The 243793-nt window shown below is 40.5% G+C and overlaps 3 protein-coding genes across 3 annotated transcripts; 2 read left to right on the top strand and 1 right to left on the bottom strand.

The window, feature by feature from the left end:
• The first annotated feature begins 361 nt into the window (after positions 1–361).
• adgra2 (adhesion G protein-coupled receptor A2) lies at positions 362–111606 on the top strand. The gene is made up of 19 exons (XM_056246673.1): positions 362–1209; positions 52165–52236; positions 87267–87338; positions 88547–88618; positions 88822–88893; positions 89499–89662; positions 92222–92435; positions 94563–94727; positions 94814–95012; positions 95791–95940; positions 96024–96185; positions 98390–98590; positions 99489–99678; positions 99884–100092; positions 104093–104220; positions 104404–104527; positions 105677–105825; positions 109013–109102; positions 109788–111606. Exons 1-19 carry the CDS (start codon positions 980–982, stop codon positions 111223–111225), a joined length of 4101 nt encoding a protein of 1366 aa, XP_056102648.1. The 5' UTR covers positions 362–979; the 3' UTR covers positions 111226–111606.
• A 4766-nt stretch (positions 111607–116372) lies between these two features.
• Positions 116373–140452, top strand: rab11fip1a (RAB11 family interacting protein 1 (class I) a). The gene is made up of 5 exons (XM_056246670.1): positions 116373–116898; positions 128248–128666; positions 129103–129976; positions 136924–137035; positions 139555–140452. The coding sequence occupies exons 1-5, from the start codon at positions 116555–116557 to the stop codon at positions 139741–139743; spliced, it is 1938 nt and encodes a 645-aa protein (XP_056102645.1). The 5' UTR covers positions 116373–116554; the 3' UTR covers positions 139744–140452.
• Positions 140453–150952: 10500 nt separating this feature from the next.
• On the bottom strand, positions 150953–163459 carry prlhr2a (prolactin releasing hormone receptor 2a). The gene is made up of 3 exons (XM_056246672.1): positions 163359–163459; positions 155815–156307; positions 150953–151994 (listed from the first exon to the last, which is right to left on the bottom strand). The coding sequence occupies exons 2-3, from the start codon at positions 156282–156284 to the stop codon at positions 151352–151354; spliced, it is 1113 nt and encodes a 370-aa protein (XP_056102647.1). The 5' UTR covers positions 156285–156307; positions 163359–163459; the 3' UTR covers positions 150953–151351.
• Positions 163460–243793: the final 80334 nt, after the last annotated feature.

Here is a 243793-nt window from a genome sequence, read left to right as displayed (position 1 = left end):
AGGGTGAGTATGACAGAATTTTCTATCCCTTTAAAAGGGAATGACCTCTTTCACTTAATAAACCAGATACATGCATCTAAATCATAACATATTGAATTGTGATTGTTTTAAGAAGATTAGCCTATGTATTTACAACAATTACGTAATATAATTACACTTTTTTTAACATTCACTTGCCCATTCCCCAGTCTCTCGTAAATGTAAATACGTAGTACATTTTATTACCATAATAATGATCAGAGTAACATAATCTCTGGAGACTGTAATGTAATAACTAGATTTATATGGGAGACATGAAATTAGCTGCGCTAGGACCGCGCGGCTCAGGGAGAGGAATGTGCGCACTGTGGCTGGAGCTGAATGTGAGTGTGACAGGATGGCAGAGGAAAAGCGCCAGAGTCCTGGAATTAGGATCTGCACCGTTATTCAAAGTCAGATTGCGATTTACACCACACGGACCCCGGAGCGCAGCGGAGCAGTCCGTCATGTTTGCTGATACGCGTCCGGAACTTTATGACAAATCAAATCGCATTTTTCTGTGAAATACTGCTTGGAAAAAGTATGGACAACAGCTGCTTTGAGGACTCGTAATTGCGCTGCGCTCAAAAGCACAAGAGTAACAACTTCTCTTTTTTTAGAAAGGCGACAGAGTGACATTTCTGTGCGCCGCTCGTTTGCCCGTCACATTCGTAAAGTGCTACAAAATTATTCCGTTTCATATGGGACATGGAGGAAAGAAAGTGCATGATGGAATTATGACATGATGGATATAATTTATTGCTTCAGTGACAGGAGTGCTGTCATTTGTTAACAGAAGTGAGTGTTGCAGTATACCGTGGTGATCTATCCATTCATACTCAGAAAGGAGTAACTTGTCTCTGTCTCAGCATTGATACTTTAAGTTATTATCACCCAGAAAAGATTGTGCCCTGATGTCATGGGCTGACCTGGGACCGCACAGTTGATAGTGTGGGGGACAATGTCGGGACCCTGCGTCCGCATCCCGTTTTGGGTTCGTGTGTTTCTCCTGCTGCTGCTTCACAGAGTCTCTGCGGGCTGTCCGGAGCTCCTCTCCAGCGGCTGCAGCTGCGCGGAGGACCGCGGTAAAGCTCACCCTGCGCCCGGAGCGCGGAGGAAAGTCAGCTGCGGTGGGAAGGAGCTGACCGAAACGCCAGAAGTCAATCTGCTCCCCAACAGGACCGTCTCTCTGTGAGTATTTAGTTCATTTTCACATATTTAGCAACGCTTTATCAATGTTATATAGTCTGCACTCTGCATATTTCATGAACACACAATTTATTTACTCAAGTACAATATTAAGAAAGTATAAACTACGACACTCAAAATCAGCTTCTCAATATAATTATATATTAAGCTGATGGTTTGTGCAGTAAATTACCTGAGGATGTGGGGTGTTGTTTGAGAATACCATTAAGCTTGATTCTCTAAAGCGCACATTTCAAACAAACATTTGAAGATGCAGAACTTCAGCAAATGATTGTGGATGATTGATGGCACAGAGGTTGTCTTAAGATACAGAAACATGTATCATTGAACATATTCATTAGACAATGTAGGCTATGTCTACAGCATCTCATAAAATCAGTAATCGTGACAGCAACAGTCTGGAAGATGTAAACTGGTATTACAAGAGTGCTAAAGACAAAGGTCGGACACTTCTTGGTGACTACAAGATCTTAGACAGCAGATTTGAGCAGCTGTCAAAATTTAACTCTATAGGGGAGTCCAGGGGCAACAGTAACAATTTTTACATTTTACACTTCCTTTTTTTTCACAACTCACTTATTACTACAAATATATGTGCCATCATTTGGTATAAGGAAAATTGACAGTGACATTAATAGACTTGCAATGAGAAAGACTCATAATATCGGAGTTTATTCAGGTGTTTAGATTGTGGTTATCGTTTATTGGAGAATTATTAGCCTTTGTTCAAGTAAATTAACATTAAAATAGATTATATCAACTAACTATCTCAAACAAGAGCACATCTCAAAATAATAAAATAACGGGTGTAAAATAACTAAGTGGCTTTTATTATAAATGTCATCAATAATATTTGTTTAAATCAATTGATTCTTTGATGAAATAATTTTAAAGGTTACATTTTTAACAATCTACATTGTTAAAGGCGCTATAGAAATGAAGATGACTTGACATTTTTCAATTTATTCATATTCATTCAGAACTAGTTTTGTTAACAGTTGTCTAACCTCACAGCCATAAAACATTATTATATGGTAAATACTGTACTGAGTACAGAGATTCTGTCATTATGTGCTTTTACAACTTTTGACCAACATTCTTTGACCAACAATCATTTTTGTTTTGGCTTGAATGTTTCACAAAGTGAAACAATCAAACTCTACTGAGTGTGACGCTACCAGCTCATTGTTTCGGCTCATATTTTCATTCAGATGTGAGATGTGGTGAGAATTATGAGCAGAGTGAAGCATTGAAGAGGAGTTTGTTGCAGAACTCAAAACTGATGTGTTGTCATTTTACACATGCTTTCCATCTGACAGCAAAGGAAACCAGTCCTCTGTCTCCAAGGCACACAGGTCCTCTAGTCTTCAGCTGACTTGGGCATGCTAATGGCGAATAAAAAGTGCACTTTAATGGCCATCCGTCTCCTTCCTTTCCCTGTGCTGTAATATCCCAGTCTGTTCATAACGGACCATATTCATATTGTCTGCACAGGAAGGAAGTTAAACCCACTCCAAAGTGTGGCTGTAGCTAGTTATGACCTATTGTGATATTACCTGTTAATCTGGATGACTGTTCTAGTACTTCAGATACTTTCGGCGCCTGTACAAAATACTTGTCGGACAAAGTATGCACTTAATCCCTGTGTGAGACAAGGGAGATCATTTTAGAGCTATGTGTATTTGTTTTGGTGAGGAGAGTGCTATTTTTCGTCTGTTTCTTGACACGGACACCCGTGCAGCCGTCCAACGTCTTTGCTAGTATCCGCCCTTAAAATTGGTGTGGAAAAGCAGGAATAAAACACTCGTCGTTTCAGAACTCTGCCTTCCCATGATGCCCTTCTGCTCCCCTTCCCAGCAGGAGCAGAATTCGCCTGCACATGGCTGTCGTAAAAACATAAACATTAAAAGCACTCGAAACGCTGCGAACAAGCCCAGGAGAGGAGTATGCAGCCCGAGGATTGGTCCCCTCGGAGGAGGAGGCCCGGTGTAGCCAGGACTCCATTTAAAGAGGCTAGTGGTTCTGCTTAATAACTGCTCACATCTGCTCAACACATTGCCTCTGCGAAACCGGAGGAAATGGACTTAAAAAAAAAAAAAAAACGATAGGAAGGGGGCAAAAGTAAGGCTGGGTGGCAGACGGCGGAGGCGGTCGGAGACAAGTTCTCATGAGCCTTTTGCACCTCTTAACATCGTTTATTTGTTTTCCGAGCATGTGGAAAGCGCACCGTGTGGCAGTTTTATGAGGCTTTGTGTGTTAGAAGTATTCATAGTCTCCTGCCCCCTGAAGGGAAAATGAGCAACGGTTAATGAAAATGCTGCACTCAGCACTAGTTTAGTTGGGTGTTTTTCAAGGTAGTTGATCCAACTGTTTCTCAGGATTGGCTTTTTGTCTGTTTAGATGCGATGTTTGAAATTGTGTCGATGCTGTTGTTTTCGTGGACATGCTTTGTGATTGGGGAATCATCACCTGTCTCTTTCTTGCCTCTTTTTCTTTCAGCCGCTCTCTAATTCGCCAGGAGAAAATGTGGAATGTCTGTATAAAAATAGTTCTTGTAGAGGTGAATGATACCAAAACCCCTTTAAGGCAAGTCAGTCCACTCAGTGGCCATTTTGGCTCACACCTGCTTGAATGGGATTGGCTCCTTTATTTGAAACGTGGGACTTCTATTCCTACGGTGTGCTGACATGAGCTGTGTTCCACTTAGTTTTTTTAATGCCCTTCTCTCGCTAACTTCCCTCCGGTGCATTGTACTTCATTGCTTACAGTAGTAGCAGGGGTGCTACCAAGTCCTTAATGACTTGGAATCTGCTATGAAGCGGATGTATTATTATTATTATTTTTACTTTTGTGCAATGTTTGATTGACCTATAGCTATGGACTGTTGGAGAAAATATGTAAAATTACACAAACAAGTAAAATATCCCCCAACACTGCACATTTTGGATCTCTTAAGGCACTCACACACTACAAGATAATCTGGCCGATTTTGGGCCCAATTCTGTCATTCCGACAATCCTAGGTAAAGTCCTGATTATCTTGATGCTTCTACAGATTATTTTATCAGATCTTGGTGTGATGTGTGTTAAGAGTGATTGAATCTGCTCAGAAGAATGTCGTGACTGCACCGATCTCAAATTGTAAATATCCAACATGTTGAATATTTATGATAAAAAATCCTGTTGTGCGGGAGGAACCCCGATGACAAACACACACACACTCTGTAGTTTGTCACGTGGAATGAAACCATACCAAATTAGAAAGCGAGCTGACAGAAGGAAGAATAATACGACTTCATCTAAACCTTTTTCTTTTATTTCCGCAAATTTTCTATCAAAAGCAGTCCAAACACTATTATCGCCATTTCTTCTTGCCCATCGTCCGGCATGTTTGTTTCTCGCTCTCCAATATAAACCGCCCTGTCAAGTTGCGGTGCTCCTCTGTTGCACAGGAAAATGCTGAAATCTGAGGACATACCATTTGAACACCATATGAATACTTCCAGAATTTCCGCCACCAGTTTTGACGTTATCGTTGCGTGTCGCATTAAGAGTGATGCAAAAGACAATTAAGAAATTCGTTTTGAGCAGCCAGATCATCCAGACTGAGACGCATCTCTAAAAATCTGATTGGAATTGCATTTCAAACCACCTCCATATGTGTGGTTTGAAGAAATCATATTGCATGTGTTTTTTTTGCTGTCCAGACTTTCAAAAATCCATCTAGATAAAATCTGTATATGCAAAAAAATCGGGATGTCTCGTTAACCAACATTTTTCTGATTTTTTTTTTTAGAAGTAACGAAAAAATAAAGGCCGTCCATCATTTTGACAGATTACACTGAGGGTGATCTTTTGTAACTTGTAACTGTAATTCCCAGTTGGTGGCGAGTGCACTCCAGTGTGGCAGCAGAGCGCGAGATTCAGTCTCTGAGGAATAAAATGAAAACGATGCATTTGATTACACACAGCAGGCGAGCACCCAGTATAAGTCCATTTTCTAATAATAATGTTATAATTCTTATACTTACATAATTAAGTGTCTAATCCAGTTTGTTTTGTTTTAAAGGTGCAATGTGTAATAATTTTGAGTATCTATTAACAGAAATGCAATATGACATCCATAACTATGTTTTCAGAGATGTATAAAGAACTTACTTAATAAACCGTAATGTTTTTATTACCTTAGAATGAGACATTTATATCTACATAACCGCGGGCACCCCCTTCTATGAAGGTCGACAAATTGTGACGTCATGTTTCTACAGTAGCCGAACGCGAACAAACAGCGCTACAGAGCGCGTTTCGTCACTACCTTGAAAGAGAAGCCGCAGGAAGCTAGAAGAAGCTAGTCATAAACACCGTGAGTAGTGACTTTTCCCTCGTCAGTGGTGTAAAATATGTAGTTGGACTGTTTCATGTAATTTAGTTCTTCTCCCTCGCTGTGTTATGGCTTTGCTATGTGGGGATAAATGTGCTGGTTACGTTCGTGAGACAGCTGATTAGTACTCTTGTCATTGACCGTAAAACAGTATGTTACAGGAATCACCAACCCGTCGATCGCGGTCGACAAGTCGATCTTGGAAGCATTTTAAGTCGATCGCGAAGAGTTTTCAAAATCAGAGAAAAAAGCCTATTGTGTGTAGTAAATGGTGTCTAGGGGATGCGGAGGCGCGCGCTGTTACAATCATGTCATTTTTGCCGCGCGCACCTTTGGGCTCATATCATGCGGACGCGTCGAGTTTAAACATGGCTTTACGCTTTAACCAGCTCAGCCACAGTAACAGCGCATATTTAGCCAGCTAAACTTTTACTACCCTGTTAGAAAACATATATAGTTGTGTAGTTTCATGTGGTTCTTCTCCCTCGCTGTATTATGGGTTTGCTATGTGGGGAGAAATGTGCTGGAACGTTTGTGAGACAATCAGCTGATTATATTTACAAGCGCTTTGAGTGCCTAGAAAAGCGCTATATAAATGTAATGAATTATTATTATTATTATTATTATTATATTTTATAATATTAAAATATATTTTACAGTAATAATATTATATATATTATTATTATATTATATATTAAGACGCTTGATCCTCACCTGACTATGGCTTTGTAAACTTTATCCATGATGTGGTTTATAATGGACTGTGGTACAGAAACAGTGACAATGTTACTGTCACGGTGTGGGTTTTGTGTTTTGTTCCTTGTTCTTGTCTGTCATGTGATTCCCTGTTTGTCATGTTATCCTGCCATGTGTCTTGTCTTTTGTCATGTTGTTGCTCAGTGTCCACAGGTGTTCCTCGTCTATGTCTATTAGTCTCCCCAGGTGTCTCTTATTAACCACGCCCCCTTGTTATCTTGTTTAGCTTGTTTGTCTGTGTATTTAAACCCCTGTGTTTCAGTTGTTGGCTGTCGGTTGTTGTTTAATGTTACTACTGTCTGGTTCTGAGTTCCCTGGATTTCCTGTTTGTTTCTGTTTAATTAAATGTGCTTGCGATTGGATTCACTCTCTGTTTCATCCTTGCTGCCGCGTAACAGAACAACCGACCGCCAATGAATCCAGCAGCACGGATCTCGTCTGATCTTCCCAGCATGGACCGGGAGTTTGCTGGGAAAACCGCGGCCTTAGCCCTGAACAGCCCGGATTTGTTCCAGTTTACCTGGGGGTTTGCTGCACTTGCTGCCTCATGCACCCTAGGGAATGAGGCTATAAAATTGTGTTACCGGCTGGGGGCTAAGGCGGTCAACCCTAGGGAGCTCCCCGATCTCTCTGGCCTGGATTGGAGAGAGGCACTCTCCAGTTGTCTGGAGAGCTTCAGCCCGGGGTACGCCAGGCCTTCAACACTGGTCCCAGTTCCGGTGGTTCCGAGTCCGGTGGCCCGGAGGAGGAGGAGAAAGGCCTCCTCAGAGACCGTCCAGCCAGAGACCGTCCAGCCAGAGACCGTCCAGCCAGAGACCGTCCAGCCAGAGACCGTCCAGCCAGAGACCGTCCAGCCAGAGACCGTCCAGCCAGAGACCGTCCAGCCAGAGACCGTCCAGCCAGAGACCGTCCAGCCAGAGACCGTCCAGCCAGAGACCGTCTGGCCGTCCAGCCAGAGCTTCACGTCAGCCACGTCCAGCCAGAGCTTCACGTCAGCCACGTCCAGCCAGAGCTTCACGTCAGCCACGTCCAGCCAGAGCTTCACGTCACTTCTGCCCAGCCAGAGACTGTTCACGTCACGTCTGCCCAGCCAGAGACTGTTCACGTCACGTCTGCCCAGCCAGAGACTGTTCACGTCACGTCTGCCCAGCCAGAGACTGTTCACGTCACGTCTGCCCAGCCAGAGACTGTTCACGTCACGTCTGCCCAGCCAGAGACTGTTCACGTCACGTCTGCCCAGCCAGAGACTGTTCACGTCACGTCTGCCCAGCCAGAGACTGTTCACGTCACGTCTGCCCAGCCAGAGACTGTTCACGTCACGTCTGCCCAGCCAGAGACTGTTCACGTCACGTCTGCCCAGCCAGAGACTGATCACGCCACGCATGCGCCGCCTGAGCCCTCAGTGACCGCAACACTGGCCATTATGGCCACAGCCATGTGGTGTGTGTGGGCTACGCACACCCTTGAGCCAGAGCCCGCTGATCCTGCGCCAGAGCTCACTGATCCTGCGCCAGTCCTGTCCAGCGCAGAGTTTCCTTCGCCGCTGGTTCTGCTTAGCTCAGGGCCCTCTTCAACGCCGTGGCCGCCCGAGGGGTCTTCACCGCCGTGGCCGCCCGAGGGGTCTTCACCGCCGTGGTCGCCCGAGGGGTCTTCACCGCCGTGGCCGCCCGAAGGGTCTTCACCGCCGTGGCCGCCCGAAGGGTCCTCTCCGCCGTGGCCGCCCGAAGGGTCTTCACCGCCCTGGCCGCCCGAAGGGTCTTCACCGCCCTGGCCGCCCGAAGGGTCCTCTCCGCCGTGGCCGCCCGAAGGGTCTTCACCGCCCTGGCCGCCCGAAGGGTCTTCACCGCCCTGGCCACCTGAACTGCCTGCTCCACCCTGGTCGCCTGCACAGCCTGGTCTGCCCACGCTCCATGGCCCAGGTCCACCAGGTCCTGGTCCCGTTCCCCTGTGCGGGCCTGGCCCTCCATCCCTCCCCCAGACCGCCTCCGCTTCACCACCCTCCTGAACTATTGTTTTTTGTTTTTATGGGCGTCGGGAGCCGCCCATAGGGGAGGGGCTATGTCACGGTGTGGGTTTTGTGTTTTGTTCCTTGTTCTTGTCTGTCATGTGATTCCCTGTTTGTCATGTTATCCTGCCATGTGTCTTGTCTTTTGTCATGTTGTTGCTCAGTGTCCACAGGTGTTCCTCGTCTATGTCTATTAGTCTCCCCAGGTGTCTCTTATTAACCACGCCCCCTTGTTATCTTGTTTAGCTTGTTTGTCTGTGTATTTAAACCCCTGTGTTTCAGTTGTTGGCTGTCGGTTGTTGTTTAATGTTACTACTGTCTGGTTCTGAGTTCCCTGGATTTCCTGTTTGTTTCTGTTTAATTAAATGTGCTTGCGATTGGATTCACTCTCTGTTTCATCCTTGCTGCCGCGTAACAGTTACACACTCTTGGCTTACTCTGGCTATTCTCTGCTGTCTCCAGACGACAATATGTTTGTCCCGTTTTAGCCACCGTAGCTTCTTCGAAAGGGAGGGGTGAGCAGTGGGCTGAGCCCTTAGTGCAAACTCGCAACCGAACCGGTAGATGTCGCTAAAAATCACACACTGCACCTTTAAATGGTGGCTGCCATAAAACTTGATGGATTCATTCAAACATACATTAAATATTAAAGAACTGTAAAAAAAAAAATAGATTATGTAATATGGTGCATATATTTAGCAAAATGCTCCTCTTATTAGTTAGTTAGTTATTTTTCTTGCTGACTATCAAGTTTATGGTCAACGAATGGCTTTTCTGAGGTATAATGTTACGTGACATTGTTTGCAGCTCTGATTGAGTGATTACATGAGACATGATACAGATTTCGGTTAATTGTACTGTATCTTTCAACGTATTTTCTTTCGGAGACATGTTTTGAAACCGATGGAGACGACAGCACGGAATAAAGCCACGCATGCAGCCTCCTTAAGTTTCTGCTGCGTCCTTTATTAGATGCAGTAGTCCAGAGCGGCGGCGACACGTTGCTCTTCAGTCATTTTGTCGTTTTAAAATGCCACTTGCATAGCATACTAGTTTAGTCTGTAACCAAGTTACTTAATCATGTAATCACAGTAGTCCTTACACTGTTTCATCAGGCATTACAAACAGCACATCCTTTGGTCCAGCTCTTTTAAAAAATAAAGCTTTCAAAAGGGGTTTGATGCCATATAAAAGAACCATCTTGGGTTCCCCAAAGAAGCTTTCAGTGAACAGTTCTTAACAGAACAATTATGTTCTTTGTGTGAAGAACATTTTAACAATCTGAAGAACCCTTTTTCCACTATAAAGAACCTTTTGTGCAATGGAAAATTTCCATGGATGTTAAAGGTTCATCAATGCCAATAAAGAACCTTTATATTTGAGAGTGAAGACAGGCTTGATTAAACGGGTGGACTGAATTGTTCATGACACTGCCAAATCCAAATCTATCTCATTCATTTTCCTATGAGTAGTCAGTATCTTCCCCCTTATACAGTCTGTGTCGGTGTGTCAGGCAGAGAAGGGGAATTATGGGTAGTGCGGTACATTTGTTGGTGGTTTTATAAGTCTCACAGCAGAATATCCACTGATACTGTATCTGAGTACTGTATGTTAGTTCATTTTACATTTCAGTTTCAGAGTAATGTGACTGAGAAAATCAGTTCAACAATCGGTTTTAGCTCTAACCGTAAATAAGTGATTGTTGTATCTCACCAACTCTAAACAGACAGGCCTCAAGAGGTCAGAATGTGATTTCTGGGGTCAGTCATTTTGGTAAAGGTTATCTGTTGGACCAGCTGCAGGCCTGCAACACAACATCTGGCATTCCTCAGCTGATTAGGTTAGATAAGCAGATGGCATCCCTTAATCTGATTGGTGGAGAGGGAAAATGTGGAGGAGTGACCTCAGTAATTACCCAAAATCGTATTCTCCATCCTTATTGTTCATCCATAGACCATAACCTGAATGAATTAGGGAATAGTGGCAGTAGAGATTGCGCATTTAAGTAAATATCATGCTTTTTAAATACATTTTTCTTTGTTTGTCTCTGCTCGACTTTTGATTTCTTTTTATATATTACTTTTGCCTATTTTGGCCGTTTTATTGTTTTTGCCTAATATGACAGTCCACATTCGATAGAGCATAGCAAATGCTGTCGATTATGGGTTGTTGGCAGTGTCGAGAAATAACATGAACTGGATTTAAATAAGCCCAGCCCCACATCTCAATGTGTCGGAGAACGTGCGCTAACCTCTCAGCCGCTGCTCCGACTGCTTCTTCTGTTTCCTTACTCCCCACGTTTCGCCTCTGCCCTTCTTTCAAATATATTTAAAACTGTAAATCACCCAAAGCACTCGGTTAGGAGCAGGAGAGATGCGGTTTGTTCAGTGAGAGCCTTTCATTGGCTGCTTCTCGTTGTTTGTCAAGCAGCTCGGCAGAGGATTTGTGGCTACACCTCCATATTAGAGTTTAACTGCTTTGACCTCTGTGGGTAACTGATCGCTTTTTGTGCGTGCGTGTGTGCGTGCTGTTTGATGCCGTTCCACACGTCAGCCTTCTCCAGGTTTCCATTACATCCTAAATTACTCATAAATCCTCTCCGCATTAGTGTATACCGTTGGCATATACAAGTCATTTGGTGCTACTTTGTGGTATAAAGCCCAATATATTTACCATAAACGGCCATTTTTCCACTTTCTCCCCCTCTCCGCACAAACGCACCCTCTTTTTCCTCTTGCTCCACCCCTCTATCATGAGTTCATCCATACACAGTGAGTCTGAACCTAAATATTTAGCTGTCCTGGTAGGAAACTGCCATGCCTAAACTCTTTCCAGATGTGGGGGAGAGCAGTGCGCTGTTTAGAGCTAATTATGTGCGGCTGCACAGTGACTGAGTTGATAGAGGGGGAGGGAGACCAAGAGAGAGAAAGAAGGGAGAGAGGAGGTAAATAAGTGGAAAGTGTGAAATAGAGGTAGAGATCAAGGAAAGGACATAAGATGAGAGAATGAGATGATGTGGAGGGGATGAAGGAGAGTCATTTTAGTTGAATGTTTGTTTATCTGTTGAGCGAGAATGAAATGGGAAACAGTGAGAGAGTGCAATGAGAGTGTAATGAGAGTCAAGTCTGGATTTTGCTTCATGAGTGTTTGTGAGTGTATAGTATGTATGCATGTATGTATATACTGTATACAGTGTGTGTATATATATATATATATATATATATACAGTACATATACAGTATATATAGCCTATATGTATATCTCAGTATGTATATATATATATACACTCACCTAAAGGATTATTAGGAACACCATACTAATATTGTGTTTGACCCCCTTTCGCCTTCAGAACTGCCTTAATTCTACGTGGCATTGATTCAACAAGGTGCTGAAAGCATTCTTTAGAAATGTTGGCCCATATTGATAGAATAGCATCTTGCAGTTGATGGAGATTTGTGGGATGCACATCCAGGGCATGAAGCTCCCTTTCCACCACATCCCAAATATGCTCTATTGGGTTGAGATCTGGTGACTGTGGGGGCCATTTTAGTACAGTGAACTCATTGTCATGTTCAAGAAACCAATTTTGATTCCAATGATTCGAGCTTTGTGACATGGTGCATTATCCTGCTGGAAGTAGCCATCAGAGGATGGGTACATGGTGGCCATAAAGGGATGGACATGGTAAGAAACAATACTCAGGTAGGCCGTGGCATTTAAACGATGCCCAATTGGCACTAAGGGGCCTAAAGTGTGCCAAGAAAACATCCCCCACACCATTACACCACCACCACCACCACCAGCCTGCACAGTGGTAACAAGGCATGATGGATCCATGTTCTCATTCTGTTTACGCCAAATTCTGACTCTACCATCTGAATGTCTCAACAGAAATCGAGACTCATCAGACCAGGCAACATTTTTCCAGTCTTCAACTGTCCAATTTTGGTGAGCTCTTGCAATTTGTAGCCTTTTTTTCCTATTTGTAGTGGAGATGAGTGGTACCCGGTGGGGTCTTCTGCTGTTGTAGCCCATCCGCCTCAAGGTTGTGCGTGTTGTGGCTTCACAAATGCTTTGCTGCATACCTCGGTTGTAACGAGTGGTTATTTCAGTCAAAGTTGCTCTTCTATCTGCTTGAATCAGTCGGCCCATTCTCCTCTGACCTCTAGCATCAACAAGGCATTTTCGCCCACAGGACTGCCGCATACTGGATGTTTTTCCCTTTTCACACCATTCTTTGTAAACCCTAGAAATGGTTGTGCGTGAAAATCCCAGTAACTGAGCAGATTGTAAAAATACTCACACCGGCCCATCTGGCACCAACAACCATGCCACGCTCAAAATTGCTTAAATCACCTTTCTTTCCCATTCTGACATTCAGTTTGGAGTTCAGGAGATTCTTGACCAGGACCACACCCCTAAATGCATTGAAGCAACTGCCATGTGATTGATTGATTAGATAATTGCATTGAGAAATTTAACAGGTGTTCCTAATAATCCTTTAGGTGAGTGTATATATTAGTATTAGTGCTGCCGCGATTAGTCGACTTAGTCGACGTAATCGACCATGCAAATTAGTCGACGGCAATTTTTTTAGTCGACGTGTCGTTTTACTATTGACCGCTATTTATTTTTGGTCTCCCGTCACAAACGGCTCACTGTAATTCACCTCCACACACCAGTCTGTGCGCCGTGCGCGCCCTGCTGGTTTATCTGCTATCATTTTCCTTCACGTTCCCGCCCGCCTTCACTGCTTTGATATGAAAAATTGCGGAGGCAGGTGACGGAGCTTTCACAGTGGGCTCGTTTGCTGCAGTCCGAGCGCGAGCGCGATTGTTCCCGGCGCCCCCCGCAGCGTTGGTCTGGTTTCACACTCAATTCTATCGAACCCTGTTGAGTTTGCGTGCATCTTATGCCATCGCAAACGTGCACGGCGCATGATAGAAAACAGAACGCGGGTCAATATATTGTGTTTTTCAAACGGACTCTTTTGAGGAGACAGTGGATTTCCAAATGTGTTGCCCTGATTGCAGACTCAACTCTCGCGTATCCGAGGTAAATCATCAACACTATCATCCCTTACATGTGTTTTATTTAACTGAATGCATCATAATCAGCTAAAACGCATGGGCAGGTTACTTAACTTCCTGAACAAGCGCTCCCGAGTCCGTGTTGCTTTCACATTCACGCGAACCGCGGCACGGGCCAGCCATGCACGCAAGTGTAAACGCGAGCTACATAACTGCGTGCCTGCCTGCTTTCAGCGCAACTCATAGTGTATAGCGCTTTTCACAGAAAATGCATTGCATCTACTTTACTATTCAGAGTATGCTTTTCAGAAATGTACATAAACTAATCATTATTAGCTTACTGTACATTTTTTAGGGCAGAACAAAGAGCTAATTTAACTTAAGTAATACATACATGTTTGTTATTAGAGGATTAGATTAGGACTCTGACTAATATGGTATAGCCTAATGGAAATGCAGATACTTAATGCTTAGATTGTTAATACATAATGTTTTTGAACAGGTGACATTTTATGTTTTGGCCCTTCAGTTGAGTTCAAAATAAAATGGACACAACGAAATAAACACTTGATTTTTTTAAAATTAGTCGTTTAGATTAGTCGACTAATCGAAAAATTAGTCGAAAGATTAGTCGTTAGAAAATTAGTCGTTAGTGGCAGCACTAATTAGTATTAGTACACAGAAGTCACTGTTCAGCTAGGTTTCTTTTCATTAATTTTCACATTTTTGTAGGGCTGATAAAAAAACTAAAGGTATTTGTGAAATAATGAAAATGAAAAATAAATCTTGTGCAGAGATTATTTTTCTTTGCGCGTGAGAGTTCATAAACATGCGTTGACAGTGGCGGATGCACAGAGTTCAATATTACGCTTTTTCAAGAAATCACGGAAAGATGAGTGAGAAGGAGAAATAGTGCCATCTACACGTGACCCCGCTTCACCTTTCCACGAGAAGACAGTGAGTGAGGCGTCACCTGAGGCGTCCCGTTTCCTGGACATGCATATTTCATCACTGGACTGTAGTAAGACTTTCATGACACGAATCGGCACAATGCCAAATGATATTGTCTCATTATAACAGTGAAAACAACTTAAAATACCCATAAATTATGGTGATACAGGTAAGAGTAAGACATCATTCGAAACTGTAAAGAGTCTATTTTTATTTGTGTACACTCACAATAAAAACAAAACAAACAGGATGCCACTTTCTGCCGTCTCAGATTCCTTTCCGTGAAGTTAGTGGAGCACGTCACAAAAATAATCGAAATTCAGCATATAGGCTACTAGCGAGCTTTTGCATGCGGTATGAACTCTTAATTTGGGTTGGTGCGTAGATTGTCACTTCTTCTTCTGCTCTTTTCTTCCCTGTTGTGGCGGTTAGCAAACAGCGTTGCCCCCCCTTCTGGATTGGAGTGTGGATCACCTGTGACTGAGCAATGAGATCAGAATGAAAATATATATATATGTGTGTGTGTGTGTTCTTGATGTAACGTACTCATACATCACTTTTGCAAAGTTAGAAGTCTAAGGGCCCTATTTTAACGATCTGAAACGCAAGTGTCAAAGCGCAAAGCGCAAGTAACTTTGTGGGCGGATCCCGGCGCTGTTGCTATTTTCCCAGCGGGATAAATGCCTCTTGCGCCCAAGGGGGTAATCCATCGACCGGAAGTTGAAGTCGGCCGGGTGCCGCCATCTTGTAGCAGAACTTCACTTGCGTTAGCATTTCCATTGACTCCCATTCATTTTGGCGTCACTTTGACAGCGAATAACTTTACATCTGAGGCGTTTAAAGACTTCATTTGTCCATTATTTATTTCTAAAGAAACACGACAATGTATAAAAGGCTCCATTACCTTCTATGTTACGTTATGGCCCCGTAGAAACAGATTTAGTAAAAATAGGCTAACGATTGCGTCATAACCACTCGACTCTCTGTCGCGCTGTACAGAAATTACCGTATAGACAGAAGTAGAAACTCGTGCGCAATCGGGGGGACGTCGAGGCATAAAGTCAAGGGAGAAGCCCATAGAGAGTTGTAAAGCTGCTCCTGCTGCGAGCTCAAGGACAGCTAATACTCACGATCTCCGGCTCTGCAAGTTTCGGAAGGGAATGATTCAGATTCCTCTTGGCACAGCTACTAGAAGATTAACGTCTGTCAGACAGGTTGCTCACGTCATCAAGCTTAGTTTGAGTCGGTTTGAGTCTGCGCGTCAGGAACGGAAGTGCTCAAAAATCGCTAAAAATGGGCTTCAACTGTCTCAACTGAGTTTCAATGAGATGGCTCTGTCCATTTCTTTTACTGTCTATGCTTGCGCCAGACGCAAATCTAAAAGGGGTTGGTCTAGTAGCTTCATTATTCATTGGTGTGGTTTGGGCGTAACGTGAAATAAACCAATCAGAGCGTCATCTCACATTCCCTTTAAGAGCAGGCGCGCTTGTTCTAAAGCGGATTCCTATTATAACGGCGGATTTGCCAGGCGCGCGCCAGGAGCGGTTCACAGCCGAGGAGAGCAACGTTCTCGTCAGGGCAGTAAAACACAGAGAAGTGACATTGGGGATGGAGAAACCCACCCAAATTAACTTTTGTTAAACAGCCGTATGATAATTTGGGTAAATGTGTAAGCTACATGTATGCTTTTATAATAAATTGTCTATCTATCTATCTATCTATCTATCTATCTATCTATCTATCTATCTATCTATCTATCTATCTATCTATCTATCTATCTATCTATCTATCTATCTATCTATCTATCGTAATAATGTATGATTTGCAAAAATGAAAACTGCTGCTTAGATGAGAGAATCAAAGTGTATGCGCGTTGTGCACACGCTACATTGATTATGGTCAAGCATGCGCCCTTAAAATAGCATAATGAACAACGCGCAACGCGCCACTGACTTTAGGGTGTATTCACACCTGCCTTGTTTGGTTCGATTGAATCGAACTCTAGTTCGTTTCCCCCCTTGGTGCGGACCTTTTGGGCAGGTGTGAATACAGCAATCGAACTCGGGTGCGGACCAAACAACCGAACCGAGACCCAGCTGAAGAGGTGGTCTCGGTACGCTTCCAAACGAACTCTGGTACGGTTCGTTTACGGTGTGAACATGAACCGACCCAATTGCAAGAAAGCACTGCGCCTTTGAGTTAAAAGGCTTCCGTAGTCGGAGATTTTGGCATAATGGTTTGTGTTATTGTTGTTTAAGTGCGAAAGAGAATTCCATTCCGGCGCGCTGTCTGGCCACACGATACTGTTGCGCGTCTTTCTGCGCGCCGTGTGTGTGCATCATTGGAATGGAATGAATGAATGAGTGTGTGCATCAGGACATTCACATACAGCGCGTTCTCTTTAGTCTAATCGCGCATAGATGCAAAAAAAGCTTTTGCAGTTCATACAATGTAACGATAGTTACAAAACAAGGATGACGCTGCATTAAACTGGACAAACTTAAATCGCAAGCGTTAACATTGACAGCACTTGTTAGCAGTAGCCTATATACAATAAGATTCTCATTATTTGAATGTGTGAACATAGCCCCTCTCTATGAATCAAAACTTTATACCTTATCCGTCTTCTGCGCAGTTTCTTCATATTGCGTTTGTACAGAATAACACAAAATTAGTAAAATAACAAATATTGCAGTACGAAATATCTCCATGCTGAGCCTTTTTTGCACTTCCTGATTTCCCTACTTGAGAATCCTTGTCCAATGAATGGACGACCTTAGCACACGTGTGGTTTTGTTGACAAATTTTGGTTCACTTGCAAAAAGAGCAGTGTGAAAGCGAACCGTACCAAAAAAAAAATAATAATAAATTATTTGGTCCGGACCAAAGCAAGTGAACTATCGGACTTTCCTGGTGTGAATACACCCTTAGACTAGGTTTTTTCTGGTCAGTGGCGCAATTGTTTTATAGAACAGCAAAATAGCATGAGGGAAAGTTTGCGCCGGAACACGCCTCCTCTTTGCGCTGAACCGCCCCGGGGAGCGCAAGTGTATTTCTTAGTTAACCGACGTGCGTCTGTGGAGGGAAAAGTCCGCTTTGCGTGGGTGCAAAATAGGAACAATACATGCGTCAGTGTACAAAGTCATTTGCGCCGGGTGCAAGATAGGGCCCTAAGTCTGATTGACTGACTCTAGGGTGTTACTGTCTTTAATGGTCCACCAGGAAACAATGAACTCTTCACATTGTGTTCACTTAAGCATTTAGTTGCTCATTGTTTCTTTCTCAATCATTTTGAAATCCACCATTTAGTTGTTCATGTTTAACAGGTTGGAAACGTTAAAAAACACTCACACTTTTCTTTGAGGCACTTAGTTGAATGTAAAAGAGATATTATTGCATGTTTACTTGCATGATATGGGAAAAACATAATATTTCAAGCTTTGCGGGCCCTTTCCAACAAATGAAAGGATACCAAAGTGATCTCATTTTATTAGATGCATGTCCTCTCACGTTTATAATGGAAGATCAGGGGCTGGTTGCACCAGCTGTGCGCAAGTTACAACTTAGCCTAGTTTTGACGTAAATGGGTAGCCTGGATGCCAGCCCGAACCCCGCCCACAACATTTTTTGGTCGGGAAGTTCGGTCTGGACTCGATCCATTGAGGAGTAATTATGATCGGTTCAGAATTAGTCAGGCCAATCAAATTGCCAGGGCGGGCAGTTATGTAATCATCACGTTATCAAAGAGCGCTTGGGTTGAACTGGTTTCCCTCATTACTGCAGCTGGAGAACTGAGATGTATCGCGTCTGTTGTAAAAGAAATCGACAGCGCATTAATTTTAAAAGACGAACAGAGAACTGCAATCAAGGCATTTGTCGATCGGAAAGATGCGTTTGCCGTCCTTCCTACGGGATTCGGCAAAAGTTTAATTTATCAGCTGGCTCCGATGGTCGGTAAGAAGATGGGACGCAATGAAAACCTGTGGTCGTTGTGGTTTCTCCTTTGGTCGCACTTACGGAGGACCAAGTAAAATAAGCAACACTCATTATTTTGCTACTTCTTCCAGCGTGTGTGTAGTTGAGTTCTGTTAACAATGACAACTATGCGTAGCTCAACATCCGTCACTTACTGCGTTGCTCTGATTGGTTGTAGGTCTATCCAAATTTTTTTTTTTTTTTTTGGTTCGGTTAAGACACGCCTCATAATCAAAGCCCTATGGAGCAGTATCAGACTCACATTCTGACTAGAATATGAGTATGACGAAGTCAGGCTAGTAAATGGGCACTAAGTTACAACTTACGCATGACTCTATGTAACTAAATATTTACGGAAGTCTCCAATCAGGAGTAACGGTTGGAATAAAATAGCAGACAGACTGAACTGCATCAAGTAGCTCTTCTTTTACCTGACAGACTTCAATTCTTTAGACCTATATGATAATGCTGACATTTATACTCGCTTACATTTTAAGAGAGAGAACATTATGTAAATAGATTACTTTGTCAGCGGCCCATCAACACGAACCCGTCCTAACAGCACGCCGCTGTGTGCATCTGTCCCGACAGTCAAAATCCCAACAGTGTTGTGCATGTCAAATAAAATCAGTCATAAGCAATCAACATGTCATTTCTTATGTTTTTTTTATTTGTATTAGTACTTATTTATTCATCCCTATTAATTTCATTTCAAATACAGTTTCGGAATGTTATTTATATATATAAAAAACGTATTATGTTACATAAAAAAACGTATTATGTTTATAAGTATCGTATTTAATGGAAACGTATTGTTACCGTACGCGAGGCAAAAGAAGTTATAATGAAGGATAAACTGAATTTCACGCATTTCAACACAACTTCTGCTCAGATATTTGAAGACTGCTATATTGGATCATGAGGGTAAACGTCATATTATGCAACTACACATTCCTTAACAGAGCTGACGACCTACTTGCTATGTTCTGCCTTATGAACAAATGGTGCAACAGCATGAAGTACAGAGTTAGTTACAAACTAGCTAGTAGATACTAAGCCTCTAGTGTGGACTTTACTTTCCCATTTAAGAAATAACTTCCAAACGGCTGGTGCAACCCACTGATCTATATAATGACAGAACTACGCCCCCTCTGGCGACAAGCGAAACTGCAACCAGAGTTGTGCACGCTCATGGACCACACGCATCTTTTATTGGATATGTTTCATGTTGTACTATTCTTCCTAACACAATTCCTAGTTTATGAAACTGTTCACTAACAATGGTAGTAAAACCAATTCTGATTGTACACATTTTACGCATCGTCATTTGTTGTCATACATAGATTGGCCGTATCAAACATTAGAGACTGGGCTATATCTTACCGTTTTATCAAGAAAAAAGCCAACTGAGGATCCCGTTTGAGACCAAGAGCAGACCGGAGATCTCTCCATTTGTTGAATGCCTTCCCGAGGTTGACTCTCGTCTTACTCCGAGGCCTGTCTGACTCCAATTTGGACCTTTTGGTGGCACTAGACAAAATTATTCTTTTCTTTACTTTACGTGGAGTTTGCGTTGGGGTTTGGAATGGACTACGAGCCGGTCTCTTTGAATCCATCTTCTACTTTTGACGCACGAGTTGTCTTCGCTGATGCGGAGAATGGCGGCGCCGGCAAATACACAAACCTACGAGACATAGCCTGGTGAGCGTGACGTCATGCGCGTGCATGACGTCACGCCCAGTCTCAAATTCGAGCCCGAATCCCTCTTATATATTTTACTGTACAGGATTGTAGAGGCAATCTCAGTGCGCAGAGAAGGGCTCCTTCAGCCCATCAGGCAGTTCTTAAAGGTTTTTTTAACATGAAAAGTTGCGCAATGCACCTTTAAAGGGTCACTCCACCCATTTCAACATTAATCTTTATTGAAAGTGGGTTATATATGTAGTCGAAATGTAAAAGAAATTTTGAATTTGGTGCCCTCTTGACCGAGAAAAGACAGAAAATAACTTTGGGGCGCATTTGTATGTAAGACAACAACTCCCACAATGCAGCTCCGCAAGCCACAGCTCCGCAAGCCACTCCCACTAATCCAGAACAGCGCAAACATCAGAGAAATCACTCTTCCGTCTACAAGAAGGCTAGCTGCCAAATGAGTTTGAAATTCATTTCACAAAAAATGTCTAGTTAGTTGGCTGTGGCGAGCAGGACGAGGGCGAGGGACGTGAGAGGACGACGCGAGTGATAATGAATGACACCTGTGCAGCGGTCTCATTTCTCTCCATGAGGAGCGGAAGCACAAAAGGAACAGGCCTGATTTTATGTTTTGTTTCTGTTGTGTGTGGCCAGCTGGCTTATACTTTTGTTTTGTATTTGTTTATTTTACTATTAAAACGTTTAAATGTTCGCCGGTTCCAGCCTCCTTCTTCCCACAACAACGAACCCCGTTACATTGGCAAACTCATTAGTGAATTACTCGTTTGTATTTCTTTCTATATGGTGAATTATTGCATGATACCTGCATGTTCAGTCAGGCGAAACTAGGATGGTTCACATCACAACACAAACGTCCGTGTGGTCGTCTGATTCAGAGATTTCGTCCAGGAGAAATTGCGATCGTTGAAATTCTCTGCAGCAGACGGACTCTATCTGTGTCCGTAGCGCACAGCGAGAGCACACGCACCAGCAGCCCGCCTCAGCTCGACCCAGTCCGGGCTCCTCGTCCGCGACAGGCAGCCGCCTCCTGGTCCTCCATCAGCCTCAGCTGCTCTTCACTATATTGCGGCTCGTAAAGATAGCCACGAACAGTGGATTCGAGCAGCAGAATTTCAAAATCCTCTACTTCCATATCATGTTTAGTTTCTTCCGTCATTGTCGTAACTTCCTATATCCACAGCGCTTGTTAGCTTAGCTTATAAACAAGATGGCTGATATTGCTTTCAGTATCTACAAGTGAAGTCCCACCCACTGATCTGTGATAGCTCTGTTAGCGCATTAGGCACAACCCCCTATGGGCGGGTTTGAAAGGGTGGGAATTTGTGCTTGTAGTCTATACAGAAATCCCCCCTTTTTACACTTCCTCCTACAATGACGTCAAATGACGATTTTTGCGTCATTGTAGGAGGAAGTGAAAAAGGTAAATAGTAGATTTCTCTCGTCTCAGGGGAAAATGAAAGAATGTTGCACGACCATTCAATAGTATGACTGGTTGTCTAACAATGGACCTCTTAATGCAAATGGGTGGAGTGACCCTTTAAGAGGTAGGGCATCCTAATTCTAAAGTGTATTTAATTGGACTAAATTAAGCACACGCCCCTGCGAGTGAGATTAGTCATGGATATTTTTGGCCTGTTTTCCCAGAAGAAAAGGTCTGTAAATTTTAAAAGTTTATCTACTTAAGGATCATTGTAGTACACTAGCATAAAGGAGACCTAAATGCTAATGCTTTTGATTTCTTTTAAAATGTATAGTCTTTATAGAAAATAATATAATAAGTGTTTATTCCACAGATCAGTGTTGGTTCAACGATAAAAGGACATCTTTTTTCAGCAACAATGGGCGTAAGTGTTATTGACAGTGGTATTTTGCTGGCGTTTCTGTGTGCCCATTTCTTTAAATTTAGCTGACGGTAATCTCCCCCACACAGCCAAAGAGTACACATTGTGTTGATCTCCATCTTTTAGCATAAAACTGTGATAATGTTTTGACAGTTGCGCACCATATAGAGATTTCTTGACTCAGTGTTGATCCACTGACTCAACAGTCGTAAAATCAATGTTTGTTCAACGTTGTATCAGCATTATCCTGCTACAGATTTGAGCGCTAGCGTGCTTGCGTGTTTTCGATGGCTGTAAGAATGTGGGTGTGAGCTGAACTGGCTGTTGTACATGTGTGTGAATGTTTATAAAGCTGTTTTGAGATACCAACGATTCCAACTTCATTGGTGACCTTGAACCGAAGCCCCCTTCAGACAGCTGCAGCGAGTGTGTGTGCATCTGTCCGACTATGTCTATTTTTCCAGAACTGACATGATGAACTTTGGAAAACTGGAGCTTTATTGTGTTGTGCGATCATAACTCAGCATCTGTATGGATATATGCACGTGGTTCTCCTTGAGGTCAGAGTGTGACGAGAGGGGAGTGTGTTTTGAGAAACCTTCCTGACAGACATCCGGGGAATTGTGTGGAGGGGCGTCCTCGGAACGCCGGCATTCCAGGAGGGTTTATTTTTGTGGGAAAAGGCGACAAGAGTAGAGGAGGGGAAGGGAGGGGAGAAGTGCACGTGTTTCTGAGAAGGGGCGGCGGTCCGCAATAAATCAAAAAAGCAAACAAAGACCCAGACACTGGATACCGTGAGCCTAACCCATCACACCTGCCCCTGCCACACACGCTTTGACCTCTGAACTCCATCCCCAACATCTATGTAACAGTCAGCGCTCTTTCTGAGGAAAAACTTTCTCTGTGGAATCATTAAGCAGTTATGTGTGCTGTGTTTATTTGTGTGACCGCTTCGGATGGGAATTTGCAGACGAAAAATCCCCCAGCAGTGTCTTATTGGGCTGAGAAGGAGAGAGAGAGAAAGAGAGAGAGAGAGAGAGGGAGAGAGAGATGCTCCTCCCGGCGCACAGCGGGAATCTCTGTTTGGATAGTTTTTCCTTTCACTCTACTCGTCTTAACTGACTCCAAGTATTGTTGAACTAACTCTCTTTCTGTATCTCTCTCTTCCTTCTTCCCTGTCCACAGACTCTCATTCTGATCTCATTTCTTTCTTTAGTCCTCTGTGTACAGTATGTCTCTGTCTTCAGCTGTCCCCCTCTCGTTCACCATAGTGCCTCTGGTGGCTTGTATCTCACGGATGTGTCTTATTGTACCGTGGTCATCTCAGTGACTCGAATCTTTTGAGTCCATTCATCAAAAAGATCGGTTCAGATTCATTCACTGATTTGCGCAATGTCCTTTTTTTCCAGGTTACATTGTTATTCCAGTAGAAAGTGACAAATGAGGATTGGATCACTATTGCAGTTATTATTATGTTTCTAGAATGTTATATGTTTGGCAACAGTTCTTCTAACTGTAATTGATGAAGTGTGTAGCTTTACATTTCTTAAATAACCGTGTAGGAAGACATCTATGAAAACACATCATGGCCATATGATGTTGACAATGTCAAGATTCATCAGGCTCAAACTGTGAGAGAATGGTTGGGATGGAGCATGAAGAATAATTTTCAGAGTCCAGACCTTAAGTTCATTGAAGGTTTTTGGGATATACTGGAGGAGACTTTACAGAGTGCTGGACTCTTCATCGTCAATACAAGATCTTGACCAAAAAAATGAATGCATCTCTTGCATTTCATATATTTAAGTAGATTTGGGTAACACTTTAGAGTACTGTTCCAAAACCTTACAAAAACCTGAAAAACTTACACAAAACTTACAATGAGTCAATATTAAGGATTTATGCTTTTCACTTTAGAATATTGATCCAAATAATTCGCAATTCCTTCTGAAGGATTTGGTAATACTTGAGTCATTACTAGTGGGTTACACTGATCTTCACACTAGAATTAATTATACATTATGCATTATTCATGTTACCGTAATTATCAACCCATATAGTTGTTCTTAATAGTCCTCTGGAGGTATGAAAAAAACAGTATTATTGATTAGCTAATAGTAAACTACCGCGTGTGACACTATTACTGTTATAAGCACTATTACTTACTAATTCGTTAACAGAGCTTCCTGTTAGTTAATAGTAGTTACTAGAATGTTTGTTACTCATTTGTTCCTGTGTAGTTAGTTATTAATGACAGAACTGTATTCTAATAATACATTTATAATTTATATGTACTTTTAATATTTGTCAACACATTAAAATAAGTGTACTTCTTTACATTTTTTTTATTAAAACATAATTTAAAAGATTATTTCAAGTAAAAAATTTTTTTGTAAAAACTCAACAAAGTGCACTTTTTAAAAGTGTTAAGAGACATATAATGAAAATGTACTCTTTAAGTACAATTAAGTTTATTTAATTAATATTATATTATAAAAGTTGGCATGAAGATGTTGTGATGGTCTTTTCTTCCCTATTGTGACGTACTATATCAGAGTGAAACGGCTTATCAAACAAGAACAATGTATATTGTCCCGTCCTTTGGGACAACGTCATCAGAGAAGTTATTTTAATTAAATAATATGAGGGCACATGAATTTAAAAAAAATATCATATAATATCATATCATATAATAAATTCTGCAATATTCCATTTTCAGTCAATTTTGACTTGGCGACTAATCCTTTGGACTCTCGTTATTAAAAGAATATTCTGGATTATTAACACAATGTTAACTAGGCGATCCATATGTCTGTCCACAATGAATGTGAAACTACTGTGTGGCGTCACACAATCAGAAAATATAACATTTTTGATGTGCAGTTATGAGGACTTTCACTTTGGACTAATGTGACTTCATTGTGATCGGAGAAAACATCAAAATGTCCTGACGCTCTTTTGGCTGTTTGCATAGAGTTTACGTTGTATTTAACCCCAGATATTTCTTCAGTACAGACGTTTTCCTCTTACATTGCTTGTTCACTCTAAACCAAAACAACACACAACAGAGCAACAATTGTTTGTTGTCCTCCACTTGACCAGTGGCCTGTACATAATCATAAGCAAAAGTCCTGGTCCTTTATGTTTACAATGAGCATCCAAACCAACCTCATCTTGTTATCTGGGTCAAACCATGAACACACACTAACACACAGACCAGTTCCCAGGAGAACAGCTCTTTTTCTTCTGCAATATGACTGTGATGGTGGCCTTGCGTGGTTAACATTGTTTAGAAACGTTTGTGCATTCCAAAGACAGCAATTAACATTCACTAAACTACTGTAGTAGCATTTCAGAAAGTGTGTCGTCGTTCAACAGATCCACGCACGTTGTTCTATTTACAAAAGCACGCTGTCTTTTTATGGTTACTTGTTGTTATATTTTCTATTCTGCGGTGGCTTGTATAGACTGTATTTATGCACATATGTATTTTTTGTTATAGTGAGTGTGTGTCTGTGTGTACGAGAAGGGCGTTCATGGCCACAGTTCCCCAAAATAGTGCATCATCTCCTTCTCCATAATTAGAGAGCGTTTATAAAACCCAGATTTTAATTTTAGGCTATGGAAAAGCCCAACATATGCACACAAACAGACACACACATACATGCAGCCGCTTGCTCTTTCTCTCTCTCTCTCTCTCTCTCTCTCTCTCTCTCTCTCTCTCTCTCTCTCTCTCTCTCTCTCTCTCTCTCTCTCTCTCTCTCTCTCTCTCTCTCTCTCTCTCTCTCTCTCTCTCTCTCTCTCTCTCTCTCTCTAACACACACACACACACACACACACACACGCACACACACACGTGTCCCAAACATAGTCTGTAATTTTTAAATAAGCTGCAGCTTGAGGACTGGTTTTCTGGCCTTCAAGGTCACTTTTTATCACACACTCACTCACACAAACAGATATTTAATGTCTTAGTTCTGTCTGCGATTCCCAGCAGCATTGAAAGTGAAGATCGTTCACCTTGTTCTACAGTATGCTTTATCCATTTAACAATATATTTTATGGATATTCATTTACAAATAGCTTATTACGCTAGATACTGCAGAATGGAAGCTGGTTTGACACTTTTGTCTGTAAATAAACAAAATCAGTTTTATTACGAAATTTAAACTATAAATATCATCATGGCGCTCTTTAATATGGTGTGACAGATTACTGTAGTGCCTCAGTTCAAGCAAAGCGTGAAGCACATTTGAACTAGTTACAGCACGAAATAAACACAAACGAACATCAGAAGGTACAGTATGTAAGATACAGTAGAACGTACCGAAATACGTATCACGCCACTTATGTAATCACTTTACCAGAGTTTCAGCTGCTGAAAGACGTCAATAAAACAGCTTGTAAACAATGCCATTGTTCTCAGAAATGGAATTCAAATCTTGTTAATCAGCTAGAAAAATTAACTCTAGAGAGCATTTAGCTAAATACAGCATATCAACTATGTTGCATATTCGTTGTATTTTTACTTAAAGCTCCAGTCCGTAACTTTTTTTATCCAAAATAAATTTTTGAGCAAGTACATAACCAGCCAGTGTTCAAAACTATCTGCTTGCCGTAGCTCGATTCAAAGCGGTAAGCTTGTAATAATGTTTTTAATTCCAGTGGTGCTGGTGGATTTCCACGGGAGATTCGAGCATGTCTTTGCATCATTACGTCACATCTGTACACATAAAAAAGGAGTCTCGGCTAGTATAAGCTATATGGATGTGAGGATGTTGGAGGTGGAGATTTATAGCCTTTTCTCACAGCACTTGATATAATTAAACTTATTAATTTGATGGCGGATCCAGAAAGGTTTAAATGACAATCACCAGTGACAACTAGAGATTCACCCGTTGTAAAATACAAGATTTTGGACTGAGAGTTTGGAAAAAGAGATAGCAACCGGACATGCGACAAGGATAAATATCTGAAGGGCTTTAAATGTAGTCACGCAATGCTGACATTGTTAACACTAACAATTTGAGAACAAAGTATAGTTTGCACGGTTTGACGTGATATGATAAATTATTGTTAGATTTAATCAGCGCGATTTACTGCAATGGTTTTTCTCCCTTAGTTGGTCAGAACAAAAGTGGATGTTACTTTGTTCAGATGACATTTTAGGGTGAAAATTATTATGTTGGTCATACTTCCAAAAAGTAGAATCTGTGATTCTTAATGCCAGTATCTAGCCTGGATGCCAGCCCGGACCCCGTCCACAACATTTTTTGGTCGGGAAGTTCGGTCTGGACTCGATCCATTGAGGAGTAATTATGATCGGTTCAGAATTAGTCGGGCCAATCAAATTGCCAGGGCGGGCTTTATACGATGATGGACAGATGATCTGCAGTCACGTAATCATCACGTTATCAAAGAGCGCTTGGGTTGAACTGGTTTCCCTCAAAGATGACTGCAGCTGGAGAACTGAGATGTATAGCCATTGCGCCATTGCGTCTGTTGTAAAAGAAATCGACAGCGCATTAACTTTAAAAGACGAACAGAGAACTGCAATCAAGGCATTTGTCGATCGGAAAGATGCGTTTGCCGTCCTTCCTACGGGATTCGGCAAAAGTTTAATTTATCAGCTGGCTCCGATGGTCGCTAAGAAGATGGGACGCAATGAAAACCCTGCGGTCGTTGTGGTTTCTCTTTTGGTCGGACTCATGGAGGACCAAGTAAAAGAAGCAACTCATTATTTTACTACTTCTTCCAGCGTGCGTGCAGTTGAGTTCTGTTCACAATTTGCGAGTTTTTTTTTCCTGGTTCGGTTAAGACACGCCTCATAATCAAAGCCCTATGGAGCAGTATCAGACTCACATTCTGACTAGAATATGAGTATGACGAAGTCAAGCTAGCCAGTATCCACACCGCGCGGTGATTGACAGCCGCACATTCTCCTCAAAACATTGGATTCATCCGCGCTGTGAGGTGCAGAGGTACAACTCACGTAAAGTTGATAATTGCACGAATGACTGCAATTGCAGATTTCGAACAGAGATGGCGACAAAGAGGAAAAACTGCGGACTGCAGCTTTAACCTGTTCTTTTGTATTTATTGAATAATTTGTTTTTAATAAATCTGTCATTTCTATGACCGCCACCATTTAAATGTTTATATTAAAAAAGAGTAGAAACATAATTGTCATCAAAAATGTATTATTATAACGTTATTATTATATAAAACAATTCTTTATGTGTAATTTAAATGTAAGTAGCCAACAAATCGGTTAATTTTAACCTTTAATATTAATGTACAGTTCCAACTGGGGTTCCTGTATAGTTTACAGCATTAGTTGAGAAAAATGTTTTTCTTTGAGGAAATTATCCATGTACTGTACCTGATAGATGGCACAGCAAGAAGGTCCCCGGTTCGAGCAAGGGGGTAATCCATCGACCGGAAGTTGAAGCCTGCCGGGTGCCGCCATGTTGTAGCAGAACTTCACTTGCGTTAGCATTTCCATTGACTCCCATTCATTTTGGCGTCACTTTGACAGCGAATTACTTTACATCTGAGGCGTTTAAAGACTCCATTTGTCTATTATTTATTTCTAAAGAAACACGACAATGTATAAAAGGCTCCATTACCTTCTATGTTACATTATGGCCCCGTAGAAACAGATTTAGTAAAAATAGGGTAACGATTGCGTCATAACCACTCGACTCTCTGTCGCGCTGTACAGAAATTACCGTACAGACAGGAGGAGAAGCTCGCAGGCAATCGGGGGGACGTCCCGTCAAGAGAGAAGCCCATAGATAATGAGTCCATAAAAGCAACGGAATAGCCTACTTACTCCTGCTCACTCACGCCAAAGAACTCTTTGCTCAAGTTCCCCGTCTCTGCAAGATTAACGTTGGCAATTTTCACGCACAGCTACTAGAAGATTAACGTCTGTCAGACAGGTTGCTCACGTCATCAAGGTTATTTTGAGTCGGTTTGAGTCTGTGCGTCAGGAATGGAAGTGCTCAAAAATCGCTAAAAATGGGCTTCAACTGTTTCAACTGAGTTCCAATGAGATGGCTCTGTCCATTTCTTATACTGTCTATGGGTTCGAGTCCCAGCTGAGTCAAGATGCCTTTCTGTGTGGAGTTTGCCTGTTCTGCCTTTGTCTGTATGGGTTTCCTCCAGGTGTTCTGGTTTCCCCCACAATCCAAATAAACATTGTCTGTGTGTGTGTGTGTGAGTGAGTCCTAAACCATGTAATGGGGAGGGTTGGGAAAACACCAGGTGACCCCCGAAAAATCATCGCCAAATTCATGGACAGTCTCTTGTGTGTGGCAAGAGATGACCCATATCGCCTGATACGACTACAATGATCAATGAATGACTGTTTTACCTGATAAGCCCCGAATAATCAATACTGAATTGAATCGCAAGCTTGTGAATCTAAATCGAATCCAGTCATGAAATTTGTCAATGCTCCTCCCTAATTTATACTGTATAATATATATGTGAGCACAAATCGCTTTCACACTACAGGATACAAATGTACATAGATTTTATGATTAATTGGTATTTACAGTTAATTTCTAGTGTTGTAAAGTTGTACTGAAGGAAAAGCTATTCTATTTTAAGCTATTTTTTTATGTTGAATGATTTCTATTCATGGCTGGATCTACAGCGTCTGATGTGGCGTAGAGATCAGAACAGTGACATGCTTTCTGTGTCCATATCTGAGAAGAACTTGTAATCGTCTTATGATTCTGGATAACTCAATCAGCAAACAGTTGCTGTACAATTACATGCATCCACTTCTCCGCTGACAGACTTAGAGATGGATGGGGTGGACTTGGCAAAATCTGTCTTTCTCCGTCTTTGTCTATTTCTCTCTCTCTTCCTGCAGGCTGACTGCACAAAGACATGCATTCACATCTCAAGATGCATTTAAGCACTAAGTGCTCATTGTGCTCAAGGCTTTCGGACAAACCGTCTGTGTGTGTGTGTGTGTGACGGTTATTATCATACTAAAACTAAGATGAAAACCTTTTTATGTGTATTTATTTGTGTGTAATATTGGGTTCAGCAATTTGTGTGGATGACACTCACAGCGAGAATACGTATGTAAAAGACTGAGGTAGATTTGTAATCTTTACTCGCCTCTCTTACTCTAAAACACAGATCATACATAAGTAAGATTGTCGAATATGCAGATTCTGATATGTTCATATAGCAAGTTTTTCTGCTTAAAAACCTTGCTGAACCTTCTTGGTTAGACTTGAGAATCATCAAGTAGCCGATGAGATTATAAGTGGTTTCAATTGTCTCTGTTGAAGCCTGAAGCTTAAAAAATATATTAAAAAATAACAAATTTTAGATATTTATAACTCTAGCAATGTTATGTTGATTCCTCAGCTGATTGCAATGACGTTATCTCCCACTTTGAATTTGGTTGTTTGTTGTGTACTGCTTTTTACACTTCACAACTATCATTTTTTTTGTCATTTTTTACAAAAAATACTGTAAAAATGCTAAAGTAAAAATTGGTTTAACTTAAAGTTTGTTGGTTTGTTTAAAGGGATAGTTCACCCAAAAATGAAAATGACCCCATGATTTACTCACCCTCAAGCCATCCTAGGTGTAAATGACATTTTTCCTTCAGATGAATACAACCGGAGTTATATTAATAAATGTCCTGGCTAATCCAAGCTTTATAATGGGATTGAATGGGAGCCCAAAATTTGAAGCCCAAAAAAGTGCATCCATCCATGATAAAAGTGCTCCACACGGCTGTGGGGGGTTAATCAAGCTCTTCTGAAGCGAAGCGATGCGTTTGTGTAAGAAAAATATCCATTTTTAAAACTTTATCAACTAAAAATAACTTCCTAGGATGTTCAGGACATTTTTTAATATAACTCTGATAAATGTAAATGTAAAAACACAAAAATACTCACTAATTTTAGTTGCATTCTCTGGGCCTTTCTTTCGGCAAATTCTTCCACAATGTCTTTGGTGTTTAAGAGAACTAAAAGAGAACTAAAGCGGTGCAGATGTCCCTGAAGCAAGATGTAATAGATTTGTTCTCAACAATCAAAAAACTGGCCAGATCTTGAACTGTTTTCATCCCAGAGATATGTCTTTTGAAGGCTGCACGGGAATGCGATTTATTGTTGTGGAAGGGCTGGAGACAAGTCTCTGTTGTATCTCTCCACTATCCTCTGTGCCCTTTCAAATATACCGTTCTTCTCCTCAGTTGCAAGTATGTGTGGCTGCATGGACCACTCTGAACAAATCGGCAACTGATCGCAAAGCTGAAAATGAGCGACCCGGCTGGGAAATGATGATGTCTAGGCAACCGTTAAAAACATTTACCCTGAAGTAACTTTCAGCATCAGCCAACAAACGCTCATCCTGACAGAATTTGCCTTTTTGCGCTTTGCCCTTCTAATTCTTTCATTTTCAAAGGTCTGTTTCACTCCCCACTTCTCAGCCATGAATTGTGAGGTTGCTTTTGCCTCCTCTAAATTTTCCCTGAACCTTGTCAACTCCGCGATGTAACCTCGCAAGTAATTCTGTTGCTTTATGAAGGTCAGCATCCTTCGCCTGTAGCATTTTTAAAATGACATTGATCTGTTCCAAGACTTCACTTTGAAGGACTATATAAAAACGCAGTCAAATCTTTCCATCCGCCTTATCAAAGCCAAGGCCTCGTTGCGCTCATCTGCCTTTTTACAGTAAAACTTTGGCCAGGGCCTTCAACACGTCAACATATCTGTAGATTGCAGTCACGGGATCATTGCGCGATGCCCACCCTAGTAGCGCACAGTTTTTTCAGTCATCTCAACCAATACATTCCACCTCTTTATACTGTGCGCAAAAAAGTGCGCTCAGCTCTTTTTCACTTTTTCAGCTCTGTTATTGATTTAACTGAATCATTGAGGACCAGATTTAAAGCGCAGTGGACATATGTGGCATTTGGTTGTCTCTCCTGTATCCTTGCCTGAACTCCCGTGTATATGCCACTCATGTTCGCAGCTCTGGTCAAATCCTTGGCCACGGCATTTTGAAATATCGAGACCTTTTTCCTCAACTGAACGTATCATTTTATTAGCTATTGTGCCAGCGGACGAGTCAGGTATTTGCAGAAATCCCAGAAACGACTCATTTCTTCTGGACAGACTGAGCGGAGCTGGGCTGAGACACTTAACAGAACCAGCAGGGCGTCTGAGCAGCTCCTTCAAATATGGATCATACTTTGCCAGTAGATCGATGATGGAGAGAAAATTACCTTTGCTGACACTTTCATTGTTTTCAAAGTGTCCCTGAAATGCTAGGTTGTTTGATGCCAGAGTTAAAGTGACATAAATGATTCGGTCAAGAACCTGCCTCCAAAAATGAACTTGTTGATGTATTTGCCGTTCTGACACCTCATCGATAGTGCAACGCACTGATCATAAATGGACTGCATTTATATAGCGCTTTCACAGACCCAATGGCCACCAAAGCGCTTTACATTTGCCTCACATTCACCCATTTACACACTCATTCATACACCGACGGGCGACGGCAGCCATGCAAGGCGCCATCCAGCTCGTCGGGAGCAGTAAACACTGCAAGCTGTTACATGGCACTCTGTGCCTTCATGCTTGGACATTTTATTCGACAGGGTTTGCCATGTTCTTATTCCTTGTGTCCATGCCATGTTGTAGCTTTTGTGACTGCAGTTTGCAAATAGCCAGCATGGTTCACAATATGCAGCGTCAAGCTTAAATCTTCAAAATCTATCAAAAATATATTTTTTACAGTCTACAGTAACTTCGGTGCGCGATTATAAATGTGAAGCTTTGCCTAGTGGAGGTTGTGTATCAGAGTTGTGCTTTTAGTGGATGTTGTTGGATACTTTTTTTCACAATGCCATTATTATTGTAAATTGTACACTGACTTGAGCATTTACACACTCGTACGTACACATAGACACATACGTTTGACATTGCTTGTTGAGGACAGATACAGAGCTCTCAGACACGCATCGCTACTTTTCTTGAGTGGCTTCTTGTTCTTGCTGCAAAGTGCTTCTCCAGACAGCCACCCTCCAGCAGCACTCAAACCCCAACACGGGTGAGGGGATCCTGGCTGCACACTGGTGCGGGATGGGGGTAGAGGCTGGAGCTTCAGAGGCAGTGAACTGTCAGACAGCAGCCGTGGTACTTGAAGAACTCTAGAGAGAATAGCTGCCCTTTAACAAAGAGCAGAGCGGCCCAGCTTCTGTTCACACACACACACACGCAAGCACACACACACACACGCAACTGGACTTTACAAACACGCAAGAATGAGTATAAAACGTGCGTGAATAAGCAGGCACAAACACACCGAAAACACATTCATCTTAACAAATTTATACAAACAAAAAGGCATGTACACACACACACACACACACACACACACACACACACACACACACACACACACACACACACACACGCACGAACACACGCAAGCACACACACATGCAACTGGACTTTACAAACACGCAAGAATGAGTAAAAAACATGTGCGTGAATAAGCAGACACAAACACACCGAAAACACATCCATCTTAACAAATTTATACAAACAAAAAGGCATGCACACACACACGCTCTCTTGGCTGCTCCCGCTGTTAAGGCTGTGTAATTGGGCTCTTAGGCTTCATTAGTGGCAAAGCTGAAGGGAACTCTCTCTCTCTCTCTCTCTCTCTCTCTCTCTCTCTCTCTCTCTCTCTCTCTCTCTCTCTCTCTCTCTCTCTCTCTCTCTCTCTCTCTCTCTCTCTCTCTCTCTCTCTCTCTCTCTCTCTCTCTCTCTCTCTCTGTGTCTCTCTCATATATGGATTTTGCCTGTCCTTCCTGGTATCCCCTCTTTCTTTTCTCATCTCATGTTTTGTTTGGCATCTGAAATTTGAGGTTGGTGTGTCAGTTTGTCTGTAAATGTAAATTTATGGCCAATGGTTTCCACTTCTGATGTCATTTCTATCTAGAAATTACTATTGTGGTATAATTCAATATTTGCTTAGTTGTCACCAAAGCTCGCTCTATTTTGCTCTAGGTCAGTTTTGTGAGGTGCCTTTGTGCGTAAAGACTGCCTACAATATCATTGCCTGATAAGGCAGCGAGGCAACAAGTCAGCTGCCTAAGTTTTCGGACGCAGACAGCATCTTTTATGTGTTTGAAAAATCCTTTCTGGTTTTAAAGGGGCCGCATTATTCACTTATCGTAACCTTTTGTAACATAGTCCTGGTGTACGATGACCACTGTTTTCCATTCTTTTTCAGATTTTTAGGATTAAACATCCCGTTTTTGGCACTGTATACCTTTAATACTTCTTCATGAGGAGGCTGCAAAGATTATAAAATTGATCCTTCTAATGCTAAAATAGAATTGGATGAGCCACATTTGAAGTCATTGTAAAATAGCCTACGTATACACAAACCTGTGACAACACATCAGAGTAGTTTAACTGTGGTTGTTAACAATAAATATAGCTATTGGTCTGATTTGCTGTTTATTACCACAATTACCATTATTTAGACACTCTTATTGATTTAATAATTAATGACATAAAATGATCTGTTATGCTTTTGTTCTAATAGTAACACTGAGCTGTTGATTACAAGGTTCGTATGATGTCCTCGGTCTCTGACAGTTTCTAAATAAGCCGGTTTTGATCTGAGAGCATTACAGCAGGAGGACGAGGGGGAGACAGAAGGTCCTTTGAGGTTAAGGGTATTTCAACATGCCACATTTGCTAGACAGAGTACTTTCTTTTTCTGATAACCTCCACTTCAGTGTGAGGCCTGTGATAGGACACACACACACACACACACACACACACACACACACACACACACACACACACACACACACACACATTGTGTAGTACAGAGACTAGTGGCCCCACTTGAGCTTAGAAACCCACAGTCAGACAACAGAGATACAGGTTCCCTATGATCTCCCTCAACTCTTTCTATATGTATTCATCATGCACCGCCTCATCACTCCTTACCTCCTCGTCCCTCCTCTTCCCTTCCGTCTGATATGGTATAATGTATACAGCATGGTTTTGGAGATCACTATTAACTGTCATTATTGCCATCAGAAGCAAGGAAAGTAGGCAAGAGTAAACAACCAATAACACAAGATGGAATGACAAAATAGTGTGTATGACCAACAGCAACTCCAGCTGATAAAGTTTCAGATGGATACAGTGTATCCTTTGAGCTCATTTTGTTCTCATTGAGAAACTATGCCCTGTTTACACTTGGTATTAAAATGCATTTTCGATCACAAAAGGACGACGCTGAATACAGGTGTAAATGAGGTCTAAAACCTTTGAGCTTGTCCACGTTCGACCACTCCCCGAGGTAGTCGAAAACGCATTCGACCGGATTATGTATATGTAGTGTCGTAGTGTAGACTAATGTGTTCGAACAGCCACAAAACGCTGCCTGCTCTCCACATACTGACCTAACGCGTAAACATTATGGGAAGCACGCTAGCCAGACGGGGGTTTCAACTTGGTCGGCTGAAGAAGAAAGTTTGGTTCAGGACAAAAACATAGCAAGCAAGATTATCGTTTCACCATTCCTGATAACATATTCTAACACGCACTCACAGTGTTTGGCGTCGTCTTGTGGCTATCAGAGCAGAAACGAAAGCTGCTGCTCTCCATATGTTTTTTCATCATCTTCGGTTGCACCCATAAAGTATGTAAATTGCGCAAGATTATTTTGTCCATTACTGTAGATGGTAAGTTCTGAAAAATCCCAGCCATAGACCCTCCTCTCAATGTAATCAGGACAGAAGTGTTTGAAAGTGGACAAAAGAGACAGATTAAAACACTATGGGCTCTATCTTGCACCCGGCGCAAATGACTTTGTACACTGACCCATGTATCATTCCTATTTTGCACCCGCGCAAAGCGGACTTTTCCCTCCACAGACACACGTCGGTTAACTAAGAAATACACTTGCGCTCCCCGGGGCGGTTCAGCGCAAAGAGGAGGCGTGTTCCGGCGCAAACTTTCCCTCATGCTATTTTGCTGTTCTATAAAACAATTGCGCCAATGACCAGAAAAAATCTAGTCTAACGTCAGTGGCGCGTTGCGCGTTGTTCATAATGCTATTTTAAGCGTGCATGCTTGGCCATAATGTAGCGGGTGCACAACGCGCATACACTTTGATTCTCTCATCAACACAGATGCAGCAGTTTTTATTTTTGCAAATCATACATTTTAACAAGGAAAAATATTAACACATGAGGGAAATCATTGTGGTGTCCATGAAGATGTAAAAAATGTAGTTTTTTTCCTCCCACGCCTGTTTAACCGACGCTGATTTGGGTGGGTTTCTCCCATCCCCATACAACTTCACTTCTCTGTCTTTCACGGTCCTGACAAGAACGTCGGTCTCCTCGGCTGTGAACCGCTCCTGGCGCGCGCCTGGTAAATCCGCCGTTATAATAGCAATCCGCCATGCAACATGCGCACCTGCTCTTAAAGGGAATGTGAGATGACGCTCTGATTGGTTTATTTCACGTTACGCCCAAACCACACCTATGAATAATGAAGCTACTTCAGACCAACCCCTTTTAGATTTGCGCCTGGCGCAAGAGGCATTTATCCCGCCAGAAAAATAGCAAAAGCGCCGGGATCCGCCCACAAAGTTACTTGCGCTTTGCGCTTTGACACTTGCGTTTCAGATCGTTAAAATAGGGCCCTATAGGTGTAAAAAGGTACTTTATGTGTCTCCCTCGTCTACTTGTGACCCGATCGACCAATATGCATCTAATACCAGGTGTAAACGGCCCAAGAGACTGACACTAATGGAATAAAGGTCAGTTCCACATGCCTTTAACCAAAAGACCATCAAACGAAACTGAAACCTAAATTTAAAGATTTTTTTTTGCAATTTGCTGTTTGGTTACATCAAAGTCCCTTTCAAGGAAAGTCAGGTCACTCGGTGGCCTTATTTGCAACATTTCCGGGCAGCTGTTTTAGGCTTTAAAGGCTAAGTGCAGGCAAAAGTGGGACAAATCTGAATTATATTATTTGCTCTATGTGATCTGATTTTTTTTTGTTTGTTTACAGTGTGAACAGCACAAACCACATGGAATCTGATCTTTTTGATTCTGATTTGGGCCACTTCCATATGTGGTCCTGAATCATATACAGGTCTGATATTTTGCATTCATATCATATGTATTTATCACGTCACTCTAGATCGACATTCACAACAATTCTGTGCTGACGGCAGTCACTCCAAAGATTTTACACACTGGTAGTTCTTCGGACACTCAGTGAATGTGGAAGACAGATGTGAAGGTAGTCAGTGGATGCAGGGGCGGATCTAGAAAAATATTTATGGGGTGGCAAGAGGGGGGCAGGAATTTTTGAGGGGTGGCAACATGGCAGACGTATATATATATATATACTGAATTTAATCACAGTCAACACAGTTTGATGAGAAATCGTATGTATACACACTACAAAAGGGCATTATTTGTATTATTATTTGTATGTGGCCCACTACATATGATCATAAACACAACCGAACTTTGCACTCCCTTGAATATGTATACCAACTCCTATAAAAACCACTAATGTCATAAGTGAATAGGAGTGAGTAAGAGTTAACAGATGAAATAACTACTAAGTTGAATTATAGCCCCACTCCACAGTGATGAATGCTAAAACAAGCTATAAGCTGCATTGGTATAGCAATAGCGTTTTTTTTCCCACAGGATTTTGGTGAGTGCACCTCTGTCCCTCTAGGGGTGTTCGGGGGCATGCTCCCCCGTAAGAAAATGTTGTGCTTTTTAATGTTAAATTCATCAATCTGGTGCACTTTGAGAGTTCAAAATAAAGAGCTCCAACCCATATTCAGTGTGCAAATTGAACAAAGAAAAACTCAAAACTCTTTTAGTTGTGATATAGTGTCTGTCTACATTACACTACTATATAATAATAGTTATCAAATTATGGCCAGTCCAGCCCTGTGTGAGTATAAAGGCAGGGGTGCGTTTAACTTTTGGAGCCAAGGTGTGCCGACCTTTTTTCCCTTTTTTATATATATATATTATTTTGTTGAGCACCCAACTTGAGCGTTTTACTGTGAAATACTGTAGGCTACTGCTTATAAACACCAGACAGATAATGATATATGAAACAGATGTGCTTTACTCATCTCACTTGCACAAAATAAATGCAGTAATATAAAGCATAGAAACGCACAGGTGAAATACACTGAAAATGATATATGCATTTAAAAATTTGGTCGGGTTGAAAACTTATCTCTCTGGTAATGGAAATCGGTCGCTGTTGTCTCTTGCTCTCGCTGTCTCCCGCTCTCGCGGTCAGATCACCGGAAGTTTTCGCCGGAAGTATTTGCCCACACACTAAAGTACGAACGTCAACGGTCGTCATATTGTGCACGTAGCGAATTCACTGCAGTCGGACATGGGAGATTCGCGCTCGTAAATGGTCAAATTGGCCATAACTTTTAATTCGTTGCTGCCAACTGGGGTGGCAGCAGGGGTGGCAAGGCTTTCTTTTAGGGTGGCATTTGCCACCCTATGCCACCCCGGTAGATCCGCCCCTGAGTGGATGGACAGTGAGGTGTTTGTACTCATAAGTATTACGGTGACAGGAAACTTTAGGGGTCGTTTCGTAATTATTAAAAAAAAAAATGGTTTTCATTCTACTCATCCTTCTCTGCGTCCTCTTAATTAATATTATACTCCGTACCTAAATGTATAATTAGACTGTAAATAAAGTGTAACCAAAAAAAAATCCAACATTTGTGTCAAATTAAACATGGCGTCTCCTCTTAGGTCAATAAAGCAGTAGTTAATAATATGCCGTAGGCGTCTCGGGCAAAGCGGAGGTCTTTAATGGGAGCTTGTTGGCTAAACTCTGCGCAGTATTATTAAATTTAAATCCCACTGTGTGATTCCCATCCAGTCTGCGGTTCTTCTGTTTGGCTCCAGAGGTATAGAGAAAATGAAGTCATATTATGAGACGTCTCTGAATGACGCTGAAGTACCGTTAGACAGCTCCTGTACTGAGAATCACATGTAAAGCACACGTTAACTAATACAGGCATGACGAATGTTGGGTTTGCTGCTAATCTCCTTAATTGTTTTCCATTGGGGAAGAATCTTGGTAAACATGTTGGTATCTTTTCATAAGGAAGAAAGAGAGGAGATTCTGGGTCCCTTGTAAAAATGAAATGGACTGAAATGCATTTAATGTGCACTTGTAGTGTATACTATACTTTCAAATAATCTAATATTAGTGACATAAAGGGCCACTCATGTGTACTTAAAGAGCGTACACTTTCATGACTGTTTCTTAACACACTTACGTGCAGTAAAAAAAAAAATCAATTTGTAATCATGTCAAATTAAAAGTTTTATTTTAAAAATAAAACTAATATTTACAATTTTACTTTATTTCTTGTTTTAATGTATTTAAAAAAAATATAGGTTTAATAACATGTAAAGTACTTTATTATAATTTTAACGGTAATGTATTATTTATACATTGGAAGTTAATATATTTAAAATGTACAAATAATTATGTAATAGATGATAAATAATGAAATGGCATTAAAGTGTACTTATTTTATATGTAGTTTATAAACTATAAACTAGTTTACCATAAATGCTTGTCAGTACATTCAGCAGTACACTTTAACCATATCTCAAAAGCAATAGAAGTCATTTTTAAATATGTAATTAAGTCCAATTTACGTGGGTCAAAAAACACTCTGAAACCCAAATAATTGCATTTGTCCAACAAGTGTCTAAAACATGACAGCACTTAAGTATATTCTTTTAAAGTAAATTATTTCTGCAATAATACTCCTTTTAAACGTATGTAAAAGTGTACTTCTTTTCTCAAGAGGTAACATTGTGCCAATTGACCTGTGTCTGTGTGTGTGTGTTGCACACGTGCTTGTGTGTGTTTGTCTTGTAGGACAAAATTGTCTAATAGGACGTCTGACATTGTTCAGGATGTCCTAAAATAAGTTGTTCTAAAGTTTCAGGTCTCCTAAGCACAAGGCCATTTAGCTGTCCGAGGGACAAACTGACATGGACTGTTGTTTCGTCTCAGAGGCCTTGCGGTTTGAGGAGACAAATTGAGCCAAACCGCTCCAGCGAGTGGCAAAGAACGGGGAGGAACTGAAAACCGCTGCAGTCACAGAGGAAACACTCGTCCTTGACAGACTGCTTCACATTGTGCTTCCACACCTCAGCAGGACGCTGTAATCTTGAGTTGTTATACTGTAGCAGTTTTGTGATACAATATATTTGAGCATGTCTTTCGAAACCCATCAGGCTAATGCACGATATTTGACATGGCTCACATGGCCTCTACTAATGTACGAAGGGACGCATGAAGACGCATTTGTCCCTGATGTAATTATAATTATTATAGCACGCTGAGTGGTATCAGAGCTCAGATGACTGATGGTGTATGTCTTATATGTCACTGCTGATTTTGACAATTCAATTAAGGAGCTTTAGACTTTGGTCTGGTTTGTGTAGGTTTGCTGTTTTACTGAGGTCTGCTGTTCGGAGGACAGAGCCACTACTAGTAAAAAGGACCAGTTAAAGTTTGTCTGTTTTTTTGTCACATTTCTTTCCCCCAGTTCACTTACTTTAATGATTCCTTTCTTTCTTTATGCAGTATTGTATACACTACCAGTCAAAAGTTTTGGATCGGTAAGATTTTTAATGGTTTTAAAAGATGTCTCTTTTGCTCACCGAGGCTGCATTTATTTGATTAAAAATACAATAAGAATAGTATTACAATTTAAAACAGCTTTTTTCTGTGTGAATATAGTAAAGTGTAATTTATTCCTGTGATCAAAGCGGAATTTTCAGCATCATTGCACCAGTTTTCAGTGTCACATGATTCTTCAGAAATCATTATAATATGATGATTTGATGCTAAAAAACAAACAAACATTATTTATACATACATTATTATTCATTATTATTATCAATGTTGAAAAGAGTTGAGTATTTTTTTCAGGATTATTTGATGAGTAGAAAGTTCAAAAGAACAGCATTTATCTGAAATATAATCTTTTGAAACATTATAAATGTCTCTACTGTAACTTTTGATCAATTTAATTCATCCTTGATGAATAAACGTATTGATTTATTTCCCCCCGAAAAATTCTTACTAACCCCAAACTTTTGAACGGTATGTTACAAAAGCTTTCTATTTCAGATAAATGTGGTTCTTTTGAACTTTCTATTCATCAAAGAATCCTGAAATATATATATTTTATTCAAACTGTTTTCAACATTGATAATAATGAGGAATGTTGCTTGAGCATCAAATCATCATATTCAGGGCTTGACATTAACACCCGCCAACCCGCCAAATGCGGGTGCATTTCACCCGTGGCGGGTAACACAGTCACTCTCACTAGCCACTTTGGCGTGTTGAAGATTTGTAGTCTTGTCAAAGGACATCTGACATAACAAACGAATTGCAATTTGACACTATGCCACTACCACTCCCATGAGTACCACCTGCACATAGTTTAGTGTTTGCTCATTGGTCCATTCGTGAATCCTCTTGAACGACAACACTGCAAACAAGAAGACACGCGGAGATTAAACTCGCGGACTGTGCGACGAACTGGGCTGTTTTAGTCTGCCCTTAATTATCAACTTAATGTGATGATATAGCGATCTTTTTTTAATAGCAGGAGAATCCAGACCACCGGCGTGTCTCACGCTCTCCTGCAGTGCCGCTGCGCGAGGGTGCGCGCGCCAAACGAACGATCATCACACGCGACTGGCCGCATACACACACACATCAACACAGCGTTCAGTCAGTTCGTGAGTGTGCATGGCCGGTATTAAAACAAAAATCATCTTCATGATTAAGGGCCACGGTGTAGGCCTAACTACTAGCAGGGCTGCCCTTATGTCACGTCATATCACAACTATCTTTCCAGAGTTAATTCTATGTTTTAATAAAATTAATCATGCCATGAAAGAAAGCAGGAGATGCGCTTGTGGGAATAATCTGGAAAATAAAGACCTGTAGGCAGTGCCGCTGCTAGCCATTTTGGTGCCCTAAGCATAATTCCTTTATGACGAGCAGTGACAGACCAATGAGGCTCAGATGAACACACACATGAACACATCACACACACACACACACACCCTGTCCTGTGTTTCTGACGTGCTCTCTGTCTCTGCTCGGCGCCGCTGCGGAATGAAGAGGAAGAACGCGCTGAATCTGATTATAACAAGAAGTTTGATGATTGGTTTTTCATTAGGCTATTTTTGGTGCCCCCTCAGCACTTGGTGCCCTACGCACAGCGCGTGATGCGCGTGGTGGGAGCGGCGGCGCTGCCTGTAGGCCTATACTTGTTTCAGGTGGACATATCTCCAGTTACTCAGAGCTTCATGATGATAATTATTAAATCAGAGCTCTGAGGAAAAGCTGATGCAAAACAAACAATCCAAAGTCCTATATAGTCCTATATAGCCTATATAAAGTTGTAATCCTGGTGCTTTAATTGTGGATTTTTTCTTTAAAATTATTATTTATTCTTTGCTCGTTGTTTCTAATGCAGATAATTGTTCTACTCTGTATTGCAGTATTTACTGCTGTAAAACAAAAAACAAACAAACAATGCAGCACTTTTATTATATACAATAAGAAGCTATTTTATGTGTGTATCTTAGACAACATGTTATCAAAAAAGGAGCTTAACAACCTTATCAGAGCTAATGATAATATTAGTTCATTTTAGCACGTTTTCAGCCCCATTGTCAATTTTAATCATATAAAACGTACAACAACAAAACTGTGGCTAGTAAAAATGCTGCGTGGCTAGTCATTTTGGAAAACCACTAGCCACATTGGCTAGTGAGCAAAAAAGTTAATGTCAAGCGCTGATCATATTAGAATGATTTCTGAAGGATCATGTGATACTGCTGAAAATTTAGCTTTGCATGTTTTAAATTGTAATCATATTTCACAATATTACTGTTTTTTTTTGTTTTTGTTTTTTTTAAATAAATGGAGCCTTGGTGAGCTGAAGAGACTTCTTTTAAAAATATAAAAAATCTTACCAATCCAAAACGTTTGACTGCTACTGTGTTTATTTTTATTTTCAAAAGTAGCAACATACTCTTTTTACTGGCTCCTACTTAACATATGCTGTTCAATTCTGCGTTCTCAGCTTGTAATAACGATATTTCAACATGACATGAATGCAGCATTAAACTAAATCACGTCCATTTTGATTTCAAGTAGCAAGACGTGTCCCACCTTCATTTCTCTCTTTTGATTGCTCTCTTTATATATAATACTCATCCTCTAACTGGATTCCTGTCCTGTTTTCCTCTCTTAGCTTTTATCTTTCTCTTGTCATATCATTCTTATCTCTTCCCCTCATTCTGTTGTCCACCTGCTCTCGCTCTCTGCCCTGTCCATCACACAGCAGAGCAGGAAGCGCTCTGGGGTTGACCTCTGACCTGAGTCAGCCAAGCTCTGTATAAACAGCTCATTTTCTCCACTTCCTGTTTAGCTGAACAGGAGCACCGCCTGTTTCAGTTTGTTTACAGAGCGGACCGCTTCAAGTTCTTGTGTGCGTGTGTGTACGCAGCATGTTTTTCGGTGTGTGTATTTTCGTATGCGGGTGTCAGTGTGTGCGGATCCCTGCCTGCTGTTCTATTGAGAACAATGCAGTTTGTTTCCTTATATAAGATCCTATGGAAGTCTGTTTCCGCCTCAAAGTAAAAAACAAACACATTTCTAATATTTCTCACAATTAAGGATTTTTTCTCATGACTTTATATCTCACAGTTGTGACGTTATATCTCTCAATTGCAACATTACAACTCAAGTTATGAATGCAACCTTTTGTCTTTGCACAGTTTAGTGAGTTTTTTACATTACATAACTGCCAGTTGCTTTTTTCAAAAGTGGCTTATTTGCATTCAAGGTAGGCCTACAGATTTTTTTATGTTCATGCTTTCTCGTGACTATCTCACAAATGTGACATTGTAATTCACAATGTGACTTCATATTTCATAATCATGACTATAGCTCACAATTGCGGCTTTATAACTGACACAATTGCCAAATTTACACTGCAAAGGTGGCACAGAAGCGCTTCTGAGGTGGCATTTAAGTGTCTTTACACAGACCGTTTAATGCTGCTCAGAGGTGGCATAAAAGCATTTATAAAGCAATTACAACTATGCTTTGAAGCTAGGTCAGAGCTGGCATAATTAAATCTCGATCACAATTTGACTTCATGTCTCACAATTGTAACTATATATAAATTGTGGCTAGATAATTCAATTTCATAACTCACAATTGCGACTATAATTCAGTATGACTTCAAATGCCAACCTGCTTTTTTTTTTATCTCACAATGTGACAATATGTGGGACTTTATATCGCACCATATTTTGCATTTTGAATGTTTTTTGTGATTTTGATATAAAATCTCACAATTTTACTTTATTTCTTGTTTTAAACTTTACCTCACAATTACCTTTTTTATTACTTTGAGAAAGAAACAGCTTCTTCAAAATCCAGATTTTGGAAAAGGGATTCACATGATGAAGGTTTTGTATGACTACATGTAGAAATGTAGTTATGTACTGTATGCATCATATAATATAAAAAATAGTATCAAAAACACTGTTGTCGTGCAAATGAATGGACGGAACGCATTAAAAGTTTTCTGTTTTCAGTTAAAACGGTGTCGTATAAGCGGCCCCTAAGTTAATAACTAATGATCTTTGCAACGGAAGTGAATCAATCAAAAACTAACTTTAGCTGGACAATAACTTAGCAATAACAATAACTTAATTCTAGAGCTGCTGTAAAGCCAAAACAATCTCTGTTACTGTAATTTCCTATTATCACTGTAAAGCTGCTTTGAAACAATCTATATTGTTTAAAGCGCTATATTAATGAATATGACTTGACTTGACTTAATGTATATACACAGACATACTCACGCAAGCCACTTACAGCAACCCAAGACCTTACGTGACACATAACCTCCACACGCTCGCTTTCTAAACGGTTTCTGACTCATTGCTATCTATAGCTCTATAGTCTCTGGGTCCAATTAACCGTTTGTGTTTTTGCCAGTGATATCTCTCAGTCTCTCTCTGTATTAAATTATGCAGTAGATCTGTCTGGTTTTCAGCTTTCATCTCATGTCTGGCTTCAGTTAGTTGACGGTTGGTGTGCCCGACCAGAGCATCAGGCGGGGTAGATCAGGGTCAAAGAGCTATTTGAAGATCTGTTCGGCTGGCCGTGTCCCAGTACTGTGTGTCCTGATCCTCCCTACATCCTGCAACAGTAGGATGACTGCAGTCGGTTAGTGGTTTGGAGTAGTCACCCTTAGTAATGATGACCTGACAAAGCAAGATGTCATTTTCATTCACTTTGAGCCAAAACACAGAGACTCGCTTTTGGGGCACTTGTGTTGGTTCTGAAATGTCCCCTTTAATTTAATTTAATTAGATGGCAGGATGTAGTTTAGCTGTGTGTTTGTCCACACATGTGCACATATGCGGGAAGTCATTAGCGTGGTTGCTAGCGTTAGCATTAGTCATACAAAAAACAGCTGTGAAAATCTGTTGATAGGTTTTAGGTAATAGCACAACGTTACATAGTACTGCTTTTTTTGTGAACAAAGCACAATCTGGACTGCACTACAAATGTAAAAAGCGACAAATGTAATGACTAATCCAACACAGAGTAATGGCAAGATTGAGTTGAGATCAGTTTTCACACACACACAGCATAGTTCAGCCAAATCATATCTCACAGAAGAGCAGATTTTGTAGTTCTGACAAAATATGTAGTAACTGCATTTTGTCTTTGTACAGTATAACGAGTTTGTTTACATTACACACATGGCAGATGCTTTTATCTAAAGTGACTTGTATTTAAGTTATACATTTTGTATTCCCTACTAATCAAACCCATGACCTTGGCATTGCTAATTGGAATGGAGGCCAGCTAGTTAGAGCTGTTCGAGTAAACCTCACACCCTTGGCCTCAAGAGGTGCACTAGCGACTAATGCTTTAGCGTCCATGTTAACGCGCCCACCTTCCAGTTCAAATCCCGTTCGGAGCGGTGCAAGTAGAACCAGAGGGGTTACATTGGAGCCGTGACCCGGATTGGAGTGAGGTTTAGGGGTTGAGTGTAACGGAGGCCAGCTAGGAAGGGCTGTGCGAGTAAATCTTACTCTCCTGGCCTCAAGAGGCGCTCTAGTCACCTTTATTTATATAGCGCTTTTTACAATACAAAGCATTAAATTGTATCAAAGCAGCTTCACAGTGATAACATGAAAAGTTTGTTTCTAGAAGAAAATTGTGTCAACGTCCACCTTAAGTAAGGCAGATCAATAACATTGTTGAATATTAAATGTCCCCAACTAAGCAAGCCAAAAGCCAAGGCAACAGTGGCAAGGAACCAAAACTCCATCAGATGACAGAATGGAGAAAAAAACCTTGGGAGAAGTTCTCCTCAATGAAGGAACAGTGTATGATTCGGGCAGCATTACAAGTCAGATTGGATCGGAACATTTAGAGGATTTATCCATTTCCATCTGTTTGGAAATCGAAGTAATCACGCCGGTATGGAAACGAGTTGTTGAGGATCAGTGCCGATGGCTGTCGTGTCGATGAGGCCTTCACAGGGCTAATGAGGCTGGCACTTCAGGATGAGTTGGGATGGGTCCAGGCGCAGGTCCACCATAGAGGGTCCCTCAGGATAAACAGAGAGACTAATATTAGCGTAGACGCCATCCTTCTTATGATGCACCAAGTACATCAGGATTTACGGGACGTGTTCCCGGTTCCGACTGATCTAAACTATCCAGCTTAATTTTGAATTGAGGAAGTCTAGTAGTGACTGATGTTAGAGGCTGTGGTCTATAGGTTCCTTGTTAACATGCCCGCCTCCCATGCAGGGAAACGTCGGTTCGAATCCCGCTTGGATCGGTGCCAGTTGAACCAGAGGGGTTACACTAATGCCATTCTATACTAGATTTGACATAAAAGGTGTATTTGCACCAAAAAAGTGGCTGCCTTGACTGCTTTTTTGGTTAAATCTGCTCATTAACTTTTGTGACAAGGCAGGAAATAAGATGAACCAGCTGCTGGTTTGCAAACGGAAGCAGACACACACTCTTTCTCAACGAATACACACACTCATACTGCAAACACATTCTTAAGTCCTGATTGGAAACACACTTCCTAACGATAACAGAATAGAGCCAGTTATGGTCTATTAGGCTGTGACACATTGAGGACAGACGAAAGAGGAACATGAATCACTAACGCACACTTTAGAAAGTTCCAGGATTTATATGCAATTATACAATGGATAATTACAACTCTAACATCTGATTGGATAAAGCCAGGTGTACACTATGCATGTTTCAAGTCCTTTGCGATTGTCAGATTATATGATAATACCCCAATGACATCTTGGGTAAAAGTCAAAGCAGACTGTGCAACATCAACTGTCTTTTAATTTAGACTGTAAGATATACATCTGTGATTTTGGTCATGATGTTTACTGTGTCTTTTACTGTGTGTTTATTGTTGTAACTCTTTGACAAGCACAAGCCTGAAGTGTCTGAAGACTGATGTGGGCGAGTAAAAGAGGGAATTTTCTTTATGCTTCATGCAACATATCAAACCCTAAACATACCCGATAGTTTTAACGAAAGCAAACATGTCACATTTGTTGAAGCAACCATGTCATTTTAGCTGCTGCTACAAGTCTTTAAGCTCTAACTCGTGTTTCACTGGACTCGTACCCGAGCGCTTCCCAGTGCAACGCTGTACCAGGTGAGTCTCTGAGCGAGTCTGCTACATCAGGAAAGCCATGAGATGCAAACGTCAAAATGTATTTGTTACAAATGATGCACTATCGTAAAAATGTTTTGAGGCCATAAAATGGTATTGTGCAAGGAACCGCCACATGAAAATAAGCCTTTTTAATAATCAATAATAGGCTATGTGTTCATAATGTTGTGTGAATAATCTGCAGTGATTTAGCAAAAATGTAGGTGGAGGAATGTTTTTCCAATGAGACTGGTGGTGTGTTGACTATTTTAAAAGGCTTAGAAGAACAAATTGCTGTATTATTTTGCATGAATAAACAGTTGGGCTAATGAACGCTCCAGGGCCAACAAAATATACTTCAGAAAAGTTGATCTAACGTGAAATTAAATGACCCTCTTTACATTTTTAAAGTCAGCAGTAAATGATTCACCCCATCTCTTTTTTTGTTCTACATCTTATTGTGAACAATTAATCTATTCTTGTTTCATTTTTTAAAGATGTGTTGACCTTGTAATGTTTAATCAAAACACTGGACCTTCTCTCTAGTGACATTTTAAGGACTTAAAGTTCACTTAAACCTCACTCCTGCTGATCTGTCTCTACTTACATTTCATTGCAACTTTAACTCACATTGGTCCAGTCCATGCTGCTCCAAAGAAAATAGATGTTAGTCTTTGCAATCTTTGATCAAAACATAAAAGTCTGCTTTTCTGTGAAATTATTTTCCTTTTCCGCTGACATCTCTTTGGCCTATTTTGTTTTTGACGTAGACTTGAAAAGAAATTATGGTCCGGTTTCACAGACAGGGTTTAGATTAAGCCAGCATTAGGCCTTAGTTCAATTAGGACATTTAAGTAGCTTTTATAAACGTGCCTTAGAAAAAAAAACATTACTGGTGTGCATCTTGAGACAAAACATGGTAATGACATGATGCATGTCAGTGCAAGTTGCTTTCAGTTAAAACAGCTTAAACACGCATTTAAGTCTGGGAGCTTAAGCCTTGGCTTTATTATTTAAATGAATCTCGCTGTTATTTGAATCCCGGTTTTACAAAGTCGCCTTAGACTTTTGGACCCAACTTGATCTTGAAAAAGTGAATTTGCATGTTATTTGTCAACTGATCAATTATTGAACGTTACTGTTTTTATGTTGCAGTGGCTGCTGTATAAAAACTTTGTCATGCCTAAAATGACCCGTAAACTGTGGGAAAATAACTGTAATTTATGGTCTCTTTGATGTATTGCTTCCGTATATGATTTAATAACAGACAGAAATAGATCTGACATATAACACGCACAATGGCGGGATCAGTTTACTTGCATTTGTTTGTTTGTGTTTGTCCATGTCAGCCACAAACCTAATCCAAACCGGTTTTACTCGTGAGCTTTATCCATACCAGCATCCAAACGTCTCTCTCTCTCCTCCTCTTCTCTTTCCTCTCTTCCTTCTGATAAGATTCTCTCTGGTCTCAGGCCCATTAGCCAATGGCGAAAGGGATAATTGTCATGGAAAAGAGCCGGGCGCGCGTTTGATGTGGACCTCGACTTCCTTTTGATGTAAAAATGTATCCACTGTGATTATCAAGATTATGGCTTCCTCCCCCTCCTCTTCCTCATTCCCTCGCCCTTTCCATCCCTCCATTAAGCCGTGAAGATTAATTGGAAACAGCCCGGTGTGATGGCTGAAGTTGATGCCGTTGTCTTCATAGCTGTCGGGTCACTTAAATCGTGTTTGGGCAGCATCCTTTCCCAGACGCTCTCCCTCTTCCTCTCTGTTGGTGAAACACTGTCTTTATATACAGAGTACATATTACATATTATTATATTAGTGTTTCTTCAACTATGGGCACTTTTTCTTTGTGCACCTCTGAAATAAACTCTCTTAAAAACACAATCTGACTTAAGGGTTTTGGGTCAGTCCGATTTTTTGTTAAAGAAATGAAAACTTTTATTCAGCAAGGATGCATTAAATTGATCAAAAGTGACAGTAAAGACATTTATAATGTTACACAATATATCTATTTCAAATAAATGCTGTTTTTTTTAAGTTTCTATAGTCCTGACAAAATGGGTTATGATTTGGTATATGTATGGATCTACATAGCCTAACTAATGTAGTCTGGCTTGTATTTTCTTTTACTCTGTCGATTGGTTTTCGAGAATGAGGGGATTTCGCAACGATTCGGTCGGTCAACCTTCCTCTGGCTTGCAAAACACGCAAAAGTATCAGCTAATTTTTTAGTTTATTAAGAGCATTTACAGCTAAAAATGACAAAGGCCACACTTCCAAGTACGCAGCCAGTTTAGAATTCAAAATGAGAGAAAGAAAAAGTTAAAAACATAAACAGGAACATAATTCTACACCCAAATGAACAATAATACTGATACTAATCTACAGTATAGACAAAAATATAAAAAGATCTACATTACAAAAATATATGCAATAACATCTAAGCATTAAACCATTAAAGGGGTTATGAAAAATGTATAATGTTCTCTGAGGTCCACTTATAATGTTTAGGAAACAGGAAAAATCCTGTTTTTGACTCTTTCAAACACTCAGTTTTGATAGTCAAAGTTGTGATTTAAATCAAATTAAACGTTGTAATGTCTTACTGCTGATAAAACAGATGTCGCTCACTGAATCTTCAATTCAGGATAACAGCGAATAACTTAGATCAGAACAACAAAAGCAGCGTTCTCTGTGCTTTCTTCAGTATCTGATAAAATCCCATAAATGCCGAAACAAAAGCGAATTGCAACTATCACAACTATTCAGTCTGACTGCGGCGCTACAGTATAAATACTCAGTACAAATGATCTGTATCAGACAAAGCAATAGTGACACATGGTAAAAACACTTTTACACTTTTGTGTTGTGACATTACCGTCGGATCCAATGCAGTTGGATTTATTTTCAGTCTCTCTGAAAAGCCTGCGTCTAACTGTGTCTTGTTTAAAAACCGCAGTAAAATGAACCGAACAAATGAACAGATGCGATCTTGACTAGAACTTCCTTAAAAATAAAGTTCAACCACGCTTTCTTAATGCTAGGATCACAAAGATGGCAATGCAAGGGCTGTGTTTTCCCTCAACTTGGCACTGGAAAACGTCTTGTAATCCACAGAGGCGTCTCTATAATTTTGTTGCTTTAGTAATCCTGTGTACTTGGATATCTTCCGTATTTACTACTACATGACATATGTGAATCAGTGGGCGGGGCTAAAGAGGCAATGATGTAGAAGTAGGCATTGATCTGCTGCTTAGGCGGTCTTTCGTCTCACTATGACGCAATAATGTGACAAAATACAAAACGAGTCGTTTGCTGGGCTTGGCTTCAATAAAAGCTGCTTTTGGACGAACTAGGAAGTTTTGAGTTCTGAAACTTATTTTTATAGTACAATGACCTTTTATATGTCAAAAGATCAAGGAAATGTTTATTTCTCAATTCATGACCCCTATAAATCAATAATAATAAAAAAAAGAAAAGAAGACCAAGAAAAATAGTTTTTCAGGATATCTCCCCTTATTTCTTACATGTTTGTTTCTGTTTGAAGGAAATTAAAGTGTTACAATGAAACACAGCTTACTTTTACAGTCTTACTATTTCTTTGTGTGTATACCAGAATCTAATGCTGACGTCATGGGGTTTGAAGCAAGCGAAGAATATGTGTGAGAGTTGTCGAGCGTATTTGTCTGAAGTGTAAAACATAAACAGATTCACATTACAAAAAATATATACCAAGTTCTGTCATGAAACGTAAACTGGTGACAATTACATAGTTAACTACATGGCACAAGCTGATTGGTTTCTGTTGCATCTGCAGCCAATGAGCTGCTGCTCAACATATAAATAGTTGGTCAGTGTTTGCTTAAGCAGTTTGCGGCACTTTCAGAGTTCCTTTAAAACCCTCCACCTTCCCCAGCTCCACCTGTATATATCTGCTACGGTAAATTTCATACAGTATGTGCTATTTGTGCAGCAGCAGTAGCTCTTACGTGCTCACAGCAGTGTGTCTGTGTATGCACTGGCAGTAGCAAGTCTCTGCACTTCTACATTCTTTCTTAGGTGTATATATACCAGAATCTAAAGCTGCAGTCACAGGGTTTGAAGGCAGCAAATGAAGAATATGTGTGAGAGTTGGCGAGCGTATTTGTCTGAGGTTCCTAGCCATATAAGCACGTTTGTGTCAGGGTGTTTACTGTTATATGCGTGTTTGTGTTGGACATGCGCTTGTGTGTTTTGGTTCTGCATGCGTGTTGGCAAGGGTGTGTATGACAGTGTGTGAGGCCTGTTTTCATTGGATGCATGGATGGATTCTATTTTACATCGCTGTCTGTGAATGTGTGATTAGTGACTGTCATCACAATGACTCATTTCATTTCTGCTTTTGCATTTCTTCACAGAAATCTGAGCAACAATCGTATCCGTGTGCTGAAAAATGGCTCCTTCACCGGCTTGTACTCCCTCGAGAAGCTGTAAGTAAATCACTTTCTCGCCATCATCTTCACCACCATTGCAAGGTTTAGTGGTGTCTTTTGAGTCATTTTAGAGTCAAGTACTGAAACATTAAAATGAGTAACCAGTTACTTAACAAATAATATGTAACATCACCTATATTTATTTTATTCGTAGTTTTTTCTTTGTGAAAATGCTGTGGAATGCAAAAACACGTTCTGTGTGAACCCGAGACCCCGAAGTGTCTGGGTCTGTTTCCTCTTTGCTTACCTCTTTCCAGCGTTTTAAAAAAAAGTTGCCAGTCACCGCCAGCATTTTTGATAATTTTCAAAAAGGTTTCATGGCCCCCACAATATTTTGTTGTATGAATAGTATCTGAATATGCGATATATTAAAAGAAAGAACAGACCCTCTGCTTTTAAAGCCAATTTTGATTTATGTGCTATTTAATGTTGATGATCGCGTTATTTTACATATTCATCTGCTTACATATGCTATCTGTCATGTTTCAATGTGTTTAAGTTCTGTTTTGTAATCTGATTTCCCCCTGTATTTGTGATTTTGGTTTAGTCCTGTTATTAGTTCAGTTTTGAGATCTTGTTTCCCCCGTCTTTTGTGATTTTGGTTCAGTCCTGTTAGTTTTCCCGCTCTGTCTGATTAGTAATTCCCTTCACCTGTGTTCTGTTAATTATCCCATTAGTCCCTGTTCATTTAAGCCCTGTGTTTTCCCTCAGTGTTTGTTGGTCGTCGTCAATCTATGGTTGTGTGTGTTTTGAAGTCCTGGAGAGTTTCCTTTGTTTCTGTCTGTTCCTGTAAGTTGACTTTGTAAATAAGTCAACTATACTTCAGTTCCCGTGTCCTCGTCTTCGGCAACCTGCACTCAACCCTGACAGAACGACCAACCATAAAAAAAAAATAAAAAAAAAAGAACCCAAAGATGAACAAGGGAAAAAGAGGAAAGAAGAAAAAGGTGAACCCCATTAACAAACCTATCCTCTTTCAAAATGAACGCTCTCTTGAGGAGTATGCAGGGCTTTACCTGGAGCTGTATGATGACATGTCGTTGGAGGAAGAAGAATTAACGCAAAGTTTCTGGGGTGGATTAAAGGATCCGCTTGACCAGCTGATTCTGGCAAACGATCTTGACTTGTCATTTCTGGAGTTCGTGGATCACACACTGTGGGCATGTGGATCCAGATACATGGTGGAAGATCTCCCACTCCAGCCCGTTCCAAGTCCAGAATCAGGGCCCATCGCCTACCCGCCAGAGCCTGAGCCCGTCACCAGCCTGCCAGAGACTGAGCACACCGCACGGGAGTCAACACAAGAAGACACAGCACTGATAGTAGTGTCTACGGCTATTCTGTGTGTGTGGGCAACACACACATCAACGATGGCCCATGAATCCAGTTCCGAGTCCCCTGATGTGCTGGTCCCGTCCAGTCCTGCATTCCAAGAGCCCGCTGATCCTGCGCCAGAGCCCGCTGATCCTGCGCCAGAGCCCGTCCAGCTGGTCCCGTCCATGTCTACTGATCCAGAGACGGTTCACGTCGCGATCGCCGCCGAGCCGGTATCTGTTCCTGAGCCGGTGTCTGTTCCTGTCCCCGTTCCTGAACCTGTCAAGTTACTCATTAAAATTTTTGGGGGGCGCAGTACGCCCTGTAAGAGGACCATGGCAGTGGTAGCGCCTCTCCACCATGGCCACCTGAAGGGTCCTCACCACCATGGCCACCTGAAGGGTCTTCAACACCGTGGCCACCCGAAGGGTCCTCACCGCCATGGCCACCCGAAGGGTCCTCACCGCCCTGGACGCCCGAGGGTCCGACAGCTCCGCCCTGGACGCCCGAGGGTCCAACAGCTCCGCCGTGGCCACGCCCACATCCAGCTCCGCCCTGGACGCCCGAGGGTCCGACAGCTCCGCCCTGGACGCCCGAGGGTCCGACAGCTCCGCCCTGGACGCCCGAGGGTCCGACAGCTCCGCCGTGGCCACGCCCACATCCAGCTCCGCCCTGGACGCCCGAGGGTCCGACAGCTCCGCCCTGGACGCCCGAGGGTCCGACAGCTCCGTCATGGCCACGCCCGCAGCCTGCTCCTCCATGGCCACGCCCACAGCCTGTTCCACCCCGGTTCCCTGAGCTACCAGCTCCGCCCTGGAGGCTTCCCGTTCCTGCACCACCATGCCCTTGTCAGCCTCCAGGGCGCCCACCCTCCCACTCTCCCACCCCCCTCCACCCCTTTGGATGTTATACGGCGCGAGGACGTGCCTTCGGGGAGGGGGGAGGTACTGTCATGTTTCAATGTGTTTAAGTTCTGTTTTGTAATCTGATTTCCCCCTGTATTTGTGATTTTGGTTTAGTCCTGTTATTAGTTCAGTTTTGAGATCTTGTTTCCCCCGTCTTTTGTGATTTTGGTTCAGTCCTGTTAGTTTTCCCGGTCTGTCTGATTAGTAATTCCCTTCACCTGTGTTCTGTTAATTATCCCATTAGTCCCTGTTCATTTAAGCCCTGTGTTTTCCCTCAGTGTTTGTTGGTCGTCGTCAATCTATGGTTGTGTGTGTTTTGAAGTCCTGGGGCTCGTTCTTCGTACGTCGCTAACTCAGTTAGCTGGATTTGATTGTTGGCGATTTGGCATGATCTTGGATTGTTTGGTTCTTCGAAGCTCATCCTAGACTTGCTGTCATAGCAACAGGTGCGCTAGCTTGAACCTGCTCGCGAGCAGGCTTATTTCATGTAAACAGGATTAGATTGTGGCTTTATAAGCGGAGGTGATACGGGAAGTCTTTTAACGCAGCGCGATAGTGTACTTTTTGAGAGATATAATTTTTCTCATGACTCGTGAGGATGTCGTTTACATCAATTATTTTTTGGAAACACACATTAAATGTTCGACTCGTCGGAGTCGGCCTTTAATAACAGCACAAACTGTGTGCATTGTCCTGATATTATTTGCGAGTGGCTCTTTCCTTTAAACTATTGGAGATGCGGAGAACTTGATAAGTGCTGTCTGTCGTGTCATTCACAAAGTTTACCCTGGCGCTCAAGCAGTTTTTAGGGTGTTTTTTTGTGGCATTTCCAAGCCAGTTTAGACCCAAGGTTGTAGGCTATAGCAGGTTTTTTTTTTTTTTTTTTTTTTGCCAACGCAGGTATATTATAACTTTTTAATGAAGATCATGCAATCGTGAACATGCCGATTAATATGACACAGATATGTCCCTCAGGCTTCACTAATGTGATTGGTCAATAGACTGCACACATGTTCCCATCAAGGCCTCTATGAAGGGGATTTTGTGAACAGAAAGGGGGATCACAATGTAAATGTGCAGCCAAGTTACTATTACAATTCTTAATATTCCAGATTAGTAATATTGTATCAAATTTTTAAAAAAGGCATTTGACAGTCTAAAATCTCTAGATGGTGTTCCATATCACAAATGTGGAAGCACAGAGATTCACATTTATGCCCATTACTTGAACATGGTAAGGAAAAATATAAATATCAAGCTCACTGTATTACATACACAGTTACAATGCAGCTCTAGCCAGGACAAGGTCACACAATGAAATGAACTTTGGCCAACTAAAGGGAAGATTTCAGTGTCTGAAAAGCCTGAGGGTTGCACTTGACAGGGCCTGTGACATTACATGTGCCATATTACACAGCATTTCCACCATCAGCAAAAATATAAAACATTTCATTAAATGTTTAATAAAAGTATTTGTACTTTCTTCCCTTTTGATGTAAAGTTTGGAAAAGTCCACTTACTGCAAATGCTTCAGCCACTTGCTTGGGAACAGATAAAAGTGTTGGTGTTTAAAACTGCACAAAAGAGGAAAACACAATTTCATTACAATGAAGTACACTGGGGGGAAATGTGATCAATAACTCATGGCAACATATTTTTTTACATTAACTAGGCTACATGTAGTTTCACACATGCACACTTTCACAAGTAAGCAATTCATCAGGGTTTAACAGTTGATATGACTGGACCAGCCATTGGGATTATAGGCCTATAGTGCAGCAAAAAATATTTTACAGTATAAGATCATTTAAAGTTCATTTACCAGTAATGAAGGAGTTGCTGCTACTGGTCCCTGCTGTGTGTCTGAGGAAGAGCTGAACCCAGGACGGGTCGGTTCACATTTAACCCAAGGGCCAGCTCTTCTGCCGGGGTATAATGTGGAGGTGCAGGACCACCACCTGTTTGTTTTTCTTTTCTTTTTTTCTCAGCCTTTTTCTTGGTTGCTTTTATAAACAAGCAAACATTTATTAACAGTGCCTTTTTAAAAGAGACTATAGTAGCCTATAGGCTAATACAAATTACCATTATGTAGAATATTCTAGTACTTCACTTTTACTTGTTCCCATGTTCTAGTAGTGGGTGGTGACTGACATTACAATGAACAAAGTTATTAATTATTTAGAAATTATTAAAATAAAAAATATATACTGTAATAAGTGATAAAAACATCTAAATGGTCACTACAAACTCAATCTGCTACTTTTTGCCAGCCCTCTCTCCTGGCTTTGCACATTTTAGGTGAAAACTTGTTTTTGAAAGTTCTGAATTTGAAAGTTTTCAAATTCAGCATATCCTTCAAGCAATAGCTCTTGCTCTGCTGCAGAGTAAAACTGAGCGCGCTCTTTGGACACGCTGAGCAGCCAATAGCAGCGTTGCTGATCAATGTTTCTACTATCGATACATATCCCCTTTTAACCCAGCGCATGAATGCGCAATTATCTCAGATAACTCAATCCAGCGATACTAATCATAAACAACAGGTGTGTTCGAAGAACCCAATTAGCCGGATCATGATTAGCACGATGATATCATCTTAGATGTCTCATTTGATCTCGGGTGTTTTAAGCAACGTACGAAGAACGAGCCCCTGGAGAGTTACCTTTTGTTTCTGTCTGTTCCTGTAAGTTGACTTTGTAAATAAGTCAACTATACTTCAGTTCCCGTGTCCTCGTCTTCGGCAACCTGCACTCAACCCTGACACTATCGCTTGTTTCTGCTTCTTTTTCGTCTGTGTTTTGATCAGGAGATTCAGTACTCTTTCAGAAGATGCGTAATAGCGTCCCCTAACGTATAACATTGAAAACAATGTCAATATCAATGTAGTATATTTCAATATCAATGTCAATATCAAGGAAGAGTAGTCTCACAAATAACGGACATTTTAAGCAATGGCGGGGAAAGTGTTAAATTCACTGAAGAACAGGTCCAAATTATTGTGATAACAGCATTTTACTTTAATTTGAACCAGAATGTTCCTTTAATTTCCATACTGAATATTGAAGTCAACGCTGCCAGAGACCTGTTTGCTGCTATCTGTGAGTGTGCTGATACAGTAGGGAGGAAGGGTCGGTACGCGTGATTATCACAGAACTCTAAAGGAAAGAGTCTCATTACACCTCCATATATCACCCTGTGAAAAACTGCTCAGTCTGGAGAGATAATAGAGGAGGAGGAGAGGAGGCTCCCAGGGATTGAAGGAGGAAGAAATATGTTCTGTTGCTGACTGACCTGAAGTATTGTTGCATGATACTGACAGCTAGGCTATATTTTTTTTTCGAATAAAATGGTCTTGTAGCTCTTTATGGGCTGGTTCACAAAGAACGCATTTTTGTCAAGCATGAGATGCTGAAAAAAAACGTGAGCGCAAACATGTAAAGAGGTCCGTGTAGCTCATGACATTGAAAAACAATGGAAAAGTTGCGCATTGGAATGAAAAAATGCATTCTGTGTGAAGCCTGCATATATAAAAATGAGGACATGGGGTTCAATGGCTAAAACAACATAATACTATAATATTATTTTTAGTGGACTAAAACATGTTTTATAATTCTAAAAAGTGTGTTTTTTATTGTGAGTGTGTGTGTATGAGGTCATTTGTGTGCGCACGTGCGTGTGCTCGTGTTCATGTGTGCACGTGTGTAGTGATTAGCCATGTGTGTGTAAGACAGGGCTGCTCTCTGTATGTAGGTGTTTTGTTTGGGGTAAAAGGATCTGATTTGCTTGTTTTTGCAAGTGCAGACAAGACCCCCGGGGAGCTGGGGAGGTCAAAGGTCAGAGAAACTGGAGCCGTGCCCGCAAACAGGCACTCGTACCTGGGATTGTAGTTAAACTGGGTTAGGATGGGGGTAGGGGTGTTTTAGTAAAACTACGGATGTTATACGTCTATTAGTAAAACATCATTTCCTTTCACTTTATATAGGAAATCTTCAAAGAAACCAATTGTATTCTGCATTTTTGGAGCCACATTTTTGGAGTCTTTCCTTGTTTCCCATGCTGATATGCATTATATAATGCAGTTTTATTAAAACTCTAATACTTTTGCTGCACCGTTGGTTAGATAATTAGATGTTATCATTAGATGTTGATTATTAAACCCAATGCTTTGTTCAGTCTACACAATATTTTTGTCTTTTACGATAGTCACTGTCAGATTTTGACTCCTAAACTCTTGTCATGTCGTAGACGAGAAACATGTCAGAGTACACGTTGCTTCCTGATCATTCCTTGCCGTCTTCAACGACGTGCGTGATGTCATCGAAGAAGACTTCCGGAAAAAAGAGCGTAAACAAATAATGGCTACCAAGCGATGTTTGAAAGCTGTGTACAGAAGAGCTTCTGTGCTCCTTTTGGTCAACTCCACAAATGTGACGGAGCCCGACACGGAGGACCAAAAAAAATGAAACCTGCTCTTTCTGTCAGCTGTCGTTCATTATGACACTATACAAGATAAATGATTGATTCTGTCACGAAGCCAATTGTCATTTACGAATCACCACGACTTGGCTTAACAGTACACTGTAAAATAAATTGCTGCCTTAAATTTTCAAGTGCAATCAACTTGGATATTTAAGTAATTTCAACTTAAATCACATTAAACGGACTTAAAACATGAGTTGAATCTTGTATAACATAAAAAAAGTTGCTTAACTTATGAATTAAACCAATGTAAAAACATATGTAATCATAACTTATTGATCATCTAATTTTTAAGTGTAATCAGTGTACTGTAATTTCCTCACTGGCAATTTTAGTTATATTATTAAAGTCATTAATTTATTTGGAAATATTTATACAATAATACAATATAGTATGCTAATATACTGTGTAATATATTATATTTATGTGTAAATGCACACCGCTGTGTTCTTTTGAAAAGGCTCAAAGTCAGGATGAACTGGGATTTTAAGAACAATTTTAAATGATAAATTATGATGATTCACTTATTTTGAGTTTGAACTAAGGATGCTCTTAAGAATAAAACGGTTACACTTTATTTTAAGGTGTCCCTGTTACAGTATAATTATACATTTAAGTACTGAGTAATATTTATTAACAACATGTACTTACTATAGTGTTAAAATAGGGGTTGATTTAGGGTTAGTTGCATGTAATTATAAATAATTAACTGTTACATTAAGTACATTAACAAGAACACTGTAAAATAAAGGGTAACCAAAACTACTTGGCATACTATAGAGATTTAAAAGTGAGAAAGGAATAGGCCTATGCATACCATGTACTTATAATATTTGTATCCGCAAAACTGGAAACACATTTCTTATGCAGTTGGTCTGTAATCAAAACATCACAAAAATAGTATGGCATGGTACGTTAAGAAAACGAAGTTGCTTTACAGCTCTTTGGGGCTTCTTTTTTTAGGAAGCCCAATTATATATCCTTGGCTACTACAATTCTAATGCTAAATTCCAATCAAAGTCAGATGTGGGATATTATTTCCTAGTAGATATCACAGGCTTTATAAAGACATCCTATTGCCAGACATTCTTAGGATGTTGTATAAAGAAACAAATTGCAATGCGAGCATTTGCTTTGCAGGTGCTTGACCGTCAACAAAGATGTCTCCTGGCAACCAAATTGCAGAGTATAAATGATGGTATGCAGTACTAGCATTTGTTCTGCAGATGTAGTATGATTATGAACAGAATAGTTCATTAACTGGGTTTTACACACCCGTGACCTGTCTCAGCAAACAGACATTATCATCATGTAACACAAGAGCTTTGACTGATCTATACGTTATTTGTGTGACATCATACATCTATCCTCATTTCTGAATGAGAAAACGGAACTGGTTTCAAATCTGATTTCCAGGCAGAAAGTTCTGACTTTAGAGTTGATTGGAATGCAGCATTTGAACCAAGTAACAAAAGATAACTAATATAAATATACTATATCATGTCATTCAATCACTTGTGAAAAAGAAGAGCATTTAATAGAATTGAATGTGCACTTGTATTAAAATCTTAAAAAGTATATTTTTAAGAAAAGAATGTGCAGATAAGATAATACGAATGAAATAAAAGCCCACTTAAGTATACTTAGAGTACACTTTCATGACTGTTTCTTAACACACTTAAGACACTTTGTAATAATGTCAAATTAAACGTTTTACTTTAAAGTGCATTTCAAATTATTATGTTACAAAAAAGTACACTTATTTTGATGTTTTGGCTAACATTTTAAAGCACATGTAAAGTACTCAATTATACTTTTAAGTGTAGAGTGGTATTGTATTACATTTAATATATTTTGAATGTACTGAATTACATCTTTATTTTTTACAAATGTGTAATTAAAAATACATGACATACAAGATTCAATAGAAATTATATGAAAGTATATTTTAGTTTACCATAAATGTTTGTCAGTACATTTGTCAGTATACTTTAATCACATTTCAAGGACAATATAAGTAATTTTGAAATCACACTTAAAGATGGACTTAAGTCCCACTTAAAAAGCACTTTAAAGTGCATCTAATTGCATTTAATTCAAATGTAATCAAATTAATTTTCATTTAATTGCAATTATCTGGAAATTACGTGTCTGAAAACATTACATTCTAGCAGAGTTGGGAGGGTTACTTTAAAAATGTACTCCATTACAGTTACAAATTACTTCATAAAAAAAGTATTCAGTAATGTAATACAAGCACCACAATGTGAAAGTAATGTAATCTGATTACTTTTGGATTCCTTCAAGGTCACATATGTAAATAAAGTCAAGTAAAAAGCAATATGTAGGAAAATGATTGTGTCTCACTTCATGACATGTTAATATTTCCATGTTGGTAAACCTTATTATCAGAATAAATTCTGTTAAGCTTGTGTATATTTTAAGATATTAAGATATTCATTTCCTTGGTGTTTTATATAATGACCATTAGGTGGCCATGATTGGTTTTCCCTGAAGAGATATATACGTTGTTGTCATAAATAAAAGTAAAATTGCGTTCATTGCGTTTTTCCGTGAAATGAGAGTTCCATGACTATATTAAAATCAACACATTAATGACTTATCTCTCATCGACCCGCGACACAACTGCATTTAAATGGAATATCATTTTTTTATTACTTGGCCCAAACAACTCGCAAATTATCCACAGTCTCCATGGATATAATCACGATCCGCACATCACTACTGTAAATATAGCGTTATTATGGCAAAATACTAATTGATTTAGTTTTAAGTGAAACCATTCTAATTCTGATAGTATCCCCATTTTTTTTACAAAATGTAACTGTAATCTGATTACTTTTTTTTTTTTTTTATGTAGCTGTAACGGATTACAGTTACCAGATTTTTGTATCCTGATTACGTAATGCCGTTAGATGTATTCCTTTACTCCCCAACCCTGGCCCACATATATATTTACCAAATGTATATTCTTTTTGTAATAAGTCTTTTCATAATTATGCAAAAAATACTTCTTTTTCACAAGGTAAATGTTAAAACACTGATAAATCAGTTTAGTTTTCTCATGAGAACATGATTACAGTTGATTGTATACTTCATAACAAAAAAACGTTTTCCTGCCCTGGGCCTCAACCTCCTGCGGAGTGACAGGTCTGCGTGATCTGTTCTCATCCCATTGTTACGCAGTTTATTCTTGTTTTAATACAACGGCTTGGTGTGTGTGTGTGTGCGCACATATATCTCTGTTCATTGTTTCCAGCTTGTACTGTATGTGTGTAGTGTAACTTATCTGTGCGGTCTGTAGACCAGTCATCCCAGGACAGCATGATCTTACTGCTCTCTCTACTACCCAAAAACTGCTGATATCATATTCATGTTTAACAGTGTTGTTATATTAAATATCAATGACAGTTCTGACTACTGACACATTCACTGCAACTTTTTGCACTTTTTCCTCTCTCTCAATTCAAAGGGTGTGTTTATCAGCAAAGCTGTTTCACTGAATTGATGTCTAAGCATTCTTTATCATGACACATATGTTATCAATATGACACAAAAAAAAACTGCAGCACTTTCTCTTTTTGTCTGGCTGTGTTTTCCTCAACCCATGTGTTGTGTGCTATGCATCCTATTATGGAAATTTCTCTCAAACTGTTCTGGCATTGCTTCAAGGCTCTAAATATTCTCTAAACAGCCATCTCTACCTCTCTGTCTTTTTCTTTCTCTTTGTATACTATATATGTAACCCCGTCATCTCGCAAGAGATGAGGAGAACTCAAAAGGGCCACAACCACAGTGCGTTTCGTTGCAAGGATAACAAAGTTTATTGCACAATATTCACAAGGATCACATGGGGTAATCAGAACTGGCAAAGAGAGAAAACAAACAAAATTGTAACCGTTACAGACAACAGGGTTCCCAATCCTATCCAATGGAAATTGCTCTGAAACTGTGTGCACACTCACAAGCTCACCAAACACAAATTCACTCCAACCTCCACAATTGTAAAGTAAATCAAACCACTACAATCTATGCCCCAAACCCTAACAGAGTAAACCATATACAAGAAAATGGGAACCCCACCGTCAGTTGTAGGTCCAAAACAAACAAAAACAAAACAAAACACAAAAACAATTTCACAAATTAAATCAATCACTTTGCCACTTCCATACGCAAGACTCAATTCAACATTAAAGTCATCTCTTCAGACACCCATTAAGCCACCAATGCTTTCAATAAAGTAAACGGCAATCATGCATCATCTGTAAATAAAACAAAGAAAGAATACACATTGATGATTGCCAAGTCAAGTCATCTTCATTTATATAGCGCTTTTAACAATGTAGATAAACATACAATTTACGGTAACAGAGATTGTTGGCTTTATAGCGATTTTTGAATAATGTTATTTCCAGCTAAAGTTAGTTTTGATTGATTCACTTCCAGCAAAATTATCATTTGTTATCAAATTAGGGGCCACTAAGACGACGGCGTTCTCTCCAAACAGACTTTAAACGCGAACCTGTGACCTGATGGCGTTCACATTAAGAATTGATTCTATAGTTATATTCGTTTGAATATATGTGCCCCTACAAACCATGCCTAAACAAACTACTTGTCTTGCCTATACATTAGATAAAGAATTTTGTTTTATTTTATCACTTCGGGTTACGCGAACCGGATTTTCAACAACGCTTTATCTGTAGAGTGGGAAAGGGATCCTCCATAGGGAGAGGATAGTTGACACTTCAGCACTGCATTGTCATCGGGTCCAGGCGAATCTCCTTCGTCAGATCTGGATACGGCCTGGATCCAGCCGGCTGCGGGAAAACCTCGGGATAAACAAAGACACTAAAATTTACATTTACATTTACATTTACATTTAGTCATTTAGCAGACGCTTTTATCCAAAGCGACTTACAACTGAGGACTAAACCAAGCGAGTCATCGTGAAGAGGCAAAAGCAACGCAAGAAGTGCTCAAAATACAAAGTTCAGACATAGCTCAGAGTAGCATAAGCCAGGCAAGCGAGGATTTAGAGGAAAGGATTTTTTATTTTTTTATTTTTTTATTTATTTTTTTATGTTAAGTGCTCCCGGAAGAGATGAGTTTTCAGTTGTCTTTTGAATGTTGTCAGGAATTCTGCATTCCGGATGAGGGTGGGGAGATCATTCCACCAGCATGGAACCGTGAATGAGAATGTTCTGGAGAGTGATTTTGTGCCCCGCTGTGATGGTACCATGAGCCGTCGCTCATAGACCGATCGTAGGCTTCTGGTAGGGATGTAGACTTGTAGTAGTGAGTGGAAGTAGGAGGGAGCTGAACCTGTGGTCAATCTGTAAGCAAGCGTCAAAGCCTTGAACTTGATGCGAGCAGCGAGTGGTAGCCAGTGCAGAGAGATGAACAGAGGAGTGACGTGGGCCCTTTTGGGCTCGTTGAAGACCAGACGAGCTGCAGCATTCTGGATCATTTGTAGAGGTTTAGTTGCACATGATGGAAGTCCAGCCAGAAGAGCATTGCAGTAATCAAGCCTAGAAATGACCAGGGCCTGGACGAGAAGTTGTGTTGCATGCTCAGTTAGGAAAGGCCTGATCTTCCTGATGTTGTGCATAGCAAACCTGCATGATCGAGCTGTCTTTGTAATGTGGTCTGTGAAGGTCAGCTGATCATCAAAGATTACTCCAAGATTTCTGACCGACCTTGATGGGGTGATTGAGGATGAATCTAGCTGGATAGTGAGGTCGTGCTGTAGAGACGGATTGGCAGGGAGGACGAGAAGCTCAGTCTTTGCCAGGTTGAGCTGCAGGTGATGTTCCTTCATCCATGCCGAGATGTCCGCCAGACAGCTTGAGATCCGTACAGCTACTGTGGGGTCATCTGGTTGAAATGAGAGGTAGAGCTGGGTGTCATCAGCATAGCAATGGTAAGAGAAACCATGTGCCTGTATGATAGGTCCCAGTGATGTGGTGTAAATGGAGAAGAGGAGCGGTCCGAGAACTGAACCCTGAGGAACGCCTGTGGTCAGTTGATATGCTTTGGATACCTCACCTCTCCATGTGACCTTGAAGGACCTACCTGTGAGGTAGGACTTAAACCAGTTGAGGGAGGTTCCAGTGATGCCCAGTGATGAGAGGGCGAACAAGAGGATCTGATGATTCACAGTGTCGAAGGCAGCAGACAGGTCCAGTAGAATGAGAACTGATGATTTGGAAGCAGCTTTTGCGACCCGCAGGGCTTCCGTGACTGACAGCAATGCAGTCTCAGTTGAATGTCCTTTCTTGAAGCCAGATTGGTTGACATCCAGCTGGTTGTTCAGAGACAGGAAGGATGATACTTGGTTAAAAGTAACTCGTTCAAGTGTTTTCGCAATGAATGGTAGGAGAGAGACAGGTCTGTAGTTCACTAGAAGTGATGTGTTTAATGTTGATTTTTTAAGCAGAGGGGTTACCCGAGCCTGCTTAAATGCTGTAGGGAAAATGCCAGTGTGGAGGGATGAGTTGATAATGTGTGTGAGAGCTGGTAGAAGTGTGGGAGAGATGGCTTGTAGAAGGTGTGAGGGGATGGGGTCTAGAGGGCAGGTGGTAGGATGACTGGAGAGGAGAAGTTTAGATACTTCTTCCTCGGTTAGTGGAGTGAAGGAGGAGAGAAGGTTATTGGCTGTGGGAGAGGTTAGTCTGGGTTCCTGTGCTGAGAACTGACTGCTGATAGTGGTAGTTTTGTTAGTGAAGAAGTTAGCAAAATCATCAGCAGTTAAAGAGGAGGTGGGTGGTGGTGGAGGTGGACAGAGGAGAGAATTGAATGTCTTGAACAGTGAACGTGTGTTAGAGGCGCTGTTGATCTTGTTGTGGAAATATGAAGATTTTGCGGCGTGAACATCAACAGAGAAGGCAGAGAGCAGAGATTGATACCTACTGAGGTCAGATGTGTCTTTTGATTTGCGCCATTTCCTCTCCGCTGCCCTGAGCTTGGTCCGGTGTTCACGAAGAACCTCAGATAACCAGGGGTTAGAGGGAGTGGTGCGTGCTGGCCTAGAGGAGAGAGGGCAGATATTGTCTAAAGAAGAGGTTAGGATGGAGCATAAAGTATCCGTTGCAGTATTCACATCCAGAGATGAGAAATGTGAGGGTGAGGGAAGAGAAGATGACACAGCAGAGGAAAGATGGGATGGAGAAAGTGAGCGCAGGTTTCGTCTGAAAGTAAATGGTGGGGAGGTTGGTGGAGCATGGGTAGTGAGTTGTAGATTGAAAGTAATGAGGAAATGATCTGAAACTTGGAGAGGTTTCACCAAAATGTTGTCTGTGATACAGTTGCGTGTGTAAACCAGGTCCAGTTGGTTGCCTGACTTGTGAGTACCGGTGGTGATGAGCCGTTTGAGATCGAAAGAGGCTAGGAGAGAGATGAAGTCTGTTGCATACGGCTTCGCTAGGTGAATGTTGAAATCGCCAAAGACTACAAGTGGGATGCCATCCTGAGGGAAAGAGGACAGCAACACATCCAGCTCTTCTACAAAGCTTCCCAGTTGACCTGGGGGGCGATAAATAACTACAATATGGATCTTCATGGGAGTTGTAAGTGTAATAGCATGATATTCAAATGAGTTGTTATTGCATAGAGAAGAGAGAGGTGAATATTTCCAATTGTTAGAAATGAGAAGACCAGTACCCCCACCCCTGCCCGACTGGCGAGGTGTGTGAGAGAAAGAGAAGTTGTTAGAGAGAGCAGCAGGGGTTGCTGAGTCTTCTGGACGGATCCAGGTCTCAGTCAAGCCCAAGATATTAAGAGTAGAATGAGATGCAAAGGCTGGAATGAAGTCAGCTTTATTGACTGCTGATTGAGAATTCCATAGACCCATAGAAAGAGTGAGAGGTGAGTGTTAAGGATGAGAGAAAAGGGCGCAGATAAGCAGTATTGCGCTGCCTTCTGTGCGTGGTGAGAGAGCGTTGTCGAGAGACAACAGGAATGTGTTGAAAGCACATAATGATAATGGGAAATAAGATAAAGGTAGGAAAGGAAAGGGTGAAGAAGATACTTTAAGTGCCTTGCAGGTGTCCTTGCTCGGTGGAGTCGCGCAGGTAGAGTCGCAGGTCTTTACCCGAGTCGGTCTTAACACGAGGAGGCTGAACACGAGAGCTGAATGCTTCCGCTGACGCTTCCGCGACAGCGCGCACACTACATAGAAATAATGCTATCAATCGTCTGAGTGAGGACAGCTGTGATAGTCCTTGCAATTAGCACAGCGAAAGCAAATATCCCGACAATGGCCCAAATCGAAACTAGCTGTTATGAACAGCAATACTTAAGTGCTACAATAACAAACACACTACAACCCTTAAGACGGCAGATATTCAAAATAGGAACGCGACTAATTAAAATAAAGATATTTAGTGAAGATAAAAATTACAAAGAAGCAAAGAATCGAAAATAGCCCTACTTACTTGACAAATGGCAAATTAGCGTAGATGCCATTCTTCTTAAGATGTAACGAGTACATCTGGATTTAAGGGAAGTGTTCCCAGTTCCGGCTGACCTAATCTATGCAGCCTAACATTGAATTATAGAAGTCTATAATGTATTATGTGTATGCTAGGTCAAAGAGATGTGTTTTTAGTCTAGCTTTGAACTGACAGAGTGTGTCTGCTTCCCGGACAATGGTAGGAAGACTGTTCCAAGGTTTTGGTGCTAAATAGGAAAAGGATCTACCACCAGCAGTCGATTTTGATATTCTAGGTATTATCAACTGGCTGGAATTTTGAGATCGCAATAGACTTGAAGGACTATAATGCTTTAAAAGCTCACTCAAGTACTGCGGAGCTAAACCATTTAGTGCTTTGTAAGTAATCAACAATATTTTAAAATTTATACGATGTTTAATAGGGAGCCAATGCAGTGTTGACGGATCCGGGCTAATATGGTCATATTTCCTGGTTCTGGTAAGAACTCGAGCTGCTGCGTTTTGAACTAGCCGTAGTTTGTGTATTAAACCATGCCTAAACAACCACCCAGTAGAGCATTACAATAATCTAGTCTTGATGTCATGAACGCATGAACTAATTGTTCTGCATTTGTTAATGGTGTAACCACCCAGTAGAGCATTACAATAATCTAGTCTTGATGTCATGAACGCATGAACTAATTGTTCTGCATTTGTTAATGGTGTAATTTAGATATATTTTTAAGATGGAAAAATGCAGTTTTACAGATACTAGACACGTGATTTTCAAATGAAAGATTGGTATCAAAGAGCACACCCAGGTTCCTAACCAACGACGAAGACTTGACAGAGCAGCCATCAAGTGTTAGACAGTATTCTAGGTTATTACGTGTGGAAGTTTTTTGTCTAATAATTAGAATCTCTGTTTTTTCAGAATTTAGTAGTAGGAAATTACTAGTCATCCAATTTTTTATATCAGCTATGCATTCCGTTTATTTTGTGAATTGGTAAGTTTCGTTAGGTTTTGAAGAAATATACAGCTGAGTATCATCGGCATAACAGTGAAAGCTAACGACATGTTTCCTAATGATATCTCCTAATGGTAGCATGTACAGAGTGAACAGCAACGGTCCTAGTACTGAGCCTTGTGGTACGCCATACTGAACTTGTGATCGATAAGACATCTCTTCATTTATTGCTACAAACTGACATACTATGGTATGATCTGAATCCTGACTGAAAATCCTCGCAGATATAATTTCTTTCAAGAAAGGAACACAGTTTTGAGAATACTGCTTTTTCTTATATCTTTGATAGAAAAGGCAGATTCGAGATCGGCCTGTAATTGACTAATTTTGTATGATAATGATTGTATGTTTTATCATAGCCAGCTTAAAGGTTTTTGGTACATATCCTAGAGACAAATACAAATTAATGATAGTAAGAAGAGGATCTATGACATCTGGAAGCATCTCTTTCAGTAGTTTAGTCGGTATAGGGTCTAACATACAAGTTGTCGATTTAGATGAATTAACGAGTTTAGAAAATTCTTCCTCTCCTATGGCAACAAATGAATAACATTTTTCCTCAGGGAGACTACAATGCACTGCCTGATGCGATACTGTGGTAGACGGTTGCATAGTTATAATTTTGTCCCTAATATTATCGATCTTATAAGTGAAGAAGTTCATAAAGTCCTTACTGCTGTGTTGCTTCGACACTTCTGGGCTTGAAGCTTTCTTTTTCATTAGTTTAGCCACTGGTTCAAATAAATACCTAGGATTATGTTTATTTTCTTCTAATAGGGTTGAAAAATAAGCAGATCTAGCAGCTTTTAAGGCCTCTCTGTAAGCAATCGAGCTCTCTTTCCATGAAATCCGAAATACCTCTAGTTTAGTTTTCTTCCAGTTGCGCTCCATTTTTCTGGCTGCTCTCTGGCTGCCCTATAAAATATTTACAAAGATTAAAAACCTTAAAACCATTAAACATAACACACAAATTACAATTATAAAATGAAGCTTAAAACCAAGTTCAATTAAGATATTCAATTGAGACCTGTATTCTCAAATATATCTGCTTAATTCTCTGAGGCACCAATCAACAGCATTCCCACCAGAATACTAAAACAGAAAACAAATACATGTTAAAACTAGACAAACTCACTCTAGTCATCATAAATCACAACCCTTACCTTCCCAATTCAGTTATATGCTGCTCATTAATCAACTTAGTTTTTCATCTGCTATTGAAAGACACCAAACAGTTTTTCCTGCTTAACACATGGTACCACAAAGAGGAAGTCTAAGCAGTTTGGTTTCCCTTCATAGCATCTTAAATCATGGGGTTTGTAGTCCATCTTCTACCCCATTACATATATATATATATATATATATATATATATATATATACTCTTAAGACGTGGGTTTCTGTAACATCACACATAACAGAGAGAAATATGGGAAAAGAATCCAGATTGTTAAAAGTCCATACTTGCTCTTTAGCAGCAGCAAAAATAATTTACAGCAGCAGCGTAGCAGATCCAGTCTGCCAAGACCAAATACATTAACACTGCCATATTCAATAACATGCTAGTTTTCAGAGTTGTCATAATTGGAATGGTTTTAGATTACAATTTGGGAAATTGCTAATTATCAGAAGGGTTTCCATTAAATTATATCCATTATGCGTCCGGCAGATTTTTTTTTAACCCAATTGAATTTTGAAGGCAACTCTTTTGTCTTTAATTTTTTGTATCTTTAATAATTAAGTTGCACATTTGTTATTAGTAGAAATATGCAACACAAGCATTGTTATAATTAAGTTTATTTTACTTTTGAAATCGTGATACATTTTTTTTCAGGATTGTTTAAACAGAAAGTTTAAAAGAATAGCATTTAAGCTTTTGTAAATGTTTTTGTGTATTTTTATGTTGTTGTCACTGTTGCCATTTATTATATTATGTCTGTCACTTTAACTTAAAGTCCCCCTGTTGTCAATAATCTTATCCCTTAAAACTCATCTTTGATCACCAAAATTACATATTTTAATGTTGTTCCTTGAAAAAAATTATTCATGCCTTAAAATAGCTTAAATGTAACTCTACACCCATGCCTCATTTAGGCTACGTTCACACTGCAGGCTGAAACGACCCAATTCCGATTTTTTTGACCCAATGCGACCTGTATCTGATCTTTTCATGACAGTCTGAACGACACAGATCCGATCTTTTCAAATGCGACCCAGGCCACTTGGGTATGTGGTCCAAATCCGATATGTATCCTATCTTTTGAAATGCGACTTCAATCTGAACGGCTAGGTCACATGTATCCGACCCGCACGTCATTGATATGCGACAAACGTCATAATTCTGCGTTGAAGTAGGCGTGAATTGACCGTTGAGTACTCTTCTGCGCATGCGGGTCACTTCTGGGTCATTTCACGTTCACACAGGAGATCACAAAAGGTCGCATTTAATTGGAAATGTGAACGGCCTTGCAAAAAAATCAAATTTTTTCCAAAAATCGGAATTGAGCATTAAGCTCCTGCAGTGTGAACTAAGTGTACGCGGTTCTATGAATATGCAAATTAGCCCCGCCTCCACTCACTCACACCAGCTCAGAGATCCACTCGCTGACGATCACACATTTAAGTGATTGGTTACAAGGTAGTTTGTGACGTCAGAAACACCAGCTATTTTAAATGCCGTTTTTGAGATTGTCTTTGGTTCACTGCAGTTTTAAGGAGGAAAAACTCAGTAATGGTGTTAACTTATGATTTTTCACATGGTTTGTCTTAAAGCATATTATTAAAAACACCACATAGACATATAACAACATTAAAAGCTGGATTTTCTGATTTATACTTTTACTAAGAGAATATATATCAGCTCTTCTGAAATGCAGAAATTTAATATAAGATATAAAATAATACATACAATGTTATATACACTAACAATCACAATGCAAAGCTCCTCCCAAGTCTAACCATGACCATAAAGTAAACTGCAAAAACAGGTCATGTGGAACATGTCACAGTTATGACATGCTAGCACAAGACCGACCATGTTTATATATCAGTGCCGCACCTTATAAGTGGACTTGAGGGAAAATAATAAATATAATGACAGATTTATTGTTGTTGAATCTCCTTTATCAAAATATGCCTACTTGACCTTCAATCACACATTTCTCAGGTGTGATAGGATTGACATGTTCTCTTTGAAGTTATCACATTCTTAGATATTGTGAAATGAATTTTCTTCAGTATATGCCTCTATAAGGACCGCAGTGTGGTAGTATTACAGTAATGCCAGAGGGCAGAAGGAGAGGTCGGTGTTGGTTCTCTGGTAGCTCCTCACACAGTCCTCCCTTTCATTAAAGCAGACCTCCTCAAAGAAAAGAAGTCCTTCATAGCTCGCCAAACCACCCAATGAGAGCGATGTTTAGCCATGTTTGTTTTATACCCTTATAGAACACAGCGGGCTGCTGTAGGATGTCGTGAAGGCCACATGTTAGCGTGCCTGTGTGTAAGTGTGTCTTTGTGTTGCCTTGGCTTTCATTCACATACTCACAAGCACGTTATATGAAAAGAGCAATTTTCACCTGAACCCAGCCAAACCCACGTTTTTTCCCTTGATCTACTAAATTAAATTTTCCACCCAGCGCCGTCCCTTAAAACGGCACACAGCCACGTACACACACACATCCTGTAATGAGGCCGGCCCCTGCTAACGAGCGGCGACCCTAACGAGTGTGTGAAAAGATCACAGTGGCCTGTCCAGCACTGATTTGAGCAGAGCTTATGAGAATAATGAGAGAGAGAGAATGAAGATTTACAGGCTGATAGAGTGAACAGGATGACAAAAAGTAGAAGCAAAGTGTAGTTTCATATAGAGAATGAGATAAAGACATAGAGATAGACTTTGACCCTGTCACAATGTAAAAAGGCTAGAGAGATGGATCGATATGATAAATGGATGGATATATATGATGGATGGATTGATGGTAGGATGGATATAATAAATGGGTGGAAGACGGCAGCGGTGCAGTAATTCACATTGGCCGCACCAGATCCAAAACACTGCTTATCTTTGTTTTGTAGCCCGATTTACACGGAATATGGACATAGAAGCAACAGATGATCGCGTGTACCATTGCCAGACACTACTGAGATATAGAAATCATCCGGAAATCAACAAATAGGATGGCTTGCTACGGGGACCAGGCCTCTAGTCCTCTGCATCGTCTGATGCTGTTGGCCGGGGAAGGGGACATCGAAAGCATTGCGCGAGAAAGCGAAAGCGTGGGAAGTAGGCAGGAGCCTGTGCTAGGCTAAAAACAAGCCCTAGCTGGCCGGCACTCCCATCTATCCAGTTGGAGGATGTTCTTGAGACACCTTCAACATCTCTCTGAGCAGGGCCGTTGCAACGTGCTTCAAGGCTACCACTATAATCCACCGTGCCAAAGAAGTCTTCCGTGTCCTGCCTCAATGACTTCCGTCCCGTGGCACTCACACCCATCGTCATGAAGTGCTTAGAGCAGCTTGTCATGAAGGCATATCAAGACCCTGCTGCCCCCCTCGCTGGACCCGCTGCAGTTTGCATATCGTCCAAAACACTCCACTGATGATGCCATCTCCACCACACTCCATCTGGCCCTCATTCACCTGAACAATAAGGACACCTACATTCAAATGGTGTTCAAAGACTTCAACTCAGCATCATCCACTGGATCTTGGACTTTTTGATTGGGAGACCTCAGTCAGTCCGGATCGGGAACAGCACCACCCCACTGAGCACTGGGGCCCCCCAGGGTTGTGTGCTCAGTCCCCTGCGGTTTACCCTGCTGACTCACAACTGTGCAGCAATGTACAGCACCAGCCACATCATTAAGTTCGCCGATGACACGACCGTGGTTGGTCTCATCAGCAAGAACGATGAGTCAGCACAGGAAGTGCAGAGGCTAAAGGACTGGTGTAAAGCAAACAACCTGTTTCTGAATGTAGACAAAGCAAAAGAGATGGTTGTTGACCACTCTCCACTGTACATAAACAAGAACAGCAAATTCCTCTGTGTCCACCTTGTGGAGAACTTCACCTGGTCCCTCAACACCAGCTCCTTAACAAAGAAAGCAGCGTCTCTACTTTCTGAGAAAGCTGAGAAGGCCCAGCCCCCTCCACCATATCTAGAATATCCTGAGCAGCTGCATCACTATCTGGTTTGGAAATTGCACCGTCTTGGATCGCAAGACCCTACAACTGATAGTGAAGACAGCAGAGAAGATCATTGGGGTCTCTCTTCTGTCCGTCATAGACATTTACACCACATGCTGCATCCAAAAAGCCACCAGCATCGTGGCTGACCACATCCACTCTTCACCCTCCTGCCATCTGGAAAAAAGGTACCGAAGCATTCGGGCCCTCACATCCAGACTGTGTAACAGTTTCTTCTCACAAGCCATTCGACACCTCAATACAAAAGGTCCGGACTGACACACACTTAATGACCACCCACAGAGAAACCTTTGCACAAACAACTTTGCTGAAAAACAACAAAGTTTACATATAGTGTATTTATTATTAAATGGATTAATTTGCACAAAAATTCTTGTCTACTGTATAAAGTTACTGTACCTGCCTGTGCTGCACTGTCACTGTTCGTAATATCTTGTGTTGTTTGCACTAAATGTTGTTTGCACATGTTTGCACACACGCGCTCTCTATGTAGTGTCTATAGTTAGTTTTGTATTTCGCGTCATATCGTGTTTATTTATGTCGTTTCATGTAGCACCTTGGTCCCGGAGGAACGTTGTTTCATTTCACTGTGAACTGCACTGTATATTACTGAAATGAAGAATAAAAGCCACTTGACTTGACATGAAGAAATTAGATAGATAGATAGATAGATAGATAGATAGATAGATAGATAGATAGATAGATAGATAGATAGATAGATAGATAGATAGATAGATAGATAGAAAGATAGATAGACAGATAGACAGATAGATAGATAGATAGATAGATAGATAGATAGATAGATAGATAGATAGATAGATAGATAGATAGATAGATAGATGGATAGATGGATAGATAGATAGATAGATAGATGGATGGATGGATCAATGGATCGATGGATCGATGGATCGATCCAATCCTATGTATTTTCTGTAGAACACAAAATATATGTTTTGCTTACCACTGACTTCCATTGTATGGATACAAACAATATGATGCTGTGAACTATTCCTTTAAAATTTAGTCTATAGAAAGTCACTTTAACCATAATGAGAATAGATTTCTTTCCAGTAGTACCTGCCACCCAAAGTTAAGAAAACATACTCTTTTATTAAGAGTGTCTGAACAGGATAAAAATGGAAATTTTGCCCCAACTCCCTAATTTAACATGGGTTCATTATGCTGTCTTTGGAATTAAGATTAACATTGTTTCCAATGTAGGTAAGGATATGGCATTATCCAGAGTGGGAGTGCAGTGTGTGTGCTGGTCAATGCTAAACTTCTCATTAAATCTGAAGGGTAGTGGCAGTGGCAGTGAATTTAACCATCTTTCCCCTAATAAACAAAGCTAGAGAAAGACAGATGTCGATTCAGTCAGCTTCTTATGTGATTAAAAGTCCAACAATAATGCATCGATTGACCAGAGTATAATACTTTAAACAAAAAATAATAGACCTCAGTGAGACAAAAATAAATCCAAAAATATGTTCATCTCTATTTTGGATATATTAAAGTCAAACACTTTTCACAACCCATTTTACTCCCATAATCTGACATACCCTTGTGAAAAAGAAGTGTGCTTCATGTACTGAATGTGCACTTGTAGTGTACTTCAAATCTTAAAAGTATGTTTTGACTGTTTCTTAACACACTTAAGTACACTTTTATTACTGTTTCTTAACTTTCAAAAAAATGCACTTTGTCATATTGTTAAATTAAAAGTTTTACTTTAGCTATACACTTTATATATCTGTTTTTATAATATTTTATCATACTTTAAAGTAAACTTATTTTAATGAGTTAACTAACCTTTTAAAGCACAAGTAAAGTAATAATTTTAACTGTAGTGTGTTATTTGATATTATACGTAATGTCATATATTTAACTAAATGAAATACAATTTTTAATAGAAATTACATTACAAGTTCAGACACTTCAAGTTCAGACACTTGAACTTATTTCAAAGACAATAGAAGTAATTATATTACTACATGTAAAGATGTACTTAATCCTAAATAAGTGTGTCAAAAAACAATCTTAACTTCAACTAATTGTATTAAATATAAATTTAAACCGTTTACATTTTAATTTAACTACATAAGTGACTTTACATTCAGTTCACACTTAAGTATATTCTTTAAAGTATATATTTGTTTTAAGAACGTTTCAAAGTATGCTAATGGTATTTTTTGAGTTAAAAAGATACTCCGTGAGAAAAAAGGACAGTTGGGCAGACTTAATTGTATCCATCAGTAATTGATTGATTTGTAAAAAGAAGAATGTTTCTTAAAAGTGAAGAAAAAAAAAACACATTTCAGTTGTAATATCATAACTGAAATTTGACAGAGGTTTCACTAGCCTTGATTTGACTGGACTTGATTAACTAGGCCTCACTGTTTACTCAAAAACTCCTCCACAACACAACAACAGTCCAAGTTCTTCTTCCAGAGTTCATTTGAAGTTCTTGTTGAGATGTTGAGCCAATGAACACGCCTAACAGCAGGGACTGAATATTCAGTTATCTCAGACTTCATATCCAGTAGCGACACGGTGAAGAAAGTGTTAAAAGTGCGGGACAGAGCAGGAACAGAGGAGTGTGTGAGGAAGAAGAAGGGGGGCAGACCGCTGGGGTTGATAGACTCCAGATGTGACTATTAGATAAACTCAAGGCAAGGGGTGTGTTTGTGAGTGTGTATATGTGTGCTAGTGTGGGTGTGTTTATGTTGCTAGCGGGACCCGATAGCGTCTGGGCTTTACACGAAATGCAAAAGCAGGATGGAGTGACAGAGCGTACGTTTGTACCGAGAAGTCGGTGAAAGAGCAGACAAGAGTCGTTTTGGGGAGGGCATTTTCACTGTGTCTGTGAAATGCACAGCTGAACTGAATTAACAACTTTTTTCACTTTTTTTTGCATTTGCTCTCTGTTTCCTCCTTTCACGTCTACAAGAAATCCTTTTCATTTTGCCCTCCTGAAACCCAGACTGACTCGATCTCGAAGTCCACCCACATGCAGCAGTGTTCACACATAGCTGGTCATTGTCCTGCATCCATTCACTCATATTGTGCTCTGTTGCTGTCAGACAGCTGTTTCTTTGTACTCACACTGGCCTTGACAGCGCTTCAGTGCTATAATCTTAAAATATTGTGTCCCGGCCCAACATGCAGAACTTTCAATTGATAATTGCATCTTTTCCAATATATTGATAATTGGACTTATGGAAAATGCAGCAAAAATTCTACATTAGAGTTCAACAGTCAGGATCTGGAAGTAAATACCCATTCATTTTACATTTCGGGTAACAATCTGAATTACCAATGATTCTGCAAAAAAAATCACCAATCAGAGGTGAGCGAATTGTGCCGAAAGATAACTCATCCAGTGCCCGCTTACTCCCATGAAGCACTGCAAATTATGTAATAGAGTCAGTCTCCCCGCTCTCTCAAAATCTAGTCTTGTCTGAAGTATAAAATCATTGGTTACCCGTAAGCCAATCACATAACATTTGGTTATGATGTGTGGTATTCGCCAGCTCAGCCGCATCGAACTTCCATTGTAAATACATTTATGATGCAAAAACGAAACCATCGAGCGAAATACCGGAGTGAACACGGCTGACCGAGTTTTGCTGCCTCCTTAACCTGATCCTCCATGAGTGCAACCAAGAGGTACACAATCACAACTATCGCCTTGCCGGCCTTTGCCCTCCCCAGTTTCTCGCTGACGATCGGTAATAGTTGATAAATTAAACTTTTCCCAAAACCTGTCGGGAGTAGGGCCACAACATCACCTCCATTCAAAATGTTTAACAAACACTCTTCTTGTTCGGGCTTCAGTTTGGAAATGCAGGGAATATTCTCCACAACAGAGCGAATTGCATCCCATGTCTCCATATCCGCGGTCGTTTTCGATTTCCTTAACCTAAAATACAATCTTAAACTCGGCGCTCTCTGCCGCCCTCTGTTCGTTGATTTGCCGGCTGTTTTCAGGCCGGAGGAAAACTGAGAGACATGTCGATGTCTCAGACTGAGTACAGAAGCGAACTGAAATAGAGCGGAAGTACGAAGTCTGACATAGTCAGGCTAAAAATATACGAATTAGCAAAAATCTTCGTACGAGTGAGGTCACCTCGTAAAATACGTACGGATTGCCGTGAGATCGGGTTGGTTTTTGCATATATACGCATGTTTTGAAATTATCTTAAAATAAGTTGTTTCTATACCCTTGTGGGAAAAAAGTATGCGTAATTGTATTGAATCTGCCCTTGTTATTAGGCCTATAATTCAAATCTTATGTATATTAAAGGTGCAGTAAGGGATTTGTTAGAAGCGCTGTTGAAAGTGGGTCGGACAGAGCACTACAGCAGCACCAATCAGCTGTAGGGGGCGTGTCCACGCATGATGGGGGAGTAGAGAGAGAGAGTGAGCAAGAGAGAGATTGTTGAAGAAACACTTAGAGATGGCAAAAGAAAAAAAGCTCAGAGGAATATCACTGTAAAAGGAAGGGTTATGATCAGGCTTTAGGACCCGTGTTAATATTGGAAAAGTTTTCCAGCACTGGAGATGGAGTGACAGCACTGGACTAAAGAAGGCCTGAAAATGGACGCAGAGGTTGCATTGTTTCTGCTCTACGAGTAACAGTGTGCTGCTTGCGACCAACTCTTGCGCAAACTGAAACTTGTGTGTTCTGAATGTTAATTTGTTTTTCCGTATATCGTTCTTTAGTCATCTTTACTTTATTTTTCACAAAGCATTATTTTGCTTCGCTTCAGCTAGAGACATCCTTGCATTGTGTGTTCGTGCATTTTGGGGTCAGAGCAGTGAAGGGATGTGTGTTTGTTTGAGTTTCTCAGAAATCACTTACTGCACCTTTAAAAAATACTACTTGCAGATATAAAATTTCTGAAATAAAAGGCCATTCAAGGGCAGAGAGTACAATTACATGCATTTCTTACTTAAGTAAACTACTTTTTATTTAAACTCAAAGTAAAGTGTCATCGAATGTGTTTTAACTATTTTTTAATTGCTTTAAAAAGTTTATTTTATTAAATATTAAATGTATGTGACTGGAAGTGATGATGTCTCAGTGGGTGAGTTGTTTATTTTGTAATTAGTTTGCCAGATTGTCATCATTTATAGGCAACCGTTGACTGGACCATAGATTGATGACTTTTCCTCTTCTCATGTTCCTTTCATATCTGTATCTTGCAATTCTTTGCCTTATTTTGTTTGTTTTATCTTTCTACTATCACTTATTTTTATTTTATTTTATATTTTGCTTGTATTCCTCATATGTAAGATGCTTTGAATAAAAGCATCTGCTAAGTGAGTAGATGTAAATATAAATGCACTGTTCTTGTTAGTCTGTGGCTAATAGAGGAAATACACATGCTCAGATTGTTTGAAAATGATTGGCATTAGTTCTCTTTTACTTTCGAGTCTCTACTGATTTGACAGTAAACCTCCCTCCAGATGATACAGAAGTCCAACTGAAGCAATATTCTAAAAGCATAAATGGTCTTTTTTTTTAATCCATGTGCCTAATTTATTTCTGGTAGTGTACATGCTCCAAGCACAGGGCCGAGCAATTTTCCACAATTCCGGTCCCAACGTTTATCTTGGCGTAGTACCTTCCTTCTGCCATTGAACAAATATATAATCAACATAAACCACAGAAATGCAACTCTTCAAAAGTGCACTTTGTCTTTATGAGTTTAGTGAAAATCCTGGTCAGGAAACGGTCTGGACTTCACATTACATGTGTATTTATTTCAAGCTTTTGAAATATGCTAAATATTTCAGTCTAAAGGGCCAGTCCTGAACTAGGTATGGATATTGGTTCAATTTATCTGGATAATATTAAAATGAATGACAGACATTTTATATATTCTCAGACTACAATGATAGATGTTTTTGTGTGGGTGTGGATGATAAGCTGCAATCATTTCAATACAAATGCAACAGAAAGTTAAATGCTGTTGCCTTTGACTCAGGATGGACTGGATAGAGGAAAACTATTCCAATAATCTGAGGAAGGAGAGGAAAAGCAGGAAATGAGTTGGAAAAATAAGAAGCAGGCAGATCCAGATTTCCTGTTTGGGTAGGAGTGGGTCGATGTAAATTTCAAGGCAGCATTATAAGGACCCTATTGTGTGGCCATTACATGGGGTCAGTTCTGCCCCCACACACACACTCAGGACTCCGGCGATACGGGAAAAACAGTGTTTAAAAAAATAGAGAGAGAAAGGAAAGCGTAAAAATAAATGAGAAACAACCTCTGTGCAGGGACAGGAAAAGACATGCGGCACCAAAATGGCTTCCGCTATTTGCACCTACATCTACAAAGCAACACACCTCACCTATATTAATGTGCCAAATGCACTACGTTTTCTGGAAACCAGCCTACATAAACTAAGGAACTATATGTCAGAACAAATGTTGATTCTGATTAAGACCATGAAGACTCATATTAAAACTCTGCTCTGAACATGTACCTGTCCCAAAAAAGACCAATCGTTATTGTATCATTCTTTTGTTTTCAATATTATTAATTTGGTGACTTAATATGAGGAATATTTGACAAATACATTTCATTTATTATTGTATTTTTGTATCACTAGTGAGGTCAGACTATCATTCTAGCAATTTGATTAAAGCCATGTGTTATGTTGCAGTTTCTTATTAAATTTACAGTTTCAGTTTTACTCGCCAATGACATTAAATCTAATTTGTTCAAAAATCTAGATAGTGCACATAGAGCAAAACAGTCTGGTTCCAAAATTAAATATCCCATTTATTTTCCTTGAAGGGATAGTTCACCCAAAAATGAAAATTATGTCATAATTTATTCACGTCAAGTTGTTTCAATCCTTTATGAATTTCTTTCTTCTGCTGAACACAAAAGAAGATATTTTGAAGAATGTTGGTTGATGGAAAAGTCAATTTCCCTTTTTCTTCATACTATGGACCCATCAACTGTTTGATTACTGACATTCTTCAAAATATCTTCCTTTGTGTTCAGCAGAAGAAAGAAACTCATACAGGTTTGAAACAACTTGAGGGTGAAAAAATGATGACAGAATTTTATTTTTTTGGGTGAACTATCACTTTATGTGAAACAGATTTTTTAACAACACTTTAAAAAACATTTCAAGACAGACCGAACTTGAGCTCTGAGGTTGTTAAGGGATGAAATATTCTTGTGGGGAAGCCACAAATTAGAGTGATTTCAACTTTAAATAATTCAACTTTTAATTAAATGACTCCATCCTGAATAGAGCTCCAGTAATCAGACAATTCACTGTTACCATGAAAATGAAACCAACTTATATTTTAGTATAATGTGTATCTAAATATTTTGAAATAAACTTTTTTTTTTTATACTCACAAGTCAATAATCAATAAATCAATAGTATTACAGATATTGTTTTTATCAATGCTTAATGGAACAGTATGACTTCTTGTTTTTCAGACTTTCATATACTTTTTTGCTTTAAATCAAAGTTTTTCCCCACTGTGATTAATTACCTAGCTGACTGGTTTAGTTTATGGGCTGTAATTTTGTCGCTTTGTTCAGAATTTAACTTTCAGTCAATCATAGCAATGTGTCATAGCTTTCCTCGTCTAAACATCTGCATGTTTGAAGACCTATCACCATGTTCTTACGTAATGTCTTACTAAACCATGTGCTAGGAGAAATTATTCTGCAGACTTTGGCTTGGATTGAAAGTGATTTAAAGACACTGATCAAACATTATTCTTTATAAATCCTTTGTGAAGTTCACGAAGGTTCATGAATCCCGTTAATGTGTAACGACCCATATGAAATCGCTTGATGCTGTTTTCTCTCATGTGTTGACTCATTTCCGATTGAAACATGAAGTTGGGCTGGGACACAGCAATCAAAATGTGCCCTTTTTTGTACAAACCTTTAGTTTACATCAACGCCATGAACATGTTTTGCTATTTGCTGTGAAAAAAAGAATACTTTAGCATTCTTTTAAAAAGAGTACTTATTATGGAAATAATATACTTTAAAAGAATATACTTCAGTATGAATTAAATGTAATGTTTTCAGACACTTCACTGAAAATTCACATATTGTTTATTGTATTAAATGTATATGTAAATTTAATAGAGTGCAATAGTGCCTGCCCACTTTTTCTGCGGCGATGGTTCCAGAAGTATTTTCCCCGTTCATTTGTCCCATAGGGATTTCAAAAAGATGTTTGTTAAAGTGTTATAATGGTGCGGTTATGTCCTCCGTGGAAGTTCGTGTTTACGAGGTGGGAAGTCGTGTTTATGACGTCAGGTGCTTTCAAGTCACTTTCGTGGGAGCAAGATGGCGGTTTTAATGAACTACACAAAAAACAGCAAGGTTTTTTAACTCTGCTTCTAGAAAATGAAGAACAAAAAAGGTGCTTCAGGTGTGTTTTGCCTTTTTATGCTTTTAATTAGTTTATGAAGCCACTGTACATTTTATTGTTACATATTATATTGTTATATTACAATGCTATCATAATTTGTGTTATCTTACTTGAGAGCGTATGGAGACTCTATTACGTCCTTTACGGTGTTTCATGGGAGTAGCTATTTTGGTGTGTTTTGTTTGTTTTGACTCTGATTGGTGGAATTTTCTGTAGAGCATCATAGGTAATGTATTTTATTCTATTTTATTTACCATGCATCCGCTGTTAAACATGATTATATTAAAACTAAGTTGAAATACTGTGGGGCAACAGCTTCAATAGAAGCAAATATTATGGATTATGGAACAACCTCGTAGCTCTAAGTAGGTCTGTCTTTAAAGGTTTATAAGTTATTGTTTAAAAATCCATTTTTTACTTCCAGAACCCATCTGCTGCACTCTTGAACTTGAACTTAGATATAATTTCATATTTGCTCCCGTCTGTGAAATATGGTTAAAGTGCACTGCTTAATGTACTGATAGCCTAAGCTTTTATGGTAAATATTTTAATGTCACTTCTATTGAAACTTCTATGCATTTTAAATATATTTGTATTTACACTTTTGTAATGCTGAAATTGCAATTTAGAACATTTCAAATATATGAATTTTAAAATGTACCGTACACTAAACACACTATAATCAAGTTCTTTCCATGTGATTTATTATGTAAGTCAACACATCAAAATAAATGTACTTCTGAGTCATCAATATTGTGATCTAGAAAAGAAAGACTGTACATTTAAAATATGTAAATGTACTAAAATATTGTTTTGTCAACGCACACGCATTCAAATCCACAAAACTCATGATTTCATGAGGCTTTTAATCAATCCAGCCATGCTGACATTGTGGTTCTGCATTGTGTGTGTGTGTGCGTGTGCGTGCTCCAGACTTTAGGAAGAGAACTCTCCCTGTTCCACATTCCCCATCTCAGCGATAAGAGAGTGTCTGTGAGCCGTTGTGTTGATCTTCACACACAGAGAGCACACTTTGCTCTGACCTTTACTCTAGCGGTGTGTGTGTGAGGAAACAGTGGGTAGAGTCTCCCTTTTCATCACAGTGCTAATGAGGGTTAGGACACGCTAGCCAGGAAACAGCTATTGTTCCCTGTCCAAGAGCACTGCTACTGGCACACACACACACACACACACACATTTGTTAGCAGGTTCATTCAGCAGTTCACATTCATAGACAGGAATAGTCTACAATATATCCAATTTACCCCGGCATCGCACTCTTCGTAGTCATAGGAATTCAAACACGTGGACTTAATAGTGCATAACTTTCTCCTGTGGTCACTTTCTCACCTTGTACCCCTCCGCTTCTCTCGCATATTCACTCTGATAACTATTAATGTGTCAATCATGTAGCTCTCACTAGGCTATACAGATGTGACAGACTAGCACTTTACTGCATTCTGTCATGCCGGTGTAAATGTCCTGGTTCCCTGCAATAATATACAGCATATCTGTTATCAAGCTGTTGTGATGTCCATGTTTATATTCAGCACATGATATCATGCTGCAGTGTTGTTTGCTATACCAGCACTGACAGAGCTTTATGCTTCAAATGCTATAAATTAGGACAGACGAAGCTTGTTTTATTAGTGAGGTTTATTGCTTGTTTGTTCAATGTTAGTAAATATTAGCCACATAATTCAGTGCTTCAACACATTATACAATACATATAAAAATATTATATTATTTGTGGTAATGTTAATATTAAAAATTATATTTATTTATAATAATGTTTACGTAATTATTTATTAATTTAAAACGTAGCGTTTTATGTAAAGCATACAACATTAGCATAAACTTACTTTATAATACATAGGAAATTACATTTATTTCAAACATATTAATTGTAAATACAATATATGTATGTATGTATGTATGTATGCTGATATTATTTATAGCAATATATGCATGTATGTATGTATGCTGATATTATTTATAGCAATATTTATTTAGATTATAGACTGCTTATTTATAATAATATTTTAATTTAAAAGTAAGCATACTATATAAAGCATACAACATACTTTATAATACTATATATATACACTCACCTAAAGGATTATTAGGAACACCATACTAATACTGTGTTTGACCCCCTTTCGCCTTCAGAACTGCCTTAATTCTACGTGGCATTGATTCAACAAGGTGCTGAAAGCATTCTTTAGAAATGTTGGCCCATATTGATAGGATAGCATCTTGCAGTTGATGGAGATTTGTGGGATGCACATCCAGGGCACGAAGCTCCCGTTCCACCACATCCCAAAGATGCTCTATTGGGTTGAGATCTGGTGACTGTGGGGGCCATTTTAGTAAAGTGAACTCATTGTCATGTTCAAGAAACCAATTTGAAATTATTCGAGCTTTGTGACATGGTGCATTATCCTGCTGGAAGTAGCCATCAGAGAATGGACATGGTGGCCATAAAGGGACATGGTCAGAAACAATGCTCAGGTAGGCCGTGGCAGTTAAACGATGCCCAATTGGCACTAAGGGGCCTAAAGTGTGCCAAGAAAACATCCCCCAAACCATTACACCACCACCACCAGCCTGCACAGTGGTAACAAGGCATGATGGATCCATGTTCTCATTCTGTTTACGCCAAATTCTGACTCTACCATCTGAATGTCTCAACAGAAATCGAGACTCATCAGACCAGGCAACATTTTTCTAGTCTTCAACTGTCCAATTTTGGTGAGCTCTTGCAAATTGTAGCCTCTTTTCCCTATTTGTAGTGGAGATGAGTGGTTCCCGGTGGGGTCTTCTGCTGTTGTAGCCCATCCGCCTCAAGGTTGTGTGTGTTGTGGCTTCACAAATGCTTTGCTGCACACCTCGGTTGTAACGAGTGGTTATTTCAGTCAAACTTGCTCTTCTATTAGCTTGAATCAGTCGGCCCATTCTCCTCTGACATCTAGCATCAACAAATGGTAAATGGTAAATGGACTGCATTTATATAGCGCTTTCACAGACCCAATGGCCACCAAAGCGCTTTACATTTGCCTCACATTCACACACTCATTCATACACCGACGGGCGACGGCAGCCATGCAAGGCGCCATCCAGCTCGTCGGGAGCAGCCGGGGTTAGGTGTCTTGCTCATTGACACCTCGACACTTGGTCAGGTGGAACCGAGGATTGAACCACCAACCTTCCGGTTTGTAGACAACCCACATGAACCACTGAGCCACTGCCGCTCCAAGGCATTTTCGCCCACAGGACTGCCGCATACTGGATGTTTTTCCCTTTTCACACCATTCTTTGTAAACCCTAGAAATGGTTGTGCGTGAAAATCCCAGTAACTGAGCAGATTGTGAAATACTCAGACCGGCCCTTCTGGCACCAACAACCATGCCACGCTCAAAATTGCTAAAATCACCTTTCTTTCCCATTCTGACATTCAGTTTGGAGTTCAGGAGATTGTCTTGACCAGGACCACACCCCTAAATGCATTGAAGCAACTGCCATGTGATTGGTTGATTAGATAATTGCATTTATGAGAAATTTAACAGGTGTTCAATCCTTTAGGTGAGTGTGTTACGTGGATGAAAGGAGATGAACCCAAAACAGACAGAGTGCAACGAACAGGGGGTTTATTGGAACAAAACAGGAAAACAAAACCCACGAGGGGGCAAAACACGACTAGGACAAGGAATGGATGGCAGACTAGACTAGACAGTGACTGTACAATAAACTGACAATACTTCAAATAAACGTTCACAAAGACAAGACTCTACACTAAGTACTCACGGGTAAGAAATGGCAAGGTATAGCAACATAGACAGATTCGACAACATTCAGCATAGATTAGGCAATGAACCGACACAAGACAGCAAACACAAGGGGATTAAATACCAAGAAACTAATGAGGGGAACAGGTGAAGCTAACAAGGCAATCATGACTAAACAAGGATAACAAGGGGGCGGGGTTACAAGACGAGACAACACAAGCACATGGCCCAAACAACAGACCATGCGCTTGTACATAAAACATGGGTCTGTCATGATCCTGCCACAATACTAGAAGAATACAAGGACATGATGGCAGAATCATGACAGAGTGTATGTATATATATATATATATATATATATATATATATATATATATATATTCACACACATATATATATATATATATGTATGTGCTATTATTTTATATGAAATTTAATTTATATATCACGCCGAAGCCATTCAGAGTTTTCAAAGTAACAAAGTAAGTTTTAATTTTATTTATTTAAAGTTACCAATCCTATTTGCTTTCTTAATTCAACAAGCTTAATGATGTACAAATGAACCTCCGAAACCCTTGCATGTTTTTATTCATTTTTATTAACTGGCCAGCAGGAAATTATGGGAATGATAATGGTCAACTCATGTCTCATAATGGCTCAACCATGTTTCAGCAAGTTCAATAGAAGTGTCCATAATTCTTTTTTAGAGGTTACACCATCTTTAAAAGTTATATTAAGTGTGTGAATCCATATTTTGATGGGCGAATATGCTGATAAGTGGTTGAACACATGGACATAAGCAAACATCTGGGCCAGGACAGAGGTGGCCTGAAACACTACCTTCAAAGCTTGTATTGGAAATGAATATTTACAGACTCATGAAGGTGTAACTTTATGTGGGAAGATTCACTTGGTGTCCATGGTTTAAATAGGACATCTCCAGTTTCTCCTGCTCCTGAATCCCTCTGATGTTTGTCTGTTTTCTCTGCTCGGGAATCTGCCTTGATTTTGAGCCTCAGGACCAGGTGTGGTTTGAGGTATGGTTTAAAAAAAAATTCGGGAATTTTCTTCCTATCTCAAACAGAGGCAGGACAAAGAAAGCGTTAAAGGCAGGGCAAGGGTCGTGTGGTCAATGGCATATAAAAGTATTTGATATTTTATTTCATGTTATTTTATGCTGATATGACCTGCTTGTTTTTTGTACTTCAGTAATGTTCAACATATACAAACATGTTACTTCCTTTTCTTTCAAAGCACGTGCATATCTATTCATCTTATCTATCTTTTTGTAATATATTAAGTGCAAGAATTAAAGGCAAACATAGCATTTATTGCTTAAAAAGGAAAAGGGGTTGCTATAAGTATAATGCATGGGAAATCTGTTTAAACATAACATGTAAGTTGATCTGCTCAGAAGTTTCTGTATTTGTCTCTTCCTCAGGGATCTCAGGAATAACTTAATCAGCACCATCATGCCTGGAGCCTTTCTGGGTCTCACAGCTCTTCGAAAACTGTAAGTCATGATCCGTTTTTATAACAAGACATCAGTTACGCACTTTTACCAATAATTATTGCAATCGTTTTCACTAACAAAACTACTTAAACCTTGATACGCAAGAAAATTTACTTGCTTGATACTTTTAAATATGAAACTAAATCGTCAGAATTGTAGGTGGCGGCAAATCACTTTATGAGTGAGTCACTGAATCATTTATTTAACCGATTTGTTCGAAGCATGCGGATCATTTAGTAAAGAAGCACTGTTGTGTGTTGCCCGGAAATTCACAACAGTTCTTCTATGGATTTGTCTGGAACTATATTCACTGCCGAAATAGATTGTCTATAATTGTCTGTAAAACAAGTGTCTCTAATGTTAACTTCTTGTTTATTGAACGTTGCATAATATCAATAATGTGTTTGCAATCATGCTCATATTTGTAAAAACAGCTCTCTTGCTCTTGTGATATTGCTTAATTATATCATATGTTAAAATATTAAACCAAGATCTCATACAAGTGCTTTTTTGCAATCACATCTTGAATTTTGTGGGCATTTGTACTCATTTTTATGACATTTTTTGACACAATCCCTCGTTTTTTTTTTAAAAACAAAAGAAATCAATTTAGAAACGTATCTAAGTTATTGCTTTCATTTGAACCAGGTAGTTTTACATCCAATCAAATGAATGATTATAGCAAATAAGTCAGATAATGCACTGGCAATTTAATGATATCCCCTGTGATCTAGACCGGTCTTGAGATAAAATCTGATTGAGATAAAAAACGAAGATTTCTCTTAGTCTGGGACCAAGACAAGACTGAGTACAAATGTGGGCGAAACTAAGACAAAAAATGGTTTTGAGACCAAGACCAGACTCGAGTGCTACAACACCAGTACAAACACACTTATCAAGGAAAAAGAAATGAATTAGGTTTCATATAATAGTTTAAATAAAGATAAGTATTGGTAATGGAGCACATTATAGTACCTGTTCCTACTCTGTTAGGAACTTGCTTCGTACATCCAATATCATACTTCAAAATCACCTTGAGAAATTGCTTGAGTAGTTGAACAAATGAGCTATAGTTTCAAAGTTGCACCATTGCTCATTGTATAATGATCGCTGAATAATGAAGTGTTTTTAATTTTCTGAAGCACAGATATGTCTGGTAGAACTGGAACACAAAATAACATGTATCTCATTTACTGTAATCTGTACAGTGACCTATCCAGTAACCGAATTGGCTGCCTGACTTCAGAAATGTTCCAGGGACTTACCAACCTCACTAAATTGTAAGTCATTATTTCTGAAACAAATATTTATTGGAAGGCTAAAACACACAAAGCGCCTCTTTACAGGATAACCTATGTCTGACAGTTTCAGTTTTTAAGATGATATTATGCACTACATCTACTGCAAATAATGCATTTTATGATGTTATTATGTCATATTTAGACAATGAATGAAATGTTTCATTTGTGTTCTTATATTATAGAAACATCTCTGGAAACATATTTTCCTCTCTGGACCCGAATGTGTTCACGGAGTTACACTCTCTAAAGCTGCTGTGAGTTCAAGTGAATGCTTCTGTGGTGCATATGCTCATAAATCATCAATTTTTTTTATTTTTTAGATTGAGGTATTCCTGAGAGATCACGCATATCCAATGTCAGTGATGTTGATCTTTTTTTAAAGTGCTCCTATTATGCTTTTTCGAATATTACCTTTCATGCAGAGTGTAATTGCAACTACAACCGAACTAAGAATCAATGTTGAACTGAATTAAAGTGAACATCTATTGCCTTCTGCAGAGCTGCTGTATAGCTGAATTGAACTCATTTCATATTTGATGAACTTTACACAGTTCTTGAACTGAGCTAAATCAACACTGAGTTGACTTCAGCTGAATAATGAATGCCGCTATTATTAACCATTTTTAAGAGCTGCATTACAGCAGAATATATATAAATAAAAGGTGACTTCTGCGGACTATTTACAGTGGTGTTATCATACAACTGAAACTCCCCTTTACTCAATTAATTCCTGTTAAGATCTAGGAGATACTAAACGTCTTTCATTACACGAATAAATGAATAATCTATTCCTGGAGAAGTGTCTAAGACTGAACAACAAGCTTTATCTAATTCTTACCTCCAATTGTGTGCTTCTTAGAAACTTTCATTCCGAGTTCCTGTCATGTGACTGCGGTCTGCGCTGGGTCCCAGGCTTTCTCCGCAGCAGTTCCGCTCGGCTCGGGGATGAAACACTCTGTGCGTATCCCAGACGGCTTCAGAACAAACCCTTACGTCTCCTTAGGGAGAGTGACTTCAGCTGTGGTGAGCAGAATGAATATCAATCGTATACAATATCATATTCAATCATGTAAATACAGTATGCACGTCTGCATGGAATTTACAAATATATTTACTTAATAAATTATAAAATGTATACATACGCTCCATATATGTTTTATTTAGTGGATATACAGGGGACCGGGGCTAGTTGTCACAATTTTTACTTTTTACTAAACTATAGCAAAATTATTATTATTATTAAATAATAATATTATTATTTACATAATTTATTTGTAAAAATGATTTGTTTGTTTATTATTTTTTATTTTGAATAATACATATATATATTTTTTTATTATTATTATTATTAAAATAGTTTTATTGGACTTTTTGACAAACCTAAAGTTACTGATTTAGCCCTTGTGACAACTTCTCAAAAATTTAATTTATAGTATTGGTATATATTGCAAGCCATTGTTTTAGACAAAAAATATAATTATATTTTTTTAGCTATTATTATTATTGATTAATATATATATATATATATATATATACTATGAACTATTATTTATTTATTGTGTATTATTTTATTTTGAATAATAACAACACAATTTAGAGGGGTTTTTTGGACTCTTGACTCTATATATTTATAGTATAATTTATCAGCGACTGTACCTCATCAGTCTTTAATTGGCCTTGGTATTTTGTCTGAATTGCAATGTTGCTCAATCCATGTGTTTTAGCCAGCTAAAATCAAGAATATTTGTTTAAAAATTCCCTGACTTTTGCCACTGGGGTCTTATTATATTTCTCAGTGACTTTCTGTTAAACCTCATCTGATCTTTTTGTTAGACATATGCTGCATTTTTTCGAGTCTTGGGCCTCAAACCGGGGCTCCTGTTACTGTTTTAATATCGGCTCATTTCGCCATCTCTTCCTCCGCTGCCCTTAAACATATTTATGTTGGCCAGAAGCGCATAGCTGTGACCGAATAGGAAAGATCCCTCTGTGGGTCTGCTATTGTGAATACATATCCTCAGCCCTCGACATGAGTCTGATTCACCCAGGCTGTTTCACAAGCAAAGCTGATTTCAAATGATTACATGGCAACAAAACACCCAAAGAACTTTCTTACACCTCCTGCTATTTGTGAATGAGAACTAATACGTTTGAACTTGCTTTGGGTATTAACAGATGTCCAACAATGCAGTCTATTAGGATTAAAGAGGAAAACATATGAAAACACAGAAATCATTTCTGATCCATAGAGAACCGAAGGCCTAATCTCCCTACACATAATATCCATAACAAAAAGGGGCAGAACCAGAATAGCAGGAGGCCATGTGAGAATGGCCACTTCACATAATATGTATATATAATTATTTAATATAATATAGTTATGATTACATGGACATATATTGTCAGATTTTAACACAAATTGTTCAAATACTGCATAACGCACTGCCTTTCAAAAGTTTGGGCTTGAAAAAGAACTCTCTTATACTCACCATGGCTGCATTTATTTGATCAAAAATACAGTTAAACAGTAATATTGTGAAATATTATTACAATTTAAAAGATCTTTTCTATTTGAATACAAGGTTCTCTCGTGAAACCCTAGATGGCGCAGGCTGAGAGGTTCTTGACTCTATCTGCTTGAAATCACATTGTTCTCTATAAGGCACAGCTGATTGGTTCCTGCTGTATCGCTATCCAATGAGCTCGCTGCTCAAATTTAACTACTTGGTCAGCGTCTGCTGTAGCAGATTGCAGCGTGCTTTCAGAAACCCTCCACCTTCCCCAGCTCCACCTGTATAGATCTGCTATGGGTAATTCATGTATGCTTTGTACAGCAGTAGTACTTGTGTCGTCGAACTGTTGTATAAACTGCTTTACACCGCCCCCTATAGTTAAGGAGGGACAGCGCAGCTGCAGACAGTACAGGTTTGTACAGCCGCAGCATGTCTTATACTTGCTCACAGCAGTGTGTTGTGTAAGTGTTTTGGAAGTAGCAAGTCCCGTACTTATAATAACCAACCAGCAATAACCAACAGCAGCAGCAGCAGCAGAGTAACAGATCTATTTCGCCAAGACCAAACATATCAACATTGTCATATCCATTATCATGCCAAACATTCAGAGAGTTGTAATTTTTAAATGTATTTTATTCCTGTGAAGCTGAATTTTCAGCAGCCATTCCATTACTCCAGTCTTCAGTCCCACATGACTCTTCGGAAATCATTCTAATATTCTAATTTGATGCTCAACGAAACATTTCTTATCATTGTTTCGTGTTCTGCTGCTTAATATTTTTTGTTGATCTTTTTTTTCGGGGTCCTTTGATGAATTTGAAAGTGTAAAAGAACAGCATTTCTTTAAAATAGAAATCTATTGCAACATGTCACTTTTGATCAATTTAATACATCATTGTTGAATAAACGTACTGATTTTATGTAATACTCTTTTGAAAGGCAGTGTATTAAAGGACTAAGACTGATCGGTTTAAGGACAGAAATCTACAATAAATCATTATTTTATTTCTGAATAATATTTTTCTCTGTGAATCTTAATGTTTATCTTTGTATTCATTTTGCTCTTCAGAGGGTCCGTTGGAGCTGCACACGTTGTCTCTGTTACCCTCGCTGCGGCAGGTCGTGTTTAAGGGGGACAGGCTGCCTTTTCATTGCACTGCTTCCCTGGTTGACAAAGTCACTACCCTTCACTGGCGACACAACAGTCAGCCTGTCACCAGTGACCCTACGAATGGGGTTCATTTAGAAGAGAGTGTACAACATGACTGCACATTCATCACCAGGTAAAACATACAGAGATGAACCTGTTTGGTTACATAGGGTGTGTTCAGACTTGGCATGTTTGGTTCGATTAAAACGAACCCTAGTGCGATTGGTCTGTTAATGCGGTTCATTTGAATAAGTGTGAACACTGCCATCTGAATTGGTCCTTTGGTCCGAACCAGGCCCGGATTGGCTAATCGGGAGCACCGGGAGAATTCCCGGTGGGCCGGTCTGTTTTATTGGCCAGGAGGGCCGGTGTTGTCATGGCACTGGGTTGAATGCTTTATATAGGCTCCAGTCACAGCTTTCTGAGTGTATAATGAACGTTGTGAAATAATTGCCTAATATTAACTCTAATTTGGTGCTGCAATGATTTGCATATCGCGACGATAACCGACCTCATAATCTGAGCTGCTTCAGTATTCAAACACCGCTCGTCGGCAATGGCAAAATGTTTGAGATGACCGATCAAAGTAAGCGGGATTTATCTTCACAGAAGCGCGAGCCGCGGCCGCGCGCCAATCCCAACGCGACGCTTCACGAGATAAGATGCATGTGGCTAAACTAAACAGCTGTTTTAATTACGAAAGAAGTTTTAAACGACCGAAAGAAATAATCCGTTTGTGAAGACTGTATCAATCAAAACTCAGCTTCGGGAAGGGGAGATTTACAGATAACCTATAAGATAAAGAGACTGCAGAGAAGAAGAATGAGAGAAGATGGAGATGAGAAATGAGAGCAGGTAGAGGAATAGCCTATTGCATAGGCTACTGTGCCCAGAATGAGAATAACTTTATTACAATGGATTCCTATTTAACACAGACATACATATGTTCTTTGCCAATGATGATCATCAGTGTAAAAATAAGCTCAATTTAACAACACAATCACCTATATATATAGGGCTAATATATTGCTATTGTTATTGTATAAATTTAGATATTTGTATACCTCGAATGTGTTTATATTTCCCCATATCAGCACTGGGACTTTTCACTGTTTGTATTACTTCACTTGTCTGGGTGGGCATATGCCCCCGAACCCCCAGCAAGATCACTTTTTGGACCTTTGGATAAAAATTTTTTATATATTTTTTTAAATACAATGAATGACAAGGCTGTACAGAACACTGCACTATTGCAGACTTATAGCTATACTGAGGTTTCAATTACATTATTTTAATATAGTCAGACGGGAACTAAAGTGGGCCGGTCTAAGGCATGAAACTCCAGGGCTGAAAATGAGTCCCACTCCGGCCCTGGTCCGAACCAAATACAATGTTGATCTTTTTTAGTTTGGTGTGGTTCGCTTTCACACTGCCTTTTATGCAAAGTAAACCAAAATTTGTAAACAAAACCATACGTGTGCTAAGGTCATCCATTCATTGGACAGAAATTCGAACCGTAACAGAGTTCATGCAAGTGCATTTAGCCCAGAACACAGCTTTGTTTTGGATGTTTGGTAAGTTCCGTCATGAAATATACGTAATTAAAGCTGACTAATCAGGTTGTGAAGATATCCCTATGCCTTTAGGTTGGGTATCTTTAGTCTCAGTGTTAAAATGCCAATGTGAACGCTAAGCGGACCAGGTTTAAATGCCCCCCCCCCCCCCCCCCCCCCCCCGGACCAAACGAACCAAGCAAACCGAACTACAAGTGTGAACACACCCATGTACACACCTTTTTTTTTTTTTTTTTTTTAAGAATTCTTATGCTCACCAAGGCTACATTTATGTGATCAAAATAACAATACAAATAGTAATATTGTGAAATATCTTTACAATTTAAAATAACTAATTTCTACTTTAACATATTTTTAAATATCATTATTCCTGTGATGGCAAAGCTGAATTTTCTGCATTATTATTCCAGTCTTCAGTGTCACATGATCCTTCAGAAATCATTTGAATATGGTGATTTTGATGCTTAAGAAACATTTCTTATTATTATCAATATTGGAAACATTGTTGTGCTGCCTAATATGTTTGTGCGAAATGGGATGAAAAGATGTTGAAATATAATTACAACAATAGTACTGAATTCCATTGAACTGAAGAGAATAGTGGATTACATTAAGTTCATGAGTCAAAAAACAATCTAATATACAGTACTCTTAAGTAACAGCAGATCATTCTGTTGATCTTTTAGTGAGCTGATCCTGTCAAATGTCCACGTTGAAGCGAGTGGTGAGTGGGAGTGTGTGGTGTCCACGGGCCGTGGGAACACCTCACGCAGTGTGGAGATAGTGGTGCTGGAGAACAGCGCCTCCTTCTGTCCGGAGCAGAGAGTGACCAACAACCGAGGGGAGTTCAGGTGAGGGAGGTGTCCTACAGCTTTACATGTGGCTAAATAACGCTTATCTTATGACAAAATGTCAACTGTCCCCTTTTTGGCTTCAGGTGGCCTAGAACTCTAGCTGGCATCACCTCCTACCAGTACTGTCTGCATCTGCGCTATCCCTCCTTAACTATAGGGGGTGGTGTGGAGCAGAAGAAGGCTTCACGAAACTGTGACCGCTCTGGACGCTGGGAGGAGGGAGACTACTCTCAGTGCCCATATACTAATGACATCACACGGGTCCTACACACCTTCATACTGGTTAGTGCAGAGTCTTGTATTTTAAAAGAAATATTTATTCAAATGTGGAACAAATTACTAAAATGTAAATCCAGTAAAACTTCCCCTTGTGAAAAAACGTACACTTTAGCATACTTAAAAAAAAAAGAGTATTCATTACAGAAATATTATAATTTACAGGAATTTACTTAAAAGCAAACTTTTTTTCAATTAAAGAAAATGCATTATTGTTTAAATTTATATTAAATGCAGTCAGTTGAACTTTTGAGTGCTTTCTGACCACTTAAGTAGGACGTAATGCAAGTACATTTTTATAATTAATTTCATAATTATTTATGTTGTTTTGAATTATGGTTAAAGTATACTGCCTAATGTACTGACAAGCATTTATGGTAAACTAAAAATATTTAATTAATATAATATTTTCTGCAAGTACAGTGTTTTAAAGTGTATACTTCTAAGATTTGAGGTAGTCCCAGTTGTGCTGTGAAACAAGAAAATGTATATATATACAGTATATCATTTTAAATGATATTGTCAGCAGAATTGTTGAGTGAAAAGTTGAACTAAAAAATATGCATGAGTTTGAGAAAGGCTTAGTATTTGATTTATCGCCTCTTTGCTTTAATGAAAGCAGCCTCAAGCTCATGAACTCCATAAGTTTGTGTTAAACCTAGTGATCATGAGCATGGTTTAAGAATGAATGTTTCCCCTATAATAGACATAATAACCATACAATGATTATCTGCTGTCAAATAATGCAATACTTTTTTTTGTTAATTCTGTCCTCCTCACTCAGATGCCCATCAACTCCTCCAACGCTGTGACTCTGGCGCACCAGGTGCGATCATACACTCTGGAGGCCGCCGGTTTCACTGACACGGTGGATGTTCTTTGTGTGGCTCAGATGATGCACAAATTCAAGGACTATATAACAGAACTGCGTGAGGTTAGTAGAAGATGGTATTCAGCAGTGTACATATTGCACCGTGCATTTTTGTCCTTACATACACATGCGCTCCTTCGTCCCAGCTGTCTGAGGTGCTGGTTGAAATGGGCAGTAACCTGATGCAGGTAGATGACCAGATCCTGGCTCGGGCCCAGAGAGAGGAAAGAGCCTGCAGTTCAGTCGTCCACACACTGGAGACTCTCGCCTGGCCTCAGCTGCACTCACACGCACAGGACCTTTCCAAAGTACGTCAGCTTCATATTATTACTATTTCAACAAAGATTGTTTTTTTGACATTTCAATTCATCAAAGAATCCTGAAAAAATGCATCATGGTTTCCACAAAAATATATTAAGCAATACAACTGTTTTCAACATTGATAATATTAAAGGGGTAGTTCACCCAAAAATGAAAATGACCCCATGATTTACTCACCCTCAAGCCATCCAAGTGTATATGACATTCTTCTTTCAGACGAATACAATCAGAGTTATATAAAAAAATGTCCTGGCTCTTCCAAGCTTTATTATGGCAGTGAATGGCCGGTTTCTGTTTTGAAGTCCATAAAAGTGCATCCATCCATGATAAAAGTGCTCCACACAGCTCTGGGGGGTTGATAAAGGCCTTCTGAAGTGAAGCGATGAGTTCGTGTAAGAAAAATATCCATATTTATAACTTTATCGTCTAAAATGGGTAGCTTCCGGCAGACAGCCGTACGCATCGATTTACGACGAAAGAGTGACTTCTGACCTGGATGCCAGCCCGAACCCCGCCCACAAAATTTTTTGGTCGGGAAGTTCGGTCTGGACTCGATCCATTGAAGAGTAATTATGATCGGTTCAGAATTAGTCGGGCCAATCAAATTGCCAGAGCGGGCTTTATACGTTGATGGACAGATGATCTGCAGTCACGTAATCATCACGTTATCAAAGAGCGCTTGGGTTGAACTGGTTTCCCTCAGAGATGACTGCAGCTGGAGAACTGAGATGTATAGATTCCGCTATTGCGTCTGTTGTAAAAGTAATCGACAGCGCATTAACTTTAAAAGACGAACAGAGAACTGCAATCAAGGCATTTGTCGATCGGAAAGATGTGTTTGCCGTCCTTTCTACAGGATTCGGCAAAAGTTTATTTTATCAGCTGGCTCCGATGGTCGCTAAGAAGATGGGACGCAATGAACACCCTGTGGTCGTTGTGGTTTCTCCTTTGGTCGCACTCATGGAGGACCAAGTAAAACACTCATTATTTTACTACTTCTTCCAGTGTGCGTGCAGTTGAGTTCTATTGACAACTTTGTGTAGCTCATAAAAAAAAAAACCACTTACTGCGTTGCTCTGATTGGTTGTAGGTCTATCCAATTGAGTGCAGAGTTTTTTTTTTTTTTTTCTGGTTCGGTTAAGACATGCCTCATAATCAAAGCCCTATGGAGCAGTATCAGACTCACATTCTGACTAGAATATGAGTATGACGAAGTCAGGCTAACCTGACGCATGATGCATTGATGAATGCGGAAGCGCAGAGAATAGAGCAAAACAAAATACAAGTCAAGAATTAGAAGTCTAAAATGAGAATCTTTAAAGAGAAATGTCAGAGAAGCTTGAGTTTGTTGCCCAGCCCTGTTTGTTTGAACCGCGAGAGGCGTCAAAGCTTACGCTACTTCTACATCCTACATCGTCAAGTGTTACTCTTTTGGCGTAAGTCGACTTGAGTAGGCCGTCTGCCGGAAGCTAGTTATTTTAGTCTATAAAGTTTTAAATATGGATATTTTTTAGGGCTGTCAAACGATTAATCACGATTAATCGCATCCAAAATAAAAGTTTGTGTTTACATAATATATGTGTTTGTACTGTGTATAATTATTTTGTATATAAATGCACACATGTATATATTTAGGAAAAATATGTTATTTATATATAAAATGTTTATATTTATATAAAATATACATTATATATAGGCTACATTCAGTCTATATACAGTATATACATGCAAATATTTCTTAAATACACATGTATGTGTAGGTATTTATGTATTAAAAATAATTATACACAGTACACACACATATATTATGTAAACACAAACTTTTAATTTGGATGCGATTAATCGCGATTAATCGTTTGACAGCCCTAATATTTTTCTTACACGAACTCATCGCTTCGCTTCAGAAGGCCTTTATTAACCCCCCAGAGCCGTGTGGAGCACTTTTATCATGGATGGATGCACTTTTATGGACTTCAAAACAGAAACCGGCCATTCACTGCCATTATGAAGTTTGGAAGAGCCAGGACATTTTTTATATAACTCTGGTTGTATTCGTCTGAAAGAAGAATGTCATATACACTTGGATGGCTTGAGGGTGAGTAAATCATGAGAAAAATCATTTTAATTTTTGGGTGAACTATCCCTTTAAGAAATGATTATTGAGCACCAAAGCGTATTTCTACTTTCTTAGAATTCTCGTAACATTGTGATGGAGGCTCACATGATTCGCCCTGCTCATTTTACTGGCATGAGCTGCACGGTCTATCAGAGACGAGAGGGGGCAGGAGGGAGCCAGGTGCATGATGGGATTGAATTTTCCCTTGAGCAGCAACTGCGATTTCGCTGCACCACAGGAACACACAACACCTCTCTGAACGCTTTCCATCTCAAGGTTTGTCACGTTTGCATATTTTGAGTTTTGTGTGTAGACCTAGTATATTTATCCAGTATGTCTGTGGAATATACATACTTTATGCACTATTTGTGCTGACAGACTTATTATACCTTTGAAAAAGAAGTTGCTTAATTGTATTGTAGTGTTCTTCAAATCTGTACTTGCAGATCATTAGTATTATTAAAAAATAAAAGGACACTTAAGTTTTTTAAATAATATTTAGTCATGCTTTACAGAAGTACACTTATTTTTATGTGTTGACTAACATACTAAACCTATGTAGAGTACTTGATTATACATTTCACTGTATTATACATGTAACTATATTACATTTAGTATATTTTATGTCAAACGGGAACCATACGGGAACGTTAGGGGAACGTTCTGTGTTTGCTGGGATAACGTGAGGTCGTATTTATTTTTTAACGTGCGAAAATTTCGGATGCGAATTTCGGACTCAGTGTGCAATGGCCTTTAGGGGTAATTATTAAAATTACATATAAACCTACTTAAGTGCTTCAAAAAAGCCCTCTTAAGTTCAATTGCATATATAAATAGAAATTCACTTTCATGTAATAGCAAATAACATGCAATTTAGAAAAAACACATCTAAGTATATTCTTATAAAATCTAAAGTGTATTATATCCATAGTAAGCACTGTTTTTAAAAGTTTGCTATAGTGTGTTTTTTTTTTACAATGGGGAGCTTTTTTGGCGTTATAATTGTTTATTGCCATAATCATTGTTGTCTATATTGCTACTGCTGCTGTTTTATAAATCTAAAATTCCCTTAACCATGGTAAAATGACTGAAACGCAATGCCTCCAGTGCCTTTTTGCTTTAATAAACACCTCTGCCTTGCCCTCACATTGTATTTTTTCCCTTCTCTTTCTAGAATGCAGTGGCTCTTGCTTCAGTGTCTCTCCCTGCATCTCTTTTTCCTCCGAATGCTCCTCCTGACTGTAAGCTGCAGTTTGTGGCATTCCGCAATGGAAGATTCTTCCCATATACCAGCAATTTTACCGGGCCTTCGGACCTTGCCCGCAGACGTGGCGTCAACACGCCAGTTATCTATGTTGGCCTTGGTGGGTTGCCTTCACCTCAAACTTTCAAGGGATTCGAAACATTCATAAAATTTGAACAATGTTCTGAGTACTTGGTTGTATACTGATGTAGTACATGCATTTTGGGAGAAGACTAATATAATTCATCCTTGGATTTCAAAATCTACAATTCAATTTAGTAAATCCATCCATCTCATTTTCAGAAACAACTTTCCCTTCCTTTCAGATGGATGCAGCATGTGGAATCAGTCCGATCCCATTATTGTGTCTCTAAGACACACTTCACCTGGAAATTACCCTGTAGCTGCCCATTGGAGCTTGCAGGCGCTGGAGCATCATGGGAGTTGGAGTCTAGATGGCTGTCAGCTGGCCCGTAGCGATGCGTCCACCTCTACACTGCACTGCTCTGTGCTGAGCAATTATGCTGTACTACAGGTAACATTGTGACACCTTTATAAAATACTGATATTCCTAGGCTGTATTTATAGATAAGTTCCAAATAAAATATATAGTGTATATATGTAGTAGTATAGGTTGTACCAAAGAGTAGGCATTGTAATTTTTCTGCCTCTTAAGATACCTTGTTTTGGGCCAGGATCTCATTTACTTCATGGAGGATCCAAGAATAACAGTTCTGTAAAAATAATTCCGAGATGTCCAACAAAGCTAAATAAATGACAATGGACCCTTTTCTTAGAATGTGATGACGCGTTTCCACAGTTATCAACAAAAAAAATATTTACATTTTTTGAAATTTTATATAAATGTATAACGCTTTGCGTCATCTTATATTGGCAGTAAATTACAGAGAAAGAAAAAAAGACAAATTAACACTGGGAAAATTCTCTTCTTCCTGCTGTAATCAATCTCTCTATGTATTTTTTTCTTTTGCCATTGGAGCAAATGGGAATACAAAAATTATATTTCCTGTCGTCTCCCATTCACCACTATAGAAGTTTACCCAACTACGATGGCTTTTGCTTCTGAGAACTCTGGAAATATGAAAAGGCCCCATTTTACACTTGATATTTTAATATTTCATTCAGTACTGAAAAGTATCAATCAAATTGTTCAATCAAATTAAAAATGGATTATATTACCCAATATTTGTGTTTTCCATATATTTTTATGTGTGTCAGTAATCTAATATGCTAACACCAAACTCAACTGTAATCTGTCTTCCATTCAAAGCACTGAATGAGTGATACATTGGGTTGCTTTTATGTAGAACATTTCAAATCACTCAACTATGAGGTTTGATGACAGTTATGATGTTGCCTAGAAATGTAGGAAGTAGACAGCGAGGCAGCTGGGTGTTTGAAACGGACACCAATACAATGAAATGAAAAATCTGAAATGTCAATTTTATTATTACTCGGTTTTGCAAAGTATGTCAGCTTATTGATTAGTAGCCCTGTTGTAGAAAGTCTTACAAAGATAATGAGCTCCTCTAACTTGCCCACCCTTAGAAGAGATATAGACAATTCTTTACTTAGAAAGGACAGATCTCCCATTACAAACCGATACTTTACACTACATTTCGTTAGCACTATTTTAAATTTATGTTCCCTATGTGCATTCTATACTTATTATGGTAATTGCAATAACTGGGTAATAACTAGGTACTAACCCTGAACCTACCCCTAAACCTACTGTAACCTTAACCCCTGTAGTTACCTTACATTACTGAGAACTTTCTTAGGTAAGTACACTGTAAGTACTAAATAAGTGCAGATACTGTAAAAATGTGCAACCCACATTTCTTCATCCTGACATGCGTCAAAGGATTTTAACCCTCTGGGGACCAAGGGTTTTTTGGGGCCCTTGGGATGTTTTGACATGCACTGACATTTGTGCTTTTTTCAGTTATTTATAAACATGTTATTGGCAAAGGTGTAAATTCACTCTATATAGCACAAACGGGGCTACCATAATCTGTGAATAACATGTATGTACATGTTTGTATTTTTGAGAGAATATTATTTATGCATGGTTATTGAAAAACTTAAAAATAAAAGTTTCTGAAATAAGGCCACAAAACACATATTGATTATTTCTTCACAAGACTTTTGAAAATTGTATCACATAGTCTACAATATTTGCTCCAAAACTATGTGAGAATCATCCTGACTACTCATTCAGATAAGTCAATAAAGTCTTTTAGAATGTGTATGACGTGTTTAGTGTGAGAAAGCTTTATGCGAGGAGGCATGATCTCTCATTAATATGTATGGCATTTCACACCTGAGAAAGACAAAGACCCTCCCATAATGGCCCTATTAGGTGCTATCAGGCCCCATTACGAGGAGCCTTGCACAAAGAATGAGGAGATTTAAAAAAGAATGGCTTTTAGATTGTTTGGATTTATTTACAACACAACATAATCCAAAGATACACAACAAAGGACAAAAAAGCACATTAGTAAACACACTGATCTAAAAACAGAGGCTTGCGCAGTCACACAGCATTGTCCCATTCCTGAAACATAGTACATACCTGTCATTTCCAAGGTGTTTGATTTTTCGTTTTACAGTCTCCTGTGAATGTTGAAGTCAGCAGGACTGATATCAAGAGAAACTATATGGCTGCACGATTTGGGCATGCATTGTAGATTATTTTTAATTATAGGCTATATATATATATATATATATATATATATATATATATATATATATATACACACACACACTGCTTAGAATTAGAAGTGAACACACCCATGCTAAAGTTGACTAAAAAGAGGAATAAAAAATCTTAATGCCTTAATTAAAAAATGAGGAAAACTCTAACCTTTAGGGACGTGAATAATGTCCCTGAATTCTTTGTGAATGAATAATGTATCGCAAATAATTAAATGTTCTTCTTTAAAATACAGGGTGCATACGTCTGGACACTTCTATCCCCAGAAACTCCTAACAAAAGCTGATGTCTTTATTTTGAAGCTTATTTGAAGCTTATTTGAAGCTTATTTCATTTGAAAAAATTTATCCAAAACTAGTCAACGAAATTTTGTCTTTAATTTCGACTGTAACAGTGCGTATATGTGCGTTCATTCATTCATTTACACACACACACAGAGAGAAATATGATTCACATTTAAACAGTATGCTATTTGTCCGTTTACAGACACTAACGTTATTCTATCTCGCGATTAGAACAAAGCACAACCATAAAACACTTACACTTCTCAGCTGAATCTGTTGGTCCTCCTCAAAGTGAAAATAAACCAGCACTTCTGTATTAAATGTCCCAGGATTATTCCTCATATCCGCGCAAGACGAATCTTAATCTGACTAAAAAATATAGTGCGTTTACAGCATTTGCCTGGGGGCGTTTATCTATTTTGCAAATGGCCTCAACACATTCTCTTATGAATAGCGCGCTCTGCGAGTGGGTGTGAACAAATTAACGATAATGAGCTGAGACAGGAGAAACTGTACTTCTCTTTAGTTTCAGACAGATTACATTGCAAGATAATATTTGTTTTAAATGTGAATTGTTTTATTTAAAAGTAGAAATTTAAAGCGTTCTTTAGACGTATGTTTCATGTTTGTATGATAAGTATTAGCGGAGATTCCGTTCATTTTCCAGACATGTTTCAGAAAGATTTTTGCGGAGACAGAGTGAGCTGAAAGCGCACCCTGTTTATTTTATTTATTTAAAAATAAAACACAAGGTTTTGATGTTAATGTGAGTGTACACAAAAAAAGAAGACCCTCTATAGTTTATAATCATGTATTGATTTTATTTATATGACCATAAATGACAGAGTATTTTAAGTCTATGTTGCTGCTATGTGAAAAAAAACCCAGCAAAACGCGTGGGCGCGTTCTTGGTCCCCAGAGGGTTAATGTTCAGATAGGTCCTATTGAGTGTTATTGAGAAAACTGTATGAATAATATTTGATAGATCGGTTTGCTTGGCACTGAAGAACCCATGATTCACAGTACTGACATTAGAGCAATTTCTCTGAAACTTTTTTATGATGATTTTAAGGTGTTCTTGTTATAGTGTAATTAGACATTTAAGTATGAGTTATATTAATTAGTTATTTTACTTTAGGGTTAGGTTTAGTATTAGGGTTTGGTTTAGAGCTTGTCACATGCAATTATGCATACTTTATAGTTATTAGTATCTGGATTTATAAAAATGTTGACACTGTAAAATCAATGCTGTATTTAAATGACTATAATTACAAATTGTATCCCTATAAATCAGATAGATAGATAGATAGATAGATAGATAGATAGATAGATAGATAGATAGATAGATAGATAGATAGATAGATAGATAGATAGATAGATAGATAGATTTTCTCACACTTTTTTGAGAGTCCTCGAGGTGTAGATACGCAATAAAGTTAAAAGGGTTGAATGTTTCAAAATATTCTCACCATTTCCTCAATATTTATCAATACCAATATTGGTCAATATTTCAGGAGATGCCAGATTTCCCAGGTGCACCTTCAGTTCCAGTGGAAGTGCTTCATCCAGTAATCTACACGTGCACCGCAGTGCTACTCCTGTGTCTCTTCACCATCATCATCACCTATATACTGCATCACAGGTATTTCTCTCACCTTGTTAAAAATGAACACAGCCAAAAACTAAAAGAAAAAGTCTTGCAAACTGTTGCCACACGGTAGTAAGCACACAATTCTCTATAATGTTGCTATCTGATTTGTTATTACTGGAATAGCCAAATCTGTTAATTAAAATCGGACATAAAAGAAGCTTTCTTTGCCATCAGCTCTATCAGAATAACAAGGAAGAGTTGGCACACCCTCCTGAACACTAGTTTCCACATCGCAATGACGTCCGCAGTATTTGCTGGAGGCATCACTCTGACCGGCTACCCAATTGTATGCCAGGCAGTAAGTTTCCATTTCTCTTACATAATAATGCTTTATTTTACTATAGGCCACTTTTCCTGCAGCTTTTTCAAGGTCACTTCACAAACACATAAGAAGTGAACACGCTTTTGAGTCACAAATGCAACTGGCAAACAAGAGGTCGAGGTGATATTGTGGAGATTCAGTGCGAGTGATTTCCAGTTTTACAGTGCAAAAATGCACAAAACTTAAAATAGTAAGCATTATATACAGTAAAAAGGAACATAAACATTCAAAAACTAAATGATTAGCTTTTATGTGGCATTGTATACTCTTAGAAAAAATGGGTTTCTATATAGAACTTTAGGGTTTTTGACCCTAAATGAGAAGAAATGTCTTAAAAGATTGCATAATGCTTTCATGTTTAACATTTTATTTACAATTTTTTTGTGATAAAGTAAGTTTACGAGCTTAACGTTAAAAATGAATTAAAACAGAATGAATTCAAACAAAATCAATACAATTATCCCATGATGGGAAACCCTAAAATGTTCTATGCCTGGCAAGAACCCTTTAAGGTTCTATATAGAACCTTTTCTTCTAAAGGCCCTGACACACCAAGCCGCCGGGCTGTCATTGAACGTTGGTCAGCCCAGTTTTTGTGGCGTGTTCCACACCGTCTGCCCTAGTTGGACATCATCGGGGGTATTTTGGCCGATTGGGCATGTTGAATCGGTGAGAGAGAGAACTCTGATTGGCTGTTTAGCTTAGCGAACCAGAATAAAAGGGAAAGTGATGAAAGCGAACAAAGAAGTCAAGATGGCACAGACATCATACCCTACCTTTCCAATGCACGAATATTTTCATAATAGCATGAGTCGCCTAGAATGAAGAAACTGATCAGCATGATTGATATTCAAAATGGTAATGATATATCTGCAGTCCTAGTTTCAGTTTCACTTTTTGAATGACAAACATGAACTATTGGTTCCTGCTGATATAGACGGTTATTTCCTTACACCAGGCGCAGAACGCACATGACAGTTGACTAGTCGTTTTGGTGTGTTCAAACACAGCCTTAAGTGTGTCACGGCCTTATTAATATATTATCTCAAAAATGTTTATTTTTTCTATGCGCTAACATCTTGTTGCTTTACTTGTGTTACTCATGTATGTGTATGTTTGTGTCAGGTGGGGATTGTTCTTCACTACTCTTCTCTGTCCACTTTGTTATGGATCGGTGTTAGCGCCAGGGTAATATATAAAGAAGCTTTATTGAGGACTCCACAACAAGTAGAAGGCGAGACTGCTGTACAACCAACCCAGCGGCCCATGCTCAGGTCAGTCAAGTCATCATGGAGGGTTGGGAGCATTCAATGAATAATAACCGGCTTGTTTTCCATAAGTTATCTTTTACAAGCACACTCAAACTCACAGATAGCTGGGTTTTTTTTCTCTATAATCTGGCCTCAGTGCCTATAAAACCCACGTTGAACAAAAATTCTTTGTAAACCAATCAATAGGCCCACATGGACTGTAATTGTTTTACATGAGGGCATGAGGTAATTTTAGCATTAAAAGGTGCAAATTGGACTTTTTATTGCTGTTCAAATCGGAAATGTCAGTGTTTTTGTCCAACCACCCATGAGATCATTCTAGGCTGAATTAACTCCTTTTAACAAACACAACTGGTGTCAGAATCAACATTCTTAATCATGAACATATTACTGTTCAAAAGGCTCGGTTAAGGTTTTATAATGTCTTTGGAACAGGTACTCAACAAGGCTGCATTTTTTAATAAAAAACAGTAATATTGTGAAATATATTTACAATTTAAAATAACTATTAAATACATTTTAAAGTTTCATTTATAACTGTGATGCCAAAGCTGAATTTTCAGCATCATTACTCAAGTCTTCAGTGTCACATGATCCATCATCCTAATATGATAATTTAGTGTTCAAGGAAACATTTCTTACTATGCTGCTCACTATTTTTCTAGAAACCGTGATACATTTTAATTTTCAGGATTTGTATGATAGAAAGTTCAAAAGAAAAGCATTCATTTGAAATATTAATCTTTTAAAATTACAAATTTAACATTAGAAATGCCATTATGGCCATGGTAGTGTATGTTCATTAATGTGTTTCCATTACATATCACATTCACATTATATTACTAAAGCTAAAAATGGTCAAATTAAACATTTCCCTTTTTTGTGTTTTCAGTTAATCCTCGATTAGTAAGGTAACAGCTTAGAATACAAGTTTAGCATAGTTCTAAGTGGTTAAAAAAGCTCTTTTGATTAGATATACGTATATCCTAACACACTACGGGCCAGGTTTACTAAACAGGGCGAATTAGTGTGCGAGAGCAATCCCGTAAAAAAAGCACAGATGGGAGTGGAAAGTTTTTGCGGCTGATCTACTGACGACACACAAATTAAAGAACACAAAACACAATTAGCGTCTGGTTTAAGACACTTTTTTGGGCGGTAAATAATTGCGCAAATACCAAAATAATGCAAACGGCAAATAATTGCGCAAATTGACTAGTGCAAACCTTAGTAAATCACCTTGCGTGATTCATTTAAATACTCTCCTCCCATAAATGTTGCGTCTGAAAGGGAAACAATGCATATGCAATAAAATCAGCCGCAAAAATAACCCTGTCCACGCCTTTTCAGAGCTAATTTTCACTGCGTGTCTTTAGTAAATCCTGACAGTAGTTTTTTAATACCAAAAGAGGGCCCCAATCTGACCCTACGTTTTGATCAGGTATTGAGGAAAGTGTGTAGGATTTAGCAGAGGGATGGGATCTTGACACACAACAGAATCCCTTGTCCCTGGTATTTTACAACGGACAAGCCATACAAATATGTCTTTTACATTCAACGTTCATCCTAAGAAACAGTTACTGTTCGAAAGCCTCTTGAATAACTGCTGTTGTACCAGTATGAACATAACATAAGATAATAACATTAAAAGTTCCTTCCTGTCATCATCATCAAAGGAAATGTATGGGTTCCATCGGAGCTCTTGCAGTATTCAGAGTAATTGTCATATCTCAAATTGGTCGTAAAACATTGGCAGTTTTATGTGCAAACGTCTTATTGAATGAGCACTTCCTGAGAAGAAACTATTGATAAGCATGTACAGGAGGAAAATGGGCGTTTGAGAGTAACTGAATGGACCACCATGATGTAAAAAAAACTGCCTAATCAAAGACCATCATTGTTCAGATAAAAGCTGATTCCCATCTGCTTTTATGGAGAGTCAGACAGAGGAAAGAGAGCACAAATGGGGGGAATGGGAAAAGATTAAAGTGGACAGAGTTGTAAATCAAATGAGCGGTAGGACTAGTTAAGGCCAACGTTCACATGTCCTCAAAGACATGCATGCAAATATATTCATTCTCTCTAGTCTGTGTTCTCTGTTTTTACCCCAGACCTCCATGCTCTCCACATCCCCTAGGGAGGTCTGGCCAGATCCCACGCCTGCCTCCTGGGACAAATCTTGTTATTTTTCCTCTCCCTCCTTCACTGTCTGGAGCCCAGACTCAGCTCTTCATTGACAGACAGTGTCACAGAACTAACCTAATGTATAGACCACACAAATTTATTTTACGGCAAGCAAAGGGAACATCTGTAGCAAATATAACAGACAGCAGTGTTACCGTATGTCCATTTAAAATTGTTAGCAACTTTTTGTATCTGATTATTAAAGGGATAGTTCACTCAAAAATGAAAATTCTGTCATCATTTACTCACCCTCAAGTTCTTCCAAACCTGTATGTAGTTACACGTTACTACATGTACTTACTATAGTAATAACAGTAAATTATGCATAATTACAACTAACCCTAAACCTAACCGTAACTCTAGTAAGTACACGTTAATTAATATTACTCGGTACTTATTTGAGTAAATACAATTTAACTACGTCACCTTAAAATAAAGTGTAACCGAATTTCTTTCTTCTGCTGAACACAAAAGAAGATATTTTGAAGAATGTGGGTAACCAAACAGTTGATGGGCCCCATTGACTTCCATAGTATAGAAAAAAAAAACTATGGAAGTATATAAGGACCATCAACTGTTTGGTTACAGACATTTAAATATCTTCTTTTGTGTTCAGCAGAAGAAATACATTCATACAGGTTTGGAACAACTTGAGGGTGAAGACATGATGACAGAATTTAATTTTTGGGTGACCTATTCCTTTAAGTTAAATTAAGTTAAGTTAGGGAACAACATCACCTGGGATTCGAACCCAGGTCTTCATGCTCACTGACAGTCTTAGACTTATAAAGAGCTAATATATATATATATATATATATATATATATATATAATTTTATGTGCATGACGCTTTGAAAACAGAACAGTAAACGAAAGATAGGCTGTCCCTCATTTAAAAAATATTTCTTAAATTATGTTTTTTTTATGATTAGTTATTTTACCATGGTTAGCATTTGCAAAATGGCCCCTAACCATCTTCTTTTCTTTATCTCTGTTTCTCTTGGCAGGTTTTATTTGATAGCTGGCGGTGTCCCACTCATCATATGTGGTATTACTGCAGCTGTAAACATCAATAACTATGGAGACAACATTCCTTAGTGAGTACTGTGTTTATAAACATTAGGAAAATTTGTTTGCTCACGTCTAGCTTTAGATGTTTATATCATCAACAGCCTACCTAGTGCTAAGATTAATACACTGATTCTTGAGATATAGGACAAAACACATCTATATATACTTTCAAATATAAATGAAATAGTCACTTAGTTTGATTGACTATATATATATTGTTTAAAAGTGGAATGCTTACACTAAATATTTGCTATTTCAGTACATACAGTATTTTGCCATGGATTCTGTCAGTGTTGAGTACCGATAATCAAGAATCTTTACAGCAGCACAACTCAAGCATTGTATCCAGTACTGGATCTAGGCTGCACTGAAATTAAAATGATTTCATTTCATTTTCACCATGTGATATTTTTGTTACAGATTTTATGGTGTTTTTGTCACATCGCAGTCTTACAGATAGTCTGGCGACACTTAATATAATAATAAAATGAAATCGACTGAGGTCATCCTCTTAGTTTTTTTATTAGCTTCTGTTCTTTCTCGAACTGTCTGATACTTGTTGCAGATTTATTACTCATGCTGGGCCGCTCCTTTACAGGCTCTTTAAAAAGTGTCTGTTTTTGTACAGAGCTTGCTTTGTGTTTTTGTTATTTGACTGATTACCGCCTTTGCACTCTCTGACCCTTTTCTCTGCTCTTGACCTTTCTGCAGCTGCTGGTTGGTATGGCAACCCAGTTTCGGGGCATTCTACATTCCAGCTGGATTGATCATTCTGGTGACCTGGATCTACTTCCTGTGCACTGTCTTCTGCCTGAGGCACCAAAACTTCCAGGAGTCCAAAGATCCTCCATGTTCCGCCTCAAACCCCTCAACCTTGCCAGAGAGTCAACCAGCACTCAGTGGCAGCACCAGTCTTCTCTCAACGGACTCTGTCGGCCCAGTGCATGCTGGGACGATAGTGGAGGACCAGTACTCATTGAAGGTCCAATGTTTGGCGCTGGTGGCGACACAGTTTGTGTTTTTGGGGCTGTGGTGCTGTGGCGCTATGGCCGTTTGGCACGTGGATAGAGAGCGGAAACTCTTCAGCTGCCTGTATGGAGGAACGGCTACCGGATTAGGGATCTTCTTGGTGCTCCATCACTGTTTCAAGCGTTTGGATGTCCAGGCAGCGTGGCTAGGGTGTTGCCCCGGGTACCGTCGCTCCCAACCCATGCCAGCCTATTCCCATCCCTGCACTGCCACTGTAGGCGTCCAGAGTGCCTCAGAAAGGGGCTCCCAAATTTTTGTAGGATGCCACCCACCGACGGATCCCAACAATTACTCTTCTTCTGCCAGGTCGTCATCTACTCAAAGTGGAACGACAAGCATTGCCGCTGGGCCTTGCAAACTCACCAACCTCCTCCAAGTGACGCAAGACAACGTGAACAATGCCACCCGGGCACCGACGGGAACTAATACCAACTCAAGCACAAACACGGAGAACAACAAACCGGCCAACAACCTGCTGCCCACTCTACTGCCTGTCCAGCAACCTCAAAGGAGGAAGGCTTGTAGTAGAACCAAGGGTGGCAATACCCAGTACCATCACAGAGGGGACGCTAGAGGGCACTACCGCCTCAAAGCTCTCAGAGCGGGTGGAGGAGGTAGCATGGGTGCTTTGGGACCCTCTGGGACAGAGCAATCAAACATCCACCTCCTACACAAACATGCTTCCAGCGAGAATGGAAGTCTACGGAATAGCCATTCAGAGAGCCAGAACGGCCTTCTGACCAATGGACGGCACCGAGGGGAGGGACTAGTGACAAGCCCTTCGGAAGGAAGTGATGGAGGTAGTAGCGGAAGTAGAAAACCTTTTCCACTGTTGCCTTCTGTGGCAAGTAGGGCCGCCATGCAGCAGAACGCTCAACGCCGTAGCGCTAGCAAAGACAATCTTAAAATGGCTGCCGCAACTGAGAAAGAGTCGAAGCGGAGCTCGTTCCCACTAAACGTGACATCAAATGTCACTGCGACGCCCTCATTGTCGACAGTTTCAGCACCAAATGGAACACTAAAGAGATCCGTGCTGGAACTGGACACTAGCGGAACTGACCAATCACAGGGTTCGGTTGGTATGAAGAGCAGGGTATGGAAGAGCGAGACAACTGTATAATAATGAACTGTGGTTAGAGTTGAAAGACTTTTGAAGGTTTCTTGAAGGTGTGACCTGATGCTAAGAGCCAAAGCATGGATTTCTTTCTCCACAACCCTGCTGAATAAACTACCTTAAAATGGTTTGCTGGTCTTAGTTGGTCTGTTGGCTGGTTTTAAGGGAATTTTGGACACTTTTTCCTCCCAACTAAACACCAGCTTAGCCAGGCCAGCTACACCAACTAACACGGGTAAACCAGCTTAGTAGTGTTGTAGAACTTAAGACCGGATGAGTCTGCCTCCATATTTTCATATGTTCTTGTCTCGGACACCAAAGCTGGTCTCGAGTACTACAACACTTCGACAAATCTGACATATCTGCTGTGTCTCTGGACTCCGGTCCTTGTGATTGTTCAGAATTGTTCAGACCCTCTTCAGGTCTCTGTCTCGACTTGGTCTGGTCTTGTCCAGTCACGAGTACTACAACACTGCAGGTTAAGCTGGTTTAAATTAGGGCTTTTTTATTAGCAGGGTAGAGAACCATTTGGCTCCTTTATTGATAAATCGCCTATATTTGTAAGTTTCAAAAGTGTTATGTGGTCTTGGAACCGTCCAACATGCAAAAAGCTAATGCTAAGCATGCTAATAAGGAGAGGTTATATGAAGAGTTATATATGAAGAAAGAGAAGGGGTGTGTATGCAAAACCTGACTCCTCTAAAAAGAGATTGGTGGAGGAGTTGGTGTGACAAAATATGCAGAATCATTTGGTGTGCTTTTGTTTGCTTGTAATACCACTTAATCTAACAAACTGTTTGAATGCAATGAATATTTTAATATCGAATATGGCAAGGGATATGAACCTAAAGTTCAGCTGTTTTGATCTTTATGTTTCTGACTATGCATATCGATCAGGATGGAGGACCGTGTGTTTGTTCCCTTAATTTGTTCCCTTTGTGTCTTTGTCTGTTGTGTTTTTATATAAGTTTTTCATGCTATTTCATTTACATGTCTGTAAGAATGTATATTTAGTGTTATGTTTGTATTGTTTGACTATTACAGTGTTAATTCAACTCTCTGGCACTAATAAGCAGCTCTTGGCATCAGTCCGACACAAATATAGAAAACAAACACTTGCCACAGATGAGCATCCATCCCTAACAATTCCTTCCATGTTAATTGGAGCTGGGAATGTCCTTCTTGTTCTTCTGATGTTGTTCAGCAGAACATGAGCTATTGGATTCAGTTTTTTTTAGAGAATAGGAACCATTTGGAAACCGTTGCTTCATAGTGCCCTCTATTGGTTCATTCCTGCCATTGATCAAATGCACTGATAATGAATGCTGTTGATGGACAAATTATATAAAAAAGTGATGGCTTCTTCAGATGCCACTCCAGAGTTACTAAGGGATTTGATAAGGAAGGGCAAGTGTTTGTTCATACATGTTCTGTTGTAGTACCATGTGTAACATGGGCTTTTTAGCACTTGGTTCAGGTTATGGAGATAGAATTTGACGTATTTTTTTTTATAAATAATAACATATTTATATTATACATATCAGTATTAATTTTTTGATGTAATTGTTGTTGTCATTATGCAATTTTGCGGAATCAGTATTTTACAGAGGATTGGTCTCTGTTTTTAGTCTAAAAGCACACCACGTCCAACACACTTTTTTTTAAGAACATTTTTGCTTCCAATCATTGTTCATCCCACACGTTTAGCAACAAGAATCACTCATCTCCCAGGAATTGTTAGTACTCCTTCTAAAGCACATGCAAGGTTTTGTTGTCGGATAGCAAGGAGTTTGTAACAAAAATAATTATTTAAATAGGTATTTTGTTTTTCAGCAGTGTTCAAATGACTTTTTCTCATGAAAGCGAATAATGGACACTCCCAACCAAAAGCCAAAGGCGAATTCAGGCCTTCGCACTGACTGTTTTTTCCCCAAGACCCATAAGCTATCAGAATCTGACTGTAGTGCCACTCTTTTTAGTAGAATTTCCCTCACATGATGACAGAGTCACAAGCAACATAATAGTACCTGTCTTTAGCTTACACTTTAAAATTGTATTCAGGGATGTTTGTATGCCAAAGAAGCTCACAGTTTAACCTTTAAAGATAATCTTATTTGATATTGTGTAGCCTCCCGTTTGTCTTTTACCCTTCAAGCCAGAAATCTCCCTTAAAACTGATAAATATTAAAATTCCACATATTTCTAAAGAACAAGTCCTCCCTTTTCCCAAAATCACAAGCATTTAACGTCATGATGACCCTTTTAAGATTAATGTAGGTTAAATGTTGATTATGAAGCCAGATATAAAGTGATCACCATCGTGTCATTATTACAGATTTTATGTGCTATGATTTCAGAAGTTTTGGGTGTCATTTGAAACTACAACAACAAAAAACCTAGTCAAATAATAAATGCAATTTGTGGTCTACTTAACGTTGGCCATGTGTATGTAATATGTGTTTTCTCTTAAAAAAAAAAAAAAGGAAATTTGGCTTGTTTGTGCATAATGGTTTCATGTGACATTGTGATATTTGCATGACCAATTTTCTTTGCCTCTGGGTAGGCCTAGCTTCTGAGGGTCAGTATAAATTCAGTGTTATCCTAATTATTATTGTTATTATTAAAATCTCATTTTCAATGTTCGAGATTACAATGGAAGCATGATTGTTTTGACTATTAACTCGAAGTATAAAAGGGAGATTTTAAAAATAACACGAGTATTTATATTTTTGTCACTCACTTCAATATGAAAATGATAACATTTTTGTATCGATTTCAGTAATATATTTCCTATAGATGTTAAGATTGTGCCTTACCAATGACCTGATGCAAAATAAAGGTTTGGGGAAAAAATGCCATAAGATCACAATTATTTTACTTGTTTTATTTTTATTTTTATGTTTCGGTATCATGTGATCTAAGTGAGAAAAGTCCCAAATTACCCGTCGTTTTCATTTGTCAATTACGTAACTTCAGTTTCTATGTAATATGTAAATCAGCATCCCCCACAAGAAATAAAGCCAATCAAAAGTGAGTCTTTTTTTTATTGACACAAGCATTATCCTATCAGAGTGTGGTACTTTAGAGATTGGGCGGGACAAACACTGAGACCCTCAATGAGAACTGAGTACTGACTAGACTGGCCTCGGCAGAAGATTTAAAGCCGGTCTGGAGCAAAGTCTGCTAATCTGAAACATGACTAATTGGCTTTAAAATGATTACTCACTGCTGTTTTCTATTTGTGTCCTTCTTCTTGAAGATATATAGTTCCCCCAAAAATGAAAAATGGTGAATCATTACTCACCCTCAAGTTGTTCCAAACCTGTATGAGTTTGTTTCTTCTGTTGAACACAAAAGAAGATATTTTAAAGGATTTGGTAATCAAACAGTTGATGGTAGGGGTGTAACGGTACACAAAAATCACGGTTCGGTACGTACCTCGGTTTTAAAGTCACGGTTCGGTACGTTTTCGATACAGCAAAAAGTAAGAAATGCCAGAGAAATTTCCTATTTGTTAAAAGAAAAAATATTTTTTAAATAAGTGAGTTTTCCTACATCTTGAAACTTTCAGGTTTATAAATGGGGGTCATCTTTGAAGGATGAACAAATAATGTTTTGGTCATCACATTAAAAATAACATTTAAATATACGAAGAGTTTAGATGCAAAAGCCATTTGAAATTTTCTTCTAGAATGATCATTTTTATCAAGCTTGTATATTTAAGTTCAGTAATTTCACTTAAATGGCAATGAAGATTGCCTATTAATTGTCATTTGAGTGAAATTACTGAACTTAAATGTACAAGCTTCATAAAAATGATCATTCTAGAAAATTTCAAATGGCACTTATAGAGGCTTTTGCATCTGAACTCTTCATATAGGCTATTTATTTATATAATATTTGAGTTTTGAAGTGCTGGACAAAGATGTGTGAAGTACTTGAAAGCATTTCACTATTCCAGCCAAACTGGTTACATTTAGTGTTACTATATTAAATCCATGGTGAATGTTGCTGGTCTGTGGACGTAAAGTATTAGTTCATTCACGGCACAATATTTCTCCTGGTGTCCACGTCAGCGCTGTTTGATCTAATAGAGATCTACGGTAATAACGGAGAAATGTGAATGCTTCTCACTAGATCTCGCAGCGATGTTATTACTTCAGTGGCGAACTCAAATGTTTTCTTTACTGGATCTCTTAGCGCTGTGTTGTAACGGTTGTAACAGTGTCGCTTGATCGAGATCGGCTCCCGCTGCACAGATGTTGCTGCTCTGCTCCGAACTGATAAACGATCCGTGAAGCACAATAGCGCAGTTTCGTTCCGCTTTCATTACGCTTGCCATTTGATGTTGCGCAACGTTGTGTCGGTCGCGCCAGCGCGAATTTTGTCGGTAGGAAAAATGGTCCAAGGAATCGTTCGGTTTGTATGCGTACCGAACCGGAAGCCTCGAACCGAAACGGTTCAATACGAATACATGTACCGTTACACCCCTAGTTGATGGTAGCCATTGACTTCCATATAGGAAAAGAATGGCATACTATGGAAGTCAATGGGTGCCGTCAACTGTCTAGTTACTAATATTTCTTAAAATATCTTATTTTGTGGTCAACAGAAGAAAGAAACTCATGCAGGTTTGAAACAACACTAAGGTGAGTAAAAAAATGACATTTATTTTTTTTATTTTTGGGTGAACTATCCCTTTAAGCTTTTATCTGAGCAATAGGCCTACAGTGATTCATCTAGACAGATAAAGTCTGAGGAAGTAAATTGAGGAAACGCTAATAAGGAAATTCTTCAACTGTTTCTAAAATCTCTATTAAGGTAAACTGAACTCAGACGTGAAGGGATTTGTGACTGTAACGTTACAAGTGCAAGAATATTTAATGAGGTAATCGGCAAGGTAGTGTCTGATTGGCTGTCGCTAAACAACTCGCTGATGTACACAAATCCGCATCGTTTACTGTAGCCTACACCTTTGGCGTCGCACTTCGAGGTTAAAATTGTTGTTTAAAAAGTCATGGCCAAAGATTAAGGTGCAACGTTGTTAAAAGTGGCCGGGATTTAAAAAAAAAAATGTTTTCACAGGGTTGAGTGTTCAATCAAAAGCTCTTCATTAATAGTTTAATAATGTGAAGAATGATCTGATACCTGCATCACCTGAACGCTGGGTGCACGGTGACGTCATGCGCGAGGGGCGGGACTTATATAAGATCTCCCAAACAGTTACACGCAGGAGCCAGCCCAGAGCGACGCCGGATACAAGACAGGCACCAAGCGGGATCGAACGAACAAAGCGCAACTTTTCGTCCCGGTTGAACCTGGACTTTAACTGAGAATGTCTTTGGGTGACCAGCAGTGGTATCCCACCAGCGTGCAGGTAACAGTGCTCAAAGCCCGAAACCTGCGGATCAAGGGCAAAAATGGAACGAACGACGCTTATGCCATCATGCAGGTGGGCAAGGACAAGTTTTCCACGTCCGTAGCGGAGAAATGCGTATCGCCCGAATGGAAGGAAGAGGCGACGTTCGATCTGCCGCTCTTCCATCAGGGGAACGCGGAGCGATGCACGCTTTACATCATCGCGATGCACCGAGCCCTGGTGGGACTGGACAAGTTTTTGGGACAGGCTGTCATCAACTTAGTGGACCTCCACGCCAACAGATCACGCCAAAAGACCGAGTGAGTGTCATTCTGTCCCATGGGGGAATAACATTGTATCTTTGCGTCATAAAAGCATCCCATTATGACTCAAAGATTTTAAAAGTTAAAAGCGATAAGCTTCCAAACAGTTCATCAAAGAATGTTTTGGTCTCCTCTTTTGTATGGGCAGGATTCAGTACTCCACCCTTTTAAAACAAATGTTCGTCAAGTAAAGTACATTTCGTCTCCTGGGTGTTTGTGTTTTCATGAACATTATAGGCGTACAGTAAGATTTAATCACTTACTGTATAGTACGTGTGATGACTTAACGTTACTGGATACATCGAAATGTTGTGATCAGGCAGAAACGATTCAGCTACGTCACACATCACTGATTTTTGTGTGTTTAGTCAAAACTGTACTAACTATAGGAATTATTTTTAATTAACCTGTTCCTCATATTCAGAGTTATGTTTGGGTATACATTCACGAAATGTTTTTCCCCTCTCCACACACTCAGTATGAGTCAACATAATAGGCTATATTCAAAAATAATTTGTCAAATAGGCTGTGGGCTGTGGGTTACCAGTCACTTCAAAGAATGAATTCTGATGAATTAACAAACATATCGAATTGTTAACACTGCAACACAGGGCCATAACCACCATACATTTTGATGGAAATGATAGATAATTGGAAAGGCCAAATTGTTGCCCCCATATTTTATATTTTTGATGCTGCACTTCATTACGCACCCGCTCTTTTTTTTCGTATGATGACAAAAAGTTTTAAGTTTTTATGCTGGTTTGCCTAAGCAGTATAACAGCGTCAATGTCGAAATGTTCGAGACGGCCAATCAAATCAAACAAGGTTTGTAGTTTTTAAATGTTTTTAGGTATTGACCTGCCACCAGGATGTTGTTTTAAGGTTGCTAAGGTGTTCTGAATGTTGCTGTGTGGTTTCTAGGGTGTTGCTAGGTGTTTGTTTAAAAAGAGCTCACCCGCAAATTCTGTAATGATCTCCAAATATTTGTTTTTCACCCCTCCCCCCCACACATTTTGCCCATTATGCGAAAATTTTAAATATTATCACAAAAAACTCCCAGAACATCTCAAAAAGCCACATGATTTGAGCTGTCATTCATAGTGAAAATAAGGGACAACTTGCTTTCCATGTGTGTGTATATATTGGCCCTAACCCTGAATATGAGTAAAAGTAATGCCTGCCTCAATGCTAGGAACTGAATCTCAATTCTTGACTATAAATATCAAGAACTAGTTCAACAGAAGATGTATAATAGCCTAGGCACCACAGAAACAGAACAGGTGCCAGTAGGAAACGGAACAAACTTTGTTCTTTTTTTTTGTGTGTGTTTAGTTTCAATATAGTCGTTGTTTGAGCTTAATTTTTCCCCAGCTTTTCATTTTCACCTTTGGAAATGAGGGCTGCTCATATTCAAAAACAGAGGGCGTGCGAGTTTATTTGCCGAGGCCCTTTATTTGCATATTAGGTTGGCTTGATGATTTGTCCAGTCGACTTCCTATTCTGGCCTTTGAGAGGGAGAACGGGAAGTGACCTGTCTTTTAGCCCTGTGGCCTTCGGCGTTTGAGGTCCTGTGCCGTTTGTTCTTGTTGTGTGCCATCAGATTGTCGGACCCGTTTGATTCATTGCTCCATCAGGGTCTGTTTGAGCCAGTGGATCACACACATGATCTGTTCCATGATCTTGACCATGACCATGTTTGTTGTTTGGTTTGCTTGTTTAGTATTTGTACCTTTCGAGCACAGAAAAAGTGCAATAAAAAATAAACATTATTATTGTTGTTGTTGTTACTACTAGTAACTTGGCCCATTGAATCCATCATTGTCATGTAATCTCAAAATGTCAACATTTATGAGGGTAAGCTCATGCTCCATGTAGAATTACTTGGTTCGCTTTTAAGAGAAAAGCTTTTTTTACTCTGACTTTTTTTTTTCAGTCAAGATGATTCCTACTAATTAGGCTAAGATAAAAATATGTGTGGCATAAGCCCTTTTTCAGTCTTTGTAATGTTACTTATAACAGCTGTAGGACAATTATTAATATCAGGAGTAACTGGTGGCAACTTCATTAGCGGATCTGTTAATTTTCTTGGGTCAGTTTTTTTTTCTTCTTTTTTTTTTCTCCTCAGATATGCTTTTGAAAAGTCATAGTTTATTATTCCAAGCAAGCAAGTACATGTGACTAATGGAGTAAAACGGTCCATCACAATCTTACACAACCAGTCTAACTATATTACACATAATGCCGTTTTTACATTCCTCTCCACCCTTCCCAGCCCAGTACAACAAAACTTTACTAGTCATTAACTGACAGGCATGAGTGACACCCTAGGTTGGGATAATGGTGTATATATTAACATACATTGGTGTTTACTTTCCACCACCTTTAAGAATGTGAACACGGTGTTCTTTTCCTTTGATTGATCTGGTTCATGCAGTTTAGTCATTTAAATACTAATCCAACCTATAGACACTAGAGGTACATAATTTATATAAAAACTGTAAGCATATAGCCTTATGTTAAGAAAATTAGGGTTTAAAAGGTCTGCTTGCAATCCGTTAGAGTGACTAAATTATACTAGAAATATATTTTGATTGCATGAAAAATCCAATGTTCAATAGAACAATGTGTAACTTTTATATTATATTTGTCGTTAATAATAATAATAATAGTGATGAGTATAATAACAGTAGTAGTAGTTTTTTAATAATAATAATACATGTGTTTTTGTATTGTTTTTTTATATTACGGTTAATAATAATAATAATTATTATTCACTTTCTCAGAACAATTGATAGAATAGAAAAAAACTAAATATAACAACTTACCATTTATATATAATTTTTTTTCTTTCTTTTTTTCACTGAAAACAAGTGTTCACAAAAGTTTGTTCTTTTTCACTGAGGGTTGCTCTTCATTCAAATACAGAGGACCTTTTATTTGCCTATTGGTTTGACTTCCTAGTCTGGTTTAAAACAGAGAGTGAAAGGGACGTGTAAGATCTGTCTATTTGCCTTGGGTTTGCCCCAGTTCACATGGTTGCCATTTAAAGCAGGTGTGTACTGTACCTGAGACTGTATATAATGGTGAAGTATGTTAATAGTTGTGACGTCAATGTTTGGGTGTATCCATGTAGGCTTCCGATGTAAAATAGGACTGCAAAGCTCCTCATGACGTAATGAGATAAACACTTATGTGTGATTTCAAGCAGGTGTGTTTTGAAGGAGGTCTTGGCTTAAGTATCACTGAATGACTTTATTGTGTCTCCCATAATAATCTCAGATCTGATAAGGCTTGTGCATATCATAGCCTACGTTCTGTAATCTATTAGCACTGAAGGTCAGAGGCTTTGTTCATTCTCTTCATGTTGTATGTCTTTGTGATCCAAAATAGATTAATTTATTGAATATGACTGATCCTTCCTCACAGCATCATCATCAAGTCCAGAGCCATCGAGGTTTCTAGTCTAATTTATTTTGTAATCAAAAAGGCCTCCATATTAATTTATTATCAACTATTGACAGTCTTGAGAAAGCTGTAAATGTTGGCACTGGCACTTCATTATAGTATTGTGCACTGCAAGCACTTTTTTTTTTTTTTGCTCATAAAACGCTAGCCATCTCTCTTTCTTTCTCGTTCTTTCTCCCTCTCATTACGAACACACAAGGGATTGGATTTTGCCTTCTCTTTTTCTTAGAGCCTGCTGGTGTCGTGTTACTGTCCTACTTCAGGGTAATGTTGATATGGCAGCTTTGACATTGAGGTGCGGGACAGTTGATCATTGTCTCTTCTAAGAATATCCAATATGAGACACAAATGGTATATTATTATTAATGATATAGTAATAATATTAGTAGTTAGACAGTTCTTATCTAAATTTAATATGGCATCTTCCAAGGCATTTTAAAGTCCCATGCCTGTCACGTTTTAGCGCCTCTCCATCTTTTGATTCTCCAGTGTAAGTATTCGTACGTAGTCTTCAGTCCAGGTTTATTTAGACTAAGGTGTGGTTAATTCTTTACCCCAGTGGATCATTTTTCAATGATTTTGCTATAGCTTTATCTAGGCCAACTATTCCCATGTCATATGACCTCTCAAACTCTTTATGAAATCATTTGTTATCCCATAAATAAAAGAGCAGATGAAACTTGCTGCACCAGTTTGTTTTGCAGTCTCGCAGTGGCTGTGCCCTTGGTTTAAAGTTTCTCTGTAAACATGGTTTTGTGTACCTGAAACAAATAAAAGGGAATCGGTGTGAACTCATGATTCCTGTTAACCCTTACGTGCCCCATTCACAGCCAGGTTAGGCGAGTTTAATTCAAATTTAAACTAAATTATTAATTTAAATTAGTATTATGTTTATCATTTTTATTTGTTTTCTTTTTTTAGAGGAATAGTTTGTTTTAATTTATTTCAGTGAGGATTAAATACTCTGCATAGCGCAGTGTTTTTTTAACAGCAGTGCTATTTTATTAAGAGGAAGTCCTCTAAGAGCATTTAATAGTTTTATTTCTGACATTTTCCTCTTATACGGTTACATTTTAATTATTAAATAATTACTGAATGTGCCATACTGGACTGCCGTTTTGCTCAAATGTGTGAGGATTTTTGGGCTGGCGATTTGGCGTGACAATATTGAGGAATCAATTTTAATCGGTCTTCATTTTAAAGGTGACATCGGATGTCCCTTTTTACAAGATGTAAAATAAGTCTGATGTCCCCAGAGTGTGTATGTGAAGGTTTAGCTAAAAAAAAAAAACACGGAATTTTTATAGCATGTTAAAATTGCCACTTTTTGGGGGTGAGCAAAAACGGGCATTTGTATGTGTGTCCCTTTAAATGCAAATGAGCTGCCACGTTTCAAGAAGAGGGCGGAGCTTCAAGAGCTCATATCACCAACAAAACAGGACAATCTCATGCACTGAAAATGCCAGAAACTGTCAGTAGCGGTGTTCGGTTTGAAGCGGCGTCGAACAATAATGCCTACAGACCCAGAGAATATATGCTGTTTGGAGATAGAACAGGTATAGTCTAGTTTAATTATGGTTATAATTTATGTTGTCATCTTGATTTTATCCACTCTTAGTACAAGCCTGTTGTAGCGGACCTTGTCTAAATGATGGCCAAAACTTTACTGATGAGTTTAAGAAGTTTATTGTACTTCAAGTTCATACAAAAGATGGGTCTGTTTCACTCCAGAAAATCACTGTAAAGTTTGAATAAACACCGTATAAGAAGTGTGCATTAAAGACTTATCCATAATCTCTCTCTCTCTCTCTCTCTCTCTCTCTCTCTCTCTCTCTCTCTCTCTCTCTCTCTCTCTCTCTCTCTCTCTCTCTCTCTCTCTCTCTCTCTCTCTCTCTCTCTCTCTCTCTCTCTCTCTCTCTCTCTCTCTCTCTCTCTCTCTCTCTCTCTCTCTCTCTCTCTCTCTCTCTCTCTCTCTCTCTCTCTCTCTCTCTCTCTCTCTCTCTCTCTCTCTCTCTCTCTCTCTCTCTCTCTCTCTCTCTCTCTCTCTCTCTCTCTCTCTCTCTCTCTCTCATATCAACAACAACAACAACATACACCGCAAATTACACAAACACATTTGTTACAATTAACAGTAAACAAATATATACAAATCTTATGCCTTTTCGGGGGGTGCTTAATAAACTGGAAACTTTATATCCGTAAAACAACTCCTATGAACTGTAATAAAGTCGCTGCTCTCCCTTTCATTACTGCTGTGATCAGTATCGCTCCGGAGACTATAAGCTGGATCACGAACAGTTGGTACTAATCCATTCTTGAGTAACAACTTTTTAGCAAAACCTATGTTTTGTATTGACCCTCGTCACAAAGCAGTCTGGTGTAAAATGATTCGCGCAGACATAATTTAGGTATAATAGAGCGCAGTCCCTTCGAAAATATAGAACTAATCCACTGCGTCTTCAGTGGCTCTGATGTCGGGAGTACATGAAGACTGTCATGTTCACTCTTAGGCTACGTTTACACTGCAGGCTGAAACGACCCAATTCCGATTTTTTTTGCCCCTTTGCGACCTGTATCTGATCTTTTCATGACAGTCTGAACGACACAGATCCGATCTTTTCGAATGCGACCCAGGCCACTTGGGTATGTGGTCCAAATCCGATATGTATCCGATCTTTTGAAATGCGACCTCAATCTGAACGGCCAGGTCACATGTGTCCGACCCGCACGCCATTGATATGCGACAAACATCATAATTCTGCGTTGAAGTAGGCGGGAATGAGAAGATAAACAAGTTAACTATCGTACGATAGCACGCACCTGTAGCTAGCCACTACACTCCAACGCATTGCACTGTTATGGTCCGCAGCAGACGTGTCTCTTCCCGTGACAGAGTTAATCGAAGGTGCTCAAACATAATCGAAGGTGGATCTGGTCATTCGGAAGTTACTGATGAATTCTGTATTAGTGAAGCCACTCACATCAGTATCCCACCACTCCTGGCTGCGACTCCGCACCCACACAAATAACTTTAATATTGCTAAACGAGCTCCACTGTTGACATTCATGTTTAGCTACTTCCGCAAACAAGTGACGTCGTTGACCGTTGAGTACTCTTCTGCGCATGCGGGTAACTTCTGGGTCATTTCATGTTCACACAGGAGATCAAAAAAGGTCGCATTTAATTGGAAATGTGAACACCTTGCAAAAAACTCGAATTTTTTCAAAAAATCGGATTGGAGCATTAAGCCCCTGCAGTGTGAATGCAGCCTTACATCCAACACCGGAGTTGCTTACGAAACATTCTTTTTGCTAGAACCTTAGTAACCTTGCTTGAAAGCCATCTTTTAGTCCCTCAAAAAGAGTGTAACTAATAGATGAAGGCTCGTCCTTTACGTGCATGAACTGATCCCTTAAAACAGATTTAATTCACCGTCATAATGTGAATCTGGATGAAATCGTTCAGTAGATCTACTTCCTGGATTTTTGTATAAATGTGACATGTTAATTATGGAAGCTTGTTTCCGCCACGGAATAAAAAAAAAAAAATAACTGCGACTTTATCTCACAATTGCGAGATATGAAGTCGCAATTCTGAGAAATAAAGTCGCAATTGCGAGACAGTCGCAATTCTGAGAAATAAAGTCACAATTGCGAGAAAAAAAAAGACAGAATTGCGACTGTTTATCTCACAATTCTGGCTTTTTTTCTCACAATTGCGAGTTTACATCTCGCAATTCTGACATCTTTTCTTAGAATTGTGAGATATAAACTCGCAATTGCGAGTTATCAGGCCAATTCTAAGGGGGAAAAAGACTAACTTTTTCCCCCTCAGAATAGATTATATCTCACAATTCTGACTTTACAACACGCAATTTCGACTTTATATCTCACAATTCTGACTTTACAACACGCAATTTCGACTTTATATCACGCAATTCTGACTTTATATCAATCAATTCTGACTATATCTCGCAATTCTGACTTTATAACACGCAATTGCGATTTTATATCATGCAATTCTGACTTTACATCTCGCAATTCTGAGAAATAAAGTCAGAATTGCGAGATGTAAACTCGCAATTGTGAGAAAAAAAAGTCAGAATTGTAAGAAAGTCGCAATTACCTTTTTTATTTTTCATTCAGTGGCGGAAACAAGCTTCCATAGTTTATCTCTCCAAATGATAGAAGGCTTTTAAGAACACAGCATAGTTCACAGTGCCCTTCTCAGACAGAGTTAATGATTGCAGCTGAATTTAGATTAGGAGCCGCAAATGTTTGTTTGAGTTACTTTTTCCCTGTATAAAGAGATAAACCTGTGTGTGTGTGTGTTAGATTAGCTGCAGTGAGGGATGTGTTGTATGTTCACATGAAGTCCATTCGTCAAATTTTTCTAATGTTGTCTCAGGTAACAAAGATCTTTCAGGCACGACCATTTGTATCGATTCCTGAGAGCTGCGAGAGAATGATGTATTGAAGATATGCTTATGAAAGAGGCTATAAAAATGGGTTTTACTGCAAGGTGATCTATTAAAAGAAAAAGGTCAAGTCCTAAATATCTGTATTCGATGTGATTATTCTGTGCTCCGTTTGTCAAGCATTTTGCTGTGGTTCACTTCCCCTTTGGCCCAAACAAACTTTAGAGAAGAAGATAATGTAAATAGGCCTGGATTATCTTGAAAGAACTTTCCTTATCAAATTCTAAACAGTGACCTCATGAAGAACATTCCTTGAGCTTCGATTGCTGATAGGCATGATTTCCCTTTAGTCTTTCCCCACCCCGAAACTCCAGATTTGAGTTTCCTGCTGTGGTCCGAGTGCATACGGTCCACTAACGGACTGATAGTCTCTGTTTCCTGGTCTTGGGCTTCTATAGTTTTTCCCATTGGATGGGATTCCAAGCATAAATGAGAGTATTTTGAACTACAGTATTATTCTTTGAAAAAAAACATAAAGGTGAAGCGTTTCTGCACAACAAAACACTGAAAAATGTACATTCATTCAGGGCTTAATGAAAAGGAAATATATTTGTTATATAAAGGGTTTGAATTTATAATGCATGGTTTTTCATTATCATTATTGGACACCTTGAAGTGAGAACGATTTCGCTTTTTTAGTGTATGTCAATAGAAAATAGGCTTCAATATGCTGAGTTCATGGGCCGGTTGCATAAACTGATAAAGACCATTTTTACAAGTTAATCACATTTTTTTTTTTTTTTTAGGACTGTTCATAGTTACGTAAAAATGTAGATTGGTTTAATTTGATATCAAAACGTAAGGTTGATTACCCCTTGACTAACTGCAAGTTGATCATACAGTACTAAAGGCACAGTCTTAATATAATAGCTGGCCACAATTGACTTTTGTGAGGAAAAAAAACAGCATATCACTTTATGATTTGACAGCCTGTCTGCTGATCTTTAATCCGTTTACCATTAAACATTAATTTGAGTGATTATATTAGGAAATTACAACAAAATGAATGCTGTTTTCTGACTCCTATTTAATAAGAATGAATGGTTACGCTTTATTTTAAGGTGCCAGTGTTACAGTGTAATTAATGCATTACCAAGTAATGACTAATTTATTTACTTGTCCCTTGAAAAAGTAAAGTAAGGGATTACTCTTCATTTTTGGGTAATTTAATGAGTTACTTCTGATGTAATTGCATTAATTAGTATAGACTATAGAACAATTCTATCTAACGCAATAGTGGGTTTAACATCAAATTAACGTCAAGCATAATTTATACAACTTTATATTTATTTGAAGGAATTAAAACTGCAGTTTCATGTATTGTATTGTTCAACTGATTGAGGTTGATATGGGATTTGGAAAGTAAATAGTAATAAGTAATGCAATACTTTTTAGAAAAAGTAATTAGTACAGTAATTTAATTACACTATTACAAATGTAAGTAGCTAGAGATTAATTACTAGAGTAACTTACCAAACACGGGTAATTAATTATACATTAAAGTACTGAGTAATTATAATTAACTATGTACTAGGGTTAAGTTTTCAAACCCAAATCCTATAAATATATATTATTTCATTAATATACATTTTTCCTTTTTACAAATACTGAAATTGCTTTTACGTGTTATTCTAAAAGGGAAAAATTAAATGTGCATGATTTATATTTTAATATTTCTCAAAATTGTAGTAGCATTCTGTCCAAAACTCTTGTCCTGTGGGGGTCCAAACCTAAATGCTCGGAATTCTGCAGCGGCTGCTTCCTCTGAGCACATGCCACGTTTAATCTGATTCATCTGTGGGAGCCGCTGTTTGGTGTCAGTGTGACTGTAGATTACCCATGATCCCAGTGTTCAGGAGTCTATTATGACAACAGCGTGGGCGGATAATGGCTTGTTCATGATTACAGATACTGAACTCCAGAACTCTCCTACCTGCTGCTCTGCTGAAAAAATTACAGAGCAGAAATGAGTGGACAAGCGTAGGCTAAACAAAGACATTTTTCCCTTTATTTCATCAGTAGGAGGGCTTCTCTGACCTGGATCATTTACTGGCACAGGGTTCAACAACTCCCACGTGAAAATCTGGCCTCTCTATTTGTATACAGTAATTTAGTTTTGATCCCACCACCATTTAAATCAATGAGTTTAGCTTATATAATAAAATTAAAAAAGGGTATCATACCCCGGATCTTAACCACTTAATCATGTGTGCGCATAGGGTTATGCTAAAGTCATGTTCGACTCTCTAAATTATTTAGTTCTGAATGGTCAGGTGCAGCATAATTTCTTTTTTTGTATAATGAATGAATGCTAATGATCACTCTGTGGCCTTATTCTCACATAATACAAATAATAATAATGTACAACCAGCCGGAGATTACAGGGTTCTTCTACAGTTCTTTCCCCACACAAACAAGTCTTTTTTAATATATTTAAAAAAAAGATGCAACATTTTCTTTACAAAAGAAAAAAGAAAATTGCAACAATTATGCATATATGAAATGTTTCCAAAATGACACTTAAATCATAAATTACTTGCGTAACATATGCAGTGTTATTTTAGCATTATTTAGTATTTGGTAATATTTAGTAATTTTATGTGCCTTTTTATTACTATTTAACTTTTTTCAAACTTATTTAATTTTTTGTCATTTTAGTGCTTCAACTTCATCTTTTATTTTAGTTATTTGCCAAGACAACTTTTTTTTTAAATGTTTTTAAAGTGTTCTTTTTTCTAATATTTATTTTTTATTTTAGCTTTATTTTAATGAGCACAAATTATTTCTAATAGTTTTATTTACTTTATTGTGATTTAAAAATAAGACTTTAAATAAGCTAAAATAATTCAAATAAATGATAATCCTTAAAAGGGACCTATTATGCCCTTATTCGAAGTCTTGATTTTGTTTTTGGAGTCTACTGGGATAGGGTTTCATATTTGAATGTTCAAAAAACACATTATTTTTCACATATTTTAGATTATTGCAACACCTATTTTCCCAGTCCGTCAGTAACGCTCTGTTTAGTTCCTGTCTCTATGAAGCCCCTCCTTCTGAAAATAGCAATGTGCTCTGATTGGTCGGCTGTACCACGAGGTTCAACACACTGCTAATGCAACTTATGTATGCCTTAGGCGGGAATTATTTAAATGAGGAATATCGTGAGTGTACATTACCGGAAGAAAACTCAACACTACAATGGAGGAGTTTCACTCCCTTTGGATTGACTTTGTGCTTTTTAACTTTGCAGACCTTTTTTCATCCTCAAACAGAAACTTTATACACTTAAGAAAGTTGAAAATGTCAAAAAGCATAACAGGACCCCTTTAACAAGAAAAAATAAATAAAAAGCACAACTGTCATGCAATCTAATGAAAACCTTGTTTGTTTCTCTTTGCAGTTGGTACAAGCTGGTGGATAAGAATGGGAAACAAGAGAAGGACCGAGGGGAAGTTCATTTGGACATTCAGTTCATGAGGAATAACCTGTCGGCCAGCATGTTTGACCTCTCCATGACAGACAAGCCTCGCTCTGGCATCTCCAAGCTCAAGGATAAAATTCGTGGTAAGAAGAAAGACGGCCTGTCGGATTCTGCCTCTGCGATCGTGCCCTCCTCAGTGGGAACCGACAGTGAAGGAGAAGGAGAGGGTGCTTCAGACACTCCTAAGAAGAAATCGAAACTGAAATCCTTTTTTGGACCAAAGACAAACCTCCAAAGGAATGTGTCCCAGTCCATGTCAACCTTGGGCACCCTGCCTGAGAAGAACAGTTCACTCAGCAGCAGCAGATCGTCCGGCCTTAATGTGGACTCTCCTGATGGTAAGGTCAAAGGTTATGCATCTAGTCCAAATATATGAATCCCCCCCCATCCCACCTTTTTCTTTTTTCCCCCTTTAGATTAAGCTTTTAAATGTCGGCTTTTACCAGTTTGCATAATAATCATCTATAAAAAGTATTCAGACATGGATCACATTTTATTCATTTAAAATGTTTGTTGTAGAAATGTACACTAACAGTCACAAATTTGGAGTAATTAAGATATTTCTAAATGTCTTTGAAAGAAGTCTCTTTCAGTTTTTTTATCTAAATATAATTTGATATGTAGCTCATACATCTACTAGAATTCGCCTTGACACCAGTTACAAATCAAAAAGTTGGTGTAGTGTGGCTTAAGTTTCTGATATTATCCAAATACATTTTGGAGCTCATCGACATTGCTGTTTTAATACATATTGTCTTCTATTTTCTCTTGCAGTGAAAAAGAGGTTTAAAATTCTGGGACACAAGCGCACTGACAGCTCAGATAGCAAAGCGTCTCTTGGCCCCTTTTCTCTTCTGAGCCGCTCTAAACAAAACATCCCGGAGCAGAATAACCTGTGTATCAACGGCAACCATGTTTATGCTGAGGAACAAGAACCGAAAGCTGCTTTTGGCTCCACACTCAGTCTGAACAGCTCAGGAAAGGGTTCAGTTGAGGATGTTCGTAAACACCATCAAAGAAATGCTTCCGACATGTCCATCGACTCAATTAAAGGGCTGAGCATCCCCTCATACAAGCCTGAAGTGCTAGACAAAACTCCTCTTGCCTCACAGAGCCCTCTAGAGGACAGGAGCCTCAGTCAAGTAGAGGCGGTGGAGAAGGAGAAGGGTAGGAAACCCGGAGGAAGAAGCCTTCAAGAGATGCTGGACCGACAGGAAGAAAAAGAGTCGATGAAGCAGCAAGAACTAGAGAGAAAACAAGAGGAAGAGAGGAAAAGCAGACTTGAAGAGCAGGAGAAGAAGCGCAAGGAAGAGGAAGAGCTGCAGAAGAAAGGCAGCGAGGAGGAGACGCAGCGGGCCGAGGAGCAGCGGCACCACGAGGAATCCAGAGTAAGCGAACGCCTTTCCTCTCTCTTTGGCATCGGAAGGAAGAAGGAGGAGAAGAGAGAGGAAGCAAAGAATGAACCCAAACGTCTGGATGTGCGCTCCTCCATAAACCCGTTTGAAGACATTCCCCTCTCCCCGGATAACCCAGCCTCATTCCCAGAAGAGAGATCCACGGACCCACGGAGGGGCGCTAGGACCACCCCAGCGCCAACAGCTATTGCTCTCCCCAGTCGCACAGCGAAAGTGTCTGCCGTCAAGCCGAGGTGAGTGCATGTATTGATGAACCTCCTCTTAATAAATGGCTGGGTGAAAATTCACTAATTTGCTATGCAATTAATAGTGATCTAATATTAAGCAATATTGTGATTTTAATGCACGATTGATTGACCAGTAAGTTTCCTGTAGTGCTTGTTACACTAGTTTAACCAGAGTCTTGCTTGGGTCCTGTTTGGTGACCGCCCCGACCTGCTTTACGTACCAGAACACCCGACACGTTAATCCAAACCATATCTGCATTCAAATAAATCTAAACATTTATATCAGGGAGGGAGTTTTGGAGGGTTCCTGTGCAGTGAGGATATTATGTGCATCATAATCACAGACAGAGGTGACTTAATTAATGTGAAATACATAAAAGGTGTTGGCCTACATATAATAATAATAATAATAATAATAATAATAATAATAATAATTTGATCAATTAACATTATTTGACATTTAAAAATGCTTTTGTTATTTAACCCGCAGTATATCCGTGTCTGTTGATTCAGATGTTTTAATAGTAAGTTCAAAAGCAAAAAAAGAAAAAGGCTTTAGGGCTTTAAGTTTAATGTCATTAAAATGTTTAACCTGTTAACTGTCACCCCCCTTTTTTTGAATTGACATGAAAATGCACATTTCGAACATAAATGGTTGTAATTCAAGAATGCTTTGGAATATAGACGTAAGATCGGTCTTGTTTTAAAGAAGACATTTGGCAGATTTATGTAGAAGTGAAATAAATTAAGAAAGTGAAACAGAAAAAAAGTTATAGAAGTTTGAGTTTATGGAAATGTACAATGTAAAAAAAAATATTATTCATATTTTATATAAAATATATATTTTCAAAACCTGGGCTACTCTAAAACTGCAGAAAAATCAAAGCCAAAAATCTGATCAAGTTGTGTTTCAAATTTTAGGTTGATATCTCAAAAAATGAGCTTTCAGTAAGATTTTGTTTGGGCGCAGTACCAAACTTTTTCACTAGGTCACAACCAGACTCCATTACTGCCCATATAAGGGCGCCTCCATTTCCATATGTGTTTTGAGTGATATGAACCATTATTTCCACAATTTTCATACAATTTATGAAGTAGAGATCCTATTCAGAAGTAGTATGGGAAGTTTGGCAGATTTTGACATGAATTCAACCTCTAATAAACACATACAAAGAACACGCATGTGCGTCATAGCTCGCTGCCACATCACAAATGGTGAATTTATTATTTTTTTCTTTATATTTAAAACATTTTCAGACCTTTTTTCTAAAATAACTTAATGGATGCTATCTTTTGAACTCTTGGCATGAAAACAAACTAGGTTTCTACAATTTTTTTTCATGATTTTTCATGTTCATTGCTATTTCAAAATAAAGGTCTGAACACGCCTTAGGAGTATGAAAATATTCTTGTTGCAAATTGATAAATTACGGCTCCTCTGTAATTTATTTTGAAAATCAATCACCAAATATGGAAACTAGAGATAGTAAGCTTTCAAATGATATATAGTTTGTCAATATTACTAAGATATTATTGTTTTAAAAATATAATGGCAAACGTCCCACCTGTGGGACGGTGACAGTTAAGAAATATAACTAGATAAATATTATAGATAAAATCTGTTAATTTCTGTACATGTTATATTGTTGCTTAATATTGTATTATTAATGCTTCAACAACGCCTTAATTATATTTAACAAAAAAAAAAAAAAAAAAAAAACTTTTATTTAGCAAGAATCCATTTAATTTGATTAAAAGAGACAGTAAAGAAATTTATTAATGTTTTTTTTTTTTTAAATAAATGTTGTTCTTTTGAACTTTCTATACCTCAAAGAAAATATAAATTTTGTTTCCACAAAAAAATATTGAACAACCGTTACCAACATTTAATAAGAATAAGAAATGTTTCTTTAGCACCAAATCAGCATATTAGAATGATTTCTATAGGATCATGTGACACTGACGACTGGCGTAATGATGCTGAAAATTCTGCTTTGCCATCACGGAAATACATTACATTTTAAGATAGATTAAAATACAAAACAGTTGGTTTAAATTGTAATATTTCACAATATTACTGTTTTTATAGTATCTTTGATCAAATAAAACATACAAATATTACTGACACCAAAATGTTTACCTGTCATATATATATATATATATATATATATATATATATATATATATATATATATATATATATATATATATATATATATATATATATATATATATATTATAGCATATATAATAATAGTTTTAAGCAAAACACTTACATGTGGACTCTTATGTTTTGAAACAAAGGGTTTGTAGTGAACTGGAAACATTATTATTATATAGATGAGACTTTCCATGTGCTTATAAATTAACTATCATTGTCCTTAATATCAGTCAGCTCTAAATCAGCCCCAGGGAACTATCTGAGCATTGTTCTACCATTGAGCTCCATGTTAGTTGCTTTTCTTTTAAACACCATGTTTTTTAAGCATTCTTATAAGATCTAAAAAGAAACTAAAAATGTAGAGGTCTGTATTATATTCAGCCGACCTCATGCTGAGGCTGCATGCTGAATGATGCGTCAGGCTGCCTTGTAATGCAGTTAGTATCTTGCCACCTGAGAGCTGAGGGAAACCCAGGCTGAAACTCGACTCCTCTCACCTCTGTCTACTCTACTGCTCTTAAAGAAGATCTCCTTCATTTAGACTTGCGAAAATTGCTTTAACAGATGATTAATAACAGAAGATCTGAAGTTGCGAACAAAAACAGGTCAAGAGAGTAAGTGCACAAGAAGTTTTAGTGAAACGGTTCAAATTGCTACACACTGAGGTTGTTACTGAAGTGTTTCTCGTTCAAAGACCTCCATTAGCTTTTAGCATTTTTGTTTTTGTCTCTCGGCACAGCTGTATCCCATTTTGGAAGTGTGTGTGTGTATGGGTGTGCGTTTTCTGTAAGGATGGGATGAAATCATTGTTTCTCAACTAGATGGGGGATGGGGGTGTTCAGGTATGACTGAGTTTCATACCCTTGGGTGAAAGTGGAATATGTTGTATCACCGTGATTTAGTCAAATAAAAAGCTCTTCATTCAATCTTCTGTTGAGTGCTGTACCTGTAATACTTTAGGTCAATATAAATAAAATGTGCCGAATTTTACGCATGCTAAATATAGCCTAACTTATACGTTATTTATGGCATTCAGTGTTTGTTCATTTTTATGACCACAAAGTGTACTCAGAATAGGTTTTATTGTATTAAATGGTTTGCATTTTGACCCTATGTAACTAACTTAACCTGTTTTGCCGAAGGCATTTGATTGGTTAGTGGAGGAAGGAATGTGTACTGGATCGTCATGTGCTAATCTTCTGGAATGGAGTGAAACAAGTTGTGAAAGATGATGATCTTGTACTCTTACAGACTATGTGACTAAGAGACATTGTCTTAGGGAAAACTGTATTTGTACTGGGAGTTCTAGGGATTTTAGGAACTTCTGTTTTGTGGTGCTTAACTATTATGGTGAGTAAGTAACTAATTTTCCAAAAGCTGAGAATAGAAAGAGACAGGAATATGTTTTGTTGTCTTTGTTTCTGTGGACCTTCTTAGACTTGGAAGTGCAGGGTACATTTCATCGTGTCTATCTGGGGTTTATGTTTAAAAACTAGAATAGAAGTAAATGATTAATATTTACAATAATAATAGTAAATGTATTTTTATGTAGTAAAATGCGTGTGTTGTGTGTATATATACAAGTAATTTAATAGTAAAAAGACATTGTTTCTATTGTTTTGAATGTTCATATAAAGTGTAGGCTAGATGTCAGGTATTGAGTTGTGATAATAGGGTTTAGACAGGAGGGTCCTGTGCTGTACATATTAAATGGATTGAACTTAGTGTTTTCAGTTGCAGTAGTAATGCCCAGCAGAAATATATGGGATTGTAAGCACTGGTATAGCTGTAAGTTGACGATTTTATGTTTTTACTCTTTGGCAGATTGGCTCTGAGTGTACTGCATGAAACCGATAATAGCCATTCCCAATCCCCTTCAGACTCTGTAGACACCCAGAGCACTATCCACGCTTCTCCACTTTCCCCATCCCTCGCTACTGATTCATTTGAGTCTTTTGGCATGTTTTCCGATCTACATTCATCTTTGGCACCTCCTAAACCTCAGAGGAGTTTCATTGAGTCAAGTGAGTCCATGGAAAACCTCTCAGCTCCCAAATCTGACAAGAAACGAAAGGCTCCTCTACCCCCTGGTAATCATGGAGGCTCGTCCAAGACTGAAAGCCATCCTGAAAATGGGGGGCAAGTGCATACCCAGAACGCCAAAGATAGACCGGCTCTTCCTCTTCCAGACTATGAAACCCTCTTTCCCAAGAAGAGGCATGGGGTGATGAGTCAGACGCGTTGGGACCATATTATCGCAGAGGTAAACCAGAGGAACTGGGATTTCTCTGAAGAGATTAATGTAGATGGACCAGAGAAGCCGATGACCAATAAGTATGCGGCCTTAAAGGACAGAACCTCAGCAAACCTTAACCAGCACCAAAGGAAGAATGATGTACCTCCCCCTGCCCCTGCCAGGCACAAAGAAGCAAAGAAAGAAGCACCCAAAGCTTCTGCAACACCAGAACCATCAGTTGAGCCTAATGTCCAACATGGTCATATCAGAGAGCCTTTATATTCTATGGTCAATAAGCCTAAAAACTCCAATCACATGGAAAATAAGTCACCTCCCGTTGTCCAAAGTCGACATATACCTCAGGAGATGGAAAGGAAAACTCAGACTCCTGATGCCATTAACCATCAACTCTCCCAGCCAAAAGAGAAGCCTACGCCAGCTGCCAGAGCCATTCAAAATGTTAATTCAAAGACTGATGATGTGGCTAAAGAGATGCCTATAGTCAAACCCAGACAACAGTCATTAGTTAAGGACCCAGTCAGACAAGTCCAACCAGACAAGCAAGTAACAGCTCAACCCATGATGTTAGAAAACAACAAAGTTGAGAATCCTCACAAGGGCCAGAAGGAAAACATTTTTATTGAAGCAAATCACATTAAAACTGCTGAAATTCTAGAAGAACTACCTTTGGGGAAACTGACTAATGAACCTGAGGGGAAGGGAATGATTGCTTTTGACCCATTTCCAAGTGATAACTTTATATCTAAAGATCCCTGGGCTTTACCACAGCAGACCACAAATGAAGACAGCCTGTTCACAAGGGGCACAAAGAAAATGGGAAATCCTGAAGATCAGGCGTCAACCATTGATAAAAAAGATAACAAATTTGCAAACAAAAGAACAAGTGATCTATTCACAAATCTTTCTGAAAACGGCACAGCACCAAAATTAGAACGCGGAAAACCATCACCCAGCTTTACTGAACAAGCCAGAGCGTCATTTCATAGAAATTTTTCACTTAGAAAGAAACCTTCATCTCGCCAGATCACAACTACTGGGAAAGCTGATACAGTGAATAGTAGTCTGGATAGATCCGTTTCTCAGTCTTCACAAGATGCTGAAGACGTCGAGTTGACTGTAACTAGTGTTGCTCCAGCAAGCAGAACAGAACCTACCCTAGTAACATCTGAATCCCCTATTGGGGGCAGGACTACACTTCGTGCTTGGGTCTCGCCATCAGAGGCTCAGCCAGTTAGTAGTGGAAGTGCTGTTTCTAATTCAAGAAGGTGAGACGTTCTCCCGACCCCTACTAACAACTCACTCTAACAGTCTGTTACCCCCATTGTGCTAAACCCATCAGCTTTTAAATCAGCATCTTTTTATTTTACCTCAATCAATCTCTGCCCTTCGGCATTTGTTCAATTGGTGGCTTAGTGGTTGGTTACTGCTTCCTGGGATCTTGAGGGTTGGGATTGTGGGCTTGGGGTTTTGCTATTGATTGTTGCTATTTGTGGTTCAAAATGTCATTTGTCTTTTAAGAGCTTGTGTAAATAGAACTGAGGCAGTGTCAAATAATACAGGGGTTTCTTCGTTCTGTTTTGTTTTTGAAGGCCATATTAGATTGATTATCTTGACAATGTGTACGTTTTATGAAACTGGATCCATATGAAAGGCTGTAGATGTGAGATTTACTTTACATACACATTGAAGCTTACATAAAAAAAGTGATGCATACGAGACTTATGAGATCACATGTTAATACTGAAATTAAGTGTTGGGGCACAATTTATATTTGTTCTGAAGATTGTGATGTTTTGCATGATTCTTAATTGCTCTACCACAAAGGTGCTTACACTTGAGTTTTACATTTCTCTGCTGTACTTTTATTGATCTTTTGATTTTGTTGGGAATTATACATTGGGTGAGTTTGGAATGGTTTACTAACCCATGCCAATAACTGCTTTCTGCTTACGAGACAGTATGCACTTTATACCGCAGTTAGTGTGTGAAAAACATAGTATGCAACAAACATTTAAAAATGTCATATGCATCATCGTAACATGACGCATGTATTCTATTACTACATTGCATGTTTAGGTCAGCAAGAGGTGTCTAGTTATCATCTGAGAAAGGTTATTTGAGATTTTTAATTGAACTTTTTGCCAGTCATTCATTTCTCATGAAATGGTCAAACACGAATTGTGGTATGCAGTATCCTATGTAGTGTGCTTTGGTTGTAAATGCACATTTTCTCAAATCTAAGGGTATCTGTGCATACAGAAAATTTGCAACATAAAGTACAAAATTATTAGCATGAGATAAGCGATAAGGTACGCCCTTCCAAACATATCCACGGCTCCTTTATCGATTACTAAAATGAAGTGGGTACATCTTCAAGGGCCCTTGTTTACTTTATTTAAATTTTTCTAAGGGTTGGTTTTATTCTTAAGTGTACATCCTCCTCTTAGATGAATGAAAATGCTCTAGTTATTTGCCATTGTTTGCAGTAAAGTTTTCATGTTCATTTCGATAATATGTCTATCTCTCCTTTCTTAGGCCTCACCCAGTGAAACCCATGAACACCACAGAGAGCCAGTCTTCCAGTGTTCTCGCTGTGGGGAAAGACCCAAAGTCTATCACCATCAAGGAAATGGCTGAGAAGTCAAAGGTACAGTCATTTACCTACTTTCTGCCTCCTTGTTGTTAAGCACAGGGGTCGGCAACCTTTTGTCATGAAGTGCCATTTTTAAGTTTCCTAGTTAATCACTATGCCATTTCGAAAGCAATTTTCCAAATTTTTATTTTATTTGTCAAGTTACTGTTTTCATGTTTAAATTAGACTTTGAATAACTTGATTTCCAATGTGAGCCTACTGAACCCCACTGCGTATACAGAGTTTTCACATCAACATCATTGTGATGTGTGTGGAATATTTAAAAGGACTCTGTGTACTTATCTCCTATCACCGATATTTATAGCATTCACTTTTTTTTCTTTCTCAAAGCTAAGCACAACAAATGCAGCAGAACAAACTGTAAGCTGTCAGTCAAACAGACTTCACTTGTGTGATACATCTGCTGTCTTGATCTGTGTTGTGCTTTCAGCGGCTCGTTTAATAGTATTTATAGCTTTATAACTTAATACAACAATTTGTCTTACTGTGAGGAATGATTACCTCAAAATGTAGATCTGTATGCAGGTGTGAGGAACTTTATCTAAGTGAAATCCATACACCTGTCACTGTGATTTTGCCAAGTACGACATGTTACTGGATCAATATAATTTTGTTGATCCTGGAAAACCAGTCCTGTCTGGATTTTGCCAAGTATGACATTTTCCTGGATCAATATATTTTAGTTGATCCTGGAAAACCATTCCTGTCTGAATCTTTAGAACTAACCCTATCCTACACTCTTAAGAAAAATGGTTCTAAACAGTACCAAATTAGGGTTCTTCGGCTTTAACTATAGCAGAACCCTTTTTGGTGCTAAATAGTTAACCATTTTAGAAGGTTCCAGAAAGAACCATGCTTTGAAAGTGCTATATAGAACCTTAAAGGGATACTCCACTTTTTTTGGAAATAGGCTCATTTTACAACTCCCCCAGAGTTAAACTGTTGAGTTTTACCGTTTTTGAATCCATTCAGCCGATCTCCGGTTCTGGCGGTACCACTTTTAGCATAGCTTAGCATACATCATTGAAGTGGACAAGACCATTAGCATTTCTAAAAAAAAAAATGACCAAAGAGTTTCGATGTTTTTCCATGAGTGCAGCAGGCGTAATGATATGACGCAGCGCCTGAAAATAGGCTACCTTCCGTCAACACAACGGAACTATTTTCAGGCGCTGCGTCATATCATTACGCCTGCTGCTCTCATGGTACGGCAGTAAAGTTTCTTGATTATTACGCAGGAATGAGAGTATAGTTCCTAGCCATATCAGCCTAGAAAATTCCAACTTTACATTTTCCGTCGGTCTTAGTGCACGATGTAACTTCAGAAGAGTCAAGTTTTAAATAGGAAAAATATCTAAACTCTTTGGTAATTTTTTATTTAGAAATGCTAATGGTCTTGTCCACTTCAATGATGTATGCTAAGCTATGCTAAAAGTGGTACCGCCAGAACCGGAGATCGCCTGAATGGATTCAAAAACGGTAAAACTCAACAGTTTAACTCTGGGGGAGTTGTAAAATGAGCCTATTTCCAAAAAAAGTGGAGTATCCCTTTAATGGCGTTATAAATAACCTTTTCAACAATATTTATTTTCATTAATATTAGTATCTTCATATTATTATTATTATTATTATTATTTTATACATATACATATATATATATATATATATATATATATATATATATCCCTAAAATCAGAGGTCAATGAATAGAAGCACCTAACCCTGGCTGTAAGCCTAAACTTGACATAAACTGTAAACTTGTCCCTCGTATCTGATTAGTTGATTGGAATGTTGTTCCAGGATCAACAAAGATGTTGATCCAGGAACATGTTGTACTTGATGAAATCATGTTCACCTACAGTAAACCTCTCTCGCTTTTGCTCACGTGCCAATGTTGGCACATGTGCCACAGGTTGCCGACCCCTGATTTAGCACAAGTTGAATAAGAATAAGTTGAATATAATATACAACTAGTTGTTAAATAACACAAATTAACAGATGGGAATAAAAAAAATGGTGTAAAGAAAAACATATGCTGGCAAAATTTGTTTAAATCATTTTAAATTTGATTCTAGTTTTTAAACCAGTATCGGCTAATTTGGGGTACTTAAGTGCGCATGGTCATTTCTCGTATTTTATGTTCACTCGCCTAAAGTAAATTTAAAAAAAATTTAATCTATTATTAACACCAAAAAAAAATGGAACTTAATTTAGATTACATTTAATATACAGTACAATATAATGTTGTGACCCTACTTTTACGTGTATCATTTAAAACAATTGATCTTAGTAAATTTTTTCATTTATTTAGACAAAATATTACAGAATTTTGATATCGGCCAATAACATGTAAATAATTATCGGTATCAGCCAACATTTCAATATCAGTCCATCCATAGTTTTCAGGATAATGAAAAACATCAATCACATGTATCCAAACTTTTGATTGGTACTGTATAACTTATACTCCCTTTTTTTTTTTCCTGTGTTCCTTCATTTCACTGCGCATCCAGATTGGAGAGAGTGGTCCGTTCACCCAGCTCACACAGGAGGAACTGATCACGCTGGTGGTAAAGCAACAGGCTGAACTATCCAGAAAAGATGCCAGGATCGTGGAGTTGGAGGAATACATTGATAACCTGCTAGTTCGCGTCATGGAGGAACAACCGGCCATCCTGCTTTCACTTCATTCCAAGTGTTAGGGTTTGATCAGAACATTTGCCCTGATCATAACACTCAGACACTTTAATATTGTGGGATTTGCCTGCTATGCACAGAAGGATTTTGGATTTCAGGCTGAATGTAATATCACAACTCATAATCAGTTTATTTGCTTTAATATTTAATGCACCACTTCACATTCTGATTTCACCACCACTATCTTACAAATAACTTCTTTTTACTATGTGGATGTTTGATCGTATATCAGGTCCAACTATTCCAGAATTCTGCAGTTTGTTATTGTTTGGTGTTTTTTTTTCTTTTCTGATTGGATCATGGTACGATCTCCCTCCAAAAAGCTACCCAACAACAAACACATCCTATTTATTGAGCATATCATTGTCTTTCTGTGCACCTTTCCGTTTAGGCAAAGAGAGGGCTTCTTAATGCATTATTTATTGAAGTCTTAAGTTTGTATTTGAATATTTTCCTTCTCTCTGAAGTGCTTTGTTTCGATCTTGACTACTGCGTTCATTAATTCCTTCCTTCAACGCTTCATTGCTGTTGATGCGGCCTTATGTCTGTTGGGGCTCAAATCAAGGGCAGACATTTACACTATACGCACTTTTTACCTGAACAGGGTGTTTCATTTATGAAGGATAGTGTTTTTTTTTATATTAAGTAGTTATCTGAAATACCCTATAGAATTACCTCTGTAGAAATGCCTTAATAAAGAAACATTTTTCTGTATGTATACTTCTGCTTATGAAAGGCCTTTGTTCTAACACTGGATGTATAGGTAATTTTCAGTGCCCTGGTCAATATTGACTACATAATTAAAAAAAAAAAAAAAATTATCTAAAACGTTTTTCATCTAAATTGGCTGTTAAATTAATCAATCTGATTGTTTTATGCTACATGTTTGTTTTTATATTATAGTCGACCAGATGTTGACCAGGCATTCTTTAAAAAAGCTTGAGATCAACCTTTTGAGCACATGTACATACTTGTGACACTCTGCGATTGATAATAATGAACAAGCAATAACTTTGCAGAATTTTGTTTCCTGAATTTCAGGTAATGTGATTCTTTCCTCAAACCGGGATCTTTTGCCTGTTGACATCACAAAAGTGTTGAAAGATTGTCTGTTGTGAAACCAAAGATCTTTGATTTAAAACTGAAGTCTTACTGTACGGTACCGGTTGCAAATCAGCTCTCCACTACATGTGCTATTTTTATTATTAATATTAATGTTTTTAATCAGTGGGTAAACATTTATTTGTTTTTAACCTACCTTGTCCACTTGTGTAACTATGAGGAGACAATTATCCCTCGTAACATGGATGGAGGAAATAACCATGTGTTTATTTATTTGTTTGCTATTGAGGCAGAATTGGATGTTTTCTGTGTTGCAGTTATATAAATTCAGTTATGAGAATATTCATAATCAAGAGCTTCTGCTGGCTCCTTCAAGTGTTGTCAATCACTTTGAGTGAGTTCACTAAACTGTTCACTCCAAAAAAATATTTTATATCTGAATTTGAATTAGAAACCTTATTAATTATTGCAGATGCTATGCATATATTTTGTAGATCTGTGCCTTCCCTTTTTATTCAAGATTCCATATTGACATTCATATATTGGTTTGTTCCTTAACTTCAATAAATGCGGAACTGTAATTTTGATTATGCTTCAATTCATTGAATAAAACTTAGCTGAACTCACATAGCCTGTGTTTTTATATATAATTGATGGATTCTGTGTATTGATATGATGTTTAACAGTAGTTTGTAAACATTCAAATACAAAAGTATATGAGTCAAATATATTTGAATGCGCATTAATGAACTAATGAAGTGAGGGTTTGCCCAACAAAAATTCTGTCATTTACTAACCTTCATGTCGTTCCAAACGTATGACTTTCTTTCATCTGTGGAACATGATATTAAATATACAAGATATTTAGAAAAATGTTTTGACAGTCTTTGTCCATTTAACGAAAGTAAAAACAATATCGGACCATCATTGTTTGGACAAAGAAAGACATCTTTATCCTTTTTAAAATCTTTATGAAAATACCTTATTTTGTGTTCCAGAGAAGAAAAAGTCAGATGGGTTAGGAATGACATTGTGGGTGAATAAATGATGAATTTTTTTTTTTTTTTGGCGAACCATCCCTGCAGCCAATGTGACTGTTTTTGTTAATGTTAGTAATGAAAATTTAGCCTGGCATATGATGTAAAATAGTCAGATTATGGAACAATTTTGTTAAACCGTAAAGAAAAAAAAGAAATTAAGGTGAAATTCTGATAGCATTAATGTAAACCAAAGAGATATTTGTAACAGTTTAACAGACTACTTGCATAACATGCATATACATATCAGATATTACTCTACTGTATATATCCCAATAAGATAAGACAAAAATTTAATTCGTTTTATGATCAAAGCTCTGTAGTTCTTATTGTATAATCCAACTCAATACAATCATGATTAAGAGATGTACAAAAAAAAACCCTGATGTATCATAATGATGTAATCTGTAATGTATGGATAATCAAGTAAACATAAGTTGCTTTAGTACAGTAAGTCTTGAAATATTACTAACAATATAAAAGTAATTTGTGCGAAGATTCACGCAGAAAGACGTGTCTACCACAACTTGGAGGACATTCATACTAAAAGTATAAACTATTAATCAGACGACAGAAGCTTTATGGGGTTAATAGCTATAATGATTGGATACTCATAAATAACATGATAGTATAAAATAATAAAGCTTAGAGCAGCAGACTGTTGAGTACAGTTTTGTTCACCAGATGGCAGTAGAACGTAGCACACTGTATTGTCTATACTTGTCAGGCTGATCAAGAGGATGGCTCGCATTCATCATTATGTGCATGTCTTAAAATGATTCTTGGCTGCTATTATAATTGACTTATACATGCAAAGAGTGGGGGCCTGGTGCCACTCACCACACAACTATCCAAATATCTGAAACTAATTGCATTGCTTTACTCAATGCTTAAAGGTTATGCAGTTGACAGTATCTACAGTTGGCTAATTAGTAGCTAGAAACTAGATAATTAGCAGAAAGGCTGATATTGACTGACTTGTTTCAACAAAATTCAGTTAAAAATGGAGTGTAAAATGCATGCATGCATATAGCTTGCATTAAAGAATGTCAGAAAACATGGATTTAGTGATTTTCCCAGTTCCATCCAGACACATTTGTGTCATTATGTGCAGATATATTGATGAGCCATTTACGTGTGCAGTGCCATTACGTGTAATACAGTGAGAGTGTGTAATATCAAGGGACAGAAAAACAAACAAACAGAACCTTTAGGCTGAAATATGTGATTAGTTCTTTTTGCACAAAATAGTTTTTATCAGACTTCAGAAAATGCTGACTATCAGCATTAATGAGGTCAAAATACATATGATATGGGAAATTTTGTTTTCCATTATGAAGAGGGTTTAACAATTAAACGAAGAACAATTAAGCAAATTTTAGGTACAAAAAAGTTGACAAAAATAAAATCTCTCAGTAACAGATCTTTTTAGACTTGTTAAATGAAAAATATTTTGTATAAAAACACATCTATCTTATAGATATCTATATATGTATCTTAGCTTTGTAACAGGGCTTCATTCAAAATTAATTTCTGTGTATATTATTCACAAAATCATTCTTGTAGAACAATTTACACCAAAACATGGAATGTTTAGGAAGCTGAATATTTTACATTTGTTCTTATTTATGATCCATTGCTGTGATTTGGCTTTAATATGCAATAATTTCTTCCTGAAATAACTGACTGTACTGTAGCTTTCAGTTTTCAAGCACAGAAACGGGTCCGAGGCTAATAACACATTATGAGGAGGAATATGAGAGCGGCAACAAAGAAAAAAAAACTGCTTTCTGTCTGTGCTGTTATTTAAAAAATCAGGAATATTCTGTTGGCAAAACCTGGATTGTCTACCGCTATTCACATGGTTTCAGTCAACAATTGCTTAAAAATATTTTCTCTTCAGTTGAATTCATTCCTAGATCTATTGATTTTTTTTTTTTTTATCTTTATTTTGCATAAGATGAAAAAGTCTTCAACAGGAGGTCCACAGTGGAACTCCAGGAAGTCCAATAATTATTGTTTATCAAATACAGATACAAATATGTGTTGAAAAAACACCAGACAACTCTCAAGTTAAAGAAGTGAAATGTTTTTAGTTCAAAGTTTTTAGTCCCTCACACATTAAAAGTGAATTTGAAATTATAGACATTGAAAGTTCAGCAATATAATACAAGCAAGAGTGCTGCATCATGGTGATGATTTTGTTTTATAGTTGAATAAAAAATAAATTAATATTGAGTAACTTACATTTTATGCACGTCTATTTTTGGTCATAATTCCCCCCCCCCCCCCCCCCCCCCCAACCTCCCCCCCCCCCCCCACAAACAAAGCAGAACCAGCATTTGCGCATATATGAATAACACATATTTAATTCCTGAATAAAACGGTTTAGTAAATGATTCAATGAATGACTCATAAAGAGTCTTTCCTGAATAAAACCAACACACTCTCATGGCAATTCGCAACTATTTTGGCGAATTGGTGGCTAATTCAATGCATTCATGCATTTACATTTTGACAGCTAGATTTAAGGGTCGTGTTGTAAAATAGTTTGCTTTTCTAGTGAGATTGGGTTGAATAAAACAGTGTGTTTGAACGAATCAGTTTTCAGCCAATCAATTTTTGCTACCTACTGACATAATGATGTAACCTGTAGAAAAAGTTACTGAAAAATCCCCAGCACTAATAAAAAAACAAGTGAAGTAATACAAATAGTGAGATGACCCAATATTGTTTCTCCATTTCTCCATTTTCTAAACCTTGTTGGGAGGTGGCCTGGGGGACCTTAGCATTAGAAACAAAAGATCTGTGCGATTCATTTCCAGATCTAGATGTAAAGCCGCCACCGCAGTGTGTCTGAGCACTGAGCAGCATATTCGTTTGTGTTTGTACAATAGATCTGAGACCTGGGAGCTTAACTTGGTCTGGAGACCAGCAGCCTGAGAGATGAAGGGCTGAAAGTGTCTTAGTTACTCATTTGCAGGGTGCAGCTTGTTTGTCTTTCACCTTTTCTGCCATCCTCCCTGTGAATCACTGGTCTTATTATCGAAGTCTTGTGTAGTCTTTGATGTACTGGGATGGCAGACCATTGAAAAAGGAGGGGAGGGGAGGTGGAAATAGAAAAACTCAAACTGCTTTCCTTTTTTATTGGTTTGTCTTTTATTGCTACACATCATTTTCATTTTCGGCTGTTGTGGTGAGGATATTATCATGCCCAGAGTGTTTCAAAGCTTACTGGCTGCAGTCTCTTTCTTTTCATCGGTTTATCTCTGTACGGTATTTCATGCAACAGTGTCCCTTCGAATTAGCGTTTTTGTCCTGATGGAACCTTTAGATCTTTGAATTAAAGTTAGAACTAACATTAACATGATAATGTTTTCTAGATATTAGTATTGCTTGACTGTAAAAAAATCCCTGTTAATGTGTTTGCTAGGGGTACTGAAGATGTCTTGAGTGATCTTAGGACAATGCTAAACGGTGACTATAAGGTGACCTTGTGAAAAAAGTGCACTTAATTCTATTGAATTGTACATACTCTACTTGCAGATAATATACACTCACCTAAAGGATTATTAGGAACACCATACTAATACTGTGTTTGACCCACTTTCGCCTTCAGAGCTGCCTTAATTCTACGTGGCATTGATTCAACAAGGTGCTGAAAGCATTCTTTAGAAATGTTGGCCCATATTGATAGAATAGCATCTTGCAGTTGATGGAGATTTGTGGGATGCACATCCAGGGCACGAAGCTCCCGTTCCACCACATCCCAAAGATGCTCTATTGGGTTGAGATCTGGTGACTGTGGGGGCCATTTTAGTACAGTGAACTCATTGTCATGTTCAAGAAACCAATTTGAAATGATTCGAGCTTTGTGACATCTATCTTCTCTCTATCTTGCTCTTCTATAAGCTTGAATCAGTCGGCCCATTCTCCTCTGACCTCTAGCATCAACAAGGCATTTTCGCCCACAGGACTGCCGCATACTGGATGTTTTTCCCTTTTCACACCATTCTTTGTAAACCCTAGAAATGGTTGTGCGTGAAAATCCCAGTAACTGAGCAGATTGCGAAATACTCAGACCGGCCCGTCTGACACCAACAACCATGCCACGCTCAAAATTGCTTAAATCACCTTTCTTTCCCATTCTGACATTCAGTTTGGAGTTCAGGAGATTGTCTTGACCAGGACCACACCCCTAAATGCATTGAAGCAATTACATTAATGAGAAATTGAACAGGTGTTCCTAATAATCCTTTAGGTGAGTGTAATTGTAACGATCACCAGCTGGAGTACCCCTGAGAGTCACCAGAGGGCACTCCACATCAGACTGATCACTTCACAAAACTACAAATCCCATCATGCCTCTTACCTGGGACTGATTGCGCACACACCTGCATCTCATTCACACACACCTGCATCTCATTCACACACACACACACACACACACACACACACACACACACACACACACACACACACACACACACACACACACACACACACACACACACACACACACACACACACATATAAACCACTTCCACGCACCACACCACTGCGAAGTCTTGATTTGCCCTGGCTATCACTCCCGAGCGTTTATTCCTGTGGATTGTTTATTGCCTTTTACCTTGGACTGTGTACCCCGTGTTCTGATCGATCTCTGCCTACCCTGACCTGGATTTTTTACTGGACCTTGCCTCTCGCCGCCTGCCGCGACCATTGCCTGTTATCTGGTTTGTTCTCTGCCTATTCTCCATTGCCCTGTTTGCTGGTGTAGATCTTTGCCTGTTTGACGATTCTAATAAAAGCTGCAAATGGATCCCGTTGAGTCTGCTGGTTCATTACAGAAGACTTCGCCACTTCAGATCCAGCAGCCGAGAAAGAACTCACTTTGAATCCAGTAGTACGGATCTCGCCTGATCTACACAGCCTAGACCGGGAGTTCGCTGGATAGATCGCGGCCTTGGCCCTGGAAAGCCTTGATCTGATCCAGTACACGTGGGGGTTTGTTCCTCTTGCTGCCTCCTGCTCCCTGGATGACGAGGCAAATAAAGTATGTTACCAGCTGGGGGCTAAGGTGGTCAACCCGAGGGAACTCCCCGATCTCTCCGGTCTGGGCTGGAGAGAGGCGCTCTCCAGATGTCTGGAGAGCTTCATCCCGTGTCACGCCAGGCCTTCACCGCTGGTCCCTGTTCCGGTGGTCCCAGTTCCGGTGGTCCCGAGTCCGGTGGTCCGGAGACGGAGGAGGAGGAGAAGAATGGCCTCCTCAACGACGTGTCCGGTGGCTCCTCAGCCAGAGACCGTCCAGCCAGAGACCGTCCAGCCAGTGACCGTCCACGTCACGTCTGCACAGCCAGAGACTGTTCACGTCACCTCTGCCGAGCCAGAGACGCTTCACGTCACTTCTGCCGAGCCAGAAACGCTTCACGTCACTTCTGCCCTTCTGCCGAGCCAGAGACGCTTCATGTCACTTCTGCCGAGCCAGAGACGCTTCACGTCACTTCTGTCGAGCCAGAGATGCTTCACGTCACTTCTGCCGAGCCAGTGTCTACGGACAAGATGGCCGCCTCCGAGCCAGTGTCTACGGACAAGATGGCCGCCTCCGAGCCAGTGTCTACGGACAAGATGGCCGTCGTCACAGAGTCTGTTCCTGTTCCTGAGCCAGAGTCTGTTCCTGTTCCTGAGCCGGTGTCTGTTCCTGAGCCTGAGCCAGTGTCTGTTCCTGTGCCGGAGCCAGTGTCTGTTCCTGTGTCTGTGTCTGTTTCTGTTTCTGAGCAGGTATCAGTTCCGAGCCAGGGTCTGTTCCAGAGCAACTGATGTTCCTGGGTGGATGCCTTCTCCTGTTCCGTGGCCGCCCAAAGGGAGGTCTCCGCCATGGTCACCCAAAGGGACGTTTCCGCCCTGGCCACCTGAAGGATTGTCTCCGCCGTGGCCGCCCGATGGGTCTTCACCGCCGTGGCCGCCCGAGGGGTCTTCACTGCCATGGCCGCCCGAGGGGTCTTCACCGCCATGGCCGCCCGAGGGGTCTTCACCGTCGTGGCCGCCCGAGGGTTCTTCACCGCCGTGGTCGCCCGAAGGCGTCGTCTCCTCCCTGGCCGCCTATACTGCCTGCTCAGCTCTGGTCACCTGCACAGCCTGATCCGCCCTGGTCGTCTGCTCCACCCTGGTCTTCTGTTCCTCTTCTGCTCCACGGACCTGGCCCTCCATCCCGCCCCCAGATCCGCCTCCGCTCCACCTCCCACCTGGACAGTTATGTTTTTTTTAGCGTCTGGAAGCCGCTCTTTGCTGGTGTAGATCTTTGCCTGTTTGACGATTCTAATAAAAGCTGCAAATGGATCCCGTTGAGTCTGCTGGTTCATTACAGTAATATTACTGAAAAAAGCCACAGAGAGAGTACACTTTCATGACTGTTTCTTTACACACTTTTAATAAGTGAACTATAATAACGTCAAATTAAAAGATACACCTTTTTCACAAGGGTGTTCTGGGTTGTCGTAAGGGTTTTGCTATGTTGTGTGGTGTTGGACAAAAAAAATTGTCTCTATGACCTGTAGATTTGGCTAGGCTCCTACAATGTATTTCTATGGGATTTTTATCATGTCAATCATTTACCATTTAAAAACCTCTTATCGACCAACTGCATGATTTGAGGCACCATTCAAGTCTTTAGCACAAACTGTAATGTTTGGAAGTTTGTTCAAATCATTAAACGTAATTGTGAGCTATAGTAATGATTATTTTTTTCTTGAAAATATACATTTTCCTATCTCCATCAATGTGAGTGATCACGCTGAGAAGTCTCAGTATAAAACAAAACTCCAGTCCAGACATTGTTTATTGATGCAACTGCACATAGCATGAATTTATTCAAAATTGTACAGTTAAAATCACAAGTGAGACTGCCCTGATACATTTTGGCACATTCCTCTCTGAACTTTTAGTTTTGTTCCTTGTTTGCTTCTGGACAGTGTCTTTCAATTACATTACAACATCAATAGAGTCACATTATTTCCTGCAAAATTTAAATAACTTTTGTTTGCCCAGACCAAGTTTGCTTTGTATACAAAGACAATAAGTGTATTTTGCACACAAAAAAAAAACACATAAAAGGCTCAAAAGTTAGGAAAACAATTAATTAGTAAAGAGTTTAAATACTGAATAGCTCTCTAGTCCATGTGTCCTTTTTAAATATTTTATCTGTGGCTGAAAAAAAAACCATTTCGATGTAAATATACTTTCAATACCAACTCCTATAAACACATGCAGTGATATCAGTGGCGGTTCTAGCCCATTTCAACTGGGGGGGCCAAGCTGGGGCCAGTTGTACTGTTAGAGGGGCCAGTTACATTTAGACCTTATTGTTGTCATATCATTTTCTGCACTGCTGCAGGCATTAACAGGCAAAATACCGTGTTTATAATCATTCAACAATGTATTTGCATTTCCATTATATTTTTACATTTGCATTACATATTCAGTATTAGTCACAGTAACTGTAATAGACATGATGTCCTTCTTTCTCTTCATTTTGAGAACTATAGAGCAAAAGCAATGGGGACCAAGAAGCTTATTAATTAATTTACTGAAAATGACTGACTTGATATGTCTAACCGTTTACAGGGTTCCTGCACACTTTTTAAAGTCCAATTTAAGGCTTTTTAAGACCTAAAGAAATCAAAATTAATACCGTACATTAGGGGTGTGCAATATTGACAAAAATATATTTCAATATTTTCAACATTTTGTTAATAATTAGATAATATTTTACTGATTGTGTTTTTGTGCTGGTGCCATGGCTGATTTAGGCCTGTTGTTGACAGCTGACTCACGAAGATATTAATATTTTTCATATTCTATGCAGTGGTCAGTTCACAGCAGTGACAGAAATACATTTTTTAATTAAGAGGCAATATTTGCCACCTTAAATTGATTTCCAGGGGCATTTTCACCTATATATGGACATTTTTTCTAAACTTATTTAGAGTTATGCATCACCTTTTATGTCAAATACTAACATTCAAATTATACAGTAATTATACTTATTTATACAATAATACTTAATTATGCAATAATTATACAGTACCACTGTTACCAGTCAAATTAATTAATTCAATCAAAATCCATCTTTGCAGTGCAGAGGTGACACAGAAGTGGCATTAATATATTTACACTCCATTTACATTTGCATAAATAAAGCTATGAGATTTTTTTTAAATCAATATTTAAAAATGCAATTATTTCTAATTTTAACGTTTTAATTAAAGGATACTTTAAATATGAAACTAAAACCGCCAGTAGGCGGCGGCAAGTCCCTGTAAGAGGGATTCATTCATTCAAACGATTTGTTCAAACGGCTGATTTATTCGGGAAAGAAGCGAGTGATTCGTTCAAAACGCGGATTTCAGTCAATAAATCATCGCTGTGTTGCATTGAGACTCACTACGGTTTCATTATGAAATTCTAGTCGGCGAAATAAAGGGAAAACAAACAATATTGACAATATTGTGTCTAAAAAGTAACTCCCAATGTTAACTTATTGTTAATTTAACTGTTGTATAACATAAATATCACAGTTGCAATTGTGCACGGGAAAACGGCACTCTTGCTGATGCGATATTCTAATATAAGAACATAATATAATATAAATATAAGACAAAAATAATTTGGGGACATATAGCCTACCTATGAACTGCACATAGCAGTGAAAGGACGATAGACAAATGCTATGTCAGCTCACAGTGCCTCGTACATAGTTAAAACAATGATTACAATATCATAATAGACAATACACATCGCACACCCCATACGCACATAAAGAATGAACTTACAACTGAACTGACATTTACCAACTTTCTTCTTCTCTCCTCTCTCGCGTGCAGGAGACAGGCGTTATTCTGCCGCGATTCCCGCGAATGTGATGCGAATTGTCACGTGAAAATGCAAATCCACAAAGATAGAAAAATAAAAAATAATACGCATACGATAGCAAAAAAACTGTTTTGTAAAAATTATTTCAAACTCCACATTTAGGGGGGCCACAAGGGGGGCCAAGCTTTTTGTCACAGGGGCACGGGCCCCCCTGGCCCCCCCTCTAGAACCGCCACTGAGTGATATTATTCCAACCATCTAAAAGGCGTTACTTCATAATCTGTATTTCATTCACTTTTTTTAAGTTGGGTGTCAGAAGTTCAATGTTTCTGTTGCAGTTTTTTAGGGACCATTCTCTGTGATGAGACCAACATCCAAAGCCTGTTTCCTTTTGGGTTATCCATATCCAAATCACAGACAGTATGGTGAAATCTCGTGGCTTAATCCAACAGCTTTCTTACCAGCAGACATGGTTTGTACTTCCAAGAAGGACCATCTGTGTCCATCTAGAACATGATGCACATGGAGGAACTTGGCAGATGGCAGAGGACGATGTGAACACTTTCTCCATTCCAGAAGCTTGCAACCCAGTGTTTTGCTAGCCTTGCTGGTCTTTGAACTAACTCAACCTGCTCATTTTCTGTCAGAGAACCACGCTAGCGGTGGCACAGTTGTTTGCAGGAATCCCGATGCCAATCCGTCTATGACAGGTAAACATCTTCCGCAATTCTGCCCTGAAACGGTCATGCAGCCATGCGTATAAAAATGGGTTACAACAAGATGAACTCATTCCACACAAGTGACACAACAGCTGGATCAACAGGAAGTAGCGCTTGTCGATCAAGTCTATATCAATATCCCGAAGAACATTGAAGACGCTTATTGGCAGCCAGCAGATCCCAAAAGCAGCGACGACCAAGGACACCAGGCGAAACGTCTTGCGCTTCCGAGCCTGCTGGGCTTCCGCTTGGCTCTGGGTACGATGACCCGGCACCACACAATTGCGAAGCTTCACTGAAATGCACAAGTAGGAGATGCAAAGAGCGGACAGTGGAAGAACGTAGGTGATGAAGAGCGTGCTGTAAGCGTAGGCTAGTCGCTCCCTCCCCTGACCCATCCAGAACTCCTCGCAGATGGTGAAACCTTCATCCTTGAACTCCACGTGGTATGTGTGGGCCACAGCAGGAGCTACCAGACCACATGAAAGAAGCCAGATCCCAGAGAGAAGGTACGTGCAGGCCAGAACTGATATGCGCTTCTTCAGTGGATGAACTGTAGCGTAGTATCTGGAAGTTAAAATGACAGTTTAAGGCAATGAGTTATGGCAGTGTTCTCACATCTGAATCTCATGCAACAGTTCAACACTTCTTCTATCATGAGCACATTTTTTAATTTTGGATTCCACCCCAAAATTTTCTCATCACTTACTCACCCTCATGCCGTCCCAGATGTGGATAAACTACAGACCTGCGCAGAACTGATTTTTCAGTTACGTGTAGCCTAGCATAATCATCCCAGCATAAAGGCTTAGGATAAATTATTTGTAATTAAACCATCTACATTCACAAACCACTGTTAATTGTAACAGAAAAGCAAGCACAGGCTACTGAATTATCACAGACTGTTTAACTTTTCATAGCAGTTTTTAATGTTTTCATTAAACTTGCAGTGTGTAGTCATCCATGATCAATCTACGTTGATTACAGTTCGTTATGCTCTTCCTTTTTAGCGTGCGATGCTTTTAAACTGGGTCTTTTATTAGTGTTTGCTTAGGTCTATTTTTATTACACACCAAAAAATCTGATTTTCTCGATTAACAAAATAATCTTTAGTGACAGCCCTAGATAATATGACTATTTACAAACGAACGCTCCAGGGCAGCACTTACAGGCTCTTCTGGTACCCTGAAAAAAGAGCTGTTCAGATTACGGCTTTATTCAACTTGAGCTGAAAATCACCAAAATGGCTGCCTGGGGGGGTTGAAACCGTGTGGACTTTTAGAAAATCAACTCTCATAAATCTTAACACTTTGCACATTCTCATTGTCTAACAAGGTCCCACTGTGGATATTCATTACATGACAATTTGTCATTTATGTCTTTATTTTTTTTTAAATAATAATAACAATTCGTTACATATAGCACTTTTCTGGGTACTCAAAGGGCTTTACATGGAAGGGGGATTCTCCTCAACCACCACCAATGTGCAGCATCCACCTGGATGATGCGACGACAGCCATATTGCGCCAGAACGCCCACCACACACCAGCTTACTGGTGGAGAGGAGACAGTGATGAAGCCAATCAGTATATGGGGATGATTAGGAGGCCATGATGGACAGAGGCCAAGGGGCAAATTTGGACAGGATGCCGGGATGCCCCTACTCTTTTTCGAAGGAATTCCTTTCCAGCACATCTTAATGAATTGTGCTTAAAATGCTTGATTATTTCACTCTATTATCATACTTTTAAATATTTAAATATTAAATGTATTTGTATGATGGATTGTCATGCAGTAGTTTAAGACTCAAGGTATGGGTCTTTGACAAGGGCACATTATAAAGTCATTTAAAAAGCAGGAAATGAAGGCATGGTGAAAATCTTTCCAAGACATTTTTATTTTGAACTGCATAAAATAAAAATAAAAAGTTGTGTTAAAAAAACCCTGCTAAAATCAACACCCGAGATATGAAAGAATGAACTTAAAAGAAACGCTTAATTATTTGACGAACTTTCAATCTTGAACACATCATGATAATTTACAGATTCCAGTCATCATATGATTGCCTATGCTCTATTTGAACTGAACCACATGTGGCTGTGGCAGTAGATTTAAATTTCTCCGAGGCTAGATTTCAAATGGTTGATTTTATCTGCATAATTGCAGTGCAACACACTCTTACCAGCACCACGACACATACTTTGCCTTTGTGAAAAGAATGCAAATAAAAACCATACAATTCAGATCTTATTACAATGAAAAACTCCTGTTGTTATGACATTTTTATTGAAAAAATAAAATGAGTTCTTAAAAAGGCAGAATCAAACTTGCATCAGTCGTGTCACAAGTTAGCACCACCTGCTTACTGATTCTGCTATGAGTTGTCATGTAACATCTATTACTGAGATGTTAACTTTGTCTAGCTCAATCAAACAATAATTAGTGGAGTTAGTATAAATAGCCTCTGCCAACAAGGCAGGCTATTTGCACTTAGTGTAAATAGACACTACGTCTGCATCCGAAATCGCATACTTCCCTACTATATAGTAGGCGAAAAACAGTATGTGACAATAGAAGTATGTCTGAATTCACAATACTCATTAAAGAGTAATCAAAAAGTACTCTGATTACCTACTATTTCATAAGTGTGCATACAATGGACACTACTATCCCATAAGGCCACTGGAGATGATTTGTGAATGCCAGTGAAGCAAGGCAACTGATGCTGATAGGTCACATGATAATATCAACATGGCATATCATGATAATGATAACAAGGACAAAGCCTTCATTTCAGAAGTGAGTGTAATCATTTTTTTCTGACTTTTAATCAATTGGCAGGGTTTAATTTTTCTTGTCTCTTGCTTTTAACTGGCTAAGACATCAAATACACTGCTGAACAATAACCAGTAATTTATGTTCTATGATTATAATATTTCATATATTTTCCTAATGACAATTTAAAGGTGGAGTAAGTCGTTTTTGAAATATGCTGTTGGCCAATGTTGATGTTTGAAATCATCCCAAACAAACACACCCCTTCTTCATTGCTCCGCCTCCAAAACTCACACTCCATGTCACAGTGTCTGGTTGTGTTCCCTTGTCTATCACTAGAGGTCCTCGTTCTCACGGTGTCCTTCACATTTGACTTCAATTCCCAGCATTCTGTCTGTCACTGTCACTCATCAGTTCATTGCACTCAGCTGTTCCCCGTAATCATTGTTCCCAGCTGTTCTGTGTTAGTCTTGTTAGATATGTGTATATTTTCCCTGTCTGTGTTAGTCGTTACTTTATGTCCTCACACTTCTGTGTCCTTCCTTTGCCTGAGTCTTGTTTGCGTTTTATGTTTGGACTGCCTTTGTGGATATTGAACCTTGCCTGGACTGGATGACTACGAGTTTGGATTGCCCTTTAAATAAAAGACTGCTGCGTTTGGATCTTCTGTCCCCCGTGTGTGTTCGTGACAGAACGACTCCGACAACTCAGATCCAGCGGTATGTTTTTTAATATCTCTTCCCCAGCCACCGAGCGGGAGAGAAGGGAGTTTTTTAAGGGGACCCGGTTGGTCAAGTTTCGCGGGACCCGTGAAGGACACCGTGAGAACGAGGACCTCTAGAGACAAGGGAACACAACCAGATACTGTGACACTCCAATCCTAACAGCCCTGCTCCTGAGTCGGTCTCGAACCCCGATCACGGGTCCTAAAGCTCTTGCCCAGACATTAACCCTTTATTTTCCAGTGATTTCTTCTGAGCTTTTCTTGTTTGTATTGCGTCTCATCTCTATTTTTGCAGTCTTTCTTCAGTTCAAATCTCCCTCTTGCTCGTTCTCTCTCCTCCACAGTCATATGCCTACTGCTACTGCTGATTGGCTACACGCTTGTTGTGTCGGCCCGACTAACTTCCAAACAGCATATTTCAAAACGACTTACCCCACCTTTTAATGATTAGTTTATGTAATGCAAACATTTGTGCATTAAGTCATCATGGATTTTATATACTGTAAAAAGAAACTTGATGGGGCTTATTATCACAGAATAAGGCAGAAACTGACTGGAGTAGTGGCTGTTGGAAATTCAGCTTCCTTCACAGGAAAAATTGCATTTTAAAATATTATAAAATAGAAGTTATTTTTTAAATTGTAATATAACATTTCACAATATTAGTGTACTGTATTTTGATTAAGTAAATGCGGTGAGAAAAAGAGATGTTTTTTAAAACATTTAACATTTTTTTTAACTTTGAACAGTATAGTTTATGCGATTAATCAACCGAATCAGTCAGTTACATAAACATGCACTGAAAAGCCCCAGAATGCTAGTTGACATTGATGCAATGATGAATTAGTCACACTGTCAAGAGACACAACACTCAGATGCAATGCTCACCTGTCCACTCCAATGGCTGTCAATGTGAATACTGACACATACACCGTCACAGGCTGAATGAGGAACACCAGGTAGCACATGAATCTTCCAAAAACCCACCCGCGAGGATTAAAAGCATATGCCAGGGTAAAGGGCACACAGGTGGCACACATCAGCATGTCGGAAAATGCAAGGTTACCGATGAAGAAGTTGGTGACGTTGTGCATTTTTTTGGTGTGGCAGATGACGTAAAGCAGCAGATAGTTCCCGAAAACTCCCACCAGGACCACAAGAGCATAGCACGGGATGATGAGAGGTTTAAAAGACTGAAGGAGCTCCACGCCAACAAACTGCGGATTGCGCTTAGTCGTGTTCATCGACTGCAGCACGACTTCGTAGATTTGACCCATGCTGGAATTTTCCATTGTGACGTTTTCCAAGCAAGACGAGGGCACGGGAGTGCTAAGGCATTCACCACCACTGCCATCCATCCTGGAATACTGCTTTCAGAGACCTGAAGGGTGGGGTTTTTGGAATATTAATAAGGAAAGAGATACATTTTGGTTAGCTTTCTTCAGAAATCAACTCTTAAGCTAATATTCAAACCAGTAACAGATGGGCTGAAATGGCCGTGAAGAGGAACTGTGCCACTTGAGTAGGCCTATGTCCTGTGGGGGCGTGTGGTGCCAAACATATAGGTGCTAGTTTGTCATGAAAGTTTGGTTGGCTCATATAACGAAGTATTATAAAGTTTTTCAAACTTTAATGAGCACTGAAAGTTCCTGTTCTCAACGCCGAACCATTTTCCGAATAGAAAGAGATGCAGAAGTCACTCCCAAAAGCCCTTCAACACAACCTTGAATTTCTTCGGAAGTCAGGTTACTCATACAAATTAATCAGCGGGACTCAAAATTAATCTTGTCAGTCCAAAGAGTAGTAAATAGAAACTCCTAAAGGCACTAATGAAAGCCAGCATGATTTGAGCTTGATATCTATATTATGATTAAATGGGCAGGCTGTGAGGTGTGTGTTTTTCTCAGCCTCCAGCATACCCCAAAAAACAACAACAAAAACATTCAAACCTAATTGTGGCGAGCAATGCAGCACAAAACAGTTCCTCTAAAACATTACTATCATCATGTTCCTAATTATGCAGACAGAAAATGTCAAAATTCCATTAAACTCTGTCACCAAGAAGCTGTTCTCTTCAAGGTTGTTAGGTGCTCTTTTGAGGGATATGCAGGCTATGAAACAATAAATCCAAGGTCCTATTAAAATCTTTATTAAAATAGGGATATCACATTAAAAATCACTACTGAGAGCTTCCCATCTGGGTGTGAAGCCTTCATTTTCTAGTGGTAGCGGGTCATTGTGACTTTTATTGTTATAGCCCTATACTATTATGCCCTTTTACACAGTCTTGATTTTTTTGGGGGTGGACTAGAATGTTTTCATGCTTGATTGTTCAAAAAAACGCATTATTTTTCCCATATTTTACATTATAACAGCACTTCTCTCTCCAGTCTGGCTCCAACACGCTGATTTCTTTGAAGCCCCTCCTTCCGAAATACGAAATGTGCTGTGATTGGTTAGCTGGCCCAGTGTGTTGTGATTGGCAGCACGTGTTTGGGAAATGTCCTGTCCCTCCATCACTGCGAGTTCTTCTCTTGTGTAAATATTAAGAATGTTGTCAATTTCAAACCATTTCGAGCCGATTTAGACCCTGACAATGTTAATAAATTTTAACCGCTCTAATTTCGTCAGCCTCAGTGGAACATTGTGGAAAAAACAGCATCTCTTTGACTTAGTGACACCACTGTCTTCTCTAATGCAGCTCAATGCAGGCCTCGTCCTCTTTTTTTGCATATTCTGTGGGCGGGGATTATTTGAATGAGTAACATTATGACTTCATAAAGCCCGGAAAAGACGCGTTGTAGTCCAAAACGAGTCGTTCAATGTAGTTCTTGAAAAGGGATCAATTGTAGATTCTGTTAAATAAGATATCTCCATTTAGAGTGTACTTTGAGCTTTGTAACCTTGCAGATCTTTTTTTATGCTCAAACAGCAACATTACAGACCAACTAAAGTTAAAAAAGTGGAAAATCATAAAATGACCCATTTAAATATTACACCTCATGTGAGTGCCTTTTTCATTTCAAATCACAATTCAGAAAACAAAATAACAAATCCAAACACAAAACAACTATATAAAGGCAATGGAAAGACTAACAAATTAACAAATCAGAATACACAACAACAAATCTGAAAACAAAATAGCAAGTCAGAAAACACAACAAAAAGTCAGCCAAAACGGAAATGCTAGGTATATGTGGCGAATGCAATACTGACCGCTGATTGGACGAGACATCTGTAAATCAAGACTTGCATAAAGTACAGCAGACTGCGGCAGGAGAAAGTCGATTTGCGTGTGCATGTGTAAATATAGACCAATTTCCAGCCGACGTCACAGTTGCGTCACGGCGCTAGCTGGTGGCAGAACAAAGGGAAAACTGGAGGCGGCAAATACAAACCAGCACAGATTCGGCTACAAAATAAGGATCTTAAATTATTCTTCGTATTATTAAATGTCATCTTGTTGTGTTGTTGGGTGCAAGAATCAATGAAAAATTAATATGCTTTATCTGCAACTTTTTATTTCTAGAAAATATTCACCTCATTAAAATTGCACCGTAATGTCACTCTTTACATTGTCGTCTTCATGGTGCTGGCTAGGCAGAACTGCGGATCGTACCACACAACTTGTACATGACCATTCAGCACATAGTTATAGGCATCTAAAGATTTATATGCCCTCCGTTTCTCTATCAGGTAGGTGTAGAAGTCAGGACACTCAACCGGAGGTAGCGTTAACGTTAATCCTGTCAGATCGTCCAGCGTGTAGGCTACAGTACGGGTCGGCCAATCTGGTTCTGTCCGTTAAAATTAACTTTTGCAAATAACAATCGCGGTCCTGGACAGTGAGTGGCCTTGCACATTAAGATAAAATCGGATTTTCTCCAGTCATTGTTAAAAACAAGCTAACAAAACTTGCAGACTTTACGTTAGTGAAGCGGCCAGAGGGATCGTTCTGCCACCACCTAAGCTCCGCCCACATAAAAACGTCACCTTGTTTACCAACTGAAAATTGGTCTATTAGAGCTGTCTATTTAACCGGCTAATTTAGTGTGATTTATTATGGAGATTTAAAAAACAAAAAAAAATTTAAAATCTTCCTACCACTAGGCTATCTGGTTTGGTCAGACAAAATAAAAAAATGGTCTGGTAAAGGGAGAGAGTGGCGTGTAGAGCAAGAACAGCAGATTTAGCTTTTGACGCAAACGAGTTCGAGTCTCCCTTTTCCAGATCCTTTTTTTCCTCCCTATACTCATCTCTTATCAGTTCGGAGAGGCATTTAATTTTAAATAAACATGAAGAAAATGTTTAAAAAAATTTTTCTTCCGCCGAGATTCTGAAGTGCGCATTCGATGGACACTTTACTATCCCATGAGCCGGGAGAGGATTTATGAATGGCAGTAAAATGATGCAACTAACGCCGTAGGTCACATGACAGTGACAACACGACGGATGTAGTATGTCCGAAATGCGTACACACATTCATACTATATATAACATACTATAACGGTCACATGTATGTTTCAAATCAAATGTTGTATACAGTAGGCCTATGCGATTTTGGATGTCAAACGTTATCCTCTAATTGGATGGAATCAGAGTCTAAAAGCTAAAAAAAAAATCATGTGCCCATCATATACTACACGATTTCTACATGAAGTCTACCAACTCTGACTGCCCAAAATCTGCAGGCTGGCAACGACTTTCAGCAACTGTAACTTTTCGGCGTCTGTAAATCGGGGCAATTTAAAAAAATAAAATAAAGAAGCTATATAATTTAAACCCTTGTTATGAACGCCACCGGTAGCCATTAAGTGAACTGCAGCCAACAACCTATTTCTCAAAGGAGACTGACTGCAATTCAATAAATCAAAAAAGTTATTTTTCCTAAGTGAAGTTGCCATGGCTACTAAACAAATTGGATAGCAACAAATCTGAGCTAGGAATCACAGACACAGTCTTGCCAGTCTGATCTTGGTCAGAGGGTGTAGGGTTTGCTAATACCTCTTAAGTCGGTTGCCTACTGCTCACTCATTCAAAAGGATGTTTTGGTCATAGAGCCTCTGGGAAAAAGTTGTTTAAATATTCAAGCCTTAAGGTGTTTCCAAACACACAGGAGGACAGTGCCGTGGATATTGGCAGAACCCATTCCTACACATCAGGGCATCAGCTGGATTTTCCTGGGAATTCATGACTTGAATCTTATATCTGTCATGTTTTGAGTTTGTTTGTTGATGTTTACAGTTTGTTTGTGATCTGTTTTTCTGTACTGTTCATGTCTGACTGAGGGTACGTTTACACGACTAAATGCGTAAAATGGAGCATTTTTTCCTTTGAGTTTTCCACGTACAGACGACACCATTGTCAAAACGATCCCCATTCACACTGATCCGCGAAACCGAATAAAAATGCTGTATTCTGCTGCCAGGCCTTTAGATGGCGATGAAACATATATAGACTGAACACGTACAGTAATACGCATGTACATGACGTCATCATCTCCAGAGATTCATATTTTTATTGTTTAAATGGAGACCGTTTTCAAAAACTTGCACGTTGAAACCCGTTTTCAAAACTTTGCATTTTCAGGCACCCAAAATATTCGTCGAGAAAGTCTTTAAGATACAGCGTGACAATATCAAGCACTCACTGTGCTTCTGGTGTACACTGAAATGTACAAGACATATGTAAAATAAGCTACAGTAAAAAATTAGAAGGTGATATGGTTTGAAAATATGTGAGGAAAAGGATTTTGACAGATTTTCCAGTTTTATGTGAACCATCCCTTTAAGCTCTATAAACACAGCCCTGATGAAGTCTTTCCTAAGTGACACATTTACCCTGAAATATAAATTAAACACATGAGTGGGCAATGATCAAATATATGACAGCATGCATTGTTCATGCAACAATTCCCCTCCACGAAACAACAATCTTTTCGTTTGAAATGCAAATTAAATTGATCAATTGATCTAGTGTCAGAAAAGACCTTCTCAAAGCCTTTGACATCTTTTGCCTAGCTTAACACATTCAGTTCCATTTCAACAGTATGCGTTGTGAATCAGTCGCACAGAATTGCCTTAGAAGGAGGGAGATTAAAATCAATCAGATATTTTGTTAACCAAAGCAGTGAAGTAAATCATAGATTTTACAATATGTTCACTTTTCTAAACAAAAAGACATGTTTGCTACACGGATTTTTATCAGATGAACAAAAACAAAAAACTATTTAATGCCATTATTTACTGACACAAAAAGTCTAAATCATGTGTTTAAGATTATGCAGTCTGTGATGTTCAGTGTTGGACAGTAATGCATTATAGCAACGCGTTACAGTAATAATTTTATATTCCCCAGTAAGGGGTAGTATAACAAATCAACAAATATTACAGTTGCCATCCATAAAATGGCTCGTTACAACCTTATTTTTATTGTCTTAAAGGGATACTCCACCCAAAAAATGAAAATTCTGTCATCATTCACTCACCCTCAAGTTGTTGCAAACCTGTATGAGTTTCTTTCTTCTGCTGAACACAAAGGAAGATATTTTGAAGAACGATTGGAACTTTGGCACCATTGACTTCCATAATGTATGTCAATGGTGCCAAATAACCGTTTGGTTCCAATCGTTCTTCAAAATATCTTCCTTTGTGTTCAGCAGAAGAAAAAAACTCATGCAGGTTTGCAACAACTTGAGGGTGAGTAAATGATGACAGAATTGTCATTTTTGCGTGGAGCCCATAACCCCTACTGATTTGAAGACCACCAATCCAATCATCCCTAGATTAATTTTCACAATCTTTGAGTCGTGCACGTGAACATTATTGTCAAATGTAAATTGTAGCATATTCTTTATTCTAACATTACATAGCTTGCCCATGTACATCCGTTTGATCCTGATATTATACCCTACTTAGTCTTACATGGGATGTTTTGTCATCCAGGGAAGACCTAATGTCAATAATCAAGTATAAAGAAATATACGAAGTAAACATGTAATTATACCTAGACATTCAGAGGAGAAAAGAGAAAGGACTCAATTACTGATTTTGTGGGGTGTAACAGAAAAGTAATATAACGAGTTACTGTTGGCAGGGAGTAATTAGTTAAGTAACAATATTACTTTTGGAAAAAGTAACGAGTAATGATTTAGACTAACGAGCTCATCAACACTGGGGATGTCTACATGCAGGCATGCCTTAACATAGACTGAAAGAAGAAGGAATAAAAACAGAAAAGATTGATCTCTCTACAAGTCCCCTGATTCAACTGTCGATTTTCTGGCATTTTGCTTGATCACTTCAACTTCCCTTTGGTCCAGCTGCCCTCAAAAAGCTTTCATCCAGGTCGTAAATCCGCAATCTGCCTCGCCAGGTGTTGAAGCTGTCAAAACTTTGGTTGTGAAGGAATTTCATTGAGCAGTTTATTCAGATCTCACTCAAGCATACCTGCCCTCTCTCCCACACATGAGTTACAGTGATGTTTATAGACTACTGAATGAATTGTTCTTTTTCATTGATATATTTTTTTAGTGAATTTGTTGAACCAGTTTGCAAATACATTCTAAACTAAATGTATTATGCCTACGGAATCTGCCCATTGGACTGAACCGAGAACCATCTTTCTCATATTTGTTTCAGTGCATATTTTTCTATTAGTAGCCTATAGATTTATAAAAAATACATCCCAAAACGTTAGTAGCTGGTAATATGTTAAAAGTAATAAACAGTAATAATGTTCTACATATTGCTTTATTGGAACGTTTAGGATGTTTAGTAGTCTAATATGCCACGTGAAAAAAATAACCACTGTATCGATGATTATAACCGGTTCTTTGAAATTAGCTGTTCAAAAGAAAGATTTGCAGAAATGAGTTGTACTCTTCCCCCCTTCTTGCTGGTTCACATTCACAAAAGGTTAATCAAAACAACGAGGAGAGATTCATGAACGGAGGAGTTAACAGACCAACAATAAATGCATCTTCTATTCCATTAATAGCAGAATAACAGTAGATTGCAGAATAAATGACCGAACTGTGCGTGAGCCATAGCTATACTCGCCAGAAAAAGCAATGAATCAATTTAATTTCTAACTTGAACTATCCGTTTATTCTTTCTATTAAAATCTTGTCATTAGGCTACTTAATATGTCATGTGATGAGACTGACTTCTGAAATACATGACATTATTATTTACGTTTATTATTAATAGGCTATACTGATAGCCTATTATATTCATAAATTAATGTTTTATATTTTAAACTGTATAAGCTACGTCTTGTTAAACTATTACTTTTTTATGCTGTGGCTTTGTGCGTCCTCAAATGTTGACCATTTTAACCTTTTTACCACTTAGCCTTAATTTAACTCAGTATATTCAGTCTCTTGACAAATGCACGAGGAAACTGAACGACAATAAAAAAAGACGCCTCACCTTTTGCAGCAGAGATGCGGTTTAGTTGTTTTCTTCGTGGATGCACAGATTCTCAAAGTGCGGACTCGCGCGCGCTCATTTATCCTCAGATGCGCTATGGACCCGAGTGAGAGCGTGAGAGTTGTGTTTCCCGCTGGAGAGGCGGGGTCGTGTGTGTGTGTGTTTCAAGCGCCCTTTGCGTCCAATTATAATATGGTTAATTCTAGAGAGATTTTATTATTCCACTTTTCAATTCTGCACGTGTCACAGTCTCACTTCTCATTTCTATATCTCAGTTAGGGGCTGGCTAGCATTTATTCTCCAGCTTTAACTCGCTCTGGCCAGTCAGACTTACACTTTCTAAATGACAGAAACCTAAATGAAGAACAGATGAAATAGTGAATGTGAATAGTGAATGATTAATCTAGTTTAATTAAAATATGATAATATTGATTTCTGTTCCTGTTGTTAATTACCCTGTTTGAGTATCTTGTGAATCTATGTAAGCTCTGTTTTCCTACTTTCTCTGTCCGGTATTGTTTGCGTTTGTGTTGCAAGCGGTTGTTTGATTTCTTCTGCGATCTGAGTGTTCATTTTGGATTTGTTAAAGACTGTGTTTTGTTCCTATATACTCCTTCGTCGTGCGTCCCAGTATAGCTGCACAATGTTATGTAAATAGTATAAAAGCACATATTTTCTGTAGGCCTACATGCAGCAATGGCCAAGCAAATGTTATTGTGAGCAGTTACTAGTTTTGGATGTTCTGTGCTACTGGTCCCATGTAGTCAGGGTTAAGTATGTTTATCTGATAGTTTATTGGATGCAAACCCACGCAGTGCTCTTCCCTTCGACCAAATCTCCCCCAAGCTGAACATCAGTTCGAAGAAAGACTGAGAGGTGTGCTGAACTCAGTGGCTGAAAGAGTATAATTTAGATGAATACAGTATGTTTTCTTTGATCTTCACACTTGATCTCTTGTATGGTTCCTTTACTGCTATATATTTAATTCTGACAGTTCCACCGTTATCTTTGTTAGCAGTTCACAAGGTCAACGCATAATCACTGAGACTAAAAAGGGTTAGGTTTTTTTTTCTTATTTTCATTTCAGAAAGTTTTCTCTGTTGATGGTGTTCCCAGACTGATTGTTGAGGGGTACAATTTTGACTCAAGTATGCTAAAGCATAGCTTTCTACAGGTAGACCTTCCTGGAGTTTGTGGTCAGTGTATGAAGGCCTTGGGATTGGAACTCAAAGCAACTTTCACTTCACATTAAATACAGATGTGCTCCAGACCTTCACCATGCTAAATGTGGGAGGAAAGCAATCAATCACAGCATACAAACAACGGAGATGGTGGCTGTTGACTGAATTATTTCTACACTACAAACTCACAGCCTGCAAACCATTTAGGAGGAATCGGTTGCTTGGCATGCAAGGTGAAAATGGCTATTGATTTGAGTTTACGACTTTGTGATTTACACAAAAGATGGATGGACACTTGATGTGGAGAATGGTAACCGTGGTGACAAGCATATTCTGGTTTGCATGAGAGATCGTGGTGTTAAACTGTGTTCAGTTGCGTAGTTTAAGTAATATAAGCTGTGACATGAACATGTGCTACACAAAGATGTATATACCAATACACTCTCATGGCAATTTGTAACTATTTCACGTTGTATAAACATTTTAAAAAAACAAAAAATAATGAAAATGACAAACTCAAAATTACTAAAACTTTATATTGCTAAATGAAATCAAATTAAAAGGTAACCGTAAATTATCAAATAAACTAATTCAAAACATTAATGAAAATTATATTAGTATATTAATGCTAAATAATCATAAAAACCTAAAATAACACTGACATACTGTCAGATAGTAAATACTTAAAATGTAAAATAAAATACTTTACTTTAGGCTATACAGTACATGGGTTTAAGGTGTGAAAACACCAAGAACACAAACACATGCACATAAAAACTCCACACATTCAAAGACAATACAACTTTTTGGGCAACATGCTGTGTGAGTACAAATAACATTTTAATTGTGATCGTATTGTCATTAATTATAACCCTGGGAAAATATAATACACAGCCCATAAAGTAATATATTATTCTGCTCAGTGGGGTTCATTATTTCATATAAATACAGAAAATTAAATGCAGACACATACTGATGTGTAAGTGCAAGTGCAGAGACAGCTGTGAATAAATATTCATGCCCCTTCCACATAATCCTGACTCAACAAAGAGTCAGAGCTCACAGTTTTATACCCTTTGTTTATATTCATGGACGCCAGCAGTAGGAGTTCACAGATTTTCTCACTGTGCAGGCTGAGCTGCTGAATCAAGCTTACATGAGTCGAATAATGTCAGACTGAATGGATGTATCGATATACAGTGTGTCTCTTATAAAACAGACACTGGGTGCATCTAAAACAGCTCCCTAGTTCAGTAGTCGAGGCACTGAAACAGGGAGTCGGCCATTTTAAGGGCTGTCTTAATCGCAAAATCATTCCAGTGCACTGAAATGTTCGATCCCTATAAAATCTTGCAGTGCAATGTGAAAACTAGGGAGCATATATGTTCACTATGTTTCCTTAATGGAACTTGAAACATACATCACGCGAGCTATACACATTATGACGCGATAGATGTTTTGAAAAAACAAAACGTTATTTAATTATATTTCAGCATAAGCATACATAGCTGGACAGGTACCGAACATGCTGAAATGTTGCAGGTGTATATGTAACAATCAAAGTATTTATCAGAATGTAACAAAATAAATGTCAGAAAAATATCAGTTCTGCTGTTGTTCATAACCAGTGTTTGGGAAAGTAAAAGTAATGCGTTACAATATTGCATATACTTTCAATACAATTTACTTTATAAAAAACGAACTACTTGTGTTACTTAATTACTTTTTATGGAAAGTAATGTGTTACGCTCTTTTGCTGTACATTTTTACTCACCTCGGCTGGGCTTGCTGTTTTTTAATAGCAAAAAAGTTATATTTTTGACAAATGTAAAGCCCCTTTCACATCAAAAGTGAAATGAATAAGCCTCCGGTTGAAGGAAATGCAGATTCACGCCTATACAGTTCAACAGTCTTGCTTCAGCAATAAAAAAAAAAAAGAAGTGGTTTATCTAAATATTCTGAGTTGGCATTTCACTGCGTTTATACATTTTGAAGAATACTGAGGGTCTGTTTTTGTGCAAGTGAGATGAGTAAATGCCTGCTCAGTGCTCACATTTAGTCTAGAACTACAATAACCATCATGTTCACACAGCACACACAACGCCTCTGCACCTCACTCCTGATTTCTATCGGCATAGTGTCCGGTGTCACTCAGTAAATGGGAAAGCAAAGTTACTTGTAGTAAAACAAGTTTTAAAATTTTAAAAGTAATGCGTTACTTTACTAGTTACTTGAAAAAAGTAATCTGATTACATAACTCGTGTTACTTATGCGTTATCCTCAACACTGTTCATAAATACCATGTCACCATCAGTTTTCCAATGTGTAGTGAGCCAGGGTTCTCCGATTTCGTGTACATATTATACTGATTCAAGATGTAGAGAGCTAGAGAGCTGATTGAGACTGTTACCAAGGCTTTTCACACTTACAGTATATGTAGCTGTGATTAGTTTCTGCATTAGAAGTTAAAAGATCTCAGATACAGAGGGAGAAAAACTGTCATTAGTCTGGTAGGCAATCAGCATCTTTGCAAGACCAATGCATTAATACTTAGCAGAGAGGAGGACAAGGCATCTATTAACTTTGTTCATGTTAATCTCTGGAAAATTATAAATGGCGTATGTATGACACGCCAATTCGTATTTCCATTTTTGGCGTGCTATCAACACGAATAATCGCTTTTCAGCGTGTTTATCAACGCCTTTGACTTAACGTTATATTACTGTATTATGTATATATAAATATATGACCTACCCCAACCCCGTCCCTAAACCTACCCGTCACTGGGGTTAAAAGCATTTATGAGTCTTCTCCTACCATCCTAGGAAAAGAAATATCGCTCCACAGATGTAGATATAGATTTTGCTTCGTTTCGCTCGGACATTTAACGGCGTACACATACACGCGGAATCACTCGGACGTTTAATGGGCGTAGACATACACGCAAAAGATTTCGGCGTGGACATACACGCGGATAGCTCAAAATGCGTATAAATAACACGCCACTTGACTTGAAAGTGGCGTGTATGTTTACGCAAAGTCATGATGTCATGTTGTATAGTAGCTACAATTTTATATCCCTAGCAAATTACTAGTTTTACCAGTATGTTAATGGTGTTCAGCATAATATTGAATATGGTGCATTTATTTGATCAAAAATACAGAAAAACTACTAACTGTAGGGATGTGCACAAGTACTAGTACTCGGACATGACACAGACGATCAATCATGAAAACGATGATCGCCGTGACTTGAAAAAATATATACAATTTTTTTTTTATCATGAAAATAAAGTTAAGTGCAAGATGTGCCACGCCAACCTGCCAACTACATAATATTATAATGAGAACACTATTGAAATAGAATGTTGTAAATTCTTTGTGCTTTAGTGTCACGTGTTTCAGCGTTGTTGTTACAGGAAGAGAATCCACAATGGGAGTTACACATTCAGACAAGCATGGTCCAGTTCACATGCGCATTCAGGTCCTTTTGTGCAGAAGTTGTAATTTTACTTTGATGTTCTATATCAGATTAATCTCATATAGGATGCGTTTGGTTGAGTTTATTTACACGCTAGCAAAGCGCTTCAGTTTACCAGTGTTCATCCACACTTCAGCGGCTGCTCAAATGGCAATGCACGACATTATTGACGGTTTTTGAGACAGTCATATTCCTTTTAGATGTTTCTTTTTCAAAAACATTGATATTATTAATAATCTAGCAGTGTTATTTTTTTCTAGTCATATTATTCACAGTAGGCCTAAGCGCCTCGATCGGGCAGGGCTTATATACTCCGAGAGCGGACACTGACCGGCGTGATGACTATGGAACTGGATAAATATTCTGAATGTTCTGATCCAATCTGACTTCTGACCTGTAATGCTGCCTGAATCTAATCATACACTGTTCCTTCGTTGGCCAGAGGAGAACTGGCCCCCCGACTGAGCCTGGTTTCTCCCAAGGTTTTTTTTCCCATTCTGTCACCTGATGAAGTTTTGGTTCCTTGCCACTGTTGCTTTGGCTTTTGGCTTGCTTAGTTGGGGAGATTTAATATTCAACAATATTATTGATCTGCCTTACTTAAGGTGGACGATGACGCCATTTTCTTCTAGAAACAAACTTTGATGTATTATTTTCATGTTATCACTGTGAAGCTGCTTTGGAACAATCTGTATATTAAAAAGCGCTATATAAATAAAGGTGACTTGACTTGATACAAAACACACAGGTCTGTTAAGAGCAATACTTTTAATATGGTAGCCTAACATTTTCTGACAAACAAATCACTCCCAAATCAGAAATTAGCAGCACAGAGTTCACACTTACAAATAAGTCAGATAGAATAAATGCATATTTGGCGTGCTGTCCGAGGAGAGGGCTCCGGGCTCGGTATGCGGCCCGAACCCATAGTACTCCCCCGTTCCTGACTGTGGAAGAATGAGCCAGGAGTGAGGAGTCGGGGTGGTGGAGGGATGCTGAAACTGTCAAGGAATGTTAGGTGAGTTGACAGTGGATATTTATATATGCTTCCTCTCGTGCTGATAGGGTAGACATGTAATAGTTTGGTGAAGAGTTGATTGGAATGATTTATTTGAACGTGCTCCTCCCGAACCTTGTTTATAAAACATCATTTACTGACACAGTAAAGGGTAGACTATTTAAATAAAAGAAGAACAAAAAAATAATGAACAAACTGTAATAAATAAAGAACACGGTAGCATACTTTCAATAACAGCATCACACATTTCAATTAACAAACCGTTTAAATAAAATTAAATAAACTCTGTTATTGTCAGGATTCCACCAGATTCACTCACTCCTCCTACTCGTTCATTGTCTCCCGAATTCTAATCATCATCACCTGCACCTCATCATTTCACCCAGGGCCGTTTGAAGGAATTTGGGGGCCCCAAGCACATTATGGTTTATCTAAATATAGATATGGTTTATCTAAATACCCAAAATCTGCATAAAAATGCATAAAAAAATAAAAAATTACAGTGACATAAGCTATGAAAAAATCATGTTCCTCTGCCTTTTTCAGGTTAAATAATGTTTATAGATGGGTAAGGTTACAAATTATTTATTAGGTAAAAAGACTGTTTGCTAACAGTTAAATGACACTTAACTAAATATTAAATAACTAACAATTTACCATCTATTAATGATTGTTATTATAAAGTGTTACAGAAAACTTAAAGATATGTTAGTATTTCCATATTTTGATATTAGAAGGGAAGGGATGCTGCTTTGACTACCAATGCTTAAAAACATCCCAAGCTAATGTTTGATGCACGGAATTTATTGTGTGGTTTTCCTAACCCCCATTGGTAAATAGATTATCACGGTGGAATAGTTATGCTATGCCACTTTCATCAAAACCTATTAGCTATAGCAATGTCATGTCATTAAATATGATAAACAGTGATTCTGGAACCCCTTAAACCGTTAAAAAACATATTACAGTATGTAACGTTAACCATATTCCGTCCGTTCGAAAAACAATTTGCACTAACTCTTCGTTACAAGCAGCATTTGCCGTCAGGCAGGTAGCTAACATAAAAATATTTTTGCTAGCCTAATGTTACCTGCTGCAAAATTACACCATTTGTACAAGACAAGTAGAGCTATTTTTATGCTGTGTAATTTATTACTTTACCACTATCTGGTATTTTTCTTAACCTTCTCTTCCTTTCTCTTCTTTCTTTTCTGGCTTCCTGAAGCATAATTCCGCTTCATGATAACTACCGAGGAGGTTTGTATTTTGCCGGTAGCAGAGATCGCGTGGTTGGCTGGCTGCTGTCAGCGACTACTGAGGGGGCCCCCTTGAGGGGGATTCCGATAACAGTGTCATTGCACTTTACTGCATTGACTATCAAAGGGGCGCTCACAGTTTGTCGTTGCATTTTATTCTTAAACAGTCGTTGTCTTGGGGCCCCAGTCCAGCTCGGGGCCCCAAGCAATTGCTTGGTTTGCCTGTCCTGTTCCGACGGGCCTGATTTCACCTCCCTTTATATTCGACTCCTCTTCACACACTCATTGTCTGGTCTCGTCTCTACATGACACTCAGGGGGCTTTCCCACTGGCAGTTTAGTTTGGAACGGGGCACGGTTCGCATGAAAAATCGCTAATGTGAACGCTGTCATGGGACCCGGGTGCGCACTGGGGTACCGAACCCGAGACTACCTGGAAGAGGTGGTCTGAGTTCGGTTGCTCCCGAACCGTGCCGCGGTTCGCGTGAATGTGAAAGCAACACGGACTCGGGTGCGCACTTGTTCAGGTAACCTGCACATGCGTTTTTAGCTTATTGTGATGTATTTAGTTAAATAAAACGCTTGTAAGGGATGATAGTGTTGATGATTTTCCTTGGATACGAGCGAGAGTGAGCCTGCGTGCAGTGTATTCGTGCATTGCGCGTGGAATCAGGGCAACAAAGTTGGAAATCCACTGTCTCCTAAAAAGAGTTCGTTTGCAAGCAGCATAAGTCCACCTTATGTGACACACGCACAGTAAACCTGTAGTGTTCACTCAACTGCGTATAATAGCAGCGAATTAATAAAAAAAAACAAAAAACACAATATTGACCCACGTTGTGTTTTCTATCATGCGCCGTGCACGTTTGCGATGACGTCATATGCACGCAAACGCACCAGAGTTCGATAGAATCAAGTTGTGTGAGAATCCAGACCAACACTTTTCCCTCCACAGACACACGTCGGTTAACTAAGAAATACACTTGCGCTCCCCGGGGCGGTTCAGCGCAAAGAGGAGGCGTGTTCCGGCGCAAACTTTCCCTCATGCTATTTTGCTGTTCTATTAAACAATTGCGCCACTGACCAGAAAAAAACCTAGTCTAAAGTCAGTGGCGCATTGCGCGTTGTTCATTATGCTATTTTAAGCGCGCATGCTTGGCCATAATGTAGCGGGTGCACAACATACACTTTGATTCTCTCATCAACACAGATGCAGCAGTTTTTATTTTTGCAAATCATACATTATAACAAGGAAAAATATTAACACATGAGGGAAATCATTGTGGTGTCCATGAAAATTTAGTTTTTTTCCTCCCACACCTGTTTAACCGACGCTGATTTGTATGGGGATGGGAGAAACCCACCCACGATAGATAGATAGATGATAGATAGATAGAGAGATAGATAGATAGAGAGATAGAGAGATAGAGAGATAGAGAGATAGAGAGATAGATAGAGAGATAGAGAGATAGAGAGATAAGTCTGATTTGAACGTTGAATTTCTTGTTATTTCTGCATGCATTCTACTTCAGACAGTCAATAAACAGTGCCGTCTGAGGGTGTTACTGCATGAGGGTTTATGCCATAGTTTACAGGTGCACGCAAAACACGCAATACAACGTCACTTCTCTGTCTTTCACGGTCCTGACAAGAACGTCGGTCTCCTCGGCTGTGAACCGCTCCTGACGCGCGCCTGGTAAATCCGCCGTTATAATAGCAATCCGCCATGCAACATGCGCACCTGCTCTTAAAGGGAATGTGAGATGACGCTCTGATTGGTTTATTTCACGTTACGCCCAAACCACACCTATGAATAATGAAGCTACTTCAGACCTTTAGATTTGCGGCAGGCGCAAGAGGCATTTATCCCGCCGGGAAAATAGCAACAGCGCCGGGATCCGCCCACAAAGTTACTTGTGCTTTGCGCTTTGACACTTGCGTTTCAGATCGTTAAAATAGAGCCCTTAGTCTACCACCTACTCTCTTTATGTTGTGTGCGAGGGAGATGAGTTTGTCCACATTTTCAGGTAAAAGGGAACTTCGGGTCTTAATAACGACGTAGCCAGCTTTTTCGAAAATGAGCTCTGACTTGAGTGGCTGGAACGCAAAGGAGGTGTTTGGCTGCAAATGCCAGTTTAGGGTAACGGTCACTGTTTTGCTTCCACCATGCAAGTGGGCCTGACTGACTTTAGTTGTGTCTCTCAAATATTTCTCCATCTCTTTCTTTGCGCTGTCTCCTTAGTCATTCCTCTTGGTCATTGGACTCAGACTGCATCAGCATTGAAATCGTACTCGGTTACTAACGTAACATCGGTTCTCTCTAGAGAGGGAACGAATACTGCGTAATAGCTTACGCTATGGGGAAAACCTCTTTTCCACGAGATATTGGAGCCAAAAATTATCCTTAATTTTTTATTAATGTAAAACGCTTTGCAGCAGCAAGCAAACATAGGCGAGACAGCTCGCGCGCCTATTGGCTGCTCTTGCGGCAAATGCAGCAGCCTATCGAGAGAGACTCGGCGTGACGTAATGACCAATGGGGGCAATTCGCGCCCATATCGTAACGTCCCGCCAGAAAGGGCATGGTCTCGCCCTATAAATAAGCTCGGTAGGCTGGTACAAGCTGGTTTTCATCGCCGAAGCGAACCAGAGCGTATTCCAAGCACAGCAAGATACGCAGTACTCGTTCCCTCTCTAGAGAGAACCGAGGTTACGTTAGTAACCGAGTACGTTCTCTTACGAGAGTATCTCTCGTACTGCGTAATAGCTTACGCTATGGGGAACACAATGCAACACGCCGTGCGTACAGGGATCCAACACCAAAGTCCCAGGGGCCGAAACCCGGGGCTCATATAGTGCATAATCACCATAAACTCACATAGAGTGGAGGAAGAGAGGCTGGAAGCGTCATTCCTTATAAAATAGCACCCAGAGGGGCTAATCATATGACAATTAAACGCGCAGCCAGGGTGAAAGCTTTCAGCCTTATCTGGGTGGCCATACGTGTGTCAACACTCATGGGTCTGCAGTAAACTCAGTATCTGGGCCGCACAGCGGGGCAGATAGCACTGAATTCTAGACCGCCAAAAGCGAGAAGCGAGAGCCGTGAGAAACACTGTTTTGAAAGACAGATGTTTCATGTCCGACAGCTGGATTGGCTCGAACGGGGCACCTTTCATGGCCTCCAGGACCGTGGAAAGGTCCCACGTCGGGACTGAAGGGGGCCTGGGAGGGTTTAGCCTCCGAGCTCCCCTAAGGAAACGCACGACCAAGTCGTTCTTCCCCAGCGACTGGCCAGACACCGGTTTTGCAAACGTTGCTATGGCCGCCACGTATACTTTGAGCGTGGATGGGGTCCTGCCCTTATCCAGTAGCTCTTGAAAGAAGGAAAGCACTTCCGAAACCCCGCAGTCCACAGGTGAAAAGCTCTGGGCTTGACCCCACGCAGAGAACACAGACCATTTCGAGGAGTAGAGCCGTCTGGTAGACGGAGCTCTAGCCTGCGCGATCGTGTTTAACACTCCCTCTGGGAGGCTAGCGGGTACCCGTTGATGGCCCATGCGTGCAGGGACCACAGCTCCGGGCGAGGATGCCAAATCGAGCCCTCCGCCTGAGAGAGGAGGTCTCTCCTCAATGGTGCAGGCCATGGGGCAGTGCTGGTCAGCTGCATCAGGGCAGGGAACCACGTCTGGTTTGTCCAGAGCGGCGCTACGAGCAGCACTGGGCATCCGTTTTCCCTGATTCGTTCCAACACTTGAGGCAGGAGCGAGACGGGAGGAAAAGCATATAGGGGACAGCGGGGCCAAACATGAGCCAGCGCGTCCTTGCTTTTCGAGAAAAACTTTGGGCAATGAGCGTTTTCGTGGGACGCGAATAGGTCCACCTGTGCTCTGCCGAACGTTTTCCACAGCAGCTGGACCGTCTGCGGGTGCCGCGACCATTCCCCTGCTGGGACATTGTTTCTGGACAGTCTGTCTGGTCCCACATTGAGGTGACCAGGCACGTGCGCTGCTCTTAGTGAGAGCAGGTTGTGCTGAGCCCAGACCAGGAGGCGTTCCGTCAGCCTGTGAAGGTTCCGTGACCTGACGCCGCCCTGGCGATTTATGTATGCCACCACTGACATGTTGTCCGACCGGACCAAGACGTGGTGGCCTGTTACCTGGGGACAGAAGCGCCGTAGCGCTTTGTCAACTGCTATCATTTCCAAGCAGTTTATGTGAAGGAGCTTTTCCCGTTCTGACCACAGGCCAGCCAGCGGTCTGCCCTCGAGCAGCGCTCCCCACCCCGAGGTGGAGGCGTCCGTAGACACCACCTTCACAGTCGAAGCGGTCCCCAGACTCACACCTGACTGATACCAGTCGGTTATTTTCCAAGGTTTCAGAGCTGAAACGCACTGTAGGTCGACCCTGAGGCGAAACAGACCCGCTGTCCATGCCCTGGGTGGAACCCGCGCTTTCAGCCACATCTGCAGTGGGCGCATGCGAAGCAAGCCCAGCTGGAGTACAGAGGCTGCTGAGGCCATTAGACCCAGCATTTTCTGAAACCTTTTGAGCGGAACTATCGAGCCGTGGCGGAAGGATTTCGCGATATGCTGAATATTTAGTCCGCGCTCCAGTGACAGGCGTGCCGTCATGGATAGCGAGTCTAACACTGTTCCCAGAAAGGAAATTTTCTGACTGGGAGACAGTGAGCTTTTCGCCCAATTGACTGTGAGGCCCAGCTCCTCGAGGTGCTTGAGTAATGCGGCCCTGTGTTCTATGAGCTCCGATCGTGATCGAGCTAGAATCAGCCAATCGTCCAAGTAGTTCAGGACTCGTATGCCCTGAGGTCTCAGGGGTGCGAGCGCCGCGTCCATGCACTTCGTGAATGTACGAGGTGCTAGAGACAGGCCGAACGGCAGGACTGTGTATTGATATGCCTGGCCCTCGAAGGCGAATCTCAAGAATCGCCTGTGATGGGACGCTATTTGTATTTGGAAATAGGCGTCTTTCAGATCTATTGACATAAACCAGTCCCCGTGGCGCACTTGCACGAGGATTTTCCTGGTCGTAAGCATTCTGAACTTGCGCTTCACAAGCGCTCTGTTCAGCTGTCGCAGATCTAAAATGGGTCTGAGACCCCCATCTTTTTTCGGTACCAGAAAATATCTGCTGTATAGGCCCCCTTCGCTCTGAGCCTGAGATAAAGGTTCTATAGCCCCTTTGCTCAGTAGTTTCGCTATCTTGGCACGAAGTAGATGAGACACTTCGGTTTTCACCGTAGTTTCGACACGCGCCGTATAACGGCGAGGGCGTCGAGCGAATTGTAGCGAATAGCCTCTCTTTATAGTGTTCAGCACCCATTCTGATACCCCGGGAAGCTTTGACCACGCATCTGCGTGAATAGCTAGAGGCAGAATGAAATCCGGACTCTGGCCGCGGCAAAACGGCAGCTCGAGAGCCCTGGTATACTGGGAACACAACACCGTGTTTACAGCGTTTGAGGCGGGGGGCGCGCTGATCTCAGCGGGCAGCCCGGCCGCGCTCAGCTTCTCTATGGCAAATTGTGCAGAGAAAGTGAGCGGGGCGTATCCCGTAGGATTCGGTGTGTCTGTGAGAGAATGTGGGCGCGGAACTGCGGGCACATTTACTACACTGAAAACACTGTCGGTTAGAGCTGACTGAATGTGTGTTGGTTTCGTTTTTACAGAAACCAAGGGACACGCAGCGTGCAGTGACATGGGCGCTTTCACTACATTGTCTGCACAATCGACCTGAGTCGATTTTATTTGTGCTAGCCCTGAACCGTGGCGGGCTGTCTGGGTGTGGGAATGGGCACTGGGGCGTGGGCATTCTTACAACACTCATAACACCATCGGCCGTGGCCGGAACACCAGAAAATGCGCTCTTTATTGGATTTATCTGGGTAGCCGTAAAAACGGCTTTTGTGCGCAGGCAAGCGGGCTGAGACACCGGCTGGCTCACTGCGAAATACACTGGGACAGTCACAATGCTTGGAACTGACCGAGCGAGAAGTTTTGGTGGAAATCCGGCCGCAGCGGGATCTGAACACCGTCGCTTTCCTAGAGTTTCCGCTTTGAGGCCTCGGGCTTGATCTCAATCCTCGGCCGGGGCCCGCGCTGAGGGGGGCGGCATCCAGCAGAGCGAGAGCGCGGTCTTTGGTCACGGGCCTGGCGGCGCTGTGAAGCAGCGGCGGTGGGCAGTGCAGGTTGCGGCCGAGAGCTGCGAGCAGACGGGTGTTTTGAGCGGCCTGCAGCGGAGCTCGAGCGCTTCGGAAGGAAGTGCTTCATAGCCTGCGAAGTCTTCTGCACCTCCATGAATCTGTCCGCGAAATCCTTGACGGCAGATCCGAAGAGGCCCGCTGACGAAATGGGCGCGTCGAGGAACACAGAGCGCACGGCTTCCGTCATCTCGGACAGCGTCAGCCATAAGTGTCTCTCAGCCACGGTGAGAGAGGCCATATTCCGTCCTATGGCCTGTGCAGCGGCTTTAGCAGTGCGTGGAGCGAGGTCTGTAGCGCTTCTCAGGTCCGCCACGCAGATTGCTTCGGGCCCTTCCTCGTCCAGTTTAAGGAGAAGGTCGGCCTGGAAGATTTGCAGGATAGCCATAGTGTGCAGCGCTGAAACTGCTTGCCCGGCGGCGGTGTAAGCGCGCCCGTGCATGGCTGACGTCACTCGGCAGGCTTTAGATGGGAGCGTCGTCTGAGCACGCCGTCCAGCAGAGGGCGGGCAGAGATGAGACGCTACAGCTGGTTCCACAGGAGGAACGGAGAGGGACCCTCTGTCCTTCGCACCATCCACCGTGGAGAATGCAGCAGAGGCAGATGTACGCAGCCTGGCGGAGAAGGGGGGCGTTCCACGACTTAGTCACTTCCTCGTGTAGGCCTTGACTTTGACGGAGCTTCGTCTTTTCCAGAGGTGGAAAGTAACGAATTACATTTACTCGCGTTACTGTAATTGAGTAGTTTTTTTGTGTACTTTATTTTTTTACGTAGTTTTTAAAATCTGTAATTTTACTTTTACTTAAGTATGTTTTGTTTGCAGTATTGTAATTCGCTACATTTTAAAACATATCCGTTACTGACTAAAAAAAAAATGCTTTGGGTGAAAACATCGCGCTCCGGAAACTACAGCATTGATTGATTGAAGGGCGGGAGAACAGACGCGTTAAAATCACAAAACAAATGTGGAGAAGGTGACGGACAGGACAGACAGTGATGCAGACCCAGCTGAACGCGAAATGCTGTCGAAATCTCACTCGCACACATAACCGGTATGTGAAGTCCTGGTCAGGGAATACTTTGGATATAGAAAGAAAATGGAATTTACAGTATAATACAGATGTCACGTAAAACATGCAGATAATGGATGAATAAATCGAAAGTAAAGCTGTACAATAAATCAAATCACGCCATGATCTGTGAATATTAAAGCACAAAAGACTGCTATGTAAATATATAATCTGCTTGTTCTGCGTGTCTCTGTGTGAATGAGCTGTGCTGTTTCGTCTACTTACTACATACTCAAGTACGCGACGCGCTCATGGTTTTTTCAGCGTCTCACAAACAATACGAGTAGGCCTACATGAATTCATGAACATTTCCAGAGCTGCTCTGAGAGAACGCCTAATGAGCATTTTCCTAATTTTATTTGAGAAAAAACATTGTCAAATACACTCTGAAACAGGACTTAACAACCCATCAAAATAAAAGTTCGGTTTTACTAGAAATTATGACTACGATTTTAGGCCTACAATAGAATGTACTTCTCATAATAATATTAACAACAACAATAATAATACTACAATGTATTTAAACATTATTTAAGGAATATATATTATTTGTCCATGGTTTGAGTAAATCTGTTTTCCAGCACTTTGCCAAAAACTAAAAGGATAAAACGTTTGCTAAACTTTTATTTGATTACCACCGTTTTTGATAATATATTTGTATTAAATCATAAAAAGAAAAAAAAATTCTGAATAAGAAACATTTCATAGAACTCTATTTTTAAACATTTTAATTAGTTATTAATGATAAAAATAAGTTGTTAATCTAATTCATAATCAATTATTGAAATTAGTAGATTAGATGTGTTTTATTGAACAAATGTTTCATTTATGTCATTTTAACTGACATAATTTTAATTTTAACCATAATTTAATAATACAGTTTATATAAACCGTGATATTTTCTGAGACGGTTATCATACTGTGAAACTCATAGGTTACAGCCCTGCACGGGAGAGTCCCCCACCCCGCCCCCGCTGTTAAACAAGTTACTCAGCAACTTTTACTCTGAGTAAATTTTAAATGAGCTACTTTTTACTTTTACTTGAGTAGATTTTTAGACCGGTACTTTTACTTGTAATTAAGTAAAATTTTATTAAAGTAATAGTACTTTTACTTGAGTAGAAAATTTTAGTACTCTTTCCACCTCTGGTCTTTTCCGAGAAAGCGTCCATCCAGTCTGTTGCGCGGCGGTTGCGCGGGCGCCTCCCAGTTGAGGCCGATGGTTTCCATGGCTTGAGAGAGCAGACGCATCAGCTCAGTCTCAATGCCGGCTCTCTTCCCAGTGGTTTGGGGGGAAACGCTAGCGGAGGGGAGGTCCACGGAGCTCGCCCAATCCTCGCTATCAGATGCCAGAAGAGAACACGCCTCGGTGGGTTCGTCGAAATCGTGGACGAACACGGCGGCAGACGGCGGCCGTTGTCCGTCAGTGAGCGACTCGAGCGAAACCGGCGAAGCTGGCGGACGAACCGGCGAGCTTTGGCAGGCTGGAGAGAGCTCGGGAGCGCGCTGGGCGCGGCGCTTTTTGCGGCGCTTTTTGCGGCGCGGCACCACGGCGGGCTGTGGTGAAGGCTCGGAGAATGACGCCAAGCGAGTCCTCAGAGTCACCATAGGCATAAGCTTGTGTCACACAGGTCGAGGGGAGGAATGCTCGGATGACCAACCACCCCCCCTCTCTTACTGAGTCACCACCGTGGGGAGCCGACACCACAGGCACACAACAGAGGACTACGGAGACACAGGTAAGTTTCAAAGGAGGAACAATCTTTATTGAACGATAAAACAAGGGGCATCAATTGGATAGCCTTCACTGTCCTCTAGATATCCTTCTGTCACGGGCGGGCGTGTTGCAACTGTCACGGTGTCCCCTGGGCGGCAATTTGGGGACTCCGTTCACAGGGGGGCGAGCCAGCGAATCACTAGACGGCTTCACCAGCGATGCTGCATGCTTCTGGACTCAAACAGTAAGTAGAACAGGTAAGGATATTCACAGTACCGAGAACTCTCATCGGCACACCGTAATGGAGCAATGGTTTGAAAGCTTACTTTTTCCCAGCAGTGCTGCTGACTTCCGAACTCGGGCAATAAGTATAGCAGGTAAGGACTCTTCACAGCGCACGGTACTCTTCGGTCCACAGGAGGAAGACAGTGAGTTAAAGGTTTGCTTCGCCCATGATGCTGCGTCCTTCAGTGATGCTGTATACCTCTGGACTCGGACGGTAAGTAGAACAGGTAAGGCTCCTCACAGTACACAGTACTCTCTTCAGCTCGCAGTAAGGAGACAGTGAATTAAAAGGTTGCTTCCCGAATGATGCAGTGTACTTCTGGACCCAACAGTAAGTAGAACAGGTAAGGCTCCTCACAGTACACAGTACTCTCTTCAGCTCGCAGTAAGGAGACAGTGAATTAAAAGGTTGCTTCCCAAATGATGCAGTGTACTTCTGGACTCAACAGTAAGTAGAGCAGGAAGGGATCTTCGCAGTACAACGTACTCTCTTCGGTACACAGCAGGAAGACAATGAATTAAAATGGTACGTTACCAGTGATGCTGTAGGCTTCTGGGCTCAAACAGTAAGTAGAACGGGTAAAAATCTTCACAGTACAATGTACTCTCTTCAGTGCACAGTAAGGAGACAATGGGTTAAAAAGGGTACGTTACCAGTGATGCTGCATGCCTCTGAACTCAACAGTAAGTGGAACAGGTGAGGATCTGCACAGTACTCTCTTCGATTCACAGTAAGGAGACAGTGGGTTAACAGATCGTTTCTCCAGTGATGCAGTAGGCTTCTGGGCTCAAAACAGTAAATAACAATTAAGGACCTTCACAGTACAGAGTACCCTCTTCAGTGCAGCTGTATCACACTGGACTTCCAATGGGGAGCAGATATAGTAACTTTCCACAAACGTGTAAATGGGGCTAGGGCCACTTCTCAGCAAAGGCACCGCACACTTGTGTTCACTTCAATTCCACAGCCACAAATCAATGTGTATCAATAAGGCAAAAGCACTGCAATTCACTCACACATTAAGGCTGGTCAGAGGCCCCACTCCGTTTGTTGCGCTCGCTCCACGAGGGATTTCTCTCTCAATTCCTCCTCAACACACTCTGAAACACATAGCTCTTCCGACGATCAGATCCACATTTACTGCATCCTCTTCCAGCAATTTGAACGCTCATAAGATGAAATCAGTTCACTTATCTCTTCTCTCTCCTTCCACAGCACCAATCCAGACGATAGCTCAGTCCAGCAGACTTCCCACGAACGGTCACTCTGATCCAGCAAACTCAAATGGGCGATCTCCACACCACAACGTTTTTCCTGAGGAAGCTTGTATCCAACACTGCTCCAAGTCAACCCTTTAGGCTCTTCAACACTTCCAACTCACTGAGCAACGCGAACCCACTGAACAACCCACTGAACATCAACGACGCCACTCTCTGAATGGTCCCTTTTTATCCTGGCTTGCGTAACAGGAAGCCTGAGTGAGCGCCGCTTCTCTCTCTCTCACACCTGCAATGCATTAGCGCTAATCAGTGCGGGCATGTTTACATCACCGGAGTGGGGCGTGTTGCACACAATACCTTCCCCTGGGAAACTTAGGACTCTCAAGGGGGTTCCGCTTGCCGAGCGATTTTGTCACCCGTGACATCCCCCCCTGCCAATCGGTTCTAGTCCCTAGAACTGGCGTTTCCTCAATCCAATTCGCCATACCTCGCAGGTGGCTGTCCTCGGGTGTCCCGCTGAGATCGTCGGGGTGGCGAGGGCGGAGCCGCTCTGGCTTCAACTCCAGGGTCCCTCGGGACCACAGCCCACCCTATCATGGGCACCTCTGGGGTGGGTGGCGCGCCTGGAGCCTCAGCCTCTAGCTGCGGATAGTTCGGACATGGACGGAGCAGGTTTCGATGGAGCACCCTTATTGGTCCTGACTTCCCTTCGGGGCGTACAGAGTAAACGGGAGCATCGGGCCCTTGTCGTTGTTCCACCACATATGGCGTCGACTCCCAGCGATCGCTGAGCTTCCCCTTCCCGGGGCGCCGGTTGTCCCTTACCAGCACTCGCTCCCCAGGTAACAACGGGGCCTCTCGGGCAGTCCGGTCATATAACCGCTTATTCTTGGCGGCTGCTGCACTCAGATGGTCTGAGACTCGTGCTTTAGGCATTGAGCAGTTGGTGGTGGTGCCGATTCATCCAGTCAGTGGTACTATACCCTCTTTCTGCAGTCTCGGTCCCCAGGAGCAAGTCCACAGGCAAACGGAGATGGCGCCCAAACATAAGGTAGGAAGGAGCATACCCGGTGACACTGTGCACACTATTGTTATAGGCTTGTAACAGCGAGGGAAGATTCTCGGCCCATTGGCCCTGTTGTTCACTCTCTAAGGTCCCCAATAACCCCAACAAGGTCTGGTTAAATCTTTCGCACCCCCCGTTACCCTGAGGGTGGTATGAGGTCGTATGGGTTTTTCGGCACCCATAAAGGTGGCTCAGCTCTTGGATGACCCGGGACTCGAAATTTGAACCTTGGTCTGAGTGTAGAGTTTCTGGGCAGCCAAAAGGTTGTATCACTGCTCTCCAAAGAGCGCTGGCCGTGGTAACTGCCGTTTGATCAACGGTGGGGACAGCCCAAGCATATTTGGTGAATAAGTCGGTCATGACCAGAATATTTTGGAATCGGTCCGTCGGCCGACCCAGAGTCAGGAAATCTATCCCTACAATATGCAGAGGTGCTTTAGGTCGTAGGGGGACCAATGGAGCTCGGACTTCCTTCCTGCGCTTGAACAATGTACACCGTGGGCAACTCTGAACAAACTCCTCAACCTTCTTTTCCATCCTAGGCCAGTAGAAATACCTCCTCAGCAGGGACAGTGTCCTCTCTTGGCCCTGATGGCCCGTATGGGTGTGATATGCCGTCAATAGCTCCGAAACTTGGCCCTCCGGTACAGCAACCTGATGTATGATCTCCTGTGTGCAGGGATCCCGCCTTGAACGACAGATTACTCCTTCTCGGAGTTGCAGCCTCTTCCACTGCCCCAGAAGCTGTCGTACCCCCACCGTCTGAGCCCGCCTTTCCTCTGCCCTCGGCATGTTTCCCTGTCTGAGGTACAACAGGAGCTGACCCAGATCTGCATCTTTCTGCTGCAGCCCTCTCCACCGTCCGGGGTCCCACCCCCAACTGGACGGAACAGGCTCCGGAGCCCCAGGGGCTTCCACCACTGCCACCAACAACTCGTCTTCAGTACCAGGGGTACAGAGGGGCGTTGGATCGTCTCTCCGGGTGGCTGGGAGTCTAGACAGGGCATCTGCGTTCACGTGTTCTCTGCCGGGACGATATTTAAGCTGGTAATCATAATTTGCTAGCTGTGCCACCCAGCGCTGCTCTACTGCCCCCAACGTAGCGGTCTGCAAGTGTACTAAGGGATTGTTGTCTGTAATCACCGTTACCTTGGCTCCCCACAAGTAGTCTTTAAACTTCTCCGTCATGGCCCACTTCATCGCCAGCAGTTCGATTTTAAAGGAGCTATAATTTGACGTGTTTCGTTCGGCGGGGTGTAAACTTCGACTTGCGTAGGCTATTACTTTCTCCACTCCTTGCTGCTCTTGGGCCAACACGGCCCCCAACCCTGCATTGCTGGCGTCGGTATACAAGAGGAACGGCCGGGTGAAGTCTGCATAGGCTAAGATAGGGGCCTTCAGAAGTTCCTGCTTAAGGTTCTGGAAGGCGGTCTCACAGGTGGAATCCCAGTGTACTGAGGGGGAGCCTTTACCCCGGGCACGTCCAGTACCAGCCAAGAGTTGGTTCAATGGCTTCGCAAGCCCAGAGAATCCCTTTATGAAGCGCCGATAATATCCCACGAACCCCAGGAATGACCGCACCTGTCTCACTGTCCGGGGTGGCTCCCATCCTTGGACCGCCGCCACCTTCTCCGGGTCAGGGGAGATCCCTGCAGCACTAACGCGATGTCCCAAGAACTGCACCTCCTTCCGCAGCAACTGGCACTTGTCCGGCCTAAGCTTCAGCCCATATCTCTCCATGGCCCTGAACACTTCCTCCAGGTGATGCAGATGGGTGCGGAAATCAGGGGAGAAAACGATCACATCGTCTAGGTAGACCAGCATTGAGTCGACTAATTGTCCTCCTAGGCAGCGCTGCATCAGGCGTTGAAAGGTCGCAGGAGCATTGCACAGGCCGAATGGCATACGGTCCCATTCAAATAACCCAAACGGGGTGGTGAAAGCTGTCTTCTCCATATCTCGGTCGTCCACCTGCACCTGCCAGTATCCACTCGCCAGGTCCAATGTTGAATACCACGCCGCTTGAGTGAGACTGGTGAGCGAGTCCTCAATCCGTGGCAATGGAAATGCATCTTTCTTCGTTACGCTGTTGAGTTTGCGATAGTCAACGCAGAACCTCAAAGCTCCCGTCTTCTTTTGCACCAGAACGATGGGCGCAGCCCACGGACTACTGCTTTCTCGGATGATTCCTCCCTCCAGCATCCCTTTCAACAGGGTGCGGACCTCGGTATAAAGAGTGGGGGGCACCGGACGGTAGCGCTCCCGACTAGGTGTCGCCCCACCAGTGGGTATTTGATGCTTCACCACCCCTGTGCAGCCATAATCCTCTTCGTGTGTTGAAAACACATGTTGCCACTTCTTCAGCAGCTCCTGAAGCTGTACCACTTTTTCCTCTTCCAGGTTCTCACCCTTCAGGGACTCTCCCATCAAATGGGCCGGCACTCCTCTTCCAACCGAACCCAGTTCTACCTCGACGGGACGGACAGCAACTTCCACCACCGCAGGGCTCACCTGTCTGAAGCAGACATCTTGGTGCTCATGCACCTGGACAGGACGTACTGAGGAAACTCGGGCCAGACGTTGGTGTCGACGAAGGAGCACAGGGTAAGGATTTGTATTCCGTACTTTGACTGCGACTCGCCCACGGTGAACAACCGCCAGCCCGTGAGCCACTTCAACTGGCTGACAATCTTCATGAGGCTCTACCAGGACACAGGTACCTGACCCACGGGGTCCCGCGGGTACACGGACCCAAAGAACGGTCTCACTCTGGGCTGGGATAGACAGAGCATACCGACAGGTAACTCGACCGATGTCTTCCCTTTCTTCCATGTGATTAGCTGTGTGCACTCTTCGGCAATCGGCCAGAATTCGGTCCCAGTCCTGTTTCGCCGGTGACGGAGACGTCCGAGCCGGCCGGTCCCGAAACAATTCTTCCCAGCAATCCAGTATAACGTTCATCCCTAACAGTGCTCGATGAATGCCCAAGCAATGATCTCGGACGATAACTACCCCTTTTTGTGGGACGGGGACCCCTCGGACAAGAAAGTCTACCACGATGTACCCAGTATAAGGGATGTCCAGACCATTGGCCCCCCGTAAGGTCAGCTTGGAAGCTTCTGTTGCTTGGAGCCGATGATCTGCGAACAACTCCTGGGCCAGGCTCTCTGAGAATAACGTAACTTGAGACCCTGTATCAACCAGAGAGTCTATCGTGACTCCATTAGCTTGAACCTCCACGGTGGGGCAATGTCCCACCCAGTTATCTCGTGCAGCAGGAAAAGGAGGGTCACACAAAGGGGTCCCGGCCACTTGACCCACAGTGGCCGGTGGGACTAAAAACCCCCTTGAGAACCCCGGCGAAGCCCACACTGGCGGCTGATATGTCCCGGATCTCCGCAATTGATACAGATGGGCCTTCCTTGATCATCCCACTGGAACCGGGGGCCCACCGGACGTAGGGGGCGGCGCACAGGGCCTCGCCCCTCCTCTGAATACGACCTCCCTCTCACCACTGCTCCGCCCTCGACTCGTCCTCGACGAAGTTCACCCAGCAGGTTCCGCGATAATTCCGCCATCTGTCCCTTGACATCCTCCAGCAGCTCGGTCCTCAGTTTCTGCTTCCAATCGTCCGGTTCGACAGGAGCAGGTCCACTAGCACTACTTGCTGCCACACAAACAGGGGTACGAGTTACCTCTCCCTGGTCTATTGCCAAGGCCTCTTGTCGCAGAGCCTCAAAGGTCATAGTGGGGTCTCGTCGAAGCTGGAGTCGTATGCCCTGACGTACCGGCCCTTCACGCAGCCCCAAGACGAATTGGTCTCGTAGCAAGGCATCCCCTTCACCCAGTCCATGATCCGGTCGCCCCTTCAGCCGGCCAAACTGCTCCCGTAACTTCAAGGAGTATGCCCGAAGTGTCTGCGTAGGTCCTTGTTGATAGTTGAAGAACTGGGCACGAAGAGTGGCCACTGGGGTAGAGTCTCCATACAATCCAAACAAGAAATCAAAGATAGTTTTCGCAGTAGCCCGTGCGGCTTCCGGTGCAGCCAGTACTTCCCTTTTTGCTTCTCCTTCCAATGACCCCAACACAAACTGTACTCTCTGCGCGGCACTCAATCCCTGTAGTCCAGCCAGGTACTCCGTCTGCGCCCTCCAATCCTGCAAACTTAACTCCGACCCCGGTCCTCCATAGCGCTGCGCCCAAGGAGCTCCCATGAAGATCGGCATGACTTGTGGACGAGCCGCGGGTGCCTCTTCGTCCGCCATCGCGTACCTGTGGCCGCTACAACTCACGGTGTGTACCCTGCCGACTGCGCCACTTGATGTCACACAGGTCGAGGGGAGGAATGCTCGGATGGCCAACCGCCCCCCCCCCCCCCCCTCTCTTACTGAGTCACCACCGTGGGGAGCCGACACCACAGGCACACAACAGAGGACTACGGAGACACAGGTAAGTTTCAAAGGAGGAACAATCTTTATTGAACGATAAAACAAGGGGCATCAATTGGATAGCCTTCACTGTCCTCTAGATATCCTTCTGTCACGGGCGGGCGTGTTGCAACTGTCACGGTGTCCCCTGGGCGGCAATTTGGGGACTCCGTTCACAGGGGGGCGAGCCAGCGAATCACTAGACGGCTTCACCAGCGATGCTGCATGCTTCTGGACTCAAACAGTAAGTAGAACAGGTAAGGATATTCACAGTACCGAGAACTCTCATCGGCACACCGTAATGGAGCAATGGTTTGAAAGCTTACTTTTTCCCAGCAGTGCTGCCGACTTCCGAACTCGGGCAATAAGTATAGCAGGTAAGGACTCTTCACAGCGCACGGTACTCTTCGGTCCACAGGAGGAAGACAGTGAGTTAAAGGTTTGCTTCGCCCATGATGCTGCGTCCTTCAGTGATGCTGTATACCTCTGGACTCGGACGGTAAGTAGAACAGGTAAGGCTCCTCACAGTACACAGTACTCTCTTCAGCTCGCAGTAAGGAGACAGTGAATTAAAAGGTTGCTTCCCAAATGATGCAGTGTACTTCTGGACCCAACAGTAAGTAGAACAGGTAAGGCTCCTCACAGTACACAGTACTCTCTTCAGCTCGCAGTAAGGAGACAGTGAATTAAAAGGTTGCTTCCCAAATGATGCAGTGTACTTCTGGACTCAACAGTAAGTAGAGCAGGAAGGGATCTTCGCAGTACAACGTACTCTCTTCGGTACACAGCAGGAAGACAATGAATTAAAATGGTACGTTACCAGTGATGCTGTAGGCTTCTGGGCTCAAACAGTAAGTAGAACGGGTAAAAATCTTCACAGTACAATGTACTCTCTTCAGTGCACAGTAAGGAGACAATGGGTTAAAAAGGGTACGTTACCAGTGATGCTGCATGCCTCTGAACTCAACAGTAAGTGGAACAGGTGAGGATCTGCACAGTACTCTCTTCGATTCACAGTAAGGAGACAGTGGGTTAACAGATCGTTTCTCCAGTGATGCAGTAGGCTTCTGGGCTCAAAACAGTAAATAACAATTAAGGACCTTCACAGTACAGAGTACCCTCTTCAGTGCAGCTGTATCACACTGGACTTCCAATGGGGAGCAGATATAGTAACTTTCCACAAACGTGTAAATGGGGCTAGGGCCACTTCTCAGCAAAGGCACCGCACACTTGTGTTCACTTCAATTCCACAGCCACAAATCAATGTGTATCAATAAGGCAAAAGCACTGCAATTCACTCACACATTAAGGCTGGTCAGAGGCCCCACTCCGTTTGTTGCGCTCGCTCCACGAGGGATTTCTCTCTCAATTCCTCCTCAACACACTCTGAAACACATAGCTCTTCCGACGATCAGATCCACATTTACTGCATCCTCTTCCAGCAATTTGAACGCTCATAAGATGAAATCAGTTCACTTATCTCTTCTCTCTCCTTCCACAGCACCAATCCAGACGATAGCTCAGTCCAGCAGACTTCCCACGAACGGTCACTCTGATCCAGCAAACTCAAATGGGCGATCTCCACACCACAACGGTTTTCCTGAGGAAGCTTGTATCCAACACTGCTCCAAGTCAACCCTTTAGGCTCTTCAACACTTCCAACTCACTGAGCAACGCGAACCCACTGAACAACCCACTGAACATCAACGACGCCACTCTCTGAATGGTCCCTTTTTATCCTGGCTTGCGTAACAGGAAGCCTGTGTGAGCGCCGCTTCTCTCTCTCTCACACCTGCAATGCATTAGCGCTAATCAGTGCGGGCATGTTTACATCACCGGAGTGGGGCGTGTTGCACACAATACCTTCCCCTGGGAAACTTAGGACTCTCAAGGGGGTTCCGCTTGCCGAGCGATTTTGTCACCCGTGACACTTGCAATGAGGGCATCCGCCGTCTGCGAGCGCGATAGCCGCGTGATCCTCACCCAGGCAAGACACGCAGATGACATGACGGTCCTCGGATGGCAGGATGGCATCTTTAAAAAGACGCAGCTCTTTTTGTGATGAGAAGTGCAAGTCGCGTCACGTAAGCGAGCTAACACTCTCAGCAGAGTAAGGATATAAAGGATATAGAACGCCGGAAAGCGCAGCAGGTACGACAGTTGAAGGCGGTGAGGCCAGCGACTCCAAAAGCTCGTCCCGCTGAAAGGCTTGCGTCGACGGCGCGGCTTCTCACTCCGGATTCAGCGATGCGTACGCTTCGCTGAAGAGATGAAAATCAGCTTGTACCAGCCTACCGAGCTTATTTATAGGGCGAGACCACGCCCTTTCTGGCGGGACGTGATGATATGGGCGCGAATTGCCCCCATTGGTCATTACGTCACGCAGAGTCTCTCTCGATAGGCTGCTGCATTTGCCGCAAGAGCAGCCAATAGGCGCGCGAGCTGTCTCGCCTATGTTTGCTTGCTGGTGCAAAGCGTTTTACATTAATAAAAAATTAAGGATAATTTTTGGCTTCAATATCTCGTGGAAAAGAGGTTCTCTTACGAGAGTATCTCTCGTACTGCGTAATAGCTTACGTCAGGTCACGAAACCTTCACAGGCTGACGGAACGCCTCCTGGTCTGGGCTCAGCACAACCTGCTCTCACTGAGAGCAGCGCACGTGCCTGGTCACCTGAATGTGGGACCAGACAGACTGTCCAGGAACAATGTTCCAGCAGGGGAATGGTCGCTGCACCCGCAGACGGTCCAGCTGCTGTGGAAAACGTTCGGCAGAGCACAGGTGGACCTATTCGCGTCCCACGAAAACGCTCATTGCCCGGAGTTTTTCTCGAAAAGCAAGGATGCGCTGGCTCATGTTTGGCCCCGCTGCCCCCTATATGCTTTTCCTCCTGTCTCGCTCCTGCCTCAGGTGTTGGAACGAATCAGGGAGAACGGATGCCCAGTGCTGCTCGTAGCTCCGCTCTGGACAAACCAGACGTGGTTCCCTGCCCTGATGCAGCTGACCAGCACTGCCCCATGGCCTGTACCATTGAGGAGAGACCTCCTCTCTCAGGCGGAGGGCTCGATTTGGCACCCTCGCCCGGAGTTGTGGTCCCTGCACGCATGGGCCATCAACGGGTACCCGCTAGCCTCCCAGAAGGAGTGTTAAACACGATCGCGCAGGCTAGAGCTCCGTCTACCAGGCGGCTCTACTCCTCGAAATGGTCTGTTTTCTCTGCATGGTGTCAAGCCCAGAGCTTTTCACCTGTGGAATGCGGGGTTTCGGAAGTGCTTTCCTTCCTTCAAGAGCTACTGGATAAGGGCAGGACCCCATCCACGCTCAAAGTATATGTGGCGGCCATAGCAACGTTTGCAAAACCGGTGTCTGGCCAGTCGCTGGGGAAAAACGACTTAGTCGTGCGTTTCCTTAGGGGAGCTCGGAGGCTGAACCCTCCCAGGCCCCCTTCAGTCCCGACGTGGGACCTTTCCACGGTCCTGGAGGCCATGAAAGGTGCCCCGTTCGAGCCAATCCAGCTGGTGGACATGAAGACATGACAAGCGCGTCGTGTATGGAGTTTGGGCCTAATGACTCGAAGGTCATTCTCAAACCAAAGCACGGGTATGTCCCGAAATCCCTCAATACACCGTTCAGGGCCCAGGTAATTTCCCTGTCCGCCCTTCCGGTTCTCAGTGAAGAGGAGGATGCGAGTCTCCTTTGCCCCGTCAGGGCATTGAGAGCTTATGTGTCACGCTCGTCTGTTTTCAGACAGACGGAGCAGCTTTTTGTTTTGTTTGGCGGGCGTTCCAAGGGACTCGCCGCCTCAAAACAGAGCCTATCCAGATGGATAGTGGATGCCATTGCGCTCGCTTACTCTGCGAAGGGCCTACAGTGCCCCTTGGGTGTCAGAGCGCACTCCACGAGAGGCGTGGCCTCTTCGTGGGCGTGGTCGAGCGGGGTTTCCCTGCAAGATATCTGTACGGCCGCGGGCTGGGCCTCGCCGTCTACATTTATAAAATACTATAACCTGGAGGTACCCGCCTTACAAGCTAAGCTTTTGGCGGTCTAAAATTCAGTGCTATCTGCCCCGCTGTGCGGCCCAGATGCTGAGTTTACTGCAGCCCCATGAGTGTTGACACACGTATGGCCACCCAGATCAGGCTGAAACCTTTCACCCTGGCTGCGCGTTTTATTGTCATATGATAGCTCGCTGGGTGCTTTTTTATAGGGAATGACGCTTCCAGCCTCTCTTCCTCCACTCTATGTGAGTTTATGGTGATTATGCACTACATGAGCCCTGGGCTTCGGCCCCCGGGACTTTGGTGTTGGATCCCTGTACGCACGGCGTGTTGCATTGTGTTCCCCTAGCGTAAGCTATTACGCAGTACGAGAGATACTCTCGTAAGAGAACGTACTCGGTTACTAACGTAACCTCGGTTCTCTCTAGAGAGGGAACGAGTACTGCGTATCTTGCCGTGCTTGGAATACGCTCTGGTTCGCTTCAGCGATAAAAACCAGCTTGTACCAGCCTAACGAGCATATTTATAGGGTGAGACCACGCCCCTTCTGGCGGGACGTGACGATATGGGCGCGAATTGCCCCCATTGGTCATTACGTCACGCAGAGTCTCTCTCGATCGGCTGCTGCATTTGCTGCAGAGCAACCAATAGGCGCGTGAGCTGTTTCGCCTATGTCTGCTTGCTGCTGCAAAGCGTTTTACATTAATAAAAAATTAAGGATAATTTTTGGCTTCAATATCTCGTGGAAAAGAGTTTTTCCCCCTAGCGTAAGCTATTACGCAGTACTCGTTCCCTCTCTAGAGAGAACCGAGGTTACGTTAGTAACAGAGTACGTTTTCCCCATAGCGTAAGCTATTACGCAGTACGAGAGATACTCTCGTAAGAGAACTCCTGCTGTTTTTTTTCTTTTGGTGGTGGCGCAGCAGTCTCCTCTTCTCCAAGTATAACAAGGTTGGGTTCGTTCAACTGTCCATCCTATTAAAACTTTACGGGGTAAATGTATAACTTGTAACGACTGGAAATAAGGTGTGGCCCCTTTAAGAGCTGTGCGCTCCCTGTTGAACTGTCGGCAGTATTGTATTGTATGTGCCTTGGGCCTCGAACACCCCTTTTACTGTCTATGCGAACACTCCATGTATGCGGGTAATTTCTGTTTGATGCTAATTTTTATCTTATTTTGTTTATTAAGTAACGATGTGGACAGTAAAACGTGTGACAGACAGTTACGAGTTCGATTTGGGAATAAAGTGCGAGTTGTGAGATGCCAATCGCCTCCGTGTGTCTGTCTGGCCTCTGCATGCAATAACTTCAGTTGTGAGCTATCCCTAATCTTCCTGAAGCAACGCGTTACAAACTGTAGCCTACTTCAGTTTCATTGCGGGGACACCACCTTCACCTGCCATCATGTCTATCGGCTCGCTTTCGGGTTAAACTTTCCGCGACTGCGCAACTGGGTTATAGGTTGCCAGGTTGAGGTGACAAACGGGTTGAAATTGTAAATGGTCTGTGGATTGTGTGAATATAATGCATTTAATACAATCTGGCAACTGGTCAACATTAGACAAACATATTGGTCCGATTATTCATAAAGGAATTTGGGCCATGCAAATTACGGGAGTTTCCCCGGAAAAATAACAAACCGGGAGGGGTCCGGGAGATAGGGCTAAAAAACGGGAGAAACCCGGGAAAAACGGGAGTGTTGACAGGTATGTTGTACAGTGCAAACTGTGCCTTCCAGCAACCAAAACACTTTCTTTATCAAAGGACTCGACACCCAACCTAAAGAAGCATTTGCATTCTCTATTTTCCTGTTGAAGAAACATTTACATTGTCTAAAAATTCTTTATTATATTTGCTTGAAAAAAATGAATGTGTATTCTCTATTTTCCTGTTGAAGAAACATTTCCATTTTATTTTTTCCTTGTACATGTCAAGTTGAAAATAAAACAAAATAATCTGTAATACCATACTGTAGCCAGTCTGTATAGTCCTTTACATAAATATTTATTCAGGGCTGTGAAATTCTTAATAAATAAAAGTTGTTGTTTTTTAAAATAATATCTGTCCTTGAAGTAATCCAAAAGTAATCAGTTACATTACTTTCATATTGTGGTACTTGGATTACTTTACTGAATACTTTTTTTAGGAAGTAATTTGTAACTGTAACGGAATAAATTTTTTAAGTAACCCTCCCAACGGGAGTAAGTTAGCACTTATCTTGGTTCAAGTTAACTTCCATTTTGGTCATTTTGTGCAGATACAAATGTTACGTTTATGTTGTGTATCTGATATCTGATTAATCTCATATAGGATGTGTCATATAGAAACAGCAACTGGTGTTCATTCACTCTTCAGCTTCACCTCATGCAGCTATTCCTTTTAGATGGTTCTTTTTCAAAAACATTGATGCATTATTGATAAGCTAGCAGCATTTTTTCTAGTCCTATATTTTCAAATTTGGATAGACATTTGATAGACACATTTTTATTTGTCAACATTAATTTTTGTAACAGTATTTGAATTAAAATATTTGAATTATCGCCATGACGGACAGGCCCCGCCCCCACACAAGTCCCTCCCTGTGTACTCGAGTACTCGTTTTAAGATCTATCAGTCATCTATCGGGACCTATAGTCTGGACTTCATACAAGGATTAAAAAACAATCAAGTCCTGCCCCCTAATGTCCTTCCTGTGCCTGCTTTTCCTGTGCCAATCTTTCAGTGCTCGGTTTCAACTGAGTTTGGATGTGCTAAAAACTTTATACAACGCGTAAAGCTGGATGACGCCCTTTGCCATCTACCACTCTCTGGCTTGTCAGGGGTTGAAAACTCTATTAAATTCAATTCACATTTATTTGTATAGCGCTTTTCATATTACACATCATTTCAAAGCAGCCTCACAGAAAGTGCATGAGTCTATATTACAATTTAGAGTGATCTGTTATCGGTAACTGTAAGTTATGTATTTCAGAAATGTACATATAAAAAATCACATTTAGCTAACAATGTATTATTATAAACAATGCAATAATAATTTAATGCAGAAACAATGAGCTCATTGAAGTAATGAATACTTGTTTGTTAACAAATGATTATGACACTTAGAAAAATTTAGCATTGGTGCATGTTGATTCAGATGATGCAAACTCTGAAGTCTTCGCAAGAGTTGGTGCCGTCTCTTCATATGTGTTGGGCATCTGAAGTCTTCATAATAGGGTGGATCCAAACTGGAGCTGACATACTCTCTAGTAACCTCAGGATGGGCATCCCAAGATAAAACAGCAAATAGAAAATAATTAGCGTAGCTGCTGTTCATAACTTTAAGCAAGAATAATCATGTGCATTTGATCTGTATAAGGTTAGGAGATGCATTATATGAATACTAGGCTAAAGAGATGCGTTTTTAATCTAGATTTAAACTGGGAGAGTGAGTCTGAGCCCTGAACATTTAGGGCCTTATAGGTCAGTAGCGATACTTTGTAATTGATACAGAACTTAATAGGTAACCAGTGTAGAAATAATACAATTGGTGTTATATGAACATATTTTCTTGAAATAGTAAGAACTCTAGCAGCTGCATTTTGGACTAATTGTAGCTTGTTTATTGAGGATGTAGGATAAGCAGCTAGTAATGCATTACAGTAATCTTGTCTAGAGGTCATGAATGCGCAAACTAACTTTTCTGCATCAAAAACAGATAGCATGTTCAGGAGCTTAGCGATGAGGTGGAAAAAGGCTGTTTTTGTAACATATGAAATATGACTTTTGAAAGATAAGTTGCTGTCTAATATAACGCCCAGGTCTTTAACCATAGAGGATAAAGGCTACCACTCGCTGCTCGCATCAAGTTCAAGGTGTTGACACTTGCTTACAGATTGACCACAGGATCAGCTCCCTCCTACTTCCACTCACTACAACAAGTCTACATCCCTACCAGAAGCCCACGATCGGTCAATGAGCGACGGCTCGTGGTACCATCACAGAGAGCCTCAAAATCACTCTCCAGGACATTCTCATTCACGGTACCATGCTGGTGGAATGATCTGCCCACCCTCATCCGGAATGCAGAATCCCTGACAGCATTCAAAAGACAACTGAAAACTCATCTCTTCCGTGAGCACTTAACAAAAAAATAAAATAAATAAATAAATAAAAAATCGTTCTTTTCCTTTAAATCCTCGCTTATCTGGCTTATGCTACTCCGAGCAATGTCTGAACTTTGTATTTTGAGCACTTCTTGCGTTGTTTTTGCCTCTTCATGATGATTCGCTTGGTTTAGTCCTCAGTTGTAAGTCGCTTTGGATAAAAGTGTCTGCTAAATGACAAAATGTAAATGTAAAATGTAAAGTTACAGTATCCTTCCAAATGCAAATTGTATACTAAGAGATTCTGTGTACAGTTTTTTGGTCCAATAAGTAATATTGGGATCAGTCTTAGCTGAATGTAATAGAAGAAAATTACAGGTCATCCAATATTTTTTATCTTTAACACACTCTGTCAACTTAGATAATTTAGAGAATTCATCAGTTGCTGAATTCATCAGAATTCAGTGTCTCTGCTAGATGGACCATGGCAAAAAGTAGTTGGATATAGTCGGGCCATTTGACACTCCTGCTTCCGACTACAGTTTGCTATAAAATTAACTGACTATTACAGCAAATGGCCTAAGGTCTCCTTTACTCACACTGTTACTAATGATTCTGTTCTGTGGTTTTATTGTGTCATCTTCAGCCGCCATGACAATCCATTGGGTATTGTTACTAATAACGGTGTCAAGTTTACGTCTGTTAAAAGACTGGGAGTGGGTACATTTGTTCTTAGTGATCGAAAGCTATGGAATGCTTTCTTTACGTAAATTTACGTTTGGTCTTGGGGACGACCAGCAGTGCCTGATCAGCCGACCGGAGCGAACGAAGGGGGTTGTAGGGCACAAGCAGATCAGACAGGTACTGGGGGGCCAGGCCATGCAGACATTTAAAAACAAATAAAATAATTTTAAAATCAATATGAAAGTGCACAGTGAGCCAGTGGAGGGATTGGAGCATGGGTTTTTCGAGTTCCAGTTCAAGTCAAGTCAAGTCATCTTCATTTATATAGCGCTTTTAACAATGAATTGTTTCAAAGCAGCTTTACAGAGATAAACATGTAATTTAAGGTAACAGATTGTTTTGGCGTTATAGCGGTTCTTGAATAATGTTACTTCCAGCTAAAGTTAACTTTGATTGATTCACCTCCGTCGAAATGATCAGACTTTAAACGCGAACCTGTGATTAACGCTGACGGCGTTCACATGCTCATTCAGAATTCTATAGTTATGTGCTTTTTAAAATATGTGCGCAGGTTTGTAATTCATACAACCCAGCCTAAACAAACTACTTTTCTTGCCTATAAATTTTGATACAGAATTTTGTTTTATTTTATCACTTCGGGGTACGCGAGCCGGAATTCACAGCGCTTTATCTGTAGAGTGGGAAAGGGATCCTCCATAGGGAGAGGATAGTTAGAAGCCGAGCAGCTGCATTTTGAACTAATTGTAATCGTGCCATAAGTGATTTGCTAAGACCACTATAAAGCGCATTACAATAATCTAAACGGGTAGTGATGAAAGCATGGATTAAAATTTCAAAATCATGTCGAGATAAAACTGGTTTTACTTTGACTAGTTGCCTCAGCTGGAAGAAGCTATTCTTCACCACTGCACTAATCTGGGCATCAAGTTTTAAATAACCGTCCAGCTTGACTCCCAGGTTTGTAACCACAGGGCTAATGTCTCGGGTTAGACAACCCAGGTCAGCAGGAACCGCAGCAGCTGAGTCACTAGGAGCAAATAACACAAGCTCAGTTTTACTCTCATTTAAGTACAAAAAATTGTGTCCTCTGCAAGGTTTATCAAACTCGACGGCACGCTGTGTGAAATGTGAAACAGAGATTGTGGCCGTCAAATGAGGAAACGCACGGTTTGAATGACATCTTGAAAAAGACGCAGGGACCTATCTTGCACCCAGCGCCATTGACTTTGTACACCGACGCATGTATCATTCGTATTTTGCACCCGTGCAAAGCAGACTTTTCTCTCCACAGACGCACGCCGGCAAATTAGGGAATGAACTTGCACTCCCTGGGTGGTTCAGCGCAAAAAAGGAGGTGTGTTCCGGCGCAAACATTCCCTAGTGCTATTTTGCAGTTCCAGAAAACAATTGCGCCACTGACCAGAAAAAACCTAGTCTAAAGTCAGTGGCGCGTTGTGCGTACATTCAGATGCTATTTTAAGCGTGCATGCTTGGCCATAATACAGAGTGTGAACAACGCACATACACTGTAGATGATTCTCTCATCTACACAGATGCATTTTACTTTTTGCAAATGATACATTATTATAAGGAAAAATGTTAAAACACGAGGGAAATCATTGTTGTGTCCATGACGATGAGAAAAATAGGCATAAAGCTTACACATTTACCCAAATTATTATATGCATGTTCAACCGAAGCTAATTTGGGTTGGTATGTCCCATCCCCAATGTCACTTCTCTTTCTTTTACGGCCCTGACGAGAACATCGATCTCCTCGGCTGTGAACCGATTCTGAAGCGCGCCTGGTAAATGCGCCGTTATAATAGTATCGCGCCATGAAACAAGTGCACCTCGTTCATCATGCTCTTAAAGGGAATGTGATATGACGCTCTTATTGGTTTGTTTCCCGTTACGCCCAAACCACACCTATGAATAATGAAGCTACTTCAGACCAACCCCTTTAGGATTTGCGTCGAGCACAAGAATCATTTATCCCGCCGGTTAAATAGCAACAGCGCCGAGATCCGCCCACTAAGTTACTTGCGCTTTGCGCTTGACACTTGCGTTTTAGATCGTTAAAATAGGGCCCGCAGTCTCAAACCGTGTATGCTCTTTCAGGAAACTGCTCTCTCTGGTGCCGAGCGTACAGGGTCATGGTCGCGGCTACACAAACAGGACGATAGTGCAAGGCTGATGTGAGCACTCAAATTCTCATTGAAGGCGCAACGTTCGAGCTGTGAAAACAGCTGTTTTGCTCTCTGTGAGATCGCGGCCAGCGCTGTCTTTCACTGTTTAATCCAACAACAACTTTGAAGAGACGTTCTCACGAAGATGCAGACTCGTTTTCTTTCTTCTTTTTTTTAGTTAAAACACTCTCAGATAAGATTGCAGAGCAGGAACAGTACAACCGCTTGGCTCTGAAGCTAAAAGCCAAGAAGCGATGCACCTGCTGCTCATTAAATGCTCGTGCTGCGAGGCAGAGCAGCTGATGCAATTATCTCATGCCAATGTGCATTGACTCGTTTTATTACACTCGAAGTAGATTGGTCTCTCAAAGCGATCCCAATCAGTATGGTACGTCGAACGTGCACAAACTGAAAGGGATCCTCAAAAAATTAAGACTTTGTCTCATCATGGCTTTATCATTTAAAAACTGGTGACAAGTACACACCTACGGGTTGCGGCTTACAAGCCTTCATCAGGGTGTCACACACCTTGATGAAGGCTTGATAAAGCCATGATGAAATATAATATCTTTATTTTTTGAGCTGAACCATCCCTTACATCCAAAGAGCGCCGAGATAAGGAATACACACCCCGTGCAGCACTTTTTTTTGCATTCTTTGCTTTGATGAAAGGGAACCTCATTGGTTTTTTCTAAAGCTCAAACGTGCTGCGTAACACAGGAATGAACCTTATTGGTTCTTGCTGAAGCTCAAACGTGCTGCGTAACACGAGGATGAACCTCATTGGTTCTTGCTGAAGCTCAAACGTGCTGCGTAACACGAGAATTAACCTCATTGGTTCTTGCTGAAGCTCAAACGTGCTGCGTAACACGAGAATGAACCTCATTGGTTCTTGCTGAAGCTCAAACGTGCTGCGTTACACAAGGATGAACCTCATTGGTTCTTGCTGAAGCTCAAACGTGCTGCGTTACACGAGGATGAACCTCATTGGTTCTTGAGGAAGCTCAAACTGGCTGCATAACACAAGAATGATCCTCATTGGTTCTTGCTGAAGCTCAAACGTGCTTCGTAACATGAGAATGAACCTCATTGGTTCTTGCTGAAGCTCAAACGTGCTGCGTAACACGAGAATGAACCTCATTGGTTCTTGAGGAAGCTCAAACGTGCTGCGTTACACGAGGATGAACCTCATTGGTTCTTGCTGAAGCTCAAACGTGCTGCGTACCACGAGAATGAACCTCAATGGTTCTCGCATGTCAAGCGAACATGTTTGAGCTTCCGTTTACCACAACTGATGTGCATGTTGATCAACGTTTATGCAAGGCATCAATTAAATCTGTTCATCTCATATCGATCTTGTCTCTTCAAAAAATATGGACTAAACCACTTAATTCATATGGATTAGTTTTACGATCTCTTTATGAACTTGTCAAAGTGGTAGTTGCATTGTTCTCAGGTTCATCAAATTGAAAGCTCTCAGTTCATCAAAAGATTTGAGTCCCGAAGATGAACGGAAGTCTTACGGGATTGGAACGACATGAGGGTGAGGGTAATTAATGACAGCATTTTCATTTTGGGGTGAACTATCCCTTTAACACAACTGATCTGTGTCAAACTGACACAAATCCTCGTTTGCAGAGAGCTCAGTGGACAAACTGAGAGTGTCATAAGAAAGACAAACAAAATGTGCAGAGCGGTGGGTTCCAAGGACTAGGATTGATAACTGCATTATAGTATTTACAACCATAATCATCATTTTAAAATTCACAATTACATTGCAACTGTATTATGAGTTTTACCTTATTGAAATGCACAAGTCTGTCAACAGACTGATCTTACTCTTCTTACTCTCCTCCAGATTGTTTTTTCCAGGGCATCTTGATTTAAATTGATTAAATATGAATGCAGGTGACAATATAAAGACTAGTAAAAGGATGAAAGGAAATTATTTCACGGAGAAAATAATTATGGAGAAAAAAATACATACCCGTTGTGCCTAATCAGCTGAAGTGAGTGAAAGGGTATCGGTGCATGTGCTGGGGTTGAGGAACATGTGAGACACTAAGAGAGAAAAGCAAAACATTAATTTCATGTTTCATGTTTCTAAAAGCATTGTTCCAAACACTGATAAGCCATAGCCAATTTCAAAGTATGGAGGCCTTGAAAGAATGTCTGAAGTGTTATACAGTAAGTGTATATGTAAGTGATATATTTACCCTCACGCATTCCAGCAGAAATAATTTATTCCGGACCTCTTACAATTAAGCATAAATGTGGATTGCCATCAATTCGTGGAAAATGTCCTCTACTACATTGGTGTCTGTGTCAAAGACTTGAAGAGCAGCAGTTCTCGCAAACCCAAATTTGCGTTTAACTGAAAAGTAATTTTAACAATTGCATGAATATAGACATTTCACTGAGTGTAAATAGCATCTAACAACTTAACACTTAGTAGAAATATCTGCTGCCATCAAATTATTTCTGTAAGTCTTTCTAAAAATAAAACAAAAAACAATATTACTAACCCCCAAAACTTTTGAGTGGTAGTGTATATTTGAATGGCTTCACAGTATAATTATTTTATGAGTCAAATGCTTTTAAGACATTTAAAAGTGGTTATATCCGTTGGATGCTTCAAGTTATTATTTTACCTTTGGGAAATACATGGTACATTTGAAGGACCATTAGCATGCCAGAATTAGAGTCTGTGTGTAATTGGGTACACTTAAATTGGTCGCACATAAAAATGTTTCACTAATAAAAGAGTGTGTTTTCCAACCCTGTTCCTGAAGCACAAGAAGAGTACACATTTTTTTACTCAAGCTGTCAAGTAAAATTGTCAAATCAAGATGAAAAAATCAGTGAATAATAAAATTTCAGTCTGTTCTATGAACTGCTTAATGCTTTTATTGTGCTTTTTGTCAGAGCAGCATAGACATTCATCAAAACTTCCATGTTTGTCTTTCAGGGCAGTAAGAAATACCAGGTGAAATGACCACCCAAGTAGAACAAGCAGACAGGAAAGACACAAACCCATTATCAAAGCCGATCATCATATGTGTTCAAATGCCACCGGTCTGACCTGCTAATCACAACTAAGAATGATAAAATGTATGGTTTAATACCATTTAATGCTATTAAACCATCTAACCTTTGTGTTATCTGAACACTCCTCTCTACTGTGAAATAGCAACTGGAATGTCTCCTTCAGCACTGTCACAGAGTCATCTGTAACACCTGCCACACCATCAGACTCTAATAACCCAAATCCACTCATTCGCTCATTATCTCCTGAATACTAATTCACTACACCTGCACCCGCTCATCACTTCCAACACTTAAATACCCTCACGTCCCTTCATTTATTGTCTGGTCTCGTCAGAGAATGTTAGACTCCCTGTCACTCCTGAAAGATCCTGATTTCTTCCATCGTCTGAAAATCATCAATATCTACCTCAGGCTTGTGAACTTCCACCATCTGCTTATTAAATAAAGCCTCTCACCTGTCATTCTTCTGTGTCTCTCTTCTGTTCGTGACAGAAGACCAGACCATCAATATGCAAGGAGCCACAGGTACTGGAGAAGGCCAACCACGGGTCCCTCGCGTTGAACAAACACCTCCCGGCAACCAGGCAGTTCCTCCCGATCCTGACCCACATGCACCGCCGACGATCTACAGTCCTATCGCCCGTCCAACTACGTACTCCGGAGAAGCGGAGGGCTGCAACGGTTTTCTACTTTAGTGCTCGCTCTATATGAAGGCGCAACCACAGGTTTTTCCCACTGATCGTACCAAGATTGTCTGCCTGATCTCCCTCCTCTCAGGTCGAGCTCTCCAGTGGGCCCAAAACATCTGGGACTCAAACGGCGCTCTCACTCGCTCATGGGAAGCATTCATCGCGCATTTTAATGAGGTTCTCGGCCTTAACACTTCCGCTCTCTCCATCCATGATCAGCTCTACCACCATCGTCAGGGAAATGCCTCGGTGAGTGAGTACGCGCTTCAGTTCCGCACTCTAGCGGCCAACAGTGGGTGGAATGAGACTGCGCTTATCACCTGTTTCCGTCAAGGACTGAATCCCTGCATTCGTCAGCAGATTGCTGTCCATGATGATATCATGGGTCTAGAAGCGATCATCCAACGCACCATTAGAATTTCCCAACGTTTATCAGCGTGTTCACTGGATCAGTCTGCAGGACCCTCCCGACGTATTACATCATCTCTATCCCTTCCGGCACCAGAACCCATGGAAGTGGATTCTTTTCATCTCACCGCTTCAGAGCGTCAGCGACGCATTAACCCCGCCCTCTGTCTGTACTGTGGTTCGGGTGAACATCTCATCAGCCAATGCCCAATTAGACCACCACGCGCTGCGGTGATTCCATTTGTATTCCTCCCATGATTTATCCGCTAACACGCACTCCAGTGATGGTCATAACTGGTTCTCGCTCTGTTCCAGCGTACGCCCTCATCGACACTGGCTCCTCGGGCAACTTCATTTCCGTCCAGCTCCTCAAGAGACTCCACCTCCCGAGGCGAAGGTCCCCAAAGAAGTTAGAAATTCAAACCATACTAGGTAAGCCACTGGGCCGAGGTCAAGTTTGTTACCAATCTCCCACTGTTACACTCCGCATTGGAATTCTACATCAGGAAGAAATTTCTTTTCTGGTGCTGGATGGGTCTACAGTGGACATCATCCTGGGTTCATCCATCATCCATGCTCCACAAGTGGACTGGACAACGGGTGAGGTCATCCAGTGGAGGCATTCCTGTTTCTCATCATGCATACTGCCAGTCATCAAGACCGGTCTTCTGAAACCTCCACCTGATAAACCTCACGATCCTTCTAAACTTCATATCAACTCCACTTCGATCGAAAGTCCTGAAACCTCTTACCAGCGAGAGATTCCTCCTGAGTATCAGATGTTCCAAGATGTATTCAGTAAACAACGTGCCACCCAATTGCCACCTCACCGGCCGTGGGATTGCGCCATAGACCTGTTGCCCGGTACCATCCCTCCAAAGGGCCGAATTTATCCGCTGTCCATACCAGAGCAGAAAGCATTAGATGAGTACATAAAAGAAGCCCTGAAACAACGCTTCATTCGGGCATCCACCTCTCCTGCAGCATCTAGTTTCTTTTTCGTGGGGAAGAAGGATGGAGGCTTACGGCCGTGTATTGATTATCGTGTGCTCAACGAGCGAACAGTCAAGTTCCGCTACCCCCTTCCTCTTGTCCCAGCTACCCTGGAACAGTTACGTGGTGCCCAAATCTTCAGCAAACTGGATCTCAGAAGTGCCTACAACCTCGTACGCATTAGAAGTGACGACGAATGGAAAACAGCGTTCATCACTCCTTCGGGGCACTACGAATACCTCGTTATGCCTTATGGGTTGTCCAACTCTCCATCCGTTTTCCAATCCTTCATGAATGAAGTATTCCGAGAGTTCTTACAACGGTTTGTAATAGTGTACATTGACGACATCCTGATCTTCTCCAAGAATCTAACCGAACACCATCATCACGTCCGCCAAGTTCTACAAAAACTTAGAGAGCATCAACTCTTCCTAAAACTGGAAAAATGTGAGTTCCACCGTATCACCGTCCACTTCCTAGGCTATGTAATCAGTCCTCTGGGAGTCCAAATGGACCTGAGGAAGGTGGATACCATCAGGAACTGGCCTCAGCCCACCACCACAAAGGAACTTCAACGGTTCCTGGGTTTCGCAAACTTTTACCGCCGTTTCATCCACCAATACAGTTCCATCAGCTCCTCGCTGACTTCTCTCCTCAAGGGCCGACCCAAATCTTTGTCTTGGAGCCAAGCGGCGGTTCAAGCCTTCCAACAACTCAAAGAAGCCTTCTGCTCTGCTCCCATCCTGATCCATCCCAATCCAGATCTTCCCTTCGTGGTGGAAGTGGACGCCTCATCAACCGGGATGGGAGCCGTTTTATCCCAGTACCAAGGAGAACAGCCAGTACTCCATCCATGTGCTTTCTATTCAAAGAAACTGTCCCCGGCTGAACTAAATTATGACATCGGAAACCGTGAACTGTTGGCCATCAAACTGGCATTCGAAGAATGGAGACACTGGTTGGAGGGAGCACACCATCAAGTCGAGGTCATAACGGATCATCGCAACCTCGAGTTCCTTCGTGAAGCCAAACGTCTGAACACTCGCCAAGCTCGATGGGCGCTCTTCTTCACCCGTTTCAACTTTCGTGTGACCTATCGTCCCGGAGATAAGAATCAGAAGGCCGACGCACTTTCCCGCCTTCATGCGCCAGAATCAACAGTGTCACCTCCTGAGCCCATTCTCCCTCCTACCGTAGTCGTCAGTCCAATTGAATGGACCCTAGACAATCAGATCCAAATGGCAACCCGTGCTGAACCGGCTCCGCCAGGAGGTCCTGAAGGCCGGACATATGTTCCATCTTCACTACGCCTACCCCTCCTAGACTCGGTCCACACGTCCCCAGGCTCTGGACACCCTGGTTGCCACCGAACCCTCTCACTCCTCAGTAACCGGTTCTGGTGGCCCACCATCGCACAGGATGTCTCCCGCTATGTTCGAGGATGCTCGATTTGTGCCACCACCAATATCCCACGTCGGCTCCCGGAGGGTAAGCTCAAACCCCTACCTATACCTCGTCGACCATGGTCCCATCTGGGTATAGATTTCATGACCGACCTCCCTCCTTCCGACTCACAGACCTGATCCTAGTTGTAGTAGACCGCTTCTCCAAAGCCTGTAAACTGATCCCTTTGAAGGGTCTCCCCACGGCCTTCGAAACCGCCAACAAACTGTTTGAAAACGTTTTCCGCCATTTTGGTCTTCCAGAAGACATAGTATCTGATAGAGGTCCCCAATTCGTCTCCCGCGTCTGGCACGCTTTCTTCAGGTTGCTCGGTGTTTCAGTCAGCCTATCCTCAGGCTACCACCCTCAATCCAACGGCCAAACGGAACGGAAAATACAGGAAATTGGGAGATATCTGCGAACTTACTGCAATCAGAATCAAAACAGCTGGAGCCGCTTCCTCCCATGGGCCGAGTATGCTCAAAATTCGCTACGCCAGTATACCATCGGTCTCACACCATTTCAATGTATACTCGGATACCAACCCCCTTTGTTCCCATGGTCGGGGGAGCCGTCGGAGGTCCCAACAGTCAACACCTGGTTTGAGACGAGTGAAAGGGTATGGAACTCTGCGCACGTCCACTTGCAGAGAGCGGTACGACGTCATCAGAATCAAGCTAACTCTAGGAGAGGTACAACCCCGGTGTATCAACCAGGTCAAAAAGTCTGGCTATCCACCAGAGACATCCGTCTTCGCTTACCCAGCAAGAAGCTGAGTCCTCGATATATAGGTCCCTTCCCCATTGAAAGACAAATCAACGAAGTCACCTACCGGCTTCGCCTTCCCCCAAGCTACCGCATTGCACCGTCATTTCATGTCTCCCTTCTAAAACCTTTCACTGACCCTCTAACTTCCTCTTCCCCAGGGTCTGATGTCCTGGACATACCTCCTCCTCCTGATGTCGCGGAAGAAGATTCCATCTACCGCGTCCGAGACATCCTAAACTCCCGTCAACGAGGTCGCCTCCTGGAGTATCTCGTGGACTGGGAGGGATACGGACCTGAAGAACGCACATGGGTCGCAAGGGAGGACATTCTGGATCCATCCCTCCTCACCCAGTTCCACGAGGCTCATCCCAACCGCCCAGCCCCTAGGGGTCGAGGCCGAGTCATTGGGGCGTCAGGAGCCGCCCATGGAGGAGGGGGTACTGTCACAGAGTCATCTGTAACACCTGCCACACCATCAGACTCTAATAACCCAAATCCACTCATTCGCTCATTATCTCCTGAATACTAATTCACTACACCTGCACCCGCTCATCACTTCCAACACTTAAATACCCTCACGTCCCTTCATTTATTGTCTGGTCTCGTCAGAGAATGTTAGACTCCCTGTCACTCCTGAAAGATCCTGATTTCTTCCATCGTCTGAAAATCATCAATATCTACCTCAGGCTTGTGAACTTCCACCATCTGCTTATTAAATAAAGCCTCTCACCTGTCATTCTTCTGTGTCTCTCTTCTGTTCGTGACAAGCACATCCTTTAGGCCATGCCTGGAGCGAACTTTTTCCAAACTCTTTTTGTGAACTCTCTGGCTCAGCTTGTTTCTCTCATGCAGAAAAAACTATCTCGTCAATGTCGAAGGCTACCTGTTATTCTCGCTAGACAAAAGAGGCAACCACTGTGCTTTTTCCATCTAGACTCTCGTAACCTATGCCTCCTCCGACCTCAGCTCTCTCCAGATAGATGGCTTCTGAGAATTCAGGTATAATGCTTCTGGTACTGAAAGGTCAGGGATAAATGTAATATTTATGCCATACACACCCTAAAACGCTTGAAGAGGAATTGTGTGACGCAAATTAATTTCACAATGGCTTGAGCACAGGTGAAGGTCAGCAAGTTGTTCTCAACTGATTTCTTGAATGAGAAAGTTTATATAGTTTACAGATGAATCTAGCAAACAAGTGTGTGCTTTTTACCTCTGCTAATCTGTAAAATGTCCTGAGAGACATTCAGCTAGGTTGCACTTGAATTCATAACCATAAATTAGGGAATTTCTATGATCATACTATTTTTCATATTTTTCATTAAATATTTCTCAGAGATGGATTATTTTTGAAAATCAATTTCTGTAATAAAGCATTCCTTATTGTCTTGATTTCAAATAGACTATTTCCACAAATGTCACTGTTATTTACCAGATTAGAGAATATGAAATACATACTGTCACGTGATGGTGAGAGAGAGGCAGTGTTGATGGGCTTTTTTTTATTTAAGAAGATACAAAAAAACAGCTTCTTGAACTGTTGCAGACTGATATTATTGCAGTAGCATTAATATATTTTATGAATATATTAAATATATAAATATATACAGTATATGATATTAACACATTACAGCCACCAGATCAGAAAGAGAAGCCTCAAATTCCAACCTCGGTGTGCTGGCGCATCAGAACAATCTGACTTAACTGCGCTATAATCATAATTTGTGTGATAAAAAAGTAAAGTTGTTGGTGTTTCCTGCCACTATAGTGTTTATTTTAGGTGGAAACGGCAGGGAATTGTGTAACCCAGACTCAAATTAGTCAAATTAGAAAAAATATATATATATATAATTTTTTTTTGTTTTTGTTGCATATGCCCCTTCCAGTAAAACTGTTTATGTGGAAAAAAGACAGTGATAAAGGAAAATTGAGATAAATAAAATGCTTTATTAATTATATTAGTAATATGCAAATTACTGCGGTAAAATTTATCCAATTAGAGTTGGAATCTGCACTGCAGATGTAGACCTTCCAATCGAGTGCGATCAGCAGCAATGCTGACTCCGCCCACTGGGAGACGCGGTGAAAACTGATAGAGAGAGCTAAAACGGAGAAACGCATGTGATCAAAGCTCCAGAAATTTGAGAGAAACGATCTAATTTTGAGCAAATATTTAGTATACAACTACTAAACATAGCATATAAAAGTTATTTTAAGTTGAATTAAGTGTCAATTTGAGAAGTATTGTGAAAGAGCTTACCTGTTATGGCCTTGTTGATCCTGAACGTCGAGCCAAAGTTAGTTGAGTCATCGCTATAGTTCGTGGTGTAATCTGGAGAAAATATTAACAGAACACTGTTAATTCAGAGGAATCGGTGAGTTGTGGATTTATTTTTCATATATGTGATGAATCACAATGGTTTATTGTATTTCTATGCGTGTTAAAATTAAGTGATATGTTCACTGTATGTGAAGTATGGCCTATGTTATATATGAACACTAAATGTTGATGTGAAGAGTAAATATTGTTGAAACAGAGGTTAGAAATGAGTTTCTAAAAATGTTATCCTGTGTGTACAGGCCAGTTTTTGTTGTTTATGTAGAAGTTGGATTTTTCTACTGTGATTCACGTGCATGGTGAGGATTCATCAAGCCGTGCTGAGAGAAAAGAAAGATGGCGAGCCTCCCGGACTGAATTTGGATCTTTTACTTCTTACCTTCTCATCCACTTAGTGGTGTCGTTTCCTTCTGAAATCTGAATGGACTGAGGTATATTTTTCTGAACTGAAATTATCGAATGGACTGAAGTGTGTATAATCTTTATTTTTGCAATTTTGTGATCTCATTTACAATTTGTTTTTTTTATATATACAGATATATCTCTTAAAAGAAGTGTTATTTGGTTACATATTGTACATTTTTGAGGTAAATTTATGTGAATTGTTACTCTAATTGTATCATCTGGGTTAAAATACTGATTTGAGTTTGTATTTGAAGCGGCTGGTTTAAACTACAGTAAAGACAGGAAAATCAGGACATTAAATTGAAACTAAACTTATTAATCTACAACAAATAGTCATATTTAAACTAGAGAAACCAAGAAATTCAAACCTCAGCCGAAAAGGAAAGAGGGAATTTATCAACCAGAGATTCAAGAAAGAAAAAGCTTTGTTGACAAATTTATTTGTTTTCTTTTGGGTTTACAATTTATTTCAAGTCAGAACTTGATCAGGGTTGATCATATTGTATTTTTTCCCTTGTCAAAAGTTTGACATTTCATTTGGTTTACCTTTGTCATTTATTATTTACTGTTCATTTCATTCATTACATCAATACAAAGAAAAAGTCATAATAGCTAATACAACAAGAAAAAAATCTAAAAAACCCTCAAACTTGTGTGTTGTGTGTGCTTTGCCTCCTTCGAGCTTGGTATCTTCTGATTGGCCCATTGATCTGGCTCAGTGTATTGAACCAAATTCTAGTTGCTACCTGTTGGCATTGAGTCAAGCATTCAGTTAATATTGTTGTATACACTTCTGACGAGTGGGTGTTACACATAAGTGGCGAGCCAGCAGCCAGGAGGCAAAGAGAAACGCACACATTAACTTCTATTTTTGATTTTAGAATTTCCCTCTCAAGACCAATAAGTGTTCAAGTAAAGCAAAATGGAAGTTATAGAGGAAAAGGGTGTAAAAGTTCCTAATGCAATCTTAATTAGTGGCATAACTGGAACTGAAGCGGATGAGGAAATACTGGATTTTGTAAAGCAGTATGGGTCAATAAACAGAATCATCCCATTAAGTGATCCTTGCCTAGAATCGCAGAGGTCCTTGATAGTTGAGTTCAACTCTGGATTAGCGGTCCAAACCCTTCAAACAATGCTTCCATATGTCCAGCATGCAAAGAATAATCCTGATGTCTCTTTCCATGTGTCAGCTTTATCGAGTGTCTACGTCAAGAGGCTTGGACGAAACACAACACAAACTTACCTAAACGAGCTGAAAGAGCTGGCAAGTCGCAGTGGAGAGAATTTCGAGGATGTCTTGAAGGGCATGTTGGCTCATATTCACGAGAGCGTGGTACAAAAGCCATGTCCTGTACCCGTCCTTTCTGAAGATGACGACACCTTACCTGCTCATTCAGCAAATCCCCTCTTGACTGAGTTCCCTCTTAAGCAGTCTCAGGTAACAGCAAATGCTGCACAACATCATTCTGTTCCACAAGTGTCAGCCACAAGCCCAGAATCCCCGTCAATCAGTGTCAGTGATCTAAACCCACCTGGTGTGCAGAAAGTTGTGGTGGAACATCTTGTACGCACAACTGACTTAGCCATAGCTGGAAATTCACCGCTACGGCTCCGAGTTTTTTCTGCACGAACTCCCCATCCACCTAACGAGGTTGATTACGAAACTTGGCGCACTAGTGCTGAACTACTTTTTCAAGACCCAACAGTCTCTGATTTCCACAGAGTACGCAGAATCTGTGAGAGCCTTCTCTCCCCAGCAGCAGACATAGTAAAATCTGTTGGCCCAGCTGCATCACCTTCAACTTACATTCAGCTTCTTGATTCTGCTTTTGCGCCCATTGAGGATGGCGATGAGTTATTTGCCAAGTTCCTGAACATATTCCAGAACCCGGGAGAAAAACCATCTGCTTACTTGCAACGATTGCATGTTGCGTTACAGACCACTATGCGCCGTGGTGGAGTCCTTGGCTCTGAAGTTGACAAGCATCTACTCAAGCAGTTTTGCAGAGGATGTTGGGAAAATTCTTTGATTCTAGAGTTACAATTAGAGCAGAAAAAGCATTCACCCCATCCTTTGCAGAGCTAATGACTTTATTACGAACCGAGGAGAGCAAGCATGCTTCTAAAAGTGTACGAATGAAACAACACCTGGGAAGTGTTAAGCAGCGTGCCGTGATACAGTCTCAAACAGCCACTAGAGATGATGTGACTCAATTTAGTTCTGTTACTGCTCAGTTGGCAAGTCAGATAGCAGAACTCCAAAATCAGCTTGCACTATTAACTTCAAAACAGTCTAAAGACAAACCAAACCCCAAGTCGAACATGTTCAAATCCTCAAGTAAACAGAGTGCCATCAGTCCTAAAGGAAAACCCAAAGTTCCAGACACATTCCAGACAGCTAGACCAAAACCAGGCTATTGTTTTAGGTGCGGAGAGGATGGGCACATTGTCAGTTCTTGTTCCAATGACCCGAATCCAGCCTTGGTGTCAGAGAAGCGAGATGAGCTTGCAAAGAGACAGCGTGAATGGGACTTGCGGAATGAAAGTTCTAAGCCATATTTAAACTGACGGCAGTTCCTGTTGCGGGACGAATGGGAACTGGGATTGAATCAAAGTGTCCCAAGCCTTTTAGGGCACGGTCAGCCCATGCACAAGCAAGGTCACGACAATCTGTCTTACCCAAGGGCTTAATTGGAGCGAAATGCACTGCGCAAGTTGATGTTGGAGGAGTAATGTGTGACTGCTTACTTGACACTGGTTCACAGGTCACAACCATCACAAAATCTTTTTACAATGAGAACCTGTATGATCAGCCAATTCATTCCTTAAATGATATTTTGGAAGTTGAGGGTGCAAATGGTCAAAAAGTTCCTTACCTTGGCTATGTTAAACTGACCATCACTTTTCCCAAGGACTTTGTGGGAGTTGACACAGAAGTACTTACTTATGCTTTGGTTGTCCCAGATCTTCCATCTACTTCTCAGCCTTCAGTGTTGATTGGGACAAACACCTTGGACAACCTGTACAAAGACTTTTCACAGCAAGGAACTAAATACTTTTCTCCTACCTATGGATATAAGCAAGTGCTAAAGATTTTGGAATTGCGCCAGAAGCAGAATGTAGAAGGGAATGTTGGACTAGTGCGGCTATCTGAAAACCTTTCTCAAATGATACCTGCTGGACAAAGTGCAGTTCTTTGTGGAAAGGTTTCTGTTGCTGGATCTCATTTAGATAAATGGGTAGTTGTAGAACATCCATCCTTTTCCCCTCTGCCTTGTGGCCTGATTGTTAAGACATGCATTGCCACGCTTGAAGACGAAAGACATTGCCGCTTACCTGTTGTAGTCGCCAACCCTACCGCACATGATATCACAATTCCTCCTAGATGTGTTTTGGCTGAATTAAAAGCGGTTCAGTCTGTGTATTCAGAGGAGCGTGATGACCATGATAGTAAAACAAGCTCCATTCCAAAGTCCATTCCTGAGTTTAATTTTGGTTATTCTCCCATCTCACCAGAATGGAAGAGTAGGCTTACCAAACGGCTTCAAGGAATGCCAGAAGTGTTTTCCTTACATTCCTAGGACTTTGGATGTACCGATAAGGTCAAGCACCAAATAAATCTTGCAGATGAAATGCCCTTCAAACATCGGGCAAGACCCATACATCCAGAAGATCTGGAAGCTGTAAAGCATCACCTTCAGGAGTTACTTGATGCGGGAGTTATCCGAGAATCTCAGTCCCCTTTCTCCTCTCCCATTGTCGTGGTCAGAAAGAAGAGTGGTGACATTCGATTATGCATTGACTATCGGAAATTAAATCAAAAGACCATCAAGGATGCGTATGCACTCCCCAAACTTGAAGGCACGTTCATGGCCTTAACGGGGTCCAAGTGGTTTACGGTTCTTGACCTAAAATCTGGTTATTACCAAATTGAGGTTGAAGAAGCTGACAAGGCGAAAACGGCTTTTGTATGTCCGCTAGGGTTTTATGAATTTAATCGTATGCCACAAGGGGTCACTAACGCCCCAAGCACATTTCAAAGAATAATGGAAAAGTGCATGGCAGACATAAACCTTCGCGAGGTCCTGGTGTTCATAGACGACATTATCATCTTCTCCAAGGATTTGGAAGAACACGAGGAAAGACTGTCTAGAGTCCTAAATAGACTTAAAGAGTATGGTCTCAAACTTGCTCCAGAGAAATGCGTCTTTGCACAAACCTCGGTTAAGTACCTCGGCCATATAGTGTCAGACCAAGGAGTGAAAACTGATCCCGATAAAGTAGCAGCTGTCAAAACCTGGCCGGTTCCTAAAAATTTGAAAGAACTCCGTTCCTTTCTCGGATTTGTTGGATATTACCGACGTTTCATCAAAGATTTTTCCAAGAAGGTGAAGCCTCTAAACGAGTTAACTTCAGGGTACCCTCCTACTCGGCGGAACTTTAAGTCTGTGAGTAATGCCCAGTACCGGAACCCTAAAGATCTCTTTAATGGCAGGTGGACAACCGCTTGTCAGGATGCGTTTGAATTAATCATCAATGAGCTCACATCTGCACCGGTGCTGGCCTTTGCAAACCCAAGGTTACCATACATCCTGCATACTGATGCAAGCACGTCAGGTCTGGGCACTGCTCTGTATCAGGAGCAGGATGGACAAGTCAGGGTTATCGCCTATGCAAGCCGGGGGCTTTCGAGTAGTGAATCCAAGTACCCTGCCCATAAATTAGAATTCCTGGCACTTAAGTGGGCAGTGGTAGAAAAGTTCCATGATTACCTTTATGGAGGCACTTTCACAGTGGTGACAGACAGTAACCCCCTTACTTATGTTCTTTCTACTGCTAAACTTGATGCAACTGGGTATAGGTGGTTGGCTGCACTCTCGACTTACAATTTCACACTGCAATATAGGTCCGGAAAGCAGACTATGGATGCTGATGGGTTGTCTCGTCGACCCAACGAGAAGCTTCCGACTGATGATGTTTCTCTGAAGGAACAAAACCGCATTCTTAATTTCACTGAAAAGCTTACCAAGAATTCTAGTGAGCATGAACTTAGTGATGATGTGGTAAGAGCCATCTGTGAGAGTCATCTTATCCAATGGCCAGAGTGTCCTAATGATTTTCCTGCTGCATTCGTCAGTTCTTTGGCAATGCAGGAAACCGCTGTACCTGATGCTTATGCAGAAGAGGATCAATGCGGAGGACTACCGACCATTTCTCATCGCTCTCCTTCTGAAATTCAAAGTGCACAGTTAGCCGATCCTTGTATCCGAGAGGTTATTGCACAACTTCGAACTGGAGAAACTCCTCCTAGTACTCTACGGACTGCTCTTCCCAGATTGCCTTACCTCCTTAGAGAGAAAGACCGTCTGGAGTTTCACGACGGAATCCTATACAGAAGAAGGAACTTTGCTGAGAAAACTACATACCAACTGGTCCTACCCGAAAAATTTCATCTAGATGTTCTCAAGTCCCTGCATGATGACCTCGGACATATGGGTGTTGATCGTACACTAGATCTAGTTCGAAACAGATTCTATTGGGCCAAGATGGCATCAGATGTGGAGCACAAAGTCAAGACTTGTGGACGGTGCATACGAAGGAAAAGATCACCTGAAAAAGCTGCACCTCTGGTAAATATTTCAACTACTCGCCCCTTACAACTTGTGTGCATGGATTTTCTAAGTCTAGAACCTGATCATAGCAACACCAAGGACGTGTTAGTAATCACTGACCACTTTACTAAATATGCACTAGCTATTCCCACCCCTAACCAAAAGGCCAAAACTGTTGCAAAGTCTTTATGGGAGCAATTCATTTGCCATTATGGTTATCCCGAGCGCCTTCACAGTGACCAAGGCCCTGACTTTGAATCGCATCTAATCAAGGAGTTATGTGAAATAGCTGGAGTGCGAAAAGTCAGGACAACACCATACCATCCGAGGGGAAATCCTGTTGAAAGATTCAACAGAACGTTGTTAAGCATGCTTGGAACTCTAGAGAACAAAAAGAAAAGCTACTGGAAAGAGTATGTAAAACCTCTTGTACATGCTTACAATTGTACTCGCAATGAGACCACGGGGTTCAGCCCTTACGAGTTGATGTTCGGGCGTCAGCCTAGGCTTCCGGTAGATCTGGCTTTTGGATTACCTTTGAAGGATGAGGGAGAAATAACACATTCACAATATGTGAAGAACCTCAAGTCACATCTTGAACAAAGTTTCTGTATTGCGAGTGAAAATTCAAAGAAGATGGCGGAAAGGAATAAAACCCGCTATGACAGATGTGTGAAAGCTTCAACATTGCACAAGGGAGATCGTGTTTTAGTCAGAAGTGTTCGACTCAGGGGAAAGAACAAACTCGCTGACAAATGGGAAGGAGTAGTTTATGTAGTCATTGACCAACATGGGGATTTGCCAGTGTATAAAGTGTGCCCTGAAACTGAGACAGGACCCATCCGCACATTACATCGGGATTTGTTACTCCCTTGTGGAACTCTTCCATCTGAAGTTCAAGAATGTGAGATCCAGAGTCCAGTTCCCAAGCGTAGAACTCGCAGTGAGACAGCTTGTAGACGTTCTGAGGAAACAGAGGAAATCCCTGACTCTGAGGAAGAGGAAAGTTATTGTGTAATGCCTCAACTAAATATTGTGAAGGAATCTTTTGTAGTTCACACTCCTGAAGTGGCTCACCCAAACAGGGAAAGTTCTGTTCCTTTATCTGACGCAAGCTTAGAGGTCCACCTTGGAGTTCAGAATGACGTACCTGAAAGGGGATTTCAGGTCATTGATGAAATATCTGTGACTGAACCTGTGAATTCTAGAACTGACTTACCTGAAAATCCTGAGATCCAACCTGAAAGGGAAAGGGATGCTGATATGAATTGTTCACCTACATTGGAGCTGCAGAATCCGAATCATAATGGAGAATCAACCATCCTGGAATCCAGTTCAGCTGAGAAAAAGCTAATTGACGAAGAAACAAATGATGCAGATGAGGATGAAATTAAATTGAGAAGGTCTGTCCGTCATAGAGATAAGCCCAAAATTCTGACTTACCCTGAACTGGGGAACCCTCTGGTGACAATAGTTCAATCCCTTCTTCAAGGTCTAAATGTTGCTCTCTCAGAGTCCTTACAGGATTTCTCTCAAGTAGGAAACCCCATAACTCGGGGTTATGCACCTGTTGGTGATATGCAAAGGGACTTGCATACTTCTAGGAGGGGAGGGTGTAACCCAGACTCAAATTAGTCAAATTAGAAAAAAAAAATATATATATATATATATTATTTTTTTTGTTGCATATGCCCCTTCCAGTAAAACTGTTTATGTGGAAAAAAGACAGTGATAAAAGAAAATTGAGATAAATAAAATGCTTTATTAATTATATTAGTAATATGCAAATTACTGCGGTAAAATTTATCCAATTAGAGTTGGAATCTGCACTGCAGATGTAGACCTTCCAATCGAGTGCGATCAGCAGCAATGCTGACTCCGCCCACTGGGAGACGCGGTGAAAACTGATAGAGAGAGCTAAAACGGAGAAACGCATGTGATCAAAGCTCCAGAAATTTGAGAGAAACGATCTAATTTTGAGCAAATATTTAGTATACAACTACTAAACATAGCATATAAAAGTTATTTTAAGTTGAATTAAGTGTCAATTTGAGAAGTATTGTGTAAGAGCTTACCTGTTATGGCCTTGTTGATCCTGAACGTCGAGCCAAAGTTAGTTGAGTCATCGCTATAGTTCGTGGTGTAATCTGGAGAAAATATTAACAGAACACTGTTAATTCAGAGGAATCGGTGAGTTGTGGATTTATTTTTCATATATGTGATGAATCACAATGGTTTATTGTATTTCTATGCGTGTTAAAATTAAGTGATATGTTCACTGTATGTGAAGTATGGCCTATGTTATATATGAACACTAAATGTTGATGTGAAGAGTAAATATTGTTGAAACAGAGGTTAGAAATGAGTTTCTAAAAATGTTATCCTGTGTGTACAGGCCAGTTTTTGTTGTTTATGTAGAAGTTGGATTTTTCTACTGTGATTCACGTGCATGGTGAGGATTCATCAAGCCGTGCTGAGAGAAAAGAAAGATGGCGAGCCTCCCGGACTGAATTTGGATCTTTTACTTCTTACCTTCTCATCCACTTAGTGGTGTCGTTTCCTTCTGAAATCTGAATGGACTGAGGTATATTTTTCTGAACTGAAATTATCGAATGGACTGAAGTGTGTATAATCTTTATATTTGCAATTTTGTGATCTCATTTACAATTTGTTTTTTTATATATACAGATATATCTCTTAAAAGAAGTGTTATTTGGTTACATATTGTACATGTTTGAGGTAAATTTATGTGAATTGTTACTCTAATTGTATCATCTGGGTTAAAATACTGATTTGAGTTTGTATTTGAAGCGGCTGGTTTAAACTACAGTAAAGACAGGAAAATCAGGACATTAAATTGAAACTAAACTTATTAATCTACAACAAATAGTCATATTTAAACTAGAGAAACCAAGAAATTCAAACCTCAGCCGAAAAGGAAAGAGGGAATTTATCAACCAGAGATTCAAGAAAGAAAAAGCTTTGTTGACAAATTTATTTGTTTTCTTTTGGGTTTACAATTTATTTCAAGTCAGAACTTGATCAGGGTTGATCATATTGTATTTTTTCCCTTGTCAAAAGTTTGACATTTCATTTGGTTTACCTTTGTCATTTATTATTTACTGTTCATTTCATTCATTACATCAATACAAAGAAAAAGTCATAATAGCTAATACAACAAGAAAAAAATCTAAAAAACCCTCAAACTTGTGTGTTGTGTGTGCTTTGCCTCCTTCGAGCTTGGTATCTTCTGATTGGCCCATTGATCTGGCTCAGTGTATTGAACCAAATTCTAGTTGCTACCTGTTGGCATTGAATCAAGCATTCAGTTAATATTGTTGTATACACTTCTGACGAGTGGGTGTTACAATTGTATGTAGTTTTTTTGTGTGCAAAAATATAGAGAGAGGCATGTTTTTCCTATGAGCCTATGTTGGGTGTTGTGGCACCTGCCAATATCATTGGGCACCTTTATAATAAATTGCTTGTTTTTTCACATTTTTGCATGTTGCCTTGGATTAATGTGAACGTGTTCTAATAAGTTATTAATAAATCTATAAAAAAAAAAAATCAGGAACTGATACATTTAACAAATGGAAAGTATTCCTGAAAGTGGTGGTGGAATAAACTTGACAATTTCAGTTATTGAACTGGAAAATCATTCCAATAGCACAGTATTTACCATTTAAACTCCTTTTTTTATTGAAATACTTTATATGCAGCTCATTGAAATGTCATAATATTTAGCACTTATATTTATTTAATGAGATTATCAAGGTTGATCATTCTTACTTTGCCATAACCCTTTGCCCACTTGTTTCACTATTTCTCACCATCTTTGTTCTGTTCAAAATGTTCTGTCCTTGTCTGAAAGCCATTGGCTCAGAGTTGTTCAAGTACATTGATCAAAACCTTATTCAGCATGTAGAATGAATGCGCAATATTAGTTCCAGTCTGCTGGCATGCTCGGCTCTTATGCAATCATCTGGAGCTGATGATTACAGTCATATCAAAGCATATTCTCCTTCTTATAATGTGTTGTTGCTTTGTTGCAGTATGTCTTCCACAATATGGTTACACCAGGCTAAGAATATTGCAGCAGACAGAGAGAAATTAATAACAATTTATAAGTGGAGTGTATAATTATAGAGAAAGGCTTTTAAAATTATGTGGTAATTGTGGATATATATTTAAATAATTAATTGACAAAGTAGCCCCTAGCACTTTCTTTTTAGCTAATTCATTTAACATGATATATTCACTTTGACTTTGACATTGAATTGGATGTTGCACAAATTTAGCAGGATCTTCATTTCCACCAGGAAGACAGGAAATTAACAATTCATCCAAAGAACTAGAGCTTGGAAAGGGAAAAGTAATAATTAGTTCTGGCTGCGTGAATCTTATGTAGCTAGTTATCATTCTGTCTTAGGTTTATCTATGAATGAATTTCAATTAATTTCAGTTATTAGTCAACCTTTGTTACTCTGACAAAATTGTATATGGATTTTGGCCAGATAATCTTACATTCAAATTCATGGGCACAGCTTGAGAAAAGGCTCAAATGAGGTGAAGACTTATCCATCTCTGACATGAACCTCTCTGAAATAAATTTCACTTGTGCTGTTTCCTCAGGTTATCACGCATGAGACCTTTTACAAAATGATTCATTAGCTCTCACAGATGGGATGGTGAGTATGAATTGTGTCTTATTGCAAGTGCATCGTTTAGATACCACTTGAATAGCATGACCATTTGTGACCCTCTTTATGTTTATGTTGTTATGAAAGAATACATTAGCCATGATCCAACCACGACCCTGCTTAAAGGAGCACTTCACCCATTTCAACATTAATCTTTATTGAAAGTGGGTCATATATGTAGTCGAAATGTAAAAGAAATTTTGAATTTGGTGCCCTCTTGACCGAGAAAAGACAGAAAATAACTTTTGGGCGCATTTGTATGTAAGACAACAACTCCCACAATGCACCACATTGCACAGCTCCGCAAGCCACTCCCACTAATCCAGAACAGCGCAAAGTCGCAAACATCAGAGAAATCACTCTTCAGTCTACAAGGCTAATGTTAGCTGCCACCAGAGTTAGAAATTCATTTCACACAAAATGTATAGCTAGTTAGTTGGCTGTGGCGAGCAGGACGAGGGCGAGCCGAGGCACGTGAGAGGACTGCGCGAGGCCGGTGGCGTGAGTGATAATGAACGACACCTGTGAGACGCACCGGTCTCTCTCGCGTCTCTCACCGAGGAGCGGACGCATAAAACGAGGAGCGACAGGGCAGATCGAGTGAGGAACAGGCCTGATTTTATGGTGTGTTTTGTTTCTGTTGTGTGTGGCCAACAGTGAGGGGCTGCTGGCTTATACTTTTGTTTTGTATTTGTTTATTTTACTATTAAAATGTTTAAATGTTTGCCGGTTCCCGCCTCATTCTTCCCACAACAACGAACCCCGTTACATTGGCAAACTCATTAGCGAATTACTCCTCGTTTGTATTTCTTTCTATATGGTGAATTATTGCATGATACCTGGTTCAGTCAGAACATGCGGTGCGACACGAGGATGGTTCACATCACAACACAAACGTCCGTGTGCTCGTCTGATTCAGAGATTTCGTCCAGGAGAAATTGCCATCGTTGAAATTCTCTGCAGCAGACGGACTCTATCTGTGTCCGTAGCGCACAGCGAGAGCACAGGCACCAGCAGTCCGCCCAGCTCGAGCCAGCCCGGGCTCCTCGTCCGCCTCCTGTTCCTCCATCAGCCTCAGCTGCTCTTCACTATATTGTGGCTCGTATAAATAGTCACGAACATCAGTTTCGAGCAAAAGATTTTCAAAATCCTCGTCTTCCATATCGTGTGTCGTAAATTCAGGCATTATGGTAAATCTAACTCCTTGAGCGCTTGTTAGCTTAGCTAGCTGTCTTCCAAGCAAGATGGCGGATTAATAGTTTAGTTTCTTCAGGTTTAGTCCCACCCACTGATCTGTAATAGGCCGGTGGGGTGAGTGGGTCCCACGCCCTTGAATAATAATGAGCTAAAGGCTGTAGTTTTCTTAATATGCAATGAAATTTATCTTCCGTCCTATCGTGACGCAAAATGACGATATTTACGTCACGATAGGACGGAAGTAAAACACTTAAATCCTTTTTTCTCCCATCTCAGAAAAAAAACAAGTAAAATTCCACCATCATTATAATATATGACTGGGTTTCTAACAATACAAACCTTAATGCAAATGGGTGAAGTGACCCTTTAAGCTTCCTGATAGGGTCAGTCAGGTGATGATTTAGTATCTGCTGGTACTTGTAGTTTGATACCATGTATCCTAACAAGTTGTCCAGAGTCTTTGGATTAACCCCACAGAATGAAAGATCCACCACCATTCTTTACATTTCTACATGGCTTTGTTTCTGTCTATAATGCCAAACCTACCTCTGCTGTCCAAAAAAAGCTTTATTTTGGTCTCATCTGACCGTAAAACCCAGTTCCACTGAAAGTTCCAGTAATACCTGGCAAACTGTGCATGAGATTGCTGTTTGATGTGACCAAAAACTATTTTTAATTCAACCTTCCCAAACAAGATTTGGCTAAATAGGTGAGGTCTGACCATAGTTTTGGAGACTTTCTGACCACATTAACCAACTATCATCTCCAATTCTCCGACTTTGATCCTTACAGTTTGTTTGTGATCTCAAACCATCCTGCTATAGACACACAATAGACACACGTCCTCTTCCAGGTAGATTGTTACCATCTCCAGTTGATTTAAACTTCTTAAATAATTGCCCAGATTATTGCCCTTAATTATTGCCCGTCTTTCGCATGAGACGTTAAACCGAGGTCCTGACTCTCTGTGGTCATTCAAAATCCCATGGCACTTCTCGTAAAGAGTGGGGGTGTAACCCCGGTGTCCTGGCCACATTCCCTCAAATGGCCCTTGCCAATCATGGCCTCCTAATAATCCCCATCGATTGAATTGGCTCTATCACTCTCTCTCCTCTCCACCTATAGCTGGTGTGTTGTGAGCACACTGGCGCCGTTGTACTGTGGCTGCCGTCGCATCATCCAAGTGGATGCTGCACACTGGTGGTGTTTGAGGAGAGACCCCGACATGTTTGTAAAGCGCTCTGGGTGTACAGTAGTACATATGAAAGCGCTATATAAATGCCTCATTCATTCATTCATAGTGAAAATTACTATTCCAACAATTCAACTATCTTATAGCCATTTCATGATTTGTGCAGCTCAAAATGTTGTCACTCCCATGGTGATGGATGACTATAGGAATTTGGCCTGTGTGTCACTTCTTATTTAGAGCCATTGAAACAGGAAGTCGTGACTTAACACTTAAGTCATTTGCTGTGTTCGAAATCGCTTTTTATACCCTCATTCCCTATTCCCTACATTAATCCAATAATGTTGTCTACTTGAGAGAGTGAATGAAAACGAGGGAGTGAGTTCGGACACTGAGTGTGCTGGAAGGGCTGCCGCTTTTGCATAGTTTTTGCTTGCTGTTTAACTCTTTCCCCGCCATTGACTGATATTTCCATCATTTATGAGACACCGCTTCCCAGCAATTGACTTAATTTTCCGGCTTTCCGTGGTTTTACTGTTATATGTTAGGGGGCGCTATGACACATTTTCTGAAAAAGTACAGAATCTCCGGATCCAAACACAGGCGAAAAAAGAAGCAGAAACATGTGGTGGCATATGTAAGCAGAAGCAGAAGAACATCAACATTAAAGGGCACCTATTATACCCCTTTTCACAAGATGTAAAATAAGTCTCTGATGTCCCTAGAGTGTGTATGTGAAGTTTTAGCTCAAAATACCCAACAAGTCTTTTTTGTGCATGTTTAAATTGTCACATTTTGGGGCTGAGAAAAACATGCCGTTTTAGTGTGTATCCCTTAAAATGCAAATGAGCTGCTTCTGCCGGATCCATCCTCGAGTAATAACGAGAGTAAATGACGACTGCTATGTTCATTCTTACATCTTATAACAAAACACCTCAGTCGCATAGAAGACATTCTTGTCTACAGCTGCTCCGGTGTCGAAACAATGGCGGACTGTGTTTAGCTCACTCTTGGCGGGTCTATGCTAAAACTGCAGTGTCAATCAACAGTCATGGGAGGGACTTGTGCAAAAGTACGTCACACTGCCCTGAATCTGAGAACGGCTTGTTCTGAGACAGTGCTTATGATTTATGGGGAGTAAAAAAAAAAGCACTGGGTGGATTTTTAAGCACTGGGTGGATGTTTATCATTATAGGGTGGTTGTGTACACACTTATGCTCAAACACCATGTAAAAGTGAATTTTGCATAACAGGTGCCCTTTAAACAGCATAAAATCAGACTGCCTAACGTTACTGAATGAAATGTCGACCCAGGACGTGCTATGACTGGGAAGCTTTGGGTGTCTTGATGGCATCGATATACTCCATCTATGTTTTGATCATTTCTCTGAATCCTATCCAGATGTAGTCTTTAACAAAAGCATGATTTTCACACATTTTTGCTAAAAAACTTGCTTTTCTAGGAAACTTAGGCAAACTTAAAGGTCCCGTTCTTCATTTTTTTTTAAGCTTTGATTGTGTTTACAGTGTGCAATATAACATGTGTTCATGTTTCGCGTGTAAAAAAACAGTATTTTTCACACAATTTACTTATCTGTATACTGCTGTTTTACTGTCCAAAAAACGGCCTGATGACTTCCTTGTTCTATGAAGTCCCTCCTTCAGAAATACGTAACGAGTTCTGATTGTGCCAGCGGTTCCTGTGTTGTGATTCGACAGAAGCTTATCGCACGTTGCCCGGAAAGGTCACGCCTCTTACCATAAATTGGACATGCATGCGCAGCTGAAGTGCTTCTTCTCCGTGGGAGCGCAACAAGACCACGACCCCTTTTTTGTGTATTCCTGTGGGCGGAGATTAGTCAAAAAACTGTTCTAGTTACGTCATTAAAAAAGGAAGTAGAGGGATGTAGTCCAAACCGGCCGTTCACCTTATGCTTTGAAAGGGGACTTCTGTTAAATAAAATATCTCGCTAGGCATTGAACTTTGAGCTTTATAATTTTACAGGTATTATTTATGCTCTAACAGCAACATTACACATTAACTAAAGTTTGAAAAATGGAATCGCGAAGAACGTCCCGTTTAAAAGTGTTGATAAAAAAGGAATGCTTAAAGCTAGAATAATTTAGCGTCTGTTCTTTCTTTTGATATATTGCATGTTCAGATATTCATACAACAAAATCATTGGGGCCATGAACATTTTGTAAAAAAAAAATCAAAAATGCTGGTGGTAGCTGGCAACTTAAAAAAATTAAAATAAACGTTGGCAGGGGAAGAGTTAATAATAATAATAATTGAAACGTTAGGGTTAGGTTTCTTGAGTAAATAAAACACCTTTGCATTGCAAACAAGCAGAGATATATCTCCAAACTTTGCACGGGGTGGAGTTATGAGGTTTCTCCGACAGTTTGAGGATCCATTGATGTTACGAGGTTTAGTCACAAGCTCTTTTAAATGATTTTCCTTGGTTAAATATTTGTGAAACCCACATAGAAGGATGACCAAATAGCATTGAGTTTAAAAAAATTATATATATATAGCATTCATTCATTTATTTATCTGTTTTGTTTGTTTTTTGGAATTTGATAACGTTTCTATGGCACTAGTGTGGTTGACTTAAGTTAAGTTTTCTAATCAAGGTGAACTTAAACAAATACCATATGAATTGGAATATACTAACCCAGCTACTTCAGTTAGATTGTTACTCATTAGAATCTGTAGGGGTGGCAATAATTGTGGAATACATATAGTTCAGAAAAAAATAGTTTTATAATATTTTATTTAAACTATTTTACTTTAATTAAAGGTTAGATTTTTTTTGTGAATATTTTGAATTAAAGACTAAGGGTCTACATTTGATCAGTCGATCGTCCCAGCTAGTTAAAAATGCATGTGGTGATATGTCCTTGCTCCTGGCTAGGTCACAATTAGCTTATCTCCTCTTCTCCAGGCAGGTGTCATTTGAAATAAAAGAAGAAGAAAAAAATGAAGACCAGACGATGAGAGATATCATCACATGTTGAGCTGGTATGAGCTTCGGGATTTGGAAGGCGACAGAATGTTATGTAAGGGCCACACATGAGCGTTATGTCTCTGTGTTTATTTATATAAAGAACACACAGATGGAGAGCTTTAAAAGAGAGGACTGATCAAATATTCCTATTTTTGTTTCATGTCTTTTGAAACTTGATACTTAGAAGAAAATGAAAATCTAATTATTAACAGAAGCTTTCTCAGATCCCAGCTGATGGGATGGTTCCCTATCTTGTCAGTCATCTTTGACGTTATGTCGAAGACTGACAAATGGGGTTTTACTTGGGAGCCCCAATCACCTCTGAGTTTTAGAAAAACGGCCAATAGAATTGGCAAGTGGAATTTGGAAAAAACACTCAGTATCTGGTGTGACTACCATTTGCCTCACGCAGTGCAACACATCTCCTTCGCATAGAGTTGATCAGGTTGTTGATTGTGGCCCGTGGAATGTTGGTCCACTCCTCTTCAATGGCTGTGCGAAGTTGCTGGATATGTGACCGATCACGGAAACTAGGGACACAAGTCGGTTCTTCGGCATTTTGAGTTATTCATAGATTCTGAAAGTGTAGTCTCCAAGCTTTCCAACGATGTGTAACACGTGGAAATCTGATAATATTTGGAGAAGTTGTGGCCATTTGAAGGTAGGAACTCAAAAAAGGTAAAATGGGAGAAAACGGCCTCAAAAGATTGTGCATTCTCACCTCTCTCTCCTGCTGGGAGTGACAATAGGGCTCATTTACATCTCATTTAGATAAGCCATACCCCCTGTAAAGCTCCCCCTGTGCTTTACAGCTTTTTTTTCTTTCCTGAGCTAGCTAATAACAATAGGTAGGTATGGGAAGGTCTAAACAGACTAAACATGAGATAACATGTACGTGTTCTTAGAATTAAAACAAAACGACAAACTTTAATGCTTAATGCAAACTCACCCCCAGGACCGGCGAATGCACTTCTGCCGCTCTAGGCGAAAAACAATTGTGCTGCCCCTCTATTTGCAACGTTTACCAGCAACAACACACAAAGACCAATATGCCATATACATATAACGCAAAACCAGCAACAACACACAAAGACCAATAAGCCATAGGCCTACATATAACGCAAATAGTGCGCAACGCGCGTGTGCCCAAAATGTCAACAATATTAAAGTTTATGCAGGAGGTAAATGCCTGCTGGCATTTTTCTTTAAGCAGTCATGACAGGAATTTTCCAAATAATCATATTTCCTCCTCAGATTACTGTTGCAAATCTCTTTACACCACTTTCTTATGTGCGTATACACACACAAATGAAATGTCCGCAAGCACATTATATCATCAGCAGGTTCAGCATCTTAAATAACGACTAGAGAGCAAATGAAGCTTAACTTACGTTTCAGAAACGCGCACGGCAGGCCTTCATCGCAGCAAAGGTCTTAACTGCATCCTCTATTTCGATTCTCTGTGCCAGTTCATGTTCTATGGAGATTGTTGCCAGTCCATTAAGTCTGTTCCCTGTTCACAAAACGTTCCCCATTCAAAGCAATCGGGACATCACATATGAAACAGTTAGCCACCGCTGTCAGCGAGCCGAGCCGCCGTATTCAAGCACCGAGGGCGCGCGCGCCGCGCCCATACCTCCGGTTCAGTTTCCCGAGCCCACAAAGTGCGGCGAAAACATTTTCGGTGTAACTGCCACGCTTCAGCTCGTCTGCGACAATCTTTGCGGCGTCCATCTTCATTGAATTTTGATATCAGATAGAGCCGGCCAGAGCGCTGCATATTAAGTAGCCACGCTGTTGGGGGGCGGGGGCAAAAGCGCCGGCGGCTATTCAGTATGGAAATACACACAGACAATGACACGCCCCTACTGCATGCTAGAATCTCCGAAAAACAAGCCGATTTCAACCTCAAAATGTACGCTTTTAAATATACCAATACTGTTATCTCAAACATGTAGAGGCTTCTTCATGATCTCAACTAACAGATTCTGCAAAAAAGCGGAAATCACCAATTTTGGAAAAAAACGCTTCTTTCTCATTTTGCTCGCAAGTTGTGCTGCCGACTTGTGTCCCTGGTTTCCGTGACGGGTCACATATTGGCAGGAACTGGAACACGCTGTCGTATACGCCGATCCAGAGCATCCCAAACATGCTCAATGGGTGACATGTCCGGTGAGTTTGCTGGCCATGCAAACACTGCGATGTTTTCAGCTTCCAGGAATTGTGTACAGATCCTTGCAACATGGGGCCGTGCATTATCATGCTGCAACATGAGGTGATGGTCGTGGACGAATGACACAACATGACATCATGACTTTGCGTAAACATACACGCCACTTTCAAGTCAAGTTGCGTGTTATCTATACACATTTTGAGCTATCCGCGTGTATGTGCACGCCGAAACGAACACGAAACGTGTATGTCTACGCCGTTAAATGTCCGAGTGATTCCGCGTGTATGTACATGCCGTTAAATGTCCGAGCGAAACGAAGCAAAATGTAGATCTACATCTGGGGAGCGATATTTTTTTTCTTAGGATGGTAGGGGAAGACTCATAAATGGTATTAACCCCAGTGACGGGTAGGTTTAGGGACGGGGTTGTGGTAGGTCATATATTTATATATACAGTAATATAACGTTAAGTCAACGGCGTTGATAAACACGCTGAAAAGCGATTATGCGTGTTGATAGCACGCCAAAAATGGAAATACGAATTGGCGTGTCATACATACGCCATTTCATGAGATCAGTCTGAATGACACAACAATGGGCCTGAGGATCTCGTCACGGTATCTCTGTGCATTCAAAATGCCATCAATAAAATGCACCTGTGGTCGTTGTCCATAACATACGCCTGCCCATACCATAACCCTACCGCCACCATGGGCCACTCGATCCACAACGTTGACATCAGCAAACTGCTCACCCACACAACGCCATACACACTGTCTGCCATCTGCCCTGTACAGTGAAAACCGGGATTCATCTGTGAAGAGAGCACCTCTCCAAAATGCCATCGAATGTGAGCATTTGCCCACTCAAGTCGGTTACGACGACGAACTGCAGTCAGGTCGAGACCCCGATGAGGACGACGAGCATGCAGATGAGCTTCCCTGAGACTGTTTCTGACAGTTTGTGCAGAAATTGTTTGGTTATTCAAACCGATTGTTGCAGCAGCTGTCTGGGTGGCTGGTCTCAGACGATCTTGGAGGTGAAGATGCTGGATGTGGAGGTCCTGGGCTGGTGTGGTTACACCTGGTCTGCGGTTGTGAGGCCGGTTTGATGTATTGCCAAATTCTTTGAAACGCCTTTGGAGACGGCTTATGGTAGAGAAATGAACATTCAATTCACGGGCAACAGCTCTGGTGGAAATTCCTGCAGTCAGCATGCCAATTGCACGCTCCCTCAAAACTTGTGCTGTGTGATAAAACTGGACATTTTAGAGTGGCCTTTTATTGTGGCCAGCCTAAGGCACACCTGTGCAATGATCATGCTGTCTAATCAGCCTCTTGAGGTGGATGGATTATCTCGGCAAAGGAGAAGTGCTCACTAACACAGATTTAGACAGATTTATGAACAATATTTGAGAGAAATAGACATTTTGTGTACATAGAAAAAGTCTTAGATCTTTGAGTTCAGCTCATGAAAAATGGGGGCAAAAACAAAAGTGTTGCGTTTATAATTTTGTTCAGTGTATATGCACACGATTATATAAAACAATTCAACCTACAATCTTTGTATCACCTGCCAAAGGGCAACATATTACACTCCTCAACGAATGCATATGAAATAGTTAAAATATTATTTTTAGAGCTTTCCTTAGCACAGTCTGCCTGTATATTGGGCCTCAGCAATGAAACAGGAGCAGAATACATTTCTGTGCAAGGATTTCATAAAATCATCCTTGCAGAAATTACTGAAAGCTAGAATTTTCAAAATGATTTTACAAACAATTTACACATTTTTCAATTTGCTTCAGTTTCATAAATGAGGCCCATAATCTGCCATAATATCAAAATTGGTCTAATAGATTATTTCACTTATATTTCAGTACAGGGGCATATAATTTAGTAGGGGCACTGTGGACCTTACCCTACCAATATCCAGCTACTACTGAATTTGAAAAAAAAAAAAAAAACCAGACAAGCACGACAATTTCGCAAAGAAAACAAAATCCAGGCAACATGGACATCCAATTGCAGGGTGTTCATCAAAATAAATTGATCTCCTGAACAAGCTAAAGTTCTGCTGATTAACCTGAGGGAATGCTGTGAATTGGATCAGTACAGATAAGGTAACAAATAACCTAACCTTGCACTTTATGTGCAAAAAGAATTGAAAGCTCAGAAGGTTGATTGTATGACTATGGAAATAGATCACGTGTTTGAATGTGTCACGGTTGAGATATTTACTGATAAAATGAACAAAAATGCTTATATCTTGTATTTACAAAGCTCCGGGTGTAGACATGGAAGTGTTTATTGATCACATGGAAAGGTTGTTTACAATTAGGAATCAAAAAGATCTTATTACATGTGGGGATTTCAACATAGATTTCTTAAAAGCAAAATCACATAGACCCACTGGAAAATTCATAGACACTATGTACAGTCTTTCTTTATATCCAACAATTACCCGTCCCACAAGGATTACTGCACATAGCGCTACCTTAATCGATTATATATTCACAAATATTCAGAAATCTAATATATCAAGTGGATTGCTGGTTAATGATATCAGCGATCACTTACCAATTTTTATATCCTATGAAAAAAGAATAAATACGAAAAAGATAAGAAAAACAATAACAAAGAAAATCAGACTAAGATCTGAACAGTCAATAAATACTCTTAACCAAAGCCTGTCCAAACAAAATTGGGATGATGTTTTTGGAGAAAATGATGTAAACAAAGCATATTCTAGTTTTGTTAATACATTTAATACCTTATATGATCAACACTGCCCTTTAAAAACGTATACGCAGATGAATAAAACTAGTCCATGGATGACAAAGGGATTGTTAAATGCGTGCAAAAAAACAAAAACTTTATATAAAACCTTTATACGGAAAAGGACGAAAGAATCGGAAGTAAAATATAAAAAGTACAAAAATAAATTAATAAGTATTATATAAAACTATAAGAAACTATACTACAGAAATTTGATTGAGAGAAATAAAAATAAAATGAATGGTCTCTGGGGAGTATTGAATAATGTAATTAATAAGGATTATAAATATGCTATGTTTCCTGATTACATGATTAAAGACGACCAAAAAGTAACAAATATGGATAAACTTGTTAACACATTCAATGATTTTTTTGTTAACATCGGCCCACAATTGGCATCAAAGATTGCCACCACAGATCATGATTACGCTGGCTACACAAATACAATTGTACATTCACTGTTTCTGACTGCAACAAGTGAGAATGAAATCATTAAAATAGTCAATGATTGTAAAAATAAAAAGTCCACAGATTGGAACGACCTCGATATGGCCATAATTAAGAAAGTAATATGTAATATTACGGTCTCATCCAAAACGGTGACGAGTCTGCTTACAGACTGGAGGTTGAACAGCTGGCTGTCTGGTGCAGTTACAACAACCTTGAGCTGAACACGCTCAAAACAGTGGAGATGATCGTGGACTTCAGGAGGAACAGCCCAGCACTCCCCCCACTCACCATCATGAACAGCACTGTGGAAGCAGTGGAGTCATTCAGGTTCCTGGGCACTATCATCTCTCAGGACCTGAAGTGGGACAATCACATTGACTCCACTGTGAAAAAGGCCCAGCAGAGACTATACTTCCTTCGCCAGCTGAGGAAGTTCAACCTGCCGCAGGAGCTGCTGATTCAGTTCTACTCAGCCGTTATTGAGTCTGTTTTATGCACTTCCATCACTGTCTGGTTTGGTTCAGCTACCAAATCAGACATCAGGAGACTACAACGGACAGTCCGGACTGCGGAGAGGATTATTGGTGCCCCCCTGCCATCCATCCAGGACCTGTACTCTTCCAGAGTGAGGAAGAGAGCAGGTAAAATCATCACAGACTCCACTCACCCTGGACACCTCCTGTTTGAACTGTTACCGTCAAGACGGCGACTCAGATCACTGGCCACTAGAACATCTCGGCACAGGAACAGTTTCTTCCCACAGGCCATCTCCCTTCTGAACAGTTAACATATCTCCCAAGGCATATGCCTGTAAGTGCAATACTCCCACTGTTTAGTGCAATATCTTAAAATTCAGGTGATATTTATATTTATATGTATTCATACTATACAAAATACTGTAAATATGTTCATTATCTGTAAATGTTTATTCTGACAAAACCCAACTGTGACCATATATTTTTATAGTATTTTCATATTTTTTATAATTTTATTTGTAGAATTTGTATTACTATTTGTATCACTATTACTTGTTGTATCTGTATTTGTATATGTGCACTGGAAGCCTCAGTACCAAGGAAAATTCCTTGTGTGTGCAAGCACACTTGGCAATAAAGCTCTTTCTGATTCTGATTAATATAGCAACACCTGTAACCTATATCTGCAACACATCCTTTTTAAATGGAGAAGTCCCTCAGCTCATGAAAATCACAAAGGTCACTCCAATTTATAAAAACAGGGATAGTCATCAATTCACAAACTATCGACCTATTTCTATACTTTCTCAATTATCAAAAATATTGGAAAAACTTTGTTGCACGCCTGAATGGCTTTATTAGTAGCCATAGCTTACTTCACGATAGTCAATACGGTTTTAGAAAAAATAGGTCAACTGCTCATGCATTAATTGATCTAATAGAATATATAAGTGACAAAATTGACAGCAAAGTGTACTCGGGTATATTCACTGATCTCCAAAAAGCGTTCGATACTATAGACCATGAAATGCTTTTACAGAAACTACAACAAAATGGGATAAGGGGTCTTGCATATAACTGGGTGAAATCTTACTTAACTGATAGACAGCAATTTGTACAGATAGGTGAGCAAAGGTCAAGGTGGAGAACCATCACTTGTGGAGTCCCTCAAGGTTCGGTATTGGGACCAATATTGTTCCTGTTGTACATAAATGATCTATGTTATGTATCGTCTAAACTTAAACTTATATTATTTGCCGACGACACCACAATCTTATACTCGGGCAAAAATCTTCAGCTACTTGTGAATGAGATCACAGCGGAGTTAGAGAAACTTAAAAAATGGTTCAATCAAAACAAATTATCATTAAATATAATGAAAATGAGGGGGCGCTATAGAGCCGTGAACCAAGATGGCAGCTTAAAGTGAATGCTCCGTGTAACCTGCATCAAAATTCCAAAAAACCCAGCATTTGAAGAGTAAACTGAATCGGAAGATGTCAAAATCTGCTACCCTCAAGGATTGTGATATTTTTACACGAAAACGCGGTTCCCAAAAACCAGCTAAAACTGACATTTCGGCAGCAGGTCAAGACAACGTGGGGACTGCTGCTAGCACGGATAGCATGTGTGACCTCACCACGGTATTAGCTGAACTTCGGTCATTGCACTCGGAGTTCACTGGATTTGGAACCAAGCTGAATAGCATAGATAATCGTATGGGTGAAATGACTAAGTCCATCGCTGCTCTGGAGAAAAACATGACGGAGGTGAAGCAAAACGTAGCCACTAATGTGACTCGACTGGAGGAAGCTGAGAATAGAATCATGTCGGCGGAGGAACTCATGGAAAAGAGCACGGTCGACCTTAACAACGCCATGAAGCGAATATCCTACCTGGAGGCAAAGACTGACGACCTGGAGAACCGGGGTCGCAGGAAGAACCTTCGCTTGTTTGGCCTCCGGGAGGGCGCCGAGGGTCAGCGGCCGCTGCTGGAGTACATTCGGGAGGCGTTGCCGCGTTGGCTGGAGACCGACAAATCCTTTGTCATTGAGAGGGCTCACCGCACCCTGGCACCTCCAAAACCAAACCAGCACAGAGCAGTCCTTATCCGATTCCTGAATTTCCAAGATCGGGAGTTTGTTTTCCGTTCCACAAAACAACGTAATATCGAACATGAAGGAAACAAACTTTTTTTCGCCCAGGATCTTTCAGCGGAGACCGTCCGACTACGAGCCGAGTTCAGCACCGTCAGGAAAGCGTTCGTTGAAAAAGGCATTTTCCGCGGGTTCCAATATAATCCATGTAAGATGAGGATCCTCCACAATGGGAAGCTACAGTTGTTTTCATCCCCAAAGGAAGCTGGGGATTTTCTCCACAGACACGCCGGACAGGACTGACTATGATGGTGAGCGATTCGGTTCCCGAACTAGAAATCAGCTGTTCAGACCTAATAACTGCACTTTAAGGTATTTTCTATAATACGTTCATAATGTTACTATAGACACATGTATGTATGTATATGTGTGTATACTCTTTTTTTTTTTCTAAACACATTAATACATACTTTGGTTAAACTTTATTCTTGAGAAGGAGACAATATGAGCAGATAAATAACATTGCTGTTGAATAATTTTATGGAGGTTCTATGTTAACATGTTCATATGGGTTTGCTGTGTTATCTCTTAATTTGGTGTATGCATGGTTTACGGACACCACTGCTGCTTTTTGAAGTTGGGTTTTATAGCTTAGCTACTCCCCTTATTAGTGGATTAGCACAAACCCCCATTTACTAATCTGAGTAAGGGAGGGGGCGGGGGGGATTTAAGTGTTATGTGTCATTTTCAGGATTTTCTTTTTTTATTTAGTTATTTGTTTTTTTTTATTCAAAAGTTATCTGTATTTTATACTAACTCGGCACAATGTATTGCTATATTAATACTCCTGAAAAAACCAACAAAGTATGGAACAAGTGAATACTCATAATGTCTGATATAAAAATCACAAGTTGGAATGTCAGAGGACTCAGGAAAAGAATTAAACTAAAACAGGTTATCAACAGGATTAAGCAACTCAAATCGAAAATAATTTTTCTTCAAGAAACACATCTTACAGATTGTGAATTAAAATTTGTAAAAAACAGATGGCCTGGCCAGGTGATACACTCATCATACAGTAATTATGCAAGAGGCGTAATTATTTTGATTCATAGGAGTATACCATTCCAAATGCTACAAATAAAAAAAGACCCGGCTGGTAGATACGTAATTGTCCAGGGTAACATTCTCTCAATTACTTTGAATTTAGTGAGTTTGTATGGCCCAAATGAAAATAAACCAAAGTTTTTTGAAGATCTATTTCTTACCGTATCCACTCTGCAAGGACTCTATATAATTGGAGGAGACTTTAATTGTACCTTGAATCCAAGTATAGATCGTTCAACAGGCTCAGATATCTATAAAGCTCAAACTAGACATTTAATAAATCAATATATATTGGATTTGAACTTGGTGGAAGTGTGGAGGGAACAAAATCCTGATAAAATAGAATTTTCCTGTCACTCAGGTATTCATAAATCCCGATCGCGTATAGATTATTTTCTTATCTCAAGGGAACTTTTATCAAGGATCAAACAATGTCAGTATGATAGCATAGTGATCAGTGATCATGCAGCTATCTCACTGAATGTTTACATGGACAACTTTACCCACAAACAGTTCCGTTGGCGGTTTCAAGCAAGATGGCTACAGAACTCAAACTTTGTTAAATTTATAGGGGAGAAAATAGATAATTACTTTGAGTTGAATACAGATCAAACCAGTGCCGCAATGAGATGGGAAGGATTTAAAGCATATATTCGAGGTGAAATCCTTAGCTATACGAGTACGAAGAATAAACAACAACAAAAGCAAATGGAAATCTTGGATAGGCAAATAAAATCTTTGGAATTAGACTTAAATGCTAGTGATGACCCAATAAAACAAAGTGAATTATTACGTTTGAGAACTGAATATAATAAATTGTCTTCTGATGCAGCAGCAAAAAGTTTAATGTGGTTAAAGCAATCTTATTATGACCAAGGTGAGAAGGCGGGGAAGCTCTTGGCATGGAGAATAAAGAAAACACAGAGCGAAAGAACAATTAATAGTATAAAGACCTCCTCGGGTGAGGTAACAGTAGACCCATCTGAAATTAACGATAGCTTTAGACAATTTTATGAAAATTTGTATAGATCTGATTGTTGCCATACCTCGGAAGAACAGGACCTATTCTTGGACCAACTACAGTTCCAGACACTCACAGAAGACTCACAACAAGAGTTGGAAAGGAATTTAAGTATTGAAGAGATATCACAGGCCATACAAAGTATCAACAGTGGTAAAGCTCCTGGGCTAGACGGATTTACGATTGAATTCTACAAAACTTTCAAAGAAAAAATAATAGTTCCACTTTTTAACATGTATGAAGAAGCATTTAAAAATGAGGTTCTCCCACCCACTCTAAGACAGGCTATGATCACTTTGATATTAAAACCAGGTAAACCTCCTGCAGAATGCTCATCATTCAGACCAATAAGTTTGATGGGGGTTGACACTAAAATACTTTGTAAAGTTTTAGCAAAAAGATTAGACCCCTTTATCTCACATCTAGTTCATAACGATCAAAATGGCTTTGTACCAAAACGTCAAGGGTTTCATAATATAAGAAGAGTTTTGAATATAATTCATGAGAAATTTGATGCTAAAGATACGGCTTTATTATCACTTGATGCCCGTCAGGCCTTTGACAGAATAGAGTGGTCATACTTGTTTAACGTTCTTCCGAGGTATGGATTTGGATTTAACTTTCTCAAATGGGTTAAACTTTTGTATACAAATCCTAAAGCCAGTGTCTTGACAAACAACATGGTCTCTAAACCTTTCACATTGGAACGTTCCACTCGCCAGGGATGCCCGTTATCTCCAATGTTATTTATTTTGGCTATGGAACCCTTGGCAATGACGATAAGAATGCGAACTGATATATTTGGCATCCAGTTAGGAGATCAGGAACATATATTGGCCCTATATGCTGATGATCTGATAGTTTTTTTGACAAGGCTGTCCATCAGTGTCCCAAATTTAATGGAACAAATTGAGCTATTTGGTCGATTTTCTGGCTATGAAATAAATGATTCAAAATCTTCTATTCTATTTTTGAACAGGGACGAGAGGCTAAACCCAGTCATACAGACCCCGTTTATCAATGCAAAAGAGGGATTTGTGTATCTTGGTGTTAAAATTACTCCAGACATTAAAACCATTGTACCAATGAATTATGATCCTTTGGTTAGTGAAGTAAAGGAGTCTTTAAATAAATGGATAGTAATGCCCGTGTCAATGATTGGCAGAATAAACATCATCAAAATGAGCATATTACCAAAATTTTTATATCTGTTTCAGGCACTCCCTTTGCCTCTCTCAAAACAATTTTTTGATGAATTAAACACTGTCTTTAATAGATTCATTTGGAATAATAAAAAACCTAGACTAAGGCTTCGACTGCTGTACATGCCATATGAGAGAGGGGGGCTACAACTCCCCAATTTTAAATTATATTACTGGTCTGCACAGCTGCGCTCAGCCATATTCTACTTTGCAACTGAGACATTTTATCCAGCATGGATAAAAATTGAACAATTAGAAACAAAACTTAAATTGAATTTGTATTTATATTCAGCATGCCCCAAAAAATTGGGAAAAACTACAAAAAACCCCTTTTTAAAAAACACAATTGATATTTGGTATAGGGCCCATCAGTATATGGGAAGTATTCCTCCCATCTCTCCTTTTTCGCCTATTTGGGGCAACACAGGTTTTAAGGCAGGAAGAGCTGATGGAGGTTTCAAAATCTGGGCGGATAAAGGTGTACAGAAGCTGGCAGACCTCTATAAGGATGGCAACTTTCTTACATTTGAGCAGTTATGCCAAACATATAACATTCCAAAGAAACATTTTTATAAACATTTACAAATTAAACATTTCATTATGTCAAAATATAAACAGATTGAATCTGAACCAACACTGTCAAAATTAGAGAATATTATATTGCAAAATCTTGAAAGGAGAGGTCATATTTCTTTATTTTATGCAGCTTTACTAACACATGATGAGGAATCCACCGCTGATAAGCTAGATGCATGGAGATCTGACATCCAAGAGGAGATAAATGTGGCAGACTGGGAAGCTGCATGTTTAAAAGCCCAAAAGCAGTCAATTAGTACCAGGATGAAACTCCTCCAATATAAATGGTTGATGAGAACCTACATAACTCCGGTCAAGCTGAACCGTTGGTCACCTAATATCCCAGATAGCTGTAGTAAATGTTTTGATGGAAAGGGTACTCTTTTTCACTGTGTATGGGACTGTCCAAAATTACATCAATATTGGAAGTCAGTCATGCAGACTTTGTCAAAGATTGTTGGAGTAAACATACCTGCTGAGGCCAAAATATGTGTGTTGGGTATATACCCAGAGAACTGTGTTTTTAGCTCCAGACAAATAAAACTGATTGACTTTGGACTCCTGCAAGCCAGGCGGTTAATATCTCTGTACTGGAAGAAAATGGATGTGCCCTCAAATCATATGTGGGTGAAGGAGATGGCATCATGTATTGTATTGGAACGACTCACTTACATTGTTAGAGGAAAGGGAAGACATTTTGAAGAAATATGGTCACCATTAACTGAGTTTCTAAGACATTATGAAGGAAATTAAGAAAGTAAAGCTGACTGCCGAGGTGTTTTATTTTCTATTTTTAATTATTATTATTATTTTATTTTTATTTTTTTTATTTTTTTCTTTATTATCATTGTCTTTGTTATTCTGTTATGTGATGTTTTTACTTTTTTACTTTGGGGATTAAGTTGTGAAATATTAAGCTTATGTCAAATGTATTACTTGCTTGTTTTGTTAAAATTCAATAAATATAATGTTCAAAAAAAAAAAATATATATATAATGAAAACAAAAGTGATGTTATTTGGTAAACGTAAAGAGGATGTACAGTTCCAAATCAAAATTAACAAAGTCGAAATAGAGTAAAAGAGTATAAATTCCTAGGAGTGATTCTTAGACACAATATTAGCTGGAGACCACAAATAAACAGCATCCGTACTAAATTAGCAAGAAATATTGCTATTATGGATAAGTGTAGATATCTATTGAACCAACAAGCTCTCCTTATCTTGTACTATTAGCTCATACTTCCTTACCTCAGTTACTGCACGGAGATTTGGGGAATTACCTACAGTAGCCATCTAGAGGCTATATTTAAATTACAAAAGAAAGCTATTAGGATAGTGCACAACGCTGGGTTCAGGGACCATACTAACACACTGTTTATAAAATCTAACCTTCTAAAACTTGAAGATCTAATAAAGTTAAAAGTGTTTTTAATTGTATTTAAAGCTAGAGCTAACCAACTTCCTAACAACATCCAGCAATTATTCATCAACAGAGAAGGCGGATATAATTACGCTTAAAAACGCTTAATTTTAAGGTGCAACGTGTTCTTACTATGCCTTATGGAAGAACTTATTATTATAGATGTAGTCATGCTGCTTGTACAATAGATTGTCACAAGCTCTTACCATCTCAAATGCTGCAATTTGCAATGTCCATATTACTGATTGTATGGTTGGAAATGTAATTCATAAACCGGTGCACGCTCGTAGTTGTGTGTACCTGGGTATGAAAATGATATACTTGATTTTTTGCATATTTTGTGGTAACTTTATAAATACAATATAAATTGTTAAATGCAGTGTTATTAGTTGAGTTACAGCTGTGAATACAATCGTGAAATCCATGAGTAGGCTACTGAGAGTATTGAACATAGGGGTAGGTGCACATAAGCTTCCTTGCTTCAGCCTACCCCTTTTGAGCTTCCATTATTGTGTAATCTTAAGACTTCTGTAACAAACATGATTGTGAACAGCTCAAATAAATAAATAAATAAATTGTCCCTAGAAATAATTTTGATCAAACAATTAAAATATAGTTACCTTAAACTTATAACATTCGAGTTAATTTTAAAATAATGAAGTCAATTTTAACCTTAATGTCAAGAATAATATATATATATGTACACACTGAAAAAAATGAGTCATTGGATCAAAGTAAAAAAAATACTTCAACTTGTTACAAGTTACTTGTTTCTCAACTAAAAAAATAATAATTTACACATCACATTTCTATAATCAGTTGAAAGTAAAAATACTCTTTCAACCAAATACATTTTTTTAAATTAGCATTAAAATTATAAATTATTATTTGGATTTTAACTTCAAACTTTTAGATATTAAATATCAAAATTAATACAAAACAAAATTAAACACAACATGAAATATCACTTAAATTTTGTATGAAAAAATAAGCCTTTTACACTCTGGAATCAAACATTTAACTGTTTATTTAGTGCAATTTTCCAACAAACCAGAATTTTCACTTGTTCTATAAACATTTGAGGAAGAATTTATTTTATTTACAAAAGTCAATACTGGAAATGTTTTAGTGCATGACTTAAAAAAAATCCATCAATAAATGTAAACCTCAATTCCATTTGCTACAGTAAAACATTTAATTTCATGTCACTCAGACATTTCAGGTTATTTTGTAGGAATGTAACAGAAAACATTGAAAAGCCCTTAAAGGGTTAGTTCACCCAAAAATGAAAGTTCTGTCACATTACTCACCCATGTTGTTCCAACCCCGTAAGACTTCCGTTCATTTTCGGAACACAGATTAAGATATTTTTTGTATCTGCTGTCTCACTCCTCAATAGACTTCTATGGGATTGATACTTGCCGGCCCAGAAAAGTTAGTAAAGACATCGTTAAAATAGTCCAAGTGACTACAGTGGCTCTTAAGTTTATCAAGCGGCGAGAATACTTTTTGTGTATTATTTTATTCAACAATTGTCTCTCCCCTGTCATTCTCCTACGCTATTTTCGTTGCAGTGCTTACATGTTCTACATCAAAACGGCGACTCAGTATTGGCTGATGCTGTTGTGTGATGCTGACACAGGACCCGGTGTTCGGACGCAAGCACTGAAGCTCTGAACTGCGTTCAATGCGTATGAGACTGACGGGAAAGGAATTTTTTTTAATGTTGTCGTTTTCTTGGTGGGTGGGGGGGGGGGGTCTATCCCCCTGCGTCTATTGAGGATAAAAAAACTTCTTGGATTTCATCAAAATATCTTAAAGGATTAGTTCACTTTAAAAGTAAAATTACCCCAAGCTTTACTCATCCTCAAGCCATCCTAGGTGTACCGTATATGACTTTCTTCTTCCTGATGAACACAATTAGAGTTATTTTAATAAATCTCCTGACGCGTCCAAGCTTTATAATGGCAGTGAATGGGAAACGAGTATGAAGCTGAAAAAAGTGCATCTATCCATTATAAAACTGCTCCACACGGCTCTGAGGGGGTTAATAAATGCCTTCTGAAGCGAAGCCATGCATTTGTGTGAGAAAAATATCCATATTTAAAACGTCTCAGGTTACGACTGTAACCCTAGTTCCCTGAGAAAGGGAACGAGACGATGCATCAACGACGCTTTGGGAACGCCCCCAGCGTGAATGCGTCTGAGCATCAATGTCAACTAGTCCAATGGAAAGAATGAGCGTCACGGGCGGGTGACGTCATGACCAGGAAGGGATAAAAGCACATCCGGTGCAAACCGGCATTAGCTTCGAAAATTGCCGAAGCAAGCCGATCACAGGGATGCAGGAAGTATGGCAGGGTGACGCTTCGTCTCGTTCCCTTTCTCAGGGAACTATGGTTACAGTCGTAACCTGAGACGTTCCCTTTCGAGGGAATTTGCGATGCGTCAACGACGCTTTGGGAACGAGAATACCCAAAACGCCAGACTTTCAAATGCCTGAGTGTCAGCCTGTTGTCACACTGCACCAAGTACCTGGGATCCTGGGGCAGCATCCAGGTCCAAGCTGTAAAACCTCACGAATGTGAGCGGTGAGGACCAGTCCGCCGCATCACAAACGTCTTGGAGAGAACTCCAGATAATACGCTTAGAAGCCATACTCCTAGTGGAATGAGCCCTGACCACCAAATGGTTGGCCAGAAGACTCACAAGCAAGAAGAATAGTCTCGACTATCTATTTGCTCAATAGGTTGGATTTTCTCGACAGAGAAGTCCGATGAACATAAGTGTCCAGTGCTCGCACTGGGCACAAGAGGTTCAGCTTTTCCTGGTCCGAAATATGGGGGAGGACAGAAACCTGCAGCACAACAGGCCTCGGAATAATGGTAGGCACCTTTGGAACATATCCATGTTTCGGGTAAGATTGGCTTGGCCATCCCCGGTGCACTCAAGGCAGGTGGGGACCGAAAGGGCCTGAAGGTCTGACTCTTATATGGACGAAATAGCTAGCAGAAAATAGTCTTAAAAGAAAGGAACTTCTCTGAGACCAAATCTAAGGGCTCGAAGGGAGCCCCAGATAGGCCTTCTAGAACTATTGCCAGGTCCCAAGCCAGCACCCTAGTGTAAGTTGCAGGCCTCAGCCTCAAAGTGCCACGAAGGAAACGAGTGATCAGGGGGTCGCGACCCAAAAATGTACTACCCACCAGGGCGTGGAAAGCCACAATGGCCGCCACGTATACCTTAAGCGTGGAAGGACATAGACCTGATACAAAGCGTTCTTGCAGAAACTCGAATACTGTGTTTACTGAACAGTTAACCGGATCCCACTGACGCTGGTAACACCAAGAAGTGAAAAACTCTCGAAATAGTGAATATAGTTTCCTCGTAGCGGGAGCTCTGGAGCTTACAATGGTCTCAACAACCTCGGTTGAGAGACCACACTCTATGAGTTGGGCCCCCTCAGAGGCCAAACCCACAGTTTCCAAATCCCCTGCCGGGGGTGCAATATTGCATCCCCTGCCTGAGACAGAAGGTCTATCCTGATCGGGACCTCCAAGGGAGGTCTGTCGAGGAAAAAAATTAGGTCCCCAAACCAAATTCAGCTCGGCCAGGGTGGTGCTACTAAATAGGCTTATTCCATCCTGGCGGAATCACTCCGGAACTCCTGGGAGCAGAGCAACAGGGGAAAATGCGTACAGACGTAGCCTCGGCCACGTCTGCACCATAGCAACCAGCCCCGAGGGGACTGGTTGAGTGAGGGATAACCAGAGTGGACAGTGCGTCGTATGCTGAGACGAGAACAAATCCACTTCTGCCTGGCCGTAAAACTCCCATATTTGCTCCACCGCCTCAGGGTGGAGTCCCCTGGCCTCAGCCCCTGCCTCGACAGGGTGTCTGCTCCAATATTCTGGCCCCCCTGGAATATACACTGCCCTCAGACAGCGTAATTTCCTGAGGGACCAAAATAAGAGGCCACCAACGTGTTGTCTGTGGGTCAAGAACCAGAGTTTTCTCCATATAACCAAGGCCCAGGGATACTGCCACGTGATCTTGATCGTACGGAGTGGGTTTCCCCTCAGGGAGAACCCTCTGGTCCTGAGCCACCACTGTAAAGGTCTCACGTACAGCAGGTCAAAGGGTATCACATTGGACGCTACTGCCCTGAGGCCTAACAGTCACTGTTCCAGAACAACACATGATGGCCCCTCAGGTCTGGGAGGAGATGTCTCAACGCATTGAAGACGACCATCATCTCTAGGCAATTCATGTGCCAAGCGAGATGATGACTCCTTCACAAGCCCTGAGCTGATCGGCCTTCCAATACCGCTCCCCAGCCGGTGAGGGAAGCATCTGTCGAGATCACAACTCGATGGCAAAGAGCTCCCAACACCGGACCCTGGGTTAAGAACCAGTGTTTCCTCCATATAACCAAGGCGCGGAGACACCGCCGCATGATCTTGATCATACGAAGTGGGTTTCCCCTCGGGGAGAACCCTCAGGTCCTGAGCCACCACTGTAAAGTTCTCATGTACAGCAGGCCAAAAGGTATCCCGTTGGACGCTGCTGCCACAAGACCCAACAGTCTCTCGAACTGTTTTACAGTGCGTGACTGGCCTAGCCTCAGCTCTTTTGTGGCTGTTAGGATAGCAGCTACACGAACGGGCGACAGAGTGGCCCGCATCGTCACTGAATCCCATACCACACCAAGGAAAGTGGTTCTCTGTACTGGAGAAAGCACACTCTTCTTGGCATTGAGCCTCAACCCCAACATCTGCATATGAGCGAGAACGACACCTCGGTGCCGAACCGCTAACTGTTCTGATTCCGCTAGAATCAGCCAGTCATCTATGCAATTCAGAATGCGTATGCACTGCAGCCTGGCGGGGCCAGAGCTGCGTCTACACGCTTCGTGAATGTGCGGGGTGATAGAGCTAGACCGAAAGGAAGTGCCTGATACTGGTGTTCTTTGCCCCAACGAAAACCTCAAGAACCTCCTGTGCTGAGGGAGGATGGAGATATGGAAGTATGTGTCTTTTAGATCTATCGTGACAAACCAGTCCTCGGATCTGATTTGAGTCACGATCTGTTTGAGTGTCAGCATCTTGGACTTGAGTTCCAGCACCAAACACTCCAACAGACGAAGATCTAGTATGTGACGCAGCTCTCCATCCTCTTTTGGAACAATGAGATAACGACTGTAAAGACCCGACGCAATGTCGGGTGAGTACACCTGCTCTATAGCTTTCTTTGCTAACAAGGCCTTTACCTCTTGCTCCATTACCAGAGCCTGCTCGTAATGCACTAACGTGAGCAACACCCCGTTGTAGCCTGGAGGACGAGAACCAAATCTGCCTCTTACTACTAACTGCAGGACCCATACAGATATATTTGGCAGTAGCTTCCGTGCTGCCAAAAAATATACCAAGGGAACCAGCCCCTCGAGGGTGGCCTCTGGTGTAATAAAGACAGCCATTTCGGGGACCTGAAGCATACTGGCAGGAACCACCCGAACTAACTGTTTTCGAACCCCCCTCAGAGGGCGCGAGTCCGACGCAATGTCGAGTTGACGCTGCACCAGAAGTTCGTTGGAGACCACTGCGCCCCGAAGCACCAAGGGTGGCGGGGTTGGCAGAATGGTCCCCTGAGGGCACCGAGATGGAAAGGGCACCGTATAATGAGGTGTACACCATTCCACCCCGGTTGGGGCTGCCCTCACCGGTCTGACGCCGGTGGCGCCAGACCTTTTCTTTTGAGCCACAGCCTTCTTAGCGTGAAGAACGGTCCTCGGATCCGGCTTCTGCTTTGAAGGCTTTGGCTGCTGTGTTGTGTATGAGAAACTAGACGGCTGGAGCTGCTCACGCCCAGCAGCCCCAGGGGGTTGGACATAGCGAGGGAGAGATTATCTTGTATCTTTCTCCATGATTCCCATCAAATTGAGCCAGAGGTGTCTCTCAGTGACCACAAGGGCTGCCATCCCTGAGAGATAAATCTGTGGCCCCACGGAGTTCTCAAACCCCATCAGGCCAAACTCCCTCACTTCTGTCCAAATACCGCAGCCGGTCAGCCTGATATGCTTGTAGCACTGCTATAGTGTGCAAGCAGGCTCATGCTAGACCCACTGCCATATATGCTTTTCCCACTAGACTAAAAAATAGTTTTCTTTAATGGTTTAGTGAGAGAAGCCGACGCCTTCAGGGACGATACTGAACCGGGAGACAGATAGCTCGCAAGCGTCTGTTCTACCCGGGGTATTGCCCCATAGCCATACTCTCTTAACCCCCAAATATCTGAATATACATGAATGTGGGGGCTAAAAGACAAGATGAGTAAGGCTTTTTCCATGAACTAGACAGCTCGCTGTGCAGATCGGGAAAAACGGAACGCCCCGTGATGGAGGTGGAAAAATAGAAGGAAGGAAACTCGTTCAATTTATTTTATTTTTAGGACGAGTGCCCCCTTATTTCTGCTGGCCATTAAATATTTAATTTATCTACAGCCTTAGTAAACACCTCCACCAGCTTATTATTTTAAAAAAATATATATTCTTTATATATATTCACTTTATTTTATATATAATATATAATCTATCATATATATACATATATATATATATAGGCTATATATATTTCTCATACGCTGGGGAAAGAGATGGCAAATCCACTTCCCCCATGATTGTGTCACTTTCAATGCCCAGCACATCTACCTCCTCGGAGGTAGAGCACTGAAGCATTGATTTCTCTCCCTGGGCGGAAGAGACCGCAGCGCGGGCTTCCGAGACCGGCGAGAGAGCACTGGATCCCTCGTGGAAAGGGAGGAGATAAGATCCGCGGACCCGTCTCCAACCCCGCAAAGAGATCCTATTCGCGATCCACAGGAATGCATTATCCGCGCTGCCTCGGCAGACGCGGGTCCTGCACCCTGAGGATCGCGAGCCTCGCCAATTTCCTCGAAAAGTGCCAGGCGAGAGCGGAGCATGCGGAGCGGAAGCATCTCGCAATGCTGGCAATCAGCCCCCTCAAAGGCTGACACCGCATGCTCCACTCCCAAACAAACTACACAAAGCTTGTGTGTGTCCCCACCCGTTAAATAACGCGGGCAGGGAGAAGCACAGAGTTTGTTAAGTTGTTTCGCTATAATAGTCTAGGTCCTGGGTAAGATTTGTATGCACTTCATTTAGCGGAGAATATCTCAACTGTTATAGACTAATAACAGTTAGTCTATAACAGTTAGTCTATAACAGTTAGCGGGGGTATACAATTGTATACAAACACTGGACTTTTTTAAAAGAAAGAAAACAAGCCTTTGATTAATATACAGAAATTTTATATCCAGCCTTGCTATTATCATTGGAACGTTAACTTAAAGTGAAAAATACAAAACAACAGGTTTATTCCCTGTGTTGCTAGGTAAAACT

The sequence above is a fragment of the Rhinichthys klamathensis genome, unplaced genomic scaffold (assembly GCF_029890125.1).
Source record: "Rhinichthys klamathensis goyatoka isolate OS25496 unplaced genomic scaffold, OSU_Roscu_1.1 h1tg000040l_1, whole genome shotgun sequence".
Taxonomy (NCBI): Eukaryota; Metazoa; Chordata; class Actinopteri; order Cypriniformes; family Leuciscidae; genus Rhinichthys; species Rhinichthys klamathensis.
This window is presented reverse-complemented; position numbering and strand designations above follow the sequence as displayed.

What these genes read in the sequence shown, in the direction of transcription:
- adgra2 (XM_056246673.1), top strand. Translation starts at nt 980, where the DNA reads ATGTCGGGACCCTGCGTCCGCATCCCGTTTTGGGTTCGTGTGTTTCTC. An exon ending in AACAACCGAGGGGAGTTCAG is followed by an intron (nt 94,728 to 94,813) that starts GTGAGGGAGGTG and finishes TTTTGGCTTCAG; the next exon opens with GTGGCCTAGAACTCTAGCTG. An exon ending in ACCCAGCGGCCCATGCTCAG is followed by an intron (nt 105,826 to 109,012) that starts GTCAGTCAAGTC and finishes TTCTCTTGGCAG; the next exon opens with GTTTTATTTGATAGCTGGCG.
- rab11fip1a (XM_056246670.1), top strand. Translation starts at nt 116,555, where the DNA reads ATGTCTTTGGGTGACCAGCAGTGGTATCCCACCAGCGTGCAGGTAACA. An exon ending in TAATGTGGACTCTCCTGATG is followed by an intron (nt 128,667 to 129,102) that starts GTAAGGTCAAAG and finishes TTTCTCTTGCAG; the next exon opens with TGAAAAAGAGGTTTAAAATT. An exon ending in GTGTCTGCCGTCAAGCCGAG is followed by an intron (nt 129,977 to 136,923) that starts GTGAGTGCATGT and finishes CTCCTTTCTTAG; the next exon opens with GCCTCACCCAGTGAAACCCA.
- prlhr2a (XM_056246672.1), bottom strand. Translation starts at nt 156,284, where the DNA reads ATGGATGGCAGTGGTGGTGAATGCCTTAGCACTCCCGTGCCCTCGTCT. An exon ending in ACAGCCATTGGAGTGGACAG is followed by an intron (nt 151,995 to 155,814) that starts GTGAGCATTGCA and finishes TTTAACTTCCAG; the next exon opens with ATACTACGCTACAGTTCATC.